Raw genomic sequence first — 278,841 nt, forward strand, 5'->3', positions numbered from 1 at the left:
ACGAAATCACTCACTGGAAACCCCGCCACCCCTCCAACGGCTCTGCAAATTAGGGGAGTCAACTGTTAAGAGCCTGAAAATAAAAATTCCCAGTCCCCGGAGTGTTTCCCATGTGCAGTACCGCCCTTCCCCAGAGCGTGTCCTCTGTCACCAGGCACTCCCGCAGCTCGCACCCTGCTCACGCCTGCCCTGCAGTCCCTGGGGGCCGAGCCCACCCCAGGAGGGCTCTCCCCACTTGAAAGCAAACCAGGGGACGCAGCGGTTTGTTTCCAGTTGTATTTCAAGCTTTCGGTTTGAGGGTACACGACACTGGAAGTCCTCCTCACCCTCCCGCGTTCTCTGCACGTTTCTGGAAATAAGACTAGGAAAACTTCACGGTTCAGAGGGAAGGCTCTCACGAGGGAGAGCACCAAGGCACTCATCGAGGGGAACATCAGGGCTTCAGTCACCTCTAGCAGCTCCTTCCTGGTATTGAAGTTCCTTTTTTAAGTTTCCCTGTTAAGTTTCAGGCGAGCTCCTCGTCCTGTCGTTGCTCCACGTTAAACAACGCGATTGCTGCCAGCAGCTCGGCAGGAACAGGACCACGAAACCAAACCCACCTGAGATCCCAGGGAGGGGGGAAACAACCAGGATGGAGCCAGCCACCAACTCCAGCCCCCCACAGGCTGGTTCCGAGGGCTGCACCCCCCGGAAAGCCCCTCTCCAGCCTCCACCTCTGCAAGCAGCTTCAGACGGGCACAGAGCTGAGGTCTGAGCCCTCGGTTTTCACTGCAGTCTGCCCCCAAAGTGAGCCCCTGCGAGGCCACGCGTCACCGTGGCAGCAACACGGGGCCTCCTCAGGCACCCAAAAAGGGGAAAGGGGGAAAGGAAAAGGCATGTGGGTGCTTTGGGGCACGCAGCCATCCGTGCTGCCTCCTACCCGTGGGCTGGGATAGCACGGAGGAGCCCTGAGGAGGCAGGGCAGGCACGGCGAGGCCATTCCCCAGAGCAGCAAAGGCACTTGGAGCTTCACACAACACTTCTTGTTGTTATTTTCTCTGAGAATAAACCTCTAAGCAGCTGATCAGTGGCAGCAGCTGAGATCCTGCCCGTTTCACAGACAGAAAGAGGAGATTCCTCCCGGGCACAGCACAGGGGGAAACAAAGCCCAGCAAGTCCCACCAACCCCACCCCTCTGCCACCAGCACCACACAGCGCCCTGCTCTCCATCCCTTGCTGGAAACTCCTCTCCCACACGGCTTCCCACCCGCTCTGAAGGAAACAGAGAGGTTGTGCTAGTGCTGGTGGGTCACACACCTCCAGCAGAACCATGTGAGCACCCCAGCGGAACGGCATCGTTCCAGTTCACTCTTTTAACCCTCTTTCAAGGTCCCTCCCAGCTCCTTGGCTTCATGCTCGCTGCACAAACGGCCAAAATCCCCCGCTGAGGACCCCTACACTATTTTTCATGTGTCTGAGCTGCCTCGTTGAGGAGTTTAGGGAGGTTTAGGGGGGCAGAAAATACTAAAAAAGTATCAAAATTCCAAAGGAAACAATTAAATAACCCATTCAGCACGTCACACAGGCACAGCAACAGTGGCCAGCTGCCGCACGAGCACCATACACAGTCCTCCTGTGCCAGAGGAGCCCCGCTGCCCTCGGGAGGATCAGTACACCTGGATCCTGGAAAATTCAGCTGGAACGAGCGGTGCTGGGGCTGCTGGATGCCCCGGGGCTTGCTGATCCCCAGCCAGGGGCTCTGGGCCCACAGGTGCCTGTAGTCCTGGTGGGCACACGTGTTGTGGGATGGAGAACTTGCCTGGCTGGCAGAACTGTCCCGGCGAGGCCCCGGCGTGGGTTTGGGGGTAAAAGTCCCCGAAGGCACCTCTGGATTGGGAGGGGGAGGAAGGGAGGCCGTGTCCTGCTGCAGAGCTGTGCTGAGCCCCTGCGTGTCCCCCCGTGGGGCCGTGTCCTGGCGTGCAGCTGTGCTGGAAGCCCTGGCTCTGAGCAGCGGGGTGCTGCGGGGGGAACGTGGGAAGAGCTGGAGGAGAGGAGCTGCAGGAGCTTTGTGTTGGGTACGCGCCTGGCGGAGGGGTGATCCTGGGCAGGAAGGAAAAGGGAAGGTTATTCCAGAACTGGCGCTGCCTCGCTGCTGCTGGAAGTGCCCCGGGGGCAGGTTTCCTCCTGACCAACACTCACAGAGGTCGCTGCAATCCATCAGAGAAATGCTGTCTCTTACAACAGGAGGAATCCCTGTTACAAGCAGCGTTTGGGTAAAAATAGGGATATTGGTCACCCGGGACAGATGTGCCCACTCCCAACCCACAGAATAAGCGGGGTTTAGCCCTAAATCTCTTCCCAAAGGGCACGTGCCAGCCGCACTGCAGGGTTTGGCTTTACGAGGCCTCCCAATTTCCATGCACACCCCTCTGCCTCCCATCTAAGCCATTCAGCAGCTGCCCAGCGTCACCTATCGAGAACCATAAAGGCCTTTGGTGGAAGCAGGAGAGCGAAAGGGAAGGAGGAGAGCTACAGATGAGATGAATCCTTCAGAAGCCAGGTCTAGAAGCAGCCTCTGCCAGCAGAAGGCACGACTCACCCTGCATCAAGCAGGATCTGCCTGGGAGCCAAAGCCTCGGGGCCTCCAGGAGCGCTGCCCGGCCCACGCACACACTCAGCAGGGCATCGAGGCAGCGCTCACACAGCTGTGACCACCAGATCCCAGCGAGAACAAGGGGCTGGCTCACGCTGGGGGCTGGGAGCTTGGGTTTGCTCCCCCCACAGCTCCGTTTGTGGAGGCAGGCGCGATGCAGGAGGCAGAGCCTCCTAGAAACGGCTCCTGCCTGCTGGCAACTCGCTGCCTGCAGCTGCCTGGAGCTTTAAAACCCGCTCAGAGCTCGCACTCGGGAATAAGGGATCAAAGCAAGAAGAACGAAGGCCCAGAAGCAAGCAGCAGACTTGCACCTAAGCCGCAGAGAGATGCAAATTGAGCTGCAGAAATGGAGACGTCCTCGAAACGCCTTCCCACACCCTGCTTGACAGTCAAATCCCTCTGTAAATCCCTCTGAGCCCGCACAGCCCGCTGATGGCAGCTCACCTAAGGAGGGCAGGTTTAGGTGTGGAGCCCACACTGAGCACAAGGTACCAGCAGCAGCACTGCAGTGGTGCAGACACGGGCTCTGCTGCAGCGAGAGCGACCCTCCTCGCAGGGACAGCGCTGACAGGAGGAGGCAAAACGCTCCTGGGTTTGCCTGGGCTCCCCTGCGAGCACTCGGGCTCAGTCCGATTGCCCCACAGGATCTGGGTGCGTGTTCCTGCCAGGGAGGGTCTGTTTTATGGCTTCCCCTCAGGTGAGGGTAGGTGCAAACGCTTCAGGATGCTTTAGAATGAGCCTATGGCTTCAAGAGAACGTGGAATTTAACCCTTCATAGAGAAACAGCCTTCCTCTGCCAAACTCAGATGGCATCTTAGAGCTGGGGAAAAACTGACCTGGATTTCTGAGCTTTACAAAATACCAGAGAGTTCTCAGGGACTGCGATAGACACAAAATTCAAATAACCCCCGAACATCAGCTCAAGTGCCAAGGTTTCTTTTTGGCAGAGCCGCCTTGCTTGATGCTGAACACAAGCACAGAAAGGTGGCACCTCCAGTTCCCAACGGTAGCTTTGGACGTGACCAACTTCACAGAGCTGCCGGCAGGCGGGGCAAAGACAAATAAAGATCACGCCTCGGGGCACAACAGGGCCAAGAACAAATGCCCTGATGGCAGGGCAGAGCTGCACGACTCTGCTGTCATGCTGCTGTTACCTCTGCATGCATCGATACAAACACAAACCTTTTAGGGGTGGCTCAGTGCCACCTCACGCCCCAAATTCTCTCTGCCTGGCAAGAAATCCTCACGGGAACTCCCACACTTACTTGACACTCTCGGAGGCTCTCCTCTCCGCCGAGGCCCCCGGGATGTATCTCAGCCCTGGCACTCTCTTCAGCAGGGTGAAGGGGAACAGCCGATCCAGCTTAGAGCTCACCGACTCGGGAATATCCAGGCAGAAGCAGTAGCCGAGCCCATCTGAAGCCAGCAACACGTCAAGGAGGCCCTCAGACAAAACATCCTTGTTTCTGACACGGCCACGCACCATCCCCCTCCGGCTCCAAACCCGTTTTCCCTGGAGAACTCTCCCAGTTCTACCCAGTGCCATCCCCACAGCCCGCTGCCCTCCTCAGCTCCGGGATCTCTGCACGCCCTGAAGCCACGAAGTGGAAGCAGAGGGCGAGAGACCAACGCAGAGCTGGGTGTGCTGCGGGCAAGTAGAGCCGGTGAGAATTCGGTGCAGAAAAGAGCCCGGGAAACGCCCTAAAGCTGCAGCACGCTCACAAACAGCGACCCCACGCTGTGCTTCAGGGCTGGGCCCTGGAAGGATACAGGCCTCCCCAACCAGAAGCCCGCAGATGTTACCGAGGAGGGAGGAGCAGGGGATAAACCACGCCACGCAGAGAAGAAACCACGGCACCAGCACCACCGGGACCCTCACCCCGAGGAGCAGAGCCCTCCTCATCCGCGAGCGCGTGGTCGACACCCCCAACATGGCAAACGCCACCGGCATGAACCCCCTGGGGTCTTCCACCTCCACCACCCTCGAGACGACAGCCGCGAGCAGGAGGTACAGGAGGGCGGAGAGGAGGGCGAACAGGACGGTGAGGAAGCAGTGCTTGGCGGTGCCGACGTTCTTCTCAAAGCTGCCTGCGAAGTACCAGACGAGAACGGCCCCGCAGCTCAGGGATATCAGGTCGTCGTAGCTGAAGACGTAGGTGAGCAGCCTGTGGACTGAGCACAGCAGCACGTCACAGCGGCAGGGACAGCGAGGGGTTTGTTTTAGCCACCAGAAGCTGGATTCGTTTTAACCAAATCTGTTTAGCTGGAGCAGAGGGAGACTGAGCCTGCAGAAGGCACCGCTTTTTGTTCTATCCTGCTGCAGAAGGGGAGCTTGGGGCGTTAAAAAACAGGCGTAAATAATTAAACACTGCTAGAAGGAGAGCTGTCGTGGGCACTGCACTGACGGACTGACTCTCGGTGCTTCCTGGGGTGGAGACTGGAAAAAAGCAACGGTTTCTGTAGGAAATTTCAGTCTCAGTAAAGGAAAAGGAAGGAGACGTGGAACCAGTAAGGCTGGAAAGGAGCTCCAAGATCTGGTCCAACCGTCCCAATACCACCAGTGTCACCACCAAACCCTGTCCCCAAGCACCAGGTCCAACCTTCCCTTGAACACCCCCAGGGACGGTGCCTCCACCACCTCCCCGGGCAACCCGTCCCAGCGCCTGACTGCCCCTTCTGAGCAGAAATGTCTCCTCATTTCCAACATAAAAACGACCGCCCAGTAACCACACCTGCCCTGATGATTATCTCCCACAACAAATGAAGAACCAAACCGCCTCGGGCCGGTTGCTCTCAGCAGCCCTGGGGGTTCCCAGCGCCAGCCCCAGCCCCGTGCCCACCTCAGGGCCCACCCCAAAGCCCCAAAGCCCCGCTCCCCGCCGCTGCCGGGGCAGGAGGCGGCCCCGCACGTTCCCCCTCACCTTCCCCCGCCCTCAGGGGGGTCTCGGGGGTGCCGCCGGTGCCGCCCCCGCCCCGCAGCAGCGCGGGCCCGGAGGCGCCGAGGGTCAGCAGCAGGGTGAGCGCGCTGCCGGCCGCTGGCCACCGCCGCCCCGCCGCCATCTTGCCGCGCGCCGCCCCGCTTCCGGCCGCCGCCGGAAGGCCTGCGCCGTTGCCATGGCGACGCCAGGCGCGGCGGGCCCTCCGTTGCCATGGCGACGGGATTTGCTTTTCCCTTTTTTTATCTTTTAATCCCTCTTTCTCTTTTATTTTTTATTTATTTATTTATTTTAAATTTTTAATCCCCTTTCCATTTCCTTTTTTTTTTTTTGAGTTTTAATCCCCTTTCTATTTTCTTTTTCTATTTAACTTTTAATCCCCATTCTCTCTTTTTTTAAAAATTTTAATTCCTTCTTTATTTTTTTTAAACTTTTAATTCTCCTCCTCCTTTTCTATTTTTGTTTAATGTTAATATCCCCGTTTTCCTTTTTCTTTTTTCCCCTTTCCTTTTTTTCCCCTTTCCTTTCTTTTTTTTTCTTTTTTTTTTTCCTTTCCTTTTTTTCCCTTTCAATTTTTTCCTTCTTTTTCCCTTTCCATTTTTTCCTTCTTTTTCCCTTTTTTTTCCTTTTTTTTTTTTTTTCATTTCCTCTCCTTTCCTCTCCTTTCCCTTCCCTTATTTTTTCCCCTTCAGCGACGGACACGCCGCTGCCTGAGGGAAACAACAGAGGAAGGGGCCAGGGAAGGACCTGTGTGAGAAGGATGAGGCAGGAAAAAAGTGCGAAAAAGAGAGAGGCTTTGCTCTGAGAGTGCTGGGAGCTGAGCAGGGACGTGCCTCATCCAGCTCCCAGTGCTCCCACCTTGCCCTAAACAACCCAGTGCCACAAACGCTCCCTGCTGCCAGCTCCCTCTCAGCCGATGGGGATGAGCAGGGGGCTGACGTGTGAAATCTGAAATCTTTTCCCCGCCCCAGGTTCAATAAATAAATAAATTTTTGTTTGGGAGCAAAGGGGGAGCACAGCACATGAGCTTTCCCTCTGAGTCTGCTGTAAGCGTTCAGCAGTCCCAGATCTATCAGCAGGCAAAAAATTTGTGAGCTCAGCTCTTAGTCTCAATGCCATTTTCTATTTCTATGGACACCTCCATCTCTTAGGAGCACAAAGGTCCCAAGAGGCTACACAGAGCAAATAATACCATCTCCCCCGCCCTGCCCTGGGAGCATTGTTTGGGACCTGCCCTAATCCCTCAGCACACTTCAAAGGGAGCCTTCATCAAAAGGTCCCAGCTTGTCACAGGCCCAGGAAGGCCGGTGGTGCTGGACAAGGCACTGAGGCTGGAGGAGACGATGAAGTTTTTCAAGGAGAAACCCGAAAGACAGGCAGAGACCTTGACCCTTCTTAGATTTATCCTCCTAGTCGCTGCTTGTTTTGCAGAAACTCATCTTAGGCCATGGGCCTCCCGCTGCTGTGCCCCGGGGGAAAGAAACAACCTGGCTTGTTTGCAGATCTGCTCAACACATTCAGCTGGAACCAGAGAATGCTCTTCAACCCCGCTAAAATAGAAAAAAAAGGTAAAAGCTCACAGCGCCGTTCCCCCAGCTGCCCTGTAAATGCTGGTGCGGGTACAAACTGTCACTGGACAGCAAGCACAGAGCTGTGTCTCACGGTAACTTTTGGGACAGACTCCTATGCAGGTGGCTGGTCTCACACAGCAAGGGTGAACGTTTGTTCCTGATCCAGCCACACTTGTGCAGCAACACCTCCTGCCTCACACCCCCTGCGCTTTGCCAGACCGCGACCCCTCGTCTCAGAAACTCGCTTTCCGAGCCAATATTTGGCTTTATTTTTTTAATATCTGGGCTCTGACGACGCACCTTTCCTTCTGATGGTGCCACCAGACCACCCCGCAGACCCTCCCCAGCCATTCCAACCCCGGCATCCTGCGAGCTGCCTTCCTTTAGCTCCCTCACTTCAGCTATAGGTTCCTCCAACCCCCCCAAAATCCCCTCCCGCCTTTCCCAGCACCGTGCTGGGACGCAGCCCTTGGGGGCGAGCCGCCCCCACACCCCCAACCCCCCCCAGATCCCCCCCACACCCCCAACCCCCCCAACCCCCCCCCCTATGCACTTGGTACGCTCCCCTCCCTCCTCTCCTCCTTCCCCCCCCCTCACGCCGCGCGGGTGGGAGGCGCCGCGCGCTGCCATTGGCTGCCGGGGCCCCGCAGTCCGCGCGAGCTGCGGGGGCCTCAGTGCGCGCGCGGCCGGCGCGGCGCTCGGTCACTGCCCCCCCCCCCGCTGCCGCCGCCGCCGCCGCCGCCGCCATGGCCTCGGGTGGGTGCCGCGGGGCGCGCGCGGAGGGGGCGGGGCCTGCGCCTCCCGGGAGGGAGGGGGGAGAAAAAGAGGAGGGGGGAGGGGGGGAGAGGGCGCCGCGGGGTGAGGGGGGGGGTGAGGGGGGAGGGGGGGATGCGGGAGGGGCCACGCCCCCCTGATGGCGCCCGGTGGCCACGCCCCCTCTGTGGAGGCCACGCCCCTTGCGGAGGCCACGCCCGCTCGTCTGGAGACGGTCTCGGCCACGCCCCCTTTATGGGATGGTCACGCCCACTTCATGGGGCGGGGGCTGTAGGGACACGCCTCCTTTTCTCATAGGGCGGGGCACGGAATGGCCACGCCCCTTTTCAGAATGGAGGCGGGGCTCTGCGGGGCCACGCCCCCTTTCCGCCGGGGGCGGGGGAGCAAGGGGTGGGTGGTTTCCAGCCCCCCTCCGGGCCTGCCCCCCCCCCCCCAATTTTGAACCCCCCCCCAATCAATTACTGTGTTTTAATTAGGATGTGGCTCCAGGGCTGTGTGAGGTGGGGCTGTGCCGTGCTCCCCCCTCCTTCCCAGGGCCTTTCTCTCTGAACTTTGGCTGCTTTCAGGGAAAATGCCCCCGGATCCGTCATTTTCCAGCAAAAAAATGCAGTTTGCAGAGCTGCTGCGAGGATCCTGAGCCCCCAGAGCCCACCAGAATGAACCCCTCAGGAGGCCAGGGAGCGCTCCGAGAAAGGCAGCTTGGCACGCACAAAAATGCATAAATAGAGGAAATTCCTCCGCTTCTATGCATTCATATTTTACGGGCTCCTTATCTGGTGGCTTTCAGTCTCCTTCCAAAACGCTGTGGTTTGGCACAAGTTCGTGAGGGAGAAGCTGAGGGGATGAACTGCACTGCTGTAGTTCGGAGGAAGTTACATCCTTCCTCAGGAATTCTTCCTGAGACGACCCCTCGTGTTCTGTGCTTTAATTAGCACTATTAATGGCGTATCAATTTTAAGTGAGGCATTTTAAAATGCTGCAACCTATTTAATGGGAAGCTTTGTTATTGTTCAAATGGAAATAACAAAAAAATTCTGACCTGCCCTGTACACGTGTGTGTTGGCACTGGCAGGAGTGGGGCTATGAGCAGGGGAAGGAGGTACACTGAGCATGTTTGGGGCGATTTGGTGTGTGCTTTGGTTGCAGACTGGTTATAGCTGTTTGTGTATGGCTTATGGCATTCATCCTGAACTGGAATTCACCCTCGGCTTCAGCTTTTTAGGCAATTCCAGGTGTAGTGGTTAGATATATTGCAAGAGAGAGGGGAGAGACTAAAACCAGGAGTTCTTGGTATCCGTTCGTAGACTGTGGTACCCCAATATTTGTACCCCTCCCTGGGGTGATTCGGAAGGACCAGGAGCATCCCGAGGCTGTTTCCCAGACTGACAGTACTGGCAGAGAGAACCCGGTGCTGGGTTTTGACCAGAAGATGGAAACTTCAAGCGTAAAGGTCAGGATTTGAGGCACCTGCACAGAGCAGCAAGGCCAGCAGAGGCCGTGTGGCTGGGAGGCTGTGGCCATGAAGTGCCGGAGCCCGCTCTGGAGATCTGCACCCAAAGGGCCTGAAGGTGGTGGAGCAAAGCGTGCAGGTGCTGCGGCCCCACTCCTGGCACGTGTGGCCAGCTGGGGAAACAGTCTGTAGGGCTTGGTGCTTCCCTTGGTGCTGTGAGACAGCTCCTAGTACTCAGAAATTTGAATTTTTACAGAAGCCAGAGAATCCGTCTTTCTGCCATTAACAAGACAAAATGTGTTAAGCTAAATTAATAAAGACCAAGCAGCATATTTAGGAACTGAGTTCCAGCTTAGGTATTAGTTTGTGTGTTTGTTTTTGTGACATTGATAGCTTTTACAAGTTAGATGCCATACTTCAAATCAATTTCAGTGATTTTTCTTTTTTCTTACTTGAAATTGTATTCTGAAATCCATATTCTTCCAGTGTGTTTGTCTTTCGAGAATCAATTTCCATGATATCTGATGTTTAGATTAATTGGAAATAACCTCTGTAATACCTGTCTGGACAAGCTGTATGTAAATGAATTAATTCTTGCGTGGTTGGGGCTATCAGCAAGGGAAATGTCATCTCCAAATTCTGTCTCTGTGCTAGGCAGAGCTTTTGTAGGGTGCCTTCAATGGGGTGGGCCTGGCCTACTTAGCTTTGCTTGATTAATGAAGCAGCTGCATTCTGAGCCTTGATGATGGGACTGTATTCAGTAGCCATTAGAGGGGGTTGTGCAGTCCTGAATCTGAGGATGCACCACAAAAATGGAATCCAGATGCTTCACAGAGAGAAGTTCAAAGCGTCTGTACCTCCCCACACTGTACTCCTCTTCGCCCCATCGGGATGTCTTGACTGCTGGCAAGAAGCAGCTCTCAGATTCTGCTGGGAAAGTACCTGCGTTGTCTAGTGTCTACACCTTCCTTCCTCTCCCCCAAATTCTTCCTTTTATATTAAGTAGAGGAATAAAGTATCAATTGGAAGTTCTCAACATGTCTTACTTCTTCTTCTTCTAGATTCGGGAAGTTACAGTCAGTCCGGGGGCCAGCAGAGGTATGGTATTTTTGTTTGTTTCTTTCTCTTGGCAATTAAATGTGCAAAATAATGGCAATTTAGGATTCCCAGCAAGGTGTTTGAATCTTGGAGTGTGATACATTGTTGATAACGTTTTTGAGAGTAACGGTTGTAGAAAGCTTGTAGCCTTGGGCCTTTATTAAGAATCCTTATAAGATAGAGAAAAGGTGATGTTCCTGAAGGGAAGAAAACAAGGAGGGTTGAAATGGAAGGCTATCTTTTAATAATAAGAACTTTTGAAATGTCATGGATATAGAGAAATATTTTCATATGTCTGCCTTAAGCTGCTCACTGAGGTATTAGTCAAAGTTTATACAAGCATAAAGGTGATGGCCACATTAATATTTGACTTGCCCAGGAGAGGGACTTTTTTTGTAAAAAAAAAAAAACAAAAACAAAAACAAAACCTTTGAAAACTGTTCATAATAGTGTAATTTAAAAGCCATTTAAAAATAGCTGTAAGATTTTTGGGGTGAGGTTGTATTTTAATCAGTAAAAGAGAAGTGTTCTTACAGAAGCATGAGATTCATGGATAATACTGACTGTGCTAATGAAAGTGATCGGGTTCTGTGCATCTGGCAGTATGTGAGTTTGAGCTTATATCTGAGTTTGATGTGAGTTTCAGCACATGATTCTTCTGTAAGTTCATGAAACCTTAAAGTGGCAGAATAATGAGTAAGTATGATCGAAAGCTAATGCGGTTTTTGATGGTGGTGATGTCAAATTGTCCAGCAAACACCAAATTGACAGCAATTGACTGAAATAAAATTAACTTCATGAGAATGTACTGAAAAAATTAAAATGCCATGGGTACGTATGGTACAATTTTCTGTGATTCGTAAGAACCTATCAAATTGTAGTAAGCCCAACCTTCAAGTACTTTAAATTTACACTTGAAACAGAGCAGAAACTAAAATAAGCGCTTATAGCTCTGCCAATTAGCTGTGGCAACCATACTGATGCTTTTCTAATATGCCTACAGCTGCAGGACTCATACGAAACACTTATTTTCAAAATGAAAAGAAACTTAAAATAACACCCAAAGTACCTTCATTTTCCAGTGCTGTAAAAGCTTACTAGCTGTGTTTTTCTGTTCCAGCTATTCCTCCTATGGCAATCAGGGCAGTCAAAGTTACGGACAAACACAGGTAAGTTGAGAAAAGTCATCGTGTCCTTCAAAGCAGATGTTTGAGTAAAATAAAAAATAAAAATTTGTTCCTGGCTGGCCATGTCAGGGTTGGGAAGAAATGTTCTCAGTTTGTGCTTGTTGTTTGCAGTCGTGTCTAGCAAAGAAAAACTGCAATTACCTGCTGTGGAATTTGCACTTATTTGAATACGTTATTTAAATTACAGGGATATTCTGGTTATGGGCAGAGTGGAGACAATTCCTCCTATGGACAGAACTATGGAAACTATCATGGGAACTATGGACAAAATCAAACAGGTTTGGCTAGCTTGTTACATTCATTGGCAGTAATTAAAAGGTGAATATTTGCTGAAAATTTTTTTCCTTGATTTTCAGGTTATGGACAAGATTCCCAGGGGTATGATGATGAATCCGGTTATGATAATCAGAATCAGAGCTCATACAACCAGCAGTCTTACAGCAGTCAGGGACAGCAGAAGGGGTCGTCCAGAGGGTAAGGAAGCTTAAGCAATATTTGCTTAAACTACTGTCTAATAGTTGTGCGTTCCTAACTAGAGCTATAAGAAGTTTCCAGCTACAGTTGCTAAAATAAAAAGCAAACAACAGAACAACCAACAAACATCTGAAAATTCCCACTTTTAAGAGCTTTATAATGGGATTGCTGCACTCAGTTCAGTACTTTACACAATTACAATTGTATTTTATTTCTTAAATGATATACTCAAATCAGTTTCAGCGGGATTAATAATACAGCTCTGAAAATATCCTGGAAAACACATTCCAGCTTCCCATAATGAGTTAAAAGGCCACTTGGTGCTAGAATACCTTTATTGTGTAATTTGCAAGCTCCATGTTTACACTCTAAGGTTACGTCTTACGGTAGCTCTTTAACGAGGCTCAAGTGGCCTATTAAAATACACTGTACACACTAAAGCTCATTCCTGTGTTCATGGTCCAAAAATTCTTACTTTGTTTTGCAAGGTTTATATAACAATCCGGACTTCAGCAAACCAGTACTTGGTTTCTGGTTTTGTAGTTGTTATTGCCAAACATCTTAATATAAACAAGCATGATTTTAATCTGAACAGTAGGTGATGTCACTCAGAGTAGAGCGTCCTTTGCACATCTCAAAGGAAGGCAGGTACATGGTTAAGTTTTGGTTATCTTTGCTTTGTTTTCTGAGAATTTTTAAGAGTTGTACAAACATACACAAGACTAGGCAATAACGTGGTTTTTAGCTCTGTAGACATCCGGTGGAAAAACACTGCAGTAGGGCGTAGATTCTCCAAAACAGTTGGTTTTGACCAGGAAAATTAACATCGAAATTGGAGGGAAACTGTTTTATGTATGGTTGTAACAAATAAGGAGAAACTGGGATGGTAAAAATGATAGCTTTGGAGAGGATGATCACAAAATCGTAGCTCTCACTTCCTGAGGGAAGGGAGGAAGGAAAAACTGCAAACAGTGGAGGCTCTCAGTGATGGCTTCTGTTGTTGGTGATGGTGAAAAAGCTAAAGTAGATCTGTCTTTTTTTGAAATTAAGATATAAGCAAAGTTTTAGCAATCTCTTTGTTACTGGGATTAGTGACGTTGAAGGTAAGATCTAGGCTAGAACTGGGAGAGAGCAGGTTACACGAGTATTTAGTTACATGGGATAGTTTGAGATTGGTTGGTGTGAATGGATTTCATCTTAGAGTTCTTTGAAAAGCTGGTGGAGACTTCCTGTAGGCTTTTAGCTTTTTGTTTGGTTGGTTTTCTGAGGCATTTTGGGGAGCAGATAAGATTGATAAAGACTTGAGAATGACAAATGTGGTGCCTCATTTTTTGAAAAAGGGTGAGAGAAGGGAGGAGGAAGAGGAGAAAAGGTGACAGGTCAGTGATTAATTTCAGTTACTGGAAAGGTAATACTGTTAAGCTGCAACGAAGCACCTTGGGGGAAAACAGAAAGATGAGTAACAGTCAGTGTTTCCTGGATACAATTTATTTCTCATAAATTTATGCAATCTATTGCTATGACAGTGTAACCTAACTGGAACAATAATTGTCTTGCATATCTAGTTTTTCAAAATACTTTTGCTTCTACCTTGCATGCTGAATTAGGAAGTAGCCTAGGGACATGTGGTGTAGGTGAGGTTTTCTTGTGGTTGCTGTAAAGTTGATTAAATAACATAGTCAGAGAAGAGTTATTGATGACTCCCTCTTAGAACTTCGAGGCATGTTGAGTTATAATATCCAAGAGGTCAATGTTTCTGGTAAAAGCTGGTGGGATAATATGTACAGATGGCACTAAAATGGGAAGAACTGCAAGTTTGTTAGAGGACATCACTACGGTTAGAATAAGTTCTTGGCAAAATGGTAGAACACCAGAAGATAGGGTGCAGTTCAGTAATGCAAAGTTTTGAGGGCTTTTTGTAGGCTGGAAGTACCAACTGCACAATACAGCGTGAGCAGCCTATGTCTTTCTTACTGCTCTGTAGGAGAGGATTTGGTGTTCTGTGGGTCATGGGCTTTGCATCAGCTATTGTCACGCAACTGGGGAGCCAACCTTGTACTGGGACATGTAAAGGGAGCACTGCTGTTAAGTTTCACGTGCAGTAGAGATTGAGGATGTCTTGAAAGTGATAGTAATACACGCTTTTCTCTCTTGGTTTTACTGGAAGCCAGATACATCCCAACAGAGATGAACCATACAGTATTTTCATTTAAATATGCCAGTAATGACTTGGAAGGTAACTGTGACTAGGAATTTTTTAGCAATGTTATGTGTTTTCAGCCGTTACTTTGCTCTCTATTCTGTGAACATTTAGCTATTAATACACATTCTGTTTATTTTAAGTGGAAGAGGCTCTTATGAACAAAAGTCAAACTATGGTCAGCACCAAAGCTCTTATGACCAGCAGTCAAGCTATGGACAAAACCAAGACTCTTATGACCAGCAGTCAAGCTCATACGACCAGCAGTCGGGCTATGGCCACCAGGGCTCATACGACCAGCAGTCGGGGTATGGCCACCAGAGCTCATATGACCAAAAGTCAGGCTATAACCAGCACCAAAGCTCATATGGCCACTCCCAGCAATCCTACCAGTCTCAGAAGGGAAGCTATAGCCACAACAGCCAAGGTAAAATTCAGAGGTTGAATTCAATACTGGCTAGTAAAATTGAACAGAAACACTGTGAAATTGTCTGCGGAAGAAAATCCAACTGATAATTTGATGAATAGTGAAAAGCTCTTTTTTCCATGTTGGTATTCTTGGGGAATGTTCTGTTTGTTAAGATTTTCAAAATGTTATGTGGAGATGAAAAGCTTCTGGGGCCCTGGAAGTGTTGTGGTTGCATTTGTTGGAGGCATCCTTGCAGAGTTCATGTCTCTTGAGTTCTAAAGCTCTAGGTGAAATTTTCTTGTAAGTTATTTTGCACCTTTTTCTTGTTTGACGATGACATATCTTGATCAGTCATGACAAGCTTTTCTACCTCACATTCCAGCTTTATGCTGTGTTGGTGAATTCTGAGATAGAAATGAGAATTGTAAGACTGACCTTTTTCTGCAAAATCTTGACACAAGCAGCTGGGCCCACACTCATCCTTGTTCTGCCTTCAGTGGTTTCTTTTGCAAACTAGGAAGGCGAAGTGGAAGTATAATGAAAAGTATATTTTAGACAATATGTGTTAAAAATTTGGAAAATGTAGTAGTTACGTTAAAATTAAAATAGACAGTGTTTGCTTTGTGAGATACTGTGTGGTGCTGGAAGCCAAGGAACGTAACTGGAGCAAAATCAGACTTTGCTCCATTACTCCCTGGGGTAGATAATGGAAGTGGGATATTTAGAAATTGCCATTTATATCTAGAAAGTGTCAGACTTAAGGAAAACAAATTGTAGGGCAGGAATTTTGTAGGGCTGCCATTTGCACTGCCATTTACTCACATTTTGTCTTTTTTTTTTTTTTTTTTTCCCCTTCAGATGATCGTCGTGAAAAGAGTAGGTATGGAGAAGATAATAGAGGATATGGCGGGTCACAGGGAGGAGGTAGAGGGGGCTATGACATGGATGGAAGAGGTCATATGTCTGGATATAGGTAAGTAATCTCATTTCAATGCCTGCAGTTCTTTACCCTTCTATCTTATTATTTAGCTGTTTTTAAATTTTATTATTATTCCTAACTTGATTCAGATTTAGATTTCCAAAAATGGAAGGTAGTTGGTTTCTAAAGCTAAGCCTTCCTGCACTGCACAGAAATGCATTTTGCCCGAGAAAAGCATTTACATTCAGACAGATTGAGACCAAAGTATTTGATTTTTATGACACATAGCTATATATTATATTACATTAGTTGCAATAAAAGAACTGCCAGAACCCATCACTTGAAATAGGATATTTAAAACCTATGATATTCTTTTTTTTAATATTGAGAAAACCAGCAGACAGGGTTTGAGACAGTTTTATAAAATTCATAGCTAAAGCAGCTAACCTTTCGGCAGGGAGGTATTTTGACTTTATGGTTACAGTAAGGTTAGACAATTATCTTTCTGCTTCCTAAATATTTTTTTAATCAAAAGTTTATCTTTTGATTTACTCTAGTAACATTGCTTTTTCTTTACTTTTTTTTTTTCAGTTCTAAACTTTAATTAAAACACAGCTTTTTTTTATTGGTTTAGCTGTCAGTATGAACCCATTTATTTTAGGTGAATTTTTAATGCTTACATTACTGTTTCCCTGTCTGCCATTGACCTAGGCCCTACCCTGTAAAGAAGATTTATGCACATACTAAATTTTGTGCTTGTAGACTTCTTTCACTCATAGGCCTTAGAGATTGGAACCTTTGTTTTAATCCTATTGAATTAGGACAAATTACATGGCTATTTCTTAAAATGTAGCCAATTGTGACAGTTAATTATGTACCTCCGTGTTATGGCTGTGGGATGCAGAGTGTTCATTCATACAAAGGAAGAATGTTGAGGCTTCCAGTGAGCTTTGCAGCGTTGCTTGCCAACATCACTTTCCCTTTAGCAGACTGCACAACTCTGGGTTATTGCATAAACTCCAAATAAAGAACATTAAGTATACCATGCCATTCATGTGAGCTGATCTAATTAAAATAAAGTAATCCAACAGCGTGTTAAGACTAAATTACTTTTAAAAATACTTATTTTTAAACCACATTTAAAGTTTGCCTTCTCCTAAGGTTGTCCCAGATGGTACTTCATGGTTTGCTATTTGGATTACGTAGGTGGACCATTACCTCTTTTAATTAGACATGGTAGCAGTTACTTATATAAAAACACAGCAGATTTTAATATTAATGTAAACTTAACTAGCTAAATAATTTCTAAGTTCATTTACAGTTAAACCTGAACATTTGTTTTTAAACCATGGATGAGGTCATTTCATATCCCTATGCCCTTTCCAATAGGAGAAATAAATGTGAGCTTCAAAAAACATGTTTGGTAGGCTTGATCGCTTTGAAACAAACCTCTGTGCAAGACGAAAATAAGATAAATTAATGTCTGTGAAAATAAAGCCTCTTACCGTATTTTTCCAAAATGAAAGAAAATTTTTGTTCACGCGTCCATGTGGATAATGGTACATCACTGGACTTGAAAGCCCAAAGAAGGAAAAGAGTGAAGGTGTGAATGGAGAGATGGGGGGATCTCGATGGAAGTGGGAAGACATTAGAGATATTTATTGTGAAGTCTTTCTGCTTCTGTTAAACGACGCAGTCTTTAATGCCATTTGCATTGAATTTTTTTATGAAACTGAAGGGCTGTCAGTGTTTTTTCAGTCTTTTTGCACAATTGTAATTGGGGATTCTGCTTTTAACAAATGTATTTTACGTAAGTCATATGCTTATTGGAAAAGTGTAAAAGGTTAAATTATATAGCAGGCTGTGGTCAAGGGGAAGCTAAGATCGGGTAAGAAATTGTGCTTGGTCCTGTGAAAATGTGGGGTTTCAGGGCAGTTTTTTGTTTTTTTTTTTTTTTTTTTCCTAAGGACAGCTTGTGTAGGAATGTCAATTCTAACTCCAATAACTTAATTTTTTTTACTTTGACTGTATTTTGATGTTTAAATTGTGGAAATTCCATAGCCATTAGGAAATATCTAACAATCTCATCTACAGAGATGTTTGCACTGTTGTAGTAAAATAGGCTTTGATTTTTATAATGATAAGAAACTAATGTGTAAACGAGTACTGTCAACACACAAAATCGATATTTCTAAATCACCTAAACAGACTTCTCAAATGATATAGTGCTTGGTTTCGATTTTTTTCATTTCTTGTTCCCGGACTTTATGAAAAAGACTAATAACTGATTTGAGATCTTAGCAGATGAATCTCTTTTGTGCCAGCTAGCAATAAAAATTGTCTTCCCTTGTGATGAAAAGCAGGGGAAACTTGCTGCAGCTTGTTCATCAGTAAGCATTACCCAGTCGCTGGTGTTCTCACAGCTGTATTGCCTAATTTAGTCTGTGGTGCTGGGCAATGAAAGCATCCTGTTCACAGGCCTTTGGTTGCTGGCACGTTGCTGTCTTGCACTAGTGAAATCAGAGACTTTGGCCACTGGTTGGACATTTGTTTTATCGCAGGATTCTTGCCAGCTCCAGTGGCCTGTAGAAGCTTACCCTGTGTACCTCTCAGAGAGTCTGGCAGTGCAAAAAATTCTGGAGGATTTGGGGTAAAATCAAATTAGCATTTTTAAATATTGAGAGCTCACGTTTCTATGAGTACCCTTTATCAAATATTTTAAAATATATTTGGTGAAGTTAAGGTGTGAATCATTATTCTGAAAACTAGAACGACCTGCATGCACACTGTAGCGAACGCTTTCCGCACTCATTTTTCTTCTGTGCCTGTTCAAAGTCATGCAGCACTGAGAAGAATATCTTGAGAAATTGCTTTGCAGTTTCCCTAACTGATAGGATGATAGAGAATAATTATTTTCATATGTCAGCTGTTCACTTTTTAATCTTAGTAACTGGGGGTTTCAAAAGAATTCTTCAGATTTTTTGAATGATCTTAAATTACATCTTTTGGGAATCTAGTACTCGATTTTTCTGCCCTTTCATTTTGAAGCTTTGAAAATTGATGATCTCAAAAAGTCATATTTTTGGCTAAGAAACAAAATCATTTTCTTTAACCCATAATAGAAGAGGCTCCTCTTTGAGTCGTTAGGGTTAGAAAGCGGTTACACCAGGTTGTTCCCTTGCAGAGCAAGTCTTTTTCTTCTTCTTCTTCTTAGTCCTCATCTAAAAAATGAGGAATTAATTGCTAATTGTGGTTATGGGACTGAATTGTTTTGATTAAGCATGCAAGTGGGAAATCCAGTAGCAATACAAAGCAGGGCTGTTCTCTCCCACCTCAGAAGAGCCATTCAGCCAGTCGAGTACCCGTACCCACGCAAGCGCCCTTCTGTTAGAGTCTGGACCAAACAGGAGAAGCTTTGCCATTGAATTTGCTCATGAATTTGTTAGTGAAATTACATTGGTGCAGTTTCGAAAAGAATTTTGATGACCACATCCTTGGGTATGGCTAACTTTGCTCAACGCAGATTTTGTTCTTTTCCAGATCTGCACTATAAACAGGAATTACTTACGCAGCTTAATTGCTATATTAGCCATTCTGAGTGGGAGTTAGCTTACTGCGGTATCAAGAAACTCCAGCATAACGCACAAGGTTTTTACAACGGGGTGGTTTGTGTTCAAATTAATGTTTAACTTGTAAGAGGCTAAGCTCAAGCACATATAGGCTTCGGGGAAACATGAGCAGAGGCAATAAATACGGGCAGCAGAAAAAGCCATCTGCCGGTGACTTCACAAGGAGTGCTCTAAGCATTCCTTTCTTGTTTGCAAAATCACATCCTTACATGTAACTCCCACACACTTGATGAGGCATAGATACACGTCAGAGGCGAAAATTTGGTTCCTGAATTGTTAGTGCTGCTGCCAATATCCGATCACTTCTCCTGTGTATCATTTGTCTGCGTAGCGTTGAGCTTTCCATGTAACCGAGCCTGTAATTTGAATTGCTCCCAGCTGAGGTAAGCAGTGTTCAGGTGAACTGCGTTTACACTCAAGTAGATGATGTTTAGATGTGTGACCAAGTATGGAAGAGCAGCTGATAATATTTTTCATAGCAGTAAGTTTTACCACCGTGAATGGTGTCACGTACGCTCTCTGGCTGCTCCAGTTCTCTTCTGTTTTACCTTTGGTGGTGGTCTTGCTGAGTCTTAGCAACTTGTTCGTGATCCTAACGTTGGGTGCTGAAACCCCAAACTGCATCTGGTCAGTCATATGTTTGATCTGTGTGCCAGACTGATGAAGCAAGAGGCTGTGAAATGCTGAAATTAAATGTTCCACATCTTCTGGAAGTGGCTCGGTTCCTGACACTGAGGCTTACGCTTCAGGTCTCAGAGAGGGGAAGATGCGAGGCTGCCTATCAGCTCATCTCTTTGATTTCAGTTCCTGCAGCAGGTCTGCACGCCTCCTGAGGCTCTTAGGAAGCTGTTCCCTGCACTCCCGTGTGTGTAACACACTGCAGCCTTGTTATAAAGTGCACATGGGCAGGGACTTCGAAGTGGAGGAAGGCACTCACCCGTCAGTGAGGGTATCTGCTGCTGAACGGCTGCAGATTTTGGTTGGGTCAGTCATGGGAAACTGAGCAGGAGATAACGTGCTGAAGCACATGTGGGCAAAAACATATTTCTACAGCCTTTAATTAAAAAACAGTAATTGAAAAGCATTGGCTTGCACTAACACTTGCAATCCAAGGCACAGAATATATATTGCAAAGTTAAATGAGGCTTTAGGCTACGACTGCCTATGCATTGTATGTATCCATCGCTTCTGAGTCATAGTGCACACGTTTTACCTCAGCATCTGAAGTAAAATCCTCACGTCCTGTAACATTTTGGCTGTATTGGTCATGGACTTTCTCCATGTTTTTAGATTGTTGGGTTTTGTTTTGTTTTTGAAATTGATGTCTGTGCTGCTGTACACTTTCAAAACAAAACATACGTGTGCTGGATAATGCTGTCCTAGTGAGTTGGGACCATAATCAAGGGCTTGAAAGCTTTGATATCATTTCTATGGTTGACGTGTGACTGTTGTGTCTTATTTCTGTGTTAAAATTTTAGAAAAGCAGGTGTCTCACTGAAAATTGTTGGGTCATAATGACATTTTCTTTAACTGAACTGAACTGGAGGTGGCAGAAAGATATTTACAGGGTTTTTTGTGTGATCACCAGGATGGTTTTATCATTTGTCCTTGAAAACAGCCAGCCTTGAATAAAGACCAGCTCTGATGCTGCATCTACAATTCATTCACTTTACCTCTTTAATGAGCAGAAAGTAATTGCTTATGAGTAAACAACAAGGCAATTTAGCATTTAGATTTTTTCCGTGGAGTATAAATTACAAATTGGCAGCAGAAATTCAGTTTTATTTCATTGCCTTTTGCTGGGATACCTGTGTCTTGTGTCAGGACCCCCAAGAGCTGGCAGATGGAATTAAAACCTGGAGCAACTTCTAGCTGTCAAGCTTGTTGCTGGAGATGCTGCTCATACCCGCGTGTTACTTCCAGAACAAAATTCCTGGGGCTTGGAGACAGCCCTCTGCCTCGGGGTTTGAGCTTGGGCTGGCTTTATTGCAGTGTCTGAGCATGAAAGCTTGAACGTTGCCAGGCCTGGTGGCAGGTGAACCTGCCCAGTTTTTGGCTGGCAGCTGTGTCTTCCACACAGGGGAGGGCAGGCAGCTGTGCGAGGCAGTCTTTGTGACACTTGCTTATTGACTTTCCAAAAAAATCCAGTGGTTGTATTTTTCCTGAAGGCTTTGACTATCGATTGCATTGTATTCATAGCACGGATGCAATTAAAATCGCTGTTGTGAAAGTTCCTACCTGCGCAAATATTTACATTTTAAAGAGCGAGGGTTTATTTTCATGCACATGATCGGAGGCGTAACATCCTGTTCCAGCTCCCCCTCCTAACCTTTGAAAATTGATGTGTCTAATCTCTTAACTTGGTCTACGTTTTGTGCCGCAGGTTGCAGAATGAATGAATTAAAACTTGACGGCCTCTGCTTTTGAAGCTCACATGCACACACCTCTGTAATGGGCTAATCGTGCAGCAGCTCCCCCCAGACCCTTTCTCAGAGAATGGCTGATGCTGCTGATGTGCCCCCATTATATAAATGCCTAACGATGGAGGTTAATTAACTTTAACTCTTCTCATTTCTAGGAAAGTATAAAGTACTAATTATTCCAGAGCAGCAATTACACCTACAATTAAAGCCCATTAACATTCATGAAAATAACGATTCCCTTTTAAACCCAGTTCTTAATAGCAGTCATTTTGGTTTAGGGGATGGGAGGAAGTATTGAAACAAAGATACCTGTGTGGGCTAGTTTAAATGACTCGTAAGGACACTTCTCCAGTGCAGCACCCTGTGAGATTATTCTCTTTCGTGTATTTTAATCCTTGAACGTGAATGATTAGTGAGGAGAACACAGGGAGGGTGCTTTAGCAGCTAGAGAGTAACTCTCAACTTGTGATCAGTTAACTGTAGTTTGAGCCTTGGGCTCAGCGCTTAGAGACTTAAGGAAGAAATCATTTCTTCAATTTTTCCTCTGCAGTGGTGGTGACCGTGGTGGCTTCAAAAATTATGGTGGTAAGTGCCGAGTATCCAAAAATGTTTCAGTGGAAATTCTTTATAAATCTAAAAGCCACCAATATCTTGTTACTATCTCGTAGAAGCATTGTAGAGTTTTGGTGAGGCTGGTGTGTTCATGAGTTTTAATAGCCAAACCTTTAGCAGTAAGGTGGATTTCTACTTTGTCCAATTGCATGAAAGAATTTGTGGAGGCGGTGATGTTCACCGGATTTTTTTTTCTTTTCCTTTTTTTCATTTTATTTTGTTGTTGTTGTCGTAACAAATGCTTCTTAGAAAGGTCCTAGAGGGGGAAAAAAACACCTTGGTAAACTGCTTGGTGGTCTGATAACCAGCATTTGCAAGATAACACCAGCACAGCATCAGTGTGGCAACTGCTACATGCTGCAAGTTAAAGAACACAGTAACGTCCTACAGACACCCTCTGTTGAACGTTTTAATCTTAATATTCTCTAAATCTCTGGTTAATGTTTTAGATCTTAGATGCATTGCATACATACTTGAAATATTTTCTTGTCTTTAAAAAGAGTCACTTGAAAATGTTTTGCTAAAAACAGTCTTTCTTTTTTTTTTCTTTTTTTTGTTTTAACCCGTTTCATAGGTCAGAGGGATTATGGACAGAGATCAGATGCTGGTAAGAAAGCAAGCAGTGGCTGTGAGTGGATTTTTGCTCTTAGGTCATTGCTTTTAAAATGTATGTCTAGAGACATGGATGGGGCTGTGATTCCCATGGTTGAAAAACAATTTAGCTAAAGCTTGTCTTAAAATAGATTCCTTTTCTTACAGCGCATGTGAATCTGTGGATGTTTTTTGTTGCAGCAAGTAGGGATTTGCTGCTGAACTTTGAATTGGGTTGAGCCAAACAAATGCTTTTTGCTGCTGTAACATTTCTGCTAAACTTTATTATTGAAAGCATAACGCTTCCCTGGTGGGTTCGGATGTCCCAGCTGCATGGACAAGCTGGGTGGGTGGCAAACAGCTGCTCAGCTGTTGAACATATTTGGGCTGATGTACTGCAGCACCTGAGGGTGCTGTGCAGGCCTTTTTGGAGTTTGACATTAACCTCAGAATCATGCTTTCTGCTCATCTTTTATCTCACACAAGTTGTCTTTGGGATTTAATGGTCCATTACTGGGTGGTTTGGATCTAAGCTTAAAATGTTAAAGGTGTATGGTAAATGTAGCTTATTTTTTGATAGATACAGAGTCTGACAACTCTGACAACAACACTATCTTCGTGCAAGGACTCGGAGAAGATGTTTCAACAGACCAAGTGGCAGACTATTTCAAACAAATAGGTATTATAAAGGTATGTGAAATGGGAAATCATTAGTAAGGAGGAAGAGGGCTCGTGGAGCTAGTGTATTGGAGATGTACTGGTATCATTTGAGGCAGATGCTTGCTCTGACTCCCCGGGAGTTATGAATAAAATAATATCTTTATCTGGGTTCCCAGATGACAGCTCATTTGAAAAAAGCTGCTGGTGCTGCCAGCTTACTTAGTGACATTTAGATTGCTTCATGTCTCTTTCAGTTTTTCAGTTTTTATAACCCTTAACACCCTATCCATTATGCCATCCTGCTCCTTCAGCGAGTATGCTTCAGCCTATGGCTCTTCCTTCTGTTTCTGCAGTTCTAAATGAGGGCTTCCTGCACTTGACCTCAATTTTTGTAAAAACTGGGCCCATCATTATTTCATGGAGAACAGTCAGTCAGTATCCCTCGGTCAAAAGCATTTGGTTCTCAAAGCTAGCTCCAAGAGGATATTCCGTCTAATGAGAGTTACCCGTTACAGTTTATGCTCTGAACTGACTTTACCAGTATTTCTCCTTTGCCAAATATACGACCTTTCTTTTCAGACCAACAAAAAGACTGGCAAACCCATGATAAATCTTTATACAGATAAGGATACCGGCAAACCGAAGGGAGAAGCAACGGTGTCTTTTGATGACCCTCCTTCTGCTAAAGCAGCAATTGACTGGTTTGATGGTGAGTGAGATGAGTTGTGCTTTTTGTGATTCATGAATCTAACAAGCAGTGGAGAAAACAAATCAATAACCTCACAGGGGACAGTATGCTACGTTTTGTTTTCCTAGGGAAAACTGTAATTTCATGGTGTTTTGTGTGTGCTGGATTTCTCTTTTATTCAGTGGCAAAGCAGTTGTGGGTTCAGACCAAAAATGTGTAAAGAAACACTTTAGATTTGCTGCTACACCTCAGTCATCCCTGCACAAAGCATGAGTTGGTGTTCATGTCGTTCAGGAGAGCGTAACTTCTTGTTCAGTCCTATAGAGCTGTAATCTGTAACTAACAGCTGAATGGATTTCCTATGGTGTTAGTATTGATATTATATTGATATTATTAGTGATGTGGTAGCATTTTCAAATTTTGGCAAGGATTACAACAATCTTGAGCCAAGTGCTTTGTATACACGCAGTGGAGAATATTTTTTTTTAATTATATGTTCAATAGAGGAAGATAGCAGATTGCAGAAATACATTAATATAAAACTCATCAGTCCTGATGCAGAAATTGCAATGATAGGGTTTTTTTTGTGGTAGTAAGCTTGAAAAAGAAAAAAAAGAAGTGCCTGTTCCAGTGACCTTTGTGTGTTCACAGAATTTTAATAACAATGGGCAGCAACAAAAGTGCATAGTCCATTTTAGTCTTAAATGATAATATGTAAAAGTCTGGCATGGCGTGCTATTTTGCTAATAAAATACAGTTCATTTTTTGTTTTGGGGGATAGATCAAATATAACTATATTAGATATTCATTCAGCTCTACTTGCTTTGTAATAAACCCTGCATCTATGAAGAACCGAGACCTTATATTGAAAGAAGTCAGGTCTTTCCCTTACTTGGGAGTATTTCATTTTTGTGCTGGGTATTGAATTGTACAAAAGCCTTGTTGCCCTACCTGGGGAAAGAAGTGGGCTTGTAATGCACCTGCCCATGACAATAGCAAAAATATTCTTACGTATCTAGTTAAATTACAAATTGCAGACTGTATTTTAATCAAAAGAAATATCTTTTGATTTATGGAAAAGCTATTAAGTACCCTAGTGTTTGTCATCTCACATTTGGACCAGTGCATTCAAAAGTAAGAGATGACTCCAGACTCCCTGTGTCTTAAAAGGTTTTAATTCAATCTGCATGTGCAAAACACTTCTGTTCTTTTGAACTAGTTGCTATGTGGTCGGGAGCTCATTTGATCTTACTCTCACTTTGTCTTTCTACAGGAAAAGAATTCAATGGCAATGTTATCAAGGTTTCTTTTGCAACCAGAAGACCTGAATTCATGAGGGGAGGTGGAGGTGGTGGACGTCGAGGTGAGACTTAAATCTGTAGAATCCTTTCTATGAAATGAGATGCTTTTTAACTGGTAATGGTTTATAAAAAAATAAGTTTGTAGCAGTGATTTGTCAGTGTATGGGCCTTTGGGATTCTGGCAATAAGAGTTGAACCAACTTAAGTGAGATCTGTAATCTTTTATGCACAGCACGGAATCTCTGCTTTCCTTCTGAACTGAAAAGTCTCCAGATCATGGCTCAGCATTTATTACAAAGAGATGACAATGACTTTGAGGCTGTACAGGTTCTACAGAGACAGCTGTGAATTAGCAGTGAATGTTTGCTTTGAACAGCAAAGTCTTGAGATACTCTGATGCTTGCAGATGGTATTAAGCAGGTTAAATTATTCAGCTGTTCCTGACTTAGAGCAGCAGTTGGAGGTCTGACTCCTTTAATTAAATAGACATTAATTTCCCTGATTCTCTACATAATCCAGTTTTATCAGTAGCCTGCTGGATATAAATTACCATTTCACAGGAAGCGTGTTTTGTGTGGCAGCTGTCAACACATTTTAGTTTTAGATCAGACAGTTCTGTAGGCTGATTTAAAAAAAAAAAAATCTTCAAGAAATTTAGTTGGTATAAAAGTTCTTGGTCTTTTTGATACAGAAAGCAAGAACTGTATTGTCTCTGGGGTTGTGTTCGATGCATGCTGGCATTAATCCGGGTGGTTGTTTTCTTAAGTTTTTGTTCTGTGACTAAATCAGGCCATCTGTGATTGATATCATACATTGTTAAATCTTTATGACATTTTATTAATGCACATGGTGGTTTCATATTTATCCCCTGGCAATTCAAGCTGATCAAGTTTCCTTTTATTGATGAAAAAGAATTTATAAGAAGTATGTAGTGGAGCAGATTTTTGTGGTCTTCTTCTGGCCACCATGTGCTACTCTTGCTTCTTATTTTTCCTCATCAGCCTAAATTCTAAGTCTGTCCATGTAAGCTTGTGTACCTCAGCTATGCATTAACATTAACCTCGGGATATCAAATGCCATTGAGGTTTGGCAGTGGCTGAAACTTCTGTTGTTCTTTTCCCCAAGCCTTCTAGCTAAATGGTATCTACTTGTCAGTGAAGGATTAAAAAAGTAATTTTTGAAGGCTGAATTCTGCAGTGGTACAATTTTTTGCTGTTGGCCCCGCTCTCTGTCCTTTCAGAGTTCCTAGTGTGGCTCGCCTAGTAGGTGATCTTCTGCTATTTACCTTAATCACTTACTCTTTCTTCCACATGGGAAGTCTGTCTGTCACTTGAGTTCTGAAGCCAGGGGCAATCCTTAAAAGATTTTTCTCATGTATAGGTCGTAGGCACTTCCCCTCTTTTATTCTGATTATAATTTTGTCTACAGGTTCACGAGGTGGATATGGAAGAGGTGGGGGCTTCCAGGGTAGAAGTGGGGAACCCAAAAATGGTGATTGGGTTTGTCCTAACCCGTAAGTGTCATTTTAATTGGGCAGTGGTGTTTCATGCCCTCTGAGTTTCTTAGCAGCTAAGTCTGGGAAATCCTTGTCTTTTCTAGGGGCTGTGGTAACATGAACTTCGCTCGCAGGAACTCCTGCAACCAGTGTGGTGAGCCCAGACCAGAAGATTCACGTCCATCAGGAGGTGTGTGGAAAATCAGTTAAAACTGCTGCATCTCTTCTGTAGTATTAAAATTGTTAATGACTTCTTCAGCTTTTTGGGAAACCTGACTGATGTGCTGATTTGCATTTTCCTCCAGATTTTCGTGGGAGAGGTGGCTATGGAGGAGAAAGAGGGTATCGAGGACGTGGTGGCAGAGGCGGTGATCGGGGAGGAGGCTATGGTGGTAAAATGGGAGGAAGGTAAGCAGCCTCTTTGCCCTTGCTTGGTTGTGCAGCATGTGGACTGCAGAAGTGATATGGACTGAGGGAGAAGAGCATTGTTTGTGTGTGCATGCACAGCTGTGCTATGAAAATATTAACTACAGATAGGTGCTTCAGGACAAAATAAGTCAGTTTACCTACTGAGTGTGTTTTGTGAGCACTGTTGGATAAAGCTATGTAAAAACAACAGAGTACACAGCAGTAGGTGTGGAGATGTTTGACTGAAAGGACTATTTGTTATGTCCTTGCAACTTTTTCTTTCCCTTTCAGAAATGATTTCAGAAACGATCAACGCAACAGACCATACTGAAGACCACTGTGAATGTTTTGTTTGTCTTCTTGACCCATTGGATAGTGAAATTGCCAGAGTTTTGCCTGCCGCTTCACCCATGGCCTCTTCGGATAGTGGAACTGAGTGAAACTAGATTTTTATTTTGGTGGGAGGGACTGGGGCAGTCTGGGAGGATTTTTTTTAAGTGAGACATTAAAATTTAATCTTGATTTCAACCTTCTCCTCTTTTCTTTTTTCCCCCCATACCTCTTCAACAGGCCCTAAGAAGGAAAAGGATAAACTGTAAAATATTGCCAAAAAATGAAGTGTTTTGTAATACAACAATAAATGCTGACTGTTTTATTTGTGAAATCTTACCGTTTCCCAGTTACTTCAGTTGCATGTGCTTCTTTGCAAATTCCCTGCCTTCCTGTGGTCCTGACATACATGTAAGTAGTAAATAGGGACTTATTTGAAATGCCACTGCTTCTTTGACCTGAGCTCTGTGCTGTTGGCAAAAATCTGCAGTTAAGTCAGCGGCAAGCCTACCTGCTATCCATGCCCTCTATCCCAGACTTACAGACTTGTCCACTTCTCCTTTCTTATTTCCTTCTGAGGCTGAAGTCCCGTGTTGCCTGCACTTCTGCGACACGTGCTGTGATGTGCCCTGCAGCCTTCTTAAGGAGCAGGCAGATGGCAGTGTGCTCTTGTGCTGTCAGGAGCTCAGCGTGTCCAGGCAGTAACTCCTCAAACAAGGTGGGATGGCTTCAAAAAAAAAAAAAAAAAAAGGTACAGCGATACGTAACAAATTACCTTTTAATTGCTGCTTTTGATGTGTGGGTGATAGCAAACGAGTTGTGTGCAGCAGTTTCATCTCAGAGGAAAGATGTGGGCGAGGTCCAGATAGACACATTGCAAGCATTTGGGATTCAGCACTGAAGCCAAGGTTTGAAGAGGCAACGATTCTCATTCCTCCTCGTTCCAGGTCACTGCACATGCTGCGGAAGTGTGTTGGTGTGGTGGGAGTCAGTGAGAAGCTGCCACGGTCAGCTTGTGTCCAGCGCTGCCTTTTCAGCACAAGCATTTCGTTGAGAGCGAAAATCTGGTCGTGCAAAATTCCTGCGTGCAAAATACTACAAAAGCAAGTTTTCAGGGAGGGGGTGTAGTCGTAATCCAGGTAATTGGGCATACAGCTGCACAATTTCCATGCCCCCCTGACCACGTTTTTCAAAGCTTACAAAGAAATGAAGAAAAATAGCTTGTGTTAACATCTATAACCCAGCTCCCCAGCGTGGGGGTGCATTCATGGCCATGGTAACAGCTCAAATCAGCCATTACCCCTGGCTGTAGCTGTAATAACCGTGCTGAGCCTTTTTAAGGTTTATCCTGGAAAGCAGGGGTCTGGTCAGACGAGGCATTCATCACAAGCTCCGACCAGCTGGTTCTTAATACAGCAGAGTTTTAAGACACCTGTGTCCTAGTGACATTATGGCTGTCACCTTTGCCCCTTTGGGGAAAGTGATGTGGTTGGAAAAGCTGCTGCTTTTAATACTGGGGGCAACAGTTCTAGCTCCTTCTAGGACCTTCTCAGCCCCCAAGCTTGTTCCTCCCCCAGGCTAAGAGCACTTACGCCTTTAAGCAGTCACTCCCCAGCTGGGTTACCAAGTAGACCAGTATTCAAGTAAGCCCTGGGACTGCTGGAGCTGTCACCACCTTCACAGCTTTCCCAGCCTGGCAGTGATGCTGCAGGGTGTTTGTTTAGGATCTCTTCTGTGCTGGGGCAAGGCAACCTATGTTCTTGCATGCTTTTTAAGACCGTGAAAATAACTTCTTCACCAGCTGTTTTGTTTTACAGAAAACTTGCAAGTCAGGCAGGGAAACGGGGATACTCAGTTGCTGGCACATATGGTTTTCAGTTGCTTTTGGTGTAGAGAGAGTTAAATTAATTTGGAGAAGCCTGGGAAGATACGTTCTGTAAGAGACATAAACCCAGATGATGATTTAACCATGTCATGGCCTCCAGCTGTTTCTGCAAAGTCCTTTATAGCCCTGCAGTTTTTCTCAGCAACTACCTTAAGTTCAGCAGGGTAAGCTTTAATGAGGTTAAAAGAAAAGTAAAAAACTTAAAAGAAAAAAAATAATCAGTACTTAGTATCTTGAGGGTTGAATGAATCCTGGCTCTTCCTGACATGGTAACATCTGTTCTGGTGAAGCAGATCGCTCTGTGCTGCTATGCAAATAAAGTCTTCTACTAATGGCCAGTGCTTGATATCAAAAGGCTTTAGAGTTTTGTAGATGCTAGAATTGCTGCTTTTTTTTCTTCTTTAAACAGGTGAGGAAGGTATCTGCAAATGCGTAACTTTCTGGTTTTAGCAGACCAACAGCTGAACTGAAAATGAAAAGCAAATCTCACAAATCCTACTTAGAATTTCTCTCCAGTAGTTACTTGTCTAAAAAACAGGCTGTCCCCGCAGAGCAAACAGGCTCGGGCTGAGCTGGGAAAAGCTCTGTGCGGATTCCTCCATCTCTTTTATGATCTAGTTTCCTTTTTTTTTTTTAAGCAGCGAGGTTTTAGTTTTGGAAATCAGTACTGTATGGAATGCTGGCGGTTTATTTATAAAAAATACATCTTGCACTTGCCAAGCTCAACAATGACTTTATAGAGAAAAGCGTAGCGGGGGGATGCCAATGTAGAAGAAGCATATGATCATTACAGAGCTGAAATGCAACAAAAATAGCTAAACAATTTCAGAGAGAGCCAAATACGTTCAGAGCTGTCTCTGTATGGCCAAACCCACCTCGCCCCGAGAAGTAACACGACTTTGTGAGCTGCTCAAACTCCATGGGCCTGGAGAGCAGTGGGCTTCGGTACTTTGCCTGATCTAGAAATGAAAGTTTGGATTTCCAGGGAAGCAAAGAGCTCGTGAGACATTATCCACAGTAGATGGTGTTGCTAATGCTGCTGGAGAACTTGCTTTTGCAAAAGGGCTGAGAAGAGCCTGCTTTTCACAAAGTTTTCTGATATGTTGATGCCTGCTGAAGCACAGGTGACGTGCTGATCCCAAAGAGATGCACGTGGCTGCAGCAGTCCTCTGGGCAAAGAGCTGGTGGCATTCAGTCAAACTGCTCGCAGCAAAGGAAGCCCGACCCGTGCAGGTGTGTTTGTGGGACGGCAGCTGGTGTTCCCGAGCACGGAAGGGTTGTGCTGAGCAGCAGTGCCAGCTGCAGGGCTGGATGCGGCCCCCCTTCACCCCACCGGTTTCCCGGTAGCTCCACATGCTGCGGGTAAAGCCAAGGAAAGTATGTAGATTCTGCATTTTCCTTTTTTTTTCTTCTTTTTTTTCCCCTGTGATAAGCATCTGCTCCTGGCTGTCTTGAAGACAGGGTACGGGACTAGGCACGCTCTGTATCCTGCGCGTTAAAGGCACAGGAAGTCCTTAGACTTGCAAGAACTTACAGTGTGCAGATGAAGCACCCAAGAAAACTATCAAATTATCCAAGCAGAAGAGTTTTGCCCTTGTGGCAGGCTCACAGCTTTGTGAAGTCCTGTGCCTCTCGCAGGTTCGGGGTGCTGCCCTACCAGAGGCTACTTCCGTGGCCGTGCCCTGATGTGCTGCAGCGCTGAGCACCCCGCAGCAGCAGGATTTGCTACTAACATCCCCAAAAGTGGCATCCAGCAGCCCATCCTGCTGCTCTCCAGCTGCTGCTGAGCAGCAGATGTCTGAGCAACGACCGCTCTGCAGAGGAGGCAGCTGGAGCGGGTGAAATGGAGCAACGCGAACGCGCGCTTCGAGCGAAGCACTGGAAGTTTTAACTGGCAGCTCTTGTGCATCACATCCATCCCCTGTAGAAACTGCCAGAGGGGAGTAATGCTGTTGCTATTTGCTTATCAGTTATGGTAAACACTGAAGCTACCCAGAAATTTCACATGGCGCGGTGCTATTTCGTAACACCCGTTTCTGAGCTGCTCCAGCACTCACCTCCACCAGCAGCCAGTGGCGATGCCTGGGCTCAGCTCAGCGCCACAGCAGCCTCACAAATGAGCCCCTCAGCCATTAATGGTAAATAAGGAGCTTGGGAAAGGGGTTTGAAATCGAAGTAGCTGAGCAAATGAGCTGATCTTTTGTGTTAAATGCAAAGGAGAAGGCTGTGTGTTTAAAGACTCAAGAAATCTGCCCTGTTTAGGCAACCAGAGCTTGTTTGGATCTAGTGGTCATGCTCTTCTGAGAGCTTTTTAGTGAAACTTGGAGAGCTGTTTGCCAAGGCTTAACTCCAGGCTTTACTTCTGGAGTTTCAGTTTTACGGCAGAAGCTGTAAGGATTCAAGCTCTCTTCCAGCCCACTTCTGAGCTTCCACCAGATGCCGAAAGCTGTCCACCTTTCCACAAAGCAGACAGCTTTTCCGCTCCCGATGCCTCTCTCCTGAGCACAGCTGGATAAACATCTCTGTGCTGTGCACCGGGACCTGCTGAGACCTGCGACTCGGCACCCAGCGCCCCAGGGCCGAATTCTTCCCCGTCTGGGTGCCACATCGGGTACGGAGCGAGGCGGCAGCGTCACACAGCACCAGGTCGGGGAGATGGGATGCAGGTGCCCCCCAGTCCCTTCCCTGCCTTACACCGAGCAGAGATGGAGCTTCCTGCTGCTGCTGGGCCTGAGCCAGGCACTTTCTCGTCGCCCATATTCTTAAGGGGAACAGCAGATGGATCGGTTGCTTCCTAGAGACGAACCAAACACGGATGCGTTTGCAGACAGGGCCGTTCTTGTTTTGAAAGGAAGCGCGGCTCTGACCTGCGCAAGCGCTCCTTATCGCCCCGCTGCCCTCCCTGTCTGCCAGCCCTGCCTTGCTGCCAGCCTCTCCATGCCCTGCTTCCTTATTTCACCCCATATTTTGCCCCGTGATGCTGATCCCCTTCTCGAAACCCCATGTCCCGAAAAGCCTCCCTTTGCTGCTCTGGGCCCGGTGAGAGGCCGCGTGCTGCGGGCTCCCTGCGGCTCTCCTCAGGCTGCACTCCGCAGATGCTGCAGGAGCTGCGGGGCTTGGCATGCTTCAAAAGAAGAGGAAGAGGCCCGGCAGCTTTCAAATAGGTGTGTGGTTGAAGCTGGCATGAAAACAAAAGCAGATATAAGTCACATCCTATTATTTTTTTTACTGATCCAGAGCACAATCAAAACATCCTTTCGCTTTAGTCATATTAAAACAGAATAGTCAAACAAAATACTGCGGGGAGTAAACAGAGCTGTTAACTTGTCGTCGCTGGGAACCGCCGGGCTCTGGCGGAGAATCCCCAAAGAGGGATGGATGTGGGGGAACCAGACGAGAGGAGCAGAGCCTGCAGCAACTCGGGCTGTGCTCAGGTCGGGTGTTAGGGCCTGGCCACCATTTTGTGTGGCTTGAGGCCATGGGGGTCACTTTGGCCAAAATTGGCACCAGTGTGTGTCCCGTTCTGCACCAGGGAGGCCAAGGAGAAGGATCCGGCCTTGGTGGAGAGAGCTGGGTGTGGGGTGAGGCTATGGGGCAGCTCTCCCTGCCCTACACCCCGTGGCACAGCGTGGAGATGGGGCTGGAGACCCCCATGGGAGCGGGTCCCCTGCCTTGACCGAAGGGGAGCCAGGCTGGGAGGGTGTGAGGGGAACAAACGGGCATTGATGTGAAGGGGGGAGCAGTGCCAGTGCCTTAGAGGTGCCCTTAGAGCCCCCCAGTGCCCCCCAAACACAGGCACGACCCCTGCCCTAGGCTGATTTCTAAAATTTCGGTGGTGACGGCTCGCCCCCCTCAGCCCCACACCCTGCGGCGTGAGGGGGTCCGGAGGTTCGGGGGGGGTCTCTTTGTGGTCCCCACGGCTTGGGTGATTACAGGAGGGATGAAGGAGACGAGGGGGGACCCCGGGGGAGGTAGGAGGGAGGGGGGGGGGTGTGCGGAGGAGCCCAGCCCTGCGGGCGGGGCGGGCCGGGGCCGCCCCCGGGGCCGGGCCGGGGAGAAGCGGAGCCGGGACCGGCACCGGGGGAGAAGCAGCGGCGGCGGCACGGGCAGGAGCAGGGACAGGAGAAGGGGCACGGCCATGGCCGTGGTGCTGAGGGCAGTGCTGCTGCTGGGGCTGCTGGCGGCCGGGAGGGCGGCGGTGGGAGGCAGCCGGCGGCGGCAGGCGGAGGTAGGGCGGCGGCGGCGGCCGGGGGGGGGTCCGGGGGGTCCGGGCTGGGGCTGCTGGAGCTGGGGCTGGGGGCTGGGGGCTGGGGGCTGCTTCGGCTCCAGGGAGGCTGGATGGGGGTGGAGAGTGTGTGTGTGGGGTCTTTGGGGGGTGTTTGGGTCCCTCATGGTGTCCCCTTGGGGTTGGGGGGTTTCAGCCTTGGGGTGCTGGCTCGTGGTCCCTGCTGCACGGACATCCTAAAGCTGGTGAAGCTCTGCCTGAAGGGAGTGAAACCAGCTCTGAAAACCCCACAGATTGTAAGGCCAGGGCTGACAGACCCTCACCCGCGGTGTCTGGAGGCTTGGGGAGCTGCCCCAGTGCCTCTGTGCCCCGCAGCGATGCGAGGTGCCCCCGGGATAAACCTGCTGGGTAAATAAACGCCTGGAGGCTGGGGTAAGGAAGCTTGGCCAAATCCATGGAGCTGTTCAGCCGGCTTGTCAGTGGAAGCCGAAATTCTCGTGTAACATCAGACTTCACTTCTAAAGTTATTTCTCTCTCTCTCTCTCTTTTTTTTTTTTTTTAAATAGCTTTTAAAATAGCCCATGCTAGCAACAATGGGCTGTGTGAACTTAGATGCGAACGTCTGAGAAAGCGTCCAGTTGGGTTAAGTTCCTGGCTCGTGCCCTTGTTTTCATTGCATTTGTTACGATGGCAGCTTAAAAAAAAAAAAATAGCTTGGATATTTAATTCGAAGCACATTTATATTAAACCGTCTCGTTATGTGCAGACTGCAGACAGGAGGAGGTCCGGTGCTGGACAGCACGTAGCTCGGCAGACCTGGCTCGTGCGGGAGCACTGCTGGGATGGGGAGGCAGCAGGTACGCGGTGCCCGAGCTGCTCCCATGCCAGAGGGCTTTAAAAGACACGGGGTTTGTGTGTGTGTGTGTGCTGGCCTGGCACAGAGCAAAGCGTGTGTCCCTGTGGTTTTGGTGCCAAGGGCGATGAAGTCCCTGCAAGGATTGTGTTTGAAGGTACAGGTGTGTGGTGGCCGGAGGAAAAATCGGTGTGAAATTTGAGAAAAGTGGGGAATGGAAATGGAGAGCGAGAAGGGACTGGGGCGTTCTCCTTTCTGGTTTTTATTTTGATTTTTTTTTTATCCTTTCTCCTTCCCTGTGTGGTGTTGCAGTGGCACAGCCTCGGGCTCTCCCCTCCACCTCAGCAAACCTATAGCTCACTTTCTGTGTTGGCATCTGGACAAGCTCTTCCATGGCATGGGTGCGGAGGTGGGATGCTCCTGAAAGGGGCACCTCGCGTTTTCCTTCTGATTGACATAAGGGAAAGAAAAACCTCCCCAGAGTGGTCCCACTATGGCCTCGGCACGTTTCCACCTTCAGCAGTGCAAACAGAGGAGCGGAGGGGTTCTCCTGGCGCTGCCCTCACGGCACGGTGCGGTGTGAGCGTGCCGCACTCCTGCTCCCTGTTTCCACCCTGGTGGTGGCAAAGACCAAATGTCTTCTTTCCTTTCTCTCTCGTTGTTCCCTCAGACAGGAGAGCACAACCAGTCTGCGTGCTCAGACTGGTTTGTCAGCCGCTCTGCTCTTTGCCTTCGGAAAAACTTCCCCGAGCACTTTGGGTCATTTTCCGTCAGCTTCTGTGCCGTGGCGTGTTTCAGCCCCCGGTGCTTGTTTTCTCTTAGGTGATGCAATATTTCATCCTCCTGTCCCACAGCATCCCTGCTGCACGGTGGGCACGCTCGGTGCTCAGCAGCCCAAGCAGCCGGTTGTTTGGTGCACCCCTGCTGCACCACTCGAGGAGGGCAAGTGTGAAGGAAGAGTAAGGGAGCGTAAAACCCACCGGACACGGCATTCCCCAGCTCCACATCTTCAGGGGAAAGAAGATAATTCCCTGCTAAAGCAGGTTTTAAGGGTGTGGGTGGGAGAAGAGATGCCTTTGGGGCCGGATCAGGCACAGCAGGGAGCGTGACAGCAGCAGGGCTGGGGGTTTCATCAGCCCCTCGTCGACGTACGGGGTTAGCTGGTGTGGTCGCCGCCTCCCACCCTTTCTATGGCAGGCAAGCCAAGCTCTGTGCTTGCTAATTTCCCTTCTTGTGTGTCTCTGTACGTATGCGTGTATAATATTTACACATCCACTTAAACAAAAGAGACGCGAGGGCTCTGCCTAAGGGGCTGCGAACGCAGACAGGAATGCGGCGAGAGAGAGCGGCGAGAGATGAAGGCTGCAGCATCCCGGCAGGCAGCGACCTGCGGGCGCTCCTGCCAAAACCTGCTCGTGCTGCAGCCTCCCGGGGCCGGGCCCCATCGTGTCTGCATTGGGGGAACCGAGGGAGAGCTTCGTGGTGATGCCTGGTGGTGAAATGCTACGGGATGGAGCTGGGGATGCTCAGCCTGGGCTGGGATCGCAGCATCCCTCGCTGGGATGCTGCTGGCTTCGCCACGTGGCCAATGTCCTCCAAAAGCGAGGCACAAAATGTTAGCCATCCGCTTCGGACACCGGTCTGTGCTCAGGGGAACGGAGGGGAAAGAGGGGCTTTGTGTCCAGGTGCAGCAGAAGGGACCGCAGGCAGCATGAGCTGCCTGCCAGGCAGGGGGAGAGGCTTGTCCGTGCGTTTCTGGTACTTAAACGGTGGAAACGGGCCAGAAATGTGTCCGGAGGGGGGGCGGGACAGGAGCCTGCTGTCTCTGAGCTGTTGTTATCCCGGTTCCGAGGAGGGAGGTCTGCTTGTGCGTGCTGTTGGCCGGCTTCCACCTGGGGTGCCTGCGGTCGAGGGCAAGGTGTTTCCTTGGCTGCAGCCCTCGGCAGAGCCCATTCCCAGGGCTGTAAGCAGCCCCCGTGGAGAGCCAGGGGCCGGGGAGGGCCCCTCCATCTCCTGCAGACCCGAGGCTCCGCTGCCTCCCGGGCAGCCAGACCTTTCCTCTTCTTGTTTCCCTCCCCGCGTGCGGAGGGGGAGCCGGGCATATTTCACGGGAATGCTCAGCCCTTGGCTTCCTGCTGTTTTTCTTCTCCCATTGTATGGAGAGGAGCCCTTCCCCGTCGGGGCAGGAGGGAGAGGGTTTTGCCGGGGCTGAGCATCGCGGCTGCTGGCTCAGCACCAGGGCCACAGGAGCTGCCGGGGGGGCTCTGAGCACTGCTTGGGGCGAGGGGTGCTGAGACACGGGGCTCTGCGGTTCCTCTGTCACCCCCAGGAGTCCCTGCTCCAGGGGACTTTGTATTCCTCCTTTACACAGTGTGAGGTCGGTGCATCCCTTTCCTTTAGCTCTTTCCAGGTCTGATATCACCGGGGGATAACAGTAACCACTTATCTTGAGCCTGCACACCTCTGCATCCCAGGAGCCAGGTGTTAGGTGGAAGAAAACATGGTAAAATGATGGTGCACGAGAACCTGAGCATGAAACGGTCCCGAAACTGCAGGGAAATGGCCCGCTTTGGGCTGAGTTTCTCACCCAAGGAAATGGGGATGGTAACAGCAGCGAGCGGCTCGGTGCCGTCACAGCACAGCTGCTGGGCTGCGTTCCTGCCCCGCGCCCTGACTCGGCCAGATGGGTTTTCATGAGATCATGGCGGGGAAAAACCATTTTCATGCTTCAAGGATGGGATTGTGTTAGGTTACAGGAGGGGAGACAGCTCGGACGTGTTGTGCTGAGGGAAAGAAGAGCTGTGGGAGGAGAGGCTGACACCACGGTGGGCTTTTGAGACCCGGGACTTTTCCTCCTGCTCCACAGCCCTCAGTTGCCAGCAGCGGTGCGACCTTTCGGGGTTATCACTGTGCGTCCATGGGTGTAGCTGGTGGTTTGCTAATTCTGGAGGGGAATGCTGTAAAAACCCAGCCCCAGAGAGAAGAGCAGACGTCTCTGCCCCTCCAGACATCGCTGAGCACCCAGCACTCTTCCTCCTGCCTCTGTCCTGCCACGGCACGGGCTGGGAGGAGGCGTTCAAAGCAGGCAGCCCTGCTGCCCCGTGCTGCCGGCGTGAAGGAAGCAGCAGAGCCACTTTCCCTTTTCATCCCCAGCCCTTTTCATTCCTCCTTCCCCTAGCCCCGGCGCTAACAGGATGCGGGGAGGCGGGTTGGTCTGCAGCAAACGTCCCCGGTGGGATGGGGAAGACGGGCGTGGAGCATTCCTGGGAATATTGCTGCTAAACTCCTCAGCAAGCCGGGGGCAGCGGGGGCAGCCACTTGTTTTCTTTGAAATGCAGTTTATGTGTTGGAGCAAGTTCAGACCGACAATCTCCGTCCATTTCAGTGGACGATAAGGAGAAGAATGGTTTGGCAGAGCCCATCGCGCCCCGTGTGTGTCTGCTGCTCAGCAGCACATCCTGCCCCGGCCGGGGAGAGGCTGCAGCCTTTTGGGGACAGCCTCGGGGCCTCACCCTGCCCGACCCGGCCCTGGTGACCTGGTGAAATCCACAGAAATCCCTGATTATAATCCGTGTGTTGAGCTGCTGGTTGTTAGAGATAGGCAAGCGGTTTTGCTAACCCCGTTGCAGCAGGTTTGAATCCATGGCAGCAATGTTCCCTGCCATGTCTGCGTCGGGTCATTGCCAAAAAACCCAAGAGCCGTCAAAAATGAGTGAAAAGCACAGAAAGCTGTCTGAGCGCTGCCGTGCGCACGTGTGCTCATGTCGTGGGAATCACAAAAGTCTAACGAAGCAACAGCCAGGAATTTCTGCCCAGCCCTGGGTTTGCCACGCTCTTTCCCACTGAATCTTTATCCTCCTCCCTCACACACCCTGAGCTGCTCCTCTAATTTCAGGTTGGAAATTGGGAGATGTTTCTTCTCAGAAAGAGCAGTCAGGCATTGGGACGGGGAGATGGTGGAGTCACCGTCCCTGGGGGTGTTCAAGGGAAGGTTGGACGTGGTGCTTGTGGACATGGTTCAGTGGGTGACATTGGTGGAAGGGGACGGTTGGACCAGATATCAGGGAGCTCTTTTCCAACCCCAATAACTCTGTGATCCTTCTGTGTCTCCCCGCAGCAATTCCTGCAGAAGTACGGCTACCTGGGAGCAGCACGCCCCAGCCCGCACAGCCCCGTGGAGTTCACGGCGGCGCTGAGGTAGGAGCCTTTTGTTTTACCACCAGCATTCTGCAGCACTGCTCCGCGGGGTGCTCTGTGCCGCTCGGGGCTCGCCTGCTGTCAGAGCCAAACCCACGAGCGGCCCTTCGGAGGAGCACCGCTGGCTGGCAGCCTCACGGCGCTGCGTTATTTGCCTTTTATGGCCTGCTGTCCCCGCTGCAATAATATCTGCAGCGAGGCCGAGGATCTGGCCGGCTGGAAGAGCTCAGAGGGTTTGGGATTGGCAGTGCCTGGCGTTATCTCCCGGTGCTCTTCTGCCAGCGGGGTGCGAAGCTCGCGGGGCAGAGCCTGGTGCGGAACCCGGGGCGCTGCTGTTTTAAAATACGGGGTGCTGACATCTCCCTTCCTTTGCAGGGATTTCCAGCGGGTGAGCCACCTCCCACCCAGCGGGGTCCTGGACGCCCCCACACTGCGGCAGATGGGCCGGCCACGGTGCGGCACGGGTGATGGGGAGAGCTGGGGTCACCCCGCCGCGCTGCGGCACCGGCGCTCGGCACAGCACGGTGAGTGTTGGCATCCCGCAGGGCCTGGGCTCGGGGAGTCTGCCTCGAGGGTGGTGGTGGAAAGGGGAGCAAGGCCCACTCGTGGGGAAGCTCAGCAATTCGGGAGGCAGAGCTTGATGGCTCTGCGGTGCCTCCAGGTCACCCTGACCCCGGTGGCACAGTGCAGAGGATCAGGACTGACACGGGGCAAAGGCACACGAGGTCTGGCTCTGCTTCCAGCGGATTTTCTTGCTCATGGGTCTCCAGGATTGGGCCTCTTGCCTCCCGTGAGCTCTTGTGGATGAATAGCCTGATTCCTAGAGAGCGGGAGGGCTGGGACCAGCTGTGCGTGGGACATGGGAAAAATGAGGGTGAGATTAAGGCAGGGCTCAGCGCCGTGCCAAGCTGCCTCTGCATCTGGCACAGCTGGTGCTGGGGGACGGACCCAGGGGGACAGACCCAGGGGACAGCCTGGTGCTCCCTGTGCCTCTGGATTTCCATCCAAATCCCTGACACACGGGATGTGATTGTGGGCAGGGAGACCACAGCAAGTAAGCTGGAGGCAGAGCAGGAGCGGGGCCAGCAGCCCCTGCCCCAAAAGGCTCCTTGACAGGGTGGCAAGAGGCACGGAGCAGCACCACATCTGTGCCGGCGGGGCGGAGGGGAGGCCGGGGAGCCCGGCGCCGGGCAGGAAGGCTGGAGGCTTTGTGCTAAGCTGGCTGTTTATCCGACCAGGGGCAGGAAGCCGCCGCGGCTGAGCCAGCAAAGCGCTTTGTGAGCCAGCCCGCTGCCAGCCGCGCCGGGACCCTCGGCCAGGTCACCGGCACCGCCGCCACGCGTCCGGCACCCTGCCGGGCTCGGACACCCCGGTGCCGTAGCAAAAGCCAGGGCTTTGTTCTGGCTGCCTTGCCGGGCTGTGAAAGCCTCCAGAGCTGGCGGGGAGCTGCTGGGATGGGGCCAGGGGAAGTCCCTGCTCGAAGGTCTGGGGGGGCTGCCCGTGGAGGGACAGGCAGGCAGGACGTCCAGGTGCTGTCTCCGAGCTGCCACCATCCAGGGAGGTGTCCAGCCCCTGCCACGTGGGGTCTGTCCCAGCTTAAAGCTCAGCCCCATCCTTTTTGGGATGGAGGTGCCGTGCCTCTAACAAGCAGTTCTTCTGGACCACAGAAGGGGACGCTGGCAGGGGACTGCCAGAGCTGCCCCCGGGTGTCTGCAGAGCGCTGTGAAACCCCATCCTTTGGCTTCCCCACACGTCTGGAGCAGGCACAGGTGCTGGAGGTCTGTCGCTGCTCCCACGCCTCGGCACCAGCTCTGGCACCCCCGTATTCCCAGCGTGGCCCCGCAGCTTCTCTCCCACTCCTGCACGCCCCCGGCCAGATGTGAGCCCCCCCAGCCCAGCTGCTGGAGGTCCTGGGGGGGCAGGATGCTGCACGGCAGCTGCAGGAATGTGCCTCTGCCCTGATGCATGGTCAGAGGATGGTGGGAGGCTTACAGTGGTCTCATGGCTGCGTTCCCTTTGTCATTGTCACCGTCCCCCCAGGAGCATCAAGGCTCTGTCTCCCCTGAGATACTCCTAGGGAAGCCCTGAGCAGCAAGAGCTTCAGTGCAGGGAAAATGGTCCTTTGAAAGGAGATGGTGAGCAAAGGTTTGGGGGTGTCCCTGGGTGGGATTCAGGCAAAGTTTTTTGCAGGAAACGGAGTGGCCAAGGTGCCTTTAGGAACAGGGAAAATACAGAAATACAGCGCTGTCTTCTGGAGGGCTGGCCTGGCTTCCCTTGCCTTAACTCAATACTCAGTGTTAAAATGGCATGTGCAAAGGGAAAAGAAAGGAGATTTCCCTAAAAAACAAAACAAAACAAAATCGAAATGCACAGGCCGTTCATGGAGGGAGCTCAGGGAAGCAGGGAAGAGCTGCTGCTGGCCAGGGAGATCTGTACACGGACACCTCATTTCCCCCTGGGTTTCAGCATCCGCCCTATCCTTTTCCCCTTTCCCCTCCTGTTTTCAGAGGTTCATTTGCTTTGCCTCCCTGAAAGCCCATCCTTGGGCTGCCTCTTCTGGGCGTGAAGCTGGGCAGGGGCTGGATTTGGCCCTGGGAAGCACAACAAGGCGAGGGCAGGGGGATCAAACCGGGTGGCCCAGCTCCTCCCGTGGCGCTGAGCCCGTCCCGTCCCGTCCCACAGGCAGCAAGTGGCACAAGCGGCACCTGACGTACCGGGTGGTGAACTGGCCGCCATACCTGCCGCAGCACGAGGTGCGCCTGGCCGTCCGGGCCGCCTTCGAGCTCTGGAGCAACGTTTCCTCGCTCGTCTTTTGGGAAGCGCGCGACGGCCCGGCCGACATCCGCCTCACCTTCTTCCACGGGGACCACAACGACGGGCTCAGCAACGCCTTCGATGGGCCAGGTGCTGGTCGCTCCCCCCTCGTAAGCTTCTCTTTTACAACGGGGGCTCTTCCCGGGGCTGGGGGGAGGCCAGGTTTGTTCCCCCAGGCCCTCTTACCGAGGTGCCCACGCTGTGAGCGATGGGGATGGAGGGTCCTGAGTCCTGGCCCCAGAGTTTGGGAGCTCCCAGGTTGGGATGCTCGTGGTGGGCTCATGCTGGTGGCCTCCAAGCAGCCTTCCCTGCCATGACGCCATCCTGCAGGCACAACTGGTTTGGGTTTTGTGGGTGCACAAATAGCCACGGGAAGCTGGTTTTCCTTTGGGAACCCTGCTGCCGGGCCAAAATCGGTGCCTATTTAAGCACTCCCATGCCCCCCCTGCCCTGGGCTCACACCGAGGGCTGCGTGCTGCCCCCACAGCCCCCTGACGTCCCTCCCGTCCCCAGGAGGTGCCCTGGCCCACGCCTTCTTCCCCCGCCGTGGAGAAGCCCACTTCGACAGCGCCGAGCGCTGGTCCCTGCGCAGCGGCAAGGGGCGCAACCTCTTCGTGGTGGTGGCGCACGAGGTCGGCCACACGCTGGGGCTGGAGCACTCCCCCGCCCGGAGCGCCCTCATGTCCCCCTACTACAAGAAGCTCAGCAAGGACTTCGTCCTCAGCTGGGATGACATCTTGGCCATCCAGAACTTGTACGGTGAGCATCGCTTCCCCAAAACGTCGGTTGCTCCTGGGGATGTTCCTTGGGGTGGAGAGGGAGGAGCAGGATGGCAGCAGGTCCGTGCAGGGGGTGAGGGCTCCGTGCATGGTGGGGATGGGTCCTGTCCCTTCACGGCTGCTGCAAGGAGGGCAGGATGGGTACTGAATGCTCCAGGGAGAAGCCAGTGTGTAATTTTTTGGGGTACCAAGGGGTCTTTGCCACCATTACGGAGGGTGATAGGAGCCAGGCTGTGTGACACGGAGCACCTGGTGCCCTCTGATGGCTCGCCAGCCTTGTGAGCAACCTGCTTCTGTGCCCTGCTCCATGATTCACCCTGCTCCATCCCAGGGAAGCCCTCCAGGGGCTCAGCCATCCAGCTGCCGGGAAGGGTCTTCACTCACTTCCAGGACTGGAGCGGGGACCTGTACGGCGGGGACCGGCAGCGGCAGGGTGCCAGCACCTATTACTGCCACTCCTTCTTCGACGCTGTGACTGCTGGTGGGTGTTTGTGAGCCCTATCCCAAAACCCCACATCACTCCAATGACATTTCCCCACACTGATAAGCCCACAGGGTGGGACAGGAGGGTTTGTATGATCCTCAGCCCTCTGAGGGCACCACCGACACAACAGGGCTGGGGGTGGTGGCGGTGATGAGAGGCGATGAGGAACGCGATGGGCAGCAGGCTGGGGCCAAATTTGGGATTTTGGCACCGTGTTTCTTGCCCTCACGGCCCCCTTTGCCCAGCAGATGTGGACCACAACCTGTACATCTTCAAGGGCGGCCACTTCTGGGTGGTGCCAGCCAGCGGCAACGCCAGCCAGCCCCAGCCCCTGCACGCCCGCTGGCCCGGCCTCCCCGCCGGCATCGACGCCTGCGCCTGCTCCCCGCTCAGCCACAGCTTCTACTTCTTCAAAGGTCAGTGAGGCGCGGGCTGTGGCCGGTGTCTGTCCGTCCTGTGCTGCTCTGTCCATCCGGGTCTGCCCCTGCACCCCCAGCCTGGTGTGGTGCCGAGGTGCTGGGTGTCGCTGGGTGCTGTGGGTGCCGGCTCCTGGGTGCTGTGCTGGTCGTAGATTAACCATGCATCACCCACAGCCTGTGCTGCCACCCCGTGCCTCAGTTTCCCCCTCTGGAGAGCAGCATTTGCACAGGTTTAAAAATCAAAGCAGATGCATTTTGGGGAGAAAATGCTCTCTGGAGATGCACAGCTGCTGGCAGCTGGATGAGCACCGTGTTACGGTGCCCGTAATTTGTGCCCTGTTCCTGGTGCCTTGCTGCCATCTGCAAGCTGCCGGTGGTGGCACAGCTGGCGGGGCAGAGGAAGGTCAGCCCAGGCAGCCAGGACACCGGGGTCAGCCCGAGCTTTTCATGGAAACCACTCGCCAGCCCGTCAGAAAGGGGGCTTTGTTGCTCCGGCTGGGGGAGAGCCAAAAGCCCCCATCCGCGGGGCCTGACCCGGCACGGCCTGTGAGCAGAAAGGGGCTTTTGTTTGGGGCAGAGCAGTGCCACAGCTCCTCGGGGAGGCCGGGCGCCAGGGCTGGCCCCAATCCCTCTGGCTGCAGCGGGGGTTTTGGCTGTCCCAGCCCAGGAGGGACGTGGGGCTGTCTGTCCTGCTGTGCAGGAGCAGGAGGGAGGTTTGCACCGGGGTTAGGGCACAGCGTGGTGGCCCTGCTGTGTTCCCAGCTGTCCCTTTAGCCCCCTGAGTGACCTTGCCTCAGTTTCCCCACCCCGCTGCCTGTGGCAGCAGGAGGGAGGTGTCCTGGCTGGGATGGGATGGAGGGGGCACAGGGCAGGAGAAACCTGGAGCCTCTCCCGAACCCTTGGACAAAACCCTTCATCCCCATCCCTCCCTCCAGCACGAGGGCAGCAGCACAGCACAACAACTTCAGCCCTGCGAGCCCCATTTCCCCCCCCCAACCACATCTTCATGCTCCGGGGGCTGCTTCTTCCCAGCCTGGTCCATGGGGAAGCCCAACAGGGACGTGCCCGTGGTGGTGCCAGCCGTGTCACCGGGGCGCTGGGTGGCCCCTCTGTGGCCGAGACAGACGGATCAGCCCCCGGCGTGTCCCCCTCACCACATTTTGTGCTCTTCCCCCTCTCCCCTCTCTTCCAGGCGGCCGATGCTGGCGCTACCAAGGCTCCACCCTGCTGCCAGGCTTCCCCCAAAAGTGCAGCGCCCGCGGCCTCCCCCGGCACCCCGACACGGCCCTCTACTTCCAGCGGCTCCGGCGCCTGGTGCTCTTCAAGGGCGCCAAGTACTTCGTGGCGAGCGAGGAGAGCCTCGCCCTGGAGCCCTACTACCCCCGCAGCCTGCGGGACTGGGACGGCGTCCCCCCCGGCACCACGGGGGCCCTGGCGCGCCGCGACGGCTCCGTCTACTTCTTTCGGGACGAGCGGTACTGGCGCTTCGACCAGGCCAAGCTGCGGGTGGTGGCCACGGGCAAGTGGGCCACGCAGCTGCCGTGGATGGGCTGCTGGGATGCCAACGGCGGGCAGGCCCTCTTCTGAGCCCTGCCGCCGCCGCCGAGCATCGTTCCCGAGTGTGCTGGGATGAAACGGGGGCTGAGCCCCATCTCGGTCCTCAGCGTGGGCCCTGCTGTCTCAGGACAGCTCTCGGGGTCCCGAAGCGGCGTCCCCGAGCTGCGGGGATGTGGCTGGGACCAGGCAGCCTCCAGCCCAGCAGGGCCGACCTCGCCAGGTGGGCTGTGATGCTGGGGAGGAGGCGTTTCTTTAAAAAAAAAAAAAAAAAGGAAAAGCCCATGGGAAAACATGGAGACTGCAATTGTGCCCATTTCTGATGACTTTCAGGATTGTTTCATGCCTTTCTTCCAAGCCAGGACTTGTTTTTTGCTACTTTATTTGTTGTTTTCTTGGGATCAGGCAGAGAAGTGCCTTGCCCATGGGTGCTGTAGCACTTGGGTGTTTTTTAAACAAGTGACTGAGAATGTTTTCCTGTTAAAACAAGAAGAAAAGAGACATTTGGACATAACCACGGGCCCAGGCTGAGCTGTGCAAGAGACGGCAAGCAGGACAGATGGACGTGTCCATGCACACAGGCTCATGAGGACGGCCTGGCCACACAGTCCTCATTCCTTTTACAAACCTTGAACCACTGCACCCACCACTGCCAACGGGACAGGCATTGTCCCCAAGAGCCCCCAGGGAACGTGGGGTCCCCAGGGCTCAACCTCCGTGCGTGCAGACACCAGCAACCCCCTCCCTGGGCAGGACGGGGCCGAGCGCTGTGGAACCTCCTCCGATTTGAGATTTTGGAGCATTTCGGGTTGTTTTCTGTGATGTTTGTGAATGAACCCTTCCTGCAGATGCGGGGCGCGCACACGGCTTAAAATCTCAGGGGATTTTTCAGTGTTGCCAAAGAGACGGGGCCGTGTTTTGGGCTGGGCTGGGTGGCAGTGCTGCAGCATCGCTCGCAGCCAGCCCCAGGGCTCGCAGACCTGCTGGCAAATAAACCCAACCTCTGGATTTGCTGCCATTTGTTTTCATGCCATGCCTTCATATTTTTTTAAAAAATCCAATCTCGTGTTTCCTGCAAGGGATGAATTGAGACGCACCTGTGTGCCTTTGGGGCTGGGGCGGGCACGGCTCAATTTGCCCCAAGGTTCTGTGCGAAAGGGCTCGGTCTCACCAAAATGCAGCCCTGTGAAGCACAAGATGCTGAAGAAAACAGGGAACCTCTCCTCCCTGCTTCATCCCAAGCTATGGAGGATTCTCCACGCCTTGTGATGCATTAATAATATTATTTTTTCCCAGGGTGGGTGGTGGACCATGGGTCCCCCCCTATCCACAGGCAGCTGTCGTGCTCTGCCCCAGCCGGGCTGTTTTTTCCCCAAGCAGGCATCGGGTGCGTGCCATCGGGGTGCTGACTCTGCCTCTTGGCCAAGGAGCTGCAGGAGGAGAAAGCCAGTGCTGTTTGCTCCCCTTGTTTGCTTTCCTTCATGCCGTGACACGCCGGGCATCCCACGTGCGCTGCCCATTGACCGGGCGGTGTTTTGTCTGCAGGGGAAGGCGGCGGCGGAGGTGCTGTGGGGATGTTTGCAGAGGTCGGGACACCTCGGTCGGTGCCTCCAGCCCCTCTCCACAGCTCCTGCACCCTGCAGAGTGCGGGGCAGGGGGTGAGCGTGCACCCCGAGCCGTGTCACCGTCCCCTCTGTGGCACAAGGCTCCTTTTCTCCTCCTGGGCTGCTTGCAGGGCACGCCAGGCGCCCGCCGCGCATTCCCCACCCCGGGGAATAGCTGGGATTCCTGCATTGCCTCCCCCAAAATGGCACCAAAGGGAGCAGCAGCAGGCAGAGGACGGAGTCCCTGAGCAGCAGGAACCCCCTGAGCTCCCCAGAGACTTTTCCAGCCCCAAGGTGCGAGAAATCACTGGCAGAGCTGCTTTTTGCACCAGCACCTCGGTCCTGGGGTGCTCTGCAACAGCTTTTGGTTTGGAGCCCTGCGAGGCTGCAGATTCCCGGAGTGCCCACTCGCTGCTGTGCCCCGTGGTGATTGCCATGAAGCCCCAGCTCCTGGCACTGTGCCCTCTGCGGAGGAGCTTGGCTCTTGTTCAGGGCCTCACAGCACAGAGATCGCAAGGGAGCACAGGGCAAAGAAACCCCAACGGCACACACACGAATAAAACCCCTCTCGTGCTCATTTTGCTTTTTCAGGAAGAAGCCTGGGGGAGAGGATTGAGGGTTTTTTTTTTGCAGGCTGAGCCCTGACACGGTGCAAAACTTGGGGCTCGGGGCCGTACCTCGCTGCCAAAGCCCGGAGGAGGCGGTGGCCGTGGTGGCTCTGCTGCTCCCCGCTGCATTTCCTGGTCACACAGAAACCCCACGGGAAGGTTTGGGAGCCCAGGCGCTGGCAGGACCAGCTCTTCCCGTGGGATTTCTGCCCCAGCCCTACAACTTTGCAAAACCCTGGGGGTTCGGGTGCCACGTGTGCATAGGGAGGGTGCAGAGGGGCTGTTCCAAGCGTTGTCCCCATGCTGTGCCTGAAGGTCCTCATGCTGCACCCGTGCTGAGATTGGCCTCGTACCTTTCTGTACCTGTGCTCCCTGCCTGTGCAGGCTCCTTGCCATGGGGAGGGTGGGCGTGCAAGGGGGGATCTCAGTGACCCCCATCTGGGCCTGTAAAATGGGTACAAAGCTGTGGCTGGGTGGCACCGAGCCCTGAAGATAGGGCTTGTAGGGCCCCCAGGTCACTTCACCCGCAGTGCAAGCAGGTGTAAGGGTGGTGGGGAGAGGGCAACCCCCCCGCTTTTGGGGCTGTGAGTGGCTTGGGGTGCTGAGGAGCTGCTCTCTAGCCCTCTACTGCCCCAAACTGGGGGCGTTTAGTGGGCAAATCCACCCCTGGGGCACAGAGAGGGAGCGGGGCTCCCGGAGGAGCAGCAGGCGCTGAAGGGTTAACGGGGAGTGTTGGCAGCCAGTCCCTTGTCACCAAGGAGAAGGGAGCAGCACTTGGGAAGGAAACAAAACACCCACTGCCCAGGAGGGACATTTCCCTTCCCGGGGCTGCCTTGCACAGCCCTGAGACCCCAGAAGGGCTCCGGCACCCCACAGGCAGCCAGCCCTCGAGGGGACGAGCGGTGTCCCCCTCCCGGTGGCCTTGGTGGCAGAGAGCGAGCAGCACGGGGTGAGTGGGGAGGTGGGCTGGGGACACGGCTGGGACAGCTCCCCGTGTCCCCATCGCCCTTTTCCCTCTGCCTCCTCCCAGCCCGGGATCTTATGGCACGATGTGGGGGGCGCCGGGTGCCGCGGAGAGGAGCATCCGTCCCTACCGCTCCAGCCAGCAGTACCTGTGTGCCATGAAGGAGGACCTGGCCGAGTGGCTGAAGGAGCTCTACGACCTGGACATCGAGGCGGGCACCTTCCTGGAGGTGCTGGAGACGGGGGCCGTGCTCTGCTCCCACGCCAACCACGTCGCCCACACGGCCGGGGAGTTCGCCCGTGCCTACCCCGCCGCAGCCCGCCGTCTCCGCCTGCCCGCCGCCGGCGTCACCTGCAACCTGGCGGCCCAGCCGGGCACCTTCCAGGCCAGGGACAACGTCTCCAACTTCATCCAGTGGTGCAGGAGGGAGATGGGGATTAAAGGTAAGGCCTCAGGATCCAGCAGCCCTGGGATGTGGCGTGCAATTCTCCTCTGGCTGCTCTTGGCATCGCCCTCGGTGTTTTCCCGTGTGTGCCCAAGGCCGGTGCCACCCCAGCGCTGGGCAGTGCCCGAGCTGGGATTTCTGCACCAAGCTGGGCTCGCACAAACTCCTCCCGGCTTGGTGGTGGCTTTGTGGGGTGCTGGCACGTGGTGAATGTGTTTGCTTGGGTGGAAAAATGGGGATGGGAATGGGAAGGGCACATGGGAAGGGCACAAGGGCCCTGCCACGCACGGCACCATCTTGGCTATAAGCACCAGGAGCACCCTGGCTCGGAGCAGGGGGTGTCACCGTGTCCCCACCAGCAGCGGTGCCTGGGAAGTGCCACGGGCATGGAGTGAAAGGTCCTCAGCACACCCAGCTGTGTGTGGCTCTGGGATGCCACAAAACAGCCTCAGCATCTCCACATGGAGATGCCCAAGGGGGAACGTTCCCCCCGTGAATTTATCCCAACCCTTTCTGCACCCAGCCACGCTCCTAGCATCCGTGGGATGGCACAGCGAGGCGGGCAGAGCCGCTCCTCGGGGAAACAACACCCCCTCGGGTGGGTTTTCTCTACACCCGTGCCCCCCCCCACAACCCCTTTGTCCCCGTCCCCTGGTGCACCTGCCCCAGACGTCCTGATGTTCGAGACGGAGGACCTGGTGCTGCGGAAGAACGAGAAGAACTTCGTGCTGTGCCTGCTGGAGCTGGCGCGCCGCGCCGCCCGCTTCGGCATGCGCGCCCCCACCCTGGTGCAGATGGAGGAGGAGATCGAGGAGGAGCTGCGGCAGGAGCTGCACCTGCCCCCCAAGGACACCCCCCTGCCACGGCCCCCCAGGGAACCCCGGGACCTTCGAAACCTCGACCAGATGGTAGGGTGGGGGGGGGATGGTGGGGATGGGGATGGAGATGGTGGGGATGATTGGGATGGGGATAATGGGGATGGGATGATGGGGATGATGGGATGATGGGGATGATGAGGATGATGAGGATGAGAGCCATCCCTGCTGCCCGCAGGTCCAGCACCTGGTGAGCCGCTGCACCTGCCCCGTGCAGTTCCCCATGATTAAGATATCGGACGGGAAATACCGCGTGGGCGACTCCGACACCCTCATCTTTGTCCGGGTGAGCCCGCTTTGGGCCGTGCTTTCAGGGTGTGGGCACCAGCAATCCTGCCTCAGCTTCCAGTTTAGCTCCCTAAATCCATCCCCCAACAGGGCCAACATGTTTTTTTTGACAATTATCCACAAAATAGGGCAGCTGGGGCCCGTGGTGTGGATTTGCATGGATGTAACCACCTGTGGGTGTGGGACAAAACCTCCTGTTTGGGGCTAAGCTGGCCCTACAGGTGATGGGAACCCTGTTTGGGGCTGATGCTCAGCCCCTGCCTGGGTCTGAAGGCCTTCCCAAAGGGCTCAGCATCCACTGGTGGAGCAGGGAGCTTCCCAAAAGCCTCCCACCCCAGCCCCATTTTGTCATTTGGGGTGACAAAACACGCAGTGGGACATCAGAGGGAGACGAGACCCCCCCCCAAATCGATGGCGCTGGGTGAAGCGGGGCTGATGGTGCTGCTCCTCGCGCAGATCCTGCGGGAACACGTCATGGTGCGGGTCGGGGGCGGCTGGGACACGCTGCAGCACTACCTGGACAAGCACGACCCGTGCCGCTGCACCTCGCTCTGTGAGTGCCCGTGCTGCTGGGAGGGGAGAAGGGGGGGGCTCATCGCTGCTTATGGGGTGCCTGCTGCTGCTTATGGGGGTTTTCAGGAGCAGGAGGCCCCCCAACCCCAATGCTGCGCTGGGAAATCGTTGCTTTGGGGTATAGCTCTTGCTGGGTGGCCGCTAGAGGTCACGGCAGACTTTGGGAAGGAAAGAGACCCTTTGCGAGGCCCAAATCCCTTTTTCAAGATGCTGGGGGCTGCGGGGAGCATCCCTGGCTGACAGCATGGGGGGGTGGGGGGTCCTGAAAACCCCTCCCCAGGGTTGGGGTCTGTGAAGGTGATGGGGTGGCGGTGGCTGAGCCCCGTCTTCCCCCGCAGCTCACAAGCAGCACCCCCGGAGCAGGCCCCCCCAGCAGGTGCAGCACGAGGTCCAGCTCTGCAAAGCCCCCCCGGCCCCCGGCCGCGGGCAGCCCTCGCTGCTGGTCAGCCGCTCGCAGAGCCCGCTGCCCCCCGTCGCGTGGGGACCCCGTGCCCCCCACGCCCCCCGTCCCGGCCCCCCGCGCCCCGCCACCTCCTCGCCGGGTGCCAGCCCTCGCCGGGAGCCAGCGCAGCCCCGGAGGGTCCCTTCGGGCAGGTGAGGTGCAGAGCGGCTTCGTACCCCAAAACCGCCACTTATTGGGGTGCTTTTTGTGCCATCCCTGGATGCAGGGGGACGCGGTGGCTCTGTGCACCCCCCTCTGTCTCTCTCTCCTTGCAGGACACGGGAGCCACCGCCGAGGTCCCCCGCTCGACCCAGCACCCCCGGCTGTGGGGCCACGCAGCGGGCACCCACCCCGTCCCGGCTGGCCCCCGGCACGCGGGGCAGTGCAGGGGTCCCCGAGGTCCCACCTGGGAGCATCTCAGGGACCCCCCGTTCTGCAGCAGCACAGGGCAGGGGCAGGGCCCCCAGTGCCCAGAGTCGGGCACCGCCGCCTCCAAAAACCACCCAGCAAGGGGGGAGCTCGTCCGTGGGGGCTGCCAGGCTGCAGCAAGCAGGGGTCCCTGCTGCCGCCGTGCCCCGTGCCCACAGCCCCATCAAGGTCAGTTCTTCCTCCCCGCACCGCGATGCCCGGGGGGCATCACAGAGCAGGAAAAGCCCCCGGGAAGGGAACCGGGCAGCCTTTGGACGTGGCCATCCAGCACCACCCCAAAACTCTTTGAGCCAAGCGCCAAAAGGGGACAGAAGTGTTAAACCCCCCAGCAAAGCCAGCCCGGCTGGCTGCCGGCCCCCGACCCCTCTGTCCCCTATCGCAAACGGGTGCAAGGGCTGTGCTGCTGGGGAGGGTCCCCAGCGGTGCCACCCAGCCACGAGCCCACCAGCCAAGGATGCTGAGAGCCCCGGGGTGCCAGCAGATGAACCGGGGGGAACCTGTGGCCATGGCAGGGGGGGCTCGGGGCTCCGAGGGTGCTGGGCACACTCACAGCCCCCGGGCTACGACAGGGTGCTGGAGGAGCTCGCCCACAACCGGCAGCCCCTGCGCCCCGTGGAGATGGAGAGCTGGGTGGCCCCAAAACCCCCCATGGCCACCCCGCAGCGTGCCGCCCTCCCAGCTGGGGGGACCACGGAGGAGCTGGCAGCGGGGTCCCAGACCCCGCAGGGCACGAGGGCGGCCACCCTGCCGAAACCCCGGCGGTGCCTGAAGAAACCCGAGCGCGTGCCCTCCATCTACAAGCTGAAGCTGCGGCCCAAAGTGCGTCCCCGGCGGGACCACCGGCCCGGGAAGGGCCCCTCACGCATCCCCACCCCGCTGGGGCAGCGCCTGCCCCATGCCCGGGGCCAGCATCGCCCCCCAGCCCCGACGCGACGCCCGCAGCCCGGGGGCGCGCACCCCGCAGCCAAGCCCTCGCCAGCTGACAGCGGTGCCTGGCTCACCGAGGACGATGAGGAGGCGTGGGTCTGACCCCCTGCCCCTTGGGTTTTGGGGGACCGCTCGCTTGTGGGAGCCATGGTGCCCAAATTGGGGGCTGAGCCCCAGGAGGTCGGCGCAGGCAGCGCGATGCGGTTGCTTCTGGGGACACCACCGCGTGCCTCGGTCTTCCCCATCTGCGCAATGGAACCAAGGACGCCTGAGCCTTCCAGCACGCACAGCCTGGTGAGCTCAGGGCAGGGTGACACGATTTTCCTGATGCTCTGCTGGCATTTCGCTGCGGGCCCTGGTTTGGAGCAGCCCCCCTGCATTAAGGCTGCTCCAGCAAGGACGCATCCACAGGGGTGGCACGGGGCGGCAGCGGCGGTCGGTGCTTGTGCAATAAGAGCTGTACCAAAGCCTCTTCTCTCCCAGCAGCTTTTCTGTGTGGGCAGGGAGGGAGAAGTCCCCGGTGACCGGTTCCGTGGGCAGCGAGCCCTGCTGGTGGGAAGGGTCCTGCCAGGGGGAACTCGGCGTCCCCAGGGGGCTTCCAGCGCCGCGGCGGGGCTGCGAGCGGTCCGGCGCCGCGAGCAAGGAGCAGCGAGGCGGGTACAGAACAAGGGGGACAGACCTGATTTTAATTCGGGTTCAAGTAAAGGGGTGCAGGGCATTTCAGGAGGTGGAGACGCCTTGGGAATCTCCAACGAGAAGTCCAGGGGGGAAAGGGGAGCCAGGTCCTGGAAACCGTGATGCACCTCCAGGAGGAGGAGAGGGCGAGCATCCTCGTCGGGGCTGCACCGAGCCCACCTCGGGCTGTGTGACACCTCCTGGCTCAGCACACACACACACGGGGCAGAAAATGATATTTTTTTTTCCACCTTTCTGCCCCTGGGGACAGCTGGGGACATCCTCAGCCTCCCCCCAGCTCGGCAGCAGGTTATCTCTGCGTGGACGTAGGGCCGAGCGAGGAAACAGAGCGGGACGAGGAGGTGGTGGCAGAGCGGTTACACTTTGGGATGAGGGCATATTTATGGGGCAGGGGGGCAAGGCAGTTTGATCCCAAGTGCTGCAGGGGTCAGGGGATGTGCTGATCCTCTGCCATCCCAGCCCCCAGCCCCGCTGTGCCGGGGGTCCCAGCCCCAATCCTGCTCTCCTCGCAGTGGTCCGGGAGCTGGGCACTGCTGCCAGAGCAGGGAGGGTTGTTAATACTAATATAACTTCTGTCTATAAAGTACAATAGAATATAACAATTATATTTATAACCATTTTTTTTTTCCAAAATACTAAATAGATGCTATAAAAACCTGTAACTAATTGTGCTATAAACTGCAGGCTACAGGGTTATAACAAACAATGTATTGGCTTAGTCGCTGACATGTGCACGTCGGAGCACTGTATAAATGCTTTATTAGTAGCATTTACCGAGGAGTTTCCTTCTCAAACAATTTGGAGGGGTAAAGCTAGCGAGAGACCGATAACGTGGGCTGATCAATCCTGGTGAGATGGGTCTGGGCCGGCGGCGCGGCGCGGTGGGCTTGCCGTGAAGGTGAGGGATGGAGGATGGGAGCTGCTCTCCCCCAGCCCTGGGCCCTGTGCGCCTTCCCATCGACTTTTCTGTGTGATTTATTCCTTATTTTGTTTGGGGTTTTGGTTCCTAAAGCAGGTGGTGGAGGCAGCAGGGATGGAGCAGAACTGATGGCGGGGATGGAGCAGGAATTGGTGGTGGGGATGGAGGGATTTATGGCAGGGAATTATGGTGGGGATGGAGCAGGGTCAGATGGCAGGGATGGAGGAGGTATTGATGGTGGGGATGGAGCAGGAATTGATGGTGGGGGTGAAGCAGGGACTGACGGCAGGGATGGAGCAGGGATGCAGGGACTGACCGATGGCCGGGATGCGAGGCCAGGCTGAATGCAGTGGGCTAGAGCTCAGTGGGAAGGACTCTTAACAGCAAGAGTTACCAGGACAGCAGCAGTTCTGGGAAATGGAGCTTGTCGGTGGGGCAGAGGCAGTGGGTTTTGGTGTTGGCTGTTTCACAGCATCCCCGTGTCACACAGGGACAAAGCCCAGACCTGCACCCCTCGCACCCGGCACCATTTACGAGCTCGGGCTGCACTTTGCCTCCCGGGCTCCAGGACAAGCTGCAGATGAGCTGGCAGTCCAGAGTGGAAACCAGCCAAAAGATTAATTTAAAAAGAAGAAAGGAAGAAAGAAAAATAAGGAGGGGCTCATTTTCCCATTAGGAATGTGCACAGAATTAAGAAATAAAAAAAGTGGCAATGCAACCCCAGCTCCCTATTGCTTTGGAGGCTGCCTTTGTGCGGGCACCGTCCCCGTCTCGGATGGATGGATGGGCGTGAGCTTCCCCTGGGAAAAGCCCCGCAGGGGTTGGATCCACCTGGAAGCGCTGCCTGCCTAGCCAGGAACCCCTGCTTTTTGGGTCAGGATGCTGGGTTTTGGGTCGGGGTGCTGAGCTGTGCCCAGCGTTTAATGGCAGCAGCTTTGGCCCTAAAAACCCGGGGGCTGGCGAAGCCTCTGCGAGGCTGGTGCATACGGGGAGGACGAGGCTTGAGGAAAGGGAGCTGGTGGGGGTGGGAATAGCACTTTTTGGGGCAGGGGAACCAAACCAGGCTGCCCGGCTCAGGCACAGAGCAGCAAGAGCCCATGGAGGTGACCAGCTCGGGCCGTGGCGGCGCAGGGAGGCAGCGCTCAGCCCTGAGGTGGGAATTTGAGGTCGGTGGGACCACGGGGCTCTCCCCGAGCAGCTCCTTCGTGTGGAGAAGCGAGGATCCAGCTGAGGTCCTCCCTCACCCCTCACCTCCGGGCCCCACCTGGCCCAGCCTGACCCGACCCCCCGGCGGCCACCGCATCGCCCTGCCCGGCCCCGTGCCGTGCGCGCCGTGTCCCCAAATGTCACTGCAGGGGAAGCAACGCCCGGGGTGCCTCCAGCACAGCTCCCAGCAGAGCATCACCCCGGCAGGGCTGGGGGTCCTGCGGGGACACGGCCCCGGGGAGGGGTCCGTGGGGGTCGGGGGGGCTCACATGATGGTGCATCGGTTCCTGCGCAGGGCGCCCTGGAAGCGGATGGTGGTGTGGACGTGCTTGCAGCGGGCGCAGCCCACGCTCTTCAGGAGCTCGCTGAAGAGCAGCAGGATGTGCCAGTTGTACTTGGCCGAGCACTCGATGTAGCCGCACTTCCACGTCTTCTTCACCAGGTTGGAGACGTTCCAGCGCGGGATCACCCGGCCCCGCTGCAGGTCCCGCTTGTTGCCCACGATGATGATGGGCGTCTCCGACGTGCCGATGACCCTGGGGCGGGAGGGCGGTGAGGGAGGGCAGAGACACGGAGCCACAACCCAGCCCCAGCCTGTCCTGTCCCCTTGTCCCTCTCTGTGGCCACCAAGGGGGCCCCGTGTCACCCCAAGGTGCTTTTCCCCAGGAATATCTGCCCTGGGATGTAAGAGGCTCAGCAGGGGGTTATAGGATCCCATCCCCACCACGATACCACCCCACTCTTGGCATGCCCCCGCCGGCGAACGGCCCCTACCTCGTCTCCAGGATCTGCTGGCGGATGGTTTTGATGTACTCGAAGCTGTCAAAGCAACAGATGTCATAGACCAGGATGTAGGCATGGACGCTCCGGAGCCCCCTGCAACACACGTCCGCCCACTCCTGCAAGGTGCAGAGAGGGATCAATCCTGGCGTGCCCCGGGGGACGCCCTGCACCGCCTGGGGGCCGGACGCATTTGTAGGGGGAAAGATGTTTGTAGGATCCGGCCCCTGGGCACGTTGCAGGTGTGTGGGGTCCTGGATGGGAGCGTTTCACCGCACGTTTCCCCAGCCCCAAAGCGCAGCACCCATCGCACCTCTGCTCTGCCCCCTGTCCCTGCGATGCCTCCATCTCCCCCATTTGGCAGCTCCCCCCAGGATCACGTAACCCAGAGGAAGGATAAGGGGATTTGCCAGCCCCAGTTCCTCTCCGGAGCGAGGATTAAAGCCTTTCTCTGCACCTCCGCCCAGGGGCAGCCTTACTGGAGCTGGGTGAAGGGGGCTGAAAGCCTGGGTATAAAGCTTCCCCCCTCCAGAGCTGCTCGTTGGGCTGTTTAGGGGTGATGGACCCCAGATTTGGGGCAGGGGAGGCTGTGGGGTCCCAGACCAGCAGCTCTGCAGCATGGCAGCACCGCAGGTGGCAGCAGGAAGGTGACAGCAAAGGGGACCTGGGGACAGGCAGGGAGCAGCGGCTGCTCGGGAGCGGGGTCTGCTGAGGACAAGTAACACCAGTAACCGGCCCCAAAGCACAGCGTCCCCAGTGCAGCCCGTCCCCGCTTCCCAGTGGATCCCACTGGATCCCCAGCACGTCCCCGCTGTGGGATGGAGCCATCCCCCCCGAGATGTCCATGGGGTTATGTTCTGGGGGATGCCTCTGGGCTGTGCTGAGGCTGCCGTGACCCAGGGTTACGGCGCGTGCAGGCAGCTCCACGAGGATCCCTCCCGAGGTTGGGCTGGGAAGGAGAGGGACGCACGGAGCAGAAAAGGCTCCGATGCTCCCCAGGCAAAGCCCGAGCACACGGTGAATCATCCCTTCTGGGTTTATGATCTCCGGGAACGAGGCTAAATGAGACCGAGGACCGGAGGAAATCGCGGAGAGGAAAGTTTCACGGCGTGGTTCACTGCCTCGTGCAGACCCCAGCAGCCAGAGCTGGGCACGGGAGGGAGCAGGGAGCACCCCGACCCCTGCTCAGGTCCCTGGGGAGGAGGCAATGCTCCTGGCCACATTACAAGGAGGAGGGCAGGTGCAGCGCCAGTGTCTCGGGTCACTCCGAGCACATCCACGTTTGGATTCCTGGGGATGCTCGAGGCCAGAGTGGGACATCGGGGAGCTGGGGCCGTGCTCCTCTCCCAGGCCATCTCCACAGGGAAGCTGCTCCTGGGCAAGGAGCGGAGCCCAGCGATGCCTCCAGCAGCCCCGGCTGCTGTCTGCCCCCGCCGTGGTGCCCCCTTCCCCTCCGGGAGCCCCTCCGACCAGCCCCTGCCCTGGGAGCCTCCATCTGTTCCCACCGCCCGCCTCCCCTTGAGCACAGCGAGGCACGGAGTTAATTGAGTATGTGAGCGTCGTCTGCCATGTCAATAAATTACCCTTTGCTATTTCGGGCCGTGTCTCTCGCTGACCTTTTGTTCCCTGCACACGCCGTTTAATTTTTAACCCCCCCCCCCCGGCGCTCCCTTCACCTCCTGCCCCGCAGCTTCGGGCAAGCGCGGGGCCCTGCAGAGCCCCCCTGACCCTGTCCCCACGGGGAGCAGGAGCAGTGTAATTACACTGATTAAAAACACAAGACAGCCCGTCCCTGCCAGCGGCACGGGGTTAAAATCCCCTTTTCCCCCGCTGGACCCCGCAGGCGGTGGTGGTGGCAGCTGCGGGGCTGGGGAGCAGCGGGGTCGGCGCTGCTGGGATCGATCCAGGCACCGCTGCGGGGTGAGGGGTGTAAGGAACCCCTCATAGGGGTAAACACGAGCCCATAGAGAGGAAAACGGCCTTTCCCATAGGGAAAAGAGGAGCAGGCTTAGAGGAACCACAGAGAAACACAGCAAAACCCCAAACCCACAATAGGGGTGGCCTTCAGGCAAGGGGTGCGCCGTGCTTTGGCTCTCCGGGACCCCTGAGATTTTCACCCAAGGGTTTTGGCCGTGTTCCCCGAGCCCTTTGCTGGCCCAGGACAGTGATGGGAACGGATCCCAGTGCCCTGCCCCAGCACCCAGGTGGACGAGGAGACCCAGCGGAGCCACGGGCACCCCCTTGGGTGGGAAACAGAGAGGGAAACCGCCTCTCCAGGGCTGGAAACCATTTTAGGCGAATAAACTGCAATAAAAAATAAATTAAAAAAAATAAAAATAAATTAAAAAACCAACAAAACCAACCACCTTATCCCATCCTGCCGCTCTGAAGCCACCATCCTCGGCGTTTAGGTAAGCCAAACCCCGAGCGGGGGCTTGCTCGGCTCTCCCCCGGCGCCCCTACCTGCAGCGTGTTGACGGGGAAGGCGCTGATGGGGGGGAAGTCCATGATCTGCAGGTCGTGGACGTGGCCGTTCATCACGACGGCAGGCAGGTAGACGCGGCGGGCCGTGGTGGGCACGCAGACCTCGCTGAACTCGTTGTAGAGGAACTGCCGGACTATGGCGCTCTTGCCCACGCCCTGGGCTCCCAGCACGGCGATCTTGAAGGTCGCCACCATGCCGCCGCGCGCCGGCCGCTGCCCCGGTGCTGCCCCCGCGGCTCCGAGGCTGCATATTCCCGCGCAGGGGGCCTCAGCCCCATTCAGGATGCGTGTCCCCGCCGGGACAGCCCGTCACTGCAAGGCCGGGGGGAAGCGGTCAGGTGCTGGGGATGCCCCGCAGACCCCGCTGGTGCTGCGGGTTGGGGTTTTCGGAGATGGATAAAGGGTTATGGCTGTCCCCTGGGAGCTGGGTTATGCCCTCAGCACGGGCACTGCGAGAGCCAAGGGTCCCCCATCCCAAAAAAGCCAGGATTTGGGCAAGCCCTGCCCCAGGAAGGGTCTCACCTGGGTTTCCTAAAAGGCAGCAGAACCCTGGAGACCATCCTGTGCCCATCGCCTCCCTCCCGCCGCACCCTGGGGATCTCCTGCTCCCATTTCACCACCGCTCCTCTTCTCCTTTGGGTTTCCTTTTGGCTCCTGCCCTTTCCAAAGCCCCACGGGAGGCACATTCAGCCCCTCTGGCACCAGAGCAAGGAAACCTCCCAGGGAGGGACCAGCAGCTCAGGGTCCCCCCGGGCCTGGCAGAGCAGGGGCCGCGTCCCCTGGCACCCCCAGCGGCTCCGGTGCCGCCCCGAGCTGGGGAATCCATCTTCCCTCCGCTTGGACAGCCAGAACTGCCTCTTGCTGGGGAGGGGATCGCTCTGTGCCTGCGAGCGACAGCTTTAATGTTTAATTTCAGGCTTTGAGCGGTTTGGCAATTAACTTGATGGAGGCTAATTTCCGAGCCAGCTGACGGGGCGAGCCCGCAAGCCGCGGGCACACGTGGCGAGGCAGGAGGGGGCCCTGGGGTAGGGCTGGGCGTGGAGGGGGCACAGGGGGCAATAACCCACACACACGGGTGCAGGAGCTGGGTCTGAGGGTCCCGAACGCCCGCTGGCAATGGGGGTTTGATGGAAGCAGCAGGGGCAACGGGATGGGTCCTGCTCCGGCCCCCATCCTTAGGAACCTGCTCGTGCTTTCTCCCGGGGCATGGATGCTTTTACCAATTCCTGCTGCTCTCGCTTTAGCTTTCCCTGAAAAACATCCCCAAAGCACAGGGCAGCGCTCCCCGAGCTGCCAGAAGGCAGCGGGCTCCAGCTGCCCCGTTCCCATGGGGTTCTTCACCCCGGGGAGAGCCCGGCCCTGGACATCCCCACTGCGGGTGCTGAGTGGCCGTGCTGGGCCAGCGCTGGCACCGGGGCTGGGGGCCTTCAGCAGGGCCTGATCCAGCCCAGGGGCAGCAGGGAGGGTTTGTGCCCGGGGCTGGGGCCATGGCACGGGGCTGGGACCACCCCGCAGGTGCCGAGTGCCTCTGGGGACCCGTGCGCCCCAGCCCCGTGCCCGGAGCGTTCCCAAGCCGCGTGCCTTGGGGTGGGGGACGCGGGGGGCTCAGCCCCGCCAGGGCCTCGCTCCACCAGCAGAAAGCACTGTCATGGCCAGGCCACCCCTCTGCAGGGACAGCCCCGTCCCCACAGCCCCTTCCCCTTCCCAGAAGCGACCCCAGCTCCCCTCCGGGGCCGGGGGCACGCAGCCGGGCAGCCCCAGCCCCGCAGGACACCGCGGGGTGCCCGAGCTGCAGAGCCGAGCGCTGCCCTGACACACTGACGGGGGTCCCCAAAACCCTGTCCCCCTCCCGGCTGGCAGACGGGGACCCACGCACGGGGAAAGCCACCCCACAGGCCCCAAGAAGCCGCTCTGCCCCCGAAACACCCAGAGCTGCCCGCTGGCAGTTTGGGGCCACCGGGGGAAACTGAGGCGCGCAGTGGGGACGCGGCGGTGGCCACGGGGGGACCGCGGTGAGGCCGAGCCCGGCAGCACCCCACGGGCTGTGGGGCCGGGATGTGACCCCCGGCTGCGGGTACAGCCCCGGGGCACTGTGACCTTGGGCACCCCAATTTGCCCCCCCCCCACTCCGGGGGGGTAGGACCCAGCCGGCCCCGTCCCGCTCCCCACGGGGCCAGCATCACCTCCCCAAGCCCGAGCCCTGCAGAAGGGAGCGGGGGGGCTTTGGGGTCGCCCCCCGGGGTGCCCATTAAAGGGCTGTAGCACCACAGGGATGCTTGGAGGGGGGGGGCGCAGACTCCCCCCATACCCAACTAGGCAGGAGGAGGGGGGGGGGGGGGGGAGCATCTTAGCTCCACCGCTCAACTTTACGGGGTCCCCCCACCCCGCTGCCCCCCTCCCAGCGGCAACTTTGCCCCCTCCCCATCACCCCCCCATTCCCTCCGTGCCCCCCCCCCCTCCCCCGGTACCTTGCAGCGGCGGCCCGGGCCGGCGGCGCCCCGGCGGGCGGCGGAGCCATGCGGCGAGCCCGGTGCGGGGACCGGGAGGCGGCGGGGGCTGGGGGCGGGGGGGGGGGACACGGGGAGGGCTGGGGGGGGGATAAAGGGGAAGGGGGGAACCCGGGCACGGCCGGGATGGGGCTGCCGGGGGGGCGGGGGGGGGAGGCAAACGGGAGGCGGCCGGGGCTGGAGGCTGAGCCCCCCGGGGGGGGGGTTGAGGCTGGGGATGCCCGAGCAGGGGGGGCTGGAGGAGGCCGGGGAGGGGGGCGGGCAGTGCCCGGAGCGCTGCGGGCTCTGCCCGGGGAGGGAAGGAGGCTGTGGCCGGGCGGGGATGTGCGGGGACTGCCCGCGGAGGGAGGCAGGCGGGGATGGAGGCAGCGCCCGGGAGATGCTGCGGGGAATGCCCGGCCCGCTGCGCTCCGCAGGGAGCCGCGAAGGGCACCGGCTTCTCCTCCCGGGGCTCTGGGGAGGTGCCGCTGACAGAGGACCCTCCCATGGCCCCCGCAGCGCGGATCGGGCACCCCCTGGCTGCCCAGCACCCGTGGAGGGATGGGGGGGGGCCCGGTGCCCTCAGCCTTTCCTCCCCCCCCCCCTCCCATGGCAGGACCCTCGCCCGCCCCGACCCCACCGCCCCGCTCGCTTTGGGGCTCGGTGCTCCTGGGCCCCTCCGTGGGGGCTTCTCCGAGCCCCCCTGTCCCGGGGGGGTGCTCCCACTTCGGTGTGGGGTGAAGCCGGATGGAGGAAGGGGCGTTTTGAGAACAGAAGCTGCGTTTTTGGGACACCCCACATTGAGCTGTTACCCGATGGCGATGAAAGGGGTGCCTGTGGCTCCAGGTGGGGGCCCAGTTCACCCCCTCCAAGGACTCCCCCAGCATCTCTGCTTCTCCAAGTGCCCCCCAAGCCCTGCTCCTGCTCCCCAGGACTCCAGCAAGCACCGGGACACCCCCGTGGGGTTTGGCAGAGCCCAAGCATCGACCATGGCACAGCCGGGCCCCCCCCAGCCTCGCTGACACCTTTTGCTGGGAAAAAATCATCCAGAGGGGCTCGTCCCCAGGGTGAGGAGGGTGCCAGCATCAGCACACAGCCACAGCAGCCCTCTTCCTTCCCAGGGCAAAATGGGACAGCAGGCACGGCCCCACAACTGGGGGGGACACGGGGAGCCAGCAAAGCCTCGGTGCTGCTCTGCGCCACGGCTGGGCAAAGGCAGGCAGAGCCCTTCCCTGCATCTCAACCCCAAGCTTTCAGAGATGTGGGGCTTGTTTCCCTGCAAAGCTGCCTGGTGCTCACATCTAGGGAAATATTCGGGTGTCCCTGCGGGCTGCTACCAGCCCCAGGTGCTGCTCCTCTCCCCCGGCCCCCCAGCAGCCCTTCCTGGCATCGCCGAGGAGCTGCGCTCAGCCTGAGACGTTTCTGGGAAAGGGCAGGGATCGCGGCTGCACACCAAACCAACTCGCCTGCACAATCCAGGCTCCAGCCTGGGGGCTATTTTTAGCAGTTCCCTCCGAGATGCTCTTCACTTGCAGTTTTATTTGTGAAATTTAATATACGGTGGCGGGGGGAAGGGAGCGGGGCCGGATCCCGGCGCGTCCCCGCCGGCGCGGAGGCTTCGCCCAGCCCCAGCCACGGGAGATGGATGTGAACCTAAAACCGGCCACCAAATTGCTCCCACGTCCTGGCACGCGGGTGGCAGCAGGGGACGAGCGAGGCTGAGGGCTCGGGGGCTGTGACAGCTTCTCCACGTTCTGCCCCATGGGCTTGGGGACCTGCTGTCACCTACACACACACGGAGCAGGATGCGCGAGGCTGTTGGGAGCCGCAGTGGTTTTGGGGAGCCCGCCCAGTGGTTTTGGCTGGCCCCATCTCAGCCAGAGCAGCCTGAAGCAGCCGGGGAGGTTCCTGCCCCGTGGTGTGGTCCCCCTGCAGCAGCTCCGAGCCTGGGGACGGCCACCTGAGCTGAGGACTGACGGTGCTAAGGAAGCAAACCCAGTTTGCAGGGAACGGCACAGCCCAGGGTCGCCGTGTCCCCGTTTGCAGGGCACGAGCGTGCCGGTAAATCCAGAGCAGCAGCAAAGACCGAGTTCTCCCCGAGGAGCCCCTGGCAGAACTGTGGGGAGGGACAAACCCTTCCCCTCACCATGGGATGTGACAGGGACGGTGGCAGCCCCGGGGGCTCAAGGCACTGTGGGTTCCCACTGGGCTGAACGCTGCCCCCATCCCATGCAGGGCACGGTGGGCTGATGCTCTCCCTTCCCTCCCAGTCCTGAGTCACTTCACCTCCACGTGCTGCTAATCCAGAGCTGGGTAGGGGCGAAGGAAAGGGCTGTGCTGCAGGAGGGAACCCCTCATCCTGTTTCCTGTGCTGCTGCTTTCCCAGCCCCTTCGATGGCTTCATTTGGGGCTGGCTGCCACCACAGAGGTTTTGCAGCCCAACCCTTCCTGCCTCAGACAGCACCAGTGACGGGCAAAACCCTCTGCAAGACGCCAGCATGGGCCAAGAGCACTCTGAATGCATCAGCATCTCAGGTGCTTTTATCGTTTCCCCTTGGGAAAAGCAGGTCAGGGAACACAGAGCCCATCTGGGGACCAGAAAGGGCCGGACGGGCACATCCATCTCCCTCCTGCTCCTCCTCGGCTGCCTGTGCCGAGGAGCTGGTGCCCCCTGCACCGCTCGCTGCCCTCTGAGATGGGAAGAGAGCAGCAGGCAGAGGCAGAGGAGCAGCACTGAGGACACTCGGTACATCCTCGTGCAAGCTCCAGAAATTATTTTGGGGAGTCTGCTGTGTGCAGGGAGCGGGATGAGGGGCTCCCGGGACGCACACGCGGCTGCCTCGCACCTGATCCAGCCCCAGCGGGCAGCAGCTGGGGGAAGCAGACCCTGTCCCCAGCCCCACAGAGCCACACCACAGCCACGGCTTTGTGGAAATGAGTTTATTGACACGGACACCAGGTAAAGCCCGAGGAGCAACACAGCTACACGGCGAACAACCGAGCGGCACGGCGGGAGAGGAGGGCGAAACGCCACCGACCGAGCCCGGGCTCTGCCCTGCGGCACGGAGACACCCCCGTGCCCCAAAAGCTGGGAAGAAATTTGGCAGGAGGAAGGGGTGCTGAGCATCCCCTCCCCGCATCAAAGCTGCCCCGGCTGTTCAGCAGAGCGAGGCTGAGAGCAGTTCTGACCCTCTGCCACCTCCCTGCCCTGACCCAGCACTGCACTCGGTGCTGCCGGTGCTTCGTTAATTGCTCTAATAACGATTTCTGCGGTGTCCCTGCGGGCGTTGGAGCACTTCACCTCCCAGCACACGCAGGCAGGGCTCGAGGGCTGGATTGCTTCAGCTCTGCCCCACTTTTTGCCTCGGCAGAGCACAGGGCTTCCTACCCAGGGACACCACCTCTGCTGAGGTCCTGCAGCTCCCGTGCCCTGCTGGGGTCTCCTCCTCTCTTTATTGGGGCTGAGGGCTGGATAAATGGGGCAGTTTGACCTCTTCCCAGCATTGGCTTCTTGGCTGCGGACAGTGCCAGAGTCCTAACGAACCACCTCCCACCATAAAGCATTTATTGACCTTGAATGTGGCAATTAGTGACTCCGGGGGGGTTGCTGTGCAGAAGAGCTTTGCTGGGGGGGCGGCGGCGTCAAAGCATGCTGGGGAGGGCGAAGCCGTGCTGGGCAGGGGCTTGGTTTAAAAGCAGGACAAGCTATGGACGGAGCGAGGGCATGCAAAGGCTTTGCTTTCACTGCTGTTGCTGCAGCACTTAGCGGGTGAGTGGCAACGTGGTGAGGCCACGGCTGTGGATGGGAAAGGGAAGCGGTCCTGGCCCTAAGGACGGGTAGGAACAGAGGGGCCAGGGCAGGGGCTGAGCAGGAACCCGAGGGATCTGTCACCAAGGGCCTGGGGGCACGGAGAAGCGAGCCCCAGCTCCGGGAGCTGCAAACTGCAGAAATGCTTCCAAGGTCTGCTCAACTTGGCAAACGGGGTGCAAACACCACCAAGCCCAAAGCGTCCCGCAGTGTGCCAGCGTCTGGGTTTTGGGGGACAGCAGAGGAACAGGGAGAGCTGCTCAGCCCCCCGGGATGGGGCCAGCAGCAGCCAAGCACCCCAGGGTCCTGCCAGGCCCTTGTGCCTGGGGGGAAAGCAGCGCTGCCACGCTCAGGGTTACAGCAGCCTAGGGGAGGGCCCGGTGAAAGCGGCACAGCTCAAGGGACGGCCGGGAAGGCAGCTCGGCTGCAGCAGGCACAGAGCAAGCGAGAAGAAGAGCTGCAGAGGGTGAGGACAGACCACACCTCATGCTCTGCACAGGGCCCTTTGCTCTAAAAGCAGGCTCGTTTCCCTTTTTTCAACCCTGCTGCCCCGTTACAGGTGTAGGTCCGCAGCTCCTCCCCACCCAAGGAGAGCCTTGCTTCTTAAATCAGCAGATCACGAGCCAGGGAGATGGCTGGAGTGAAAACACACCACCAAGAGCAGAGCTGAGTCTGAGGAGCAAGTGTAATAAAAACCCCTTGCTTTAGGGCCGCGTCCGTCTCCACGGACCAGGCGGATGGCTCTGTTCCTAGTTCCCCGAGGCCCTTCTCACCCTGCGAGAGCCTAACAGCCCTCGGGGGCTCCCAAAACTTCCTTGGAATCACTTTCCCTTTAACCCAATTACAATAAAAAAACTCAAAAATGTATAAAAAATATAAAATAAAGTGCAGTGTATGTTTTTGACAATTTTGCCTTGCTTTAATGAGCCGACATGTGGTTTTTGCTTTTTTTTTTTTTCCTCCAGTGAGCAGTATTTTACAAAATCATAACTACACCTAAAGCCATTTAGAAAACACTGAACATTGGCACAAAATGGAGAAGCCCACGAGAACGGACAAGGAGTGATGGGCAGGGGGTGTGGGAGTAGTCGAAGCAGTGGTTACAAACTCAATGGACGCTAAAAATACCAAAGGGGTTGTTCCCTATCATCGTTAGCACGTGGATACTAATTGCTACCTTGTTTAATCAGTGCCTTTGACTGAAATCCTACACATGAATACAGCTGCTTCCAGTTACGAGTGCTTTTTCCCTGCACCGGCGGCAGAGGAGGACCGGGGGCCCCTTTCTCCCTCCTCCTCCTGCAGGGCGAGGCACGGGCTGGCCCCCGTCAGTTCTTCAGGATGGCATCGTAGGCCTGGTAGATGTACTGGGACACCTCGGGAGCTCGGCATTTCAGGGAGAGCTGCGGAGAGAGGAGGGGAGCAGAGGTCAGGGGTGGTGCTGAGGAAGGCAGGAGCTTTCTGCTGAGCCCATGAAGGCAACTGACCTACACCACAGGGGGGAAAGACCATGGATGTGAGCAGTCACAGTCACCCCAAATATTTTTTCTGGGAACTGCTTGCTTCATCACTACCATCTAAATGCTTTTTTTCAGAGCTTGCTGCGAGCAGGAGGAAGCGCATGGATGCAAACGCCCACTTCGGGGTTCCCAAATTCCTCACCAAATGCAGACAGCTCTGTGGGCACGAAGGAAGGGGCCGCCGTGCCCGGCTCTGTGACAAGGGACGTGCCCTCACGCTGTAAATCACAGCGCCATGCCTGAGGGTGTGTTTGCTTACAACATTGCATCTGTCAGGACTGAGCAGAAAACTTGGATGTCGCCCCTCTGGAAAGCGAGGACTGGGCCAAGATCACTGTGGTGGCATCAATCCTCGCCGTAAACATGTTTAAGCACTTGCCATCGCCTGCTTTCCCCCTCCAGCTCCCCAGACCGGGGATTTCTCTTAAAATTCCTGGTGGGAATTCCACCAGGTGAGAAATGCTTTAATAACGGGATGCAGATCCTCAGAACAGGAGCAAAAGGAAAGGGAAGGGCTACAGGGGTGCGCGATGCCGGCCAGACAGCACCTTCCCACCAGCCCCAGCTGATGCCAGCACGAGCCCAAAGCGCCTCCGACGCCCAGACAGCCAGGCTCCGCCGCAGGAGCCAGCAGGGCATAAATTTCTTCTTGTTTACTAGAGGGGGAAGGGTGTCCTGGCAAAGCTTTCTCGCTAATGTCTCTTGGCTTTATCTCTGGGTAACCTTGGCAAATAAAAGCTCGTTGCTGAGTGGGCATTATCCCAACCCGCCGGTAACAGAGCAATTCTGTTGTATCTCACTTTTTTCCAGTCCAGTAGGAATTCCTAGCCCCTCCCCGGTCAAATTAACAGCATCTGCCTGAGAACAAGCACACGAGGCACAGCAGGGAGAAACCGCTCAGTGCTAGGTGAGGGAGAAGGATCCCAGCCTGTGCCACGTCCCCGCGACCTCACCGTGTAGTTGGGGTTGCCCGGCTGAATGCGAAGCTCAGCCAAGATCCAGATGCCGTTGGTGAGCTTCAGAGACTGGTAGAGCATGTCCTGGCCCTCCACGTTCCTCTTGGCAATGGTGTACACGTTGTTGTTCTGCAGCTTGCTGGAGACGGTGTCTTCAGAGAGAAAAAGGAAGAAAAACACATCTGTTAATTCAGATTCATCATCAGTGGAGACAGGAGAGCCCAGAGGAGCGTTCCCAGGATGCAAGCACACAAGGAAACGCTGACTTCTGTCCCGGAGATTTCTCTGGGGACAGGAGCAGCTATGACAAAGAAAAAAGTCCCGTTTGCTTCCGTGGAGCCACCTCTTTCTTTTCAGGCTGTGATCCTTTGTTAAGTATTCGCCGATCTCGCAGGGCTTTCACTTACGGGATCCTGGGCAGGGATCAGGAGAACTCAGCACCTTGACAAGGCCGAGATTCAGCAGCTCGGAGGGTACGGGGGCTCTGCTGTACCTACAGCCCCCAGCAGCCCCAGGCAGGCTGCCCCAGAGGCAGCCAGAATATGAGGGCAGAGAAGGCAGATCCCTGCTTGAGGTGCTCCTGGCTGCCTGGTTCCAAGGTCCTGTGCCAACCACAGCAGCTTCTTCCTGCTTCCCCCTCTCGCTCACAGAGCAACATTTCTGGTCAATTCAACATCTTATAAAGTAATCAAAATCCTTCCCCTGTCCCTCATTCCCTCCATTTTATTTTTTTAAAGTAATCAAAGAGTAGAACCCCACTGCCCATCTGCTCCAGCACAGGGCTGTGACAGAGTTTGTGTGACCTCAGCACTCACAGATGTGCGATTTCACCTGCAGAACTGCATGGACACGACCACAACACACCTGCTTCCAAGGGACATCACGGAGAAGCCAGAACAGAAGCAAATGCACAGAACACAAAGCCCCAGCCCAGCAGCCTCTGGCTCTTGGGATGGTGCAGGGCAAGGTGAGCCTCAGCCTTTGGGTGCTAGCAAGAGGAGAGGTTACAGGCTTGGGTGGGAGGCTCAGGGACCCACATAGCACTGCTCCAGTAAATTCCCATTCCTGAGAATGGATGCAAGCCTGTGAGGCTGTACGGAGGGATTAGAGAAGGGATAGCTGGGTCTGCTCACACACCATGGAAGGGTAAAAGCAGCAAAGGGCCCCATGAATCCATAGGGTGGTGCAGACACCTGCTCCTCCCTGGGCAGCCCCAATACCCCGGGCCATGGGGTGGCTCCGCGGGCAGCCTGTGACCCCCTGTGCTCCCCGAGCTGCAGGGCGGCTGCGTGCGGGTCGGGTTCAGGCATCCAGCTACCCAGACACGCTCAGATTTAGGTTTCCTCTCTTCCCCAGTTACTATGGAAACTGGCAGATATAAGGAACTAATGAGATCCTTTGCTTAAAAACCCTCATTCCCTCTGTCTCCTCCTCCCACCTCTACTCCTCCTCCCCACAACAAACTCTGCCAGATCAGGGGAGCGGGCAGCGTGGAGCCCTCTGCTCGCAGGGAGCCACAGCCCGGGCACGATGCATGCTGGAGGCATCTCATCCATCGGGGAGGAGGCCAAATCCCATCTCCTTGGGCCACCCCAGCCAGCAAGAGCTGCCACCGGGGCTCTGGGAAAGCAGGGCGTGCTACCCGAGTGCTGGCTCACAGAGCGCATCCTTCTTTGCGAGGGACAGCAGTATTCAAGGGGATTTGCTGTTTGTCCAATTTCAAGGGGCTGTGGTTAAACCTCACCGCTCGGAGCCCCTCTGGACACCAATCTGGGAAGCGGAGCTGCTGGCAAGGGTTCAGCACCCTCCCTCCGGCGATCTTCATCCCCGAGCAGAGGAGTCTCATCCCTGGGGAGCGTGGGCACGGGGTCGGAAGCAAGGCTGCAAGTGGGGAAGTGAAATTTGGGCAGCTGTGGGGCTGCTAGCCCACCACGAGGAGTGCAGGATGTGAGACAGGGCCATGGAGCAGCTGCTTTTTGCCAAAGCCTTCCACTGTGTACCAGCACCTTGTGCCATTCCGGCAGCCGCTGCTTCTACTGGGGGCAGCTCCTCGTACAGGGGCTCTTCAGGCTCCAAACGGAGGTGATTTCTCCCCAGCTCCTCCTCAGAGCCCCCTGCAGGCTGCACCCTGCCTGTGGGGGTACAGGGAGGGAAACCGAGGCGGGTCGACTCCTAGGACAGCCTGTTTCTGCCTCCCTGCCTGACCTCAGTTATCCCCAGCAGAGCACATGAAATCCCACCAAACACACCCCATTTCAGCCAGGTGCCTGCAGCAATGCTGTGCTGATGCTCAGGGTGCCCAGCACCTCCTGCCCCCTCCTCCCAGCACAGATTTGGGGACGGGTGTGAGCCGAGAGCCGTTCCTATTGCCTCTCGCCCCGGGAAGCTGCAGCAGCAGCTCCCATCCCTCCTGTGCTAGCGAGTGTGGGGATTTGGGATTTTGGAAATCGGGCAGAGTTGCTAAGCAACAGTGCCAGGCTGTGCCTGGCTGAAGGCAGGGCCGCTAATGCCGTGCGACAGCGCAGCCCTTGAAGGCAGAGAGCTGCTGGGAGCGGAGAGCTGTGCCCGGCTCTGGACGGGGCTGCGGCTCCCCATCGAGAGCACGGTGCTCAGCGAGGCCCCGGAGCAGGCAGGGTTAGGGCTGGGTGGTGCTGCCAGGCACACACGGCCCCATCCCACAGTGCTCGGGGACTGTGAAGCACCCCAGAGCCACGCGAGCCCTTCTGCAGGCCGGCAGTCTGCATCCAGCCTCGCTACACAACTTTCTGCAGGGCTTTTTCTTCTGGTTCAGTGCTCCTTGTCACATTTGGAGGATACAGAAAGATTTCCCTATCACCATTGCCAGAGAAGCTGATGACATCAGTTCATCTTTCAGTGTTGGTTTTCTTTTTGAACAGCACTTCTGATTACCCTGCCTCAGAAGAGGTTCCCTTCCCACCCAACCACCCAAGATACCCAGCTTAACACCAACGGGACACCTTCTCTGAACACGGACCTTCCTCCACGGCACTCTGCAACGAGCACTGGCTGGCAGGGAGGAAAGCTTGACCCTTGAATCTTGTGCTGTCGTGGCTGGAAACATCCCTGCTCCATTCCTAGCAGCACCTGAATGGTTCTGAGCAGCCAGCCGAGGCTGCATCCAAACACCAGAGGGATCTGGAGACTCGGATCCAGTGGGGAGACACTTGGGTCAGTATTACGACAGCACCTCCATTTCCCAGGTAATAGGGTTCTTTACCAAATGATCAGGGTACTAGATCCCCACATACCTAAACACACCTGAGCGACTTGCACATGATCATCTCCCTGTTTGTTCCAGCAAGAAAATCCAATTTCTTGCAGCCCTAGCCTTGGAGCATCACTTGGGAATAAACGAATGACCACCGCGCACCGATAAAGCCCCATTCAGCTCCAAGTACCGAATTTGTCATTTCACACCAAATTAAGGACCAGCAATAAGGCAGCAAAACCCAAAGTTGCTAGAACTGCTGAACAGCACAGCGACTAATTAGCTCCTGTTTAATGGCATTCAGGCTCCATGTGCAAGTCAGCTTGTGCTCTTTCACTCAGTGCGCTTGAGTAAGCAAAATTTAAAAAAAGAAAATCATCCAGCTAATCTGATTTGCATATCTTAGCCTAATGTAGTGGTCCTTCAAAATTTAATCAAACCGAGCACGTTGAAAAGCAACGGAGAGGCAGCAAACGGAGCCTGAGCGCGTGTTCGGTTGCAGGGGAAACCTCACTCGGTGCAGCTGCACCAGCAGCACCCGGATTATCGGAGCCGTAGCAGTCTCTGAATCTATTTTCAGGCACGAATGACACGAGCGCCGGGTAAAACTGTCACAGTACGAGCAGGACTCGTTAGCAGTCATTAGGATGATTTGCAAAGGAAAGTGCTGAGGATGTTGCAGTTTTAGGGCCCTTCCCAAACGCTACCAGGGCCTGCTGCTTGTGCTCCCCGCCATCGAGGGGGACGCCACTGCCTGCTTCTAGCACTAGATCCCTGTCTTTTTGTTTAAGGCAGAACAATTAAGTTAGCTCTGGACTCGTAATAGATGAGATTGCAGGGGTATAACCATGACCTTGCGTTTTCATTGCAAGTTGTATCTCTGAATACAGCTTTCTCCACAGCACTATCATAAGCTCTTCCTAAAGAGGCAGATGCATGAAACGGAGCTCTAATCGATTCAGGATGTGCAGAGCATCCCAAGTACACCCTGGCCCCACAGCACAGCTCCAGTCACTCACTCCTCCATGGCCATACAGCCCCAAAGAGCAGCCTCAGGACCACACCAGCTATCACTGCTGGGAACCCGAGCCCAAATCCCTCACCCAAAATTAAGCGCTCATCCCTCACTGAGTCGCTGGAGATCGTGGGGATACCTCCAAGGATCCAGGGCTTGGGTATTTTTGGAACCAAGATGCTGGGGAAGGGATGGGAGCAGCAAGCTAGGACTTTTTCAGGGCTCCTGCTCCTCGCCCCGCAGCCTGGCACCTTGCTGTAGACTTCAGCTGGCGGTGCTGCTCACTGCTGCCTGCAGCAGCCAAGATTTCCCAGCTGCTCCGTGCCCTGGCATGGGGTGAGCTGCCAGGGCCACGAGCCTTTTCTGCCACCCCCGTTCCAAACCATCAAAGCTCCGGTCAATCCTATTTGGCTTGCCTCATGGGCACAGGATGAGTCTTCTGCCCACAAAGGCCTCGGAGCAGGCTAACACAGAAGCACCTCCACCGGCAGACCGCGTGCCCATCTCCTTTTTGTCTGCAGGAACAAAGGAAGGAACCTGGGGAAGTGCTGCCGTTCACACAGGAGGTGTTGTAAGGTGGCTGCTGCAGCGTGACAGACAGACAGCCCTGGATGTACACAAAATTCGTGAGCTGCTTTCTTGACAGAGAAAGCCCAGCTCCATAAAATCCCTGTTCCAAGCTCGTTTTCTATTTTTAATTATTATTTTTTAGTTACTTAAAACTTCAGTTTCCCCATTGGGCTACGAGACCCAGCACCTTCTAAATTTCATCTGGGGGTCATTGCAAGCTGCAGACTTTATTCCGCACAGCTCTGCTCCAGCAGCTGTTGTGTACCTTATTTTATGCGGTGGTACGAAAGCTACGTGTGATTATTTCAATGCACCAGACCTGCCAACTGCCCTGGCCGAGAGCTTCGTTCTGCTTTGGCATCTCCCACAAGGAAGGCTTCAGAACACAAATCCCTCTCCTCCACAAGGAACAAGTTCCCAAGGATTTTATATCCCACACCAATTTGCTATTCGCAGAAGAAAGAAACAAGGTGCCTTGAAAGAAGGTGATTTGAAACAAGGGATCAAGAATTCAAGATTGTGAATCTTCCAAGATTACCGCCCTACTGCAGCGTGTGACCAAGCAGGCAGCGTTGCTCTGGCACAGCCCAGCAGCCAGCTGGATTCAGCTTTCGTCAGAGCTCACCCCGTTTACTTTGCCTCCACCCTGGTGTGCACCAGGGGTCACTTCCCACGGTACAAGAAGCCTCTGTCCCTCAGGGTGCTGGAAGCCCAGCCCTCGCGAGTTTTTGGGCACGCCTGATCATTGCAAAGACAGGCGCGGTGCTCTTCAGACGGTCTGTGCCAAAGGAGGTCACTGCTTAGGTGGAAGGAGAGCAGCAGACTGCGTCAGGGTTGCACCAGCAGCTGAACACGAGGACTAAGACAAGCACACACGATCCTCCCAGCTTTCCCTCCTGCAAGCTCTTGGCCTGCTCCCTGCCAAAGCCCAGGTGGTCAAGGAAGGAAACAGCCCACAGAGCTGCAAGAGGGAGGAGGTGTCTGCCGTGGAAGTACAGGAACAGAAACTTCAGCTGATGGAAGCATCTGAAATCTGTTCGTGAGACATGACCCACTTTCTCCCGCATGTAAGCATAGAGGCTGGCAGACCCTGAGAGCTCTAGAGCCTCCAAGTGCTTGGCCACGTTCAGGAGAAGCCCCACTTCCAGGGTGCTAGCTCCAGCACAGACAGCTCTGCAGAGAAACCTCCTGGTGTGGCCGTGCTCTGGGAGCCACTAACGTGGTCTCCACTGAGCATCACCGACTAGAGCAGGCAGGGCAACGTCTGCCCTCTGAATGGCAAAGCCCCCTTGTCTCAGACCTGCCACTCCATGTTTGTTTTTTTTTTACCATTTCCTTCTGGAGGGAGACGGGTTCATGGACCAGGCTGTGGGATCACCTGGCCACCACACTGCCAGAGCTCCCAGCCTTGCACATCTCCTCCCAGCCACATCCTCTGCAAGCCAGGACCACGACACCCCATTGCTGACCCAGAGCAGCTACCAGCATTTTTGATCTGATGTACAAAGAGCTGGGGATGTTGCAGCTAGGGCATGGCTGGAGCAGAAGGCATCAGGGACGGCAGCGCTGCAGTGCAGGGGGAGGCAGTGCCAAGCGTGGTGGGGAGCAGAGGGAGGGCTGGGGGAGGTGCAGAGGTTGTTCTCGTCTGAAACCCCACAGTGAAATCAAGTCAGAAGGTTCAACAGCTGCTATTTTTTCCCCCCCCTCTTGCGTGCTCCATCTTTTATATTCAAAAATAGTAATAATTATGAGTACAAAGAGACCCATGGTTTCTTTCTGCAATTGAGGCAAGAGGGTGCTCATTGTGTAATAGCAGACACGAGAGAATAAAAAGGTTACGGGGTTTGTAATCAATAGGGACACTTTTTTCCTCTGTGAAACACAGCAGCTTTTGGTAGAATCGCTTGGCTCCCATCCAGAACCTCTCGATACGGAGCAGAGCTGCTAAGCTGGCCACGTTTCACTCTCTACTCTCCCTCATCCTGCAGTAGTAAGGTCACACCTGCAAGGAGAAGGCTCGCAAGCAGGGGCAGCTAGACACCTGAAGGCAGAACGAAACGGGATGGATCACGATCAGGGCACATCCAGGCAGCAGCTAACTACGGCAGCTCAAAACTCTTCTCTCACACGGCCTGTCCTCCGTACGTGGCAGAATATTTTTGCAGTGGCATGTAGGATTGCTCTGCCACAAGAGAAAGGTGAAAGCAGATGCTGAAAGGTGAAAAGTCCAGACCGGGATTATGTAGCTAGGGTAAAGGCAGGGCTGTACGACACTGCCTGGCACAAACAGCAGCAGGACAGGATTAAGCACAGCCCCAACGCAGCGTTTGGCTCTATCTAAAAGAGCAGCTTTACAGAGAAGCAGAGTTATAAAGAGAATAAAAGAATACAAGATGCAGACTGAAAGGAAGACGCAGACGGGTGAAATCGAAGATGTGGGGTTTCAGATGTGCTTTCATGGACCTAGCTACGGACCTGTGCTTTTATAGCCCTGGGATCCAGGGCTCACAGGCTGCTGTGTTCCTAAGCACAATGCCCAGCGCCCTGCTGCCCATACGCACTGCTAGTCATAAGGAGATGTCTGGTGAGGATCAAAGGTGGGTCTCAGAGCTCGTACCGTGGCAGGATTAAGCTACTCACCGGCATTCAGGTGGCAGTCTTTAATCTGGAACTGCAGCTCGTTCTCGTTTGGAATGTCCTTCCATGTCGCGAGGAAGACCTGGCGCTCTACAAACGAGAAAGACAATCAGCACCCCCGGCCCCTCGCAGGATTAGGGCATTAATTAAATCACTGCAGAACGATACAAGGTAAGGACACAAAAGACTTCTTGGTCACATTTTGCCCTGGTGTGGTCAGATCCAGGATTTGCTTCTAAATGACCTCAATTGCACTGCAAAAGCAGCAAAGCTTTGGTGGCTTTCAGACCCCTCCTCCCCCCAAATCAAAGACAGTCTGTGAGCTGCTTACAAACCAAGAACATGGGGGATTTGACAAGAAGGAAGGAGACCTACACTTTTAGGATTATGTTACTGTCAAAGTTAAGATGCTGCTTTTCAAGCAGCCTCCCCTCCAATTCAAACAACAATTTAGTAAAGAACAGGCAGCTAAGTGCTACAGTGAATAGTGCTACGTGTGAAAGTGCTGCTGGGACAAATCCTGCACCCATTTGAGTGAATCAAACCAAAAAACAAACAAACAAAAACTGAGAAAAACAAACAAAACAGAAACCAGTCTCAAAGAAAACAGACCCACTCCTTGTCTGGCAGGATCAGAGCAGAGCATGTGGGTCCTGGAAGCACAGCTATTGGAGTCGCAGGATGACAGGGAAGAGCTGTCAAACTTCCAGTGATCAGTTTGGGCTGTGGAGCTGTGCTGCCATGGCCATGGATCATGGCCAGGCACACGTGAACCTCAGCCATGGGACAACTGTGCCCGGCTGGGCGCTGTTAGTGCAGTCTGGCTCAGGGAGGCTGCCCGCAGACCTGAAAGCACTCACCCATTTTGCCATCCTCTACGAAAAGCACGTTGAGAGGAATTAGGCAGCTGAAGTAAAAGACATCAATGTTGTTTTTCACAGCCACCTGTTACAGAAGAAACAGGGGGGTTAAAGCATCTGTATTGCCTGGAAGTCCAAAGGGGTCCCAAGATTTTACACAGTCTCGCCGCCTGCCCATGCCCTTGCAGTGCTCTCCTAGCACAGGGCAGCTCTGAACACGAGACCACCTGGAGAGATGTTGCTGAGTGGAGTTTCAGACAGATCAGTCCCACCCCTCGGTGCCCACTCCATTTTCACTAAAAGCTGCTCAATCTTCTCCTGGGAGCATTTCACTGTGCTGCTTCGGAGCCAATTGCACTGACGGGGTCACCGCCAGCATCCTCACTCTTTTGTCCTCTCCCTCCCCTCACTTCTTCCACCTCCCAAGGCAAATTCCTCTGTCCTGGCCACACACAGCTCCTAGCACGTCTGTGATGTTGCACAGGAGCTTCTCCATCACCCCTCTTTTTCATCTAATTCTTGCAATTCCCCAGCTCCACCCTCCTGTGTATTCCTTGTTCCTTAACCCCAGCTCTCAGTCACATCTGAACATCCTTGACGTCTCACAGCCTGGTCATTCCCTAGAAAGCCTGAAGCTGATCCACTCACTGCACCTTCCTCCTAGCATTTTCCAAGCCTCCTTAGTTAAAGCTGTGTAGAGAATGAACGTGTATAGAAAACATGTGCTGGGTGGTGATTCCTGGAAGGAAGCTCTGCTGTGGAGCAATCAGGGAGGTTAAAAAAAAAAAAAAAAAGAAAAAAAAAGGATCATTTGACAAAAGACTTAATTCTCAGTGTCGTTAAACTCTGCCAGCCAGGGAGATGCACTGCATTGCCTTTTATCACACAAGCTTGCCACGTTACCAACTGAACTCTGCCAACACTGAGAGCAACCTCACTTTCAGTTTTCCCCAGGCTGAGAGCTGACGGTACAGCAGGAGCAAACGGGAGGCCTGAGAAAGTGCACTGTCATAACATAGCAGAGAAAACGTGGCTCTGGGCTTTATTCCTATGCCTCTCACGCTCTCCTTGCATCATCCTGCACAGCGATAGCCTGTCACGGGAATACAGTTCAGCAGACACCTGCCATCGCTTGCAGTGAAGGCAACGTAGCCTGGAAGAGAGACCTGGAACTGAGGTTGCATGGGGAGGAGCCTTGACTTTCAGGAGCCATTTGAGCTCCCACTTCCTTTGAAAAATCCCAGAAGGAGTTCTCCAATTTGTCACCCGGCTGAAACACAAACCAGACCATGCTGAATGCTAGGCCAAAGCAATAAATTTGCTGCTACAAAGGTTTATGCCAAGGCAACCTCCATTCACATTAAATAATTACATACATTAGTGTTCTGCTGAGCAAATCTATTGTGCCACAGTGGCAGGTTTAGAAAGACACCCCCAAATGTCTGTAAAAATAGCTGAGGGTAGACAAGGGAGGGGAATAAACTAGAGAATTCAAACCCAAGTCAGCACACAAGCCAGAGGACAAGGGGTAGGAGATGAACACCCCATACGAACTCTTCCAGCAGCTGGGAAGGTCCCAGAAGTGCAAAGAACAGCAGAAAGGCAGACGTGACAGCCTGTGAGGCTTTCTGCTCTCAGCCATCACTAAAGGTAGTAGCTTATATTTAATTCCCCAGCCCAAATCAGCTTAAGATGGGATTAGTTTAAAGCCTACTGAAACCATGTAAATTATGGTGCAACCTAGAAAAAAAAATACTGAACTGGCCCTCTGAGCAGGGAGCTGTCTCACGCTTCCATCGCTGGCGTCATATTTGGGAGCTGGAGCACCTGATGTTCGAGCTAGAGGCTACAGGACCCAGAGGGGTAAAAGCAGATTGGTGGCTGGGCCGAAGTGATTCACCTCTGCAAAATGTGATTAATAAATACTGGGTGAGCAGCCAAAAATGCACCTCTGAGTCTGGGAGGGGAGCCTGGGAAAGGACAGCAGCGTGGCCATTCGAGATGCTCTGCTGGGACACAACAGACATGGAGATAAGCCAGAAGAGTGAAAATTGAAGCTAAACGTCTGGGAAAATTTGATAGTGAGCATTATTAAGCAGCACAAAATTCTCCTGATGAAGAGAGAAGCTCCAGTGTGCCTGAAGTATTTAAAACGAGCCTTGACAACGCTCGCAGTAAGAGGTACTGTAGCAAAACAACAAAGCAGAGCAGGGTCTATGCTGCCTGACCTAAGATCTCTCCCAAATCTGATTTCATGATTAATTGCCTTGCCTTAGAACAACAGGGATGACTTAGCTTTTGGAGCTAATTGTTGTTGCCATACAACAGAGGTTCCTTACAAGAGGGGCTGGGAAGCAGTGCCTTCTCTCCAGTCACGGTTCTAGAGGCTCGCACCAAATTAATATGCTAACCCTGTCCCTGCAGTTCCAAAAATGCTATAAAAAGGTATCTGCTGACCTGCTTCTCAACTCTGCAGAAACATACTGAGTAAGCTGCTTTGGCTGTGCTCTGGAGAGCTACACAATTAAGATGCTCTGAAGTGTAATTTCTTCCCAGCAAAGCACAGCAAGCCACACATCAGCCTTCCCCCCCAAACTGCATCGCCGGATTGAGCAACAACATCCCATGTCACCTCACAGGCATCTGTAACGATGCAGGAATCAGCTGTTACAAATAATTTTTGCAAGGAGGAAAGGAAAACAATGCAGCCTCCCAAAACCTATAGCGCTGGGACAAGATGGGCAAGCTCTCCAAGACTAGCTTCCAGCACCAAACACCACGCACTTCTCAGAGCAGCCAGGCACGCACCGTGGTCCCCAGATGAGGTCCAGGCACAGCAACCTGCAGACACGTGGGCAGGGGAACACAGACCAAGAAGCAGCTAAGAGGCTCTGCCGGCTGCTAACAGCTGTCCAGGGTCATACCTCAGCCCCAGGAGCATCCAGTGCCACTTGACGGGCTGCAAAAGCAACCTCATGCAGAAAGCAGATCCAGAGCAGTGCCTGTGAGAAACCGAGCAGCTAACAGCAGCCACGTGCCAAAAAAATCAGTGCTCCTTAGGTGAGAGCACAGGCCTAAGACAATCAATGACATTTGAAGTGGTATCAGTAGCTGAGAAGTCTCTCCAGGTTTGACATGCTTGAAAGGAACCTCCACTCGCGTTCAATAAATTCTCCGGTCCAGGCTAACTCTGCCTGGGGCTTCGCAGCTTTAACCTGTCGACCCGCACTTGAACTATTAAATCTTTAACAAGACCTCCAGCCTCAGACATTTGAGAGTTTAAACAGAAGCATTTTGAATCAAAATGGCTTTCCATCTGCAATCTTTTTGAAAGGAGAAAAAAATTACTACCTTGCGAATTTAGTCAAGCAGACTACAAAGCTTCTGAGGGATAGAAGTCAAAAGGTGCCAGATTTTCATGTGATGCTTCGCTGCTGAAAAGGTCTGAAAACACTAAAAATTGGCACAGGGCTCCCAATTACTTACATCTTGTTTGTGACCATCTGACTAGAGGAAGCAGTACTCGCAGAAGTAACCTATGGAATATATTTGCTCACCTTGCAGCATGACCCCCCTACCTTTCTGGCATCCTTCCTTGTAGTGCAACGCTCTGATGGCCAACATACGGTATTTTGGGGAAGAGATACCTCATAAGAACAACGCTAAGTTATTTTCTTCAATAGCATGGGTTTCTGACGCTTTAAATCCCAGACTTGAGCGTAAGAACCAACTTTCAAAGTCAAGTCTGAAAGCAACACAGATGCTTCCCATCAGCAGCAAGTACACAACATACCCACTTGGAATCCCATTAGCACCTACACTAAATTAAGGATTTACTTCGAGTTTGGTTTTGCTTTAGAGCCTGGTAACAGCCAAACTGTTAAAGCGAGAACTCTACTCTGCAGAGTCTTTTTTTTACCTCTGCCAGCACAAGGTCATGGTCTATTCTGTGACAGTCTGCTGCTCTGGCTGTCAGATGCCTCCAGGGAGTGCTCACTGTTTCGCTTCATTCTCTTTGACAGGTCGGGTTCTCAGGATCTATGGGTGCCTGACAGGCGCTGCCAGCCTCATGCTGTACCTACAGGCACAAGTCCCCAGCACGGGCAGCGGAGCTGTGCGTGCAGGGCCAGGCTGGGTGCTGCGCCCTTGGCCGGCTGCAGGCACATCGCTTACGTCAATGGTCAGAACAGCGAGTTACTGGGGGAGGGCTGCACGCTCACATTCGCCTGGCTGGATGAGAAATTCCAAACACACATTTGGTAAAACGTGCTGCACCATGTGCCAGACCTGTCCTCATTCAGCAACCAACAGCTTCGCACAGCTGAGCTAGGAGCCGGCCGCAGATGTCGAGCCATGATGGGAGCGTTACTTCAGAGAGCCTGCTGGGGTTTCTCCTCTATGCTGGAATAAAACTCTAGTTTGTAAAGGCTGTTGAAAAAAAATAATCCAGGTAACAAACCCAAAAAAACACCTTGCACTTTTAACTACCCAAGGCTGTTGATGGTTGGTCCAGTGAGCTTGACACAGCTCACGCAGGCCGGTACCGTGCCATTTATCGAGCTGGCTCCAAAGGCAATGACATCTGCCTGGACTCGCTGCTCATGCCAATTCCCAGCCTTGTTTTTGTGGAGAGGTGATACTGTGAAATCTGTTGCCAAGTGCTGAGGGCTCTGCATTTGTGACCCAGGATGCATTAACACTTCTCCTGAATGAGAGCTCCGACAGCTCTGCACTGCCAGTGAGAAACCGCGGCGGGGAGGAGCACGGGTGAGGAGTTAGAGCAGGGCTGAGCCTGGAAGGGTAGGTACGATCTGGTGTGTTAGCCTGGCTGATCTTTTCTCATTGAGAAAAGTTGTACCTTCATCTGCCTTTACGGAAATAATGCTTTGCCAAAGTCACTGGAAGAAATACAAACGTTCTGCACCTCACACTGCTTTGCAGCAAGGGAGAAGTCTCTATTTCCAAGTGTCACTTTCCAGGAAGAAATGCAGCTGGCAGATCATCCCTTTCTGTGCTTGCCAGTCCAGTCCAAAACATTTTATGGGCGTTGTGGAAAACTGAAGCTGTGCTTCTTTCAGCTGTGTGTTTGGTAGCTGCAACTACCAGCCCTGGTAGCTGACAGCAGGTAACACCGGGGAAGGCAACGCACTGATTGTCAATTTTGAATGTTTATCCCCAGAGAACAGCAATGCTCCAGGCTCAGCCTCTCTACAGCTCCGGGAGTCCCCGCAGCTTGTTTTTGATTGTATCGACTCCTGCAAGTAGTTACCATCTCACAAAAGAGATTATCAGCCTTGTGACATGACAGCCAGGCTTGGTCTCAGAAACTCAGCAGGCTGGCTCCACTTCACCCTTTCCCACGGTTATGGGAGCAATTTTTGTGTACGCAGATGAACAAACAGAGTATTCTGATTTCATAGCATTTCACAGCCCTTGAAAGGCCATTTATTAGGAACAATGGTAGCATAGGAGGGCTCTAATTCCAGGCATTTTCTTATTCCAAATTTTGCCTTAAGACCAAGAACCATCCAGAAAGAATTACAGTTCCTCACCAATGCAAAATCCAATTTCAGAACCCCTTTTTCCTCTTTGAGAATTCAGCCCTACAGTGCTGTGCCCAGTCCAACTTTGGCCTTATCCTTTGAATAAATCATTGCTTGACTGGGTGTCAAACCTGAATCTCAACAGGTCAATAAAATTAGCATCACTGTGTTGGGATGGGAGGGAGCAGTCTGCTCTTCGTTAGCACAGGATGCAAGACAACTGGCATGCAGATGACTGTTTAGTTGGGAGCTGTAGTTATAATTTACCTACGTAAACTCCCGAAAATATTTCAGCTTTCATCTTCTTGTAAAAAGGGCTTTTTGTTAACTTGTCAAATATTTTAGTACCTTCCCATAATTACAAGTGTTAAGATTAAGCCAGCTGTACCGGGTGAAAGATTAGAAATGGTAATAAAAATAACCTGAACAAGACTTGAGTTCATTACTTCCGAAATAGTTGCCTAAGGAATGTACAACTAGCCTTTGAAGTTCTTAATTAACATGACAAAAAGTTGAAAGCTATCGGTTTGGTTACTTGAGGACTTATTTTTCTTGTTACTAAAAGAGAAAAAGCCCTACCGGAATAGGAGATGGACAGAAGGTCCTCAGGTTCAAACCAGCCCTGAATCTACTTCAACGTTCCCCAGCTCAGAAAAAACTGCATTAAGCAAATTCAGCTTGATGAGTGTTTTGGTTCTTCAATGAATACAGGGACATTTGTATTCTCTACTCCTATATTGTGCTATAAATTGTTCCCTAAGTAGGTCACCAAAATGATTTCTGAATGTTTCAAGACAGATAATTTTTACATGAACTCACAAAACAAACCCAGAGCCTTGGCTGTCAGGGCAATGACAGATCTCCATCAAACCCACTGCTGTCAGTAAAGTAAGGGGAGTGCTCTTTTTAACTTGGCATCTGCTATCATGATTCAACTCTTTGCAGAGAAATATACTATTACTCCATATGGCAGCTTCCCTAATTGTAAAAGGGCAGCCAACTTCTATGGCAATGAGAGCGCTAGCAAATTAGCAGCTAAGTCTGGCACTAATGAATGCTCTGCTGTCTCAATATAAGGTAGCTGGAGGTTTCCTCGCATGTTTTCTCTCCGCTTTGTTCTAGCAGAAGAAGCTACAAGAAACTGCGTTCTGATTCCTTTAGAGATTTAATAACCCAAATACTTCACTTCCTTCCTGATCAAAGGAAGCAGCAACTTGAGAATGCCTCGTCGAGAGCGTCTCTTGTGTTATGGAGGCAGATCACGTCATCTACACGACTTCTGCTCCCTTCAGAGCAAGTGGTGGAGTTCACACCAGCTGACCCAGAGGCAGTGATGCAACACGTCCTCGTGACATGGATGCAAAGGGAATCCAGATTTTCTACACGGCAGAAGAGCCCAGTGGAAGGAAGCACATGTAATTCCCTCCCTGTCCGCATGCTCCCCCAGTCGCATGACTGAGCTCAGAGTTGAGTGTAGGACTGCTCGTTTGAGCGCCAGAGAAGCTATTTCAAGCTGTTTGCCCAAAGACTCATCAATAAGTCATAAGCCCCAGAATGGAAGTCAAGAGTAGGGGAAAAAAACAGTTGCTCAGGCAGAATAAATAGTAACTTTCATTGCATTCTCAATCTAAAAAGAGAATGAGCTGCTTCAAAATATTCCCCTCTATGGACTGCTACGTTACAGGAACCCAGCCTAGTTCCCTTCTCCTGGAGGCATGAGGCAAGCGAGACGTGCTGCAGTGCACCTTGACTGGATACTGGGAAAAGCATCTTGGAGGGCCCAGCTACACAGAGCAGGGACAGTCACGGAGTCCAGGACAGCTGCAGGTGATAGCAATGGGGACAGAATCCTTCCAGGTGAGGACCACAGCCCTTGAGGCACGCCAGTACTGATGCAGACAGCCCCAGGTCCAAACAGGGGGAATAACTCCCTGGTCTGTCTTGCCTGAGGCAGCCCCACCTGACAATAAGCCTGTTTTATGGAGTGCTGTCCCCGGTGTGCACACAACAGCCTCGTTATTGAGACATTCACTGCTCATGTCACTTCTGCCCTGCCTTTCATAGGACAAATCTTGTTTGCTTTGGCTTCATCTATCTGGAGGCAAGGACGTGTCGATGCCTTTGTAGAGCACCTGGAAGTGAAGAGCACTAGAGAAATACTGATCACATGGCAGTTTCCATCTTTCCTGCAACTCCTTTAATTGCCTCAATCCTTGCTGGTATTTCTTGCTGCCTGCTCCACCACAGGGACGTGCTCGCTCTGTTCACACCAGCTCCACTTCATAAGCCCAACCAAACCTCATGATGTGTTAACACAAAGGTATTGCTGGAGCAGACAGAGACCTTACACAGATATAAGCACTGGCTTTGAAGTATTTGAAAAGGCAAGTAACAAAACTCAAGAAATCTGCTTCAGAGGAAGGAACAGGAAGAAGTTTTGGCCAGACTCACAGCCCACATCTGTATAACCTTCTGGCTTTGCCTGGTTACCCTATACGCGTGGGATTTTGTTATTAGAGTCTTACCACGTTGTGTTGGGATAAACAAACCAGACAAAGCAGCTGATCTTCCCCCAGCCCAGGAGGGGCAATTCTTACCTGGAGGTTGTTCAGAGGCTCCATTTTCATGACTGGTCCCAGGGTATTGAGGGGCAGGGAGACATCAATGCTTTGGTTTGGCATCAGAGGTGTGTGAATGGCCAACGGGGTGCTTGGGATGACTCCGAAGCTGGGCAAGAGAAAAGCAGAGGTGATGACAGCAGCACTGCATTTCTGGGAGCCCCAGCCTGACTCTATGGGAAACCAAAGGCAGAGATGCTGTCCCAACACCTCTACACCTTTTTGCCAAGCACGAGCTGGCTCACCTGCCCTCTCCTGAGCTGCCCCTGCTGTTACTCCAGGAAAAGGAACACAGCTGACTGCACCATGGCAGATACTCAAAGCAGGACAAAGCAGAGAAAAGTGAACCAGGGCGGTCTCCCTGACAGTGTGCGCATCCTGCTCAGGGGATCAGCATCTGGGAACAGTTCAATCAGCTGCATGACAACAGACTGTGTGCTGAGCAGCAGCCCGCACAGCAAGGAGCAGCATCTGAACTTAGGAGAATGAGGAGGCAAGCTCAGGCCTCTGGGCTCACTCTTAAGAGAGCTGCAGAGCACTAGGAGCGGAGTACATCACACACCGTGTGGCTGTTTATTATTGGGAGCTATGGAAGAAGGAACTGAAGCTGATACAGAAACAAATACATAAGCAAGGAGGAATATGTGGTTTGTAACAGAGCACTGCAGAACAAATAAATCAATGAGCCGGCTGTCTGGTCCCCAGTGGCAGTGCCTGGACTTAATCCTGGCTCTATTGCTTAGTTTGAGACTTCTTCAGCTGGGGACACACACCACAGCAAAGCAAATGTTTGCTTGCCTCTTCAGTCCAAGTGGCACTTAATTCCACAGGCACCTCTGCTTAGCGTAGAGAAGAGGTAAAGTAGCTAACATCTAGCTTAACACTTCTGCACAATGTCAGGGCTTCTTTTCAAAAGCACGTGGAAGTGCAGATGCGTGAGATACTTTGGGTGCCTACTTCTGATTGTGTTTCTCTTTAGCAGTACTCACATTAACTCAGAGGTGAGAGAGCACTTATAGGAACAAAGATGTATAGGTGTGGATTTTTATTTCAGGCAATGAAAACTGATTGTGTCTTTGCACAAAGCCAGCTGCACGTGTACTGGTTGTGTCACTCTTTCTGAAACCAGTAAATGCACCATTCTTGGTTCTCCTGTTTTCAGCTCTTTGGAGCTGAAAAGAGAACACTGTCAGCAAGGGCCTAGCCATGTGATTTGCTTTCTGCAGCTGTTTCACCTTGGGGGACAAAAGCCTTGGTGTTTTTCCTCATTCTCCGAGGGGAAAGAAAGTTGTATTTTCCTAAGTGGCCTTGATATTATGGCACACTAGAGCTCTAGCTTTTTTTCCCCCCCCCCCGTGCTTTATCCCAAGACTGCAGTGAAGGCGATTAGTAGCATCAGGAACAGAAGCTTCCCAACCACAAGCCTTAACGTTTAAACCCAGAGCCAGCCCAACACAGCTCTTTCCAACATAGACACAGTGGAAAATGGTGACACAAGAAAAGTATTTGTAGAAGAGTAAATAGTAGTAGATTATATACAAAGCATGTGCTGATACGCTGCAAAAGGAGGACCTGCTGTTTTACCGTACAGTATTTAAACTTACATCCTTGAGAAGCACCATGTAGGTGTGGTTAGAACACAGCTTGATGTATGGGGAAAAAATCAAACACAAAATGCCTTTTTTTTCCCCAGTCCAATTTGCATGAAACATTTGCATATAGCAGCTTAACGAAAACTCTCCAGAAAATATAGCAGTCCAGGGAGAACATTTACTAAGAGTTACGTAGCATAATGTCTTTTGTAAGTAAATATTATTCGTCCCAAGAAATCCCAAATTTGCAAGGCTAACAGTGATATTAAAGAGATGGTTTCAGTGGACTTTTGTTACAGAGAACCCTTTTCCTGTGAAGGGATCTTAAGAAATCAGTGAGGCACTTCAGTCACAAGATACTCCTTACAGCCTTGGTAAGAATCAGCCCAATCCTCGATGCACTGCTCACAACAATTCACAACAAAGCATGCTACGTGCTCTGTGACTGGGAAGGATACTTACGGGAAGACATGGGTTACACTGCCATGTCACATCTCTTGGCTAGGATGCGTTTCTGAGAACAATTTGTATATTCTAAACACTGAAGTGGCTGTTCCTTCTGACAAAGTCATTTGGCTGCCAATTACTGGGAAAACATGTGCCGTAGGCACTTACCTTGCAACTTTTTCATTGACAAATAGCTTTATTAATGAGACCTGTACTTCCAGACAGTTTGAGGGGCAGCACAGCAATTAAGTCAGGAGGTAAAGTCATTTGGGATTAGTACTTGTGCAGCTCAAATGCTTTCCTGTTTATGCTCTCACTTTCCTTGGGGCACTTACTGGCTATAAAACCACTAACCTGCCTAACAACTCAAGAGGTGGCTTTAAAACTCTGCAGAGATGAAATGGGGAAGATGCTGCTTCAAAGCCAGGAGAATGATGGGACCATCTCCTGCCTGTTTCCTCAATGGAGGAAGGCTGCAGTACCAGGACAACTGAAAAACATCATGGATTTATCAGTTCGTGTTTTCATCTCTCTCACAGAACTGTGGTGTGATGGAGAGTTCAGGCTGTATCACCCAGCTGTTTTCAGGACTGTATTACACACCCACGTAAAAGGTAGCAGTATCTAGCAGTGCAGACAGACTCCTGTCATAGGAATGTGCAAGCTTTTTAAGATCACAGACAAAGTCTATTGCTTTCTTACCTGTTCTTGTTGAACTGAATGGCAAAGTCGGTCATGTGCTGCAAAGCCTTGTTGGTGAAGTTCATCTCCATGTAGATGTGTCCCTGCCTGTGACTGAACGTGCCAGAGATCTCCAATCCTTTAGCTTTCACTGCAGGCAGCCAAACCTGGAACACGAGAGATCTCACTCAGCATGAGAAGTGTAGCCTGGAGACAAACAAGCACAGTTTTCCTAACAGGAAAGTCTTCAGTTAGGAAATCCTGCTACCTTGGCACATTAAGCCCACAGATGCTAAAGAAACTACAAGGAAGATACAATGTGGGGTGCTGAAAGGATAGAGCTCACCAACAAGAAATTAGCTCGCTGCTCCTAATGCATATTTGTTCAAAGCATTCACGTAGGAATTTAAATATATTATAACATTGGCGTGCACAAGAAACACTGAAAGCTTGTGTCCATCACACTAACGGGAGACTTACCGTGTCTATTGATGGACAGGCTTCTCCAAGGATTTGTTGGGCTATTAGAGGCAGGACAGTACTAAAGTTGTACCAAATAATACCACAGGGCAATACTATTAGCTGTTTGTATTCTGGATTCCCAAATAATATTTGTGGGGAAAAAAAAAATAAAAAAAATCAAATTTGAGTGGTTCAGATAGAAGTACTTCGCTCAGAATTAGTGGGTTCTTTTGTCCTTGGTCTTATACAGCACATAACCAAGCAGCCACAGACCAGAAGTTTTGAGTATGCTTTGCAGTATCCTATGAAATCTAGGATCTCTGGCCGATTTTAGTTTATATGCCCACTGACGATTTAATAAGAGTGCAAATTTTTGTTTATTCCCTTTGAGGCATGGAAAGCTAACCCTGAACTCCCTGTGGTTGCTCCACAGCCTGTTACCAAAATCACACACTGTGTATCTAATGAACGCTGCAGACCTCTGTCACTAACAGAGCATTTATCTGCATTACATTGTGGAGTGCTCATCCCAAGCACGAGCTTATCTTCAGCGTCATGTTCGATTCCTTCAAATAAATGAGTCTTCCAGGAAAACTGTAGCTAATGGTATCCTGCCCTCAGTGTCCTGGGGAAGCATGCTGAGAAAGTAGGTCTCCAAAAACACCTGTCCAATAAAATTGAAATTTGCACAGCTGCTATATGCTATTCTTTACAGTAATATTGTCACATGAAAAACGAAGGAGCTGCTAAAGAAAACTAAATCAAAAATAACAACAAAAAAAAACGAACCAGAAGCATGTTACTGTCTCTTACAAACCACTACTCTGTCCAGGAAAAACCTAGGGCAAACATAATGCAAAAGAATTGAACAAAGATGTCCCGACAGCACCTAAGACCAACAACAGAGGGGACACGTGAGCTGTTTCAGTCCCTGTAGCACAAGGTATGGCAACATACTGAGGTTGTTCTTTTCCCTTACGTACAGACTTTGGAGCCACATATCCTCCAGGAGCCATGCCTATACCAGATGAGAGTTCGAAGAGATCGTTGAGTCCACTGCTCACCACCGCTGGGGTGGGCGAAGGGGCAAAGGTGGCTGGCACAGAAGAGGGAATGTAGGTCTGCCCCACCTGGAGGGGTTAAAAAGAACAGGCACCGATTAGTATCTCATACGAAGAATGCTATTTATTAAATAAAACATGAACTTGGGCAAAATCCTAAATATTTTAAAGCCGTTTGCAGCTTCCCTGCAGAATTATCAATAGTGCTAAATAATGCATTTGAATTCGAAAGCTCTTGGCAACTAATCCCTACACTCGGCTGTCACCTCAACCATGCAATAGCTTTCACATCATTTTTATAGTTTCAGTAATCTATTCCCACCATAGAGGAATCTTTCTTCTCCATTGCTCCTTCCTAAAAAGACAGCGTGCTTTCTGGAGCTACCCTACGTAAGCCCGGGGAAAAGACAAGATGCTTCAAATCTTCCCTCAATTGTACCAGTCTTCAGGAATCTGCAAGATTTTGCATATCCAGAGATAGCAAGGGAGGCAAAACTGTATCGTGTACTCCCACCCAAAGCAAGAGCTCTGTTGCCTGGGGACAACATTTCTGCAACAAGGGCAATCCTTCCCCCTGGACTTCAGAGGATGCCAAACTTGGGGCATTAAGCCTCAGATGTCCAGCTCCTAGGGGAACAGTCCCACCCAATTTACACTTCCAAGTTGTCTTACTGTGAGCAGGAGGAATTAAGTGCTTGAGGCTAGGATTCACCAGTCAGCAGCCCAGAACAGGCAGAATGACCGAGGTAGGCAGCAGGAAATACTGGTGCTGGGTCTGAGATCTCACCACTATTCTGTGCTCGGGAACCTACCTGAGACGGGGCGTTTTACATCCAACCCTTTGGACAGGGAGCAGTGGTGGTTTTATGGAACCGGGTGGTGGGTTTATGCTGGCCCAGGAAAGCAGAAACCTGACTTTGGAGGTGTGATCTCTGCAGAGTAAACATCTGCCATGTTCTGGAGCGTGCTGCCTGGGGGCTACAGGCAAACCGTGCCACAGGCTCTCCTCTGCCCTCATGCCGAAGTTAGACAGGAATGCAAGAGTCACAGGGAAAGGAGCAGAGAGAATGACTGCAGCCACAAGAAGTGTTTCAAGGGCCCTCCTTCCAGAACTGAGTATGCTTTTGTCATTGAATTACTGGCTACACAGTGCTAGGAGGAGGGACTGGAGCTTTCTCCGGGAGCTTGCTTTTGACAATGGGTTGAAGGCACACTCCCTCCTGCCTGCTGTGTCTCCAAGCCATTTTGCATCATTTTCCAATGCTTTCCTGAAAGAAGCTGGTACGCATTTGAAGCCAAGGGTGCTTTGAAGCAGCCTGAAAGTCTCCCATATCCTGGGCAAGCGCTCGAGGCACTAGGACACTCTCAGAGCACAGGCACAGAAAAGGAAGCCAGGGGCAGGCAGAGCGCAGCGCTGACTGTGTAGTAGGAAAGCTCAGAGCACCTCTACAGGATCCAGATTACCAGGAAAAGTTGTACGTGGCTTTTGGGAGGAGAAAAGCTACTCAGTTCTGACAAGCCCCTGGTGACACTGGCTTTGGGTTACAACAGAACAGGCTGTACCAGCAGACAGGTTAGCACCTTTGGCCTTTCAGCTGCCAAAGCAGTTGCACATGGTACTGAAACGTTAATGCTGGTGCTCAAACTAAAAGCTCTGAGAGAGAAGAGCTAAGCAGAGTCAACAGCTCTGGCCCTGGCCGCTCTTAGGAGAGCCCAGGTGACAGCTTGACTCAAAGCAACGTAGGTTGAGACCTTTGGGTTTTGGCTCCAGTCGTCCATTTTCAAACCTCTCCAGGGATTTGAGCATCTTCCCGCACATAATGGGCAAGGCTGTGTTTAAAAACCCCGAGCTCTGAGCAGCTTTTTAAGGTGGGGAAAAAAACGGAATGGCACTTACTGCCGGACTTCCTCCAATGCCCCCGCCAAGGTCACTGCCAAGCTGAAAGAGAGAAGGAGAGAGAGGAGAGAAAGACCGAGTTCATTTAAGCCGAGGATCAGACAGCCAGGGAAGAGCTCGCTCGGCTGCACCGCTGCGAGCACGTCTCCCTCGCTGGCCACGTACAGGACAGACAGAAATGCAATGATGGGAAAGCACAGGGAACAGAGGGGCTTTTTTTAAGCTATTTTGTGAGCAGAGCTGTTTGGAGAAGTACCCCCTACACCTAGCTGCAGAAAGGAGCGTTTTGTCAGGTTAATAAAACCCCAAACCTCGCTCCCTCGTGCGCCTGTCACCTGCCCCACAGCCTGCGCAATCCGCCACGTTTCACGCACCAGTGCTTCTCCTTCAGCCCACAATGCTGGCTGCCAGCGGGCCCGAGCAGCTCTGCAAAACCCAGTGGGGTAACTGTGAAAGGGAATAAAAATAAACCTGACAGGAAGCTCGCTTCCTGAGCGCTTTAGTTTTCGAGGGAACAGCTCTGAAGGATGGCAAAACCACAACGCGCCGCGCTACCACGCCGCTCTTCTCAATGAGCAGGAACAAAGGGAAGGGAAGGGAAGGTAGCTGCTCTCACCGAAGCCCGTTTAGATGAGCTTTATTTTCCCTTTGAAGACTGCTGCCCCTCCCTTGGGGGAGGCAAAAGCAGCTTCCTAATCTAATGGGCCACTCGAATAGTGGAGAGTTGGCAGCACACTGGGTGTTTCGGTAATGGTCTCTGCCGAGGTACAGACACAACTGGAGGCAACTGGAATAGCTGCTGTACCCAACCGTATACCCTCCATGAACACCATAACCTCCCCGGAGCCCGTCTCCCAGGGCATCCTGCAGCTGTCCTACCAGGAACTCTCTTTGTGAAGGACCTGAACCACTTTCTCCATGACAAAACCCATTTTTAAACATCCGCACTGTTCCATGCACTCGAGAGATTTCAGCGCTCAGGGCAGATGCCAAACCTGGCTACAAGTGCTGCTGGCAGGTACAACATCACTCCCGTGAATATTTATAAGGCACTCGACAGGTGACTGAGAGCCAGGAGAGCAGGCACAGACCCGCAGCAGTTGCTCACTACAGAGACATCTCCAGGGCTGTGTCCTAGGCTCTTGCTCAGAAGACCACCGTGCTTCTTGCCTAGCGCGGCTTTTTGTCACGTTCAGACATGGATCATGCCCTGATGACATGTGTGTAGGAAGAAGTGAGATCGTTTTTTTTTTTTCCCTTTTCCCCCTCTGAATCTCAGTTTATCCCTACCCGAGGTCCTGAGGAATTTTATAGGGGGTCCCTCACCGTCTGCAACAGCCGCCTCTCCGCACACAGCCCCAGCCCCTCGCTGCCTGCTGGGCAGTGCACGAGTCCAGTTTTTCTTTACTTACTCAGATGAGAGAGAATAGAGCGATTGCAAAGTCAAAAAAAGGATCAATCAGACCAGAGAAAGCCAGCCAGAAGATTCAAATCCAATTAATACCGAGCGTATAAAATAGCACTGATTACACTGTCAGGTCTCTGACTGAGACAGCCTGGCAGAGCACAGTTCTGTTCTACAGACTGCTCTTCAGCCAAAGATGTTTTTAGATGAATAGATCAGATCATTTACACCTTGTTACTGGCTCACTAAGGAGTAATAAATGCATCTATTACACCTCATCTCTATTCAGAGTCTTGCACACAGATGAACTTCACACTTTCTGCTGACAGGCAGTGAAGTCCAGAGGAAAAAAACCTGTAAATAATCCAGTTCATTTCCAGCTGACTGTATGCATGGAGGAATTCTGGTACTGTTGTTTGAGGCAGGAGGAAGACTGGTTTATCAAGCAGCAAGCATTTTACAAAGGGTATTATGGAAATGAGGGAATAATTCTGCATAATCGAGCCAGATGTTAACTGTGCTACCGTTTCCTACTACACTCTCACAAGAGGCTGCAGGTTAGGAATCCAGCCTGGAAGAAACCTCTACACTGCTATCTCCGTGTGCTTGCTGTGAGCAAGGGGAGGAGGGACCTCTGGGGTTCCTCAAGCTGTCTATCTTCCGTTTTCCCTGGCTGTCAGGCCTTGGGGTAAGAGTAGAATCTGGATTTGTTGCTTGCTCTGAGTCGAGTCTCCAGCTCTCACCCCTTACAAGGAGAAGGAAAAACTCATTGGCTCGGAGAATTTATCACGAGCCTCCTTACCTCCCTAGATCACACCCAGCATCTTTGCTTTGTGGTAAGAAGAGCTCTTGGCAACGCCAGGATCTGACCTGCTGCTGCTGCAGCCCAGCTCTGCTCCTCAGGGGTCTGCACACAGGGGTCTGCTACCCTCGTGGCTCCTGTGCTCGGGACCGAGCGCTGCCAGTGGGTGATGCTGATGGGTGGCACGAGGCTGCACAGCGAGCTCCAAGGGGTGGGCAGCCTCAGCAGGTCCCTGCGGGCAGAGCTGGCTCTGCCTGGGCAGTGAAAGAAGTGACAACATGTCTACATAGAGATTTAAGGGGAAAAAATAACAAATACAGCATGTTCCACACCAAGTCTGGGGCGTGCTGCCCATCACAGCAGCACACAAGCCTCTTTCCCCATTTTTCTTGCCTGTCACCCTCCTGCGGCACCTGGTTCAGAAACTACAGCCCCCGAGCACCCAGTCCACCTGAGACACCTCAGAGATAACTTTCCTCCAGCCACCAGAGGCGAAGAGATGGTAGCAGCAACGCGAGTACGAGGGAAGGAGGAAGACAGAGGGGACAGGAACCAATTACCCACTGAGCGTCTTCTCCCATCTGTAGTGAGAGGCAGAAGGGAAGCAGCAGATATTAGTCAGGCGTGAGGCGATGCTGAACCAATTCCCAAGGGCTCTGCTTAACCGTTTCCATTCATCTGGCGGCCGGGCAGCCGCTCCCGAGGGAGAGAGGCTGTGATCCTGCCTGCCACGAGAGCAGATTGCCACGGGGACAGGACCACTGCTGCTGTGAGCCCTGCCAGGCTGAGCGCTCGCAGTGATGCGGGGCGATGAAGGGCTGTGCTCCAGCTCGGGATGCTCCAGAGCCGACGGGAAGCTTGGGGTTGGGAGCTTGCAGCACCACAAAACCCCAATCCTGAGCCCAAAGCTGGTAAAGAGCACAGAGCCTCTGTCTGAGGTGATAAGCAGGGGATGAGCACGGAGCCCCGGCCACCCGACACAAAGCCCTTCTACAGGGCATTTTTCGTCCCACCAAAACCACCCTGCTAGGACAGTGCTCGAGCGGCCACGTGGATTTGCAGTTGTCCTGACTTATGAACTCCAGCACTGCTGGAGTTACTGCATCAGCAGGCTTTATTTGCATTTTAACAGTAGCTTGTAATGAAGTGACTCTGCTGAAGTGTTCATGTGATCCGGAGGGGTTACAATCACTTCTGCAACATGACGTGAGATATTTGGAGCTTCAAGAAATAACGGGAAGGAGGAGCCAGGGACTGACACTGCAACCAGCATGGCTCAGCGACCAGGTTGCCTTGCATCTGCAGCACAGCCAGAGCTTTCTGAGCAGCTACGCATGTCATGGAGCGAGAATTCACAGGTGAAAAGGAGACATTTGCTGCCTCCCCCCTCTCTCGCTCCCCAAACCAAGAGTTAAGCTCAAGGAGCTGGCTGAGGGCATGCACTCAGGAACATCACAGCGAGGTACACCAGGCACTTACTGAACAAAGATCAGGTGCAGGGCTGAGCAGAGCTGAGAGCAGAGCTGCTAGCAGGCTGCTTGATCTGGGCTAATCCTGCTCAAGACATCTTCTTAACTGCAGGCCTGACCGTGCACAGGCTGACCTCCTGGTGGGCTGCAGGTATCTTCTGCAGACTCAGCTGTGGCTCTCACACAGATGTTTTCAGTACCTTCCTTGCTGCCTCTTGTCTGTTTTTGGGCCGTCAAGGCAGGCTCGCAGAGCAGGACAGCTGCCCAGACCAAGGACAGCTGTGCCAAAGGTGGTGGAGGACAGGTCACACTGCTGGTGCTGCGGCCACCTGCTTCAGGAGCACTTGCTGCTAATGCTTTGCCTCGCTGAATGATTTCCATCAGCAAATGAAATTAAGTACTAACCATTTTGGTTTTCTGAAGTGTAAAAAAAGCAACTCCCCAAAGCCCTAGCAGTCCTACTACGGTAACAACCTGGATAGCCTTTAACAAGACATGAATGAGCGACCCACCAGAAGAGCTCCTTTTCCCTATCAGCACTGCTCCAGCAACGGCCATGTGCCCTTTGTCAGAAATCCTAACAGATGTCCTTTGTAGCTCATCAAACCAGAACAGCCTGGATGAAAGGAGACGCTCAGATCATTGTGGGAGGCTGGAGGAGAGCCCTGGGGAAGCATTACATCCGCTGCATAAATGGATTTTAGGCCTGAGCTACCATAGCCGCGCTCACGCTGTAGTTCCAGGAAAAGGGAAATGAAGCAACTTTCTTAGGATTATACACAGCAAGTCACTTGCAGAGCCAGCAGAAGGATTTGGCACCCAGGGCAGACTGGGGGCTGCTGTTGGGCTTCCACAGCCAAGTGAGGCTCCCTGCTCTGAGCAGGTGAAATAACTTAGCAGCATGTTTTCAGAATAAAACACTGCTGAGGCCCTAATAAAACTGAACGAGCCAGGTCATTGTTCAATGAGGCCAAGCTTTGGCCTCTCCACTTGAAAGAGGTTGGACTGGGAAGGATCACACCAGCAGCCTCTGCTCCCCAGCCGCTGGGATAAGCAGGCACTTGGGACTGGAGGAGCAAGGATTTCTTTCTCGCTGCCAAACCTGGAGCCCAGGATGTCTTGCAGGAGAGGGCGAGGTGGTGCTCAGCTCCCAGCCCCAAATCACACTTCAGGGCTAGCAGTGCTGGGACACAGCCCTGAATCGTGCAGGGGAGACAGCTGGGGTCAGCTCCAACATCCAACCTGGTTACACAGAGGGCAGCAGCTCCAGCGAGAACAGCCCGCGGCGATCACGGCAGCACAGGTATTGCAGACCACGGGGCTATCACGCAGCGTGGATATCCAGTGTTTATCAAACAGCCTTACAATTTGGGACATAAATCAATCTCACGAGCTGCCAGCCCTGAATCAATAATACTCTTGTAGATGAGTGGGTAGAGTATTAAATAAAATCCTTACATAACAGACAATCCAAGCCCGTCCATTCCTACAGATTTACTGCTCTGCCTCCGAGTTTCGAGCCAGCCCCTTTGGCTCCCTGCCACGGCGCCCAGCTCCCGTTGAACGCTCGGCTCACGGCGAGCCACGCGGTGTGCCGGGCAGCAGAGCTCTCGTGCCCTGGGATTTTCAGAGCAAATGAGCACACAAAAGGGTTTAAAAGACAAAACGACCGTGGCTTATTACAGTGCTCTTTGTAGGACTGCATCAGGAGTAAACGAGGAGCTGGAGAGCTGCCTGTGGTCGGCACAGAGTGTAGCCGCTGGGATGCTGCTGCACGGGGAGAGCACCAAAGGCCAGCTCTCAGCATCCTGCAACTTGCTGTCCGAGCAAATTTTGCTTCTCCCACATTAGTGGCTGCTATCAGTGAGTAACACTTCAGAGCTGCAGATCTCAACCTTGGTAACCGTGACCTTGGTCAGCATTTTACAGAAAAGCAAGCAGAAGCGAGGAGGAGAAGAGCTGTGTGGGGTTGAGAGGGGCACACTGCGGAGCATACTCAGTTCTGGCAAAGCATATCTTGTTCTTGTACTAAAGCCCTTTTTTTAAAAAAAATTGTTAACACATGCTCAGCATCTGTGCACGCACGGTATGCATGTTACGTTTAATACCAATTACAGGAATCGCTATGGAGATAAAATATGGGTTATTCCCTAAAGAAATTAACCTCTCAAGCAGCTGGAGTCTCACTGGCCATAGGAATAAGAACCTAGTAATACCGAGGAAAATTCAAGCAAACAATGTTAATCTGGTGTTCATCCAGTTTTCCAGCATGCTGCCTCCTTTCAAATGCCTGCAAGAAAACAACACTACAGCTGAAGAAACAAATGCTGCATGGCATCTGCTGTGGAAGTTAACACTTCTGTTATCTTCTTGGGTTAGTCCTGTCGGGACTTTGGCTGCAAGAGCACCCTTCTGCAGACAGACACCCTCTCCCCAAAAAGAAGGCACTACCAAATTTACAAGACCTTCAACGAGCAACCTGATCGAGTGGGAGGTGTCCTTGCCCATGGCAGGGGCTTGGAACGAGATGATCTTTGAGGTCCCTTCCAACCCAACCCATTCTGTGGAGCATCCAAAGGGCTCAACCCGTGACACGGAGTGGATGTGATGCGCTGGCTGAGAGCCTGCCAGCAGCCTCTTCCAGCCCTTCAGCTGCCTTTGCGACACTTGCAGTACCGACACCACCTCCCCGTGGCAGGAGCAGCCCGTGATTTCATACATCAACTCGAGCGCATCCCAAACCATTTGCTTCCTCTGCAGCAGAGAGGCTTAAGTTGGTTTCCAAGCAGTTGCGTGCAAAATGGAAGCAGGGCGTGAGACCGCTCTGCTCTGACAGGTCACCCGAGGTACGGCCCCACTCGGGCTATGCAGAGATGGTGCCAGAGGCATAATGCAGAAAATCTGCTGCATTTGAATACCTCGTGTTCCTCTCAGGTCAGCTGAGATCCAGAAGGGATCTGCTTGTGATGAGCAGAAAACCAAGACTGACAGCAGGGGTGAGAGAAACTCCTTCGCTGGGAGTCGTAAAAAGGACTGCAGGCAAAATCCTGTTGGAAACACTCGGGGCTGCCTGAGATCAGCCCCCTCCCATGTTCCAGTACCCTTCTGCAGACCCCTAAGGTGCTAAGAGGGATGGGAAAAGAGACCAAAGCAGTGTGCACATGGAGAGAGACTCTGCCTCGCCATCCAGCACCAGACAGGCTTACTTTCTTGCAGCACAAGGAGCTGAAGTGAAATAAAGTCTTTCTGGTCTGAGCAAAGAGAGACAGACTGCTCACATCGCTCCGTGCAAGGGAACGGGTGCCGTGTTCAATCTTCCCAGCCAAGCAGAGGAATGAAATGGGTTTGAAAAAATACTTGAGGAGTAACAGAGAAGGAGACTCCAATGCTGGGGGAGTCAGGCAGTGATAAAACACACAAAGTGTGCAGCTAAGCTGTCTGGAAGAGAGAAAAGGACTGCCCCAGCAGGACCCTGAAAGCAACACAGTAAGGACAGGGGCAGATGATCTTACTTCAAGCTCCAGCTCTGCTGATTGACTGCCTGACAATGCAAGTGCCCATCGTCCCCGGCCATTTCCAGTTCCCAGGGAAGGGCGAGGAGCTCAGCCCTTCTTCCAGGAGGCTCCTGGGGACACCTCTCACCCACTCACCACATTTACAAGTCAGGCACACGCATACCTGCATCCTGAGCCTCTCTTCTTGGCCCTGCACAACCCTGCCTAAGACCCAAGTGCCGATCCCCTTGGCTGGCCAAGCAGCGCAGAGACGCTGCCGAGCAATTTAGTTAATTCCAGCTCAGGGTAACTCAGCTGGGCTCTTCTTAAACACATGTCCACAGCAATAAACAAAGGCAGATCTCACTCACTTGCACACAGAGCAGGCTCATTAGGGAATGAAAAGCCAGAGAAACACAGAGCTTTACCAGGCCAAAATTCGCCTGCACATGTGAGGGGTAAGGAGAAGACGGGACATTTGATCCAAGAGAGCTCCAGCAGAAAGCATTCTGGGGGAAAATCATCATTCAGGGTTTTGTTTAGTGCTCTCTCCATCTAAATAACGCAGCTGAGACAGTGCCCGCTGGCACTCACAGCCCCAGGCACCATTTCTCCCCTGTCCAGAAACAGTCACTTGGTTAGACACCACCTCACAGCCCATCCATTTATTTAAAGCTCAAGAAAAATGTGAAGTAAAAGCCTGCCATCACGTCAACTAACAGCTCTCCTGCCCAAGTGGGTCACTGAATTAAGCCCATTCATGCCAACTGGAATATTTTCCCCCAACTAAGCTTTAGTCCTTCTGCTGTGTCCGTCTATTTGCCTCTGATACTAACAGGGAACAGAGGGCTCCAAGAGGTGGAAGGAGGGCTGCGAGGAGGCTGGGAGACAGCACGAACAGAGAAATTTAGCTCCTGGTCATCTTGAATTGCTGCTTAGTTACAGCTCTTGCAATGCAGAGCAAAGGCTGCCAAGGTCACTGCCCTGCGCTGTGCATTCCCAGCAACACGGGCTGAAACCTGCCCTCGTCCTCTATCCCTGGGAGGAAAGCAGATTCCCCAGCTGCCATCTGACCCCCAGATGGCACAGGCTGACCTCCACGAACACCAGCATGGGTTAGCCTGTTTCCAGTTCATTAGCTCATGAAACACCAGAGCTGGAGAGGTGTTTAATGTCTGCTTGAATAAGGTTGTGGCAGCTTAAGAAAATATCTTTGGCCAACAGGAATCCGGTGCAGTGGGGTTCCTACAGCTGCTCCTGCTTCTCAGAAGCAAAGTACACCTGAACAGGCACACGGACAACTCTGCCCAGCTCCCTGGAAGCCAAACCTCGCACCAAAGCGAAACAAACCCACTGCAGGTCTGCAACCCACGCAGCTGTGCTCACCGGGGTGGTCTTATTCGGGTTACATGGTGCCAAATCCAGCTAGCCTGCTTCTTATCCCACTGGTGAGCCACGAGGCTGAACACACCCCGGGCTGGCAGTGCCCACTTCTCCCTGCCTGGCTGCCACCAGTGTCAGGCCACAGCCCCCAGCTCCTCTGCGCTGCAGCGGTCTCCTCGCCAGCAGATTGTCTCACTGCAGCTCCTCCTCAGCTCTCACCCCGGAGCAGATGCAACGTGTGATTATTCATGCTCGGGGCCTGACCCTTGCAGGCCCTGAATGCTCCCCCTGTGGCTGCTGCAGCAAGGGGAGGGCTGTGCAGAGCGCTTCCCTCCCGACCTAACTGCAATTAAGACATTACCGATACTAAACCACGACACTCTCTGGAGAATATATAAACGGGGTGACCCAGGGCTGCGGCCTGCAGCCCTGAGCTTTGCATTGAAATTCAACAGGGGTGGGAAGGGGGTGGAACAAACGCCCTCCTGAATGGGAGTCAGAATTAATTACAACACAGTGCGGCACTTTACGTCTTTAAAACAACTTTCTAGTTGTTTTTTTTTTTTTCCTACAGGCAAAAAAAGCATGAAAACAAACATGCCCGCTACCACGGGGATCCTACTGCATGCAGCACCATTCATTTTACAGCAGGAAAACCTGCTGAAAATTGCTACTGCTTAAATCCTGTTGGAGTTTGAGATGTCAGCACTGGGGAGCTTAAGGATCCGAGCATTACAAGCACAAGGGAAGGCTCTGCAGACGTGAGCACGGCTCCAATTATTTCACATCAGCTGAAGGTAAAGAGCACGCTGCTTACCAGGCTGTCCAGCCCTCCTCCCAGGAGGTCCACGGCGCCCATCTGCATGGAGGACACTTGGGGGACGTTGACGGGGGGTCCCAGGTCCAGGTTGAGGAGGTCTCCCAGAAGGTCGCCCTGCGACGGGATGACCTGGGGCTGCTCCAGGTTCGTGGTGGCTGTTGTGCCCACGGGGCTATCTCCTGCATCAGTGCTGGGTGGGAGGAACAAGAGGCAGAGAAGAGAGATGTTGGGCGCCTTCAGCCTCCAGCTTCAGATTGTCAGCATGGGGAAGGGCAGCAAGAGGTGGCCCACATGCAGGAGGCAGCTCAAGGATTATCCTAGCAGCTGACCTAACCGCTGCCCCATACGGGGTGCTCTGCTCTGGCAAGTGGTCCTTCAACACATGCTTTGAGCGCAGGGACCTGCCATGCACTGTGCACGATTTGCAGTTCAGAGAAGGGAATTTTCAGGTGTGAAATCCTGCTCCCTAGCAGAATCACAGACCTCTCGCAAATCATGAGCCCTATGCGCTACACAGACTACAGCACTGAAAACAAATATTTCCCAACTCAGAAGAAGCCAAAGAAGGTGATTTTTAGCCCACAGGACCTGGAGAGCTACATGTAAACCTGAAAAAAATCCCAATTTCCTGAGACCTAACACTGATATTAACCCTTAAGCCCTTGCTCTAACCAGGACAAACTCAACCACTCCCCACAGATCCAGATTTAACACCTTCTACTGACCTGCACCAAGGTCCACCACTTTCCTAATTAAAGACCTCAATCTAAAACTAGTACCTCCCTTCCACCAATAACATCCTTTTCTCTGCATTAGTAGACTAATTGCTAGTCTAGAAATGCCTCTTAAACAAATTCCAAAAGTTTCTCACCATAAGCAGTCTGGCTATCTTTTATACCCATTTGCCACTGAGTTTTACGAGGGGAAAAAACACAGTAACACTCACTGTCGCTCCTGGAGAGCTCATTACAACATATTTATTCTTTAAATCCAGACACACGAATATTTTAGATAACTTCAAGTCTATTCTGTGTCCTGCTGCCAACAGAAACTGACAGAATTATTTCCAGCTCGTATTTCTGCAGATGCAGCCAACAGGTAATTGCATAGAAATGCCACGGGAATTAGTGTACTGACAAGGTGTTTTAACACTAGGCTCTTTTCTAAGGATTGCAGCTGCTGGTTTTGAGTAGCCACGATCCTCTTCCTTATCCCTACTCAGCTGCTGAGGGGAAAGCTTTAGCACCACAGCGTAAGCCGCTACCAACTTGGTGCCAAGAGGGAGAGAGGCAGCATAAGGGCTGCTGAATGAATTAGTTACCAAGCAGCAACAGAAAGGATCGAAAGCTTCTTTGCATTAAGAGCTTTAGACCTCTAATAGCACTAATATTAGCTGTCCTCTCTGCTTCTGCCTTCAGCAGGGAGACTTCTGAGGATGCCGACCAGCCAGCTAAAACATTTCTGAGGAGCGAGTGGTTACCGTGATCCACTCCCACCCCCAAGCTGAGCACGGGAAAGAACAGCATGTATGAGCAGAGGCACATTACAAGCTGGTAGTGCACACACTTGGTTCGTTCCCAGTATATAATCCCTTTAACACTACACCTCTTCAACACTTACTCATCCTTCTTCTGATGGAGATAAAGCAATCCTTCAAGGTCTTGTTTAACTGCAGTTGCCCCAAAGCCCAGCAAGAAATTAGGAAGGGATGAAGCTAAATCAGTTTGTATTAAAAAAATAACAAAAACCAACTGAGCCTTCTATTTGTTGTACAGAACAGAGCTTTTTAAGGAGATTTGTATATGCATCTTTGTATTTTCTTGGTAAGAAAAAAAAAGGAATTAAGACTATGAGGGTTATAAAGGGCCAAAAGACTCGATAAAGGTTTTCTTGCTTAAAGTGTTGGACAGTGGCAAGCAGTTGGGTTTCCTGTCCTACAGTGCTTTGTATGGAAACACACCTCTGCATCCACTGCAAGGGAGTGTATTCTGCCAACCACAACCACCTCCTCCTACGTCTGTACCCAGAAAAGCACCAAGCAGCTAATTCTGCCCATCTACTCAAGGAAAAGCTATCTTTACTCTCTTAAGCCACATTCATTGCAGACATCCCCACACTCCCACCTCTATCTCACTGCACAATCTGAAGGAAAACCTCGGTCTGCAGTGGACAGGTCAGCCACCAGAGCAGTCATTGCCAGAGTACAGAAGTAGCAAAGATGACCCCAAACAGCTGGCTGATGTTATCTGCCGCTGGACACCCTTAAACTTCTTGAAGATGACAAATTTTCCTCTACCTCTTTGTGCATCTTTTCTCACACACCCTCAGCACTAGGAAAAAGCAAACTGGTTTCTCAGCATTCAGTAAAAGTCTGGCTGCACAGATTCAGGCTTGCCACAGCCTGCACCCCAGGAGCTGCTCTCTATGCTTTCAGGGCTGCAAGCGGCCACTGGGTACACGAACATGGTGCAAGGAGGCCTTGGCATCAGCCTGATCAATCTGTCCTTCTGCTAACAGGAAAGCAGAAAGTCACAATAACGGGGCCTCTTTATGGGTAATCTCGCTTTGGAGAAGCTTGGTGTGTCGCTAACAATAACACGTTTTTGTTTTTTAATTTACCAAGCAGCAGGCTAAAGCTGCATCAGCATTCAGCCCTTCAGACTTTCCCCCAGCTCTGGCTTCTTCACCTTACCACTGGTGATTAAGCCCTGAAGGCTTTCTCTTGAAGTAATGAGTAATTCAGTAGTAAGCAACACAAGGGCAATGTACAACACTGCTATAAGCAGAAAAAAATGAGGAAAGTTGACTGCCTGGGCACTAGCTTCGAGTGTGTTGTATACACAGAAGCCAGTAGAAAGATTGCTCCCTGCAGTAGCTGAATTCCTTGAGTTAATTAAACCTCTCTGTTCATTTCTGTACTGAAACAAGTGCATTGGAAGGGTGCTAACATGGGAGGCCAAATCTACACCCAACCCAGCTTATTTTGCTGTTGAGGCAAATCTTGAAGCTGAGCAAAGCATCCACTGCTTTTCTTGCCCGACTGGTAGACTCGTGCTTGCTGGTCCTGGGTCAGTGCAGCCAGACTTGATTTCATAGGCAGGGAGAAAACAACTCAGCTTCTCAAAGCTAGTCATATGACAGAAATAGCTTTAGTTGCTAAGAATAGCAAGAGAAGTGGTATCAGAAAATAGAAAAGCAGCAGCATCGCACACTGATTTATTGGTGCAACGGCAAAAAATAGCACTCCAAATGTCACTTTGGGAATATTATTAAAAGGTAAGCCTGGATACTTTGCCTCCTGCTGTAAAGCACACTTATATTTGTAATTAATACCATTAGCAAATAGCACTGCTTACCTGAACAAGGAACCATGGGAACAGGCTCAACAGCAGCACCACCACAGCCTGGGACTGCTGCAATGCCTGCTCTTGCAGACCTAACCCACTTTCAGGACTGTGATTATGGGGAAACATTAAAGCTCCAGATAATAAGCCAAAGCATTTTTTCCCCAAAGGTTAGACAGAACAACGTCCGTCCAGGCATTTTGTTTTAAGCCTGAGCAGTTTTTAGTGGCAAGACCTAGACTGCTTTTACGCTCCCCTTGCTTTACAGGCACCGAGTAAGAGAGGTAGCCTTGTTCACCCTTCCCCATTTCACATTCTAACCACAGAAGATCCCTGTTCTTGCCAGTTCCAGGAACCTGGTATTATTCTATGCAACTGAGGCTTGCAAAGCTGTCCCATCACTGAAGCAAAAAGTCTTACACAACCAAAGTGTACCCTTCTGTAAGATACTTGTTTTCACTGCTCCTCCTCCTGAAGTATGCCCTTTCACCACCTAACCACCTTCTGCTTTGTTAGCCCAGCTCTCAAGCCAAAGGCCTTATAGCCAGTGTCTTCCCCAAATTCCCCAAAAACATTAAAGTTCTTGTGTGAGAAGTTATATGATACTTCCCCTGCCTTTTGATCCAGGAACTCAGAAACCACACACCCAGAATTAAATCCTACAATGAATGGCTCCTTGAATGATCCACAAGCCTCTACACAATCGGTAAAAAAACAAAGACAAAAACAAGGAGTGTTTTAGGAGACCCATGCATCTTTAGGACTGTTTGCTAGGAAGAAACAACCAATCCTGCTCATTATCACCAGCATTGCCCCAGCTTACCTCCCGTGGTGAATTGGCAAGTGCTTGCGGTGGATACCGTGGCTGCCCTCCACAAAAGCATTGGGTGGCTTGTGGTACACCGAAGCCAGAGATCCAATATGACAGATCAGCTCGTCCAGCAGAGTTGGTTCAATCAGATCGGTCTCCTCAGAAATCAGGGGCTTTTCTGACAGGACCACTTCTTTGGCAGTCACTGGGTCCGTGGAAAGAAGGCGCCAGTAGATGTAGCCACGGTCCCGCAGGTCTGGGTTGTCAGAGTCCTAAGGCAAAGCAATGCATCAGTCACGGTTCTAAAGGAGACTAACTCCAAAAATCACTTAAAATCACTTAATTTTTCTAGCAGTGGTTCTAGTGGATGAAAAAAAATAAAACATGAAACAACCATCCAGTAGTGACAGTCATCAATTTCAGAATGAAGTTATAAACTGTTGTGATGAACATTACAAAATTAAAAATAAATCCCGAAGCATTAATGCCTGGCTTCCTAACCAAAGAGTTGGCCCATCTGGTCAGGGAGCAAAAAGTCCCTGGATTTACACATCCCCCAGCTGCTCCATCCCACAAAACTATCAACTGCTTTCCAACTTCTCCTGCCACTTAAAAGAAATCAGGAGAACTCCAAGGGGTTGTGGACAGGAGAAAAGAGTGAATGAAAATGACAATCACACACTAAGAATAAACATGCTATATTCTGCATTGCAACAGAAAGATCCAGGATTCCTAGAAATATACGACATACCAAGGGCATTCACTGGACAAAGAGACCCTGCAGAGCTACAGGAGGGATCTTAATAAGGAGCGTTCTTCACAACGAAAGAGCCCTTATTTATCCTGCACCTTAGTTGTCTAATGAAGTATGGGGAGATACTAATGGTACATGGTAAAGACACCTCATCAGTTCTCCAGCTGTCAATAATATCCTTGTTTTCCTGCCACTGCATGAATTAGTCTATCTCCTTTTCAAACAGCTCTGCCCAGAACAGCAAAGTAAGTGGTGATAGCTGGCAGCTAGCATTCTAGGGATAGAGAGGTGCTGGGGTTTTATGCTGTAGCGTAACACGTTCAAACTGTTCACTGAAGAAAGAGCTGGGATTTCTAAACCCCACATCAGGAGAATAACAGGGTAGATGCTACTGAGATTTTTTTTTCCCCTGTAAAATTCTGGCAATATATCCTACACCTCATTAGCCTTCCTCCTTGGCATTTCTTCTGCTCTTCTGTGATCTCATTCACATTGCTGCTGACCTGCTGTAACCTGCCTCTCTGCCCTCTGTCTCAAGACATTCTCAGGCACACAGCAAAACCTCTGCTTGTAATGAGGCTGGGCGCGCTAAACTCGTTTTGCTCACAAGGACCTAGATACATCGTCTGGGTCAACTGACAGATTTCTCTGCAGTGCTGTTTTTCAGTTTGATGGCGGAGTTGTGAACCCTTTACACCCGTTGCCCTTAGCAATCCCTACCAGGATGTCCTCATCCTGCCTTCAGCAGGCAGTTCAAGATCAGACAGGGCCTTTGCGAGGGCAGACATGAAAGACCACGCGCTCCTACCTACTTCCAGGCACATCCAGATTCAGGACTGACTGTTTCTTCTTACAGCCAAATAAACAGACTTGAAACTTTAGTAAATCTACTGGAACAAGAGGCTCAGATCTTTCCTTTCCACATTGCTCCTAATTCTCCAGTCTCCAGGGCCTGCATGCACACCTGCAGAGCATACCAATGAAGCCATGCTAGCTCAGTTACCCACCCATGCCAGACAGACAACAGCAATGAAGATGTAGAGGCTCCGAGCCATCCGTTAGGTTACAGGCTTGCTAGGGACCTCGATCACTGCTCCACATCTGTGTCCCTCCCATCCCCAGCTGCTTCAGTGCTATTTTTACCAGTGTTGGCTGGATTACACTGGCTCCTGCTACAATCACACCTGCAGTTTGCTGTGCAGACATACCCTAAGAGGCACTCAAAGTGCAACAATACCTGAGCTGGGGAAAGAAACACACGTGTAATTACTCTCCCACTCAAGTGAAAAACAGTATCGCTACCTAGAAATCAGACCTTGAAGCATAAGGCTTTTTAGTGTTTTTCAGCTGGTTGTCCTGACTTATTATTCATATAAAATACAAAAAAGCCAGACTGAATCAACATTTGTGACAAACAGAGAAAAAACAGACGCCTATTATATTCCTAGGGTGCCATTAAGTGTTTTATGACTCAGCAGAGTGGGTTTTAACACTTAGTACCTTTCCTCTGTTGGCTTAGACAAATGATATACCCGGCCCCTAGCCCAGCCCTCTCTAAAGAGGAGCCAAGATAATAGCGGATTTTAAACACTTGGAAGCAAGAAGAGCAGGCTTGGTTTCTTGTCCTTGCCCGATGCACCACCCCCAGCTGGATGAACAGAAGTATCATGAAGTCCATAGCCACGACTTCTTCCAGCAAAAGAGGGCCCAAAAGGCTAGCTGATGACTGCTTCTGAGCAGAAAACCTGGACTCAATCTCTGCCCATTCAGTGCAGTCAGGAGTATTTTCCTCGGTTAGTACGGTAGGCCTGGAGAGGAAATGCTCTTTTTGGGCTACATCACTGCACAGGGAGTGCAGGAGGTTCAGCTGAGGTCTCACTCCTACCACCACCACATCTCTGCTTCTGTCCTCCAGAACTACAGCACTCCTTTCTTCCAGCTCGAGCCCAGCCCTACCTGCAGTGATCTGAGCTCACAACTCAGCTCCACATGCATAATGAATCTGGAATCCTAACCCACTGTTACAGCCTCCAACAAAGCTGCCATGCTGGTTGACAGTATCCAAGTACAAAGGAAAAAACTAAACCTTATTTCTTTTGTTTTTGTAGCACCGTTTAAGCTTTGCTGTTCACAGAAAAAAGTCTTTGCTTGGCCCTATCCCTCTGTCAGAGCAGCAGATGTTTTAACTGCAAGCCACCTTTCAAAGAGAAGGTATTTTGGTTTCTTCAGAACTCTACCCTGCGCCTAACATTTAATTTGGTGGGGGAATGTGGAAGGATTTAGGATGAAGCAAGAGCTAAGAAGTAGAGAGCGGACGCCAGATGGCATGGTAACAGGCACAGAGCAGCTCCTAATGGAGTCAAACCCCTCCTCTCTGGGAGAGAGGAAAACATGCCTGAACCCTATCTACCAGGGAGGCTGATCAGTCTAGCGGATGGGACACACCACAGTGCAGGCCAGCACATGGGCTGGAGGACTCTGCTTCACTGTGCATCTTGGCTTACCTGCGTGGCCAGGCTGAGGACCTGCTGAACCAGCTCCTGGGTCTCAGAAGGCTTTTTTAAGAACAGCTTCACTATAGCAGTCAGCAGGGTGAGCTGCACCTAAGAGAAAGGTACACAGGATAGAGATTAGAGTCAGCCTTGCTTTAGCTCTGCGTCCCAGGTCTCAACATCCTTTACTAGTATGAAATTCACATCCCATGCTTTCTAACTATCCCATGCATTACACTATTCTTTGTCAGGAAAACTCAGTATGATGAAACTCAGACTTTTGCCCGTTGTAAAATACTTTTGCAAACAAGTCTCTGATCAGTACACTGAGATTTATGTAATATTGTGATGCATCTCATCACCATTCTTCTGTATGTTCTGGTCGGTAGTAGGGCTATTCCCTAAGAAGTATCCAACATGGAGAAAGCCCTACTGCTCTGTCTTATCCACCCACAAAAGAAAAAAGAAAACAATGTTTGGGAGTTAAGACCCCAAAACAAGTCTGCAGAGTCCCAAGAGTTTTATTTTAGCTAAATACTTAAGTTTTCATTGGGAGGTAATTCTGACCACTACAGTAATGCTTACAATTGGTCCCACAGACACACTGCATGAAGCACTACAGACATGATGTATAACACAATTTTTACCTGAGTACTTTCATCATGAAAGCCCTCCAGGAAACTCTCCAACAGCTCATCTGCATTGTCAATCCTTTCTGCATATTCACCCACTATCCAGATCATGGCAGCTCTGGCATCTGGCTCATCCAGGGAATCCAGGTTCTCACAGAGGGTGGCGATGATGCTTTCGTACCTGATTTATCAGAATACAGGTGGGTTACTAGGGTGAATTCAACTTGCATTACTCCATCTTTGCCCACATCACTCTGCAGAGAATCTTGCACTGAATTACAATGTCTAGTATTTCTACGCAACACAAAATAAACAGCATTTTCACTCAACTGACCATATTCCTAGGCTTTTTCTTTCCCCAGGCTGAGTGCTAAGATCTCACTGGGTTCTCAAGAGCTTCGCAGTTTCTGTAATCAGCAAGACCACCCAGATATAGAATTCCAGACAAAGCTGCCTCCCTTTCATTTTTGCTAAATAGATGTTTTATCCAAACAGGTCAAACCATGAATCTGTGCCTGACCCTGCAGCTTCACTGGCATCTTCAGACTTCAGCTCTAAAATTGGATATCACACTTCCCCAGAGGCTTTGCTGTTAAACAGACAATATCCCACACTAGTTATTTAGCTTCCCCGATCCCCATGAGTGGGTATCCCTGTCATAAGCATGCAATCTATCTTCTAACTGACAGCAGAAATTGCCAGAGAGACCTGCACATGTCCCATATTACTTTTTAAGGTGATCATGAAGTCTCTGCTGAAAGAGACTACTGCACTATTCTCTAGCTGAAGAGGCAGTGTTTTATTGCACAAACTGCTTAAAATAAGCTGAATACTGCCCAAGCCAGAGAGAACACTCGATGGAGAAAGCCAGCAGCATTCTGTTCAGCACAATCTGCCTGGAATTTCAGACCACAAAAGCCATGAACTTCCAGGAGATTGTATGCAAGCCTTCTAAAAGAGATGAGGAAAAACAGAAGCCTAATGCTGCAAACTTGGTCAAATTTTTCTTTTGGCATCCTCTGCGAGATTTTTACTTGCTTTTGATGAAGTCTTATACCTAGCATGCATACAGAGTTGGGGGAAGGAAAAGCTTTCCACTCAAATTAATTCTGTCAGGCTGGTATCTTGTCTGGAGCTGACATCTGATTCCTGCCACACTAGCAGCTAGGACCAGAATGGACACTGCTTTTCAGAAAGAAAACCACCTTGGCTTCAGCGGCCTGGTAAGCTACACTGACTGGGGTTTGCATTGCTGTACTGTGATGCTAAAAGACAAAAGCTTCCAAAAATGTTGCAGTACTTTCACCTACTTGTTGGGGTACTTGCGGAAGATGTCCCTGATTACCACGATGGCCTCCTGGACCACATAGTTGACCTTGGTCTGGATGAGGTCCAGCAGCGTGCTCACACAGCGCTCTGCAGATTGCTGGGGGGAAGAACACAAACACCACAATTAAAACAAGCTGAAGAACTACTTCTGCCACAGCAGATGCTGAGGAACCTGGCATTAAGAAAATTGCCTGCATTACTACTTACACCACCCTCACGCTGGCTAGCAGGTGAAACATGTCACTGAATGAGCTCTCTTGGACTTGACCAAGCCATGGCAATCAGGGCTGGGGCTGAGGTCACTAGCAATGTGTGAAAATACAGTCATAAACAGAAAGCCAGCTGTTGCCAATGCAGCTTTCACACTAAGTTCCTAATTCCCAGCCACAGACCCTGTAGGATAACAAGGACTGGTTGGCGGCATGCTCCGGGAACAAGAACTGGGATTAGAGGCAAACAATTCAGGGAGGTCTGTTCCCAAATAGCAGCAAGGCAGGACAACACGGGAGCAAAAAACTCCAGCACTAGAGAGCCTGAAATAAGGATAGTGATTTGGCTATTAGCAGAGCACATATGAAGCCTCATTACACAGCTGGTGATTAATGTGAGAAGCAGACTGCTCATGACACTGCCTAGGCAGTCACCATCAGCACATTCATAAAGCATTCAGGATCAAGACAGATGTCGTAGGGCACAAACAATAGCATCGTAGGTGGATTTTTCAATTTAAGTGAGCTAATAGTCCCCTTCGCTTTCACAGCTCTCCAAGGCTGGGCAGGAGGCAGAGGAATGAAATGGCATTTGAGTAAGTTGCAGGAATCCGTTTTTTGAGAATGGGCAAAAATCTCAAGGACAAACCCAATGACTTGTATGGCTAAATTTAGGACAAGCAAAGACTAAAAACCTCACTGTGATATTTTTCTGCCCCCGTGACTGTTGCAGTGGTATCTTACAAACACAGCCTACAAGCACAAACAGCAGTAATGCCAGCACAGGGATCAACCAAGGAGGCACTTTATAAACCAGCATTTGCACCATCTTTGCAAACTGGTACTGTGACACTCTGCCCTGAAATCCACACCAAATACAAATATTTAAACTCCTCTGGTTTTGATACAATACCTCTCCCTCCTTAGCATGACTTCATATGCACTACACTGCTACAGAGGCAGCAAAAAGACAGCCTGACAACATCCTGCTCTGATCTCTTTTCTTGGTCAGGAGGAGATTTGAGCCTGGGAACTGGACGACTCTTCAGTTTCCTGGAGACTGACCAAGGGCCCTGGCTCAACACAGACCAATGTCACTCACAGCAGGAACCTCACTCGAAGTCCTTACAGGCTAGATGCTCCAGAGCTTGTAATTTCATCTCTTGCAATTTATCAACTGACCTTAAGATTTACCTGGGGTAAATCTGTCCTAAGCCAAATCCTCTTTACAGCATCTACAGCATCATTTGCTGTTTACAGCTCAAGCAAATGCAGCCCTCTCAGAGCTTGCAAGCAGCAAAGTTTCAAGAGATGAAGATTTCAAGGAAAAGCAAATTAAGGCTTATTTTTCTTTTCTTTAGATGCTTTGAAGCATGATTTTTCCAGGAAGAGTACGACATCCACTTTGAAATACACAGTATTGATTTCGAGCCCAAAAGTCCCTTGGAAGGCAAGCCATCACGTGGGCACATGCTCAGTAGAGCAGTCCTCAAGTCCCTGCAACAAAACACATCCCAGCTCACCCCATCCTTTGTAAACACACTGCTGTTTGAAGGTGGGTGTCCCCGGGGGCCACAGTGCTCTGCAAACTGATGAAAGAGTGCCCCCAAAAGAGCTCTTGAGTTGGCATGAGAAAGAACAACCAACCAGCCCAACTTGCTTTGGTGTTCTGCAGGAACCGAACAAAAGCCTGCAAGATGACTGAATTACCACACTCGGTCATAAGCCTCAAAGATTTCTAAGAGCTTGTCTGCTAGCAGAATGTCCTGGAACCAAGACAAATCCCCCTCTAACACGGTGCCTGCTGTTTCTCCTTTGCTCTAGAATAATCACTGTTCTTACGACATCCGTGTCATTTCCTTTTCCTCGGAGGGGAACAGGAGCAGGGCTTTGTTTCCTTACAATCTACGGGGCAGATGGCTTCTCCATCTACTGCTGCCTGTGGAACAAACCAACAGACAACCCCCAGATACCCCAGAGATACCTTTACCTCATGCTAAACCACACAGTCTCCTGCAGACGCACCCAAGCTACCTCTGACCCTAGCTAGTCTATCTGTGCAAAACAATCTGATGTCCCCCAAACCCACAAGACAACTTAAACCTGGACAAAATCCACCAGCCTTGCTGTTCAGCATGCGTATTGCTTACATTTCCAAAATAAGCACCTCTGCTACTCTTAGCACCGTGTGCTGCTGCACAACAAAGGTACTGCCACGCTTGCTCTACGGCTCAAGTCACAGCAGACAAATTTATTTTACTGTCTTACTCTTCTAGGAGAGATAATTAGACAAAAGGTAGGATCCTTGGAGGCAGAGCTGAGGTTCCCTGTGAACACTCATTCATCAACAGCTCCTGCCGGCTGCGTCCTATGTCAAAAAGCAGATTTCTAAGCCTTGGGAACCTGGACACTGATGGCTGTGAAAATGCTCTTCCATTAGTCATAACTCACAGAACAAACAGCCTCTAGTAAACACAGATGCGCAGGGGACAGGGATTAACCTAGAGATGAGGACACTGTAATGAGTTGTTCTATATTTGCCCTCTTAAATTTGGCTCTTGTCAGAGGAGTAAACAGACCTCATCTCTAGCAGCAGTGTCTTCAAAGGAGCGCTGCTGAAAAAAATCAAGGTTAACTCAGCTTATTGAGAAATTCCCAATTATACAGTTAGAGGGTCACTGCAAATTTGTTGGGGCATTATTATCAGCCCTGTGTGTATTGAATGCAACTCATGGCATTCAGGATAGGAATGAAGAGTGTAGAAGATGAGGGTGAGAAAGGGTGAAAACTTCTAAACCATCTTGATGCTGCAAGAACACACCACCTGTCATGTGAAACCAGGGCAGACGCAGGGCCAAGTCCTGCTGAGCAGTCCCTGCTGGGCAGTAAAGCAAGCTTGTGCTCCACAGCACAAAGACCCCAACAAAAAGGGCTGCCACCAGCTCCTTTTAACTTCTCAGTCGCCCTCTTTCATGCTCAAAAGCATTTCCTACCGTCACTGCTGTGGCTTCTCCCAGACAGCCTCCTGCCTGCAGGCAACGTGGAGGGAGCACTCTGTATTTTGAAACAAAGACTTGACACAGAGGCAGTGATCACCTGTCTGTTGGCCCCACTTAAAAGGAAGCCCACTGCAGAGATAAGCCTTTACAAGCCAAAGGAGGGAAGAGGAAGCTGCACAGGAAGAGGCTGTCGATTCTCTCAAGAGGACAAAGTTGGTGCCCTCTTTGTGCAGACTTACTGTGGTTTAGCAACAAGGGAAACCTGTGCACTGACACTGTACTCAGCCAGGCATGATTAGGTTATTTAAATCTGCTGCCAGTCAGTGCTCATGGGAATACACTTTAGCAAAAGCTAAATAAGCTCAGCTGAAATTAGACCACTTATGTGACATTTTACAGTCGTTTATCAGTTTACTGAAAAGTATCAACACCACAGCATAAGTCATCTCTCTCTTTGCAGCCTTTCTGAGCTCCTGTCAGGCACGCTGGATTTAATTGCAGGGAGTTTAACAAATTAAAAGCTGTTCTATTACGAGCATTTGGTGGATGTTCAACTGGCAGAGGACATTTCAAACTGTTGTTTTGGATAACTACAAGGGTTCTTGGGAACGTATTTGCATAAGCAGCTAGGTTAAAGAGAGCACACCCCAAACGAAGCCACAGGATACGTGCACCTTCAAAAACTAGATAAGCAGAGGGAGTGAGTCCGTGTTTGTGCAAGTTGTTCTTAAGTGACCCCAGACCCCCTAACTCTTAGCTGAACTCTCTCTGTTCAGCTGAGGGGAGGAGGGGGGGATACAAAACATGTAGTACTGAGTTCCTCTGCACAATCTCTTTTCCTTCCCCCTTCAAAAGGTCAGACCACAGCTGTTAAAGGAGGACCTCGTGAATAAGCGGTCATTGTTCCACTGGTGCCAACACAGTCAAATATTCCATCAGGACTGATTTTGCTGCCTTGCCCTGCCTGCAAGCTGAGGTCTGAGAGAAGCACACCACCCTCTTGCAATGTACTCAGCCAGAGCTCACAGCTAAGCTGTTCAGCTGGGGCATGATGTATCCAGGTCACTGTCACCAGCACTGCAGCAAAGAAATTTTGCATAATATGGGAAGCAGATAGAAAAGCCTAACATTGTTTTTGAAGTCTGAGAAGCACGGAAATCCCCAGGTTTCAGGTACTTGCCTCAACCTTGATGGCACAGCGACCGATTGCTCGGACAGCCTTGCGAACAAAGTCAACATCCACTTCAGTAGCGTATTCCTTCAGCTCTGCCAGGACCTGCAAAGCAAGCACACCATCGTGAGGCCAGGGTCACACTGGGAGAACATCCACCCAACAAACGATGCCACCTGAACAACAGAATACATGCAGGATGAATTCTTCCACAGCTAGCCGCACACATTCAAAGCAAGCAGTCAAACCCTGCAGTCAATGTCTACCTCTGAAACCAACACTGCTGGGAGGAAAAATGGCTTGGAGTAGGCAGCCAGGCTTGGTTCAGGCTGGCTGAAGCCAAAACATGTCTCCATCAAGATCCCCTGACCAAGAGCTGGGGACAAGACCAGTCCCACCAAGCTTTAATATTGCAAATTCCTCCTTACGGTGATGCTATAGCGAAGTAGGGTTCACCATGTCCATGCACATAGAGTTTATGTACAGCTTATTGTACTTCATGTTCTACAGCTACCGTATGCAAAGCTCTAAGCAACAAGTTCTGGTCTCTCCTTTTCTGTGCTGAGATGAATCCCTGGATCCCTGCTGGATCAGGAAAGAGGAGGAGGAGGAGATCCAAAGACATCCTGAAACACCTCTACAGATTTAAAAACAATGTAAAGATTTTCTCCCCAGTAAGATTTCTTCTGGTGGTTGGAGACTAATGGAAACTGAACAAGGGCTTAAACCAAGACCCACTGGGGTCTTACACACCTCTAAATAAAAACCCAATTTATCTTAAATAAAATCACTTTAAACATGATTACAAAAAAAGACCCTATGCAATTTACACCCTCTCAAAATCCCGTGTTTCAGTTTCTCACACATGACATCAGGGACTTCACGCTGATGTCACCAATAGATTGCAAGGGAGAACCGAACAGCACAAAGCAAGACAGTTGTTTGAAAAATCTATAGCGAATGCCAATTCCTCAGAACAATGACAAGATAAAGAGGCCTTGAAGGGCCAGACTGCAGACAAATAAATCTACAAGGAGTAGACGGGACATCTGTGTTTTGAAGCTTTATTATTGCCTTGGATGATCTACACTGCACAGTACTTAGCACCCAGGTTTGGTAGTTTATGCTGTCCAAATGCTGCTCGAGTCTGAGCACCTCAGACACAAGTACTGTGCTGCCTTGGTCTAGTGCAGGCATGCAGATTAAGCGTCTTGACAAGCTGCATGGGGAGGAAGAGAGTGGAAGCCTGCTCTCAGTGGGTCTCATTTCAGGGCGTATTTCTGACAAAGCTTAGGTTGTTTTTGGGAATGCCTCTTTAGAACCAGGAAAGGATTTATTTATTACTCTGCAGATCCCAGTCCAGACTGTGCCCCCCAGACACTACTGCCTTTCATCCAAACAACTTGCATTATCTAAACATTATGCATTAAAATTGGTACGGAGCCTACCAAGAACACATAGAAAATTCTGAATACATTCTCATGCAAACTGATTTTTAAAATGTTTTCCATGTACCCATCACAAAAGGGGCATGAATTACCTTGCTCTGTTCCAAAACAAACAAGGGAAACAAAAAAAATAATCCCAAAGAACAGAGGAGAGAGCTGTAGAGAGCTGCTTAAAAACGTCACATTAAATGAAGTTGCTTTTTGACAATTATGATAGGACAATAAGAGCATTAGCCAGATGCATTACTCATTCTGCATTACCATTAGGCCTTGCAACCAGGGTGGCATTTGAGAATGCTTCCTTTCTTTTCAGAATTTGAATTAAACTACATTAAAACCAAAAGAATCTGTACTGTAAAGCGGTCTCAACTTAGTTTAGCTCTAGCTTTGGGAAGTTTCCACCCTGGAAGCAAGTTAAGTTAAAATAAAGGTTATTGTAGCTCTGAAGAATGCCTGTACAAGGGTGTAATAATTTAACTAATACACTTGAAAGTCACACTTCAGTAATGTTTGACCTTTTTGAATGCCTCCATTACAGGCACACCTCTCTCACTTGAAACAAGCCTCTCGTTCTAACCTCAGCTCTAGCAGTGACTCATTTGACAGGAGACATCAGCTCTCCTGGAAATGTAATCTCTGAGATGATCTGCCTAATTGTCACGACTCCTGGTACCTCCAGTTACATTATGGAGGCAATTCCATAATTTAGGCAATACTTTCCATTAAGCAGCTGCAAAGAGCACGGGGACAGTGATGTCTAACAGCCAGGACACTGGCAATAGCTGCACACATCCTCTCCCTAGGACCTTCCCCAGAACAGATGCAGGATTCATTATAATTTCAGCTGACCTGGGCAATGTTGGCTTGAGAAGCCAGGCGGATCATGATGTCCAGTTTCTCCAGCTTGACATAGATGGGGTCATTGTACTTCACGAAGAACACCTTGATTTCCTGCTTCAGGATTTCAGGCCTGAAGGAAACAAAATGTTGTCTCACCCAAGACTGGTACAAACAGTGGGCTCTATCCTAACTAAAGGTACCTTCGGTTTAGAAATCTACCCAGACTTTCACTGCAAAGCAGAATGGTGTCATTTTGTCTGAGACACACACCAAACAACAATATGAAGGAAGTTAGCAGGCTAGAGAAAATTATTTAAATACAAAATACAGAATTTAAGTGTATCTAACTATATCTATGTCTCCATGTCCATTTGAATTGCTGAGCCAAGCACTTTCGGCAGTCAGTGGACATCAGTGTTTTCAGTGAAAGTGTAATGCCCTTATCTCAAGGCAGAACCTGCTGACTGACAAACTCATTGTCTGCTTTCACTTAGAAGATATTGGTACCACTGCACAATCGCTCTTCCGTGAATGTTATCAGGTAAAAAAAAGGAAAAAAACAGGTAAAAAGTTAAAGGTAAAAAGGTGTCAACCCACCTTTCCAGTAGAGACCAACAGTACCCAGGCATGTGAGTGGAGGTAAACTGGTTAAAAAACCAACCCACTGTACATCATTATATCACAAGTCTGGTTCTACGCTCAAGAGCAAATAGCATAAAGGACGTTGAGTTTCTACAGGTCACTACAACCTCTGCAGTTACACCCTCCTCCCTCTATGAAATCTGATTTACAGTGTAGTAGGAGGACACTTCTTGCTGTGCTTAAAAAGGCAGCAAAGAGAGAGGCAGGTAAAAAAGCACTGTATGACACTGGTATCACGAGTGCACTGCAAAGACAACTTATGTAAGCCACCAGAGTCACAAGACTGCTTAATCCATCCCTTGAAAGGGCTGAAACTGGATTAAATGCAGTTCGGTGTATGTGGAAATACCTGAAGGCCTGAGATAACACACCCAGGAGTAACACTCCTTCAAGGTTTTACCTTTTTTGCACAATCAAGTTGATGTTCCTCAGGGCAACATACTGAACTTCAGGCTCTCCAGACAGCAGGGTAACCAGCGGAGGGGCAAGTTTCTTTAGCAGCATGTTGTAATAGTCAGAATCCTTGGGCAGAAGTTCCAGGAACTTCATCAACACTTTCACTGCTGACAGCACCACTGCCGAGTTGGCGTGAGACAGCCGAGGGGTCACCCGTTCACAAATACTGGAAACAGAGGAGTAAGAGAGGGTTTGAAGTTATTTCAGAAATGTCAAATATTTCAGATCTTATCTGAACTTAGGAGATCGTGCACGGCTGAAGACAGCTTCCTCAGACCCTTCTTTGCCTCGGTTTTGTTTACCAAGAACAGGCAGCCTTGCTTTCCTGAACACAGCAGGAAGCAAACAAGAACGACTTCTTTCACAGCTCCAGGTTTCTCTCCTGCTACAGCTAGCTCAGAAACTCTTCCAGTTCTCAGCACTAAAGTCCCAACGCACATTCAGTTATTAGCTTTCTCTTCCTTTGCCTCGTGGTATTCTTTCCTATTTCTGTGATCTTGTCTGTCACTTACAAGCACAACTTTAACAGAACCGCTACCAGAAAAAACACTTCAGCCCCCATAGAATCACTCAGAGGTGATACACGCTTCTGGCTTGCTTGGGGGGAGGTTGCTGTCATTTCAGCCATTTGTTCCTGCAAAAAAAGAAGATTTCCATCGCTCTGGAGATATAGGCAAAGAGTGACCTAAATATCCTCCCAAGTCTCAGCTTCACTACTTGCCTCAGCAGATCCTATAGTCAACAGCATCCTAAACAACCCAAGCCAAGCAGAAAGGAAGTTTGGGTTCATATGGTCTTTCTTACAGCATCTGTCAAGTTTCTTCCCACCCCCTCCTGCATATTGCTAACCCAGAACAATCTTCTTCCCATCTGTGCCTCCCTAAAGTTTCTTTATCTGAAAGATTTGCTTTCAGCTGCTCTGGAAAGGAAGCAGCAGGGCTAAGAGAAGAGCACAAGAGGCTGGAAGTGAGCCAGAGGCCATCCCCAACTTCCACTGCTTGAGGTCTTGCAAGCCAAAGTTGCTTCCTTGCTCCGTGCCTCAGTTTCTCCATGCACAGGGGCAGTGGCACGGGCTGTGCTGTAAATGAGAGCACTATAAGAAAGCAGGTGCTGCCGTTCTCCTGTCTGCAGTAAGACAGGCTCTAGGAGTCAAACTCCACAGAAAGGAGGAGAAGTTGTTACTGCCCAGCCAGTTTTACACTCCACTGTAGCTGAATTAAGGCTGAGGAACTGGGACATGTTCACAGCTGCTCAGACTAGTGGTTCCTTTCTGACAGAGCTAGGACAATACCAGCCTGGCACCCCGGAGATCTCTGCAGGTTTCTAGCACTCATTAATATCTGCTTTCTGGCACTGCCTCTTCGAGCACAAGGGGGAGGGAGGTGGAAAAATCAGTAAGGCTACTGGCAGGCCTTTTTTAAAAAGTGGATTATCTGATGTGCCTCAAAAAAGCAGAGTTACCAAAGAAACCCAGCAAATCACAGACGGCCCGATCACATTTTTCCTGTGGGCTCGTGCCCCTTCCTTCCCCTCCATCCCACTTTTTACATGAAATCAAGTCTGAGAATTCCCTGATTCCAAGTAACTTTCCTTGCTTGTTCCTTGTTTCCTTGGGTACAAAATCTGACTTTTTGCAATTTTGGACACAGATCAGGAGGAGGCTTGAAGTGTGTGAATTAACACTAGGTAAACCTGTCTCTATATTTAGCTTTAGTCATTGGAACTAAAAGTAGAAGCACAAGGGAGAATTCGGAGTAATAAGTATTTTTAAAAAAATTACCTTTAGTTTTTATCACAGACTAGCTTTTAGTGGGGAAAAAAAACCTCCAGTCTCAGACCTGCAGTAGTACGGAAGCCCCCAAACCTAAGGGTTTTTTGCCTCTCAGATGAGCAGAAAAGACTTGAAAGCTCTGCTTTATAACAGAAAAGCCCCCAAATAGTGCTTCCAGATGGGTCTATCATTGTTATAGTGTTGGTCTTGGGCTGGTGCTTTCTTTGTAGGGTCAATTTCAGTAAGGTCTGGCCTTTTAAAGGGAGAGGGAAAAAAAGTCAGCCAACAAAAGAAATTGGTTCTGCAAAGGGAAGAGGCAGGTTTCCAGCATCAGCCCAAATTCCCCAAACTTGCCTCCTTAAGCTACTTGTACTTCAAGTGTTACTTGTGCTGCTACAGCCCTGAACACAGAGACCCTGTCAACACAAGCCCTCTTCAGAGAGGTGACACTGCCACAAGTCTGCAAGTGCTCTTCTACCAAATAACCCCAGGTGGCCCGCGCAGAGAGTGGGATCCAACATACCTCTGAGCTTCACGATCATCCTTGGGGTTGTAGTTGGACAGACAGTCCAGGATGAAGATCTGGCCCCACTCCGTGCACTCATTTAAAGCCGTCAGCAGCTTGTTAATGTTCTGAGGGTTGAGATCCAGCAGGTTGCTGTTGGGATGCGATTCGCTGATTTCCGACAAAGCAGCGACGGCGTTCGCTACCACCTGGGAGGAGAGGAGACAAGGAGATGTATTCCCTGCTAGCATGTCTTCAGAGGCTTGATGGGGATTAGCTTGAGCTTAGCACGGGTTTCACGGGGAAAACACGGAGATCCTGGTGCCTGCTCGCAGCAGCCACCATGTCAGTCATCAGAGCCTTCAGAGACCCAGTACAACCTCCAAAAACTTGGAGAGCCCACAGCTCGACTGCAGCCTTACTCTTTGCCAAAATGTGAAGTCTCTTGGGGAAGAAGTGAAAGAACAGCAGCACAGCAGGAGGGGGCTGCTGACAAACACAGGAAACATGGACAGTCAGCGCAGGTGTAAAGAGCATTTTGCTAGAGAAGTTACAGCCTGAAAATGGTTCTGTCTATCACAGACAAAAGATAAAGATGTCCCTGGACAGAACGGGGACCTAGGACCACGACTTCACAGGAGACCTCGCAGCAGAAGGAGACAGAGATGGCATCAGGATGCCCACAGGGATGGAGCAGAACATCTCACCTTCTGCAGGCTCCAGGCTTCCACCTTGGAAGCTTCATCTCCCCCCACTTCCACCAGATGCTCAACTGACACAGCCAAGGTCTCAAAACCTTTCATTGCTTTCATTCAGGGAGGGATGCCTCTTGCCTGATTTCCCCTTGACAGCCCTACGACACACGGCTTAACGCAATCCAAGAAATGAGAACCACCTCCCCTGTAAGAGATGGCAGGTGCCAGGTGGCCTTTCTCCCTGCAGCAATTCTGCCAGGTCACTCCGTTGGAAAGCAAACCCACAATTTCCCTACGATGGCCAGCTCCCATTATATTTTTAATAAGGCATCTTTCAATCGCAAATAGTCTCCATAGAACCCAACAGGCTGCGAGGCACTTTATGGAGTCCTGCTAAAGCACAACTCAGCATTGAAAATGTTCTTGCTGTACTTAAGACAATATAAAGTCTTCCCTGTTCTTCGTATGGATGAAAGCGATGTGCTTCCTTGAGGAGGTCCAGGGCACAGTCTGACAAGAGTGAGAAGCGATACAAGCTTCTGATTCCTACTTCCATGCTCAAGCTCTGAAGTTATTTTAACAGATGTCACACGAAGACCTTTAAAATAGAGAGTTGCAGAATTCATACACAAAAATAGAAGATTTTTCTATTTGTTCCCTTCGAGAATAAACGTTTCATTTGTTTAACTAGAACAGGGATTTAAACCTGAGTCTGACACACAGAACTGATATACCCAATGAAGAGGTATTGTCAGGATATTCTACAGTGTATATACCATGTCATCCCCAACTCAAAAGGCAAACCTGCTCAGATGAAGCCTTGTAGGATTTTCCACGGAATTAAGGCAGAGATGTTATTAAAAATCTCGTGTTTCTCGGATGACTGAAGAGGTTTTTGATGCAGCACACAACACAAGAACAGTGCGACCAGAAGAGAGGCTGCATTGTCATTAAGCGAATCTATTCCAAAGTCATCGCGCAGGCACAGCAATGTTGATTGTTTTGCATTTCACACCTAGAGGTCACAGATAGGATTCTGATCCAAGATTTTATGAATTTCATTAGCTGAATGAGCCTTCTGTCACCAAAAGCATTAGCAATCAGAACTGCTGTCTTCCTGTGCTGTTTTAATGAGTTACTTATTAAGATATGCTGCTGTTACTTATTAAGATATTGCCATTATTTAATTTGCCTAATTCCTGAATGGTTAATGTGACGCAGCATAAAACTGAAGAGACAGCTCTAATTTCATTAAACTTCAGAAATTTGCAAGTGAAAACAAACCACAAAAGCAACTTAAAAATTCAAAACCATTATGAAAAAGCACTTATAAAACGAAACGAGGACTTAGGGGGAAAAAAAAAGGAAGGGACAGAATGAAAGCACTGCAGAAAGCTACCTGCCAGCTGCACTACGGCACAGGGCTGTGCTTCTGCAAATGAACTCATGCTGCCAAGCACTAACTTCATGGCAGTAATTAGGCCTCGTGGATATCCCAAGCCCTGGGGCAAGTACAAGTCAAAGCAGCTGCACTTGTCTCCTCCCTGGCAGGCTAAGCCAAGTCTGTCCCTTGGGGTTTGCCACAGGCACAAGCTGAACAGAAATGCTGCTTCTTGGGTCGCCTGCTCCGCAGGGACCCCAACCAACGTCCTGCTTTTAGGATTTTTGGGGCTCTTTTCAGGAACTAGCAGGGCAGTATGAACGCAAATATCCAAATCCAGCTGAGGATGGGACGCTAAATAGCAACCCGCTGGATCAAGTGTGTCAGATTTTCATTAAAAGCATCCAAAAGAAGGAGCATCAGACTGCATGATGCCCAAGAAGACCCCAGGCTGCACCCTAAAACGTGCTAGAAAAAGGACTGGGAGGGACTGAAACATTTGGTGGCAGCTCGGTTCTGCCAGACTGGCTGGCAGATACAATCTCATAGTCCACAACCACCGCTGTCCTCACCTTCTGCCTGAGCAGGACAGCGCCGCTGTCAGCGTGGTGACAAGATAATGAACCTAAAGAGGAGGTGGAAGGGGATGGGGAGTGTCTTCAACAAACTTTAAGCAACGCTGATTTAAAAATAAATAAATAAATACTTGCTGGCGATTCACACTGAACATATTGATATGTTATGGTATGCCAACAAAAATAATTAGCATCTTCAAGGCTTTTTACACAGCCACAGCACAGCTGAAATGAAAACAGATTTCAGGAAGCAGTCCAACATAAACACTGGTTCAAGTAGACACGCTCACCTCTCCTCACTGGCACTGCCACTGGCTTCATGAATTACAACAATTACATCACCTGGGGAACTAACTGGGATGCTCTGGCAAACACGTCCATGTTACTGGAAATATTTGGAAAAAAAGTGTTCTGTAAGTAGCAACATTACCAGCACCCCACCAACTTCAGCAGGACTTAGCCAAAGAAAGGTTCAGCCTCGAAGCTGTAGGTTTGTGTTCAGCTCTGCTGATCCCCCTTCCTCAGCACAGCAACACGAGATAACGAAGTCCAGCTGCACCAAACAGCAAGTGCAAAGAAAAGGTGATAAAACGAGCGACGTGTCAGTTGAAAAATAGGTTTTCAAGGCTGACACCTTGAAAATAAGTAGCAAAGATGGTGATACTGAGGGACAAATTATAAATAAAGCTGGAGCTTTACTTTCAGTATGGAACAACAAGAGTCAGACCACTGAACTGGAGACGTTTCACAGCGGATGCCATACCTTGGCTGAGGAGAAAGAGCCAGCCCTAAGCTCCTTGCAGGGCATCCTCTGCTTCTCAAAACACTCAACGAGTTCAGTTGATGAGAAACCAGCTGAGAGCTAGAAGACTTATTCCACATATTGGAAGCAAACTCAAAGGACAACCTAACATCTAGTGTAGTGTTCTAGTTCTCAAAAGCCATGAAAAAACAGGCCACTAGTCACAGAAGTGGGCCCAAGACAATGAATAAAAAGAAATCATCATTTTTAAAGGCTAAAGCTTGTAAGTTAACTGCAATTTTTTAATCCAAATGTGTAACAAGTCTGAGGGAAAGATTAATGGAGTAAAAACACTGAAAAGCACTGTTTTAGAAAATAATAAAATGTAGAAAAATGGGACAAATAAGCCATGTCTTATAAAAGCTGAAATAAGACCACGTATTCAGGGATGTGCATGGCAGAACGCCTCACCTGACTCACTACAAATACAGTCTTTCAATAAGAACCAGCCTAAAAAATAACCCGAAAGTACAAATGCAGAACAGATTGAAGATTAAATAGTAATAACAATCACCATCAGAGCTCGCTGGCTTGCTGATTTATATCCATCCACCCCGGGTACATTTCAGCATTATTCAGAGGCAGTCACAGCACCATCCCTTCGGAGCACAGCTGAGCCGAATGACAATCACCCTGCTTCTTGGCTCCAATCTCCCACCAAACTTCAGACTCTCGGAGCAGTGTCACTGGGAGCAGGATAACTAAATCTCGCAGGCTCTTATTAAAAATGAAAGCCTGCACTTAAAACTGCATTACAGTTTCAGCGAGAACCCAACTTAAACCCACGTACAGACAACTCCCCCCTCCGCAGCCCAGGAGACCGGATCCGACCTCGCGCGGCGCTGCAGAGGTAGGAGCTCTCGTTTGCCAGTTATTCCTTCTGGCAGCTCAAACCTTTAGCTCAGAGCAAATGGCATCAAGCACATCGACAAGGAGGAAAGGGGGTGGGTGAAAACCTGAGTGTCTGCCTATCAACCCACATGGAAAAGGGGCTCGGGGGGCAGGAAGGATGCTCGGCAGCTCTAGAACACCGAAGAGCCCAAGCAATCAGATTATTTCACTAGCAGCCCAGGCTAATTGGAAATTAAACCAAGTGTGTAATGTAGTTAATGAAATACAACGTTCTGCTGCCTAGCAGGAACCTTCAGCTCACTGCTCTGTTAAAGGGAGGAGGAAAGGAAGAAAAATCAAGGGGCTTCAAAAAGATGCTGAGGAAAGGCAGCCTTCCCCACCTCGCTGGAGGCTCCCATCCTCAAGAAAGCCAGGCACCACCTTTCATTTAAATGGCCCAAGCAGGCAAGGCAGAGAGCCTGCATGAATATCTCACAATGCATGTAACGTGCGTAGAGCATTACATCTGGGAGACTAAAACATCTCCAGTCTCTGCATAGTGTTGGGAAGGAACAGCTCACCTGTCCAGCTCGAATTGTGACAGGGTTCTCAGGAAGTCGTTCGTCTTCCACAGCTTTCGTTCCAGCAGGCTGTGCTTCAGTGCCTAAAACTCTGGAAACATATTGCTGGAAAGCAATCAGCTCCTGCCCAGGGAGCCAGAAATTGCCTGGGTGGGGTGGGGAAGGCCTCCTGCTTGCTTTTCACAAGTGGGATGAATTTTTCTGGAGGTGGCGATGGCAGGGAAGGCGAAGTGATGTGTTTCTCATGGCGTGCTTGCCCTAACTGGTTTCTGCACTTCGTACAAAGCACTGCAGAAGAACACTACTTGGTGGCAGGCTAAAACACTGCTCCTGCTCTTGTCCTTGCAAGATCAGGATGTGTCAGCTGTGAGATGGGAAACCACACTCCCCCAGCTGTCGAACCTCTTATGGTGGGTGGGTAGGAAGGTGCTCAAGGATGTCTTCAATACCAAGGGTTTCTCCTTGGTGCAATCGAGCATCCTAGTGCAGGAAACCAAGCTCTGCAGGAAGCCACTGAGGATCTGCAACCCCCTCAGCCTCTTCCAGAAAGCACTGGGGTCTGACCCCAGCCTGGCTTCAACCTTCTCCCACCCACTGTAGGACCAAGCACCTATCACACACCAGAAGCATTTCTTTTACAGCTTTTTACTAAGTCCTTTGGCAATTTCCCTTGCAGAGGTTCTCACTGGCACCATCCAGTGGCAAACAGGGGTCCCTCTCAACCAAGCAGCCTTCTTAGAAGGGAGCCACCAGCCCAACATCAACAAAAACTTTAATTAGCTCTGAAAGGAGGGAGAACTGGGGGGTAACAAAACATCATAGCTGCAGTGCTTTGTGCTTGTCAATAGCTAGAAGTGTCTGTTCTGATGGAAAACCTAACATCTAGGCACACATCGACAGAAATCCCCAGCACCCTAACTGATACCAGAAATCCTGGAAGGGTCTAATCAGCAGGACTAACACTTTGGAAGTTAGACACACTGGCAGCAGCAACTGGAAGGAGACAAGCTGTGAGGGATGAGTTTGTCAATTAGGCTTTATAAACGAGGGGTCTGTGAGGACAGACTCGGTGCAGTCATGGAAATTCATGCGTTATTACACAACGTTGTCTCATCTCTGCCAGAGCGAGGGCACCCAAAAGGAAGAGAAAAACACTGTTTTGTACACGCTGCTCTGCAACCCGGCCCTATTTCATTTCCAGCTTGCTACTGTCTGGCTTCTCTGCAGAAAGCGTTACTCTCCCTCCCAAGTAGCCTCAGGTAAACAGCAGGAGCACCCTATAAAAAGCCCCAGTGTGGAGCCACTCAACTTAATTAGCCCCTAAGCAGTGTTCTCATCGACTAATACACGCAACACTGGGTCAACAATTGCACCTACTGATGCCTGCCAACACCGTGAGGTGTCTCCCAGAAGGAAATATTAGCTCCACTAGCACCACAAACGTTTAAAAACCACAGCACAACCTAAACAGAGGAGCTGCACCAGGAGACAGCCCTCACTGCAACACCCAGGCTGAAAAGAAGAGAAACGCTGCGCCCAGCGAGGCAGGCAGGGTGTCCTGGGGGCAGCCCCAGGCTGCTGACACGCTGCACAGCCCACAGCTCCCAGCAGGGTTCAGCTCCACACTAGTGTGAATTTCCCAGTCCTTACAGCTCGCACAAGCAGGGATCTCAAAGTCATCTGGGAGCAGCGGTTCACTCTTGGCACTACATAAAACATCAGCTGAAGAGGGAAAAAAAAATAGAGCTGTGAGAAGTCCAAGTTTCCCCAAGAGACAAAAGCTCTCCTGTGCCTGTGAAAAAGGTGGTGTTCCACCCCCAGTCGGAAAAGAAGAGTCCCACATCCCAAACTCTGCTTCCCACAAAACCCTGTTGGGACTCAGAGGACCACCACCAGCTTCTCAGCAAGGGGTTCATTTCTCAGCTTTATTACACAGACAAAGAGGAATAAAATTCCTGCAAAGCACGCAGCAGAAGACAGCCCAGGAGGTAAAAGCTGCCTCTGTTCCTGAACAGGCTCGTACCTCAGACCCGTCCCCAGAGGGACATGCAGCTTGCCAGTAACAGGAGAAAAGAAAGAATATAAACAGCAGGAGAAAGAACTCTTCCTCCATAAAGTCTTCCAGGAAGCCCAAGCGTACACCTGAAGTTCTGGTTGGCAGAGCAGGAACCTACAGGGCTTGCAGTCACAGCAGGAGAGGAAGAGAACACCGTGATACAGATCAATGGGTTTTCAGCCTAGTCCAAAACTTGCTGCTGCTAGAGGGGATTGTGACTAAATCAAGAGGAACCTCGTTTCCTCTGGTTGCCAGGGCTCGATAGATTCCCTTCTTGCTGCGTGTTATTAAACACTAAAGGCAAAAAGAGAAGCACAACAAAAGAGCAACTGTATTCCACACACACGGTGCCTCTGCTAATCAGCTTGTTTTGTGATCTCAGTTTACTTCGTATGGATTCACAGCAGCGTTTCGCCAATAAGCTGGGGGGATGCACAGATGGTGGAAAACATGACATGCTCCTGGACAACGAGTAAGTGGTGTGTCCACACAGCCCAGGAAAACACAGGAGCAGGACAGCCACACCTGTGAAAGCTGCGATCCAGGGCATCATGGAGACAGGGCAGAATATGAAAAGAAATGAGACAAGGAATTAGAAATCCAATAGCACCCAGAGAACTGGGAGAAGGTGACACCAACCAAACTGAAGCCTCATGGAGAACACAGATTGACAAGAAAATCATTCCATGGGTTAATAGTTACCCTAGGAGGTCAAGGATTTAAAGTGTTTGGAGAGGGAAATGTTGTTCCATTCAGATATTAAAAGACCAGTAAGGCTTAAGATGGATTTCCTCTTATGTTTCTCTGCTAATATTTACATTCCTGGGCAAAAACAAGAAGCGCAGTGATAAAAGCCAGAAGGGAACTAGCTACAAAATAAGGTGTCCAACTATAAACAGCTTGGGTTCTGTTTTAAGCTGCTGCCATCTCGTGGTCCTGTTCTCCATCACCAGGGCTCAGAGCTCGCAGTGTTCTAACGACAGGCAATCAGTCACTGGGTCTGATGCACAAGTGTCAGAACAAAACACCAGGATGAAAAAAAATAAGTTTGTCTTCCAAAATACTTCAGAGAGCCCCTGGCCATAAACAGCCACGTCAGAGACCCACCCCTCGCACTTCACTATCATCTGCTAACGCTGGGTGTGAATGGCATTGGGCAGAAATCTGCCATCCTGTGTGAGAACACACAAATCCTGGGGTGTCCTCCTCAAACTGTTCTGTTAGAGCAACGTGAGGATCAGGGGGAGCACAGGCTGTCCGGATTGAACTATACCAAAGCCACCAGCAAGAAAAGCCCTTAGGATGGAGCAAGTCCAAGAGCACTTAAGTCCAGGCCCTAGCTTTATATTCTTTCCGACCTGGTTCTGCTGAGCTTCACACGAGGAGACACTGAGCAGTGAAGGAAAGGTGTTTGCCCTGAGACACATCTGGAAGAAGCAAGGATTCACCCTGTGAAGGGAAACTCTTCAGCAGGATGCCAAGTGACAAAGGGCAGCCCCCACCAATTTAGGCCCACATGCAAAATGAGATTAAAGACTCCATCCCTAATCAGACTTCCGCAGTGTAACCACGCAGGAACTGAACCACGTCACCGTACGTGTTCCTGGCCCACTGCCCACAGAAAGAGACATCTCGGGTACTCAGCTGAAACGCAGTAAGCCACCAACCCATATGGTAGCTTGCCATATATACCCATAGCATACAGACGTGATTAGAGTCTGAATTAATTCACTCAGGAGAAGCAGCAAAGCTACCACAGGGATGCTGCAGAAGCAGGCAGTGAACTACCAGGCTCAGGTGCCAGTCCTTGAATCACAGCTAGAGCAAGCTCATCTGCAAGGATTTGGCCCTGCACCTCTTCAAGGAAGCACCTCGACAGCCCTGAATATCCCCAGTCCCTTTTTTTTGTGTGATTCTGTGATAATAAACTGCTAGTTCCAAAAACATGAAAAGAGTGTTTCTGACAAGGTCACCTCCAATGTAGCATCAGCCACCTCTGTGAGGAGGGTGATTTGAGCTCACACACCCTGATCCCTGCACAATCACAAGCCACAGATGGAGCTGTTATTCTGCACAGCACCCAGCTTGAGCAGCGAGTGCCTGCTCACGTGCTAGAGGCAGCCAGTTACAGGAGAGGACTAAAAACCTTCTTGAGGACTATTTTTCAACAGTTTTTTTTTTTTAGCTCCTACTAAAAATCCTCATTTTTCAGAGGACAGAGCAAGTGTGGATTTCCTTTCTAAAAACATTCTGCTTCATTAAACGTCTGATGTGCCTGTTTCCACCAGATATCAAAGAAGAGAAGCATTTAAAATAACAAAAACATGACTGAGTTTAGCTAACAAGTTGCAATAAATGAGATGCACCATTTACAGATGAATATGCCACAAGGATGGATGTATCTGTACCATTCTTTCCATTAATCTTCCTTTTGAGATCTGATACTGATACATTTTTTACTTAACAGAAGCCTCCAAGCAGGGCTGCATTCCACCTGATTTCCACATGGACTAACACCTTGATAAATACCAGCTTGCACATAAACATAATTTATTTGGCAAGCAAACCCCCACTTGAGTTTCACATGGAGAAAGCAGGAATGAGCTGGATAGCTTGACTAAGAAGATGAACTTAATTAGGCATGGATAACTCCTGCGCTTGGGGGAGCAACTGTGCTAGAGGCACAAAGGAGACCAAAGCAGCAAATTTAACTCGAAGGAATATCTGTATCTACTAAAAGTTGTAACCAAATTAAATACTGCGTTAAGTCAGCATCTATAATGGCCCCAAAACTGATAAAAATCTCTCCCCATGCACGCTTAAAAAGCGAGAACATAATGAATGCCCTGTCTGCCTGGGAAGCTGGTCACACAATCTTCCCAGTGCATGGGAAGATCTGAAAACACAGCACAGGCCTCCCTCCTTCCTCACCATCGCTCCTCCAAATTGTGTTCTCCTGCTGTGAATCCTCAGCTTCAGGGCAAGCAGGTAGGTATGATACGGGTCCTGCAGAGTTTCAGCTGCAAAGATTTTCTGTCCCAGACCATCTTCATTACCACCAGGGAGCTCATTAGTTGTACTGATGTTTGATTAGGAATCCCTACGCTACTTTTGCTGGTTTATTTATCAAATGAAGCATATACTGCCCTTTGGTATTTCTCCCTTTCTCTCCATTCATTTCAGTCAGCGTTCAGTTAATGTGCTTTCGAAATATACATCGGTTCTCTCCTAACAGCCACTGCTTCATTTACCAAAACAGTTCCACAGAGATCAACGAGCAGGAAGGGCAAGCAAAACCTTATTCATTTCTCCTTAAGGACTGCAGCACTTCAGTCTGAGCTCCTCAACTCACATCCATGTGGCTGGAATCAGGAGAAGGAAATTAGAAAGCTGGAACCAAGGCTAGGAAACAAGCAGGTTGTATGCCTGCCCACAGCTCTCCATCACGGCCCGTGAACCAGTAAAGGTCGGGGCCAGTATTTAAGTGGAGTTAAAGCAGCCCAATCAAGTACCTTCAGAGGCTGTAAGGCACTCTCAATATCAAATTCATAAAAAGCAGGTGTTCTCCTTATGGCTCAAAATTACCAAGACAGAGAGAGCATCTTCAAGTAGTCATCAGTATTCATGCAGAAGCCTGGCATAATAAATTCGGGGAGGCATGAAAAGAGAAGAGCTTGTAAAAGAGACTGATACCAGCAGTAATAGGCACCTCTATCTTCTGGTATGCACCACTGCTCACGGACTTGCGCCTGTGAAAGCCAGACACCTTTGGTTTTATTTCTAAGAAGCCATAAGAAACGCAGACAGCAGCCTTCACTCTCTACTGCAGGGGGTGGTACCTCACCACCCACACTGGATTCAGCCAGAGCTGCCCAAAGATAGCTATAGCAAGACAGCACGTTGCTTTACATGGTTTGATTCATGCAGCATAGAATGAGTTGTTAGACCCACCCTCATGATGTGGAATGATGTCTTTAAGCAGAGACCATCAGATCTGTACTCTAGAAGAGCTTAAAAAAAAGCAGTCACTTCCTTAAACTCTGAGGTAAACCAAAGCGTAGAAGTTTTCCCTCTTGGTAGAATCAGAATGTTAGCAGTACGCTCACTGAATTCTGGCAAATCACAGGAAAAAACACTGAATGAAAGGATTATGCATCGGGGCACTTCAGTCCATTGTCCACCATCTTTTAATTGCAAAATAAGCGTAAAATGCTTATATGCAAATAGACACTTATCCGTGAAAACAAGATTTAGCTGCTAAGTTACCCCTGTGAAATTCTTGGTCTTGACCTCCACCTCTTCTCTGGCAATTCATTTAACTTCATTGAAAACATAAGCAGCAATTCCCTTCACTCATTACAGGCCAGTGGATTTATCTGGATTAGTGAGTGAATTCATCTACTCTCTCAATCCAAGAGCCAAAGCCTGCAGAAGGCAACAGCTAGGGGCTGTAGCCAAAGTAGCAGCCTCCAAAAGAATATTTCTCACCCTGCTTTTCTGAGTCATTTGACCAGGAGGTTAAACTTGCTGCAGTACTTAAGACAGGTAAAACAGACAAAAGCCCCAACAGACCTAAGAACAGAAGCCATGTCCTATTTTCCTAAGCAGTGTTTCTCTAATCAATGCATTCCTCACGGTGCATCAGCTGCAATTAAAAAGCCTTCACACTCCTGATTATCTGCCTGTTCCAAACTCAGGTAGCGCATGGGAAGTACGGGTACATTACCATGGGATTGGAGTCTGCAATCAGGTCACGCAGAGAATCCAGAAAGCCCTGGTCCTCCACCATCTGGGCATTGATGTCATGCAGCTTCGCCACGCAGACAGCAGCAGTCTTTCGAACATAAGGGTCTTCATCCTTCAGACACTTGCGAAGAGGCTCGCACAAATACTCTGTGATCTTGTCCACCCTGATGCATCCCATCGTACGGACAGCCAGGGCACGGATGAGAGGGTTCGGGTCTTCACAGTCCTGCAGGCAGGCAGAACACAAAGTCATCAAATCTGTGCCACTAGCCACTAATGTCTTACCTATGGTCAAAACCGTGCTGTTCTTATTTCAAACAAAAGCCATTCTCTCTGATTAAGTGCTAAAAAAGGCAGTGAATTCAGTGTGGGGACAAAAGGTGGAACTTACTGGTTCACAGAAATGTTCTGTACCATCTCAGAATGTTTTCAGGCTATGATAGCTTGCAAAAAAGTAAAATTGTGATCTGTGTCCCTTGTTTCTCCCCAAGCAAAGCCTCCTTCAACATGATCTAGCAGCCAAATCTAAAGTCCAGCTGTGCTGGAAAGGGATCTCTCACCATCCACAGGCTTCTTTCAGAATAAAATACAATACTGGTTTCCAGCCTTACTGTTTTAAAGGAGCAAGATAATATAATGGGAAAAGTCAACAATGAAATTTAACACAATAGTCAACAAGGCCTGTTTTTCACAGGCCATCAGGCTTAGACGTAAGCATCCCTTACATTTGCAAGGAAAGAAGCACCAGGCAAAGGCTAGGCTAGAAGCACTTTTCTGATGAGACGACTGAATTTCAAACCTGCATAGTTTTCCACACAACTTTAAAAATTCAGTAGGTTTTACAGCTAATCTCTTAGCCTACCCCACCCAATCCATCCACATCTCTGAGCAACACTACTCCATATTCACCTTATAATAGGATGGATGCAAAATGAGCTACAAAAGACTAAGGCACACTTGCCTTTCACTGTTTTAACATCCTGTAGCTGAAACATATCCAGAGGCATCAGTTTCAAAGCACACAAGAGAAGTGACATCTCTTACGACCCTGAACCGGGAACCTGACGCGAATCACTGAACTAGGGCAGACTAGCACAACACTTTCTCTTTACAAACACTTGTCCCTCAGCTTGCCAAAATAGACATCAGATATGTTTGTTAGCCTGTTCTAACATTATTACGCTTTCAGAGTATGCCAGACAACAACATTCCTTCCAAGAGCCTGCAGAGGGAGGTAGGGACATCATCCCTGGCCAGAACAGGCCTGCTCTCAGCCTAGCTCCTCTCACCTTTCAGCCTCACACATACTAGAAACTCAAATCACAACCAGATTCCCCAGTTTCTGGAATTTTGTAATGCTTCAAGAGGAGCCTCAAAGTTTTTCTAAGCGCCAGGTTTTAACTTACATAACATGAGACTGAAATAACATTTCCTAGATAAGGAGAGGCAACTTGACAACAGAACTAAAGGCAACACTACAATCAGGCTGTTATTTTCCATTGAACTGCCTTTCATTTTCACCACAGATAACGGTTTTCTATACAGCGCACAGCTGAGACATAGAAAATAATACATATCTGTATGACAGAGCTACTACAAAGGCTGGAAGATGAAAAATATCTATCCTGCCATCCAGTGATAGCAGGTGGTCTTCAATGATGATTAGCAAAATGATAGAAGCAGCTTTTCCTGGAGCTTGCTCCCTCATAGCCACTTTCTGCAGCACTTAAACCATCTCCTCTGCAATAAGTAGAGGCAGCAAGTGAAAGGCCCCAGATTTGTCAACTCCTTATTTCCTACTACCCTACGTGCACCTCCTCAAGCAGAGACTCTGGTCCAAAAGCTGAGGTCAACAACAGCTCAGAAAGGCTAAAGGGCAAAGGAGAAATGGTGACAATCACTGTGCTGAGCTGCTTTCTGATGAGCTGTGGGAACAAGTTACCTTCACAAAGCTGTTGACAGCCATAATGGCCATATCTGGCTGACTTTTGGCATAGTTCATCAGGTACAGGTACACCAGCTTCTTTAACTCCAAGTTGTCAGTCTGCATGCAGTTCACAACGTCGGGAAAGAGCGAGCTGGATAGACAAGAGATAAGCAAGAACAGAGAATAAGCAGTGAGATCACACGGTATGCAAAGGGACAGCAACAACACCAAGGAAGCCAAGAAAACAAGTTCAACTCTAATTATTGTGCAGTCTAATGACAGGTCACGTCCCTCCCAAAACAGTTTTATAACAGTTTAATCATTTTTTTTATGGGTTTTAACATAGATCAGTGTCTGGAACAGGTTTAAAAAAAAAAAAAAAAAGGCATCAGTTTTCAAGTGTTTTAATTAGGGAGTTCACCAAACAAGAAGACTTTACCATGCCAGGCCTGGGAATTAACCAACAAGAAAAACGGATGCTTTGGTAAAATGTTTTGGTAATGCAAGACATTTACAAAGAAGCTGGTAAACCCTTAAGAGGTTAGGAGATTAAACACCGATAAGCTGAGTTTCACTCAGATATCAAGTGTCAGCCTCTAAACAGCACTGCAGAAGAAAGCAGAAAGTTACACAAGGACATCTGCAGCTCTAAGTATGATGTAGAGATCTAAACATGAAGGTCAAGTGTTGCGGACAAAAAGATTACTTTTTCTTCCCTCCGGTTTATCTGTTCCTCCATCCTTAGATGAAGTCATAGCTCTACATTTGCTATCTTATCTTAATTTCTGTGGCAACACACCACACTGCCATGAAGCCTCTGACAGAAACGTGTGCCTGGTGCTCCTGACTGAGGTCCAGCAGACCCAGAGCTGCTACAGGTGAAGTTTGCTGTTACCTGACATCCTTCCCCACAGTCATGGCTGCAATAACCTTCTTTACGGCTTCTTTCCTCTTCTCTTTCTTTTCATTATTGAGTTCAGCCTTCAGTTCAAAAATCTCTCCTGGAAAAAAAAAACAGATTGAGGTTCTTGGGAGAAGAAAGAGGGTTGGCTTTAGAGAGAGCCTGAGAGTGACTTTTTATTCTTCTGGCCTGTTGTTCCCATAAACCCAACGCACATGGAAGCTGTCAGACTTCATGGAGAACACGGTGCAACAAGAAACAACCTGCAACACTCAGAATGACACGGGTTACACCTTGTTAATGAGAAAGCCGTTAACAAGAACCACACTGCACGTTGCAGCTCTCCCACTTTCAGAACATGAAATCACATCCCTGTAGCATCTGTTTCTCAGAGACAACCATTATATAACCAGAATGAGAAGATATTTGGAGACGCCAGAATCGTGCCTGCAAGAAAAAACAAACTTAGCTAGGAATTTAGCCCAGACTTTTTAAGTTTTGCCCATCAGCACTTGCTTCCTGCAGGGGCAGTGAGAAAAGAGCAGAACAAGACTGCAGTGTAGCACAACTGCCATGATACATAGAGATGGGAAAGCACAAATTTAGTCCAGTGGAATAAATTCCTCCCGGGCAAGAAGGACAGAGCTCTCGCTAAGAAAAGCAGCAAGTAAGTACAGCCTGCCCCGATGCCGAGGTCACCAGAGCAGCCTTGGCATGATGGCAGTTCTTCCAGATAGCGCTGCATGGGGAGGCAGCTCAGGCTGGATCACCAAAGCAGCACAGCAAGTTTGCAAAACAGCATAATGCATGCAGAAAGCAGCTTATCAGGCCTGCTCCAGACACACAGCAAGCGGTGTGAGACGGGTAACGCTCCTTTCCCAGCAAGGACAGCGAGCAGCACTGCCACTAGAAATTACAGGCTGAGGAGGGCACGTTCACTACAAATATCAAAACATCTCTGACAAAATACCTCCTAGCCCCTAGCCTTCGATTCCTACACACCAGTGCCATTCTGTCAGAGCAGCAGCACTAATTACTAAAGAGCCTGGCACAAGAAGACCAACGTGTACTTCACACCGAACAGAAGTTACAGCTTTGTGTGAAGAGGGCAGTGACCACTTGTAGCATCGCCTGCCTGAGCATGAGTCGCCAGCATCACTCACACCGAGATCACGCCCCGGAGCTGAGCAGCAGCTTGCTCACCAGAGCTCACCCGGTGTGCCCTGGCCTCTTGCAGGCATCTCAGAAAAACACAGCTGATGCTTCAGCGCTGAACTTACAGCCAGAGGCGCTCCTCAGAACGAAGCGAACTGCATTTGCTTATTTTATGTTTCATTACGCTTCGGTATGAGCTCAGAAACGGATCAGCACTGTGGTTTTTTCACTAGCGAGCATTCACTAGAAACACTCAGCCGTTCTGGAAAGGAGAGGTTAATGTGAACCATTTCCACATCTCCCAGAGAAGGGATGAGCAACATCAGGCTTAAATTGCAGCCAGGCAGAGCTAGGATAAACAATGTTTTGTTTGAGAACATGTCGGGAAAAGAAAAAAAAAAAAAAAAAAAAAAGCATCTGCCTGGGACTGTTCCAGCAAACAAAGTCCTGCCCTGGGGAGGTGAATGGGTGAAACAACCCCAGGGATCCCTTCCAGTTTTTAACTGCTGCTGTTTGCCCAGAGGAGAGATGACCACCACACACACAGCGAAGCCCAGTGAATGGAGCACGTGGAAAACAAACGTATTTCACTGCAACTTTGAAGGAAGAAGCAGCAGAAAACCTCCATTATCTGCGTCAGCTTGATGCAGAGAAGCATGCTTTCACCTGAAATATTAATCTCTCTCCATCAACTTTATCCCATGATGCCCATCTGAACAACCATCCTCGGTCCTGAGCTTCTCAGCCTACAACCAAACCACTGTTTCTGACCATACCTGTATACACATCCCACTGTTTTTATCTCTGATCCTTGAAAAACCAACAATTTGGGTCACTTGGTGCATCACAGAGCTGTGTATTACACCACTTTTGTCTTTTACCACCATGTGACCTACTTCGGAAGTTTCTCCCTGGGTGATTAAGACGAGAATCAGGGGCAGAGCTAACAGAAAGGCACAAGTTCTTCTGCACGCAGTTAAAGGAGCCGAGTAAAAAATAGCCAGCCACCACCTCCAGTGCTCTGCTCCTGCTCCACGCTCACCTTTTTTATTGGTCGTGAAGTACTTGGAGTCCGTCATGGTTCCAGCTCCTTGGGACACCTGAAAATAAAAGCGTAAAGGAAGAGTCAAACAGCAGAGATGGCAGCAGCCAGTTTGCAACCCAGAAACTCGGAGGAACAACGGATCGGTGAGCAAACGATGTGTGGGAAGGAACAAACACCCCACGTGCACGCACACACAGCCTTCATCCTGCACCTGCTGCTGGGGTTATTCGGCAAACCCAGGGATGTGGAGAGCTCACACGGACAATGTCAGTGAAAACACAACGCAACAAGCTGGAAAAGTCAGTGAGAGGCTTTTAAATGCTCCATCTGAGGATGAAAAGGAAGTTTTTAACTGCCTGCACTCAGCAGATCTTGACATGCGCTGCGCTTGTCTTTCCCCCAGGTACACAATTTTGTTTTCCAAAAAAAAGCACTGCCCGTTTGAAGCCAGAAGTGGAAGTTTGAGACAAAGGGACCTGCCAACTCCCCCTAACGATACAGCTCCAGGCTGCACCTCGATGGGAAGAGCCATTAACCCTTCTGCAACGCCTCCCCCGAGGCTCCTTCATTTCATTCCCTACTTTTGGTCTTCCTAAACCCTGCCGAACAGCCGGCAGTTTCGTTGCGAAGCAAAGCCTTCACTTTTCAGCTCTCTCGAGCTTGAAATTGAAATCCCTCTGCCACGACCTTCCATCCCACCTCCGCCAGGCACACGAGCCTGTGATTTCGGGGCTGCCCTGCACGTTTATGGACCAAAAAAACACCGCTGGGCCAGCGGGTGCTTACCAGAGCTCCAAGATCGGCCCCAGCAGCTCCACGAAAACAAACGCTGGGCGCATCACACCCAAACGCATGTGGCGAGCCAGCACTTCTTCTGGCGGCTGCCAGCTCCTAACAAACATGACTCAAACAATTCTCAGGCGCTGCCTGAAAAACAAGCAGGGGGTGTGCAGCGTGCTGCTCCCCACGCCACAATCTGCCTAAGCGCCGAGGGCCCGCGACCCTCACCACATCCAAACGGGGCTTTTTCCTATTTTCCCCTTCTTTTTCTACTTTTTGCCCAATTCCCTTCCTCTTATACGTACTTATACAACCTTAAATGCCACCAGCAAAGCAGCGAGTCATTTTTTCCCTGCTTACCACTCAGATTTGCTGGCTCAGCACCCAAAGGACGAGCATGGCTGTGAACCCCGACACCCAGCCGCACAACCAGCTCACTGCTCCCTGGCGCTTCCCTTCCTTTCCCCATCCCTTTACCAGCCCTGCCACCACCGCCACCCTTTTCCTGACCAGAAGTTGAACCCCCAGGAGCTGAGGGAATGCCGCAGACCTCCTTGAGCAGGCAGAGGAGAAGCAAGCTGTGGCTGAGCCCAGCTCCCCGCAGCTCCTGGGTCCTCACATCCCCTAACCAGGCACCAGGACTGGGTTTTTATCTCCCTTCTCCTTCTCTGCTCGTTTTTTTCCTCCCTTCCTGCCATGCTGGCTGAGCAAACCGCCCGGGGGAGGCTCTGGGGGTGTTCCTCCTGCTCCTGGTGGCTCTGAGCCACCCACCTGGGTCACCCCGAATTCATTTCACAGCGACCAAAGGAGCAGGTGACTGAGAAACACAGGGAAAAAAGGGGCACAGCACTGAATGCCCCACGCCGATCGTGTTCAGCTACAAGGAAGAAGCCCTGCTGGTCTCGGCGCTGACCTTTAAACCCGCAGCATCTGGCTGCTGCCCCTGCCTGCAGGCAGGAGGAGGGGTCCTGAAGCCGCACGGCGCCCACCTCCCCTCTCTTCGGAGGGACAGAGGAGATTTAGCCCCAGAAGCCAACTACCGAGGGCACGGCAGGGAAAAGGGAAGCTCCTCGGGAAGATCCGGACCCCATTTACCCTCTCCTCACCAACGGGCACTGGGGGGGGATCCCAGCCCCTGCTCAGCCCCACCAGACCTGGGGGTGAAGCCGAGGAGAAGCCCCCCGCCTGCCCAGCACATGCTGGGAGCAAGGCCCCGGCCCTGGGGTGCTCCCAGTGCTCCCAGTGCCCCCCCCCAGTCCCTCCACACTCCCACAACATCCTCTGCAGGCAGCAGGGCTCGGCCCCCGCCCCCCCTCACCCCCCCAGCACCTCCCACAGCTCTCCCAGTACCCCCCAGTTGCAGGCACATCCCCTGTCCCTGCCCAGTGCCTGCTCCCAGTGCCTCCACCTGCTCCCAGTCCCCCCCCCAATGGTCCCCCTATCCCAGTATCCCACTCCCAGTGCCCCACCAGTGATCGCCCCACCCCATTCCAGTATCCCCTCCCAGTCCCTCCCCAGAGCCACCACCCACTCCCAGTAACCCCTGCTGGTATTTTGCCCCCACCCTATCCCTGTATCCCCTCCCAGTATCCCCCCGTACCCCACCCCCTCCCAGTATCTCACAAGCACCCCCCAACTCCTCACCCCAACCCCTCCCAGTATCCCCCCAGTTCTCCCTAATACCCCCACCAGCGTCCCCAACCCCTGCCTGTGTCCCTTCCCAGTACACCCCAGTATCCCCCCAATACCCCTTCCCAGTAAGTCTTCCAGTACCTCCCAGTCCCCTCAGGCCTTCCCAGTATCCCCCAGTACCTCTATCCAGTGTCTCCAGCCCCTCCCTGTACCCTCTCCATCCCCCCCAGTACGCCTCAGTATCCCCCAGTACCCCTTCCCAGTACCCTCAGCCCCTCCCAGTATCCCCCAGTCCACCTATCCAATGCCCCCAGCCCCTCCCTGCACCCCCTCCCAGTTCCTCCCAGTACCCTCTCATTCCCCCCAGTATCCCCCTAACATCCCTTCCCAGTAAGTCTCCCAGTACCTCCCAGTCCCATCAGCCCCTCCCAGTACCCCCGGCCCCTCCCTATACCCCCTCCCAGTTCCTCCCAGTACCCCCCAATATCCCTTCCCAGTCCCTCCCAGTACCCCTACCCAGTGCCCCCGGCCCCTCCCTATACCCCCTCCCTGTACCCCTCCCAGTATCCCCCAGTCCCCCTACCCAGTATCTCCCAGTATCCCCTCCCAGTACCTCCCAGTCCCCTCAGCCCCTCCCAGTATCCCCCAGTCCCCCTACCCAGTGCCCCCAGCCCCTCCCTGTACCCCTCCCAGTCCCCCCCAGTCTCCCCAGTTCCCCCACTCACCGCTCCGCTCACTCTGCGGGGGGGGGGCGGGTTCTGGGCGTGGCCTCGGGGCGGATGCGGAAGCTGCGGGGCGGCCTCGCGAGAAGCGCCCCTCCCTCCCCCCCCCAAAAAAACCATAGAGAGGAGCCGCGCGCGGGCCTAGAGCGCCTCCCGCCGGCGGCGGGGCGGGCGCCATGGCGGAGCTGGGCGCGCACCTCACGGCGCCCCCGGCCGATGGCGGCGGGGGGCAGCGGCCCAGCGTCTTCGAGGCGGTGGCCCAGGAGAGCCTGACGGCCGCCCTGAGGCCTGCCCTGCGCCACCTGGCCAAGGTGAGGCCGCCCCCAGCCCGGGGGGACCCTCCCCGGGGCTGCGCTGGGTGCCCCCGGCACCCATGGGTGCTGCCTGAGGGGGGGGGGCTGCGGGGGTGGGGGGTGCTGAGGGGGCTGAGGGAGGTCGCTTTGTGTGGGTATTGAGGCTGGGTGGTGTTCTGTGTGACACCCTGCCGAGCCTTCCTTCACCAAAATTCACTTTTTTTGCCCCAATCGCGGCGCAGCCTCACAAATTGGAGGCACCCAGCCCAGAACCAAAGGTGGAGGGAGAGGTGCTAGGTGCTGATGGGGTGCTGAGGGCAGCGAGGGTGGTCACTTGAGGCTGGTGCCTCCCTGTGTGACACCCTGCTGAGCCTTCCTTCACCAAAATTCACTTTTTTTGCCCCACTCATGAGGCAGCCTCACAGCCTGGAGGCACCCAGCCCTGAACCAAACCAAAGGTGAAAGGTGAGGTGCTGGGTGCTGAGGGCAGCATGAGTGATCGCTTTGTACAGATAATGAGGTTGGAGCCTCCCTACATGCCTCCCTGCTGAGCCCTCCTTCACCAAAATTCACTTTTTTTGCCCTACTCATGAGGCAGCCTCACAGCCTCGAGGCACCCAGCCCCAAACCAAATGTGGAGGGAGAAGTGCTGGGTGCTGAAGGCAAAGTGAGTGATCACCTTGTACAGATATTGAGGCTGGAGCCTCCCTGTGTGACACCCTGCCAAGCCTTCCTGCACCAAAATTCACCTTTTTTGCCCCGCTTGCAGGGCAGCTTCACAAATTGGAGGCACCCAGCCCCGAACCACAGCGGTGATTTATCTGTAGCGCCCGTGACTCCGTGCGCTGCCTCCAGCTCCATCCCTGCCCCGTGTTCTCGCTGCAGGTGCTGGCCGAGTCCAACCCCGGGCGGCTGGGCTGGCTGTGGCGCTGGTTCGACGAGGCGTACGCCGTCCTGGACCTGCTGCTCCAGCAGCACTACCTGGCCACCTGCAGCGCCTCCTTCTCCGAAAACTTCTACAGCTTGAAGCGGGTACCGCTGCGAGGCCGCCAAGGGCCAGCCCCGGCCGCCGCCGGGCTGCCCAAGAAGCAGCACTGGCGGTCCCTCCTGCTGCTCGTCCTCGTCCCTTACCTGAAGGGGAAGCTGGAGAGGCTGGTGGCCAGCCTCCGGGAGGAGGACGAGTACTCCATCCACCCCCCGTCGTCCTCCTGGAAGCGTTTCTACAGAGCCTTCCTCGCCGCCTACCCCTTTGTCCTCATGAGCTGGGAGGGCTGGTTCCTGGTCCAGCAGCTGTGCTACATCCTCGGGAAGGCGCAGCACCACTCGCCCCTGCTGCGGCTGGCCGGCGTCCGCCTGGTCAGGCTGACTGCAGAGGACATCCAGAGCCTGGAGAGGAAGGTGCCCGTGCCCACCTCAGGGCAGGCACACAGGTACGGCACGGGGTGTTGAGTTCGAGGAGGTTCTGCAGGTGGAAGCGTCTTGTTCTGCAGAAACTCTTCAGGGAGAAGCTTGCTTGTGCTCCAAAAGGGAACACGATTAGTGTAAACAAGCAAACAGGTAGCAGAGATTAGCATCACAGCCTTTTTTGGTAATAAAAGTGCCTTGTTTTTTTCTCTTGGCACCCCATCTGTTCAGTCCTTACCTAAGGGAAGCTGGCTGCAACATATTGCTAAGAGGACTGAACCTGGGTACTAGATGTTTCTGAGCAGCAACACAGTCATTACCACAGCCAGTGTTCTGCACAGGGATGATCCAGGGGTGAAATGAGCTCTGGTCCGGGTCCCCTCAATCCAAACTCTCCTTGTTTAGTTGGAACAAGACGTGAAGCTTTCTTATCACACAGAGAATCAGAGACATCCTAGATGTTTCCATTACAAACAAGGGATCCGCTGGTGTCACAGCTTAGCGTTAAGAAGCCGTAGAAAGCGGTGCCCTGCTACTCCCCGAGCCTTTTTGCCATGGCTTGCAGGCAGCGATGTGCCTTACTAACAATGATTTCTCCCTATCTTCTGTCCCTGCTCCAGCATCACAACACGAGTGCAGTCAGCGGCGAGGCGAGCGCTGGGTGGCATCGCCTTCTCCCTGTCCAGCGGGCTGGCCGTGTGCGTGTTCTTCCTCCAGTTCCTGGACTGGTGGTACTCCTCGGAAAACCAGGAAACCATCAAATCCCTGACGGCGCTGCCCACTCCGCCGCCCCCCCTGCATCTCAACCACGGGGAGGGCTCGGTCCTTTTACCCAAGCTGAAGACGTTGTGCCCGCTGTGCCGCAAAGTCCGGGTCAACGCCACCGCCCTGTCCACGTCGGGCTTTGTCTTCTGCTACCGCTGCATATACGGCTACGTGAAGGCTCACCAGCGCTGCCCCGTCACCGGCTACGCCACGGAGCTGCAGCACCTGGTCAAACTGTACTCGCCCGAGAGCTGAACGCACTGCCCCGTGCTGCCCGAGACATCGCTGGGGACTGGCTGGGAAGGCAGGCGGTGGATGAACCCCGCTGCGCCGCTCTCTCACGCCTCCTCCTCCTCAAAGAGGGGGAGAAAATAGGAAAAGGGGATCGCTCTCTGGGATTGGGACCACTCATCAGTTACTGTCGTGGGCAAAACATTCTCAGTGTAGGGAGATTAATATTTATTGCCTGCTACTAACAGACAAGAGCAGTGGGGAGCTATAAAAGCAAGCTAAAAACACCTTTACCCTGTCCACTCTCTTCTTCCTCCTCCCCCCAGGCAGTGCAGGGGAACCCCTACAGCTCATCAGCTCTGAAGCTCCCCTGAACTTGGCTGCACGGAGCTTTGCTGCCCTCAGAACCTTCAGTAAGGTTCCAGCAGCAGAGTTTCAGAGGGGTTGGACAGCCTCTGCCTGTCAGCTGGCACAGAAATGCCTTCGTGCACCAACTGAAGGAGAGGAAGTGCTCATTTAGATAATACGAACGCAGATCAGAGAACATCGCTGTTGAAAGTCCTGCTTGAGGGCATGAGCTAGAAAATTAGGTAGGAAGAACTGCCTGGGTGAGCTCGTCCTCCCTCAGCTGCTCCCCAGGCACTCGCGATGCCTGGGGCAAGCCCTGGCACTAGGCTTGTCCAAGAGCCAGGCTCAGACCTGTCCGCTGATCGCGCTATTCTTAGGAGTCACCCTGCGTTTTCAGGCTGCTCACCTTTGAATTAATGAGAACATCACACCCTTAATTCCTACCAACAGTGCTAAATTAAGACTTCTGACTCTTTAAAGGAACAGGGGTTGGTATGTACAAACAAGGACGCAGGAGGGAGGGTGTGTGTTCTCCAAAGGGAGAAAAATGACAAACCTGATTAAAGCAGCGCTGTGCCAACTGATGAACTGTTAGATGTGTCTTTGAATCTGTTGGTGTCTGCTTTTATAAAGCAAGATTCTTTCTTCACTGAGAATCCAACTGTATTTCTTTCTTTTCTGATACTGGGAAAAGCTTGCTAGTGGTTCTATTTACATAACACAGACTAAAGCTGCTTCCACCTTTGCGGATGATGACCATGGATAAAGATTAGCATTTTGCAGGCTAGGAACCTTTAATGTCTGTGTTTGAATTAAGGATTATGTCGCGATTGTTCCAGTCTCAACCATGTAGCACACTCATATCGCAGTGAAGCATCTTTCATTGAACAGAAGAAAAAAGCAAATGCATGTGATGTTATGGCTGGTTCTGGCCTGATACATGATTTTGTAAGATGGAAGGCTGCTTTTTTCCAGACTTGGCTTTAGGGAGCAGCAGTTAGCTACTCCAGACATTGGTCTCCTTGCTCACAGAACATGAAGCTAAAGCTTGCTGCAGAGTACATGGTCTTCCCAGATTAAGAGATATGCTCTAACATTTCATCCACTGAACCAGTGATCTAATTTTCCCCATCTTAGCTGTGCTTCAGAAGATACAAATCTATAATATCCTCCCTCACCTGTGAGCAAGATAGCACGGTTATTGAAGAGCCTTAAAAAATACAGTAGTTTTCATCCACCCAAAGATGCTCTGGAAAACACTTACTGTGACAAATTATGTGGGTCCCCTATGCTTGTCATATCATCTCTTTAAAACTTCCAGACCCTTCCACCTTTGCCACTGTGGGTCAGTAATAAAAACTGCCACCTTTCTCCAGCAGTTACAGGATCCACAGACACCCCTCTTCTCTTAGAAGACCAGCAATAGCATACACATCTCTTTGGAAAAAGAAACCATGTCAAGGTGCAAGATTTCCTGCCATTTCATACCACTTTTAATACAGCTGGGTATTAATTCACATCACCCACTACCTCAGTTTTGCTTCATACACAGAGATCTCCTGTGAACAGCCCGTACTAAGAGGCTGCATTACTGCTGCACAGCCTTACCCTGCCTGATCAGATGTGGCCTGGTTATCCCACTGACACCGATGCTCATTTAAATACATTTAAATAAAACTGACAATTCAGTTTCAGGACAGGTTTATTTTCCTTTGATCCTTCCTATCCTTTCCAATTTACCTGTCTGTTGCTCAGTGAGAAGCTGAGCAGAGACCTGGCACAGAATACTGGCTGGTGCAGCCTGACCTGCCAGTGGAGCAGAACTCCCGGCAAGTTCTGCGCCATCCTCCCCTGTGATCCAGGAGGATTCACTAACTGAACAGCACAGACACTTCTCCAGGGCCTCTGTCCCTCCTTCTCCCAGGACTAATACCTGTTCCCCTCTCTAGATGGCCCCTGGATGTCCTCCTGTCAGCTCTTGGCAGCCTTCTCCTCCATCTCCCCCATACCGTGCTGCACAACGCCGTCCCTGCCAAACTGAGATCTGGCCAACTCCACAGCAGCTCCAAGACCTGTGCAGAACCACCCACGTCTGAGCCTCACAGTTCTGAACTGCTGTAATTACTCTTTTGAATGTTAAATTGCTTTTTAATGCCTATCTGACTAGCAGGCATTAAGCCCACAATGGTGCCAGGCTCAGCAGTTACCTGGCAGATTTTTAGTGCACCTGCAGATGGCTGCAGAATACCAGCTTGAATTTGACTGCTTCTTCTAACTGGGCTGTCTTCAGTAGTCAATTAAGTATCAGTTTTTCAGGTTTGTTGCTGTACAACAAAGCTCTGAAGCTGATTCGGGTTACAAAATCATTCTCTTTTATCTGCTTTTTAACTGCATTATCAACGCAATGATGGTCTAAAGATCGACGAGAAAAAGATTTGTAAAGGACCACCAGCTTTATTAAACCAACCCTTGGGTTTACATATTAATTGTGAGTTCTGTGGTCATGAGCAAAGCATCCTCAATCCATGATACTATTGCTTAATACAATTACAGCAATGTAAACAGTAGCCTTGGAGTTGCCAAATACATCATTGTCAGAACTTGACTTGGCAAATCTTTTCAAGACCATCTAGCCACATTCACTTCTCACCTAGACACTTCAAAACAGGTACATTAGCAACTGAGTTGGCTTCCCCACTTCCTCAACAGAAAGCACTTGGCTTCTCACTGTAACTCTACTCCTGGGTACATACCCCCACAGACGCTTCCTTCTCCACAGGCAGAGAGAAATGTATGTAAAGTTGTCACCAAAACCTGGAAGAGAATAAAAAATTGCATTAGAGTAGCTCCATATCTGCACTTGCTCAGTTAGCCCTGTCTTTCTTTCTGCACTTCATCCCCATGCAGTCCCACGGGTTTGGGTTAACCCAGCCCTCACTAACTTCTGACTATTGAGTCAGATGTCGGTGTAAAGTTGCCGTATTTCAAAAACCAGAAGAATCTAAAATTCCCTGTGTCTGCCCATGCAGTCTGTGTGTTTCTATTCCTGATGACCTTTTCAGGTACTTTTTAGACAGTCTTGTGACATCAAGGAGGCCTTGACCAGCCTGAACTAGAGGGTGGCATCCCTGCCTATGGCAGGGGGCTGCAATTAGATGATCTTTAAAGTCCTTTCCAACTCAATCCGCTCTATAATCAAAGGAGTCATTTGAAAGTAAAGCATAGACTAAAGATATCTGAATGGTCCATCAAGGCAAGAAGATCACAATTCAGTTTAACTCATTACACTATCTGCATGTTTGCTGCGGCAAAACTGTTCCTGGGCTTTCTGAGTAGAGATATACACCACTTCTTACAGCTGGAGAATCTGCTCTGCTTCACAGCATTTAGTTTTAAAAACCTTGAAAGCTGAGTCGCATTATTCTATTTCCAATGTAGAACTAAAGATTGGTGTCTGTAGCACAGCTTAAGGAAAAGAAACATCTTGTATACACTAGATGAATCATTGTGAAACAGCCAGAAATTGTACTGAGCTGCACTCGGCTGTGGGATCCCTGCCTAGCCCCTTCTGAGGGTGTAAAGGAAGAAGTGTTCCCAGGATCCTTTTCTCAGAAAATCCATGTGCGTCACATGCACCAAAACCCATCTCCACTGAAGAGTTCCAGGGAATGCCTCATTATGCCTTTTTTTCCCCAATTTGGAGAAAACACAGAGGCAGAGTGTCTGAAGGTTCGTAAACCATGGCACACATGGTAGAAACACCGAGAAACCCCTCTCACTGCAAGCTCTGTGCTAAATCTGGTGTTGCAGTAGGATCCATGAATCCAAACAAGTATTTGCACTGCTCACTTTTCAAATCAACGTTGTTTTTGTACTGCTAAACACCACTGCTAACAAATCGTAATATTTTTCCACCGTTTTTTTAAGGTGCATCAAAACATCTCAGGCAGCAGCAAAATTGTTTGCTCCAGATGAGCTTTGCCTAAACAAGCTCAGAGAGAAGATTACGTGATCATGCCCTGGTCAGAGCAAAGACGCAAGGTCTCAGCAATACCAGTTCAGAGAATACTTCGCTCATCATTGCTTCGGGCAAATCTATTTCCATTCAGCAAGGAGCTCGCTCCCAGGCCAGGAACTAGAACAGCGAAGTTCCAGTTCCAGGTGTGGGGATTTTATTTTTTTTTCCTGGAGAGAACAAAGAAACAGCAACACACACACAGAACTTCTGGATTTATTTTCAGGAACACACGGCTTTCTACAGGGCAGAATTTCGGACAAATTACCGACATCCCCAGGAGGTGAGACAGCAGCAGCTGTTCCACGACCAACAAACCCATCCCCTGCTTGGTACCTCTGCCTCCTGCACCCAGCTCCACGGTGGTGCTTAGTGCCACCAGCACGGCTCTGTGCTCCTCTCCACACACAGCCTCTGCCACCTTGTTAGCACCGTTTCTCCTTCCCAAAAGGTTAGCTGGCCCAGCAGAAGCCCTTTCTCCCCAACACACCTTTACATTTCTGTTCACCTCAGCCCCACAAGCCAACGGAGCAGGCATTAACCCAAACCCTGACCTGCCAGCACACACACAGCAGGCCTTGTTTTGTGTTTAATACTTGTCCACGGCCACAGAGCATTTTTTCTCCCCCCAAAACCCCTAGCGTGGGATAACATGGGGCTGCAGCACCCTTAGCCATGAGGGGAGGGAGGGAGGAAGGAAGCTGAGGGGGGCTGAGGGGGGCTGAGGGGGGCCGGGCTGGAGCCTGGGCGCGCAGCCCAGCAGCTGGGACCCCAGGAGGCCGAGGGGAGCCAGCAGCGGGCACAGCGGCGAGGAGGAGCCCCTCGATGCCAGCCGGGCGCCGTCCCCTTCCCCTCACGACCTCGTCCCGTGCTTCCACCGCCCCTCCCGGCCCCGCCACCGCCTCCGGACCCCGCAGCGGCCCCGCTCCCGGCCCCTCCACCCGCCCTCCCGGCCCCGCTCCCCTCACGGCCCCGCTCACCCAGGCACGGCCGCGCCCAGGCGGAGCTCCCCGCCTCGTCCCGCCCCCCGCGGCGGCCAACAGCCAATAGAGACGCGGCATTGTACCGACGGACGGGGGAGCCGCCAATAGAAAGCGAGCTCGGGGAGCTCGGGGTGGAGGCAGCGTTTCCCGCCTCGAGAGGCCTGAGGAGATGGCGGAGGGGGGGGCGCGGCCATGGCTGGCGGCGGGTCCTGCTGGGAGTTGTTCGCCTTCATACAATCATTTAGATTGGAAAAGTCCTTCAAGATCATCTGGTCCAACCATCACCCTACTGCCAATGTCACCCACTAAACCCCTAAGCACCACGTTCAACCTTCCCCTAAACACCCCAAAGGATGGTGACACCACCACCTCCCTGGGCAACCCGTCCCAATGCCTGACTGCTCTTTCTGAGAAGAAATTTTGCAAATTTTCTTAATTTCCAACCTTGCCCTCCTGCCTCCTCAGCCATATAGTGACATATGCCCCTAATCCTTTCCAGCCCTGAAGGCTCCCTTCTAAGGGCTGCAACTGCTCCAGCAGAAGGGGGAATGATGGGCTTGGGGATCGCTAGGAAAAACATTTAGGGAAAAGAAAAAAAAAAAAAAACAACCACGAGTGGTACAATAAATAAAAATATTCCACCAATTGAACAAAAGGAGCTTTGAAAAGAATAGTCCTACCATGGATTACTAGAGGAGCCAAAGCAGTTGCTTGAATGGTTAAGGCCAGCGGGGTGGATGGCATTTGCTGTAAGGTGCTCGGGCAGGCCGGCAGTCAGTCAGGCCGGCAGCCAGTCAGTCTGTCTGTCCCTCTGGTGAGCACCAATTTGCCAGAAATTCCTGCCGAGCAGCCTGCACCTTAGTGTTTCACACTGAGAGGAGGGTTCTAGCCTTGCTCTCTGGGCTTTTCTGCACTGGATCAAGAAGAGGATCTGGCCAGAGGGGTAAGTACAGTTCTGTGATGTAGAAAGGAGGCACAAAGAGAAATTCAGGAGTTAAAAATGCATATTTATTTATTTATTTATTATTATTATTATATTTTTTAGCCTGCCCACACATCTGTTGGTTTCATTCTGACGCTGTGCCCACATAGAAAAATACGCCTGCAAGGAAGGTAAGGAAGTCACCAGGAACTGGCGGCAGGCTCCATTAAAAAATTAACCAGGAAAATCCACACTTTGCAATGAATGAACAGGAGCCTGGGGCACCAGAATGCAGCCCGTTCTGTTAGCGCCTGCCTCCCCCTCCCCTGGTCATTTCCCCGAGGCAGTGGGGAGGGGGAAAAATAGAGAAGGGAGAAGAGAAGACAAGTGGCAGAGCAATGGAGGGCAGCTGATATATTGCTCCCAAATTTTCCTTCTAAAAGTGGCCATTTTATGGCTCTCAGAAACTCTTCTGCGGCAGGCAGGCTCCCGTTCCTGAAAGCTAGCAGCAATTTTAGCACAGCGACTTTCATTTTCGCTTCACGGCACAGCAGCGTCAGCTTTTGTGCAACAGAAAGTATTATTGCTGTGTTTGTTATCATCCCGGATACAGCGTTTCTTTTACCCTCTGTGGAAGCAAGAGGTAAAAAGCGTTTTTAATCTGTAAATGAAGCTCTATGTCTGCTCACAGTCAGACTGTTTCTATTTTCCTTTCTGTCCTGGATGTAAGTTTCTGCACAGCCTTGCACTAACTTTCTCTTTTTTTCACATTACTCCATCTCCTCTCTTCCTGTCTCAAAAAATCCACAGCTTTGCTGAGCAAATCAGGGCACATGCATCTACTGCTGCATGAGCCCCTTCTCAAGGCTTTGGAACCAAGGCTGTTACCTTCCTTGATTTCAGTCTTCTCACTATAGCCCCAATCTCAGTGTCTTTGCTGACATTTCAACCCGAGGAGGGAGGTATCACTGAGGATGCTCCAAAGTTGTCCCTCTTTCACAGAGACAAGTTCTGAAAACAAATTAACCTATTCCGATTTTTAGCTTCTGCTAAAAATTGTATATGGGCATGATTTCAGTATAAAATTATTAGCTTTAGCGTACTCTATCAGTACAAAAAGGTAAAATAATTGAATCTCCTACTGCAAATACTGTGACTGTAGATAAGCAGATCGTATTTTCTGCATGAGGCTTTCTAGCTTGCTATCCTGCTTCCCAGCTTCCAGAACTATGGCTATCTGATTTTGCAGCTCTGAGGTTTAATGAAAGGTCAGCCTTTCAGGCTGAGCAAACAATGCCATATGTAAATGCTGTAGGTTGGGGGATTTCTTCTAAGATTCTTTTTTTAATTATTTTTTATTTTTTTATTTTTCCTTTGCTCTGATTGGAAGAGTGGCAGAGGGCGGGAACTAGCTCTGGAGGACTAGACTCTTACAAAACCCGCTCAGGAACTTTGGATAGAACTAGAAAGTTCCACCGAAGTCTGTGGACGCCGTGCATGCTTGATCACAGGTAACACAAAGGAAAAGAAACCAAAATCGGCAGAAAAGAACCGCAACCAGCAAACAAGTAAGCGTAACTTCTCTGAGATTTTAATGGAGTGGGCAGATTGAGAAGGAGAAAAGAAATGAGATATCCTGTATGCTTTGTCCTTTGCTTCCGCCATGCAAAACTTATTTATGGATTTAAAATTGATATTTGAGATTTGTTGATTTAGCCCAGAACTACGAAAATGAGGTGTGGTGAGTCCTTTCCTCTGTTAAACTGCTGATAGTCTGAGATCCCACCGGTCAGCCAGGTTGTCCCGCTGCAGGAAGCTGGAGGGAAACTTGATGAGTATGAGAAGAACAGTCCCCTCCGAGGCTTCAAGCAGCTGCTCTGCACAGCATCCCTATTGCAGGTGGTTTATTAAATGTGTTCATGGCCGGTGGGAACAGAGGGTCTCCGTACGGCTCTCTGGTAGCCCTCCCAGTGTTAGGAATGGTCTTCATCAGAGTCCCTTTGCCTGGGCATTCTGGTCCCTCTGAAGATAATGTTTGCAGTTAATTTCAATGCAGAAAAGCTGAAAAGATGGATTAAGCCCCAAGGCTGCTGTGGCACAGCTGAGTCTCACTTTGTAGCCCCCTGACTGGCAACCATACAGCAAGTTGCTTCCTTTTACCCCATCAGAAAGCTGGCAGAGGCAGCTTTGCTGTCTCCAGGTTTATCTTACCTGCAACAGCTTTGAGTTTAGGCTTTTCAGTGAAACACAGCTCTGACCCAGCTGTCTCTCCTGGCCTGTGCTCATGGGCTAGCTGGGCAAGAGGTGACAGATGGGAGGAGGAGGAGCTGTGCAGTTTGGGAATTTGAAGACTGTGATGAGTACAGCTGTAGAAAAAATATTCGAGGCTGTTTCTGCGTTCAGAGGGACTGACACCAGCAAGGTACCTACAATCCCCCATTCTCAGGGACAAAAATATAAACAAGTGGACACTGGGGCCAAATTTCCACGGAGAGGCTTTTGGATTTTCGGCAAGCGTTCTGTTTTGGAAGTGGAAGAGACTCCTTGTTGTTGTGCAGTAAGCACTAAAGGGAACACCAGTGTGTGTGAGAGAGACTAGCAGCTGTGGGTTACTGAAGGATGCTGCTGCTCTGGCTCTATCAGGAGGTGGCATAGGGAAAACACAAGGACTCCCCAAAAGCAAAGCTTCAAGTACATTTGGGGCTGGAACAAATTACTACAATTTATTCTGCATCTCTTATCCCTGTAATTGTGCGTTTATTGTTCAAAGGATAGCCTCTGTTTAGCTAATGTTTTTTTGGAACTCTTTGGAAGATTGATGTTTTCACATAAATGGTAAGCAATTTTTGTACAATTGTTTCAGGTCCAGAATGGCTCTTGAGGGCCATCAACCCACGCAGTGGGTCTGGGTTGATTCAGCAACAAAGTATCCTGAAGTAGTTTTGAACGTAGGAAAAATATGTTTTGGTGAAAAAGCAAGAAAAAAGATGCCAAAAAACTCAAAACAAGATCAAAAATACACCCTTGCCTCGGCAGTGTGTGCCTTGCTAAACTCTGGAGGAGGTGTGGTAAAAGCAGAGATTGAAAATGAAGACTACAGCTTACAGAGAGATGAGATCGGACTAGATTTGCATGAAACTTTTCGATCTCTTCTTTTGTCTGCAGACTTGGCAAAATACCTGGACTTCAAACAGCAAGATAATTACCTTTTGATTTTTGTTAAAACATGGAGCAGTGAAAAAGCATCCCTAGAAAGAAAGCCACGTATCTGTACCCTGAGCAGTGGGTTGTATTCAAAATGTGGTGCTTGTCTTTCCCACATGACCCTTACTGAAGCTACTTTGTTCCTTGAAGAAAAACAAGATGAAGCCAGGAGAGAGCTTAGCCCAGGAACACCTGCCAAGAAAAGTAAGGCAAGTGATGTTGAAGAAGACATGGAAATTGTAAATGACACTGTTGCAGAGTTATTTAATAGGGACCAACTGCGATACAGAGAGACACTGAATTTCACGGAGTCAGCAGATGTGGAATTCAAGCACTATTCTACTGACAACTTCTTGAAGCGTGTTAAAGAAATACTGCCTCAGTATATCTCTGGATTTGCAAATGCACGTGGCGGGTATTTATGGATCGGTGTAGATGACGACAGGAGAGTACAGGGATTCAGATGTGATGATAAGGACCTTGAAGAATTAAGCCAACTAATCAAAAACAAAGAGTACAAATTAAAGGTCTTCCATTTTTGTAATAGAGGATATGAACACAGCATAACGTGCGAACACAAAATCTTCAAAGTATATGATGAGGCTGGAGAGCACCGTGGCTATGTCTGCGCTGTGAAGATCGAGCCGTTTACTTGTGCCGTGTTTGCAAAAGACCCAGAGTCGTGGCAAGTGGAAGGTACCACCATCAGGAAGCTGAACGCAGAAGAATGGGCCGCGTGGATGATCTCTGCTGATCCAGGTCCAAAAGACCCAAGACAATCCCCTTCTGTTCTCCATATTCCCTTTTATTTTCTTAAAGTTGAGCCTGGTGATCTTTCTAGGTCCCTTCTAACCTGGGCTGTTCAATGATTTTACGATCTTGTTGTTTTCCTTAGGTAATCTTACTTGCTTTTCAGTGTTCTTTGTGGGCCTAACCAAACTAAAAATTTTGACCACTCATGGTCAATTTTGACTTCATGTCCTTGGTAATACCTGCCTTTCTGTTATCTTTTGTAATGCTGGTTTCAGGCTGCAGTGACTAGGCGTGGTGACCAGCAGCTTGCTAATACCAATGCTATCGACTGCCTTTGCAGGTCTCTGTGCCTCAAGGTGACAAGGACTGCTTTGGAGGTTAGACCCCAGTACCTGTGTTATTGTACATAACGGCCAGAGTTCAGTTTTTGGTTTAGGGCTGAATCTTTACTTTTCCTCCTTTTCTTTACTTTTCTTTACTTTTTGTGACATTCTCTGATGCTGCTGCCAGTCTAGTAGGCAGAGAGCTGTGGATGGAGAAATCGTTCATTGGCCAGTTCTTGGGCAGTGAAAGGGGTATCACTAATGGAGTTAGAGGTCACAGGGGCAACTAATCAGGCAAGAAAACCAAGAGCAGCTCCATAATCGATGGCCAGGGCCCATTCTGTTGCCAATCAGCTGCTGCCCACATGAGTTCCAAAGTTTCTGTTTGTTCATCACTTTTTTTTTTTTTTTTTTTTTTTTTTAAGAAGAGTGAAAGTTTTAAAACCAGCATGACGACTGCTTGTGCCCCTTGCAGTAAGGGGCAGCAAAAGCTCACACTATATCACATTTTTATTTCTCTTTTCCAGATCTTTCAGGGTTGTCTCAGACCTTTACATTAGCACTGAGTCTGTCAGAGGGGCCACCCCTTGCCAAGCCAGTTTATTCGCACCAGGGCCTTGACAATGTTGATGATCTCTGTAAAAAACTGTTTCCAGGTAGGTGTACACATTGCTTTCACTGTCTGATAGGTTTACATGATGAATCTCAAGGCTGTGGTCGAGGTCAAAGATGAGTTTGAAAACATTCTTTAAACAGGTGAAAAAGCTGGAAATATTTTGCAGCTCTGACAGCAGTGTTGCATTCAAATGTCTGGTGTGCCCTTCCTCAAGTACTGGTATTCTGCAGGACATTGCTGTGTATACATGACAGAGCTCAGCTAGCTGAACTTCTCTGGGGACTGTACACAGCCATGCCAACGTCTTTTCACAATCCAGTGAAAACGGGAAAGATGGGAGGAAAAGTTTATGTGGAATCAGCCTAAAATAGGAGAGGTGACTGGGGCTGGGAACAGAGTGGAGTGTCTGCTCCCAGTTACAATCCAGTGTTTCTGTGGCATTGCGAGATCAGCCAGGTGTCCAGAGGCTTTTTTACTGATTTCTTTGCTAATCTTCATTTCTCTGTCTGCTAGGCCAATACACTGAGAAAGGTTGGCATAAGCTGGCCATGTGCTAATGTTTTTAGCAAAGGGGCTGATATCTGGCTAGAAAAAAGGATTAAGTTCCCCGAGGATGCAGTCTTTGCAAAAGAAACTAGAAATACATGGAGTGGGTGAGGAGAATTTTGAAGAAGCAGAAAAGGGCTTTCGGGCAGTGAGGGTCTGAATTTGTAACCTTTCAGCACTATTAATTCCCACAGCATCATTTCGGAGGGCTAGGTTTGCATATTTTAAACTAACACCAACTATTTCTTTTGCTCTGTATTGATAGTAAAATCCCGCAGCATAATATATACTCCAGAAAAACTCACTGAAGACCTTTTTCAAGAGCATCCAGAGTTGCAGATTTTAATGGAAGAACAATTGAGGCAGATATCTGAGGGAATTGTGATATCTTCCAGAAGCTGGGCTGTTGATGTTGGTTTGCCAGAAAACCGAGACATAATTTGTGACATTCTTGTACTAGCCAAGGATTGGCCACCTATCCTCTACACGGTCTGTAAGCATCAGATCTCTAAGGATTTGTTTGAATACTCAAAATGCACAGCCAGGAAGCTGAAGGAGAAATTAGTCAACACTGGGGGCTATATTCACAAGCTGTGTATAATACCAAAGCTACTGATTTTGCCTCCCGTATTTAACCATGGAGAAGAATGGGATCTGAACATTCAAGAAATGTATCCCCAAAACTACAGCCTAATCAAGGGAATAAACTTGAAAGACCTCTTGCGTTCTCTCACGTTAGCTTTGTTGACTTTCAAATCCTTTTTAAGTGATCGTGTTGGTTCTGAGGTTTTGAACGTCCTGACCATGAAACAATACCAGCTGTTGTCAGAAAACCTCCACAAAACTAAGAAGCTGTTTGTTCACGGTCTACCAGGAACAGGAAAGACTATCGTGGCGCTGAACATCATAGAGAAAATAAGAAATATGTTTCAGTGCAGACAACAGGAGGTTCTTTACATATGTGAGAACCAGCCTCTGAGAGATTTTGTGAGGTAAGTCCTTCCTCCAGTTATTCATTTCAACATGTTATTATTTGACCTTCATTTTTAAAATAGCTGGGTACTGATTAGCATATTTGGTATGGTGGGTATAGTGTTTGAAGTGTGTATTTGGGATGCATTTTGAGTAAGGCTTGATTTTTGTTTTTTTCTTGACGTCCTGAGCATGTAGTAATAAATATGATTTAAATATCATTGGCATTCACTTCCTTCTGGTCAAGTAACTAGTAGTTTACAACACAAAGACATTGTTTTTAATCTGCTTGTATTTCTTCTGTAGACAGAAAAATATTTGCCAAGCTGTGACGAGAGTGGCCTTTTTGAAGAAAACCTTTAATGATGTGAAGCACATAATAATTGATGAAGCACAGAATTTCCAAGTTGGAGACGGTGACTGGTATCAAAAGGCCTTGGACCTGACTTCATCACCACACCTCCCCGAGCCTGGCTTTCTCTGGATTTTCTTGGACTACTTGCAGACAAGTCACTGCTTCTCAACTGGTCTTCCAGAACCAAGATGGCACGATCCTGTTGAGTCACTAAACAAAGTGGTTCGTAATGCTAACAGCATCTTTCGCTATCTAAAAACCATAATGGAGAAGATTGTAGAGGACCCTGCTATAAATATTCCACAAAAACATTTACAGAAGTTGTTACGTACAGCCGCATGTGCTTCCGCTGTGCCTGGCTCTTGTGAAATAAAAAAGGAAACGGACAAAAATAAAATAGCAGAGAATGTGGCAAAGTGTTGCTGCATGTACCTTAAGAGCGGTTACTCTGAGAAAGATATTGCTATTCTGTGCTACAGAGATGACAAAGTAGAAGAATACCATGAAATACTGACATTAAAAATGAAGAAGAGGAAGTTAAAAATATTCCTAGGAAAAATGGACGGAGGACTAGAGAGGCACGTGATTCTTGACAGCTTCCGTCGTTTCTCTGGTTTAGAAAGAACTATTGTGTTTGGTATTGTTCCTAATCCCCTTCCATCCCAGGATGAAATTTTTCGAAATGTATTAGTATGTGTGGCATCCAGAGCTAATTTAAATCTACACCTGTTCTATGAGTACTGGTGATATGAAAAGAAATCACTCCTGTACCTACATGTATAGTACTGCTCAGAACAGCACCAAACAGCACAGGCATCCAGTGTCAGAAGCCATTTTTAAGAAGAGCTTTCATTCAGATAGCCAGAAAAGTAAAATTGAGGTCTTCTGTCCATGTTTTAACTAGCGTACAAATAAATAGCTTTTACAGGAGTAGCTTCCCACTCAACTTCAGCAAGTCAGAATGGGTTAAAACCACCCAGTTATGCCAAAGTAGTTTTAGTGGGACAAGAAAAGGTTTGCTTAACTGCCTTTATGTACCAATAGGATTTTTGTCTTGGTTTCAGACATGCTGGTTATGTAAAACTCTGTAGTTAGGTGCGAAGTACTTGCAAAGGACAGATCTCAAATTCCTAAAACTGAGCATATAAAACTGAAGGCTAGTTGAGAGCAACCCATGAACCTTCATATTGTTTTCCACTACAGAATGACCTACGGTTCATCTGGTTTGGGAAAACACTCTGATTACCCAGCTAGCATAAAGCACCAACAATATTATCATGTGTGTGTGCAAAAACAAGACATTGTAGACAGCTGGAATCCATTCTTCAAGTAAATTTGCCTCTAAACTGTCAAACCTATTAGCTTAAACATTCTTGCTTCTCTAACTTCTGGAAGGTAGAGGCACCTTCCACTTTTTTCTTCAGTCAGCAACTAGGAAAGACTACCCATGTGGTTTCTTTCATGATCCCCACACTTCAATCACTTAATCACGCCGTGCCTATCAGACAAGGATCACTGACAATTATTATGATCAGAAATGGTTGAATGTACTTCATTTTTAGATCATTGTTGATTGTAGTTACTGTATACTCAGATTTCTGTTCCCCTCTGCTAATTAAAGCAAAAGTCTTTAAAGTCTGTGATCAGTGTGCATAGTATGCATAAAGAATCTGTACTTGATTGTAAACTTCTATAAAGTAAAAATTTAATTTGATCACCTGGTGTTCTTCTCATTCTTCTTTCCTAAGTGAGATAGTTTCAAAATTCCATGTTGAGCCCACTGCGTGCCCTGATATGAATGCCAGCTTATCCCATTAGTGCTGCCTCTTCAGATAGCCTATATTCACAGTGCCTTCACACGTTCTTTTGAGCAGCATTAGATTATTTTGCAAGTGGTGTAAATTCAGCTTGTGCTCACATTGCTGGATATGAAGCAAACTTGAGATTGGGAATTGCCCTAGATCCTCCATTTGCTTAATTGAAGCAGAACATTAGAAATTCCACATGGAACGAAGTAATAAATTTATTAAAAGTTCATCCTCCAGCCTCAAACTCTGGCACACCACTTAAAAACATTTAAAAATACCATAAATGAACAACACAAAAAAAAAAGCACACAACTAACAGCCAACTTCTTTTCTGAATGCAGGATGGGATGCAATTAAACCTCCTCCTGGTTCCATCATTGGTAGCAATTACTGAAGTACCAGGAGCTGTGGATGGCTGCAGAACCAATTTCAGTTGAGTTTTCTTCAACAGCCCCTGGCACATTCCCAAACAACCAACTCTTTCCATAGCTAGGCCTTGAAACTTTTAAGTATTATCAGCTGAATGGGGACAAGGAAATAATTTACACCATCCAGAAACTACTCAGATGGACATCTTCCAAATTTCTGATGCAAATGTCATCCTTTCCCTAATACAGTTTCTGATCTTCTTAAACTGTCCCCCAGCTCTAGTCTATGCCTTGACAATGGGAATAAGTTTTCTTCATGGCTCTGTTCTCCTCGTTTCCCAGTAGCTTTTTTTTTTCTCCCCACTCAGCCTTTTTCAGTACTTTTCATTTCCTCATGCTCGAGAGAGAGGTTTGATCAGTCCATAATCCATGCATTTTGTGAGGCAATCACGTGCTACATTAATGATGTGCTGCTTCTTGGGATCATCTTCTTGCTTGCCAATGAAGGTCAGGATCTCTAGGAGCTCTGTCTCCACCACCTTCTTTGCTAGCTCTTTGTCGGCGCTGATTAAATTGAAGGTGATGACCAGTCCACGGTGCTGCACTTCCATGTTATCATGCAAGCAGAGCCTCTGCAGGATTTCAAGCCACTGGGTGGTCTTCAAGGAAGGGAGATAGCATTAGTACTGGTTTGAAGAATACCTCAACCAAGAACACAAGTTTGGCGAGGCATGTCCCAGCGGAAGAACAGGGACTCACCTCTTCATACTTACGTCAGGTATGGTTAGTTGGTTCTGTATCTAAGGAAACCTGACTCCAAAATTGTGAACCCCTTCACATATTGCCCGCCCCCCTCCCCATCAGGAGTTTTCGTGACCCTAGCACCACATAAAACAGACGTTCCACATTTACGCTGCTGCATAATCTCTGAGCAGAGAATCTTGCTAGAGAAGCAACACAGCTGAGGTGACTGGAAGCAGTCCACTCCCCCCAGTAATTCTCCTGAGCCCCTCCTTTGGCTTGATTGATGATTTGTATTCGAACAAATCCCAGTGTCCAACATCAGCATGTGTGCCACTAACAGAGGGTTTGTCAGCCTCAGCTATTGTTATGCAGGGTCTGCACTCAGGACTAGAGATCTCTGCAGGAAGCGGAGATGTTTTGGTACCTGTGAAGCCCAATACATTACTGATCAAGCTCTTTTAATTTCTGAATGAAGCAAGGTTTGGATTTCAGGTTACGTATGGCAGGTTTTAAGGATCTCTATTGAATGCCATTCTGCATTCCTAACCTTGTTTGACTGTTAGTATGCTGGACCTCACTTGAGGAATAGCTACATAAAAATGTTTCATCTGAGATGAAGTCTTGGAGGCTGATATAAACAAGACTGTTTTACTTTGTGCCTGAGTGAACTAGGAGCATGCACACCTGGGTCTCAGTTTCACCACTAAGCTCCTTGTTAGCCATCTGGTAGACTACATCTTCCTTATGAGCATTTTCACTGAGCCAGGCCCTTTTCAAGGTTACCTCTACACTGCCAGCGATTCTACTGATGGTCTTACCACTTCAGTCATCTTAGAGCAGAGTTTCTTTTGTGCTGCTGTAAGCATGGCCAGGGCTCCTGCTGCTGCCCTCTGCACTTTCTCATCATCCTCACCACACAGTAACACCACCAACTTCAGCCGGTCATTTCCATCAGCCACAAACCGCTCCTGTACCTGAAAAAAAAACACCACATGATATCCAGAGACAACACAGTTATGCATGCATCACTGAGGTGGCTCACGAGCTGGTGCATGGAGTCAGGTCTGAGATGCAGAGTGAGTTACCTCCTTGTTGACCACCAGGTTGCACATGCACTCTGTGGCTGCCTGTCGAAGTTGGTCATGGTTCTCAAACATGTAGTTTTCAATGTCTGGCAATGCCTTCTCCTTGACTATCTTCATCCTGTGTTGAAGAGGAGTCAAAATAGATTATGGGACATGCCATAGTCACACTAAAATATTAACTGCAGACAGAGGGGAGGCAGGGAAGGGCTTGACATAAATCTGTGCCCACGGCTCATGTAACTCATGACACATGCTTCATCCCTTATCTAATTCCAATTGAATTCACATTGTTTTTCATTTTTCTAGGGGAAAACATGCAATTATTCTTACTGATTATTATTATATTAATGTTTCTGTTCTAAGACCTTTTTATCTCTGCCAAAGGTAGCTCAAATTAATCAGTCTTTGCAGTCCTGTAAGAAAAGCATTGAACTGAAATTCACTCCTGATAAAAAAAAAAAAGAAAAATCACTCCTGATAAAGTGTATGGGAAAGAAAGGTAGGTCAAAAAGCAGGTACACTCACCTAAGTTTGTCACTTCTTCCTGAGAAGTTAGTGAGACCTAACAGAGCCTCATAATTCTGGAGGCCATCTCTCTCTGTGTTCAGCAGGCTGACAAGAGGCCTCACCACTTCATACACCTATGACAGAGCATGTCACACGTGTCACCGCTTTTCCAGCTTTCAGATCTTGGCAATTTCCATTTGCTAATGGAATTAATTATTATATATATATTTTTTAACTTACCCTCTCTCCTGGGAATGCTATATCTGGATTGGAAATAGCAGCAATTTTTGCCAGAGCATGAGAAGCCTTTATCTTGCCAACATCTGTACCTTCCAGAGCCAGAGGTATCAGGGCCTAGTGACACAGAGGAAAGCATTAAATGCCCCTGAGAAGATTCATGGGATGGCGTTGATGTATGCTAAGATAAGTTTAAAATATCCTAAAGATTTGTCTCTTGGAGAAATGGGTCTGGACAGTAGCCTACAGTGATGTTTTCCATTTGCTCTCATACATGCACCATGCCAGAGCTGGAAGCTGACAAACAGTTATTTCAAGGTTCATTAAAGGTTCATTGCAAGCTTCATTAGAGGCTTGCAGAGGTAAGACTGCAGCCAGTCTGTGCCCCAGGGGCTACCAGGACAGCTCAGGCTTTTCTGCCACCTTCCCTCACTGTAGTCTCCTGACAGACATTAGATGCACATCAGGCAGATAAGAGTCATCACCTTTCCACCACCTTGAGCGACGATGGTCCCACGGTCCTTGGGGTCCTCACACAATGCAAGAAACACCCTGCAAAGCACAGCATCGCTCAGTGAAACAGCCATGCCAGACGGCAATAACCAGTACGGGTGACTAGAAATTCACAACGCAACCTTGCAAGACAGCCCCGTAAGCCAGCTTCGATGCCAGCACAAGCAATTTTATGAAATAGGTTAAGAAAGGCTTTGTGCTTAAGCCTTTTCTCCACCCCCGTTTCATCCTGCCCCCTTAGGCACCACCCCGCAAACAAGGAGCCAGCCCAGGCACCCATCTCAGGCCAGCACCCCTGGCTCCCAGGACAGAAGGCAGGCACCTGGCTATGAGCTCCTTGCTCTGGTCCGTCAGGATGGCACTGTCTGCCTTCACCATGCAGGCCAAAGCAGAGACGACGCCGGCTTTCAGCAACCGCTTCACTCTCTTCACAACGAAATCTTTCTTGTCCTGGCAGGGGGGGACATTGGAAAGGGGTCAGCCCCTCAGCAGCCCCCATCCTGCTCGACTACAGCCAAACCTGGCTGGAGAGCACAGAGATTGCAGCCTCGTAGCCTGGGAGCCAGGAGGCCTGAGGTCTGTGACAATGAATACACTGGAGAAAATCTTCAGATCTGAGCATCTCCTCCAACCTACCTTTGGATGCTCCTCAGGCACGTGCTGCTTGGAGAATTTTGCCAGTTGTACCAGCTCCGGGACCAGCTCCTTGGTGTCGTAGCTGTTGGTGCAGTTCACCAGTGCAGAAGCCACAGAATACAGGATAGTCTTGTCACTCATCTGCACAGAAACATAGAAGTTCATGTGAGGGTGAAGAGAACATGGCAGGGAAACGTGTCCCCAGACTGCAAGCCACCATGGTGGCAGTCCTAGCTAAGTGCCCATTGGCTTATCCCCAGGTCAGGGAAAAATGGAAATTAAGGTTAAACAGGATGTGGTCTCATCAGATGCTGTCCAAATCTTGATGCCTTTGGTTTTTGTGCAGGAACACCTACTGATAGTAAAGGTAAGAGTGACTTTCCACACTCCTGGGAGAAGACCAGGATGAGAACAAGCTTGAGGTGTCTCAGCTGCTGAAAAACTGAAATTTTGCTAGGCTAGATACAGATGAGACTTTGGGGTCACAACTTTGCTGGCTTGGGGAGACAGCGTTACTCTGGAGAGCTCGATGCTACCAAAGGAGTGAGAGAACAAGGTAAGGGGAAAGCACCTTGGCTAATTCAAACATAGCTTGCAGAGCTTGCTCGTCTTCCACGAAGTCATCTTTCACATCTGCATCAAGGGTCAGGTATGCCAGTCCTTCCACGGCCCACTTCCTGGTGCGGGCATCAATGGTGGTGTTGCACAACCACCTGGAAGAGAGAAATCCGAATTTATCTCAGGAGCCAGCACTGATTTATTTGAGAGGAAAAAACTAAGATGGGCTGAGAACTGCGTCAGGCCTGAACCTGTACGTAGGTCCTGCTGCAACTCCCTTCTGGGTCCCTTGAGACAGGACCTCCTCCCATGGCCCAACGCAAGGGACCTAAAGGCCGCAGGGAAGAACAGATTAGGACAGCTACACAGCACTGAGGCAGGGGAACACCAGCTGCTTGAGGCTTTGAAGAGCTCCAGGTCCTGGAGCAATGGCCCCACGGGCATTATCAGCTGTCAAGCAGCAACAAGAAATGAAGGCAATGTGTGGGCAGGATCTCAAGGGGAAGGAGCAAATTGCATTTTGAGAAAGTATGGAATAACAGGAGAAAAGACAAGGTAAAACTCACTTTCGGCACTGCTTGGCCAGCTTCTCGGTGGACCCCTCAGCAAATTGTCGCAGTCCATAATCTGTCCCTCCTGCTGAGCCCAGCTTGCAGAGACCCTGAGGAGGAAGAAGAAAATACACCAGGGAGAAAGGTTCACTAATCCTCCAGTAGTGCTGCCCAGAATCAGCCTAATCCCATATCTAAAATTTGAAGTCAGGTCTAAGAGGAAACATCCCAATACCCAGGAGATTTTTTCAGCTCGTAGCACAGCGGTCCAATTCTGTGCTCTTATGGGATGTCTTTAACCAGTTTTGCCTTCTATGTTGCCAATAAACCCTGTGCTTTTCTGGTCTGCTCTCTCGCCCTGTCTTGCAGGGGAAGCACCAGAAGCCATCCCCCAGCTGTGAGGGGTGACCCAGCACGTTCCCAGGACTCCTCCCTCTCCCAAGTCCAGGGGCACGGTGGGGAGCAGGGCAGGTGGAGAAGAGGCAGGGGGCTGACATCCTTACCACCAGAGCTCGGATTTTGATCTTCTCATTCTTGGTCTTCTTGTAGATCTCCTTCAGGAGCGTCACTCCGTTAGAGATGATGAAAGTGGCCCGGCTCAGCTTGGTGGAGGCGTGGATGAGGGCTTCCACAGCCACCAGCTGGTCGATCTCCCTCTCGGACCCACACAGGGCAACCATCATCTCCATGACTCCCTTCATGCCCAGCAGCTTGTTGCCTAAGTCGAAGGGCCCTTGCAGAACCCCAGACACCATCTGGATGGCGTGGAGTGTCTTGTCCATGTTCTGGGGGTCGATTTTGCTCCTGCATGGGACAGAAGGAGTCAGCACATGGCTCAGTGGCTGCTCACTGTTCTCATTCCCTTGGATAGCTCTTTGTGGGACAGGGAATGTCCTCCACCAGATCGGGAGCAGTTGGAAAGCTAGACCCACTGCTACTGCACCCCATGGGAGAGCTAGGGCACCAGGAATGGTGGGGTGCGGCATGGAGAGATGTTCAGGTTGCCTGAGGGATCCCCCCTGCCGCACTCTGTCAGGGGAAGCAGGGACATAGAGAGCAGTTTTGTTTCAAGAGGGTAACAGGACCTTCATTTCTCTGCTGGATTTCACTCCGCTGGTGAAATATGTAGGTATTTGGGATGCAACCCAGCCCAAATCCATGCAAAGGTCGTGATCCAGCAGGTAGGAGTACGCGAGGATTTGAGGACCCATGCTGAGGAATCGTGCAGGATCTCAAGCAAATCATCCCCCAGGGCCTCAGTCTGGCATCTAGCTGCACTGCCAGAGCCCGTCGCTTTCTTTAGCCCTCCTGCACCCCGAGCCCACCCGACTCACTTGATGTACTCCTCGCAGATCACCCGGTAGTTGTCACGCTCCGGGTCGCAGCGCAGGTCGTCGTACAGCTTATTGAGGAGGATGGACGCAGTCAGCTGTGTGTTCTCTGTCAGCGGCAGGCAGTCAGGCATCTCAGGAATCTGGCCCACCACTTTCAGTATCTTTTTTAAGCCTGGGAACAATGAAGTGATAGGGCTGCTAGAGCAGAGAGGGCCTGGACAACATTTGGGATAGTTTGCTGGGTTCTTGCAACAAAACAACCATCTTAGTTTTTCATAGCCTAATCACGTAAGCTGTAGACAAAGAAGTTATTGAGATATTTACTGGGACTTTCTGCTGGTGGGTTGTGGGTTTGCAGCATGGAGCATTTATCCAGCTCTCGGAGAAGCAGAACTGTGCCGTGGGGCCCCAGCTGGGTCAGGAGGCGTTGAGCCCCCTGACCTCCCAGGCTGGAGGCTCTTACTGGGGAGAAGTCATGACCTTCAAGTGACTCTGGGTGTCTCAACCCTCCTTTTGCTAGAAGCATTATTAAATAACTTTCACCAAAATGGTAACACGCACACATTGGAATTGATATAAAACAGCCCACACATTAACCCTCCCCCCTTTAGAAATTAAATTCAAGCATCCAGGAAACCCAGTGGTTTTTCATCTCCTCCTGCCTAAGGCACCCAATTTATGCAAGCCAAATTGCCCTAACATTACAAGCATCAGCAAATACACTGGAATAAACTAACTGGAGAAGCTTAAACCAATTCTCTGGAAACTGAAGAGATCTTGTTGTCATACATGCTTTTTTTTGCTCTTAACCTTAAAACTGTTTCCTGCTAATAAGCTCTGAATTTGCTCCAGGCTTGCATGCACCAAATAAAAAAAAAAAACGAGTGAATTCATTTTGTAGAGAGGAACAGTTTTCCAGCTATTCAAGCAATAGGCAGCTCCGTGCCTCCCAGGCCAGAGCAGGAACGGAGGGGAAGGACTCACCGTTGTCAATGACAAAGATGGTCCTGCTGTTGTCGTGGTCTTTCAGGTCTTTCCTCGGTATGTTCTTGTTGAGGAGGTTGAGAGCTCGGTCTCGTCCTTGCCCAGACACTTTCTTACTGACCAACATATCCAGCAAACGTGTTGTGATCATCCTCAAGTCTTTTTTAGTATCTACAGAAGCAAGGCAGTAGCAGCCAGTTAGGAGAAGTTTTCTCTGAAAGCCGGCGAATCCAGTGAAAACCACTCAAAGCCACCACATGGCTGCAATGTAGGTGTTTAAGGCAGAGCAGAAAGCACCTGTTTCTCCGGATAGACCAAGGGACTGCACATTACCTAGCACCAGAGCCTCTTCCTTCCCGTGGTGCTCCTCTTTGCCCTGGCCCAGCAGGCAGTCAGTGATGGTCTGCAGGAGGTTGCAGACAGCCAGGGAGATCTCCTCGTTGTCCACCGACATCCACATACAGATGCTGTCGATGCCCAGGTAGTGCAGAATCGCGGTGGCCTGGCCCCAGAAAGGAGAAAACCAAGCAGCAGTCAGCAAAGGGGAAGAGCCTGTCCTTCCTGCATGCTTTAGAAAAGTCAGGCTTGGCTCGTAAAAAAGAATTTTCTCAGGTGAATCCTGAGTCTGCACAGGGCAGTTTTGCTTTTCAGCCTTATATTCATTTATAAAACAACTCCTAAAAATCCAGAGTTGTCAGAAATGATGGGCTCTTTACACTGAGGATGGTGAGATGAGCACAGCTGGGGCTGGTCCCCACACCAGGTGGATAACAAGGAGACAGTTTAGTGCAGGAACCTGTCCTGGCTGCCAGCAAACCCCGTGTCATCGCACAGTGTCCCCATGCATGGTGACACCAGCAAGTCAGGGGAAGCGTGTTCAGGACGACTCTGACCTAGTGGGTTTCACAGCACAGCCTTCGTGCAGGGGACAACAGTTAAGGTTTCAGAAAGCAAATAGGTGTCCACAGCACTGGATTTTTATCTGAGGTGTTATCCATCTTCTGTCATGTTATAGTTTCCCCCCCTCCTCCTTCACACCACTGCATGGACATCCATGCTCGTGTTGGCTGGAAGCAGGAGGTGGACACACACGTGTAGCAGATGGGACCTCTCATGGGCCATTTTGCACGACAAAAACTTGATTTCAAGCTAGACACTAGCTGGCTCAGACTGCTGGGACTTCCCTTGCGACCCCTTCCAGGAATCTGAACTGTCTTGCAGATCCTCCCTGCTTTCCTTCCTCTAACAGAAGTCTCGGGCAAAACTTTCCTGTAGAGACCAAGTCATTTGTTGCTTTCTTGAGACCTGTGGCAAAGGACCGGGGCTTGACCCAGCCCTGCCCACCACCACTAATGGTGATGACATCCTAAATTTTGCTTCACCAGCACACAGAAAGGCACCACGAGGAGCACAGCTTTGACCTCAGGGGTCAGGAGCACAGTGATAGGATCAGTTTCTTTGGTCTGTGTTAACCCACTTCCTTATTTGTCTTGTCTTCCCCAGAGTTAAAAATGCCATTTGTAGGATTTCATTTTTTTCCCTGCAAGAAGCGGAAGGAGAATAAATCCCCGCTGCTCACAAACATTGCCAGCGATTGATTTTCCACTCCCCAGGTGCAAGACAAGAGCGGTGAAGGTCCCGAGCACCCCGCTGCTTACCCGAGCCTTATGTCCCGTGCACATGCCCGAAAGCGTCCTCACGGCTGCCAGGATCAGCTCAGCATTTTTGGTTTCTATCAGCTGCAGCAGCAAGCTGACCCCGTTGTTCTGGAAAATCCTCTCGGCGCCCGCTTCCTCCCGCCCCAGGACTATGAGGTTGTTCGCAGCCTGTTGGGGGGAGGCAAGAGGACACGTTAGCAGCACAACCCCAGCCTCCAAAACTCCTCCACCAAACTCCCAGACCTGGGATGTGCTGGTGGGAGCTGGGGGCGCCCAGCTGGCAGAAGTGCACAGCTCTGACCCCACCGAGAGGTTTCTCCAAGAAATCGCATCAGGGGAAGGGAAGGCGGCCTTCAGCTCCTCACAGGGGCCTCTGGCGTTAAACAACAGCAGTTTGGGCAAGGCCGGGGCGCTTCTCACCTTCTCTCGCTTCTCCTTCTCGCTGTTCTCATCCAGCAGGATCTCAAACATCTTCTGCACCCTCAGGTCCGTGGAGAACTGAATGCGCAGCTGTGCCAACAGAGAGCACGGAGCGTCAGAGGCAGAAAATCAAGAGGCAATTTTTCCTTTTCCCTTCAAGACAACCACAGGCCTCCGACTAGCAGGCAATGAGCTGAACAACAAAGCAAGTGTAACGTCTCAGAAACAGCATCGATTGCCTGTGTCAGACACAGGGGCCCAAACCCTGAGCCATCGTCTGAGACCTTGTGGTGCTTTGAGGTGCAGGGAAGGGACACAGCTCCTCTGTGGAGGGCCCAGTCCACGTGGGGACTGCCAGGCCCCGTCTGAAGCCAGTCCAGCTCCTCACCAGGACCTTACCGAGATGTTCAGGGCCAGCCCAGCCTCGGGAGCAAGCTGTGAGGCTTTTTAATTTACCCGTTCAATCTGACCCTTTGATTTCCATGCTTCAAGTAGAAACTTCCAGTTCCAGAGCCTGTTTATCCCCCTACACTGCTGTAAATTTTCGGTATGACCAATGATCCAGCAAGATCCCAGAGCAAGGAGTGCCCTCAGACTTCCCACCTCTGGGCTGTGAGCCTGGGACTGCTCCCCCCAAATTTACCTTCTCCTGGATGTCGGCCCCCAGCCGCCTCAGGGTCTCCTGGAAGTTTTTGTTGCGGGGCTCGATGGTAGCACATTTCTGAGCATCTTTGAATGCTTGGTCCAATTTCCCCAGTTTTTCCAGAGCTTGGCTGCGCCGGTACAAGGCCTTGATATCCGAAGAATTGATGTCAATGGCTGGGAAAGGGATCCGAAAGACCAGGCATCACAGTTTGCTTCTCAGGAACCCCCCATGTAAATCATGATCTGCTTCACAGCGACTGCAGCTCCTGAGAGCAGTGAGTGTGAAAAACAGCTCTCCTTTCTAAAATCTGCCCCCTCCTTACCTCTTGATGCATCCGAAGCTGCCTTGGCATATTCCTCCTGTCAAACCAGAACAGCAATTTGTTAGCAGCGGAACAGCAGGGAACGTCCCTGCTGCTGGGGCAACTGTGGCCTCTGCTCCCGCTAACTGGACACCCCAGTGAAACCAGTAGGAGCCTAGGGAGGGTGGGAGAGAGAGCTCTGGAGGAGGTTTAGGTCATTTCTCATCACTGATGGAGAGAAAAGAGGAAAAGGTCTGCGGGATGGGTGAGACAGCAGACACTGCTGCAGCAACAAACGGCAGGCAGCAGTGGAAGAGGGGATGCAAACAACCTGCTAAAACCTTGCGGGCAGCTGAGACAGTTTTGGTACAGAGCTAGCAACTCTTTTTGCTGCAGATCCGTGCCTGTTTTGTGCTGAGACAGGCAGCGAGCGATGCTCCTGCACCCCCAGGCAGGGCTCACAGAGCCCCCATAAGATGGGGCAGGGTGGCTGCCGAAAGCTTGCACTTCAAAATGGTTAAATGGGACCATCTCTGAGCTAAACTGGTGTGCTCAGCCCTGCTGGGATGGAAAGGGGGAGCTTTCCTCACCTTCTTCAGGAAGCACGCCGCCCTGTTGCGGTACAGCACTGCCTGCAGCGCCTTGTCCTTGCTGAGCTTGATGGCCTGCGTGTAGCTCTGAGCGGCTTTCTCGTAGTCGCTGGCCTGGAAGTATTTATTGCCTTCCTCTTTCAGCTGGATGGGATCCTCCATCTAGGGGGCAGAGGGAAAAAAAGAAAAAAGAAAAAAAAAAAAAGAAGAAAAAAAAAAAGATGCATGTTTTAGGCTGTTTGGGAGTTTTAAGGAAAAATATGGATTTTGTGCCCGTTCTGTTTTCTGCTGCCCATGCCAGCAGGGTCGCCCGCCCACGCCGCCGAGCTGAGCTTCACCATGAGCCCAGTGAGTAATTACCACACACATGAATAAAAGCAGATTACCGGGCTGAAGTGTTTGGAAAATCAAGCTGCTCCTCAAAGCTGTGGCTCCTCAGAAGCTTTTCCCACAGTTGTCGATCCTTAAGGGCCAATTAATAAATGGAAAAAAAAATAAAATAACAAAAAGCAGCTCGAGAAGTCCGCCGGCACTGCGTAGGGTCCGTACGGCTCAGGAAAGAGCTCGCCTTCCACTCCAAGTTTGGGCAGGACCTGGCAGCTCCTGGTGCGTGTCAGTGTCACCTGTCACCACAGCCTGTCCCCTTCCCGTGCTATATAGTGCCCGGGGAGGGCGGCGAGCCAGGGCGCCAGCAGCCAGCCCAGCTTGGGGGGGACACACCGTGCACGGGGACGCGGCTCCCCGCAGAGAGCGGGGATGCTCTCCCACCCGCCGGGATGGATCTCAGCTTTCCTCAACCTGGGGAGCTGCACAGGGCAGGGGGAGCAGGAATGGGAGGGCTTTGTGCCAAAAAAAGCCCACGGCTGGGCTGGCTGACCCCTGTCCCAGCGCTCAGACCCGTCTCCCTTTCTATTTAGGGACGCACGAGACAGCTGCACAGGGACAAGTGGCCCCGTGCCGGCAGCTGCAGCAGTGCCCAGCACCTTCCAGAAGGCCCTCGGGGGGGAAGCATCCAGCACTGCCACCTCCCTGCAGGCCTTTGGGGAGCCCGAACTGCTGGAAATCCCACCCTGATGGAAATCCCATCCTGCTGGGAATCTCACCCTGATGGGAATCCCACCCTAATGGAAATCCCACCATGATGGGAATCCCACCCGTGTCCCATGCTCCCGCAGCCCCCCAGGCACGGTCTAACACCTAAGTCTGTATCAGAGCCCAGCAGCCCACTGCTGTGATGAGAGCCCCAGCTCTCAGCTCGAGGGACACCAGCGCTCAGCCTCTCAGCCCCCACAACATTTCACGGGGTCACAGCTCCGGGAATTCTGCCTTGCAGCTTCTCTCCCCCCAAAATACCCGCTTAGTTGCCCCGACCAGCTCATGCTGTGAGGCTGAGCCCCAGCAGGCAGTGCAGCAGGCAGTGCAAGCCCCTGCTGAGGCTCTGCCAGGAGAAATTTGTTATCTTGTCGCCCTGCTGAGCTGTGTCCCAGCCTGGGGATCTTACGCCTCCAGGTCCAGAGGCAGCTCAGCAGGGTGTAAGAGGTTTGCTCTGCCTCAGGTGGACCTGGTGTGGTGGCTTTTCCAGGCCGTGCTTGGGCAAATGGGTCAGAAACACCTTCCCACGTTGCTTTTGGTCCAGGCAGGGTCAGCTCAGCCCTGCCAGCTCCCCTCCTGCCTGGCCCGAGCCCCCCACACCAGCAGCTCCGCTTCCAGGAGCAGCAGCAGCACTGGGAGAGCCCCCAGTAACCCCAGTTCAGCACCAAAAGGGCAGCTGTGGCCTCACACATCTCAGTGGGTGCTGGGGGCCCTCTTGAGGCTCCGGGTGAGAAAGCCAAGGGAAGCTTTTCCTGGGGAGATGAAATCCCAGGGGAACAGGGAGGGAGGCAGCCCCCAGTCCCCTGCAGCAAGTCCGTGCGGGGACAGCAAGAAGCCCCCCCCCCATGCACCTTCATTTTCCACCCCACAAACCTGCCTGAAAGAGCTTCAGAAGTCACATCAGGTTTTATTATTATTAATTATTATTTTATTATTTTTTTCCTCTCATCAGCTGCTCTGCAGGAAAGGGGGGGGTGCCCCAGCAGCTCTGCAGGGAGACCGTGCCCCCCCCCCAGCTGCAGGGCACCCCAATGGCACCTGGGGGCAGCCCTGGACGCAGCACCCTCCTTTGACAAAAGGGACAAAAACCCTGCTTGGGGGCACGGGGAGCTCTGTAAGGCTTCACTACCCCCCCCCCCAACCCCTCATTTCCCGAGTGTTTTGGCTAATTTCTGTTTTCCCACTTTAAAATTTTCCAATTTACCTGCACCCCCAACCGCTAACACAGCCACCACCCCCATCACCCCCATCACCCCCACCAGCTGCCCCCAGAGCACCCCTAGGTGCCAGCAGCCAGGGGGGAGAGGGGAGAAGGCTCCAGGGACCCCCCTCCCACGCGAGACCCCTCGCCCACGGCTGCCGCTAGGGGGGGGTGCGGGGCCGGGCCCGGCCCTTCCGCAGGAACAGGAAGGGACCGTGGGGAGCTGGGGGGTCCGTGGGGAGCTGGGGGTGCCGGGGGGGGGCTCGGTGTGGGGCTGGGGCACAGCCCTTGGGGTCCCTGGGGGTCCCCTCCCGGAGGGAGGCAGGAGCAGGGCTCGGCGTGCGCCGCGTGGGTGAGGCTGCCAGCCTCAGCCTGGTAGGGTTTGGGGGCTGCCTGGTGGTAAATTAGGGGATAAATGGAGCCCCCCCATCGCCCACAGCGTGGGACGGGGTCTTGGTGGTGTCTCGCCACGCCGTGGGGAGGCTGCGGGGTCCCACGGGAGGCTGGTGCCCGACCCACGCTCCGTGCCCTCCGCAGGGCTCCGCTCCCTGTCCTGGGGGGGTCAGGGACATGGTGGTCCTGCGGGCCGGCCTCTGCCCCGGCCTCACCGAGGAGATGATCCAGGTCCTCCGGGCAAACGGCGTCAGGACGGGTAAAATGGGGGGCATCGGGGTGGGGAACATCAGCCCCGGCGCTTCCCGGGGGGGCACCGTGCTCTGTCCCCACGCAGGGGCTGCCTGCCGTGGTTTTGGGCTGCCCGGGCTTGGCCCCCAGCTCCTCGTCCCTCCTGCTGTTTGCAGTGGTGGACTTTGTGTCGTCAGACCTGGAGGATGTGTCCCAGAAGTGCTCCCTGTCCTACAAGGTAACGGGGTGCCCCCATATCCCGGCTCAGAGCTCAGCTCCCAGCTTGGGTGGGCTTTCTTTTTTGGGGGGGGGGGGGAGCCCACAGCGAGCATCGGTGTCCCCGAATTTCCCCAGTCCCTTCTAGAGGTGTCTCTCCCCCCTCCAGGCGCTGGTTGCGGTGAGACGAGTGCTGCTGGCCCAGTTCTCGGCCTTCCCCGCCAACGGGGCAGATCTCTACGAGGAACTCAAGAGCTCCACGGCCATCCTGCCCACCGGGAGCCCCAGGTGAGGACAGCACCGGGGGAAAGGCTGTGGCCACCCTGCTTGTGGGGTGGTGGTGGTGCCCTGAGCAGGCTCAGTGGTGTCCGAACCATCCCGAGCAGCTGCCACCTGTCTCAGGCTTTGAGAGGAGAGAGGAGATTTTTGGTCCTGTGGCTGCAAAGTCAGCCAGTTTCTGTCCCTGGAGGGAACGATGCTGATGTTGTCCTTGCAAGAGCCCGCACGTGTACGGGGAAATGTTTGCACGTCTCACTTTTAGGCTGGGTAACACACTGCCTTCAGCCTTTCCAGCCTTCGCCTTGAGGGCTCCAGGGAAGAGGGCTGTGGATCCGGGAGGGCTTTGGAGTCGTGAAGCCCAAGATTGGGCATGGGAATGAGTTGCCCTCTATTCCCTGCGCTTATTTCTCTCCTTCCACGGTCTCCTTGCTGGGCTGTAGCAGGGAGGATGCAGAGAAAGCCCTGGGTGTTCAGACACGGCTCTCAGCCCTGCAGCTCCCCTCCAGCCCTGGACAGTCCCCTTGCCCCCCCCTCACTGCAGATCTGCAGCCTTTTGTGGAGAGAGACGGGGGTAGGAGGGAAGGAGCAGAGCCCGAAGTGTGCGTCTGCGTTTGGGAAGGGGGCTGTAGGGACGGGTCTCTGGGTGCTGCTGCTTCCCACATCCCAGCCTTTGTGGCCGGGGGCGCGTTGATGGTCCCACCTTGTGTTGCACCCACAGCCTGGACCAGCTGCTGGACTCGGGGCTGTACACAGGGGAGGTGACGGAGCTGATGGGCGCGCCGGGCAGCGGGAAGACGCAGGTGAGCGAGACGGAGGAGAGAAAAGTGGCAGTGGGGGGGACATGGTGCCTTCAGGCATGCAAAGCACGTCCTGCCCCAAACCGAGAGCCTTTGGACTTCTCAAAGAGGGGAGACTTCCTTCGCAGCTTGGCAGTCTCGGTGGCTCTCAGGCCGAGGCCATCAGAGGGATTTTGTCACTGGCAATCGTTGCTCTTGTCATTTTTCCTTGGGTGTGAGGAAAAATGAAGTGCTGGGTGAAACAGGCATTGCTCAGGCACTGGTTGCATCTCCAATGGTCTCCGGCCTTTCCCAGAGCACAAGGCAGCCCCAGCAGGAGGTTGGGACCAAGTTTCTGGCCGTCCCTGGTGGCTCTGGGGCTGCCACCAAGGTCGGGGGACCCTGAGGGCTCCCCTTGTCCTTTGGGGGTTTGCTGCTGCCACATCCCTGCCTCTCCAGGTGTGCCTCAGCATCGCGGCCAGCGTGTCCCTCGGCCTCAAGCAGCACGTCCTGTTCCTGGACTCCACGGGGGGGTTCACTGCCTCCCGCCTCTACCAGATGCTTCAGGCCCAGGCAGAGGATGAGGAAGAGCAGGCAAGTTCTGTGGAGCCCGTCCCGCTGCTCCTCCACCACTTGTGCTAAAACTGCCTTGGCTTTCGCCTGCCGACAGCCCCAGAGGTGGCTCAGCTGTCGTCTGTATCCCCATGGGCTCTTCTGGGTTCAAACTCTTCCTCCTGGGGCCACTTTGTTTTTTCTTGGGGAGAAGAGGAGAGCTCGCTGCAGTCACTCGTGCTCTTGCTCCTCGAGGTTGCTCTGCTTTGCTTCTTCCATCATCACAAGGAGGACATCACAAGGATTTATGGGTGGGATAAATGGGGAAGAAATAAGTGTCCGTGTCTCCGTGGCATGGTATAAAAGCATCTGGGAGCAACCAGGGTGGGAGGGACACAGCCCTGTTGTGCCGGGGAGCCCCTGGTGCCTGCAGGCAGCTGTGCAGGTCCTGGGGGCTGTCGGTGACACTGCCTTGCCACAGCTGGAGGCTCTGCAGCGGATCCAGGTGGCCCGCGTGTTCGATGTCTATGAAATGCTGAGCGCCCTGCAGGAGGTGCGGGACCGCCTCTCCCAGCAGGTAGGAGCCTGGCTCCAGGTCCCTCTCCTCACCCCGTCCTGGGGACATCCTCCCTGCAGCTTTGGGACTTTCACAAATACCGCTCGGCACTGCACGGGGTGCTTTCTTCCTGCAGGCAGTGAGCTGCACGGGACCTTTGAAGACGGTGCTGATCGACTCGGTCTCGGCTGTGATCCACCCGCTGCTGGGCGGCAGGCAGTCAGAGGGTGAGACACGTCGCTGGGGCACGAGGCTGATGGCAAAACACTGTGGGTGCAAGGCTCTTCCAGAGGAGCCTCGTCCTCCTGTGCGTGCTGTGCCTGGGGCTGGGGCAGGACTGATGGGAGTGTGGCTGCTCCTGGCTTGTCCTTTGCAACTGGATAAAAGGGGAGGGTGTTTATAGCATTATTTGCAGCGTTATTTGCAAAACTTCAAGCTAGCTGTGGCCATGCAGGCTCATGCCGGGGGTCTGAAACTTTGCTGGGAGACAAGGGATGCACCGAGCTGTTTGCTTAACGAGTAAAACCTCTGCTTGTGGTGTCATATTGTAGTAGCTAGCATAGTTTGTAAAGCTCCCCATAGGCTCTTTTTGCCATGGAGGCTCAAAGATCAGGAGTTGAGGGGCTTTCTGCTGGCTGAGATGCTGAGGAGGCCCTCAGACACCTTCCAGAGCATCTCACACCTTGATAGCAGCCAGTGCTATCGCAGCAGTTCCCCTCACAGCCATGGAAAATGAAGCTGTGAGCTGGAAAGAGGGGTCCTGTGCCTGCTAAATCAGCCTGGCTGAGTTTTTCTGGAGCTCCTGGTGCTTTTGTAGGGGTTTTTGGCCTTAGGGCTTCCAAGGTGGAAGACAAAAGAGTGGGACAGCTCAGGGTTTGGCCTGTCCATGCCAAATCCATTTGCCTGGGCTCCCAGCAGAGGTCCCTGGGTCGTGCTGGTGTACAGCAGGGATCTGTGGGTGCAAAGGGTACAGCGGGGTGCTGGAAATGGGGTGAAGGTGCCCATCAGCACCGTAGCCAGGGCTCCCACAGGTCTAGGTGTCACCTGCCTTCAAGGTGCACCTTTGGGGCTGTTCCTTGTTTCAGTTGGAACCCCAGCAGCCCCGTGCCTTGTCCTCCTCCAGGCTTGGCCATCATGATGCAGCTGGCCAGGGAGCTGAAGATGCTGGCCAAGGAGTTCAGCCTTGCGGTGGTGGTGAGTGTTGCTGCGCCTTGACCTTCATGTGCCATGGCAAGGAGCCCAGGAGAGATTTTGGAGCACTTGTGAGGGGGGACCCCATTCCCAGCCAAGCAGGAGGCTGTCACTCAGTGCTCGGAGTGCTCTGCTCCCCCATGTAGCAGCCTGCAGATATCTTGTTCCAGCAAGTGTGGAGCAAGGACAGGGCTGGTTTGCTGCCTGCTTTTCTTGCTGTCCTCAGCCAGCAAGTCATTCACTTGATTGAGCAAGGTAGTGTTAAGTACAGGCAGACCAAAAGGCTGTTTGTATTTATTTTTGATTACGCACCATTGATTTAAGAGGCTGGCTAGCTTCTTAAGTAACCTCGTGCTTAGTTTCCATGGAGGAATTGCAGGGCACTGCATTGCACAGAGCTGGGGACTGGGAAGGGCCTTGCTGTGTTCTTCCCCCAGCTCTTGGCCAAGCAATTGCGTTTGCTTTGATGCTCCCAGGCAGGTTGCAGTGACCACAAATAATGGGTTTGGTTTGGAAAAGCCACAACAGAAAGTGGTGGTGTGCTGAACCTGGCATGGGAAAGCATTGAGACAGTCCTGCCCTTTGCTCTGATTAGCAACCAAGGAGGACAAAATGTCTTCAGGGACACTTGGAAGTTCCAAACTAAACTTCTGGGTGGCTTCAGCACCTGGAGCTGCTGCAGCTTGCAGATAGGAGTGAACTCGTGTCTGAGTACGTATCTGGTGCAGTTGCACGAGCTGTTTTTCAAGGGGATGGCACGGTCATGCTAAGGAGGAGAGCACAGGAAGGAGAAGAAAGAAACTTCACACAAGTAGCAGCTTGGCCATCATCTCCTGGCGATCTCTGGTGTTCCACTGAGTGGCACCACTTTTCCTTGGGCATGATGAGTGTGTCTGTGCGGCAGGTGACTAACCAGGTGACAAGGGACAGCAGCACTGGCCTGTTGAAGCCAGCCCTCGGCCGCTCCTGGAGTTTCGTGCCCAGCACCCGGGTGCTGCTGGAGAGCAAAGGAGCCCCCTGGGAGGAGGCCACCACGCGGCGCAGCGCTTCCTTGGCAAAGTCACCACGGCAGGTAAGGCTCCTGCCCGGCCAGCACCTCTGCGATGGAGAAGTGACTCGGACCTGGCCGCAGAGCAGAGGGAGGCTCCTTATGGGGTAGGGCAGGATCAGGCCCCATGGGGGGACCCAGTGCAATGGGAGAGGAACAGATGCAGCCCGGCTGCGTGCTACAGAAGAAAAGAGCACCTGCTCCCCGCAGCCTGAGCTTGTATTTATAGGCAAGTTAAATGAGAGGCACTGCTTGCAATCTAGGTCACCTTGTTCCTCGTGCTCATCTCGCTCTCGAGATGCTGCGGAACCAGCTCGGACACCTGCAGAGGTGACCCTGGCCTGATCCTGCCTACACATGGGGCAGCGCTGCCTCAGTCCCCTGGCTCTGAGCCCTCTCTGCCTCCTGATCCAAACGGCTTTGGATGCGGTGGTGTGCTGGGCAGCGACACGCATCCAGGATGTGCTGAACGAGAGTAATAACAGTACATCTGGGGACATCTTTCTTTACTAAATTGCATCCTCTATTTGTGTTCAGCAGACCCAGTTAAAATGAGGGCAGAAAAGTCCTCAAGGGGATGGATCTGGGGATTTTGGCTCTGGGGTAGGTGACGGAGTGATGTGCAGGCTTGTCCTTTGTCCCAGCACGGTGAGGTTAAGCTCCTCTCTGTTTCTCCTTGCAGCCAACAGGGATGCAGGTGGAGCTGGATATTGGAAACAGTGACGTGCAGGAGCCGAGCCCAGCGACACCCGCAGAGGGGCTCTGATGTGGGCGGAAGAGCAAATGTCATGGTCCAGGAGAGCTGCAAAAAAAACATACAAATGTTGAATGTTTTACATTCAGCCCATCTGAGTCCTGCAGCCCCAGGAAGGACCAACACCAAGCAGCTCCTGTTCTTCTGCACCTGGGAGAAAATGTGCGTGGGGTTCTCTGGAGACCTTGCTCAGCACATACAGGCTGCAGTGGCTGGGCCCTGTGGGCAGCACGGCAAACGGGTCACCTCCTCTGCAGGTTTTGTCTGCAGCCAGCAGAGCTGCCCTGTCCTCAGCTGCTGGCTTGGGACCAGCTGGCATGTCCCTGTGCAGACCTGTGGCTTGTCACAGCGGCTTCATTGCTCCCATCACTTGCTGTCCTCTGGTCCTGGAGCTGTCCTCTTCCTCAGGCAGCCCATGGTGGCCTTGGTTGGGAAATTAAAAAAGGCATTGCATGCTGCTGTGGCATTCAAGAACTGGAAATCAGTTAATGGTAACTTCTGTTAAACTTCAAATTTCTGATTAGTCCCTAGAAAGAGTGGGGTGGGAAGGGCTGTTGCTGAGCAGGGATCGATCGGGTGTTTGATCTGACCCCACAGCAACAGCAGGTCCCTGAAGGGAACCGTCAGTGTTTCTGGGGCATTGCTGTACTGCTCAGTTCCTGCTGTAGGCAACCTCCTGGGGCTTGTGCAGAGCTGGGGAGGAGATGAGAGGCCGGGATGGAGTGTGGCCTCTCATCTTGACTCCAAATTTCTAGGTCCTCATCCTCTTTATGCTCAAGAGGGGTATAGGAAACCTTCAGTAAGTGAGCTGAGTTACGGCTTTGAGGCTGCTGATGCAGGTTGTGATGGCTGGGACTCGGCAGGGCATCCTGATTAAACTAATGGCAGTGAAAAGAGATGTATTTTGAAGCCATTTACTTGCGTTTCTGGGATTCCCAGGCTTGGAAGACGAGTGGGGCTGGTTATGCAGCTGGGCTGGCAGGGGTGGGGAGCGGTGTGTTTTTCCTGTCTGTGGGAGGCTTGTGCTGGTCCTTACAAGCAGAAAACCCGTCCCGTTACATCCCTTGAAGCCTGGAACAAACATGCAAACATTTCAGCTGTAACCTCGGTGCTACAATTTTCTCTCTCTGCCCGAGGTCCCTCTTCTGCAGGGAGAGCAAACTGCTTGCAGGGGAGGAAAAGCCAAACAAACATCTTTGGTTTCACCTAAACCCAGAGGGGTTTTCCCTCTGCCTCCTTCCCCGAACTTGCAGGAGGTGGTGGAGGCGAAGGGCTTGCCTCATGCCCTGCGTCAGCCTCGGCCTGGAGCCAGGCGCGCGCCCGGTCGGCGTCTTCAGGGGCCACAGCTCCGGTTCCTGGGAAGTGACAGCAGAAACTCGGTCACGGTCATGGGACGGTGATTCAAAGGGGATGGTGATCCGGAGGGGACGGGGGAAGGCGGCGAAGCGTCTGGGCTGCGCTCCTCTGGAGGTTTTGGGCACAGCTGTGACCCCGGGAGGATTTTCTCCCCTTGGCACTCGGCTGGAGGCAGCTGCAGGAGCGCCGTGCCCGCCTGGGGAAGGACGGGGTAGGTCGGGGGGGCGGTGGGGTGCGGGCTGTGTATGTGAGGGGACGGTGAGGCCCTGAATTTCTGGTTGTGAGTGCTGGTTATCACCCGGTTGGGGACCCTGATAGCGGGCGGGTGGAGGTTGTTACAGCGATCAGGTACCAACCCTGGAAAACCTCGCGCTGATTTGCCTTAAATTTCCACAGCAAAGTAGAAAATCATTGAACCCTTAAGGAGTTAGACCGCTCGGGCAGCGCGGTTCAAAGCAAGCCACAACCTATCCAAACCCACCCTTAAAAAAAAAAAAAAAATAATAACAACAAAAAACGCCAGGTGCCGGGCCGGGGTCTCGAACCCGGGTCCTTGGGGACGGCGCTGCCCCCCCCTCAGCCTCCTGAGGGCGCCAGCGGAGCCTCGGGGCCGGCCGCGTTATGGCGGCCGCGGCGGAGGGGGGGTGTGGGGGGCAGTTGCCATAGTGCCGCCGCCGCCGCCGCCTCACGGAGCGCAGGGCCCGGGGCGGAGCCGCGGCCTGGCCCGGCCCAGAGCTCGCGGCGGGACGGGGCAGGTGAGGAGGCGGCTGAGGGCCGGAGGGTGCTGCCCTGACGGGTGAGGGGGGTCCGGGGGGAGCTGCTGAGGGTCGGGGGCTGAGGGGGAGGCTGCGGGGGAGGAGGCGTCTGGCGGCGCCGCGCTGCTGTGTCCGACCCCAGAGGGGGCTGTGAGGGTTTCATGTGGGAGCTGAGCGGCTGTGGGGGTAAGCGCCGAGCTTTCCTGCAGTAATTTGTGGAAAAATGTGGTCCCCTCCGCGTGTGGTGGCGGTTGGGGAGCTGGCTGGGCGCGGTGCAAGCGCACCTGGGGGGATGGCTCCGTGAGGGGGACGCGTTGTCCTCCTGAGGGGAGCCCTGCCTCGCCTGGGTGCCAGCAGCAGGGCGAGAGCTGTGCGAGGCGCCTCAGGAGGAGCTCGGAAAAGAAAAGCAGCCGCTCAGAACAGCCCGTTCCCGTAAGCCGGTCAAGGTGCTTCCTGCCCAGCACGTTGACGTATCGCCCGCTCGGTTCCTTACCAGCAGCGTCCATCTGATTGCGGGTTAATAAACACAAGTCCTCGGCGGCCTGAGCCTTTACGGGTCAGGGGCTTGGCCAAACAGCTGGGGATGAAGGCGCTGGATGGGACAGCGGGGTGATGAACGAGCTGTTGTGCTGGAGTCTCGTGTTTTCAGACACGGCGAGGGCAGCCAGGCTTGCCTGGGTGCCGTAGGGACGAGTGTAACGTTAACGCGCCGGTAGGGATGTTCTGGCTCTGTGCTTCTTTGCTCGAGATACATCCGAGGTAATGTTTAACTTCCTGAGGCGTAAAAATGTTTTGTTTGGGTGTTTTGTTTGAGCTCTTTATGTCGCCTTCTCCTCTCTGACACAACGCGTCTTCCATGGGAGGCCTCGGACCCTGCTTCTGGGGAGCTGTCTGGGAGCAGAGGAGGGACCGAGGGCAGGTTTCTCTGCTTGCTGACCCCACGGTGGTACCGGTGGAGATCTTGCTGGATTTGCAAAATGCTTTTTTAGTTCTCTGTTTCAATCGGATGGGAAATGACAGGTGCAGTGCAAGTTGGCATTCTTAATAACATAGCAGGCGGTATTTTTAAAAAAATTGAAGGTTATATTTCAAGATAAGTAATGATTAAGGCATATACGCGATGGCATGGAACAAAACCAAACTCGGTATTTACACCTTGTCATCATTTCCACTGCTACCTTGTTTATCCAGACCTGAGAGGAAGAATGCCAAGCTGTTAGCTTAAAATATAGTTGTTTTTTTTTTGCAATTTCTAGATCCTTGCGTTTACCTACCACTGCTCCATCAAATACTGTTGTCTCTTTAATGTTTTCTGTATTCATAGTGGTGGGGAGGAATAACTTGTACTCATTCTTAGGAACCTTTGCTTCTGTAAACATAATTACTGTCAGAAGAACAATTGGGTCTAATGAAACAAAACGATTGACTTAGGCTATTGTTGTGTTTTCTATTATGGGTAATTCTCTTTGCTTGTGTGAATCCTGTTGCAGAGAGTTACCCAGCTGTAGTGCTCTGTGGTTTCCTTGTCCCCTCAGCTGGTAGCAATTGGACTTTAATTAAAAGCTGATTGCCATGACATTGGTGTTCATGGATAACTGCTTAATTGCTCAAGTTTTCAGTTGACTTGGAATAGCTTTAAAGTCATAATTTAAATACTGTATTTAAGCGCAGGGTAGTAAAAATAGGCTGTGAGGTTTAGGCTTTCTCATTGGGAGGTACATGGAACTGGGCTTTTAGGATTTAAAATAAGAGCAGAATGCAATATTCTGCAGTCAGCATACAAAGCAATGAAATAGATAAACTGTTTTTTTTGAGGTTGGTGGTCACTAGCTGAATTTGTACTTATAACCAGAATCTGTCTTCGTTTCTCCAGGCCTTCATTTTTGGATTTATTGTGGTTGATTTCAGTATGACTTTTTTTTTTTTTTTTTAAATGGTATATAAATGTGTAGTTCTCACTTGTGCATGTTCGTGCCACGGTCTGTTTATAAGAAATTACAGAGACTGTAAACTCTTCAGTCAGGCTGGAGTGTGATTCGTGTTGAATCTACAGTGCTATATATAGAAGGGTTATTAAAACTTGCGCTTTAGACTTTGAACCAGCTTTTGCGTGGTGGAAGGGCATAAGCAGATTTTCACACAGTTGTCTGCTGCGTCTTGTTGTGCCTGCTTGCCGCCCGCTGGCTCACCTGGAGCTGTGCTGCAGGCAGCCTGTCCGTCTGATCCAGCACCCAGCTTCATGTCCTCGCCTCCAGCCGGGTAAAATGCTGCCCTCGTCCAGCGTGTGTTGGCTTCCCTGTAATATGTGGAGGAAAAAAATATGTTTAGACCAGTTTAGGTTAGCTTTCAGTCTCTTAGAGCTCATTTTCAAATGCATATAGAGTATCTCAGTGGCTGTTTTCCAAAGCCTTTGACCAGTCCTGAGGAATACAGAGCCTGATCCAAAGATGAGAGGTTAGGAAGACCTGTGCCTTTGAACCAGCTGCTTAGTGCTTAGGAGTGAAAGGGAAGGGATGGACGAATAAAATAGTTTGCTGGAAGAAGGCTTGTGAGATGCAAATAGCTGTGTGTGTGCCACCCTTGTTTGGGTGCAGCTGGTATGAACTGCTCCTGACCCGGGGCAGAGGATCTGTGCTGGTGGGTGGTAGTGAGCATGAGGGAACTTGGCACTTCTCTGTGGTCAGAGCTCTGGCTACAAGCACGGCCTGACTTTAAATTTCTGCATATTGCTAGCAGCCTGGTAGGGACTGTGTGCTTGATCTAACACCACAGGGAAGCGTTAGAGCTGATGCTGCAGTAAGGTCTGTGCTGTGGGATGACTTTGATGCTCGCCTCCTTGCATATCGTGCTCTCCTCTTTGCTGTGTTTGTCTGGTGCAAATGTTTATCCAGCAAATGTTTTACCCCTCCTCTGATCACCTGTTTCCATTGCAAAACCCCAGCCCATCCCCTGCTCCCCGATATTCCTTCCAGTCATTAGCCTTGATAGCGCCTATCAGTATCTCCGGTATCGTGCTTGTTTTCCTTCGCTTCCCGGGGACGGTCATTGCAAGAAGCCAGAAATGAGTACTTTGAACCTGCACCAGCTGGCGTTCAGGGAGCACAGAACGCTGCAGGATGAATAAATGAAGTCTCCGTTTCACAGGTGGGGAGAGCCAGAGTGGGAGAATCGCAGCACCACCGAGTCGATGTCAGAAGCAGAACTTGTCTGCACGCCAGGTTTTCTAACCAGATGGTACATGCCTCTGAAGTTGGTTATTCAGTCTTCAGAGAACATTGCAAGGTTGAAAAATTACAGTTTTCTTTAAGAAATGGAGTATGACTTTCAGATCAATAATTCATATTTTTTTATTAGCTTTTCCCCTCTTTCTCAGCCAGTTTCCTCAAAGCTGAGAGCTTATTCTCGCTTCTGAAAACCCTTCTTGGATTCTTTAATTTATGTTCCCGTGAGGTGCTTTCTTTAGAAAGAATTGTTCCTTTCAGAGACACTGTTTATTCTTCTCAGGATCTGTAAAATCTATGGGGTTTTCACTTTAATTGCCCTGGAGGTTTTCACTTCTGTCTAAAATTTTAGTTAGGCTTCTTTCTCTAACAGACCTGCCCTCTGGCTGCTCTGCCAAATAATGCCAGAATACGAAATCTCACGTTGTATTTCCATGTAGAAAGAAATATTAATATTGGCATTTTTTTCTTGACACCTTCTTTTATATTCAGAGGGTTGTGGGATATGCTTAAAAGAATGTTTGTAAGCACTTTGTTTTGAATCTTTAGCCTCTAGACTGATGTTAAGTGAGATTTTTAAACAGGTGAATTTAAAATGCTCTCCTTGGGGAGTGGCTCGTGCAGTAACCTCTACTGCAGAAGCCAGCTTCCTTGGGCGTTATATATTCTATATATACCCCTGGATAATTTGAGATTGCAGTGTCACAAAGGTCGTTGCTGAATCAATGCCACTTACTGTGTCCATGAGTTTATATTGGTTTGGCTTGGTCCCCAGATGACTCACAAACCGTAATTTGCATCCCGGGGAAGTCCGGCCTAAAACTGGTGTGTCACCACTGCCCGCTGATGTCAGAGCACCTTGCTCAGAAGGCAGTCACCGGTGACTTGCACATTTCGCTCACCCTGCTGCTCTGGGGAGCTGGCAGAGCCCCTCAGACGAGCAATTTCTGGAAATTTGTGCAGGAGGATGTGTGGGGTTGCGGCAGGCATTGATGGTTTTGTTCCAGGACTGTGTTGAGGCTGCTGAGGACTGCTGTGGTGACACGGACACGTGCTGAGCAGCAGTGCTGTTAGGATGGGCGGGCTGGTGCTCGATGCAATAACCACGGTGGGGATGGAGCCATGCTGGGCAGTGCTGTTGTGTCGTGGTGATGAATCCCTTCTCTATAGGATTGCCTTACAGTTTGTGCTATACTTCTCTTAAATTGGGGCTTTTATCCATTTGATGGAGTAGTTTTCTTTCTAGGTCCTTGTATATGACCACTCAGTGGACATGCAAGCCTTTAGTATCCAGAACAGGTTTTTAGGATGGCGAACTAACCATTAAAAAAAAGAGAAATGGTTTCTCTGTTTAGAAAAAATAATTTTTCCTTTTGAATCCTCAAACTTCTTCCTACATATGCCTAGTGCTCTGAGCTAGCAGCAGAGACGGATGAGATGTCAGGCTTGATAGATGGTTGGAGCTGTTTTTTGGTGGTTAAACAATAATGAAACTGTTATATGGTTGCAGGGAAACACTGCTCTCTGTGTGCGGACTTCGTCCCGGAGAAAGTTTCAATTGTTCCTAGGAAGGGCTATTTCTAAAATGCAGCTTCTGTGGCTGGTCACACAGCTGTCTAAATTACTGGCTGTCTTGAGGCCATTGCACAAGCATTACAAAATAGTTTGGAAACAGTTTATTTTTCAGATTCCAAATCAAGTGTAGATCTCTAAGTCCCTTTTGAGTGTATAATCAAAAAAAGTCGAAATTGAAGCCGGTGTTTACAGAGGCTGATTTATGCTCTGGGAGCTCCGAGTGCAGGTTTCTTCCCGGCGGAGGCTGATACGTGCGTAATTCATGCCTTCTGTCTCTCAGCTTGAAAATCTTATCAGAGGTCACATGCAATCATGCCTTTCCATGTGGGGTTAGTCAAACCTAGCAGCTCGTCGTGCGTCTGCCTGTGCGCGGGGCTCCCAGGTAAGATGAGTAAGATCCTCTCTTCTTCAGAAAAGGAGCGAGGAGGAGTTGATGCAGGCATCTGATGAAAATAAACTCAAAAACCTCAGCCTTCTTGTTCTCTCTTTTCCTGTCATTGTTTCTTCTGCTTGCTTCTCTGAGTCGAGGGGAGATCGCAGGCTGATTTCTGCAATGGAAATAGCTGAAGCAAGAATGTCGTTCCGAGGGAAGTAAGAAATTCCTGAAAAGAATTAAAATGTTGTTTAGCTTGCTGCTGGAGTCTCAGAAGCGAATTGCAGTGCCTACGAAATGTGCATAGGGAATGCAGTTGGAATTCAAAGCGCCAGTAAATGACTACTTGTGCAGAGCAAAGCAATGCATTTAAAAACAAAGTACTCGCAGTTGCTTTTATCTGCCGACGTCTGCCTTGAGAGACATCTGAAATCTGCACATGGGCTTATCTGATAGTCCTGAGTGGTGCTGATACCATCTCTGAACCCTTTCATCGGTGAAAACCTATTTAAGGATTTTCAGACTGTGTATATTCTTACAGATAATAAATTACATTATTATTTAATTAAATGTTATTAAGTAACCATTCTACAATCATACTTAAAATGAGTCCTGTCTCCTCAACAGTGTTTTACAAGTGGTGATCTGGTGAAAACCTAAGTAGCTTGGTAAGGTACTGTTATGGAAGCCTCAACTTACTTTTTACTTCTGGATATGACTCATAATAATGCAAGCTAATGCTTTTATTGCTCTTCAAGGAATAAGAGATGCAAGCTTGAAATTAAGTCTGGAGTGCATGGTAGTAGTTCCTAAAAATTCTCCTGTTAAAAGCAAAGGTGAAGGAAAGGATCTAAACTCTTCCTGTCTACTGCATACTTTGACTGATCTGCTGTAATCCCTAAATATGAAGGAAATAGCCTACAAGCGTTTAGCAAACCTTCTGAACTTATAAATAAAAGGGGATTTTTACAACATCCACAAAATGTTTGAAGTCTAAAATCCGAGATGTTTTTCTAAACAGCAATTTAATAGTGTACTGCCTCCTGACACTTCTCTTTAAGTACCAATCATGTCATTTTTTGGCATAGCCAAATATGTTAGTGAAGCTCTTTTTAAAGTAAAAACGCTCCACTAAGCAAAAACAAACTTTTTGAACAATATTTTGTTCTGCACATTACTGTAATTTTGGCTGTGAACTGGTAGGGAGTTAAACCTCAACTAAAAAGACCAGAAAACTAATTGGACTTGTGTTGTCTTTGGCACTTGCCTGAAACAAAGTCAGCCTTAAAATAACCTCCTGTTGTCTGCTTTTTCTTCTGCTGTGTTTTGGTATGACGTTACATCGTTAGGATGCTCTATAAAAGTGCAAGACAGTCATAAATACATTTTCGCTCTAAGCATTTCTTCCCAGAAGCACCTCGCTGAGCTCTGACAGCTCTCTGAAAGTGTTTACCTCCATTATGAACATAGCACTGCCTTGGAGGAGCAAGATATTAACTTGGTTCTGTTCCCTAAGGGGGTATCATTTGTGTATTATGTAGGGGAAACTGAGGCACGGAGAATTGATCTGATCAGATGCACAGGTTGTCCAGGGCAGAGCTAGAAACTGAAACCAAAAATCCTCATCCACAGTTGTGCCTTATTATTTACCCCGTTACGAATCTGGAAGTAATTTCCCAATGGCATTTGTTGAACTTTAGGTCTCTTTTAAAAATAGGAGTAAGTGATGTGTGATTTTTGTGTATGTAATCAAAAATGGGGCAATCTCTGCTGGCCTGCTGAACTGAGAAGAGAAGAACTCAAAATGGAAGGAAGTTCACGGTGATGTTGCAAGGCAGCTGGTGGAAAAGGCTGGGTTGTGGGGAGCTTCCTCACTGCAGGAGTCCTGCTTGAGCTGGAACGCTGGGTAAGTTGTTGGGATCTGAGAACAGAAGTGGAGATGTTTGGAGGTGTTATTTAAAAAAAAAAAAAAAAAAAAAAGAGTTCCTTGTTGTTAAAAAGCTGTGTGAAAGTACAAGAGGCATATATCTGTTCCCAGCTTCCGTGATAGCCGGTATGTTTTTTCTTAATGCCCCACCATCAGTATTTAGACTATTACAAAAGTCTGGTCTGTTGTTTTACAAAGCAAACAAATCCAGAATGGAAAAAGGCACTCCTCCCAGTAACTGAGAAGCAAAATGAAAATGGGACCGTGCCTGTGTACTGCAAAGGTTGGGAAAAAAAAAAAAGGCTGCAAATTAAAAAAACAAACAAACAAAAATCAGATTTATTGGTTTATAAAGCCCAACGGTTTCTGGAGCACTGACTCATAGTGTCTGAATGTCTTGGGCTTGCCAAAAGCTGTGCACTGAAATGTGAACCCAGGCTGCCTGGGCCATATATGGGAAATTTCCTCTTTGTGACGAAGGTGCGGAGTCCAGAGGATGCAGGTCCTTAAAGGCTGCTTGGAGCTTTCATTACCTAGCATCTTTGAAGTCTTTTGAAAATATTTTCTGCAGGTAGGATCCAGCATTGGTTTCATGTTCAGCAATCCTGACTTTCTGCTTGGATAAACATAAATTCCAGCACGTTGAGGTGAGCTGTGCCTTAGGATGGTGTGCTCTCCTGCTTCTGTTGGCAGTTTGCAGGGGTGCTTACAGTGCTTGGCACGCAATTTTACTGTTCTGCTGGAATGTGTGCGTAGAGATGTGACAGTAAAGGCAGGTGGGTGGCTTTCTGCTTTGTCATGGCTTTAGTTGCAAGAGAGAAGTGTTTACTTGTATGGAAATAAGCTGTACTGACAGTGTAGGTGAGCTCCTCTGTGAGCTCTTGCAGCATCTCCTTGGGATGTTACCCTTCAACGCGCTATCCAAAAATCCTGGACAATATGGTTGCTTTTTTTTTTTTTTTTAATGTTTCAGTTTGAGTAAAGCACAGATCTCAGTCTGTAATGTTTTGGGGTTACTAATCCTTAGCGTTCTGCAGAAATTGAGTCTGAAGGAAGACAACATGAAGGAAGACAGGCACGGCAGTCAAACAAGAGCAGTGGTAAAGTAACTGACTTAGAATCTTTCAGCACTAGATACTGTAGGCGGTTGGAAATGGTCTTTTTTTCACAACATCTGTCCCACGAATGTTGCAAGTAGTTCCTGTTGCTCTACTGGCAGACACTGGATGGTAAGGCTTGCTCTTTCCTTCAGTTTTTAAGCTCTTATACAGACCCGCACGTAAGCAAATTTGAATTTCAAATGCTTCAGTGCTCATTGGAGATTTTTTGGCACAAAGCAATCGTTAGTATTTATGAAAATACTTCAGGAGTGCAGCTTCAAAGCCTCTCTCAAACTTTCACCTGTACTAGCTTACCACAAGTGAGGGTGGGTATTTTCTGTTGCCTACAGATGTGGTGACTAAGCTGTAAATGAACTGACTTCTGGGTTCCAATATCCTTTGTTGTCTGAATAACAATACTGGTACTCAGGTTCGCAGGGCTCAGTATCCTGGACCCGCCTTTCTTTAACTGCTGACAAACCCAGAGGTACTCCAGTGCTCGAGGAGAACTGAGCTTTCACGCTATGTCAGCTGTGATGTGCCTGCTGGTCTTTGTCCCTGTCTCTTGCAGGACATAATTTGCAGTTGCATTTTTTTTCTCGATTTCAGCACCTAGCCTGGATTTGAATTCAGGTTAATTTGGAATAAGCATAGCTAAGAAATGAGTTTGCAGTGTTGGTACTTGTTATGATGTGCCTAAATTACATGCATTCAGATCTTCTTCGGCCTCGCCAAGTAAGTGGTCTTTTTTTTCTGGCTACAGTTAAACGGGTTAGAGGTTGCCTACCAGTCTGCACAGATCTTTGTTGCAAGCTATTTTACTGCAGAATCATCCACCTGAATGTGTTTTCCCCCACATGTATGAATTCCTTGGGTTTTATGTTCATTTTCTACTACCAGTTTGTGAAAAAGAGGCAGTGGGAGAGAAGGCTTTGTGTGCAAGGAGTTTTGAGGCTATCTTCTGATTCTAAAAAAAGACTTAGAAGTGTGCTATTTAAATAATAAATCTCAAGCTTGCCATGAAAAGTAATTTAGGGGCTTTCCAACTGGCACTCTAGCTCATCATTAAACGCTCTTGACCCTTGGTGTCTGAAACAGTGACAGCACAGAGCCTGTAGAGCATTAGTGCCAATTGCAGTCCCAATTTCAGACACTTTTGATGCAATTCTGAGTGCTGAGACAGCACCACCTCCAACACAAGCTCAGCTGTTGCACGAATAGCACTGCAAGGTTTGAGATTGCACTTGTAACGACTTCTGTTTTGGGAACAGCCGCTCCAGAGTACTCCATCTCTCCAAAACCTTACGCCTGATACACCAGGTGGGACAGGGAGTTTGCGTACACATCACTGCAATTTGTGGTGAGATGCATCTTATGGTCTGTGCTCCTATCCTGCTTCTAGGAGCCAGAGAAGCAGTGGCTGGATAATGCCTCCTTCTCTGCTCAGCTGCCCCCGTACAGATGTGCTTCGTTCCAGCGATTAGCTGTTGATGAACACGTAACTTATTGAGCTGGAGAGAGAGCTTCCCATTCTCATCCAGCTCCCTGTGATCCCCCTGCTCAGAGGAGCATCCTTAAAGCCCTTCAGCACTGATTAGCTTTTTCCTTCTTGAAAGCAAAGCTGACTTGAAAGTGTTCTTCTGCAGTACCGGCTTAAATCGGGGAGCTGCTGTTGCTTGTTTGTAATATCTGAATGTTGGAGTCAGTCAGCTCACAGCAGTGTTCTGCAGCAGAAACGCAGTTTGAGTGATTTTTATTACAGGAACTGTAGAATTTTCAAAGGGGGTGAGGGGTTTGTGGTGGTAGCAGCAGGAGGATTCCCTGAATTGATTACATTGTGCCTCTGGGGACCATTTCTGGCTTTCAGGTGGGCACACACCCAGCTAGCCTGCCCCAGCTATTGCCACACGACTGCCACAGAGGTAGTCCAGGTGGGTTTGGGGATGGAACAACTTCCCTTGAATACAGCTGGCTAGGGAAGCCGTGCAGTTATTTAAGTCATCAGGTTTTCATCTAGCAATTCATTGCTATATATTGCAATTATTTGAGCAGCTACTCAACTGCTTGAAAAAAAGATAGCTGGCTGAAACTAAATCCAGGAAAAGACTTGTGATGATGTGAATGAAAAGAGAAAAAACTTCAGAATACGAGCCAGGATCAATCTTTTTCCCATAATGAAAAGTACAGATTGAAGTGGTACACAACGATCTCGGATTCCTGGGCTGTTGTGATTGCAGAGCTTCTGACAGAGAGCTTCTGTTTTTGCAGTCACTTCTGTGTGTGATGGAGACAGAGGTCCACACATGCAGGATGCTAGGCAGGTGTGGTAACAAAACGCAGTGCTTTGGAATTGAATTTCTCCAGAGTTCTTTCGTATTTTTTCTGACTTTATTTAGTACAGCTGACTGAATTCTGGTTTGGTGATGAGTGTGTCCTGCTAGGGTGAAAGTATGCACCAGCTTTCTTGTTGCTGTTTTTCAGGATAGCAAGGTAGTAGAAGGGAGATGGTCGATCTGAGGTTACAAAAAATTATTGGGGAAGAGGTATGGGACTAAGTAACTAAGGTAAACTGGGTAAGACAAATACTTGTCCAAAACTAGTCAGTAATGTGATTTCATTTATCGCTAGGGTTTTTTGTTGTTTTGTTTGTTAGCTTGCTGAAAGAACGTCACTGACTTTTTGCAAGGGAAAAAGCAAGCTGTTGCTGAATTTCCATTTTGGCAGATGTCTTGAAACCTAATTATGTGTAATAGCAAGAAGAACTTTTAATCTAAATATTTTTTCAAAATATGCAGTGCAACTTTAGGTCAAAATAAACAGTTTACATTGCAATAATACACCCCCCAGGTACCCAGTTCCCTTTAAATGAAAACAGGATTTCCAAGGTTCTCTTGCTGGGAAAAACCATTTGACATCAGTTGTGCTTCTGAGAAGGAAGAAAACGGGTGAGTGCTGTTTGCAATTCAGGTGCAGAGCCTGGGAGTCAAGTGATGGTTTCCTTTTTGTGACTTTGGTATTGGCTTATTCTGCAATGCTGTATAAATAGCACAGCTTTCTAAAAGCATTTTTTTCAGTTTCCAAATGAAAACGACGGGTCTCTGGTTTCAAAGAGCTGTTGAAGCGCAGATCCTGTGCGCTCATAACAGCACGGGGGGATTTGCTGATGGCCATAGGTGTGTGCACTGATACACACACAGCATCAGCAAGCTTGGCACACAGTATGCTTGCAAAGTAACATTGAATGCTGATAAACACTGATAGAGCTGTAAAATGTTCTTGGATTACCCGCTGTGTTTTTTAATGTATTTGAGGTCTCTGATTCTTAATCTTCCTCTCTTTAAGCACGTTTTCCAAAGGCTTACATTGCAGAGGACTTAACTCCACTGTAAAACAGGTTATAGCAGTATAAAGGGATCTTTGTCTGCGTGATGGTTTCCTTTGTACAATATAACTAGGAAATTGCTTTGGTATTTTCACTTCTTGTGGAATCTGCAATGATTTAAGGCGATAGCGTTTCAGCAGAGCTGTGTGGGGTTGTGTCTGTGCAGCTCCAGCTTTTTCCTGTGCTGCTCTGCGCCCTGCCCCAACGGGCTGTGCTGTTTACTTTCTGCTCTGTGGTAAACGGATGTCACTTCCTTGATTAAAATGCTGGTGTGTGGCCAAATTCCCGTCCTTTGGGCTCGGGGAAGCAGTGCACCTCACAAACGCGCTGTCGGACGCGGCTGTGTGCTGCTCTCTGTCACCTGGCTGGGCACGTTGGGATGCTCTGCGCCTCTGCTGCCTACCTGGAGGCTTTGGAAGGCATCGTGGCTGCGTTAAGGAGGGCCTGAAGATGGTTCACTGGAGTCTACAAGCTGAGCTTCCAGCCCTGTGGTAATGCACCCGATGGGGAAGGTCTAGGCAGCTCTATCAGCCGGTGGTGGCCAGGGCATGCGAGTGTGCCAGGGCTGCTCAGGGGCAGCTGCTGGCCCTCACGGCAGGCGTGCTGCGCTCCCCGGTGCTCCAACGCCTCGCCGAGACACAACACAGAAAATAACTGGGATGCTTGGTTCTGACTAAGCTCATCGTGGATTGAGCCGAATGCCTCATCCTCCGTGTAGCTGGACAGTTTCTGAGACGGACATCGAAGTCACCGCTGGGACTGGTGAGCTGTCGTGTATTTGTCTTCATAAAGATTGTCGGTGTTGCATGCTTAAGTGCCTAGAGATGAGACACCTAGTCCCTCCAGAACAACATTTCAGTCTCTCTGCCCTCAAACCCTCCCGTTTCTAGCTGTGGTACAGTTCTGATGTGTGCTCGTGTATTTCTGCAAGATGTGCGTGTTGTCATCTTGGACCCGATGTGGACTCCTATCTTTGCTCCTAAATGCATTTTTCCTTTCCCTAGGTAAAAACCTAAGGTGTTTAAACCAGTTGTTACATACAATGAACTGGATTTCCTTGCTTCCTGCTAGCTGGTGCCCAATCTTCAATTTCTTCTTTGTGCTCGTTAAGACACCAGCTCTGCAAATGTGCTCGGACTGACAGCCTGCCTCCTTGCCTTGTGCCTCTTGCAAATATCCTGTTTGCTGAGTTTTCCCCCAGCCCCAACACGTGGCTTCTTCCATTTACCATAATTCAGGTCTGCGTGCCTGTGAAACAGACTGATTAAAATAAAACTTAATGAATAAATGTCATTTGAGCAGATTATAGCCTTGTTATCAAGTAAACACTAATTTGTGATGAGGGAAGCAGTGATTTCAGCTTTTAAGTGGCAGGTTATTAGTGGAACTAATTTTAGCAAGGCATTCCTTATCAGTGGAGGTTTACTTTTATTAAAAAATGAGGAATTACAGCAATGAACAACCATACAGTGCTATTAATTGGGCAAAAAAATATGGTTAATTCATTAAACACTTAAGTCATTGCAAAACAGCATTCATGAAAGTGGCATCTGGTGAATTTTGCAGGGATTACTGCATGGAATAGTAACATAAAAATAAAAATTTTAAAAGTGCTGTGGCAGGACATGAGTATTTTGAAGTCACACTGCTTTGTTCTGGCTTCCTGAGCAGTCTTCAGTGATCTTTAAGGCCCTGGAAATAGTGGGTAGTAGTGGTTTTTTTTGTTTGTTTGTTTGTTTTTTGAATAAAATTAATCCCAGTTGTCTTCTGTCCCACTGGAAGCGATGCCTTACCAGTGAGTGTGGCGTTGCTGTGGATGCTGCACAGTGGAGAGCAGGTCAGGTGTGTGTTTTTGTCCAGTGCCTGTACTTGAAGCACAGACCTCGGTGGATTGTGCGGCTCGGCAGTTGGCTGCTACGTGGCAAAGAGTGAGGGGAAGGGGGAAAAAGGAGGCTGAGACCCTGCGGTGATCTCATGGAAACCTCTGAGAGGTGGGAGAAGGCAGTTCAGGAGCACGGGGCGCTGCTGGCAGGGAGTAAGAAAGTCAAGGAGGGCGGCCTCTGAGTGATGCACGAGATGGACCAGGGAGCTCGGAGCTGATAGAAGAGAAGCTCAGTGTGCCGAGCTGAGCCACTAAAGCAGGAGGTGTGAGGGCAGCTGATGGAGCTAACGAGCAAGTGTGATTGTTGGAAAGCGTGACCTGGCAAGGCTGCTGTTTTATTGTGCATCTCCCTCCCTTTTTGGCATCCTTCTGTATCTGCAGTAGCCTCAAGGGTCGTTGGCCTTGGTGCTCCAGTGGCTGAAGGACTCCGGGGAGGAGGAGGAGGAGGACTTGGTGCTGCGGCCTCTGCTCATGTGGGAGCAAAATCTGCTGCTCGTGGGAGCGCAGTTCCTTTTGATCTCTTAACTCAAGTGTCTTGTTTGTGCTATTGTATTTCAGCTCCCAAATTCCTGAGCAGCCAAGCACACTCATGGACAACTTTATTCTGTTGAGCCAAAAGCTCAAAGATACTGAGAAACGTTGGTTTTGCTTGCTCTGGTCTCTTACTGTTTGCACTCTTATAAAAATTCCCTTTATGTTCCTGTTCAAACATCAACCTAAGGTCTCCTATACAGACAAAGCCTACCCTTTGATAGAAATCCACAAAGCATGTGTAATAAATCCTGTGTGTAGACAGTAGTCTCTGATATTCCAGCCAGAAGGGTTATGGCATTAATATTGCCTCTGCAGTAAGAGGTATCGTGAGAGTTTGAGTTCAAATGCTTGCTTTTTTTTTTTTTTTAATGAATATGGAAAGCATAAAATCCCAGGAATGCATTATGAATGCTATCTCCAACAGGGGATGTGAGGAAAGCTTCTGACATCAGTGATGCTGCCTCTGGAATGGAATAAAGCTCTCAGATTTATACGAAACCCATGGAGATGCACAGAAGATGTTAATGAACTGCTGGTGAAATGAATTTCAGCCTGCTGTTTAAAATCAGTGAAAAGAGTCTCAGCATTCACAGCTTCATATTTGAGGGGGGGGGAAAAAAAAGCAATCCAAGCAATCCATCGGAGCGTGGTAGTGTGGCAAGCAACTCCCTGCCTCATCCGCGATTTACTGGATGCCTTCTGGCTTTTCATTAAAGGAACTCAAGAAAGAAGGTAGAAGAGCACCCCCACCCTGCCAGGAACACGCCCAGAGTGATAATTGCAGGTGGGTGGATGTGTTTGCATGGCCAGGTTAGGCTGTCTTTGATCTTGCACCTCCAGCCCCTGCTATTGCAGGCGCCCCAAGCGCAACATGCGCTTAGGGTGCAGGGCAGGTCTGCGTGGCCACCAGGAGTTCTCTTGTGATTGCCTGCAACACAGCTTCAGTTTCCCTAAAGTGTGATCTGCTCTCATCCTGCAGCTGTGTAGCTAAAACATTTATTTTCTCCCGTCAGCCAGTGTGAGCAGCGTGTCCAAGAATAACGATGCCTGCTGCTATCAGTAATGCCTGTGGTGTTACTCACGCCAGCAAGTCGACCTCTTCTATTCAAGAAGTTGCTTGAGAACTCCAGAAGACTGCGGTGTTGTAGGCATTGCCACATGGATGTGCTAATATTGGTCAGGTTACTGGAGGGGTGTACCAAGCACAACAAAGCAGCAGCGTTTTTTGCTGGTAAATGTGGCAGGGCAGTTGTTTGTTGCAGCTGGGGTGCTCCCTGCATGGAAAACAGCCGCTTGTCTGCAGAGGTTTGACGGGCTATACGTGGAGCAGTGCTTGCTAGGTACAGTACTCGAACTGCCACAGCTGCACCACAAACCTGTCCTTCCAAAGCACTGCTTACAGAAATCACCAGCTTCTGGGTGGTGCTGACCATGTGCCTCGGAATGGGTAATGAGATAGATAAGGGAGTAATTAGGCTATAGAAAACATTGTAGAGCAATCTAAGAAATTGCTAGCTTGAAATCTCACCCTGAAGTACAGCTGCTGCTCCCAGTCCTCCTCCTCAGGTCTGCAAGTGGTGCTGTGCAGAGCAAAGGAAAACCCCTTTTTGAAGCAGGTGCTGAGCCTTACCTCTGCTTTCTGTCATCTTCCTTCAGCTGTAGGCAGACACAGAGATTGTAGCACCTTCAATCTCAGTCCAGTCTGCTTGGCAGCGCAGCCACTGGTTAGAAAAGCTTCACTCAACTGGTGGCAGTTTGAAGTTCCCATAGAGCAGCAGCTGCCTTTCCAGCCATTAGCAGCTTAATTATTGCTTTTCAGCCACCGTGGGCCCGTGGGAATGTGAAACTAGTAGCAAGTATCTAGGAAATGATGTGGGCTGGTGTGGACTCCTGAGATGCAGAGCATGAGGGCAGCTGCACGGGCGGAGGTTTGTGAGCTCCTTCTCTTGCCTGTGGAGCTGTTGGGCTGGCTGGGGCAGGAGGGCAGGCTGCTGGCTGGCTGGTATGGCACCGTGTGCCTGCAGAAGCCTTGTCCAAGGGCTGGTGGCAGCACGGAGGTGTGGGGTGCCTGCTCACAGGGCAAATGTGTGTTCAAGAGGAACTCTCCAGCCTCCCAAAAACTCCAAGCTGTTCGTTTCCGTGCACCTAGCAAACGGCAGCATGAAGTTTCAGTGAGGCACCTCTGTCAATGTAAATCCTGCTTGCTGACAAGCCTAAACTTACACACCAAGGTTCTGAAATAATTAAAACCTGACATACGCTATTACAGGCTGCGGTAATGTGGCTGTTGTACCTCCGTGTGCTCCTTCCTCTTAAAGACAGGAGGTGCATTTGGGAAAAGCTGTGCAGACCGGAGGGCAGGCCTGGCTGTAGCTGGCTGCTTGTGGATGTTTCCCTTCATACTCGCACAGATGAGCAGGATTAAGGTTCTTCTGAAACAACATCTGAGCCTTTTGTCAGTCTTTTCATTTCCTAGCAATAGCACAAATCTACAATTTCGGCTGAATGTGGAGTTCTGTCTTATTTTATCCCTGTTTGTGCACTCCCTTGTGTTTTTCTTCCTCAAGTTTGACGTGTTACAGTGTTCCAGAGTGAATTACTGGGCTGAGCTCTTTAGGAGAACAAAGTTTTTGAGGGCAGGCAGTAGCATTTGTATATTCCACTGTCGTGGGTGGCCTTTGATTTGCAGGGGTCTTTGGAGCAGGAAGAGAAGAAAGCTTACGATGGACGCAGTTTTCCCCTGCTGCAGAGCCTGTGAATACAAGTTTCACTGTGCAGAAGTCTCTCGTGTTGTTTAGATTTGCAATTCCTAGGAAGAAACCTCCAAACAGCATAGTTTAAAATACAAACTCAGTGTTTCCTAAATATATAGGATCTGTTAATGTGTGAGAAGGACTGACTGCTTGAAAATGAGTGTGCAGAAAGAAAGAGTAACTGTTTTTTCCTGTATGATATGTGAAGTATGTGTTTTGATTGCAGTGCAGCGCTAATGCAAGTGGATGATGTGTTATTTCTGTTCGTGGAACATCTCTCCATGTATTTATCAAGGGATAATTACCTTTGCTTACACAGGATGACAACCCTGGCATGTGAAACCAAATGTTAGGCTGAGACACTGGAGCTGTACTGCTGCCATGTGCAGACCTCAGCTCCCTGTGTGTCGGTGAGAACTCGCTCTGCTTTTCCCTCGGTTCTTGTTTATGGTTCTAAATACCAGCTGCATTCAAGCTCATCTTCTGACACCGAGTTTTGTACGCAGAGATGCAACATGAATCCAAGTAGCTGGGGGCCTGAAGGCCCTCACTGTTTTGCTGTGACCATCCCGTGTGCTTTCTGTGCGGGACGTGCGTGCTCCTGCCGAGGTGGTTTGCTCTCTGGAGCCACTGAGCAAGCACAGTAGCCTGCTTGTTGTGTCTGAGGGTGGCTCCAAGTGACGTGGGAGGAGGGTGGTCCAGGCACCTACAACACTTTCTGTCAACACGCACTGATAGGATCACACTGTGTGATTTTCGGGGTTCAGTAGCATCAGCTTTTAAAAATTTTAATATCCCAAATATCTGTAATAATAGTCCCGTGCCCTGTGTCTGTGCCATGCTCTTGGTCACCCTGTCCTTCCATCAGCCGCCTGGTGCTCCTTTCTGTTACTATCCTGCTAGCAGAGATCTCAGCACTGTGAACATCGGTTACTCCACAAATTGTTTGTCAGTCACGAATCCGCAGCTCTTCACACAAACACTGCAATCTGCTGAGCTGCCAGGGTAAACCCGTCGGTAAGCTCACCATTGTGAATCCTGAAAGGCGTGTGTCCGCTGCGGTGACAGCGGCCACTTTGACAAGCCACGTTCAGACTTCAAAAAAAAGAATAAAGATGCCACTAAAACTACAGATACTGGAGCTGCACCAAACTGCAGAAGCTTTCCGATTCAAGTACATCAGCCCCAAAGACACAACACAGCTTCAGAACAAACCAACCCCCAGTTTGTTGTACCAAATAACCCTTAGGGCTCATACCAGCCCCCTTCCTGTGGGAATCTGGGTTTTTACAGTGGCAAAAATTACTGTGGTGAAATAAATGAATTGGCTGCATAGCTGGGAGATGTTTTTTTTTCCAGATTATAAAACTGAGCAGTTGCCGAACGCTGCCAGTGATGGACCTGATTGTTAAGACATAAAAGAAACACAGTCCAGGAGCTACAGCGTGAATGCAGAAATGCAGAGGAGGCAATTTGTATTCTGTTTACCATTAAGTGATGACACGTGGTGTGTGCTCTAGAAACTGAATGCCCAGATGAATTCAGGTTTCTTTGTAAACTCCCCAAAGCCAGTTTATAGCAGTGTGTTTCTGGAATACTTCTGCATGGGTGGTCTTAGAATACAAGACTGCATTTTGTGCTGGGCTGCTGGGATTTTAGGTTACGTGTGTATACGTCACTGTTTGGCTCACAAGAAAATAAACAAGCGATTATGTGTCTCATATGCAATTGTTTTCCCAAGTTACTTAGTGGGAGCTTGTATCTGAATTCTCTTGAATGACTAACATTACTTGCTGCGTGATGATTTAGTGTTTAAATGCTGCAGATTTGATTGAGAACTGGCAATGTGAGATCAGTGGCTCCCCTCTCCTTGTCCTCTTAGGTTTGTACCTGTAAATTTGTGGAGGGTTTAAGAATGCAGTTGAAGAATACTCGTCTGCAATCTAGGTGTTAATTACGTCTTTTATGTATTACTTAAATAAAAAGCAAGCTTGTTATCTTTTCCTGATACACAAAGAAAGAAAGTGTGTTTTGCTTACATGGAGTAGAGACAGACTGTTACAGCAAACTAATCATAGAGTTTCAGCCAACTGGAACATAAATTTTATCTTATCACTGGGATCTCTTGACACTTAAGAAATTCCACTAACAGCAGTCCCGAACTTTGGCCTTTCTCATCAAACACATACGACTGGATGCATGGTTTTTGTGTGTGCACGTTTAAGTTAGAGGAAAGCTCAAAGCTTACAAACGCTGCCAGAAAGTGAATTGATAGTGGGAAATTTAAATGTGCATTGTATGATTTGTCCTTGCTTTACCTGACAGGTTGCTCCTTGTGCCATGTCTAATGTATATTTTTTTTTCCCTTTCCAGTTACTATGTGGGCAGGCTGTTGTAACTGGTTTTGCCTGGATGGCTCAGCTGAAGAGATGCAGTCGCAGCCAGAGCAGGGAGCCAGAGCCCAGGCCTACTCCAACCCTGGGTACAGCTCCTACCCCTCTCCCACTGCTTCTGAGGAGAGCTGTAAAGCGTGCGGGGCGCACTTCGACAATTCCTCCAGAAAGGTGAGTTGTGAACATCTGCCCTGGTGCCGCTGACTGCTCACTTCGCAGCGTGCTGCCTGATGTCTGCTTAATTACCAAGAGCTGATTTGAAGAGAAAGGGGTGCACGTTAGAGGCATCTGATTTGAGGATACCATATGGAGTAAGACAGCTTGCCTTTGCTTCTGTATCCCTTAGTCATTCTTTCGCAATTAGCAGGCGCAGTTAAAGATGATTAGAGATGTGGTAGTTAGCCTTAGACTTGGCTCTCACAGATGCTAAAAGAAGGTGGCTGAACTGCTTATAACCATTTAAAGGAGCATTAACTTGAACATTATTTTTTTCATTTGTTATTTTAAAATGTCTAATGCTCTTTAACAAAAAGTCGTGGTAAGAAGTTTAGTAGTCTATCTGTGCTTCCAGGAAAGGAAGATCTACTTATCTCTTGCAAACTAAAAAGCCATACAAGTTTATTGAGGGCGTGTTGAATTGCTGAAGCTTGGTGCCAAAACAAATAACAAGCCAACCGGAAAACAAATCCATTTTATCTTGTCTATAGACTTCACTTGCAAGCATATAGATGCCAAAATAATTGCTGCCATGAGATCTTCAATTAGACAGTAAACCCTGCCTGGGACATTATTTAGGCGTGGTGGTTCCTATAATGCTGCTTTTAAAATCTTCTTGTGAGGAAAGCTGTTCAGAGTCCAAACTCCATGGCTTAAGAAGTGTCTGATATATTTATGCCTGTTGGCAAATATCTTGGAGATATTTTTTGAGGTATTTTTGCTGAGAAAGGGTAAGTCTTGGTAGAGCTGTTGCTTTCTACTCATTGAACAACAGGGATGTTTACTTTTGCACTGAGAAGAGTTACTGCTCCAGAAATCCTTACAAATTGGAATTTTGGTAATATGTATTGAGGTGTTACTCCCCTTAGTGTAGGTTTGGGTATGTAAATATGCTTAGATGTCTTTTGACAGCAGTTAGATTCCGGGTCAGCTGGGAATAAATGGTACAATCACTGCGTGTGAGTGTGCATAGTATTGTCTTTACACCGCAGAGTCTTTGCAAATACTTGCAAAAAGAATTATTCTGAATCCAATGTTAACTCCTGCATCCACTACTTGCTAGTATGCAGAGGTGATTCTGCTCTGAAATGTAAATAAATCATGAAGGTATGTGTGAGTTATACTATACCCAGTGCTAGGCCTATTTTCCCCTGTTATCTTCTAAAATGCACGTTCCAGTGTAAGCTGCTTTCAAAGCAGTGTCTTGTGTATGAGTTATTGATGCCTGTCCAGGTATCTGAGAACACAGGGACTGATGGGGGCTAGGTACAGCTCCGGTGTGCAAATTGTAGAGGATCTGCTGAAGCAGTGTAAGATGTTTCTGCCCCCAGGAGATTTCCCTGTTTTCCTGCTGGAGCTGGCTGGCTGCGTAACTGGGACAGCGGAGTACAATGCGTGCTTCTGTCTCAGCTGCTCCCATTCAGCGCAGGCTATCAATGAAGATGAGTTTGAGGCTTATGTTCTGTATTGTGAAGGGGGGTTCCTAACTCACAGGCCACCTTTCTTCTGCCACCGCAACCACTGCAGTCCCTGGGACTGACAGGAGCTGGGTGGCTACAGGTGGTAAAGCTTAAACAGCTGCAGGAAGGTCTGCTAGAGCTCAGCCATCAGCCCTTGGCCTCCAGAGGGGGATTTGATGTAAAGAACTGCATACATCAGTTATAGAAAAACTGACATGTTTGTAAGCCATGTTAATTCTTTAATTCTGTTGATGTGGATGGAGAAAGGCAGGAAATCTTACTTTGATGCAACAAGACCCCAGAAAACTGTGTTTTGTCCCAGGAGAGGCAGTACCTTTGAACTCTAAACTCCAGCTGATGTTTATATTGAAATACAGTGGATTAAAACAAATTCTTTCCACATTGCAGACCGTATGGATAACTTAATTTGCCTTCAAAAACAAAGGCAGAAAGACTGTATTTTAAGTTCTTGAATTTTCATCATAATTGTTTTTTTAATTTTCATATAACATGGCACCAACTAAAAGGACTGGGGTAAGGAACATATGAATGAGCATGGACTTGTAAAATGCTTTTAAGTAACTGTTGGAGCATCTTTAAAAGATGTAAAGCTTAATTTTGGAAGCAAAAATAATCTCAATTTTTTGTTTTGTTTTTGTTTTTCGTACTTAGCTGACTTCTTTGATCTTGGTGTTCTGCAGCAAAATCCCCACGATCTTTTAAATTTGAAACAAGCATTCTTAATTTCCTTCTCCACCAATGGAAAGCTATGGCAGGCGTTTCTGGGGGATATGTCAGATTGTTGTTCCTTCCCTGTTTTCTGATTTCAGTGGCTTAAATTGGCTGACATTTCAGGAAGATGCTTTTCTTTGCATACTTCCAGAAAAAGCTCCTGGCAAGCTGGAGTGTAAGATCTGAGGGGAAAAAAAAAAAAAAAAAAAAAAAACCACTAGCTGTGCTGAAAGCTTGAATATTGGCATTTCTTCCTTTTATCCTGCATACGGAGAAGAGCCAAGTGTATCAAAGCCCCATCCTGGTATCTCAGGGAGACTAGCTGTCAGAGCACACCACCCGCAGCAGCTTACGTTCAGGACAGACTTCTGATTTAAAGTATTTTGTTTCTGCTTGACCACCCTGTGATTGTGCTACCAGTTAGAAATAGTAAGCAGCGTTCAGACGTGGTCTGACCTTTTAGTAACAGGCTTTAATTTACTGCCACGTCTGAAATGCATCGTTCTGAAAAGAACGTGGTCTTCAGTCACTGCCTTTTCAGAGCTCAACAAATGTATCAAAAGCTGTAAAAGCTGCTTAATACTAAGGTGCAGCAAGCAGCTTGTGTGTGTGTGTTCAAATACCTGACACTTTGATACAGGCTGGGAATGAAAATGAATCCTAGTGGCGAGCCGATAAGTCAGAGACTTATCAGCCTGCTTTTATTTTGACTTCTCGAGTGTATCATTTGATAACTAAAGCAAACTTGTGTTATTGCTGTTAATGGCTTGCAAAAAGTACGCTGGATAATGCAGCCCTTGTGCTGTGCTCGCTCATGTGATATCTGAACACAGAAGCACTCAAGTAGGCGTTTTCTGGGTTAGGAGGTCCTTGGCCATACAGTTCCCTTGGGAGCTGAAGTGGCAGTCTGCAGAGCGCGGGGAAGGCTACCCTATAGCCAGAGTAAAGCAGAATATATACACACACACACATGTATATATGTTTTTTTTTTCTCAGTTTTTCTGGTTGCTCTCCTGTCAGGAGACAGGATGACAATTGACAGAAGGAAAGTGGTGTTAATGTGGTTATTGTCCATTAATCTGCCTTTGTGTCCCCACTCCAGGCATGTGCCTGCCCCAAATCTTTTCAAATTAATGAATTTTTCCTACGGTATTGGGGTCAAAGAAATCACCAATGCTTCTTTTAATAATGGCCAAGTTATGGAAAACTTTTCAAAACTGGATGGTATATGGGGATTGACTTCCATCAGCAACAGAGCAAGACAGGAAAGGCACTTCCACGTGGCGTGCCCCCAAATAAACAGCAATTTTGAGATGAGGTTTCAAGTCCGCATGAGATTCTCTCTGTGGTAAAAATGTTCATGTCTTAATGTGCTTAGGCAGGAAGCTGGGACCTTCCCCACTAACTGTCAATTTAAGTCTATCACAGGGGCTAAATGAGGAGTCTGGTGGTTATAATTGTATGGGTGGTGTGGGCAAGGGGGCTGCCAGGCTATAAAGGGGTCAGAAGGAACTTATGTAAGCAAGTAGTGTATTACACCTTTAAAACATGAGAAACATCTACTTTCTTTGAACTGTGAAATTAGCAATGTTCTTTAATCACCAGGAGCAATTCATGAAGCTTTTTTTGTCTATGAGTTCGTATTTGTTGCTTCTCCAAGTCTTCATGGGTATTTTTCCTCATACAGCTCTGAAGGATTGGGATGTTAGGATAACTAGTCAAATTTATGGTGACTCATAAATCAAACAGGGAAAACTCTTTCTCTCCCCCAAGCAGATGTAGAAGGGTATAAATCATAAATATCTAACCACAGCCTAAAACTCCAGTGATACAAGGTGACTGTTGCTGACTGGTCTTTCTGAAGCCTTTTTGATTTTGCTCCAGCTCCTGCTGGGACAAGCAAACATACACACAAATCCTTTCAGAACGAGGAATCTCAAAGGAAAGAAAATGTGAGCCTACTTGGCTCATTCCAGAGGTGACCGTTTCAGGGTAGAAATGATGTGCCCTGTCAGGACAAGAAAGGAAATGCCATCTGTAGGTGCTGCCTGTTGAGCTCCGTTTCATAGGGCTGCTGGTCTCTGAGACTGTGAGTTAGCATTCCTTAACCAGCACTGAAATAATCCAGTTCTTTTCTTTCCCCTCAGGACTTTTTTAAGGGTGCGTAATGTGGCTGCTGTGCTGCTCTTCCTATTGGAAAGTGCAGGATTTGACTTCCCCAAGTGTTGAACACTTTCTGCAGAAGTCAACATGGACTGTGAGTGCTTGGAACTTCTGAAAATCGAGCCCTGAGTGATATCAGAACAGAATAAAATACAAACATTAAATAACGGAACTTGATCTGAAAAGTTTTAAAACATCTGGGGCCTAATATTTCCAAAACTTCCAACACTTTCTGTCTAGTACCTCATCGCCACACAGTGTTCATGTTATTTTTAAAATCAAGTAGTTGGTTTTGATGAATAAATGCTAATTTTTTTTCCTGTTTGTCGTGCAGTTGCTCTTATGGTGAAAAGAAGATTCATTTAGTGACTGCAGCAATCTGGAGAGGAAAAAAAGGGGGGGGTTGCTTGTAGCATATACGAAGCAAAAAAGAAATGTTTGTAAGTGGTTCCCTTTGATGCTGGAATTTTCTGACTGCACAGAGCAGTGCTTTGCTGTTTTATGAAGCAACGTACAGCTGGCTGTGATGCACTCTGCAGTCTGCTGCCTCCTAAATCTCTCTTGGTTTCATCTGTGGCTTAAACTGGGTGAACGGGTCCAGACTGCGGGGCAGAAATCTCCTGTCACTTGAGGGAATTGTTTCCGGATATATTTCATTCTGGGTAGCTCTCTAGTGTACGTAGTGCTTCTCTAACATCTGTGAGGAATCTAGTGGCCTGCTCCTAGGGTCAGTCCTTTACCTTACCTGGGAGCGTGTGTACATACTTGGCTCTTTTTTGTAAATTAGAAGGTTTTGATTATGCCCTAATAGGGGTCATGACTTATCTTGGCTTCCAGGTGCCATGGGAGCGCTGCCTGTGGCTGCTGTGCCCTGCTGTCTCATCATGCTCCAGTTTAATTCTGTTCCCTTCTCTTCCCCAGCATATCTGCGTGGACTGTAAGAAACATTTTTGTACGTCCTGCTCAAACCAGACTGAAGATGGTCCCCTCCTCTGCCACCTCTGTCAGCGTTTCCGAGCCACAGGTTTTCAGCGGGAAGAGCTGATAAAGATGAAGGTGAAGGAACTGCGAGACTATTTGGCACTCCATGAGATTTCCACAGAGTTGTGTCGTGAAAAGGAGGACCTGGTGTTTCTGATTCTTAGCCAGCATCCAGTAATTAACCAGGAAGATCAAATAAGAACAAGCCCATTTAATACTAGTGCCTCTGGACAGCAAGACTTTGTGACTCACCCGTCAACCAGCACGACATCATCTACCTCACGTGATGCGTCTCCAGCGTCTGCAGATTCCATCTCAAGTTCACGAGCTCAGGAACATCAACAGGTACGGTCTTTAACCAGAAGCATCTTTCGCATACTTGTCCATCTCTATTTTTGGATTAACTACTAAGATGCTGCATGAGGTTTCCAAGTAGGTAACGTGCCATACAAGTTTAACACTATAGATGCCTGCTTAAAAAGCAAGAGGGCTTCTGTTTAGAGCAGCTGACAAAATGCTTCAATTGCATTTTATACATGCCTTTCTCTGTTGTGGTGTTTTTTTAATATTAATAAATTTGGAGTGAGGAGTTCGCTTTTTTTTTTTTTTTTTTTTTGCGTTTAATTAGAGTTGTTTTACACTGCCATGCTGCTGCACTGAAGTGGAATGTGCTGCTTCTGTGGAATTTCTGCACTAGCGGCATTTAATTTGGTGGGCAGGGCTAAGTATAGTGAGCACTCATTCTGGGAACAGCAAGATTTTGAAGTCCTTTGAGACATATGTTTTTTTTGCCACTAGCTACTTCCTGTCACTAATGGTTCCTTTGGCATGTGATGTCTGTGTTGGTGCACAGATCTTTGTGTGTTGATGTTGACAACTGTACGTAGGTATTAGTTGTTGTTACTTTTGAATTCATGTGCGAGACAGCAAGCACAGTTTAAAGCAATCCTGCAACTGAAACTGCTGGGAAAGCCTACTGGGATTTGGGCAAAGTTTTTGGTACCTCCTGCACCCAGATCAATAGAAAACAAAACCCCAAGTCTGTTGTCAGTCTTCAGTTGACGATGAATGCTGTTATGAGGAACCTTGTAAAGGGCATTTGAATTGAATTGTTTTTATTGATTTTGCTTTGTTTGTCTTTCTGCTATCTCGTATGGGAAGTTTACTCAGTGTCTGACATCTGCTCCCAGTCCTATTACATAAGTTAATAGGTATGTTTAGTTCCTTGTGGACTGGAGCTGTGGAAGTGTCTGTACCTTCTGCTTCCTCAGCAAATATATCTAATGCAAAATAAAGAGGTCCATTATTTTTTTTTCTCCTTTTTTATTCTACATTATTATTTACATTATTGTTATTATTTACATTATCGTTTAAGAGCCTTCTTGTTTTCTGGATATTGTCATCCCGATTTTTTACCTGCACAGTCAGTTCTGTAGTCTTCCCATACTGTCCTGTAATATATTACAGATTCTTTTCTCGACTCACAGGACACTCTACTATTCATTTCCTTTCATTTTTATTCCTCAATTTTGTAAATATCAACCAGTTATCACCTCTCTAGGATGGTAATGCTGCAGTCTCCTTCCTCAGTAGGGAAACCAGAGGGGGAGGATAGCTGCTGAGGGTAGTCAGCTGGAATTACACTGCAGTTCCTTTCACTTTATTGAGTGCTCTGAGCAACTGCCCCTTTTCCAGCTTTGGTTCTGCTGGTCCTTCACGTAGTGTCTCCTGTTTGTCCAATCCAGCACCCAGCTGAGGAGGTACTTCTGTGTGGTTACTCTGAAGGTGACCTTTGATGATGTCTCTGAGTATTTTTGTGGAGGGGTCTTATAAGGAGTCTTGCACTGATACTTGGTGTGCAGTCAGGCTGTGATATCACAGGGGTCACATGCTGCAGCCACTTCATACTGAAGGATTGCACAGCAGTGCCAGGACTTGCACCGTGACCTTGTCGGGGGCCCTGCTACTGTCTTATGTCCATGTAGATTTTGTTCTCTTGCTGACCCAGCCTCACAAGAACATCATGTGGGAGCTGATTGTAAAAGCACTCTACCAGGGTTTAAATTAAGTGGGACTTCAGAGGGTCAGATGCTGCACTTCCATTTTTAAAAATTGTTTTACTCATTTTAAAATTGTTTTTAAGCGCTGCACAGGAGGTATCTTCTGCCAGTGTGCCTAGCTTTTACCTCGTGCTGCAGTTTGCCATTCCAGTGGGTGGGGTTTGCGGTTGAACTGAACTATCAGCTTATTTCCCTCTGGACAGAGATACGCTGTTGGTGAAAGCTTTATTCCCTCTTTTAGGCAACTGGGTATGTGTCTCCAAGCCAAGCTGATATGACAGGAGTTGAGAATACACCAGAAGCACCGACAGAGGAGGAGACACAGGTTTGTGACCTGGAATTAGACAGATAACAAGGAACACCAAGTTTCCTATGCTGTATTTGCCACCACAGAATCGTTACTACAGAGATGGGTGACTGAACAGTAGTTCAGCCTGACCACCTGCAGACGCAACCAACCCCCTTCTATAGCATCATCCTGTCCTCCACATACAGAAAGAACTGGTGTCACTTGGACACTATAGGAATGATTTATTTCCATCTTAGGATTTGTATAAATGGAGGGATTTTTGTATATTTTTTATATTTGTATAAATGGAGGGATAAATGGATAAATGGAGGGATTCACAGAATAATTGAAGTTACGTGTACGTCCAAACACTAATTCCTGATAATTCCTGTGTTGAAAGCTTACTTAAATTACATTGGTGGTTGCTGAGAGCAAGAATTGTTCCGTCTTTGTTCCCTTTCAGTCTACTCACTCGGGAGATAACCTGGTGCTGGGGAGGAAGGCTTCTCTTTCTGATCTAACAAGCATTGGAGACATCAATGCACTGTCTGTGCGACAGCTGAAGGAAATTCTTGCTCGCAACTTTGTCAACTACAAAGGCTGCTGTGAAAAGTGGGAGCTGTTAGAGAGGGTGGTTCGTCTTTACAAAGAGAAAGACCTTCAGCATCTAGGTAAGAAATTTAGCAAGCATGTACCTGTTCTCCCTTTCTGCAGACAGTTGCAGAAGGGAGTAGAACTTACCTTGTTTCTTTTTCTTGCAAGTGAGAGTAGAGGTACTGTATCAAGCTCGAATTAGAGTGAAAGTAGCACGCTATTTGCCACTGTTTGGATGTGTTTAAGAGGAGAGCATTATGCAAGCTGTGGAGAGTGACTTCCCCATAGTAGCAATAAAGGAGAACCATGTGCCATCCAACTCAGGACTTTGTACAGCTGTGGCAGATCGTGCTGGTTGCTGCAGCACCCACAGAACAGCTGATGTATGGCTACAGACAGGACTGCAAGAGCTAGAGTGAGCTTTCATCACTTGACTTGTGGTAACTGGCAAAAAGTGAGCCAGAAAATGCCTTAGCTAAGGCAATGACTAGTAGCTGGTCTGTAGAGAAGAGATGTATAGTCAGTGACTGTGGCTTCCGCTTCTGAACAGCTATGGTTATCTGTCCCTTGGTTCTGTCCTTTTAATCACAAGGGGAACCTTCCTGTGCATGACCTGCACCTGCTGCGCCTGCACGGTTGACTGATGAAGAGATAGTGGTGTGCCAGAAGTGCAGAGAGGATGCATCTTGCTTGACTTTCAGGTCCCAGTGTGCAATTCTTGATTATTAGTTTAAAAAACACCCCTCCCTCTTCCCCCCCGATTTGCAAGTTGTTTACAGAAGTACATTTAGAAGTGTATTTTAATGCTCTGACTTTAGAGAGAGGTTTGTTTCTTGCTGTTGTCCAAAGCAGTGCTGTTTTTTAAACATCTCGCCAAGCTTTGTCCTACACATATGATAAAAGATTTAAGACAACCACCTCATTTTTGTGTTCTTCTTTCGCTGCATTTCACGCTTTTGACAGAATTTATATTTTTCTTGATTAGTTACCCAGTGTGTGCATGTGTCTCAGCTGTGTTCAACAATATTGGTGAGCTTGTGTAACATCAAAGAAACTGGCAGAAGGGGCTACTGAAAGAGTAGCTCTAGGAAGCTACATTGCATAAATTCTGACCGTCTTAAAGATTGAGATATCACTCTAGATAGTCGCTTATCTCTGTGAAGCAGTAGCTGTTACGTAAGCTCAGTAGAAGAGAAAGTTTCTTGCTCGTTGAACAACCTGTCCTAATCACAGAATGTGTGAACCTCTGCATGGGGATCAGGAAAAGGCAGCCTTGTTTGTTTTGGTTTAGTAATCTCCCTTCAAGGCTTTCACCTTCTGCTTAATAGTACTGCTCTAGCAATTTTTTTCCCAGCTTCTCTTATTCCCACCAAATAACTTTTTTTCTTTTTATGTTGCAGTTTCTGACACTGACGATCAAACGGGTAAGTGATAGTCTTAATGTTGCTTCGTTTGTGTCATTGCTAAGAATCTCAGTGGTACTTTTCATCATACAGAAAGTACCGTGTAAAAGCTAAAGCATTCTACTCCTTGCCATTTGATGGAGCAGGTATACCTACATTAATGCAGATGCAAAGGGGACTTTTTCCAAATCTTCAGCGTGCAAAGTACATTAGAAGCCCTTTGCTAAAGACAACTCACAGATTGCACAATGACATACCTTTCTTTGTCTCATGCAAACTGTGGTCTCTTGTTTACTTAGGTGGTGCTGGGCGCTCTGGCACGGAGGACAACCTCTGCAAAATCTGCATGGACTTACCCGCTGACTGTGTCCTGCTAGAATGCGGCCACTTGGTCACCTGCACCAAGTGTGGAAAGCGAATGAGCGAATGTCCCATATGCAGGCAGTACGTTGTAAGGGCTGTTCATGTCTTTAGGTCCTAAGTTGAAGACTGGTGATGCCTTAAAGCCTCATCTGCTGTTAGGGAAATGGTCAGAACTATGACAAATAGTTAGGTCAGAGATTAGGATGTGGACTGTACTGGAAGCTGAAGTGAGGGATGAATGAAGCTTGGGGAAAATTGCTCTTACTCAAGCTATGTTTGGCTGTGCCCTTTCCACTGTACCGTTTTACACCACAGTGCCTGGACTCCCTGGACGTTATTGCCAGCAGCAGACAGAAATAATTAACAACCAACATTCTAGAGTAATGTGATCCACTGGTGGGAGATAAACAGATGCCTGTCTTTCCACCACAAATATTAGATACTGAAGCTTCTGATTTTCCCCCTGAATAATAAACAAAATAGACTGGGGTCTCAAAAAGTGATGTGTTTAGCTGCTACTGAATTCTGATTCTACTTCCCCCATGTTGTGTTTATGCAACATACTATTCACTGTCAATATAATTTTCAATGAATACATTTTTTTTTCAATTTAACTTATGCTTGCAGGACAGGCAGCCTGCCTCCAATTTCCGTATTCAGAATGAACTTAATTCCAGCCTAGTGGGATTGTGGAAAAATGTACCATTTTATTTGAAGGTGGGCTCTGTATTACTGAAAAATGTAAGGGGACTGAGACTGTGAAACATACAGCCTTATCTTGCCTGGTGTTTTGTTTTGTTGTTTTTTTTTCTGTGCCACTAGGATGGGAATATCTCGTTTGCCTGCTGTCGATTTGTTGGATTCATAGGCTTCCTTACAATATATGCCAGTAGTTGCTTTAAAATTGAACTGAATTCCTGTGATTAAGGAGTTAAGAAGCTAAGGCTTGTGTCTTTCTGGTTTTGTGAGGAAAACATACAGCTGAAGTGTATGAATTCTATTGCTACACAATCATATTTAAGTACAGGTGACTTTCTTTTTAGAAGAGACCTGGAAGAAAGCAGAGGCAAACTTTATTTTCCCTGAGTCAATAAAATGAGCAGAAGTGAACTGCAGAGGCTTCTGTGTATTAATCAGTTTCCCTTTTTTCAGTTTTAGTTCTCTTGCATTAAGCCTGCTTAGCAAGAACAATTTATTTTGTGATCTTTGTTTGTGAGGGTGGATAAGAGACTTTGTGGTCTGACAGGTGACAATCACAAAATATTAGAGCTATCCTTGTGAAAAGCATGTTTCTTTGGAAGCCTTACTAAAGCAAACTGTAACTAACCTATTTTCCCTCAGTGCAAGTAGCCTGTCCCTGTGGCTGGTAATGTGTAAGTTTCAGAATCTTGATGCCTTAATTTTTCAGCCACTGTGGCACTACATACTCAGTTCAAGCAATGTGTGAAGTTGAGTACCTTCTGCTGCAGTTCTTTCCTATCTAACTTTCCCCTTTATGCTCTGATGATCATTGAGCATTCAAACACACTGCATGGGTGTCAACAGAGCATAAAAACAAGTGTTGACTTAAAGCCTCTGGAATCCTGGGAAGTGCAGTTATAGAAATAATCACCAAAGCCCTCTACTTTTGCAGTAAGTGGGAATGAGTTAACAGTAAATTAAACTGTTGTAATATTTAACATGAATATCACAGGAGTAGCAACTCACTTCTCAACAGGCACAGAGTGGAGGGTCTCTACTTTGCAAGTAGAAGTTAAGCACTTAAGACAAAGAAGTCTGTCACTCAGTAGTTAACAGAACCTCTGTGCTATTGAAGTGGCCTCTAAACTTGATAAAAATAAGAGCTGCTGAGGCTTATTTAAATGAAAATGCTGAGTTTTACCTCTTCCCCTGTTCAGGTTGTTCTCTAACCTTTGGCTTAAGGTTTAACAGCTTCCAGCATGAGAAGAGAACTGATACAGTTCAATGCATCATGGTTAAAAAAAAAAATGCAGGTAAGCATTAACTGTATTTACTCTTTAAGAGGTACAGTAATATACATACAAAGCTTTGAACAGCCTCATTAGTAAATTCACTGTGAAGATTCACGTCCTTTTTCAATAAACTCAGGACTGGGGGGTATTTAACAGGAAGATTATTCTCCTGTGGACAGATCTACTTTTATTGTAGAGAGTAGGTTTATTTTCTACAACAGATAAATCAAGTTGCACATCAGTGGTTGAAATTTTAGCAATGAGAAGATAAGATATACCCACCCTGAGTCTGAAGTGTGCTTTCTGAAGGGAAAAACTTTTTTTTTTTGGACTACATTCTTTCCCTTGCAAAAATGCTTTCTATTTCATGGATATGACTGACTTGTTTTTAAAGGGAAATCAAAATCTGGAACAAAGTGATTAATAATCCAAAGGAATATAATGATCTAAACTAATAAAGTAAATGGAAATATTTATGTCCTTTATGTACACTGTACATGGTTTAAATATTTTAAAGTTAATATGCTACTTGAAATGGCATGTTTTTCTCTATTAAAAAAAAATCCTCTTGGTACTACAATGGTTAAACCTACTAGTTTTGGTACAGAAGTTTGCTTTATAATTTTATAATAAACTTGAAATGTGATTTAGTTAACTTTGTTTTCTGCTTCTCTTGCCAACAAGCTAGGACAAAGCAGAGTTACTTCTGATTTTTAACCAGAAAAAGCTTGGGATACACTATGATTAAATACCATTATAGAGTGGGATACAAACAAGTACATAGATATTGAAGGGGAGAAAAATAACTGAGAACCCTAACTTCATCTTTGCTTTCTCTTTTGTAATATTCATAAAGTTGTCTCTGAACCCTCAAAACTAAGGCAATGGAGAGGAAATAAGCTGGTCAACTTGCATCTACTATACATACACACGCAGTCTGAGCCTACATCTTTGGAGCTCATGCATATTTATCCAGCAAGTGCACATCATCATATGCAAAACAGGCTTTAAAAACTGATTTTAATTTATTGATAATTAATATTCAAGTACTTAGAGTAGTTCTAAACAGCTTCAGTTAAGAAAGTCTCAACTATTCTGACATCCAGATGGTAGAATTCCTGTCTCAATTTTATTAATTGAAACTTGAAGAGCAAAATTCAAGTAACTTGTTCTAAAAAACAAATACTCCAAGAGGATGATCAGATAATGTTGCACCAAGTGTTGTAAGGAAAGCTTATTTGGGTTGTAAGGAAAGCTTATTTGGTACCTCATTTTTTAATAGGAAACCCATGCAGAAGTATAAACTGCTACTGTATTATAGATCTGTGCTGAATGTTACAAGACGGGGAAAAATAAAAGTCAGACCAGCTGAAGGATGTGTCCTTTGTATAAGTTGTAGCCATGCAGCACAACTATCCTGGCACTACAACGTACAGTTTCAAATATTTGGTGGTCTGGTATCCTGTCCTGATAAGAGAATAACCTTTAGAAAAGATGTCCTGACAGCAAAGGAGAAGCTATTTCAGTTTTATTGCTTTATTTATAAAAATACCCAAACTTTAAAAACCCACGGAAATGAAACCAGCACCTAGATATTAAGTGCATTGGTCTACATTATGGGCAGAAAAATGGATTCAGCAGTAGTGTCCCTCAGAGTTCTTTTAATTAATTCCATATAGCTGCTATGGATCTTGAGAATTACCTCTGATGGACTTGAGCATTTCATTTCCATTACATCCCCACAGAGGAATCTCACCCTTTCTTCCACCTACCTAGTTCTCAGCTGTTCCCTTCAGGGAGTTCCTGAAGTGTAGCAGTGTTAAGACCAGTCAGCTGCCCCAGATTGCTAGCATGGGGCTACCAGTCTCCGTTTGCGGATGCATTCCCAGATCCATTTGGGAGATACACGCTTAGCACCAGGATTCTCATCAATGTCCCCTATAACATGCGTTGCTGAGGCTGTGTCAAACTCTGGCACAAGATCACCATCGTAGGCTATGAAGTAGCGACGGATTTTGTTGAAATCCTTCACCGAGGGCGATAGGTACAGCTTCACACCAGTGAATATGTCCAGCAGTGTCTGTGTATTGGGGAAGAGGATGGAGAAACAAAGGTTGATAAAACACTAGATCGGTCTGGAAGTTACACTGAATTCTTTGAGGCATGAACAAGTCCACTTGCAGTCCCCAAGGACTGGCCTGGGATTAGAATCATGTCTATAAATTAGACTTTGGCCTGCTGTTGAATCATACAGAAGACTAAACGCCAATACAACTCCTCTGAAAGCTGGATGCTGCAACTGAGTAGTGCTTTCCTTGCAAAGGGGAATTATTACCCCATTAGCAGCCCTTGCAAATGCTGCCTTTAGTGATGATGTTGATGTGGTCCAGTAAGCATGATCTTAATGCCTTTGCCCTTACAAGCTGATGCTTCTTAGTTAAAGTGGGAGAACATAACAACCCTGGGAGTGGACTTGCTGTTTACATCAAGTAGCAAATAGCTACTCCAAGCTTATCAGATAATTACAGCTCTTGTGATTCTTAATCCACTCCCACCATTTGCTACACAATGAGCTAGAAAGGACGGTTCTCTCCCTTTACAGCTCCCATCTCTTCTATATGTAGTACTCTAGAGCAGCCACTCAGCAATCACAGCACATTGCCTTTGTAGAGCAGGACATTGTTGGGTGATGAACAGAGCCTTTAGCATAACAAACCCAGTTGTGTCAACTTTGCAGGTAGGGAAAAACAGCTGCAGAAATCGCTTTCCTCTACAAGAGGGTGCATTGTTGCTATTTCTGCCTTAACGTTTCCTTTTAATTTAGGGTGCTGCTTTGGAAAGATTTCAGACTTGCCAGATGGAAGGCAAAAGTGAACAGACAATTGAAACAGCTTCAACTTCTTCCCACCCCAACGTGTTTGCTTCCTAGCTGTCCCTACCTTCTTTCCATTGTCATCCATCTCAGATGCTTTTCGCTTCTCTCCTCGTTTCTCCTCTGGCTTTTGAGGGGATTCAGTGATTGCTTTAGTGCCTAAAAACAAAAAATTGTCTTGTGATCTTGCTTAGATACTGTCTGTATATTAACAGTAGGCAGAAAAGAACGATGATAGAAAAACATAAAAGGCAAATTTCCCCCCCTTTCTGGGAAATCTGTGAATTAAACCATAGCTAGTAAGACATGTTTATCTGCTGCAAATTGCCCAGGGCACCTTCCTGCCCTCAGCACCAAAAGACTACACTGTTGTTCAGCTTTCTGTCTTGCTGTCACCTCACTTTCTTTCTGAGACTGCTCATAAATTTGATACAAGTTATTCCCCAGTGAGCACACTGGTGAAGCAAATTCGTTTCATGTCTTTGCAGTCTAATACCTGGAAATCCCCTCCAGGTGTCCTGTTATATGTATGAACTTCAAATAAAATTAAATACTGTTTCTTGGCCAAAAATGTCTAACCAAAAGGCACGTGATCTGCAGGAACAGGAGCAGCAGGTTTGCTGTTCAGACCAGTCTTATACATTCTGTTAAGGACCTTGATCTAAAGATTAAAAGGGACTGCAGTCCTAAAGAAATTACACCAAAGTAATTCTGATACTAACTATAACTGAGGCTCTACAAAGGTCAAGATACCTTTTCTTTACAGCATTATTTCAGAGAGCTTTAATTGTCTGAATGAGTTGCCTGAGCACCAACCTTTTAAACAGCATCATCAGTCCTATCAGTCCTGTTGCATCTTTTCCCAGTCTCAGCACAACTCAAAGCTGTGGCTATTCAGCCCATGCTATGAATAACACCAGCCAAACCAGGGGTCGAATCAGCTTTGCTTGTTAACCCTGACATGCACGTAAAAGCTGCTGTGGGATCCACAAGCATCTCACAGAAGGCAAATAATATATCCTGAGGCTCCTCTCCCTGGGAAGTACTGTCTTACCTTCTGGCTTCTTGGCTTTTGCAGGTGACTTGCTTGGGGGAGTTTTAGTAGTCTTGTGTGGTGTGGAAGACCTGGAATTTCCCTCATTCTCTCCACTGCTGCCAGCCGTGGACTCTTCTTCCTCCCCAGCAACAACACTGAAGTCAGCCTTTTCTTTGGAGAGTTGGTACAGCTCCTGTCCCACCAGAAACAAAGCATTACCTTTAAGCCATAGTGAAATCTCAGATACTGGACACGAGCAGTAATGCATCTGATCCTCTTGTTTCCCTTTTTTTTTTTTTTACCCCCCTGAAGTGTTTGTGCTTATGTTTTTTTCTTCCAGCACCTCTTTGTAGCCATTTTTCTGTCAGCTATGTTCAAACTCTCTGCTTTCCACCCAGCTACTTGCCATTAAGGGAAGCCATACATATTTTCACCACCTGTTACAGAGCAAGTCAGACTAACTCTTCAGTGCCTGGCTCCCTGTACTGAAAAACACACAACACCCATTGCCCAACACTCAGGCAACAGTCTGGCTGAGGGTATTTTACCTTTCTCTCCCCTACCTGCACAGAGAGCCAAAAAGATTGCTGGACAGCAGATGGGCTGAATCACTCCTTCCTTCAGTGGCGTAACAAGCACTTGCATCTGCTGTCAGTATCCCTGTAGGCAGTGTGAAGACAGCCCAAATGACAATAACTAGACTGAGAACAGAGCTCATCAACAGCTGACTTACTGCTGGGGATGGCAACAAGCCAACCGGTTCCTATCACTAAAGGAGGTACAGGAGCCGTGTGGGGTGGGTGCTGCAGCAGGGATCCAGGCAGGCTGCCATTCGGCCCCTCTGCCATGGAACTGGGCCAGGCTACCCTTAGTCACTTCCCAGGTGCCTCCCCCAGTGTAGGCAATTAACGGGAAATGGAATGACCATAACCACTTCAGAGAGTAAGATCAACTCTTTAAGGAAGGAAATTCCTCACCATGAAGGCTGTTATAAGAGCTGATACAACTATCTGCCAGCACAACTTTCCTGAAAGTGCACAACACAACCCAACAGCTCAAGAGACTCAAGAGGCCCCAAGAAAATATAAGATTCACATCAAAATAGTCCAGGAAGCAGGCTGAGCCTAGAACAAATAAGAAAATGTACCATGCCTTTGGAGACACTAGTTAACAGGTATTTTCATGACATGTCCTATCAGAATTTGTCTTTTAAAATACAGACTGCTGCCAGAGCTTATTTGTGGACATGCTGCAGACAAGCACACCACATCAACTCACCTTAAGCTGTGGGAGGTTGGTGGCTGTCTTCCAGTCCTTGTCATCTCGAATGCGGGTGCAGCGAGGGAAACGAATGGAGATCCCATCTGCAGTGTGGGCTTCTGCTTTAGAGAATTCAGCTCCTGTGATCTCCCATACTGGGGCTTTCTAAACACAGTATTAAGGAAGAAAGTCATGTCACATTCTTGCGCTCTCTCATGAATTTGTGTTCCAATACTTCCAAAAAAAAACCAAAAAAACAACAACAACAAAACAAACAAACAAACAAAAAAAAAACCAAAAAAAACCCAACCCTCTTCCCCCCCCCCAAAAGGTTTTACTCCCCTCCCAAAACAACAGAGTTCTTTAAGCACCCTCTGGGCACCTTGTTTAGAAAAACTTCTATTTTCTTTCTTCCAATGACTCAGAGATCCTCAGCCAATACATAATCCAATTTATAAATAGCACGTTTTCTGTCAGACATACACAGCCCAAAGCATACTGGTAAATTTAGTAAAAAACAAAAAACAAAAAACAAAACAATAGCAACTTCTGGGTTACAATTGTGCTTCATGCATTTGAACTGTGCTTTAATTGCTTATTTAAAGTAAGTTAGTTCACTTCTGGGAAGGATTTGATGCACAAGTGTTTCCCAGAGGTGCTGGAGGTATGATTTCCTCATGAAGCTCTCAGCATCAAATGCACATGCAAGAGTCAGATAAAAAGTTGTGCTTAATTTCCTGTTCCAAGCTTGTCACTGTGAGTCTTCAATCTGTACACTTACAAAAAGTAAGTTGATATATCAGGGCTGGAAAACAGTCATTTAATGTCAGCACTTACCTTTGGATCTGGGACAATGAAGTCTGGATAGTAGATTTTGTTAATTTTTAGCCAGCTTGGAATTTTACTGGGATCCTATTAAGAACACAAAATGATAGCACTTATGATCATGTACGAACCTAGTCCTACAGAGGAGGTTCCTGAAAGAAAATGTGATAGCAAATTGGCAAATACGTATTTCATTGCTTTTGTATGGATGAAACTTGCTGTAGCGTGCAGTGCAAGGTGCATGGAGCTGCAGTAGTTCCTTTCATCTAGAGGATCACAAAAATTTCTTGCAACACATCTGTCAGCTACTGTCATCCCAAACATAAAACCACTACCATGTTACTCTCCAATTGTAATTCATATAAAACCAGACATTTTCAGAATTCTACGATCTTGATGCAAATGGCCTTCAAAATGTCAAATAAATATTAAAATTAATCTGTTTGTATGTCAGGTCTTGACAAATAAGATTTGTCACCTTTATCAGTCACTCACAAAAGAAGTCTAACTCCAACGTTTCAGGTTATCTAGCCGCAAGAACAGCCTGACAAGCATCTCTCACTTGCAGCCCCATCTAGTGACTGTCTTCACCAATTGCAGTATGCCAAAAAAATGGTACTTGCGCTGCTCTTCCCAATAAAACTTTGGGCAGAAACCAGATGGTGCCTGGCTTCCCACTCAATGTCTGAGTACAAATCTCAGGCAGTGCATCATCTTCAGGAGATGGCTGTACCTACATCTCAGTTCTCATGGAGGTTTTTAGAGCAATTTACCCAGTTGAGCTGTAATTGAGACACCGTTCAGTCCTGGCAGAGCACTTCAGTTCTGAATTTAATCAGCACCTCAATTGCAGCTCTGCAGGAGGAAGGTTTTTACTAAGTCCCTTGCCGAGCATTCCTTTGATCGCCTCCATGCCAGAGACCATCTCACCTTGCTGATCTTCACCATATCCAGCTCTGTTTGCAGACGGGCCAAGGTGGCATCGTCATGGCCACCAGCACACTTGGTCACAGTACACCACTTCTCACTCTTGGGATCATAGCAGCCCATGAGGAAAATGGACATCATCCCACCTGTAGGAGGGGAAAGCACAGGAGTTCACATCTTCTACAGGATAAGCCACAGCTTTTTAAAGAAAAAAGTAAAGAACCAAAACTGTTTTTCATCTCTGGGAGCTGAAGGACCTTGGGTTTGTGATGGCTTCACAGCATCAGCACATACACAAAGCTGAACAGAGAGACTTCAAGCTGCATAAAAGACCAACCCAAGACCTAATGCTTTTCTGTGCAAACTATGCCACAGTGAAGTCAGGCAGCTTGCGGTAGCCTGGGACATGATGGGCTGTGGCAGACAGTAACTGTGAGAGCCAGTCTTATGGCAGAAGTCCAAATGCTACAGGAAGCATGGAGTAGGAAAAAGCTTGAGATTCTTCTGAACTGACAGATCTCTGACTTTAACTAACTTCAGAGACTTACCTTTACTGCCTTGCCCATAGAAAGCTCCCAGCACCACCAAGTCTGCTGTGTCAGCCATTGCACCCTCGTTTAGATAGTCCTTTTTCACTTTCAGCCAGTGCCGTTTTCCTGGTTCATAATTACCCTGTGCAAAACAAGGCAAGAACCCCTCACTCAGAAAGCTACCCATCAAACAATGATGTCCTGTCTCCTCAGATGGCCCCTGCTTTTATTCAACTTAGCAGTACCAGAGCACTGAAGTGCTCAGATATATAAGGAGCAACTTGGACTGGATGTCAGCACATACAAGTATCCAGAAATGTTTCAAGGATGCCCAGCCTTGTATGATTCATCCATAGACCTCCAAGCACTTCACAGAAGTGGTGATTCTCTGCTTTGCTCAGTGCAGTCACATGAGGGACTAGCAGCAGAGCTGTGATTAAAATGCAGTTCTGTTCACCAGCTCAGTGATCTGCCTGCTGGACCATATCACTACAGGTGCATACAAACAGACAAGATGCTTCAAGAAATTTCAGGGACATCAGGAAATTCAGAGAGGTGGAGTTCTGTCTAACGACAGAAGACAGCCAAGAGAAGAACAAAGAAAAAGCAATACCAAAATTCAGGAAAGAAATGACATTAACTGAGATTCAGGTAAAGTTACTGCATGTTCCCTCAAGCATTGTTTAAAACCTCTTAAAAGCAGAAAAAGGCTCAGATCAAACCTAACTTAAGTACAGAGCACTCTGTTTTTACTCCCCGATTCCCAGCATACACCAGTAAAGAATAAATAGGCACTTGCCTTTATATCTTTCAACACCAGTCCTTCCAGTCCTTCACGGATGACTCGGGTGATCATATCTGCCAGATCCGAAGCTTTCTATAAAGGAAAGGAATTACGGAAAGACCAAGACTGTCAAATTGCTGTGGTCATCAGGCTTTCTACTTGGAAAATGTGAAGATGCATGAACAGAAAATACTCTGTACTGATAGGCAGTGAAGTACTAAGACTACAGCCTATGAGATCACCATATGTACTGTCTTAATTAACAGACTCACTGTAACATGCTTCATCTCTGAGAAGAGGATCCGGTTGGGGATTTCAACCATGTTATCATGTAGAAACTTGCGACGCTCGCGCAGAGGCCTAGAACACAGAGATAGATAATTAAGGATATGCAATGAATTTCAACATGAAGTACCAGTCGCATGAACAGTGAGAAAAGTTATTTAAATAACTAAATGATTTATCCTGCAGAGTTCTAGAACAGACAATCAATTCTTTTAACATTCCTCCAGGAAAAAAATATAAAAATAGAAATCTATAAGAAGAGTGTGCTTAGTTTCGGAGGACATGAGATGAGCTGAGTACTGAACCCCACTGAGCTCAGCTGAAATACAGTTACTATAGCGATGTTCCTTAGCACAGCAAGGATTACCCCATGCTGTCTTGAATTTACAGGGGTAAATGGGCAGCCTTAACACATGAAGTGAACTGCTGCTTCTGCAGTGGTAGCATATTCCAGCAAGTTCATGCTGGGAAACCTGTCAGGCTACTTACTCTCACACTGTGCCAGACACGTACCTGTCCATCAGGCTGATGTCATTGAAATAGATGCAGTCAAATACAAACAAGCAAACATTGGCGTCTTGGAAAGCAGCTTTCTGCAAGACAATTAAGATCAATTAAAAGAAATCTGCACTCGCAGCAACATGGAGTTTTAAAAAATCACAGAAACAAAAAAAGATGTATTTTTATCCCCATAATCTTATAATCTTTTATTTATAATAAGCATAGGCTTCAGATTTAGACCAAATGCATTAGAGCACAAAGAAAATAAAACATATTAATCTCCTATTGACAGAGAAATAACAAATACAAATGACTTCGGGCAAGCTAACATCCATCACTACTGCTGCAATAACAACAACAACAAAACAAGCATTCCAGAGACTTCAGATTAATGTCTCCTTTAACTTGAAATACTTACAGTTTAATTGTCACTTTACTGTCCTCATCCTAAATGCTATTTAATCTAGACGTTCTTATATGGACTACACATATATCTGCATCATTCTGTCCTCTCATCTGCTATATATTGCTACGGGCAACTATAAACAATGACAGAATTGCAAGATCTTCCAAGGTTTTTTTTATTTATTTTTTTCTTTTTTTAAATCTTGAGCTGAAGTTTCTTGCTATCTTGCTTGTGATTAAGTTAATATCAAATCTATTGTATTATAACAGTACCTTTTCTTTAATATCAGGCTTCTCAGGGATCTTATTTTTTTCCAAATTCTCTAGTAAGCACCAGATCTCTTAAATTAGCCTGTGATAACAGAACACATGCTAGTGTGTTTAAGTCAGCAGAATAACAGCCTTACAGCCTCCAACTACAAAAAAGGATTCATTTTACATTTATTTTTTACCTTATGCACACCAAGAGTCCCAAAAGGAAGTGGCTTGCCAGTTTTGTTATCAATTAGAAGAACTTCCGAATCCAGGATCATACTTTGCCCGCCAGGGAAAGCCTGGGGGATGAAGTCCTTAAAATGTGCTACCTTGAGGGAGAAAAAGAGAGAGAAAAAAAAAAAAAAAAGATGTCTACTGACTGAAGAGATGGACTCACTCCAATGCAGATGTTCTCTCCAGAAGTGTCTGAAGCATGTGTATGCATATCTGCACTAACTTTACTTTCTACTACAGCACGGACTACTAGCGCAGTCTATAAATAGAAAAAGGAGACGAACAAATATAACAAAGTCATTCAGCTGGCATCAAGTCAACCCAAATGCACTGCACAAAGAGGACTTGAAAGCAGGTAAGTTAACTGTAGTTTCAAGGCTTAACGGCCACCAAAACAAATTGATTACAGTTCTATTAAATGTTACTTTTCCAGATTCAAGTATCTGCAGAAATTAAACAAGAAATCCTACAACAAAAGGTATCTTCCTTGCCTATAGGTACTTGTGAAATTCAGTCATGTTTATGGAGGAGAAGGGTAAAATCTGGCAGAAAAGATGGGGCAATTTATAGGTGCTTACTTTGTGAGGAAGGACAGGTTTGAGGCTCCGGCTGAAGTAGCTGAAGTGATCTCCATTTTTATGGACCTGCACTCGCTCACCATCGTATTTGATCTCCGCATACATGCCATTTGGGCACTTCTTCATGGCGTACTCAATTGACTTGCAGGCTTCAGCCTTAGAAATATGGAGACAGAAGTTCAAAATAAATTTGGCTGACATGTTTAGGAACAAAGCTACTCTTACCTAATTTCATGAATGAACAATCAAGTCCTTTTTACATCTTTCTGTTCAGGGTTTCTGATATCCAGTCCAGATTTTCCTTTTCTTAATTAGTCATTTACTTTACATTGTCTGAATATGCTCAGTAATTATAGCTTTTCAGTGTTTATCTCCTCCAGATAAGAAAGGCACAGAACTTGCACCTTTAGGTAGGAGTGTGCTTAGCTCAGAAGTAGAATATTCAACTCCTGTTTGTTCAAACAAAAAATAAACAAATCTCCAATCCAACAAAAAGCTTACAGCATTTCAGAAGAAAGGACCAACTTCTGAGATGATAGCAAAGAAACCAACAAAGGAAAGTCACTTGTGGACTGAAATCAAGTCAAGATTTAGCTTCTGCAGCATCACTGAAACTGCACAAATACTGGCTCCACGGTAGAAAACACTTTAAAAATGTCATTATCCCTAAAAATCAGCATTACACGATTAGCTCACACTACACTTAATCGCTTGTCTACTGATTCCCAAAGGTGACAGTCTCTGACAGAGTCTATGAGAACTCCATCTCTTCCTCTGCAGTAGGTCACCATTGCGGGGGAGCCAACATTACCAGCATGGGCTGCACTGGGGTCATCAGGGAGGCCTGCACACTGAGGGTTCGCTTCAGGCCTGGCATCTTCTCAGCCTCCTGCTGGTTCTTCAGGACTCGCTCTACCACATCCTGGAGGTTGCGTGATGCTTTGAATGCCTCATAAGCATTTGGATCCAAAGCATCCAACCTTTAACAAATCAAGGACAGGAACAAAACATATCAATCTTAGGTCTGCTGCTCATGGCTTATGAGGCTGATGCCCACTTCTGCTTTTTATCTCACAACAAAAGGTGGGACTTACACGTGCTTTGCACCAGCATTCATTTTCAGGTCATGCTTAATTAGCCTGATGATGCATTTCAGGTCGTTGCCAGTACATCTGAAGTGAGAGAGAAGATTCAGACATAGTAGACATTTATCTGCACTACTTTCCAGCTGAAAAAAGGAAACTGGGCAAGGCCTCCATAAAAAGAGGTCCTTCCCTTCTGCAGAGTTTAAGCTCAAAGAAGTAAGTATTTTATTAGTGACACAGAGGCAAAGGAGTACGCAAAAGGCATCTTCACATTTGAATGCCAATATTAATTTTGCCTCTGTGTTGAAATGCTTTCCAAAGTTGTTAGTTAACGCATCAAGAGTAAGTTTAGTAATACCCTCAGCTTCAAATCAACACAAGCTATGTCAGACCAAGAATCTTCAACCTGTCCAAATGGCTCAAAGACTTTTCCCAACTTACTTAGGAACAGCAATTTAATGTACAGCTAAGTACCATTAAGGCAGTTTTGCAAGCCATTTGTTTAGTACCGATACAATGTCTTGACAGACAAGGATGAAATTCTCTCTGTGATGAACAGGAGCCATACAAGTTTCTCCATGCTGTTCAGAGATCAAGGAGTCAATCAAACCACAGATAGTGGCTTACACATGTGAAGTTCAGTTTCTGTGGGTTATGACTAGTTTTTCATCTGTTCTAGTCTGTGATGTATTGATAACCACTACTAGTTTTAGTCTAAACCTTCAGAGGCTGTTTATTTTCCTTACCTGCGAGTGATATTGTGCAGCACACTTTGCTGGTCATCTTCCTTAGTAAGCTTTGATAGCTGGATTAGGAACTCATCTACCTCTTGGATAGTCAGGAGACTTTTAGCTGCTGGAGGACAAGACTTGCTCTGTTCAAAGAAGAGGCGTATGGTCTCGGAGACATCTCCCTATCTCCAAAAAGAAAATGAGGGTCAGAGGGTCTACACGTAGAGAACAGTTAAGACACCACCAGTAAGTAGAAAAGGGCGCGTACATGACGCTCCAATTGCATGAAGGAATTGTAACCAAACATTGGAATTAAGTTGCCACAACACAGGGTACATCTTTTCAGCTATTTCACTTGCAAAAAAAGTTACGTAAGAGCACCAGTATCACCTCATTGCTGCCTTTTTTTTTTTTTTTTTTTTTTTTTTAAATTTACACTGCTGCAGCACCACAGACCCTGTATTTCCTCAGGATAAATCCTCTTGTAAAGCAAAGAATCTCTATCAGTCTAGCGAAGTCTCTAGAAGGCGGTATATACCAAGGCAATAAAGGTAAGAGAAAAAATTATATTCATTAGCTAATTAACCAACTTTTTTCATCTTGCAATGGAATCAGAAGCATGTATAATCAATTACCAATTCCTATGCACGGGAATTAAATGCACGCATCCAAGCACTGGCGATAGTACAAACCTAGCCTAATCCCATAAGCCAACTTGAGCTCATAGGAACAGGTCTGTTAATTGAGTCAGTTTTTGATATATGTGATATTAACAAAAGCAATATAAAACATTTAAAAAGAGAAATATACTAGACAAAGCAGGTGCAGCCTGATTTGCCTAGATTTTTTAGTCTTGCTTTTTAAAGAACTTGCAGGTGAGTTCAAGTCTTGCTTTCTGTTCAAACGTTATTTTCTAAAGCTTCCAGGTGGCAGAAAGCTCTATGAAAACTGCTAAAACAAACAAACCGGAAAAGATTCACTGTCTCCCACTCTAGCAGTTAAGCTAACAATCTTTCATGTGGGGGAGGGGGGGAAGAATACAATTTCCAAACCAGGGGACTGAACAGCACAAATGAAGAGAACTGCTGTCTGTACTCACCTGCTCCAGGTCCCGGATCATTTCCTCTTGGCTGCAGTTAAAAATCCTACTAAACAGCTTTACAATCTGCTTATCGTTCAAGTTGTAAACAATTTTAATGACGCCTGGTAACAGCAGCTTAATGGTCAGGTACACATCACCATGAAAACCATCTGGAAAAAAGCACACACCATTAGAAACCGTCACAATTTATATTCATCTACAGTTGGTTGTGCTCATTAGCACGTCTGGGGAAAAAACAACACAGCTGGGGCTTACCTGTTCCACCACGTTGTTCTGCTTTACATGAAAGGTCATTTCTCAGGAGAAACACCCACAGTTTCCCTCCAAATCTGATTTCAGCACTAAATTTGATGGCACTTACAAACATTTGCCACTGTCCTGGCCTGAGTCATTCCTATCTGATCTGAATTTGTTTTTCAAAAAACAGTTCATGTTGAAAACTTAATCCGCATCAGTTCAGAAGTCATCACAGCTAACAGCTTGGACTACAGAGTAATCAGATTTTAATTCACCCTTGCTTTTGCAATAATACTTGGAAGTTTAATTTTGAGAGGGCTTTCAGATGCGGAAAATGACACGCAATAATCATACCTCCTCCAGTTCCCTTCCGCAGGAAGTCCTGGATGATCTGTGTTTTCACATTGTAGCTAGGCTTGTCAGCAACCATGGCGCAGAGCTTCCTGAACTCTCGCAGCAAGCAGTCCTTGTGCTTCGGATCACTTTTTTTTGCAGACAGGCTAGACTTGTGGGAAGAGTTTGCGGGGACATCTTCTGAATTCTTTGGCTTGGCTGGATGAAAGACAAATTTTATTTTATTTTTTTTTTAAATGTACATGGGGAGGACTTTGAAGATGAGGGCACCTATGCCAGGCAATCTGAAAAGAACTATCCCAATACGGTGACAAAGCTTTGGAACTGAATAATGAGGTGCTGCATCAAAATTTGTGACCTTAAATTTTATTTATGTTAAAAAATCCACATTTTTTTCCCCACTGTTCATACTCTTCACAGTACACCAGACTTTTCTGGACCTTAATTCTACCAAACACTATTAGGCCTTGGTGAAAAGGAATTCCTCCTGGCAGACGCTTCTATTTGATTTCTATCTTATAGGTCTTCCCCCTTCACAGAAGCATGTTTGCCTAAGATCACTGCTAAAACGCAGGAAAAAATTTCAAGAACTCTTTTGTTGACATCTGTCAAGCACTTGTCAAAAATAAGCTGGTGATCAAAATAAACAATCGCAAAACAATTTAGTCCACTAGCAATAGAGCTGAGCCTGGTTCCCCACAGGTTTATATTCCCCATACCTCCAACTCTTCTTCTACCTGGGCTATCTTTAGTCTGTACCCTCACAATTCGACTGAAATTAGCCAGTGCAGAAATAGTGCTGGAGTCAGTCTGATGATGTGGGTTATTGCATTAACTGTGTTTCCTTGGGAATATTAGAAATGCAAGCATCGGTCCTTTTAAATCTGACAGCCTACAAAGGCAGTCAGAATTTTTGGCAAACTTGATAAAAAACATTTAAAACTAAACCACCTTCTACAAAGCAAAAAGTGACTGAACTAAGTCAAGTTAAAAAACTTCTGACACTGGTATTGGAAGAAAAATATTTCTCAGAGTCAGTTTCTTTTAAGTCCTACCTGTGAAGCCAGAGAACTTCTTCGGATTGACAGCAGCTAATGGATCCTTTGAGGGACTGGTTATTTGTCCTGTGGGAGTGAGCTTAGCTTGGACTGTTGCTTTTTTCTTCGGTGTAGTTGCAGCCTTAGAAGTAGCTTCTGTAAAACAGCAATGTAAGGGTTTGATCCAGCAGTCAGAAATAATCTCGTACATCCCTCAACCTATACAAGATATACTTGTATAATGAGTATAAACATGTCCTAAAACAACTGGGGATGGAGGAGCATTTCACAGACAGAAGTTAAAAAACTACATAACTTACTAAAAAGATGAAAAAAGATAAAACTGGAGCAAAACTGATGCTTTCTTGTGACGTTTATCTGAACCTTTAAGCGTCTATATGTGGAATAAGTCACTGAGACTTTCTGCACAGTCAGTTGTGACAAAAGAAATTACAAAGTGCGATTCCTGAAGTGTCTACTTCTTTGCTTTGGGGTAAGGCACAGATCAGACACAGCGCACTACCCACCTTTTTATAAGATCATACCAGCAAATCAGCAAGGATTACAGGGTAAATGCACGGCCGTGTGGCAGTTGGTGGCACGTTTTAAAACCGAGCAGGGCTGAAAAGCGGCGCAGGCCGTGCCTCACCTGCGATGTGCTTCTGGATCAGCTCCTTCTCCTCGTCCTGCAGCTCCTCCCAGCCCTCCAGGTCCGTGATGTCCTCGATCTTCTTGGTGGTGGCACGGGCCTTCTCCAGCTTCTCGAACATGCACCTGACGTGGTACCACTCCTTCATCTCCCCGCCGGACTCGGTGAAGGGGTTGGGCACGATCTTCCCGATGCGCACCGTGCCCTTCACCAGCTTCTCCTTGCACTTCTTGCAGCCGGCCGTGCCTCGCTTGGCGTAGTCCACGCAGTACCGCTGCTCCGCCATCTCCCCTCCCGGGGCCGGCCAGCCCCCCGCCGGCCCCGCGACCACCTCCGGGAGCCCCCCTCGGGCCCCACCACCCCTCTCGGCCCCCGGGAGGCCTCCGGAGGCCCCGCTCGCCGCTAACCAGCCCCGGGGGCTGCCGGCTGAGGAGAGCGGCGGCCGGCAGAGGCCGAGGGCCGCGCCGCGACCGAGCAGCCGGGCAGCCTGGACCAGAGCCCTGCCGCCAACGGGCATCCGGGCCCCGCCGGCGGCGCTGCGAGGGGCGGGGGGGCGCCCGGGGCCGAGCTCGGTGCCCGGCGCTCCCCTCACGGGCCCCACACCCGCCGCGCCTCAGGGCCCCGCAACCGCCGCCGCCGCCGGGCTTCCGTAGGGCGCAGCGCGCATGCGCCCCGCTGCTACCGACAGCCCCTGAGAGGCTCCCGGCGCTTGGCCACGCCCCCCAGCAGCGGGCCCCGCCCCTCCGCCTCGCGCCGCTTCCCGCCTCCGGCCCCGCCTCGCGCCCGTTCCCGCCCTCGGCCCCGCCTCGCGCCGCCTCGCGGTTCCCGCCGCTGCTGGCGCTGAGGCGATGCCGCCACGCGGGCGGCTGGCAGGGGCCCGGCGCCATCTTGGTGCGGCTCTGAGGCGATGCCCCCCGGCCCGCTGAGCCTGCCGAGAGCGCTGCGCCGCCTTCGTGCCGGTTCTGAGGTGCTGCCGGGTCGCCGGGGCTCCTAAATGGGTCCCCTGGGAGGGTTTTGGTGTTCGGGGTTGTCCTGGTTTCAGTTAGAACAGAATTAATTTTCTTCCTAGTAGCTGGTGGAATGCTGTGTTTTGGCTTAGGATGAGAAGAGTGCTGATAACACCCCGATGTTTTAATTGTTGCAGAGCAATGCTTATACCAAGCCAAGGACATCTCAGCTTCTTGCTCTGTCCTGCCAACAGGCAGGCTGGGGGTGCAGTAAGAGCTGGGAGGGGACAGACCCAGGACAGGTGACCCAAACTAGCCAAAGGGGTATTCCATACCATCTGACGTCATGCTAAACAATATATATAGGGGTGGCTAGCCGGGGGGAGGGGGCCGGACTGCTCGGGGTTAGGCTGGGCATCGGTCAGCGGGTGGTGAGCAATTGCATTGTGCATCACTTGTTTGTACATATTATTATTACTTTCCTATTATCACCATTGTATTATTATTATTATTATTGTTACTATTATTTATGTTATGATTATTTTCCTGTCTTATTAACCTGTCTTTATCTCAACTCACGGGCTTCACTTTCCATTTCTCTCCCCCGTCCCAGAGAGGGAGGGGGGAGGGTGAGCGAACGGCTGCGTGGTGTTTAGCTGCCGGCCGGGTTAAACCTCGACAGGGGTACGCGGCTCTGAGGTGCTGCTGCAACGCCCGGCTGTCGGAACTGCCCCTCAGAGCGCTGCGCTGCCTCAGCGTGGGTCTGAGGCACTGCCCTGTCCTGGGCCTCGCAGTATTCATCCCCCTAGAGCGTTATATGGTGTTTGTGGGGTTTGAGGTGCTGCTGTGTGAGTTCGCCTTCAGAAGGGGACCCATGCTGTGCTGTGCCGTGTCTGTACTAGCCTGAAGCGCTGCTGAACCTCCTGGCCTGGTGAAACCGGCCTTCCAGGAGCACCACGCTGTGGCTGTGTGGGGCTGGAGCGCTGCCCCCTGCATGCCTTCCCCACGCAGAGCACTCTCCCAGGTTTGCCTGGGCCCTGAGGTACTGCACTATCCCCTCAGCTCCTCAAAAGCGGCCATTATGTCAGTGCAGAGCGGCATGTGCCCGTGGTCTGCCTGCTGGCTCTCTGCTGGTGGCAGACATCCCCGTGTCTGTGGTGAAAGTTCTGTTGGGCAGCGCCAGGAGGCTGCTGAGGCAGCTGCTGTGGATACCAAGCACACCACCAACAGGATTCCTGTTGCCGTCCAGGAAAAGGACACTGTGCTGCCTGTCGTGGCTGGGCCAACCTCTATCTGTTCTATTGTTCCTCATGGCTGAGGCAAAGTATGGGGTGCAGGGCATAGAACTGACTTCAGGCTTGTGCCAGTCTTTTTGCCAGCCTCCAGCTAGTCAAGAGATAAGCTACAAGCAGTCTTCCTCAGTTTCTTAACACGGCAACCTCCCGCTATACCAACCAAGCTTTTTGGAGCTGTGGATGGGGACAAAAGCTTTGCTCACAGAACTGCTACTGACTTTACATAGACGGTGTCCATACAGCGCTAAGCATCAGCTTTAAAGTGCTGAACAAAAGGCTGCAAACGTTCGACTTCAGGACCGTGCATTCGGCAGACTCGGATTAAAGGTATTTGTGGAAGTTTAATGTGGTTAATTTTTTAATTGTTCAAATTGTTTTGTGAAAAGATGTGCCATTGAGAAATGATTTACAGAATCAATGGTGTTTGGTGTAACAGTTTGCATAACAGTGATCTCTTATCAGTGAAGAAACACATCAAGCTCTGGAAGACGCATGGGTACGCTGTTCTGAGACAGCTTGCAGGGAGCCCAAAGCACAATGTGGTGTTCATGGCATCGTTCCCTTTGGTGTCCTCTCTCAGTCACTGTGGTTTTGGGCCTGGTAAAAGAGATGGAAAGGAAAGATGAATTTGGGCCCCCAATAATTGCGGTGCGTCATTATCTGGTTTAAATAAGGCTGCTGAGCAACCTCTCAGCGGTAGGATTTGCTTCCCTAACTTTTACTGTTTAAAAGTCAGCAACATGATCTAAAGTAAGCCGTGTCTCTGATCAGTATAGGAACCTGCAGAGGGCATTTCAGAGACATGCGTTAGGGTGAGATGAATTGCCTTCTGGCTCTCCTCAGTCTGCAGGGGTTCAGGTGGCGTTGCGGACAGGTAAGTGAAGGAGGAGGGCTCCCCTCCAGGGCGCCGTGCTGAGACAGAAGATGGATGCCCCAGCGCATGATGAAAAGCAGTAAGCACAGGTAGGTGGCAGAATGCTGCAGGGACAAAGTGTGAGCTTCATATTAATTTCTTCGGTGGGAAGCCAGCACAACTGATGTTTGGTTGCTTTTGAAACGCCTAGGAATAACAGTAGCAAAGCCAGGATACTCTTATTTCCAGCTCTCTTTCTCTGGAAAAGTATTGCTGAAGGATCTTCAGCCTGCACAGTTTTGGTGTTTGTCTGCATTGTCACCAAAGGAATCCATGAAAAGCTGAAACCGTGTCTTCTGAGCTGCTTGGGACTGGCAGGCATGAGATGACATTAGGAGGTGGAAGAAACATTTAAACTGGCGTGGTACTGAAGGTGTCTCGTTTTGGTCACTGCTCTTAAGTTTTCCACGTAGAAACTTTATTTCCCTGAAGTTGCAATGTGCATCTGCTGTTGGTCTGAGCAGGAAAGTACTTTTGCCAGGGGAAGAATTAAAATTACTTTTGGTTTTACAGTTTATTTGAATAAACTCCAGCTCCCAGTTTGGCTAAGATGTATTTTTAAATGGCTGTGAATAGAGCAATATATCTGGTGAGCACCTTTCCACAGAACTACACGACACTGATTTCACAGGAAGCCCAGAGAAAACTGGGAGACAAATGAGTGCTGTTTCTCAAAGGACCAGTGAGGAATCACTGCCTGTCTCTCTTGGTAGTTAATACTGAAATTGCTCAGATGAGCCTCTGTGTGTCAGTCATCAATGAGAGACTAGTAGAGAAACCCTAGGAGAGTAGAACTCTGTTATTAGTAGTTTATTCCATTCATACAGGGAAGATAATGCCAAAAAAGCAGGATATAAAAGTTGAAGTCTGCCCTTGTTTAAGCAAAGTGGCCATCAGGAGTCTTGTCAGGAGCCAAAATTCTATGTGAAAGTGAATTAATGGTCTCGAGGTTATGTTTTTTTTATTATTTTTTTTTCTTAATGTTAAGAAGAAAAAATCACTTTTAGTTGTTTCATCTTAAACCAGTGTTGAAAATAGTTCATGAAAAAAGGCTTGCCTTGTCCAGATCTTCCGGGGATACCTTAAATTGATGTGGTTTTGAACTGAAATAAAAATCTTGATGCAAGACTTCTTTCAAAGTTACATTCCAATGAATCTAATCTTCTTGGTATTGAGAAAATATCCAAAATCGCACTGAAATCAAATAAAGAGAGGAAGAGGTTTAGAATTTTAATAACTGCAATGAACAAGTATATCTTCCCATATGGCTGCTAAAGAAGATACTGAATCTGGACATGTGGTTTATTAAAATATAAGAGATAAGAGAAATGGAGAAGATTATAGAAAACAGGCATATATACATGAAATGTATTTGAAGAAAAGGGAAGTGATGTCAGTTAAATAACAGATCGAGAAGCCGTGTAAGGAAGTTACAGATCTCAATATGACTTATTTGCATATGTATTTGTTGGTGAGACTGACTTTGTTAGGGCTTCAAAAGGAGAAGCTGCTGCAGGCGTAATGGTGAAGTCAGCCAGACTGGTAGATGGCAGCTCAGTCTGAAAGGATTCACAATGCCTTTGGTTTGAGAAGTGGCTTACAAGGCTTTCTGCCTTGTTAAGGTTTGAAGAGTTTCTACCTGACTGACTTATTTTCGTGGTCAGATTCACACGGATGCAATTTTCCATGTACCGGTCAAGTGCCCCAGTGGTCGCACACCACTTACGTTTCGCTTGATACTGGATGGAGCAGGAATGAAATCTCTTAGAAGCCTCTTTCAGGCCCTCAGTTTGGGGGGGAGAGGGGAAAATATAATCCGTTGTCAGTTTACAAAAGTGTGCTCGTCTTCAGTTCATGTTTTTTTTCTTATGGACTGGAAGTGTATTTTCTGGAAACGTAAGTGGACCAAGCATGATCCAAGATATAATGCTGAGAATTTTGATCTCAAAAGAATTGCTGTTCCCTTCCGTAGGGCATGTTATCAGGTGTATGGACAGAAGTTCACCTTTCCTTTCCCTGCATGTTAGCGCTCTCCAGGACAACGTGAGTGATTCAGTGCATATGACACACAGAGCCACGTAACTCCTCTGCATCCCTGTTCCCATCGCAGTGACATGTCTGCCTAGAGCTGTGACAAAAAGATGACAACGAATGTGGTATTATCCTGAAATCCGTATATACAGCCCTCTGCTGAGGAGACAGTTTTGGAATGTGAACTTTGTCCTTTAATCCAAACATAGCCAAAGCCTGTCTCTCCTTACCACATCTCGGCTGTCTTTTTGAGGGAAAATCATCATGTTTGTTACATGGACAGTATGAATATCTGAGTATGGGGAAAAAAATATGAAATTTGTCATTTCTAGTGTGGGTTGCCCAAAGAATCATTTAACAGCCATGAAAAATGTGTCAGATATTTCCAAAGGCATTTAGGAAATGCTGATGCCCATTTGCTGTTAATGCTAATGAGAAGTGAGTGTCCAAATCACTTGGACGGGTTTGGGAAAGTCTCAGCTAGATGCATTTCTTCCTGGAGAAAATTACATCTGACAGGAGGCTTCTGATGCAGCGGGAGGAAGGGCATTGGAGGCCGCTATTTGAATTCATTGTATTTTGGTTCAGAAGTCTGCCAAATGTGCAATAGATACAGATGCTGATATCCACACCTCTATTCTGCTGTCAGCTAATGTAATATCCTTTATTTTTCTGCTTACTGCATATGCTGTTAAATTAGATAGACGTATTTGCAAGGTGAATGACAAGTGTAATTGGCTCTAAATGCTCCGTTTACAGAGATTGCAAACTATGTTTAAGTTACACCCAAATGCACCTGTACTTGAGATGCAAAGTCATTCAGCTCCCACAGCACCTTCCTTATAACCATACTTCATCCTCCCACACAAATAGATTCTGAAGAAAATAATTTCTCCCCAAATGTACATCTGCTGCAAATTATACCAGCATCATTACACATGCAAGTATAGTGAACACAAATCTCTTGTACTATATGTTGGAGCTGGTTGAAAGATGACACCTACTTTTGGAAAACAAAGGAAAGCTAGAATAAAAGCTTGGCAATTTTTTGGATTTGTTTCAAAGCATTTACCAAATTCATTTGTCATGTGCATTTCTGCATGCTTGGAAAAGATTTTTTTATCAAAATTTTTATTGTAAATTAAGTTTTTAAAATCCTTGAGAGGAAGATTGAAAGCATGGCTGAAGTTTTCATTAATTGATCTTGTTAGGGTATAACTGCTGCTAAAGCCTAGAGATCATTTTGATACTGTTCTTTGAGACATCTAAAATTAATTTCAGGAAATACTTGAACACTTTCAAGAATGGCTATAAAAATTCAAACTTTTTTGTCTTTTGAAAAAGTCCTTTTAAACATTTTCTGATAAAAAGCCTATTTTTGAATGCAAACAGCCTTTTATTGAAACACTTTGACCAGCTCTCCTGCAAAGTAACACTTGTGACCAGAAAGAAAATGGTGCAATTTAATCAGTGCCTACCTTTCATTGTCCTCGTCAGATCTGCGGTTGGTTGTGTTAAAAGCACATGCGTGCAAAGCATTGCTCATTATCTCAACAGCCAGGAATCTTGCAGGTTTCAAATTCCCAATTTCTCTTCTGTGTTTCTTCATTACACTAAGTGGGAGTTGTGCACCATTACAGAGCAGACAGGGCCGAGGCAGTTTTAACTTCTCTTTGTGTTTCAGGTAGTCTGTGTTCTCTGCTTTAATACAAAGTAGTCCTGAGGCTGCTGCACACTTTCCCGTGTTCTTTCAAGCTGCATCTGTCAAATCTTTACTCAGCAGCTGGTCTGCATGGGTGTTGTACATTCAAAGAACAGAGAGTTAAATAAAAGAAACTCCTAAATAAATTAAGTATAGATCGTGGGCTGAGGTACGTCTGATCTGGAGATCTATCACTTTTAATCTCACTGTGATACATGAGCAGTAATAACGACAGTTGCTCCATTTCGTCCTGCCCAAGTAGGCTGTGAGGTGCCTTTAGCTGTACGAAATATTAACACTCCTTAGGCTTTCCACAGCCAAGACCGTCTTTGAGAAGGCGGATGGAAATTCAGGTTCAAGGTGTCTTCTGGAGACCCCAGCTCTTGTCCCGTCACATTCAGCATGTGTACAAGTTGGGCTTTAACAGAGCCTCGGGGTGCCACCTGCTAAGGAGGCATAGACAAAACCTCTGCTTGGAGGGAAGTTCTGCTGTTTAATGTTGCAGGGAACTTTTTTTTTTTTAACTTTAGAGCCAAACTGAGTTATTTTTCTTTGCATCTCCCCCAAAGTAGTATGAAGTGTTACACGTTGCTGTGCTAAGGGCTGTATGTGTAATTAGTGACTTGTATGGCTCCCAAAAGCTGCAGTCTAAACCTTAATCCATCCTTTGCACTGATCACCCTGCCACATTTCTTGAAAGCATTTATGACCTGAAGACTGCAATTCTTAGAGCTGGTTCCACATTGAAACTGACTTTTATTAGGGAGACAGGATGTTAAAAAAATAATTTAAACTGATCCTCATTAGGATCTGGAGACATGAAAGTCTCCTTGTGACTTTCACTGCAGAGCTGTTTATGCAGCTGTTTATGCAGAGAATAGCTCACCAGGGATGGGTATTTGCTGCTGCTTTTGCTCCAAAGACCCCACACCTAGATTCCAGCCCTGGAACCAGGCATTTGGGGTTCCTGTCTGAACAGCATGCTCTCCTGAGGGTTGCAAAGTGCCTCGTTCTGCTCTCTGGAGAGCGGATGGGTTGTCACAATTCCTCTATCTCACTTGTAGCACCCTGGGGCACGAGAACAGCATAAAAACAAAGCCAAAGCAAATGCAAAATATCTGACCCATCTTCAAATGTTGCATTTGGGACTATTTGTTTCTGTTTATCTTCAGAGCACATGGTGGGGTGCTGGTTTATTCCTGCCTGGGCTATCTGACTGCTTTGCTCTCAGTAAAATGCAACTGCTTTTTCCTATCTTAAGGGCTCTGCAGATGACTTAAGATGAACTGAGGAGCTGCCAGTTTCCTTCTGTGTATCTGCAGCCAATAACTACGCGTTGCCTTTGTTGCTACCAGCTCCTTCCCTGCCAGGCTGCTGCTCAGGAACTGGGCCACAACCTGCACCAATGCATGGGGGCTCAGCTGTCCCAGGCAGAGGAGCTTTGCATTTCTGTGCTGAATTCATGAGGTTCCTGCTGGCCCCTTTCTGCAGCTAGTTGTAGGCCCTCGGTAAAGTTCAGGTTGTTCTGTCCATCTGGCTTCTCTGCTCATTCCTTCCTGGCTCCCAATTATTGCCATTCATCATCCCAAACCTGGGGTCTCATTGAAATAAACATGCATGAGTGAAAACACCTGTGCATTGAAGCAAGTACATTTCGAACAACGTTAAAAAAAACTTTTCCATCTTGCTTATCATCTGTCCTTGGTATTTTGGAGAAAGCCAGCCTGCTTGCAGTTACACCATTACCTTTACGTGCAAGGTCATGTTAACTGTTTGAGCAGATGCTGACAGTGTTAGAAACACCCACCTGCTGCAGATGAAACCCAATTAACTGGCCTCATGCTGTTATAAAAACCCCAAGCAACAGCTCTTCTGGTCTTTGCCTGGGGAGAGAGATGTGTGGGCTGTGTTCAGGCTCAGAGCTAGGAGTTTTACTCTCATATGTCTTTCTGAAGACTCCTTCCTCTTGTGATAGGAGATGTAGTGCTGAATAGCAGTGTTAGAGAATGTTGCCTGTGTGATAAGGCAATTTTCTTTAAACCAGGTCTAATTGCCTTATCTAGATCTGTGTCTTTTCCTCCTTAATTTCAGGGATATTTTTAGACTAGTCAGTAAGTCTATGATATGACAGGACCCCTTAAAGCTCTGGGAAGCTCGGCTTGTAAAGTCTAAAAGGGAAGGGGATTTGCCTTGCAAGGAAGCTGCCAGCTATTTCTAAGGTGTTTAAAGGTGTTTAGATCTAATCCATACTAATGAGATAGCTTCTTATCTAACCGAACTGCAACGTTTCCTAACAGCTTTCTGCCTTCTTTTGAAAACCTATGTATTAAATTACTATGAGACAATAGTTTCTAAAAGGCATTCCCTAACCTTAGTTTCTTTACTAAATTGAATGAATCTACTGAAGTGTCTCTTAGAAACAAATCTTTTTTAAACCTGCACTCTATTCTTCTTAACCTCTTTGCCCTAAACAATTTCTGAGACAAGATGAATACCAGCCTGTGAAGATCATAGCTACATATATTCTACTTAAGCATTCACTTGGCTGATAGCCTGGAATAAGTCACTTTTGAGGGTTAAACAACTTCTGGGGCTATAGATGAGACTTCATTATGCAATGTGTGTGTGGAGTTATCACTGTAAGCCAGTTGCTGAGGTATGCTTGCTGTGTTCACTACATAAAAAGCCCAGGCACTGAAACCTCCTACCTGAAATTTGAAACAAGTGGGTTAACCTCTCTCTCATGGGAACCTTCCGCAACTTGTCCTATTTTTCTCATTTAGGGTTCTACTTCTTGCTGCTAGAAAATGGAGGAAAAGCAGGTTTCCATTCCTTGTAAGGATTATGTCCTTGCTTTGAGATGCTTTGAATTGCTAATGCTAGCTTAAATATGACGTGAGCTAATATCACTGCTGAGAATCAGACCAAGACTGACAAAACTTTGAAATCAGAGGCTTCCAGTGTGAATCTCAGATGTCCCCAAGGCACTCGAGCACTGAAAGTCGTTATGCCTAAACAAATAGAGCGAATGATCCTGCCTCTGGAGTTCAGTGAGATAACCAAGGTGGCTGTTTTGCTAGAAGTGTGTTGCTCAGAATGAAGCTTTGCTTGGGTTCTTCTAAACAGCTAAAGCCTGTAAGGGTCTGTCAGCAAAAGCTTATTTGACAAGGGATTGGAAATAATAGGACCAGGAAAATGAACCAAAATCAGAATTAAATAAACTTACTAGTTTTTTTCTGATAAAAAGTTACCTACAAAAGTGGGTAAGAGGGAGTTTCCAGCTAGGTTTATCCTCAAATGGGGCAGGAGGAGAAACTAGAATTGTTGGTTTGGACCTGCGTGGCAGGGGGGAATTTTGTCATGTTCAAAGAAGCGCCAAAATATTAAAGGTTCCAAATTTTCATGCTGCAACTTTTAACATCAGTGTCCTGGAAAAATCACTAAACCAAGTAGCTGCTTTTTGGGCCTGTCTGAAGTGCTTAGGTCTACAGGCTGAATTCTGAAATCCCAGCGAAACGCATAAAGTCATCTTAGATTAAGAGTTCAACTCACCTTTACTGCATGCTTAGTGTCAGATGGGATGAATAGTGACATGCTCTGGATCACTTTTCCCACACAACAAGTAGCACGTATATCTGTCTGAAATTCAGAGTGGAATAGGATACTCAGCTTCATCCTCTCCTTTTTTAGCTGAGCCTTGCTCTGACTTGCTGCGTTTTCATGTGAGCTGAGTACCTCTTCCTGAATTAATGTGAATTCTGAGTGGATATTCAAATGGGCGGGATTGCTGCGTCCTGGGCTTGCTTTCACATACCCACATCCTTACGGGGAACCCATGTTGTAGCTAATGTGATGGGACAGTCCTTCGTCCTCTGCATGCAGAACGAGCACCTAAAAGTCACCAACCCAGTGCTTCCAAATGATGCTGGATTCTCCTAGGATTGATGCCATGAAGCAATATATTACTACTCTCCTCTCAGGGCTTCGCTCATAAACATGTTTAACCTTCTGTGTAATGGAAATGGATGCTTAATTCAGTGAATGGTTGCTCCCTTTCTGCATGTAAATAGCGAACCGGAGGGTGCTGACAGGACCCTCTAAAGGGATCGTGTATTGTAGACAGATCTGTTCAATACAAATGCTCCCCCAGCCACTTGCTACAGATGAAGTGGCTGCCTGTGCTGTGCTGTGCACTGGAATTGTCAAGGCTTTCTGTTTGCCAGCCTTTAGAATATAGTCGTGCTGCAAATCCTGCTTAACCTGCACTTGCTTCAGAATGAAAACCTTGTTGACAAGCACGTCCTTAACTCTTTCAGACGCTGGTACGGAGGTTGCTAGTTACTTTCTAACCTGCCCCTGGAGTTGCTGCATAACTTAAATCACCAAGTTATTCTTGCAAACAGTTCTTCCATTTCATTTTAATACTTCAAAGAGTTACTGGACCTCATAATATTGATCTATTCACTTCCTATCCTTTTATAGCTGCCTGTATAATTTCTGATCTTTAAATCTGACAACTATGTCCCCAAGATGACTGTTCTTAATGTTTAAATGATTGCTACCTTCCATCAAAAGATCTAGCATTAAAACAGGAAATACAGTGCAAAAGCAATAAAACAGTATGTCTGTGGATTAATTTCAGTCTACCCTTTAAGTATAAAAACCAATGTGTGGAATATAGCTTGATTTTTAGGTAAAACTGGATCAAAGTTCTCTAAGCGCTAACAAGAAATCACCTAAAGTAGTGCCAACTGCAAATAAAAGTGTCCAAATTTCATCCATTTCATGTATATGAAACTGCACAGAAAAGGTTATATCAGGCAACTATATGTAGATATTACAAAGACGTACAGGGTTATGAGACTGCTAGAAACAGCAATTAATGTACTAGGGCTTTCAGTAATGCCATTTCCTTTCTGTTGTGCTACATAGTTCTTAAACTTTCTTTTTTTCTTTGTAGTAGGTCTGTGTTTTCATGCTAAAGCCCTGTGTATAATTTTGGGGCGTAACTTCTTACGAATGCCACAAAAATTCCCCACTGCTCCCCTTCCTGTTCTCTAGACCACTGAAGAAACTTCTAATGCAATTTTAATTTATAGCTCTACCTTTTCCTCAAGCTCTGGGACAAAGATTCCCTAAAGTGCTTTAGAACAGAGGTCAGACTGCATTTTAAAAAACAGCTGCGAGAAGTCTCTGATCTCTAATATAAACCCTATGTTATCCAGCTCTGCAGTCTAATCAAGCTTGGGAGCTGCTGATTTGTAAGAGGGTAACTGCGCATGCAGCGGCCCTGTAGATCATGTCACATCTTCGTGAGGCAGTTAGATGCTATGGCAGGCCAAGTTTCCAGTTTTTCCTCTATTCCTCTTCCTTCCTTTACCTCTGGGGCTGTCCCTCAGGCAATAGGAGGCTTCTTAAACAACCAATGCCAACTGCACCCACGTAGGATGATAATTAGCTTCACCTCCAGTGCCGCAGTCCACACTGAAGTGCTTATAGCCTCTCTCCAGATCTATTAAGAGCTGCAGCCTTGCTGAACATGCTTCCCAGAGCCTCTGGCTTTTGGTTTGACATGTTTGTCCATCTCTTTGTTAGCACACGGAGCAGGGAAGCCGTTATCCAGCTTGCTCTGTTTGCTCTGGCTTCCTAGAGCAAACGTCAGGTGACTTCGAGCCATCTATCTTCTGAGGGGAAAGCAAGCACGGAAGTCAAATCTAGCGGTTTGTGAATCTGGGCAACCTGAAGAGTATGAGCTTCTGGATTTCTGGGCTGTGAGGCAGATCCTGTTTAACCACTTCCTCACTTACCTGACGGTCAAATCTCTAGATAAGTGGTTAATATTTGCCAGTCTCACTTCTGTCATTCCAAATATGCTTGGGTTGTTTACTGCTTGTGCAGCCGGTGTGGTAGGGGCTTGTGTTAGGTTGGACTGTGTTACGTATGTCTGATGCTTATACTTTATGCACAAGGAATGAGATATGAACAATTGGTGTTCCCATGGTACTGTTTTTTTTTCCTTTATTTTTTTTCCTCTTTGCTTTCTAAGATAGGGCCCCTATATACTCCCCTTTTCCTTCTGTTTCTACCCCAAGCTGCCTAAGGTTACACCACCTATGCAGAGAAAAGCTTCTTTGAGGACAGGAAGGTGAATTACTGTAATTCCAAGTTTTAAACATGTTTCAGTTCAATGTCTGTTGAATTACCTCGTGAGTCATCTTTCTCCAGAGAAAGTTGAGCCTCTTTTTTAGCAAAGAGTGGCATACATCTGCCCTCACCCACTGAGGCCAGGTGTTAGAGTAGAACAAATATTTTTGAGATTGAAGGTACAAGTAGTGGGTTGATACCAGGATTTTTTGAACTGGCAGTCACAAAGTGTAACTTTGTTACTGAATCTCTATTTTAAAACTACTAGAAAGCTTTCTGAAGTGCTTAATAATTTTGGTATCTCACACCTCTCCCCCCACAACACCCCAAATTAACACACAGTCTTGTGATTAACCAGCCTCTTTCAGGCAAAACACTTGTGATATGTAAAGTTGAGAAAGCTGTAACAGGAGTATCTGATTTTTAGGACTGCTACTCTAAAATCTATTGGGGCAGGAAGTTGTGTTGCAGCATAAGCAGAGTATTAAGCTTTTCAGGAGGAAGACAAGCTGGGAATTCCTTTAATACAAAAAGGAAGGGATTTTAGAGGCACTGCCTTGCAAAGAAAGGGAGTTAACTGGGATTTATCAGATGTAAGGCAAATAATTCAACTTGGAAAAGCTGGTTCAGAAGCTGCAGCTTTGAAGCAAAGCACAACTCTGCGGAGATTTCAGCGGCCCCAACCTGAAACTTGAGGTAATGGTGGCCACTGAAGTTCTTTAAGGAAGCAAACCCTGCCTGCATGACTGCTCTGCGGTATGGCAGGGAAGGCTGACTTCACGAAAGCTGCATCTCAGGCTCCTAATTTCATTTTTCACTGATATAACAGCCCTGGAAGGGTTTTCACTAAAGCAGGGTAATGGGATTTTGTGCACAGCATCATGTAACAATTGCCTTTTCCCAGCTGCAGGCCTCATTTTTGCACCCCCTTGTGGCATCGAGATCCACTCAGCGAGGGCAGACGCTAAGCCTCAGTCATGTACCTGTCTGAACTACTGAAAGCTCCTCAAAAGCAGGTCTCATTAGGGCAGACCACAAAATCAAGTCCTCTTTAATCTGTCAGCTGGCTTATTAAATACAAGGTGTTGTTGGGGCTGCTCTGGTGTTGTCAGTCTAGTTTTGATGCAAAGCATGAAAAATGTGCTTTGCCTTGCTGCTGACGGGGGTGCTGGATGGAGAGTGGTGATTTAGCGGCTCAGCTCCCTACCTTCCGTGGTAATCTGCCACTTGAAAAGCTGCTGGTAGCACCAGGGTGGTGCTAAACCATAGTAGATAATTTTTCTTCCTTGTCCTGTTGGCAGGAGAAGCTTTTGTACGGAAAGTGCCGCTCTGACCTTCAATTTGTAAGAACAGAAATTGTAGCCTTTACACAGGGAGGGAAGGGAACCTGCTCTTATCTTTTGAGGGCAGAGATCTGCACCTCCAGAAAGCTTGTCTGGACTCATGTAAGTGGAAAATTATGTAAATGCTGTACCATGATTGTGGCCACTTGCTGTCTCACCAGCTTCTCGTCTTATCTCTCTCCTTTTTTATTTTTCCTGTCACTCCTTTCATGCTAGAAAACATTCTTATTTCTTTCTGAGTATGAGAAGGGGGGCAGGCAAGTAGAAGGTTAGTAGTAGAGAGGAAAACATGGCTGTGGTCACGTCTTCCATCAAATCAGTTTCAGGTGCCAAGCAATAACGTGGTGTCAAAATACCAAGCAATGAAGCATTGGGGTGATGCATCTCAATTTGTTTCAGTCCTCTAGAACCCAGAAGGAAATCTACTACTTCAGATCCTATCATGAAATAATGGCATCATGCCCTCCTTCCTCCTCTTCTGCCTCCCTCTCCGTCCCCCCGGGGAGACATCAGGCAGCTTTGGATAACCAGAGCCTTCATTCATGTGGCATAATGACATTACAAGAGAGAAGATAGTTAAAAACAAGCCCCAAACAGGCCTGGAGTCAGCCTCAGCCCACCCTCCTTGTGGTTGGTGGGAGGGGGGATATGGTTGCCTTTTTGGGGAGGTGCTGCCCGTGACATTTTGCTGCCTTCCCTACTAACTTCGGTCCCTTCATGGGCCACGAAGGACAGTTTGTTATAACCCCTTGGTTCCTGGCAGCAAATGCCAGTTCTGTAAGCAATGGCTTTTTTGAATGACTGAAGTGGGGAAAGAGGTGGGATGACGGTCAGACCAGGTGACCTTACAGGCTCCCTGCTGGTGAGATGCCCGTCTTTTGCAGGCACTAGGTCAGCTTCTTCTCTGTCATGCCTCCTGTGCAGGGCCCTGCTATCCTGTAACACAGCCAGGCAGGGAGCAAGGAGCTCTCCTCTCCTGCATTTTTCAGGATGGCCCGTGAGGAGTCTGTAGCCTCTAGGGCTGTAGGCAAGAACAAGTTATTTTTGATTAAAACTGCGGTGTGTTGGTAAACCGAGAGTGTGTGAGGGACAGCTTGAAACATTCAGATCCTCCAGGACTAGATAAGCATAATTGCATATTTGGAATTAGCAAAACTGCGAGGATCAAAGCAATCTCCTGGAAGGAGGACTAGATCAAAGGACAGACTTTAAAAGGAGAAAACATGGATGTTAAGTTCTCCATCTACACTCTATAAATACAAGATGCCAGCGGTAAAGAGGATATAGGAATAAAGAGAGCTTTTACACATTTCTCAGCAGGAAATAATTTGGTGTCTGACGAGTTAGATTTTAAATTATGATAAAATAACAGGCACAAAATTCCAGCATGGGGAAGGCTTTCCTTTTAAAAGCTGAGTTTGAGTTCGTATTAGGATATAGGATAAAATCATCACTTCTTCCATAAATTTACATAAAAGAGCATTATCGTGTTGCTCTGCTTAAAGAACAGATGCTACCTGACTAAACAGCAAACTGCAACATATCCAAAAATCTATCAAGAAAAGACTGTTACTTGGCCTCACTTTAAATCCCTCTCTGCCATTCCGATTCCGATAGAATCAGAGGATAGAGATCTCTGTGCGAGCACAAGAGGCCCAGCAAAGTGCACGGCAAATTGGAAACGTGACTGCTGCTTGTTGTGCATGCAACTATTAAAAGCATGCGGTATTCTGGGTGACAAATATTAATCTGCTCCAGCTTGCCTTATCTTCAGAAGGGCGAGATGCTGCCTTTTAAAATTGATCAGTCTTCTCCTGAACAGCCTGCGGATGTGGTCGTCCTGCTTGAGAACTGACCGTGATACTTTGGCCTGGGTGGAGATGGCCGCCAGTGGGGTGGGAGTGAAAGCTGAGCTGCAAACTCTGAGCAGAAACATCTCTGGAGTCTGTGTGTTGTGGTATGAATTGTCTTGTCATTTCCTCGGGGACTGAACTCCCACACTGACATGTGCATCCTGCTGCAAGTAACGCTAATGAGCAAATACTCTGTCGGTTAAATGAGATGTTTCGGAGGGTTATAAAAGCTTTCTGGGAGTCAGAAAATAAGCTGAGCAGCAGCTTATGCAAGAAGAAAGCACAATTTGTAAATGTCTGTACATTCCGCCTGTACGTTCACCCTTCCCTCACCAGGTGCTCTGTGGTTGCAGATCTGGAGGTATTTAACGGATTAGGCAGGCAGCTCAGAGGATCTCAGTGGTGGATTGGATTGGAGTTTGTTCACTGAGATCATTTTGTGAATATGACTCCTCGGGCTTATCCCATAGCTTGGCAATGAAAATATGGAAGCCTGGAGAATACGTCCAGGTTTTAGGAATAGGGTTGGCTTAACTGTTTTGAAAGGGCATTTGGAACATGGCAGCGTTAGTGTTACCTCATGCTACAACTGTGTTTTCTGCCCGAGGCTTTCCTTAATTACACTTTGGACGGGAGACAGGGAAGAAGCATCCAAAAGAACAGCGCTACCATTCCTGGCTCCTCTTCTTTTCTGAGCAGATAAAGCTGAGAGGAAGGAAAACATTTTTCATCGTATACTGCTGTTTTTCCAAATTCTGAAATCAGTTAACTGCCAAGCGCTTTCTAATCCAACCAAATCAATTTGCAAACTTTCATTAATACTATCAGGTAATCTGCAAGCTGTTTACCCCCTGCCTTATTGGAAGGGCCATTAATACACTGGATAATGGATACCTCAGGGAAGACAGACATTAAGTTAATAATTAATGATTACAGAGGCCTTGAGGCAACTGAGCACATTTACCTCTGTGAGGATATTGAAATTACGTTCTTCTCATTTCAGCAGTCTCCCTGCAGTTGGTACTCACAGCTGGATTGGAGCCTGGCTCCAGACCAGTTCTCACCCTGAATTGCAATGTATATAACATTCTTGAGAAATGCCAGGCTTAGCCATGCTATTCAGTTAGCTTGTGCTAGCATCACGGGGAGAGGGACGGGGTTAATTCCTCTCGACAAGCCCCTGTGGTGCTCTGCTGATGCTTGCACCTTTGGAGCCTGCTGCGCCTGATTGTGGGTGCTGAGTACAGGGTGGGTGGAACTGCTGTGAAGTGCTGATGCCTTCACTGTCTTTAGAGGTCACTGCAGAACAGTTTTGCAACCTCAGAGTAGGTTCAGTGAGTGGGAGGCATGGTGTGGGGTGGATCCTATGAGGACTGTGCAACCTGAACACCAGCCTTGGTGTTCAGCTAACCAGGGAGGGTCATAACCACTGAAGGGGCCTCTCAGACTCGCTAACAGAGATCATGCATATCCCTAATCCAAAGGAGGAATCTCATGCTGTGTGCTCCATCCATAAGCCTCAGAAAGTGAGGTGTGGGTATCAGCTCTCTGGGCTGTGCTGTGCATGCTTTACACCCGCAGTTTGCCATTTTGCACAGTCTGTGTAAAGTGATGGTGTGTGTTCACCTCAAATTCTCAGCTTTTCTTAAGTACTCACTTTTAGATTTTCTTCCCCTCTTCCTGCACCACCCTCAGTTTCAAACGTTACCTCTTCCAGTCCTGGCTCCATTCCACCCCTACCGAGTGTACATTCCCCATTCTCTCAGCTCATGCCTGCTGCCTCTGAAGTTTCCTCTGTGTAGGCTACATTGTGCTGTTCTCATCCAGTTTCCCTCTTGTGCTTGCTCCAGGGCCAAACTAAGTCTGGGGTCAGTGCGCAGGGCTGTGGCTGGCACTGCTACTGCCTGCAGGATGACATTGAGCACATGCCTGTGACATGGGACGTTTGGGCTGGGAGACTTCAGCACGGGTATCTACAGATGGGAAGAACTGAATTGTGCGTTAGCTGAATTTGTGGCCCTTTGGGGTGACGTTCAAACTATAAGCATAGCACTGACATCCCCATCCCTGTGCTTGGATGAATTTTTGCCAAGTGCTAGGATGTCTAAAACAGCCTTAGACAGCCCCCCCGGGGCAGAGGTCAGAACTGATTTATGACTCTTTGGTTCTGAAGAATCTGCTTGGAGAGTGTGTTTAATTCTTACACCCGCTGTTTTCCACTCAGAGCCTCTTCACTGTGGATGTGATGGAAGCTACTCGGAGCTCCTTGTCTTCCCTCCAGCCCCTGGAGACGGGTCTTATCTGACTTGGAGGTGTAATTTGTTTGAAGCTGTCCTTCCTTACTCATCAATTTCAATGATGTTAACGTGGTGCTTAAGCTAGTTCTTTTATTAAGTTTCAGGGGTTTTGTATTCCACAATCCAATTTTGCATTATTGATAAAGTCTTGAGCAGGGGATTACTTGAGACATGAGCTTTCTGCTGTGCATTAGTCATACCTGAGTTGTGTTTTTCAGAGGAAGCTGTCTCTTACTTAGGCCGGTTACTTGCCTGTCTGGCCACTTCTCTTCCTCTGTAGCAGCAGGGTTGCTGATTCCAGGCATCATTGTAGGCTGATGTTGTCAGCCCGCAGCGAGGGCAACGGGGCTGACAGCAGGACGAGCAGAGGCCGTGGCCTTGCTGATAGGAGCAGCAATCCCACGGTACCCTCGCAAGAGGAGCAGAGCAGGTCCGTGGGCAGAAACCAGAGTGAGCTGCAGCCCGGCAATCGCTCGGCGAGTTCGCAGTGCCAAGGCTGGGCCCAGGCCAAGCCAGGAGGTTATGTCTGCAGGTCAGGGTCTGGCCCAGGATGGTTCGTGGCCGGGCAGAGGCAGGTGCTGAGGTGTGCGTGCTGTGCTGTCCCCAGGGCTGTGCCCTTTAGGGATTCCCGGGCTGTGTCTCCCAGCAGCCTGCTGGAGGTGCAGCAGGGGACTGCGGGAGGTCAATGCTTACAGCAGGTCCCACAGTGTAGAGCTGCTTAACCTAAATTATGCTTTTCCTTGCTGTGGGTGTCCTTTGTAGCCTTGGAACTATGATGACTTTCATGTGATGCTTATTTATAAGTCTAAGAAAATGTTAAGATTTTTTTTTAACTCAGACTTCAGCAAGATGATCATAAAGATGTTGAAACCAGTAACAGTCTTACTTAATATGTCACCTCACTGATAGATACGCATGTGGTGGTTAAAAAAAAATGGGACTGTGCAGCCTTCCACTGCACAGCAAGGCAGGGTACGTCCTTTTGGAGTCCTCACCACAAAATACAGATCTGCCATCGTGGACTTGCTTACAAAATAGTGCAAACCAGAAAATATTAACCTTATTATAGCACTTGCTCTCTTTGTTTCAAAAGGAAGAAGTTTCTTTCTCCAGCACATTTATGTTTGGAGTTTTCCATGGTTAATTTCTGTCTTTTAAAACTACCGTAGAACTGCCAGAATGAAGGTATTGAAAAGTTCAGTGTTGCTCAAAATAGGTTTGAAACTAGTTGTAGCAACTGTTCTTTCCTCTGAGGGTTTTTCAGTGCAATTTGCAGAGCTGTGCAGTGAAGTGTGGCTTGTATGCAGCCTGGTTTTGCTTTCCTTGACTTGTGTATTATCACTCGGATAGGCAGTGATGCTGGAGTGACGGCACCCAAAGGACAGACTCCTGCAGGTGATGTTACGTGCACATTTCAGAACCAGTGCTCTCCATCCTGTTCAGGTTTTTTATCACACGCTCATTGCTGTGGCATCTCAGGGCCTTCTAGATGCACCATAAAGGCTAGAATCAGAATGCCCTTCTGTTTTTCCTTCAATCTGTCCTCTTATCTGGTTGGAGGGGGCAAAAAAGAAATCAAAAAGCCTTAGCACTATATTCTGCTGCATTATGTCATAGGATGGAAGCACACAGCTTTCTTCTCAAAACCCCATTGAAGTCTGGTGTTGGTGAGACAGGAAAGCTGGGATCAACATCTGGGGACGTGTGTGGTCACCTGAGCTGATGCACCGAAGCTGTGTCCCCTGGGCAGAGTGACAAGTCACAGAGCAGGGTGCTGCCTGGTTCCACACCAGGTCTGCCCTGCCTGGTCTGGGTGGCTGGATGCCAGCTGTGCTCCTGCAGATCCCCTCTGAGCTTCCTCTATTAGCTGAAGATGGACAGGCTTCCATTTCTTTTACAATTCACACTCTTAAAGGCCTTTTACTTCCTCCCCCCTTCCCTAGCTGTTGTAGAGGGCTAGTTTTATAAGCCTGATTAGAGTTTCATGTGGAAGGCTCCTGGGTGCTATTTGGCTTGATAAAACACCATATAAATTGGAGTGGCTGTTGATTTTGGTGCCTTTCTTATGCGACAATTGTGTTTCCAATTAGGGATTTCTTTCTCTTACATGCAGAACATGCTTTTTCTTTGCTAGATGGCTTAACATGCCTGCCACGTGCTGATAAGCTCTGTGCTAGTCCTTTTGTCTTCTTCTGGTGCATGTGTACAGGACACAGTGCACGATGAAATAGTGGATACAACTCCCCAGATCCACTGCCAGCCATATACCAGGCAGTGCTCGTTCTCCCCAGCAGCTGTGGGGATGTACAGAAATTGAGTAGTGAAGAGGGTGGTTGGACACTGCCCTACGTGGAATGATGTGCTGTGTAAGGCAACCTCGACAGGGTGAGAGGCAGATTAGGAGGGCAGGAGAGCTGCCAAGCGCCAACACCAGCTGGCTGAGAGCACAATGTTGTCTCAGTAAGCACGGTGTTTCCAGGCTCCTGGAAAGCTTGACTGGCTGGGAGGGATGCTCACGGGGGTCCCACAGAGTCAGGTGCTGCTTTGTTTGAGGAACAAGAGGCAAGGCAAGCAGGGTCTGTGTGCATGTTCACAGGCAAGTGTCACCCTGGTCAGAAAGAAGTGGAAGATTGCAGTGATATATTTTTTTTTAATTTCTTTTTCGTTCTGTTTACCTATTCAAAAGGATTTCCATCGTAAATTGGACTTCATCATAATAGTCTTGCAGGGTTACCCCCATCTCTTCACCCCAAAAAGGATATAAGAGAAACATGAAATTCAAGCTTATTAGAGGGAAGAAAATGTGGCCTCTTAGAGTAACAGAGGTTCTGATTTGGGGGCTGAAAGTGATCTTTCATGTTTTAAAAGACGGCTAGCTAAAATTGTCTGTGGAAAAGGCCTTGCTGATGCATGCAGCTATTTAAGGGTGGAGAGAGGTGATAATTCTCTCACACTTTTCACAAAACAAAGTGGGAGATAAAATTTACTCTGGAGTCCGTAGCATGCTCCAGCACACTTGTCCTCTAGTAGTGGCCTGTGCTAAAAGCACATCAATAAAATTGCTGATGCTGCTGTTAAGTAACAAGGTAATTACATAGGATGAGGAGGGGGACATAACTAAAATTCTGAAATAGTTGTTAATGCTGTTCCCGTTAAGTTACCAGGCTTAAATACATGGCTTACTGCCTCTCTAACTTTTAGTGCCATAAAATAGCACAGATTGCAGACTTAAGAGATCATTAGAATAATACACAATGGATTTATCTTCATGAATAAAAATGATGCGACGCAGAGCTCTTTCTTTTGTGGATAAGCAGATATAAGTCAAGACAAGAAAGACTGTGTTCCCAAATAGTGTTTCTTAAGAACAGCAAATCTGATTGTGCTCCAAAGGTTATGCTATATGTGTGGTTAAGGCTGTGTCTTAACCTCCTTGATGTAAATAGTTCTTAAGATAAAAGATGAAGCTCTTCCGAGAATATTTTGCTGTTCCCTGGTGACAAATCAAGAAAATGTTTTGTGCTGATTAAGTCACTGTCAGAAGGTCAGCTGTCTCGGTGAACTGATTTAGAAGCCTCTTAAATAAATCACCTCTTTCTGTCCCCCTGCCCATTACTCATTCAGCTCTGTACCTGCCCTGGAGCTGGGGATGGGGCATTGTGCACCGCCCTGATCTCAGCTGTGCCTCCCCACACCTCTGTAGAAGCTTGAACAGCAACAACTTTACGTGCTGGTGTGTATTGGCTCCATTGCAGATCAGCTCCTGTTGTGCCATCTTTCACCGCAGAATGAAAAGGGAAGACAATGTGTTCCCATTGTGAAGGTTGGCTTTTGTCTGCCCTTGAGCTGGGTATGTTAATTGTGGCTATTCAGGCTTTCAGATTGCCTCCAGCTTTAAGATACAGTGAAACCGTGCAGGTTCTCGTTCCAACATGGTTGGAAAAGTGCCCTAATTACCCCAGAGTGTCTTGTTATTCCAAGCAAGTCTAGAAACAATGTGCCTCCTGTCTCTGCTTCATTTCATACCGGGTAATGAGAGAACGTGCATGCCCCCCCATCTATTTAGCTAAGTTGTCTGTAGGACAGGTCTTTCTGTTTGTGATGTCACAGAGCTGCTCTGGGTCTGGGTGCAAACAGAATTGTGCAGGCAGGTCACCGGGGTGGCACAGCAGTGACGCCGTGCTGCTGTGTGCATCTCACTTGTTGTTGTATTTTACTGGATGGTGTTGCCTAGTGGGACTTCTGGAGACAGGTATCTGCTGGCCCTGCTTTCTGCTCTCACATTCAGTCGTGACTCCCTGCAGCTGCGCGTTTGGAGGTCGAATGCCTGGCACAGGTATTGCTGGGTGCCTGCTGGCAATCCCTGGCCCTCTGGTGAGCCCTTTTCAGAGCTTCACCACAGCACTGCTCTGCACACAATCCCAGACCGTGGGATGGTCAGTGCTGCAGTGTCATGGGGCACCATCTCCTTGTATTCCCATGCAGGGCTGCTGCACTCTCTGGTCTTTTTTTTTCACAGGAGACCAAGCAGTAGGACCTGAGAGAACAGCATGAGGCTGTGTCAGGGGAGGTTCAGGCTGGGTGTTAGGATAAAGCTCTTCACCGAGAAGGTTGTCAGGCACTGAAACAAGCTCCCCAGGGCAGTAGTCACGGCACCAAGCCTGCTGAAGTGTTCAAGAAGCATTTGGAGCATGCTCTCAGACACAGTCTGATTTATGGGTGGTCCTGTGCAGAGCCAGGAGTTGGACTCGATGATCCTTGTGGGTCCCTTCCAACTTGGAGTATTTTGTGATTCTGTGACTCTAAGTGAAGCATTTGCGCCCAAGTCTCCTTGACCGTGCTATAAACAGCACTCAGCCTCGCTTCTTGCCTTTCTGCCATCTCGTGTCAGGTAAAACAAGCGTTTTTTTCAGGAATCCTAGCCAAGAAAGCCCACTGGTTCGTGCCAAAGGGGATTCAGTGCTTCAGTCTTATGGCTAAGGGGGCTGTGCAGTCACGCACGGTGACCTCGAACAGCATTAGCGGGTGGGAGAGTGCAAAAAAAGGATTGTTGCAAAGGCCTTTGGGATTTCAGTACAATGAGACATTAGCCAAGCATATATTCTGCTACTATCATTAACATTTTCAGAACAAAGCTGAACAGATCCAGGAGCTTTAGACCAGATCAGGGCTCTGTATCATCTGGCCATTACAGCTTTTGACACAGAGCCAGCTTCAGCCTCTCACGAATCACAGCTCTGGCTAGCGAGAATCTGAGAAGCATTTGTTCGGTTTTCTAAGTGGAAGAGATGTATCACCAGCGCTCCCATTTCCCTTTTCTCACATTTCCTAAAACAATAAATATTTCTCATAGATGTACCTAATGGTTTAAGCACAACCTGGCAGTTCATGAAATATTTCCTTCCTTTAATCAGAATCCTGAAGCAAACACGAAGGGAAATAAAAAGCCAATAATATGCTTGGTTGTGTGCACAAAAGTAGAATGAAATATATGAAGCTGGTAATGGCTCTGCTGTCACATCTTAAAAACATTTGCTTTGACTTGCATAAGTGTCAATTCAGCTTGCACTTGATACATTACTCCATGGATAAAGCTGCTGGCTTTTAAAATCAGGTCTCTTACTCAAGGAATGTAGAGATACTCAAAGTAGGTACTCTGTATTGTTGGGTAATGATGTCTATAGCAGAGAAAGCTTTTTTCCTTTAAAAGCTCAACTTTTGGGCTGCAATTTTTTCTGCCGCGTCTCTGCATCAGGGAGGGAGCCCAGAAGCTGAGCTGCAAAGCATGATTAAAGGCAGAGCTCTCTTGCCAAGGTTACAGCAAGTTCAGCCTCTTGGCTGTTTGCTGGGGAGATGTGTTAAGCCAGGCCTCGTGCCGTGCCAGGGCAGCTTGCCAGCTCCTGGGCAGCCTTGCTGGGAAGAGAGGGGAGAAGCTGGGGGCTCTGCACGCGTCTACGCGGGGGTGTTGCAAATCGCACCCTCCAGTCATTAAACCTTCTGTGCCACTGAACGGCCTCGTGGTGGTCCTCTGCCTGTGTGGTGTGTGCTGTAAATAAGATTCTCTGTTGGGATGTTTCACTTCCATTCTCTGGAGGACACGCTGCTGTCACTGTTAGCTCATGTAGCTGGTCTTTGAAGGACTGAGGCACCAAACTCGTCTAGATCCTGGGTCATTTGCAGGCAGTGAATGCATGACAAAAACTCTTCAGTTCTAGGGCGTTCAGTCTTTCTTCTGCATCTCTGATGTTCAAGGTCACTCAATTATTTCAGCCCTTTCTGCATTGTGACAACTGCGTGCAACCCCTGGGCACCACAGAACAACCTTGATGGTTTTTGGCCATCCTCTGAGCCACCTCTGCTCTCCTCTTAGAGCTAGAGAAATCCCCCAAGCTCTCTATCCTTTGAGTGCCCACCCAGCAGGGTGGCACTGCTCGTTTGGGTTTGCTCAGCTGGCTGTCTTACTGGAGAGTAGTGAGCTGTTCTGAGAGAGCTCAGGGCAGGGAGAAATGACTTACAAGGGGCTGTAAGTTACTGCACCTTGCACTGGGCAAGACAGTTTACCTTACAACTGCTTCTCGAGACCTTGCAGCCTCTAATTTTCTTGTCACACTGCCTTGAACTTTATTTACTCTGGGGAAAATTGAGGAGGTGGCTTTGAATGTTTCTCTAAACATTGAACAGCAAGAGCTGGATTGGCATGTGTGAATTGCTGAGGGCCTTACTTGACAGCTGCTGCACTTGTGACTCTTGGGTGAGGAAATTAGAGAGTGTGAAGCCTCTAGAAAGGCTTTCCGCTACTTTATTTACTCTTCCCAATGTCCCTGAAGCTTGCTCAGAAATGTGCTTCTGAGGAGTCTTTAGTGCTTGCATGTTTGCAGTGCAATGGAGTTAAAAGCACTTGGGATTTGCCTTGCTGCTGGAAAAGCTGGTGGGAAACCAGGCTGCCCTGAAGGGCTTTTAAATGTGATTAAAGCTTTCCTGACTGTGAGGATAGGAATGGGGAAGGCTTTTGCCATGGTGTTGTTTGATCAGTGGACGGGTGGACTTCATTCCCTAGGATAAGTTGTCTCACCTGCGGGGCAGCCGTGTGACACGTGGGAGGGTAAGCATACCTGCACTTCCCAGCCCCATTCTTCTTTGCAGGCAGTTCTTGGGTTTCCAGATTGAGCCCTCTCAATCTTTTTTTTCCCTGTTGCGGAGGGCCATAAGAAGGGCCCTAGTTCAGAGAGGCAGTCAGGGTGTCAGATGTTTGCTTTAAACAGAGCTTTGTATTGATAATACCCGTCTTCCTCCCTCTCCAGACTGCTCCAGCATCTTGGAGGAGGGCTGCAGCCACCGCAGTAACTTTCCTCACTTCCTGCAGAGATGGATGGGAGGCAGGAGCTTTGCTTTGCAGAAGGCCTCCACCACATCCTCTGTAGATCAAGGAGCTCATTTTGCCATTTCTGCTGAGACGTTTAGGATCTAGCTAGCCAGACCTTTACCGTGAGCTTGTCTGAGAGGGGCTTCATGCTCTCCTGCTCTCAGTCTGAGTATCTTGACCTCTGGCAGCACCAAGTGATGTTAACGTGGAACCTTACAGCCACATTTGCTGAACCAGCTGATGTGGTTCTTATCAGAAATGTAGCCAAAGCCCTCCAGATTCCAGGAAGCGGGAGTTGGAGTGCTACATGCAAGCACCTGAACTGTCTGTGAAGTGGTTCTGGGGCCCATGGTGTTTTAAGGAGTCAAGGCCGTGCAGAGTGATTGCAAAGGATGTGCCATGTTTCTGAATGTGCACGTCATCCCTCCCCTGGGTGCTGCTCACGTGTGTTCAAAAACTGAGTTTAAAGGTAGCTTTTCCCAACTGCTGCCTCTGGCATAGAGGGAGGAAAATATCTCCTCTGCCACAAGATGAGCCTGGAGGTGACATTCCTTGTAGTCCTGGAAAATAGGCCCCTTCCCTATCAGCAGCAATGGGGAGGTCCTTCATTTCCTCCATGAGGAGAAACGTCTTCGCAACACTCAGCACTGGAGCTGCTGCTGGCAGGGAACCGCTGCCTTCCAGTGCCTGTGCCAGCCCCTTCAGTGAGGCGTCTTCCTCAGGGAAAGTGCTTGCAATGAAATTCAGGGCTCAAAGCTCCTTCTGAACATCACGGTGGTATTTCAGACTCTTTCCAAGTCATCTCTCAGGTAGTGAGTTGAGGGATAAGGTTATTATTGCTGACAAAAAGAATCTGGCAGGTGCCAGATTTGCAAGGCTAGAATCCGGGAGGTGGAGTCTGGTTCCCTGCTCTGCCAGTGACTCTGACCTTGGGTAAGATGTGCTTGTGGTGGGGGTGGCTGAGATGAGAGCTCAAGACATTTCCATCAACGAAAATGCTTACGTAGGCATAGGAAAAATAAATAAATAACCTAGGAAGTTTTGTAATTTTTTTTTACCTACCAGTACCTGAAAAAAAGAATACCAAGAAAACTTGGCTGGAGTCCCTATTCACTTAATCCTTTTCTCCTTGACAAATGCTATGAATTCTCTGTGCTGGAGCTTATTTTTCAAGAGAAGTCTGGCTGTTAGTACATTAAGAGGCAATTTAATACTGAATGCACACTGAAGAAGCATAGAGTTCTTGACTGGAAAGCAAACAGGACCAGAAAGGGGATTCAAATAAATAAAGCAAGCACCAACCTTTTCCTGAGCCTCACCTCAAATTCCCTTTTAAGAAAAGCTGAATCTGATGCTGCCATTTCCTGCTTGAGGAACTCCTGCTACTTTATCACAGCATAAATGCAAAACAAGCTGAGCACTAAACAGTCCTCTGGTGATCTGTTGTGTTGTTGGCAGCCCTGTGGCTTCGGGTCCTTCTCTTTGAATGCATGCAAGTTTCCTTTTTTGCTGTCCTGCAAAGCCAAATGCCTCAGGAAGGTGTTAGCCACAATTTCCTGCTGCCTGTTTCATACAAACGGTATGTTGATAGCTGGCTTTTGTTATTTTACTTCAGAGCACCTGTTGTCTAAGAGGTGCTTTTCAAACATCAGGTGAGGGGGGGTGCCTTTGCAGCAGAGTCTGGAAGACAAATGTAAAAGCTTCATTTGCACTGTGTTGGCTTTGAAGATAATAAAACATCTTCTCATGCTGACATCCCTGAGCTCTGCATGTTCCACCCTGCTCCCTTTAGTTACTTGTCATTTCTGCAGGTAGCAGCTTGGTAAATAAAGCTCATATGCTAATGGTAGGATTACCATCTTATTATGCTCTGCTCTCAGCAGCAAGAGTTGGAATTATAGCCCTTCCTTTTTGAAGGCTGAAGATGCACTCAGTTCAACAAGTAATGGAAAGCTGCGAACTTGTGGCATCGAAACCTTCAAGTTGTCTGGGAGAAATCCGACGTTGGTGAGCTCGTTACGATTCCTGCCTCAGTCCTGGCAGTTGTGCTAAATCTGCACACAGTATTTTCCTGATCTGTGCAGCAGACAAATACAGTACTGTGGTGCCCGGCACTGAGGCAGATGCTGCCGAATTTAGTGGAGATGGGTTTGTACGGTGGCCTTTGGCTGAGTTACCTGGTTTACCCAAGGATGCACTGATTCAGTGATGAGATACAAGCCACTCTCCAAGCCCGTAGCCCACCACAAGACTTAACCTTTTCATCCTTTTGCAGACATTTTTTTACAAAGCTTCTCTCTATTCGGAGATGCTCAGTGCTGTTCTGCCATCTTTTCTCCCTGTCTAAAGCAGTGCCTTAAAGCAGCTCCTTCTCAGAGCAGTCAGTCCTCTACAACTGGCTGGAGTCATGGCTTTGCCAGAGCAGCGGCTGCTCTTCCTAGGGACCTGGAGAGAGGTTCATTCTGGCCTGTGTTTGGCATTTCTGGATTTCTCTGAAGTGAAAGAGTTGTTTCCTAAAGATGTTTCACCACTGTGGAGTTCGAGGGAACGAAGTTTGAGGTAACACAGCAGTTAACATCGCGGTGGTAGAGCTCTGTACAGGTTTTGGCATCTCAGCCTGAGAAACAGCGTGACAGTGTCATGCTATCTGCAATTTCAGCTGCCTCAAGGTTCTCCATCTGTTCTCTGTCCCCCTTCATTGTTGCCCTTGTAACAGAGAAAGAATTGACAAGCTGGTGGAGTCTGAATCAGCCTTTGCTTGTGGTGAGGCAGGTAGAGAAATGGGGCTCTCAGCTCCCTCCCCTGGGCCAAGCCAGGCCAGAATCCTTCTAGTGCCAGAAAACTCTGATGACAAAGCTTTTCCCTCCCTCCTCATGTGTGTGAGCAGATACAAATTGTCCCACCATGCTCCATGGGTTTAACTTCATTACAAAAAGTGTCCCTGCTGAAAGCCAATGCCCTTCACAGGTGCTAAGGGAGAAAAATGTGTCTGAAATAGCCCATCTGGTCCGTGCCTTTTGATTACTTCCCCCCTTCCATCTCACTGCCCTCATTACTAAGAAATGCCCAAGTGCTGTTAACAGCCCATTCCCCTAATAATGGTGCTGCTTCCTCAAGTGCAGCCTCCATTAGAGGAGAAAGCAGAGAAGCTTTTTTCTTCTTTTGATGGGGAAGGGGGAAGTCATGTTGGGAAATAGTGTTTGAACCCTGAGCAGGGTGGGGAAGGGAAGAACGGTCCTAGGGCAATAGATCCTGGAGTCACTGCTCTGCCAGCGGGATGGACCAGCAGGGTAAGAGCAGGCAGAGCAAAAAAAACGAGAAACACAACTGAGCTGGGACATCCACACCCCACAGGCATGTTGCACTACTCAGGGGCAAGGCAGGTCAGCCCTCAACTTCTTCTGCTCTTCTACAGGCCTGGAAAAGTACCCCATTGCTTTGGGTACACGAGCTCTCCCCTGGAAACAAAGTGCTGGACTTAAAAAGACTTAGGCTTGCATTTGGAATAGTAGATTAACAGATGTTTGAAATCCATGTAGATGGGACAGTAGTCTTAAAACTAGCAGGTGAGAAGGTACACCTAAGAATTAGTCCTGGTTTAAATGAAGAAATTAGTTGCTTCGGTAGTCCAAAGCCCTGCAAAGCACTTGTGCTACCAAAACAGATGTCACTTAAGTTGCTGCTTTCTCCAGTTATGTTCCAAAATTTCTGTCTTTTCCTGCTCATTCCTCATGTTCCCAACATGGCCATATTGTAACCCTTTGACTTGGCACTTAAAAAAAATATCTAGGTGTAGTGACCTATCATCTTTGGCCTCTGTCTTGAAAAAATGAATTGCATTCTCTGGACATCTGTGCCGAGCAATAAATTTGTCTTGTGGGTTAAGTAGAACCGCAGTGTGGGGGGGAGGAACAGTGAGTTTGTGAATTCTTGGGAGATATTTCTGTTTGTCTTCTCCTCATTTGCTCTTCCCTACGGCTCCCTGCCTGGCTTTTGGGTAGTCACTGGGATTTGAACCTCTTCTTCCCAGTGTGAATTACCAATAAAACAGAAGTGACTTTTCCCTGTGTCTCCACTGTCTGGAGGAGGCTGCAGCTGGCACCTGATGCTTGGGGAGGAGAAAGAACGTGATGGTGTTTCAGGCTCTGTTCACACTACATTTCCACGTGCCACCTTCCACATCTCATGTATGCTTTCCTTTGACACAGAGCAACAGGCTGCTTGCTAATCATGGGTTTCTCATGTGAAATTTGGCCCTGCAGTCAGATTTTGCTAATGCTCCACAGCCTGCTTTAGGACTGCATCATTCTTATCTTCAGCACAGACTTTTCCTTTCAGCTCCAGCTGCCAGATGCACCACCCAAGGCCAGACTGTAGGTGCTGTGCTGCTTTGGAAATAGTCTGGGGTAACAGCTGCCTCTGACAGCTCTCTTGTTCTTTGTTCTCTTACAGCAGAGGGATTCTCAGTTCAGCCTGGACACCCTGAGTGTGGGTAGCCGCCTCCCCACCTCAGCCTTCCCACTCGATTGCAATGCAGCGAGCCCAAGGTATACGGTCATTTCACTCCCCCGCAGGAGCCATCATCAAAGTCCAGACACTCCTTTGGATGCCCAGATCTGTCTGCAAGCAGCAGCCACTATCCACTACTATCTCCACTGCTGTAGCTGCTTTTTCTTTGATCAGGCCTAATGATTCTTCATGCAGAAAGACTTCAGGAGCTAGCAGTTACCCCTTGTGTTACGAGGCCCGGTAGGCAGCACAGGCACTTTGTACATGCAGGGTTAGTGCCTATTGAACAGTGCTGGAAGAGGCTCAGCTAGCCATCTCAGAAAATGTCCAGCTGAGGACACAGAGCCCAGCCTGGCACAGGCAATGCCATTCTGCAGGAGACAGCTTGGTTACTGCTGCCTGAGGGCAGTTTGCCTCTTACTATCAGCCTGTGCTGTAGATTGCATGCTCTCAGGATTCCCCCAGAAAAGCAAGTCCGAGGAGAGGTGTTGAGGAGTAGGGAGGAGGAGTTTGGAGGGGAAGATGCTGTGATGATATACTTGATACACGTCCTGGTGCGTTTGTTCAGTTCTTTATCCTTCACGGAACAGGCAGGGTGAAGGCACGGGGCCAGGAACACCGCTGGCAGTTCTCTTGATGCATTCAAGGTACTGTCAAGGGGATTTTCCTGCATTTCTTGCAGATGAGAAGCATTTCTGGCATTCCTCTCACAGGCATTTCTGGTCTGAGCCAGATGCACAGATAGCAAGGGGAAATCTGGTGTTTGTAAGTGGTGTGGTGTCATTACACAGTGGGCAGGTCAGCAGGACAGTGATGCTGGAAAGGAGAACAGAGCAAACATTTGAGAGATTTGTGCCCTGACACAGCTTCTCAGGGCCAGGGCTGGCGCTTACCTTGAGTATAGCGGGGTTCATTCCCAAAGTGCTTAATATAGCTCACGGAAATCTTTGTCACTCTGTTTTAATATTGATGTGTGGTATTGGCGTGATGGAATGGAGATTAGTTTATAAGACAAGAATAGCAGAGTTTATTCATTATCGAGATCATACGAGCAGCTAAAAGCCAGTAGAGCTATCACTTCTCAGGATAGAAAACTGATTCCTGCTCTGCTTCCCACAATGCCTGCTGTCCTGTAGCCAACTACTGATGGAAGCCAGGTCCTGGAGTGCTTGTCGGGCTGATGTGCCCAGCACCAAGGCAGTTCTCACAGTGAGCATCTGAATACATAGAAGTTGTTTTGATGCCTTGGTCACCCCAGAGCAGTGCTTCCAGCTGCTCTGTGGGATGTCAGAGGAGGCGAAGGGAAGGAGGAGTGAGAGAAGTGGGTGCAAAGGAACCCCTCTGCTGCTCTGTGCTGTAGAACCAACAGGACCCACCAGAAGTCCCATTCCTCTGAGTCAGTTCCTGAGCTTGGAGCTCTGCTCGCCACCCTTACGGATCCTCTGTTCCCTCCAGTCCTCCCCAAGCACAGCTCGGGCTTCCCCCAAGGGTGCTGCTCATGGGGCTTGGCACAACCTCTGTGTTCAGCCTGCTGTCGCTGTGCAACTGCAGTGAAACCGATATCCTTGTTTCAGTTCCCTGACCTTCACTAGCCAAATAATTTACTGTCATTTCCCACTCTCCCCTCTTCCCTACCCTGGCAATAACTGCGTGTGCACATAAAAGCTTAGTGAATGCTAATCAGGATAAATGTAACGGCATTTCTAGCCCTGTGAACACATGCTTTACGATTCTTGTGCGTTTTGTTTTTTTGGTATTTTTTTGTTTTGTTAAAAAAAAAAAAAAAGTCCCACAGGGTTTTTGTTAACATAATTGTGTTGAGCAAATTTGAAATATTTGAAAGCTTTTAAGTGCCTGTTATATATACATCCAAGGTTTGTCTTGGAACAAGCTAGGTTGCAATAGACATTTTCCAATTAAGTGAAACAGCAGTGAGGATAATGGGTTTATGGAAATGGAAGAGCCATGCTGGAGGGAGATGGTAAGCCAAAAAGCATTAATCTTAATAGGATCCTTTTTCTTTTTTTTGTGCTTTGCTTTTCCTTTAAACTTTTTTAAAATTTCCCTAGGCATGTCACTGGTTCTGCAGTGGCATGTTTCATATCTGGAGAATCTCTCCTTCCTTCTTTTCTCATCTACTTCAAATTTCTCTCCTCTTCATTTTTTTTGTCCCCCTGTACTTCTTTGTCTCCAAGACATCATCTATACCATCCTTTCAGCAGTGATGGAGGCTCGTGCACACATACAGTCATCTGTCAGTTTAACTGAGTGTACAGACTAGGGAAGGGGAATTTGCAGCCTTCTGCTCTCCAAAGAGCCAAGGCCTCCCTCCCTCCCACTGCCTGTGGTAGAGGAAAACCTCTGGGAGAGGTCTGGGCTCTGGTCCAGTTCTGCAGCCCAGTCACCTTGGGCCAGGCTCCTCCCTTCTGCACGGTGAGCAAATATTTTTTCAGGAGGCTTCCCAGTGAAATAAGCAGGATCTGGGGTGGAATCAGTGCCTAGGACTGGCATCTTTTTATCTTACTGTGATTTTCACGTTGCGCCTTGCTGGGTCAGTGCTTGGCTGGGAAATCTGCACAGACTGAAGCAGCCAGATGGAGAGTGAGCCAGGAAGGTTGCAGTGAGCTCTGCTGTGGTCAACATCCCCTTTTGGGAAGGATGTTTGCACTGGAGGTGGGATCAAAGGGGAGTTCAATGCTTATGAGCAGGAACCATGACTGAGGCCCTAGACAAATTTATGAGGAGTAACTGGCACTTTCTGAAAGTAGGGAATTTGTGGGTTGCGCCTGATAGTTATTCAGAGGAAGCACTATGCCATCTCTCACAAAAGATGCTGGGCTTAACCCACCATTTTCCTCTGCCTGTCACCTCTCCTGCCTTTTCTAAATTGATCTGCAAAGCATTCCTACCCTCACTGCTGCTTCACCTTGATTGCGTGACTACCAGCATGGATTTCTCAGAGATGCTTCACTGGGCTACGTCTCTACAGAAAAGATCACCTTGAGTCTGGCATGAATTTTTTTTAGTCAAATCCCCAGATGCACAAGTCGACTGTGTTTCTTTAAATCCTCTCCCTGCTTTGCTGTTTTTCAGGAAACAGTGCTTAGATCTTTAATCTGAAAACAAAAGAGCTCAGACTCCCTAACTGTATTTATCTTTGCCCAAATCAGAAGGGTTGGAGGCTTAGACACCACAAACGTTCCCCTAGAGGTTGGTGCATTTCAATAGTGGATGAAGGGATCTATATATAACATTCAGGTTAGATAGGCTTTTGCACGGAAGGGTCCCGAAGGTACTACATAATTCCACTCTATTGAGGTTCTAATACTGCACCTGTCACTGCGGTGTCAGTGTGATATTAGAGCGGGTCACTGGGGAGAGCGTATTGATCCCATCTGTATACAGTTTACAGCATCCTCAGCATCCTTTATGTCCAGCGCATCAAGTCCTTGCCCAGTTTTCCCCCCTCCCCTAACAGCAAAATCTTTAATCCGTGAGCCAAAGCAAAACGGTTTCACCAGCTCTGATGTCCTCAGGAAATGTGTTGGGCTTCTGCCACGAGTGCAGAGACTCCTTCCACACCCAGAAGCTTTCAAGCAGTAAGCAGGATTAAGACACACAGCCGTAGGCTTTTCTGTGACCTTTGGGTATTTAAACAGTCTTGGCCTGGCTTCATGAATACGAGCAGAGCTCTATTTGGTTTCCAATCCAGCACTCTCTCTGCACAGAAATACCTGAAACAGTGGATTTGACTATGTTTTTAGATGGATTTATTGGAAAAGTAAAAACTAACAGTCTAAGCGATGATCAGACTTTATTCCTCTATTTCCCCACGATGTGATGGTTCTCTCTGTTTTCAAGAACATTCTGTAGCATTTTCAAGCTCACCCTCTGCATTTTCTGGGAGATGTAAAATCCTGTGTTTGTGTGTGTATGTTACGATTTTAAAGGCTTTCTCCAAGCCATTTTCCCACTAGGGGGTACTCCTGCTACATCAGAAATAGGCATTCGGGCCTGCACTCGGTTCACACTGCTCCCCTCTTCTTTGGAGCAGGCTGTTCATTGGCAGCACAACCTGGATGTGTTCAGCCGTGCTGCTTCTCTGCTTCAGCAGCTGTGGAGCTGCCTTGTTGTTAGTTGTGCAGGGGCCCGGAGATGCTGTACTGCCTATTCTGGCCTCCTGTGTTTCCAGCCTGTTGGCTATACAACACTCTGTTCCTCTGGGAGTGGAGATGGTTTGCTTTAAGTTAGGGCAAGGTTAGTGTACGCCACGCTACCAGGTTTGGGTTTGAAAATGCCCTTAATGGCTGTGTGGTTCTGTGGAAACAGGACGGCTGCTGAGCTGAGGGGTAGAGTGTGGGTGCTGCTGTGTTTGGGGCATGTTATTGGGGTCAAGAAATGGGGAAATTTTACTGGCCACTATTTTAAGGCAGGAGGTCAGACAAAGCCAGCTATTCTGGCCTGAAACTCAGCCGGTGTTGGCTGTTGGTGCACAGGAGGCTCCCTTAAGAGCAGATTTGTTTGGCTTTTGTGTTGTGAGGCTGTCAGAGTAGCTTTGGGTATGGCGGGACCCCCTCCTTCCTCCTCCATGCCTGAACGCCCCGATGTGTTTATGGCTGGCAGGCAGGCTGCCGGTGAGCAGGCAAGCAGGATGCGGCACATGCTGTGGTTTATGCTACTCCAGGGGCTGTTTTTTCATGCAGCATGGTTTCAGCCTCTGAAATGGCACAGCTAGCAGAGGTAATTTTAGTTTTTCAGCTCTCATCCAAGGATGCGCCCCAGGTTCCTCCCCATGGTCCCTCATATCAGAGCTCTACCCTCAGCATCTCCCCTTCACACCTCCCTGCTCTGCAGTGCCGCTGGGATTTCCACCACTGCTGCTTTCTCTTTCGAGCATGCTCATGCTTCTGTCTGTTCACGCTGATTAAATGAGTAGGCAGGAATTACAGTCAACCATCCATCACCGGAGTCAGTGTTCCCTTGACCCAGTCAAGATGAAAGAGGTCAAAATCTTTCTTTCCCAGGCTGTTCCTAGCAGCGAGATAGCTAGCTACTGTTTGCTGGCAGTGCAAATCCAGAACTGTGCTGGGGATAGTTCTCCTTCCTAACAGAAGCCTAAGTGGACTCTGTCACCAGCTACACAGGTTGTTCCCTTTGAGCGATGACAGAACTCAGTACTGGTGGCTGGTTGGAGTCTTCTACCCTCATGTATATCATTTTTGCAGAAAGGGAGAGCCCGTAGCCTGTGTTGGTATTTGGAGCAATAAATCCCGAATGTCAATCACAAGGGGGAATCCCAGTGTCCCATCAAGTCTGTCTTAGGCTTCTGCAGAGCAGCTCTTATTTATTTGCTGCCTAAGGTGGGTCTCCTAAGCGTGCGCTGTCAAACAGATGTGAGGCAATGCTCCAAGACACTAAATGCTCTACTAGAGCACTCAGTCCTCCTTGACTGAACCTGCAGGGAACTCGCAAGAAGACTAGTGGTGGTTGTGATGTAGTTGTTCCTGGAAGCATCAGTAGAGCTGGCTCCTTTTCAGATATCTGTGTAGCTCCTGGAGGGGTCAGGAATGACATCCTTCAAACTGGCAAAGCCTTCTTTCTCTTCTCCCCCAGAAAGACAGCTCAGGCCATAACGTGAGGCTGGAACCTCTTTGCTCCCCAGTACTTGAAAGGAAGTTGGGGTGACAATTAGGAAGGGGGAAAATGGGAGGTGGAGCCTACAAAGGGGGGTAAGTTGCCACTGTGACTAACTGTTCCTCCTGGAAAACCTGAAGAAAGTAATGTAGCAGCTCAGAATTACAGTAAATTACAGACCTGGCTTAGTCTGTCTGCTGAGTGCACTCAGCCTCTATTGATTTCAGAACCAGGCTACGAATTGCTGCCAGGCAATGAGCTGGCTGGTCCCTGAACCCTTACATACCCCCCTGGACCCAATTCCTCTCCCCAATCCCAGTTGCCATCAATGTGCATAGGTGCTATCACTCAGTCCAGCTGAGTGGTGAATCTACACCATTTACCCCATTTTACCCCAGTGCAAATCCAGGGCAGTTTCGCAGATGCTCTAACAGCCCTTTCAGGCTCTCATCAGTGTAATGGAGCCCCCTTTTCTGTTGAGTACATGCAATTCCTGGTCATTATCAGTGTGCTCCTTAAGGCAGCAGGACATCTTGAAGCTCAGTTGGAAGGCTGAGGCTCCGCTGCCTTCTGCCACCCCCAGACACGCGCAGCGAGGGCAGCCTGCTGAGCTCTCTGCTTCCTTCCTGGCTGAGAGCGGCTCAGTCTGGGAGGTGGAGAAGAATTTCTCACCCCACCTTGCGCATGCAGAGCTGCCGAGGCTGCTCTGGAGAGCTGTTGTGCAAACAAACCTCTGTTTGTTTGTGCAGCCGTTGCAGTTGCGACATGCTGAACTCCGTATTTTTCGAAGCAGGGGCGTGCTGCTCCGGAGGACAGAGAGCTGCTTGAAACAAACCCGGCCAGGGGAAGGGAGTCAGCTCGTCCAGCAGGCCTCGTCTGTTGGTGCTGCCAGGTCTCTGACAAGCTCCTCAGGCTGAGGGGGAGTCTGCTGAGCCAGAGCTCCTTAAAGGAGTGCTTGGGAGAGGGAGCATTAGACTTGCTAATCAGGAGGTGTCTGGTGCCCTGTGTTGGGACAGCTTTAGCCATAACGATGAGTCATATGCATTCAGGTTAGCAGCCTCGGGGGCAGGCAGAGTGTAAATAGAGAGAAGACTTCCCCTTAATAAAGAGGTGCAGCCCTATAATCGAGGCAGCTCCACTCCATGAGATGTTCCCAGCCTGCAGCTGCACTTTGTTCAGCTAAAAATCTGCTGGATTTGCTTTGTTCTCTGCCTTTCCTTCTCTGATCCTCCCTTGATATTTCCACAGCATGCTGTGACATGTAGCCCTTTCTCTCCCCTGTTTTATCTGCCTACACTTAATCTGCCGTGGCTTTTGGCGTGATGACCTCTGAGCTGGGAGGCTTGTTGCTTTGTGTATTCAACTTAATGGTAAAATACACAGCGTGGTACAGAGCAAAACTGTCAGGGAATCTCTGTGAAAGAGCTGCTCTCTTAGGAGATCAGATGGTGATGGCTTTGGGGTGTGTTCCCAGGGCTCCCACAAGCTCGGAGTCCAGCAGCGGGTGCCTGGGCTTTGCTGGAAGTCTGGGAGCTGGCCCCGAGCAGGCCCAGGGCTGCTGGCACAGCTGGGAGAGGGGCTGGGAGGGGAGGTGTGAGCAGGGAGAGAGGCAGAGCGAAGCCAAGCTGCTGCTTGACTGAAGTCAGCCAGTGGGTTTCAGAGACAGACAGCAAAGAATGAGGCCAGGGGAAGAGCATGGAGGAGCAGAGTTTTGGGGTCTAAATCTAGATCCTAGAGAACGGACCAGCGTACGAACACATCACATGTGTTCACAAGTCTTGTTGCTTCAGCCTAGTGTGTATGGGAGAGATGAAACTAATGAAGATAGATGTTGTACCTGGAGGGATGTTTGCTCTTGTTTCCATTAGGTACTCAGACATCTGAGAAGAGTGAATAGCCTCAAAGACCCAGAATAACCTTGAGAGCTTTAGCAGGACCTGTGATTGTGGTTCACTCCTTAGGGGCTGACAGAAATGAAGTGACTAATGTTGGTTACCCCCAGTTACCACAAAACAGCTTAAAAACTGAGTAGCTTTAAAAAAAAATGGAGCTTTGTCAGTTTGTTACTACAGTGTGTCACTGTCTCAAATCAGTGTTGCTGTGTCTGCTGAGCTGTTTGTTTGTCTAATGAAGGGGGAAAAATAAGCCAATGCGAAGCTGGAGATGAAAGTAGGCTGAGAACAGGTTTTTTTCCTTCTCAGTCTCAGCCTTTCCAGGCAGGTTCCAGTAGGTGCCAGTCTCACCTTGTGGAGCAGGGGAGAATGGAAACTGCTAGCAATTCTTCACAGAAGTAAGAAAAATACAGTAAAAGAGGGGGTGAGAGAAAAAAGGAAAGCCTATAGGAAAGACCTCTGTTCTCTGGGATGCTCGCTTCATTTCTTTCTCCCTACTCAGCAAAGTTTCTCTTGGGCTCTGCAGCACAGACCAGTTCCCCCTGTCCCCCGACTCTCTTTAATTAGTGTGTAGTAAAGGAAGAAGGTGTTGGGGGAAGAAAAGGGAAATGGAATATTGTGTTTTGATGCCCCAAAAGGTAGAAAAATGCACGATTTCCAAATATGATAGTTAATGCTTAATCTGACAGAGTCTCTCTTATCAACAGGCAGTATGTGACACCCCATTACTTGATAATGGAATCCTATATAGAGACCGCAGGAGACCCAGTTCCATTCAATTAACGTACAAAACGGCAAACCTCTGAAAGCATCTTTGTCTTTTTTTTTCCCCACCTCTTTCCTTTTTTTTTTACCCTGAGAAAATGACGGAGTGAATATTTCTATTTTGTTTTGCAGAGGATTAGCACCAACTAATAGGATTAATATCCTGAGTTGTGTGGCAAATGGAACATTGTTAATAGGGTGATTATTAGAGAATTATATGGATGGGGCAAAAATATTAAAGCAGTTGAAAGAAAAGCATCCCTGTGTTGGAGAGACTGCCATATCCATGCAATATCCCAGCTGCTGGCCTGCCCATGCTGGCTCATGCTTCTTTATTTCTCAGACTTGCTCTGCCTCTGGGATTGGCTTCATCAGCACAGGGCAGGAAGTGGTTTCAGTGCCTGGATGTGCTGGATGCAAGAGCTGGCGTCTCCTCCAGGGCTAGCTATCAGGACTCTAAAAACAAAAGGAAGTCAAAGGATTTACAAGTACCAGATAGTCAACATTTCACCTGCCGTCCCAGGGATGCTTCTAGCTGTCAGTGGATGTCTGCCCATGGTCACTAACGCCATCTCTCCCTTGTCTCCTTCCTCTCTGGTCAGTTTGGCTTTGCCTGCGGGCTGACAGCAGGCAGGCAGCAGCAAGGATCACTGTGTGTGTGTGATGGCCACCTCCTTTCTCTGGGAATGCTGAGCACTGAACACTGGGGGCTGCGTGACGTGTGCTGGAGAACTTCAGTCTCCACCAGCTTACAGGGCCAAATACAGCTGGCAAAAGTCTTGTAGTGGTTGCGCACAATTGTGCTAACAGCTGTAAGATGGGCAAATTAAAGGAAACATACCTGTTTCCCAAACCCTGCGTGCATCTGTGGTCATATTCACCTTAAAGAACGTGTGTGTGAGTGTGAGGCCCTCAAGGAGGAGCTCCTGGGAGAGAACACAGCTGAGTACGGTTGATGCATAGAGATTTTTTCTGACATCTGTCTGAGAAAGTATCCTTATGCTCTGCATAAATCCTTCTGTCCAGGGCCACAAACCAAAGTCACCCACAGCAGTGGTATTATCCCAACTTTGGGATTTCCAGATCCCTAGGGGTATTTAGACCTGCACTGCTCAGAGGCATTGGCTGTAGGAGGCTTTGTCTGAGCAAGTGATAGAAATTTGTTCCCCGGACTGAATCCCTGTTGCACCATAAGTCACTCCTATTTATATCAGCTGCTGATCTCTCCCAGTGGGCAGCTATTTCTGGCTACCTGTCTTGTATTCAGCGGAGATTTAGCACTTTTCTTTTTTTTTTTTAATTGAACCTCCTTTTAATTTTTTTCACATTTTTTTGGTCTTAGTTTGTTTTTCAGCAGCTGATGAGCTGTCCAGGTGTAGGCTGCACCTGCTGAATACTTGTTGTTCTGCTGGAAATGAGGTATCCAGTGCTACCTTTTGGCAGATTCAGCTTTCTCTAAAGGAGCACTTTGCCACAGAGTACAAGTGTCTTGGCATCTAGAAATGAAAGGCTGCAATGAGAAACAAAGCACTTTGCATCAATCAGGCATTTTAAACATGTAGAGCTGCAATGCAAAGTAGTAGGTTTGCTTTGTGTATGGCCCTTATTAGCCTAGGAGCTTTGCAAGCACACAGCAAATAATCCGTTCTTGTAAGCAGAGAGAAAAAGAGCGGCACCTTTTATTGAAAAGAGAAGGGAAATGGGCCATGTTGAGGGCTGTGCTGAGGAAAGCTATTAGCATTGCTGAGAGTTGGGCCAAAGTCTCCTGAGGTCCGGTTGGGTACTCCAGCCACAAGGCTGTGCTTTCTGCTTTGATCTGTTCTTCCTCCCTGGACTTCCTGTGCACGCTCAGAACTTCCCATCTATCATACTCAAATAAAACAATCTTCCCCCTGTCTCTTACCAGGACCAGGACTTCCCTTTTCTTCCCCACATCTCAGTCAACCAAGGGGGGTCTCCTGCCTGCCTTGGGCTCTCCCTGTAGCAGAACAAATTGAATTGGAGTTGTGCGCACTTCCAAGAAGGGGGAAGTTCTCAGGGGCCTGCTGGGAGACCTCCAGAGCACTGCCATTATTCTGTGGCTGGTGTTGCACACTGCAGGGTCACAGCTGCTGGGGCACCTGCCTGCACCTGCGGACTCAGAGTGAATGGCAATTACCCGTTTTCCAGCTAGGTGAGTTGAGAGCAGGCACTGGTAAGACAAGGGTCTTCTGAAGGGCTTGGACTGTTGGATCGTGCACCCCAATCCTCTTGGAAAGAAGTCAGAGGAGCCGCCTCTACTTGTGAGTGAAGCCAGCTGCTCTGAAGCAAGACATGTAGGAACAGCAGGACGGTGTTTTACCTTCACCTCTCCATGGAAGGTAAAAGTCTGCGTAATTTAAAGATGAGTTCCCTTATGCCAGGCTATGAAAAGAGTCTTCAGAACACCCCCAAGGTTTCCATTTAATTACCAATTGCAGCTGATTTCACAGAGCAATTTCTAAGCCTCCAGCAAGGCCTTGTGGCAGTTCTTTCATCTCTCAGGCTTATTCGGAAAAGCTGTATTAAACGTCTTTTAATCCTGCCTTGGATGCACTACCTTTGATCACCTACAATTTTATACATCTGTGCTCGGGCTCACGTTCCTACGTACGTGCTTCCCCATCCAAAATACTTTAAACTGTGTTCGTTGATTAGAAAGTCTCTCCTGGTGGATATAAAGCATGCTGCAAACTTGACTGAAATACCCTGCTATCTAATGATGATCCAGAGGACCTGGGTGATGCAACTGTAAGTTCTTCCATTGCTAGGTAAGCTAGTGAATGTCAGTTCCTCATTTGTGTTTTACTCCATTTTTTCTTCATAGGGAGCAAGTTTCCATAGGGAGCAAGAGAAAAGTAAATGACACTGCATGGAAAAAGAGAGCTTTAGTCAGATCTGAGACACGTGTTAATAAAACCCCAGTCTCAGCTGAAGCTGGGACAGAAGGCTGGGTGTTCCCAGAGAGGACGCAGAAGTCTACATGCTGAAAAGCCAAAGTTTCTGCAGATCATTGAGTGCAAGATCAATGTGAGGAGCTGGAACTCTGAGCTCTTAGTCTAATTTCTGAGGTGCGGAGCGTTCTGCTCCTTGTGCTGCTTCCTGCCTGAGGAGAATGTAACCTCTTTTTTTGGGGGGCAATCATAGTGGTAATAATAAGAGATTGCATTTTCAATCCTGCTGGACTCCCAGTGCTCCTGAACACTGCCATATGGCATGGAAGCCCTGCCATTTCACTGTTGTAAGGCTCTCACTTTCGGACATCACTGGGAGCTCTGTGAGAGCGCTGTCATTTGAAAGGGTCCCAAAGCCCATCAGGGAAGGAAAAGCCAGAAAAAGGCACATGTTGTTCTGGGGTGGATATAAGCAAATTTTCCACAGCGTACAGAAAAGCTCCATATTGTGGCCATGAGAGCAGCAAGAAATCCACACAAAGCACCGATGGGATTATCTGTCTGAAAAAGGCAAACAGGCCAGACCCTAAAACTACTTGTGTATAAAGGGGGACATCTGCCTACACCAACAGCTCTGGATGACCACCTGGACTTAGCCTTGCCTCAGTGCTGTTTGTTTATTTCGATTACAGCAAGAAAACTCAGTGCGGGGTCATGTTGTTAAGGCCTTGGTTTGCTTACTGGAGCAGGAACAATCTTCTCCCCAGAAAGTCATTGTCTTGGTACTCAGAGAGAGCAGCCGGAGGGGTTTGTGATCTAAGTAGCCAACGTGAAAGTAACTCGGCTCTGTAGGAAACCTGAGGTCAACTTCCAGATGGGTCAACTCCCTTTGCTCTGCCAGGACCAGTATGTTTTGCACTCTGTGGCTTTTCCATGGGATTGTTGGGATATGACGTTATCAGGTAGATGCCCTTTTGGTGCAGTGTGCCCTCTAGATCCCCAAGAGTCCGTGTCTTTAGAAGCCTCATGCTTATAAAGGTAACAATTTGCTCTCTTTCTCTCTTTTTTTTTTTGAGGTCTTGTGTACTGCTGCTCTCCCTTGCCTTAAAGGCTTGAATATCTGGGCCTGACTGTGCTTTTTGTGCAATGGGAATGCCTTGGGATCATCCATAAAGTTATTCTCTTGCAGAGCAGAGGAGCCTGTGTTTTTTGCTGGGTGGGATGAACTAGACTAATTTCCTTGCTCTTTCTCTGTCAGGAAAGAGAGTGAATCTTAATGGACTCTGATCCAAGAGTTAGACGCGACAATCCAGCACTGGCACGCTTGCCAGGGCTGATAGAACTGTGATCTGATGTGTCAAATGCATTTTAGGGTCTCAGCTATGTGACAGCTTGCTAATGACTCTGAGCTTCGGAGGCTTTGACTGATCCCTCTGGGAGCTGGTGGAAAATATGTAGGAAAACTTTTATGTTTAAAAAACCAATTTTATCAAAATCAAAACATTGCATGGAAACATGTCTCTTCCAGCATCATTTAAAACTGGAATGTGTCAAAACAAATGCTTTTATTTTGATTTTAGTGAGATGCTTATAATTTTTACTTATATTGCAGTAAGGAAAAACCACATTTACTGTATTTTTATTTATGTCTCTGCTTTTTGGATAATTATCAGAAGCCAGGAACTGCAGGCTTCCAAAGTGAATTCTTGGCATTTCTATTCAGAGATTTTCAATTTCTTGTTCATGGGGAAAGCAGATGTGGATGTACGGCCAGAGCTACCCACAGGTAAAAATGTTTCAGATTCTTGCCTCTGGCCGTTAGCTGTTTTTTTCAGCTGCAGCCTCATTGTGTGGAACATGTGGAGGGGTCATCTTAGTCTGCTTTAGGCTGCTCAGGGTCTTTAATGGTGGTGAGATTGAAAGCCGAAAGCCAAAATTCACTTTATTATAAGTGGAGAGTATTTTTGCAAAATTCAAGTGTATTCTGAACAACCAAATATTAAGCCAAAGGTTTAAGTGATGGTCCAAAACAAAGGCACGGGGGTGCAAACAAGAGTCAAGTAATGACTCTGGCATCTTGGTGTGGCAGATCAGTCCTCTGGTTCCACCTTGAGCTTGTGTCTTTCCTTCAGAGAGGGGGAACACTTTGTCCTTCTCTTCTGCCTGCCAGCTCTGCAATGGCTGGGTTAAGTTGCCACAGCCAAGCATGGCACGTTTTGCTCCTCAGAATGTGATGATAACCTTAACCACCACTGTTCTAAGGTCTTTCCAGCCAAGCAGAGAGGTTGTTGTAAAAACATTGCTGAAACGAACACAGGATGTTGGACTTTGCAGTTCCTTTTGCCATTGGTTTGTTAAGTGAGTCTGATCTGATTGTGCCCATGGTTCTGCCTTTTTGTCCAGCGGTCTGGGACCTCATGCTGTACTCTGGTCTCTGTCCAAAAGAGGTTGCTGTCCCTACAGCCTGGAAGGGCAGCTCCAGCAATGGTAGTAGCTTTGGTGCAAAAGCCTGGAGTGGGATAGACTGTACCAGCTGAAGGATCTTCTCTTCCTTTATTGTGGGCAGAGGTGTGCTTAGTCTGGGGCCTGGACTGCAATAACCTCCTGACCTCTTGTTTGAAGTGAACACCCAGACTGTGAACAGGGTTGCTCAGGTGGGTGGGTGGTGGGGCAGTGGGGCAGACCTCTTGGGAAACCTCTGTTTCCAGATTGGTCTGATGATTTTGCTGCCTAATTCGAAGTTCCCACCTGGAGGGAAAAGAGCAGCAAAGGTGAAATTGTGTGAGGGGAAAGCAGAAAAGGAGTGAAACAAAAGGAAAATAGTATCTTCCCTCTACCTGTTAAACAGTTCTTGGGCAAAGGGGGCAACCAGTGCAGAGCACCCCATGTACCTTGTGTCCCTGCTGACTGAAGCAGAATGGGCTGGGAAGTCGGATTCCTGTTTCTGGAGTGGAGCCACACAGAAGTCATCTTTGGTGCCTCCGAGAGAGGGCTGGCATGTCCTTCTTCATGCACATCCCTTCCTGGTAAATGAATCGGCTAGTTGGAGACATCTGATGAGGCTGGCAGAGGAGGGAGGCCCTGCTGTTTGCTGGCTTTTTTCAAGCAACCTGTTTCTGCATTCATTCACTTCAGGCCCTGGAATTTCAAGGCTGTGTAAATAAATCACATTCCCAGCACACAATGGACTGAGCTGTCCACGGAGAGCAGAGCATGACTGAGCTTGATCCTAAAAAGCCGGTCCCTGTGCATGTTCCTGTGCATTAAGCAGCTCTGCCTTGGAGGATGCAGGCTAAGCCTGAGCTTCAAAGAGGAGGATGCTCCGGCAGCTGCTCTGACTGCTGGGTGGAAGGGTGGCATTTCTCTTCTGTTTTTCTTGCCTGCAGGCTGAAAATGTCTTGAGTTGTTTTTCTTTTTTTTTTTCTTTTTCTTTTCCTTCCGATATGTTGGCCTCTAGGCTGATGGTGATTTTTGTCTTGTCTTAATTGCTTTTTAAAGCTTGCAAAGCTCCATGTCTACCGCAGGTAGTACTGAGCTCCATGATGCACTTATCATTTTCCCGAACACCTTTTTAATTAAAATTGTAGCAGAGCACTCAATTTTTCAGGGCTGTCTGTCTCAGTAAGGGTCTTGTTTCTGCTGGGAAGGTGTTATGCTGTTTAGCACTGACAAAATTGGGTGTTTTCTGCACAGGCTTTGGGATTTGCAAGGATGTTCTCTTCTGATGGGAAGATGGCTGCTCACAGACACGCTGCTCAGGCTGGGTGCCGTGAATTAAGGACCCGCTGCATCAGTTTGGGGAAGGATTGTCTCAGGGCTTAGCAAGAAAAATATGGTGTCTGTGATATGAAGGAATGAAGTTTGATACTACAGCAGGCCCCACTTTGCCCCTGAACTCCGCGTGCGTGGGACAAAAAAAAAGATATTTGTTTTTTCTTGGCAAAGATCAGTGCTTTGAATTTGGTTAAAAGGGTAAAATCAACCTGTGGCTGTTTCACTTGATCACAGGTACCTGTGATACTGGTGACCTCTCCAGCTCAGCGTGGAAAACATGCTCTCTGCAGCACCTTTTGCCTTGACAGGTCTTTTGCAGTGATGTGCCAGTTATTTCTGAGCTCCCTCCTTGAACTGAGATTTGGTGGTCAAGCATCCGTCCTGCACCAGCATGCACAGCATCACTTTTAAAACCTAAGCCCAGGTCGTACCATTGGAGAGATGAAGGTCAGTGGAGTGACTGCATAGAAATGACACTTCATTCCTCTGAAAACAGACTGAGCATCTGAGTCATATCTACTTTGCTGGAGGAAAGAAAAATAAGAGGTGGTTTCCACTATTTTTACTGCTCTTACCCTGCAGAATCAACTTTGCTCTGGGAGAACACAGCAGCCTTTGCCTTGTGAATCCAAAGAACTATGAACTTTCCTCCAACTGAGGGCTGTGTCCGTATCCTGAATAACTTTGCCTGTGCCCTGAGCTACAGCTCTGCAATCCTTTTACAGAGGAAGGGTTATGGAAGTGTCCAACACAAGCAGCATTTGGCCCCAGGGGATCTTTTTACAGCCGCCGATGATGACTGAGCCAAAGAGAACATGACTCGATCTCACCAGATGAGTTCATGGACATTTTCACATGGCAGAGTGGCATGAGGAGCCATTTTTAACGTACAATTTGAGATGTGTTGCTGATACTGAGAAAATGGAGGTGGTGCCTCACAATGAAACTTTGGAAACACAGCTTTGAAAGACTCCAGCAACATGTGACAGCTCTAAACTTTCTTCTGATGAATTGGCTTCATTTGCAAGAAGCAATGCAGCTGTTTTTATGGCTGGGCACATCTCCTCGCTCCTAATTGAAGTGATCTGTTGGGGACTGAGAGTTAGTGCCTGGTGAGGTATAAAACTGCTGTCATGAGAGCAGGCAGGGACCCCAAGATTTAAATGCAGATTACACAAACACCCACAGAAGGAGCTGCAACACCAAATCCTGCATCAGTGCAGGTCACTGCACAGCTCCAGAGAGGGACGCTGACAAGGTGTCAGTATTACTGTCCATGCAATTTAAAGCTGGAACCTGGAATTTCCCAAGTTAGAAGGCGTAAGAGCTGTGTTCTACGAAAGCCCCTGCTTGGCTCTGAACATCTTTGAAGGTATCTTTGGACTCTGGGCTTCAGGCTGTTTTCATTTCTCTTTTGATATTACCTAAGAGGAGCTTACATGCTCAACCTGGATGTGTCATGCCAACGTTCTGGGACTCCCCCAAACAAAGGGTTTGCATCTTTAAGACATCTCCTTTTGTCAGAGACAATTGGATCAGAGTTGTTTGGTTTTGTTGGGTTTAGGGTTCGGTTTTCTTCGTGTCACAACAGTTTTCTCTTGAAAAATGTCATTTTGATAAAACAGAAATTGCTCGGGAAATCTTACTGATTTTGACAATCCTGCTTGGAAGGGAGCTGGGGAGGAATATCTTGAAAGTGCCGGAGCTCGCAGTTGTGACATTTCCTGAATGGAAAGGAGCTTTGATTTATTTCTTTTTCTCTTTTCAGAACGATGTTTCAAAATGCACTGTTTCATGAGGGGGGAAAAAAGTCTTGAGTCTGGATAAGTCTGAATGAAATGCCTGAAAAAAAGGAAATCAAATATTTTGACTGATCCAAGGCAGTTCTTCAGCATTGAATTTCGCAACTTCTCTGGCTTTTCGGACAAAGTAGGATGATTTAAAAATTGTTGGTTGTTAGGTTCTGCTATCTGTACACTCAGATGAGTTTCTAGGTTGAGCCAGCGATGTATGAACTACGCTTCTTTCTGTAGTGATAAATTACCTGGTTTCATAGCTGAAGAAAACTGTTTTAATCCATTAACTATAGAGAACAAAATACCCCAAGTCTCTTGATTCACGGAACCATGCAAGGATCTTCCATTGTATGAATTATTCAGGAGGAGTGGTGGAAATGAAGTACCCATTACATTTACAAATATTCCACAAAGAGTTCAAGGCTGAGCAGGAATAGATCAGACGGCATTTATTGTAAAGCCTCGCTGAGTATTACTGTAGATGTAATTTCCTGTAGTAATTAATGCAGGATCTGCAATCCCGCTTTCAAAAGGCAACTGAACCTTTCCCTGTGAATTTAGGGAAATCTGCATTATTACATGGTATAGGTGACTTGGAGCATCAAGCCTTTGTCTAAAATTAGTCCTTAGTGTGGTGGATGATTAAAGAGGGATTGTTCCTTCAGGCTACTTGGGATTGATGTTTTCTATTAAAAAATGCATTGCTAAGGATTTGTGAAATATAGAGAGCTTCTCTGGTTGCGTTTAACTTATTATGCAGATATGCTTAAGCTATCAGATAAATGATAAATGATTTCTATAAGTTGGATGGGTAGCATGACCCAAGGGTAGGTTTTTTTATTATTTTTCTTCCCCTCTAAGAATCAGAGAGAGTCATTTGTCAAGTCAACCAAGTGAGGTGCCCGGAGATCGTATGTCAAAGACTGTTCTGTCTAGAGTGTGCAAAACAGGAGTTGATAATGTTGCACCTCATCAGACCTCTTCATTTCTCCTAGATCTCCCTGCCCTTTTCCTTGGTTTCGAGCTCCACGGTGTTCTGGCTTGTGATGATGTGACTGCCACTGAGTGCTGAGCGTAAGGAAACCTACCAGCACCGAGCTGAGCAAAACACCACCTAATGGGATTGGAACAACCTCTCTTTACCCCCAGACCAAAGCTGAGCTGACAACGGCTGGGAACAAGGAGACAAAGTAATCCCTTCAGCTCCCCTTCCCGCAGAGTGGTCTGTGTATTTTGCTCGGTTATCCGTTTTGCTCGTGTGTACCTTAGCTTCCTCTGCCACCTGAGGAAAACAGCCACTTACTAGGGCCTGGTGAAATGCCAACCTCCTGAAGGCTGGCTCTTGTCCCACCCTGGGCACAGGGCCTCCCTGGTCACTGGGAGCAGAGGTTGGGTTTCAAGTGATGCAGGACCCTCTCTGGGAGGGGAAGGTGTGGGGTGGGCACAGCATGGAAAGAGCAGTGTCCCCTGAGGGCCTTGTGCTTGTGTCCCAGAGAAGCATGCAGCAGATCTTTGTGATCTGCATTTCAGTTCCCTCCACAGCTACAGAAAGCAAGGGACTGCCGTCACCCTGGGCAGAGTTCAGGCTGTTTGGGGGTTAGGCTGGGTTAGCTGGGTTACTGGGCTGTCTGTAGTACAGGCAGCCTTTTGTAATTAGAGAGCCACTGACCTTGGGGTGGACAAAAATTCTGCTGTTGGGCTTCTTTTGAGGAATAAGATGCAGTTTGTTCTTGATTGTGTTGAAGCTTCTCTAGCACCATACAATCCTAAATCAGGATTTAAAAAAACAAAACTTTTTCTAATTACTTCTGGAACATTAATTTGCTATTGGAAATTGGAATTCTCTTGTGCTAAAGTCTGTACATAGACAGAAGTCACTGGCTTGAAGAATTATCTATTTAACAAAATAGAGTAGGGGAAAGGTTATTAGAACTGTTCCCAGCTTTGAAATGTGTAATATCTTTTTAAATCAAAATTTCAGTGGAAGAAATGATAACTCTTTCAGAAACACAATTCTTATATTTTAGTTAGCTCTCACTGTTACCGGTGAAGCAGAGATGACAGGAGATAGTGACTTCTCAGGGAATGTTGAATCTCAGAATGGTCAAAATACAGCCTTTCCCTCTTTCGTATAATTAGAAACGTACTCGCATATTTTTTTCATCCATAATCTGCTTTCTAAGGAGAAAAATGACAGCTCTGAAAAAATTATGATTCTCTTTAGGAATCTATTTGACTGGATGTTTTGCTGGACTTCTCCTGGTTGGTAAAATGATATCACTTCCCAGCAGTTTTATTCTCTGAAAATTATTTTTCTTCTGTAAACTTGAAATATCCTAAACCAGTTCAACCAAGCAATTTAAAAGTATTTCCTCAGTAATGAATTGCTTTATAGGTGGTATCTGGGCCCTTCTGTTGCTCTTACTGGCTAGGCCCCTCTGCAGGACTTTAAATCCCAGGGCTTCCAGTCAAGCTGCATTGTGTCTCGTCAAAGGGAGGATTAAAAGATCTAGGAGATGTCTGTGCCGCTGAGACAAGGGATGTCTTACTCCACATTTGTTTAGCATCTAACACGACAGGGCTGCAATCAAGAGTAGCATACACCAATGCTGGTATAAAATCCCTTGTTTTGTTTTTAACCTGGTCTTGTAATTACACTGGAATTGGGATTTTATTTGGCTTTTGCAGGACAATTTTTGTTTTCCTAAATATAATGTAAATAGCCCAGGATATGCTAAGAAGAGAAAGTCTGGGGATTTGAACAAATTGCACTGGATTTGAGTAGTAGGAGATAATCCCTAGCCTGCACAAAGCACCTTTCATATTGTTGTGTTAGTTTTGTAGACAGCAATCACTTCGCTCTAGACTGAATTGTATGTGACAGCATCTCTGTGCCTTGCTACCTAGTCCAGCAAAGAGCGTGGCAGACTTTTTAATTACTGTAATCCGCTGCGCGTGGTACCGGGGTGTTACACTGATGACTGCATCCAAAGGATAAAGCACCTTGGGAGAGGAGTGAGCAACAGGCACAGATAAGCTCTGCAGGAGTTCAGATACTGTCCGCCCTGAAAAACTGGTGTCTTCAGGAGCAATTCTGCCCTCCTACCACACCTCCTTCTTAGGGGGCTTCTTTGCTTTATCTTCTCCAGGGAGATCATCTGCTTCTCTGGCCATCAGCTGCTTCAGAGCTTTGCTTGCTAATACTGAAGGACAAGAGAGACTCTGCTGCCAGTGTTGATATAAATATGAAATAATTTGTTTTTAATCAGTATTAACAGTGCTGAGATTACAAAGTCAGATCCACTCATATCACAGTATTGCGGTAACAGGAAATGACCGGTAGTGTGTTGCTTGAGATCTTTCCAGGAAAGCATCTAGATTGATTGAGTATAAATCATAAATGCAGAATCAAAGACAGCATGCACAGCTTCTTTGGGAAACTCCCCTTCCAACACCTTTGTCAACAGTGCGAGCCTCATTGTACACACAAGTGTCTGTAGACTCAGAGCCCAGTGTTTTGTTTGTTTGCATAGGAAACTTTGGGCTTGTGTGTGTTAAAAATTTGCTTTAATTAAAAGGAAATAAAAACAACTGCTAAAAAGAAACAATATACTGCTCTCTTACCTCTGGTGGGTACCTATCCGAGTAGCGCAGGTAGACTAAGTACTGCTGCTTGGTCCTTAATGACTTGGACTGATTTCTTAGCCAAATCAGGACAGACAGGAATGCACAAAGATACTTTTTGCATTTGTCCTTCCTTCCCTGCTGCAAGCCCAGCAGCAAGGCATGGACACTGTACTGCTGTCAGTTTGTGTTTTTTTTTTTTTTTTCTTGGGAAAAAAATTATTCATTTTCAGAAGTAATCAAACAGGACTTTTTAACGAGCTGGGCCCACGCTGTCTCCCAGGAGCTGTGACACCACAGTGCCATGGGAAGGGCTGGCTCCAGCAGTGTGGAGCTGCTTCTTCCTTTGGGGGCCGTGCATGGTCCCAGCTCTCTATCTCCTGGTCCAGGTCACCAAACTGGGCTCTTCGTAGCCACACGTGGGCCAAGCAGCTCTGCTGTCTTTACTCAATACATAGCCAGGTCTCTTAGCAAGGGATTGCAGTCTGTGCTGCATGCTCAGACTTCAAATCCCTGCCAATAATGCAGAGTTAAAGAAGCGGATTATAATGGTGCATAACAAATGACAAGGGTTTAAATCGTCTTAAGAACACTGTACTCGGAAAAGGGGGAATTGTTTGGATGGTGAGGCCCATGGGTATGAAGAAAGGCTTTTCTTTCATGTATCTATATACCTGCACTAATAAACTCTACTGCTGCTTGTGATATGGGTTGTTATAATGAACTTACCCTGGACTTGTGTGTTCTTGCTGTAATGTATGCGGCTTGTGATGACTGCTTCCTTCATAGCCACTCAGTCTTATTCAGGGACAAAAATGAGAAGGATGAGCAGAAATCTCCTTTTACTTACCATCTCCTCATCCCTTTCTCCTTGGTTTATCCCCAAAGGTAGTGGGACCCCAGCAAAGCTCATCGGTTTGCATCTCCCTCAAGGCACATGGGGATGCTTTCCATCGAGCCCATCCTGTCTCGATCAAGGTGATAGATCCCAAATGAGCTCTTTGTGGTGAGATGCCTCTGCACAGAACCTCAGGGCCCTTTGGAAAGCTTGAGAGCCACGCATGTTAGTGTCTCTTCATGTGGGGAATGGCCTGAGTGGTTTAAATCTCAGTGTAAAGCAAGACAGTCATATGGGAGACAGAAGCAAGGGTGTCAGAACGTGTTAGTGCTGCTCTGAGCACCTGCCGACCCCGTACATCCCTGCTTCCCTCTGAAATCCCTCACAGACTTTAGTTTGCACAGGGAGAACTGGCAACTACAAATGCTTGTTTATGTTCTGTTAAACATAGCTGCTTTTTTTCCCTTGTGTTTTTGAGTGGCTGCCACATGTGGTAAGAGAAGATGGGGAGAAGAAACCTTGCTTTCGAAATAAGTAAAGCTTCTTAAAAACAAGTAGATCTGAGGCATCTAAGAGAAGTATTTATTTAAACCAGTTCATGCTTTGCTTTGTGCGTTCCCTTTTTACAATGATGGATTTACAAATCTGGATTTATCTCATGTGCCAAATTTGAATGACAGGTACCAGGCAGTAGAGGTGAAGGTGATTATGTACAGGTTCAAAAATACAAGCAAACCAAACTGGTTGCTGTTTAAGTGCCACTAGCAAGCCAAAGGTAGCCGTGCTGTAAACACCCACTACCGTGGCTTGGACTCTGTTCCTGGCTATATTTTCTGCTGGTGTAAAGCTAGCCTTGCTCTCCTGCAGTTTCTGTGCACCTTTTTTTGGCAGAGTCTGACTTTTCCTTTCTGGCTTCAAAAAAAAGTGATGTGTTTTTCCTGTCTTAGTACTAAATTCAACTCCTACAGGTTGCTCTCTTCTTATTTTCAGTTGTATTTACAGTGAGGTCTTGGTCAGCTTCGCTATCGTATGTTGCATTTGCCTGCTGGATTGCTGCACTGTAGCAGTGCCCACCTGCTGGTATGCTCTAACTGACCGTACCCAGAGGTGTCCAGGTATGGATGAGAGTGGTCCAGCTGCCTGCATAGATCAGACAGAAGGAAACTCCTTTTTCTATCCTTGAAGGTCTTCTGACACGCCATGTTCAGAAAGGGCAGGGTGTCCAAATGCTTTGACTTGGAATTGGAGAAGAAAAAAGCAAGAAAAAGCAAGGGTCATAGTGAAAAAGACGAGAGTGAGAGGGAAAATGCACTAGAGATCTGCAAGGTTCTGTGCTGCTTTGCTGGTTATTGGCTTGGCTTGTGGAAATCAGCAAGTCCCTACACACTCTAAAATACCCAAAAGGGCAACTTTCTTATGTAATTCTACCCTAAAGGGTACTCTAGAGGTCTCTATGGGGAGTCAGAGCTCACTGGGGGACTATGAGAGCCTACCGGGGAGTGCTAGGCTACACTGGGAGGCACTGGGAGGCCTCTGGTTGCACTGGGAGGCCTCTTGTGCTCTCCAGAGTGCGGAGTCCTTGATGGACTCTAGGGCATCCTAGAGCTAACTGGGAGGGGGGCTGGAAGGCTTTGGTGAGGGGATGGAGGTACTGGGAGGCCCTGGGAGGCATCCAGGGGACAATAGAGTGCACTGGGAGGACTGGGAGACCTCAAGGGAGCACAAGAGCACACCAAGGGTCATTAGGATGTCTGTAGGGTACTCTAGAGAGCACCAGAGAGTCCTGGGAAGCATTCAGGGGGCTCTAGAATACAGAAGGAGGCCGTGTGAGGCTTCCAGAAGGTAGAGCACACAAGAGGGCTGTGAGAAGCCTCAAGGCTACACTGGGAAAACTCCAGGACATGCTGGAAGATACTGGGGAGCACTGGGAGCTGTTCAGGTGGAACTAGAGGGCGCTGGGGGGGGGGCTGGTACAACTTTGGAGGCAACAGAATAGAGCAGGGGGCGATGGGAGGCCTGTAGTGTGCACTGGGGAGTGTTCAGTGCATAGAATCAGAGAATTCTGTGAACTCTGCCTGAAGAGGCTGATAATTGGGGTGAAGGTTAAGACTTGGGAGGGAGAGAAAGTACGGAGTCCTGCTGGGTGTCAGGTTGCGTAAAGGCTCCCCAGGGGAGTTCAGGTTTACCCAAAGGCTTCCATTGGGAGCACTTTTTGATAGGAGACACTGGAGAGCCCGGCAGTGCCCCTATGTTTTATTCAGTCTCACTGGTGAGCCCTACGAGTTTCTAGAATGACCCATACAGAACTGGCATTCAGTGTGCAGCCTCTAGGTGTGAGCTGGAGGCCCATAGCGCACCCAGTGGTGCACTGGGGATTTCCAGGAATGTTGCAGTTCATACAAGGGTGGTCCAGGGCCCCTTGGGAGGCCTCAAGAGTTTCCTAGGAGACTTCTCGGGGAGCTAGAGCACACTGGTGAGCCCTGCAAGCTCCCTAGGGGGGGCATCGAGCTCACCTAGGCTTGTGATATGTTTGGCAGTGTCTAGGGAGGGCAAACGTGTAAAGGTTTAAATGCTTGGATTTCTATGAACTTAATACCGAACTGCTATAGAAAACATGTTCTTACCTAAAGTAATGTTCCTTTGGGGGTACCTTCAGGTATCTCTCTTTTTATTGGCATGTTTCTGCTGTGCATATTTCTTCATCACAGGAGAGGAGATACGGAAGCTTTTTTCAGAGATTGCATTTTTTTTGTCTTACGTATTCCTGTCATTTGCTTTTTAATTTTCCTCTGCTTGCTTGCTAGGGTAGCTAATTCATTAGAAGTCCTACTCATTAGCACTTTGGTTGTCACGT

General features: G+C 48.9%; 12 protein-coding genes and 1 non-coding gene across 23 annotated transcripts; 7 read left to right on the top strand and 6 right to left on the bottom strand.

Moving 5' to 3' along the window:
- Nucleotides 1–262: 262 nt before the first annotated feature.
- RHBDD2 (rhomboid domain containing 2) lies at nt 263–5,783 on the bottom strand. The gene is made up of 4 exons (XM_032201142.1): nt 5,554–5,783; nt 4,403–4,878; nt 3,898–4,048; nt 263–2,079 (listed from the first exon to the last, which is right to left on the bottom strand). Exons 1-4 carry the CDS (start codon nt 5,781–5,783, stop codon nt 1,647–1,649), a joined length of 1,290 nt encoding a protein of 429 aa, XP_032057033.1. The 3' UTR covers nt 263–1,646.
- A 2,079-nt stretch (nt 5,784–7,862) lies between these two features.
- On the top strand, nt 7,863–27,989 carry TAF15 (TATA-box binding protein associated factor 15). The gene is made up of 16 exons (XM_032200841.1): nt 7,863–7,895; nt 10,425–10,461; nt 11,582–11,630; nt 11,836–11,926; nt 12,005–12,122; nt 14,466–14,749; nt 15,590–15,704; nt 22,253–22,287; nt 22,889–22,921; nt 23,486–23,595; nt 24,145–24,274; nt 25,527–25,616; nt 26,983–27,067; nt 27,154–27,239; nt 27,355–27,457; nt 27,749–27,989. The coding sequence occupies exons 1-16, from the start codon at nt 7,886–7,888 to the stop codon at nt 27,786–27,788; spliced, it is 1,416 nt and encodes a 471-aa protein (XP_032056732.1). The 5' UTR covers nt 7,863–7,885; the 3' UTR covers nt 27,789–27,989.
- Nucleotides 27,990–33,810: 5,821 nt separating this feature from the next.
- Nucleotides 33,811–45,144, top strand: MMP28 (matrix metallopeptidase 28). Its single transcript, XM_032201143.1, has 8 exons — nt 33,811–33,900; nt 38,868–38,947; nt 39,323–39,471; nt 41,630–41,851; nt 42,275–42,520; nt 42,872–43,021; nt 43,273–43,440; nt 44,636–45,144. Exons 1-8 carry the CDS (start codon nt 33,811–33,813, stop codon nt 45,028–45,030), a joined length of 1,500 nt encoding a protein of 499 aa, XP_032057034.1. The 3' UTR covers nt 45,031–45,144.
- A 3,114-nt stretch (nt 45,145–48,258) lies between these two features.
- GAS2L2 (growth arrest specific 2 like 2) lies at nt 48,259–52,338 on the top strand. The gene is made up of 6 exons (XM_032201144.1): nt 48,259–48,616; nt 49,288–49,526; nt 49,672–49,779; nt 50,238–50,334; nt 50,693–50,948; nt 51,072–52,338. Exons 1-6 carry the CDS (start codon nt 48,259–48,261, stop codon nt 52,252–52,254), a joined length of 2,241 nt encoding a protein of 746 aa, XP_032057035.1. The 3' UTR covers nt 52,255–52,338.
- A 472-nt stretch (nt 52,339–52,810) lies between these two features.
- On the bottom strand, nt 52,811–60,761 carry RASL10B (RAS like family 10 member B). Of its 3 annotated transcripts, none has more exons than XM_032200985.1 (4): nt 60,706–60,761; nt 58,217–58,549; nt 55,748–55,792; nt 52,811–55,509 (listed from the first exon to the last, which is right to left on the bottom strand). In XM_032200985.1, the coding sequence occupies exons 2-4, from the start codon at nt 58,430–58,432 to the stop codon at nt 55,114–55,116; spliced, it is 657 nt and encodes a 218-aa protein (XP_032056876.1). In that variant the 5' UTR covers nt 58,433–58,549; nt 60,706–60,761; the 3' UTR covers nt 52,811–55,113. The 3 variants fall into 3 exon arrangements, with proteins under 3 accessions (XP_032056876.1, XP_032056877.1, XP_032056878.1); XM_032200986.1 differs by lacking the exon at nt 60,706–60,761 and adding an exon at nt 58,760–59,023; XM_032200987.1 differs by having other exon boundaries at nt 55,187–55,509; nt 55,748–55,872.
- A 2,887-nt stretch (nt 60,762–63,648) lies between these two features.
- Nucleotides 63,649–144,079, bottom strand: AP2B1 (adaptor related protein complex 2 subunit beta 1). Of its 2 annotated transcripts, none has more exons than XM_032200712.1 (22): nt 144,019–144,079; nt 135,088–135,145; nt 132,885–132,990; nt 132,005–132,140; nt 130,043–130,288; nt 118,414–118,604; nt 116,064–116,285; nt 115,031–115,151; nt 112,743–112,838; nt 108,336–108,451; nt 107,041–107,206; nt 106,406–106,504; nt 103,160–103,419; nt 98,990–99,182; nt 89,620–89,661; nt 87,645–87,791; nt 86,221–86,366; nt 83,459–83,588; nt 75,319–75,403; nt 74,462–74,548; nt 67,005–67,159; nt 63,649–65,934 (listed from the first exon to the last, which is right to left on the bottom strand). In XM_032200712.1, exons 2-22 carry the CDS (start codon nt 135,122–135,124, stop codon nt 65,860–65,862), a joined length of 2,856 nt encoding a protein of 951 aa, XP_032056603.1. In that variant the 5' UTR covers nt 135,125–135,145; nt 144,019–144,079; the 3' UTR covers nt 63,649–65,859. The 2 variants fall into 2 exon arrangements, with proteins under 2 accessions (XP_032056603.1, XP_032056602.1); XM_032200711.1 differs by lacking the exon at nt 144,019–144,079 and adding an exon at nt 138,228–138,252.
- On the top strand, nt 138,401–141,918 carry PEX12 (peroxisomal biogenesis factor 12). The gene is made up of 3 exons (XM_032200713.1): nt 138,401–138,535; nt 139,403–139,947; nt 140,542–141,918. Exons 1-3 carry the CDS (start codon nt 138,401–138,403, stop codon nt 140,939–140,941), a joined length of 1,080 nt encoding a protein of 359 aa, XP_032056604.1. The 3' UTR covers nt 140,942–141,918.
- A 1,174-nt stretch (nt 144,080–145,253) lies between the features above and the next one.
- LOC116497473 lies at nt 145,254–145,351 on the bottom strand. Its single transcript, XR_004254106.1, has one exon. It is a non-coding gene; the product is annotated as a Z30 small nucleolar RNA (small nucleolar RNA).
- A 3,267-nt stretch (nt 145,352–148,618) lies between these two features.
- On the top strand, nt 148,619–155,621 carry LOC116497367 (schlafen family member 13-like). Of its 2 annotated transcripts, XM_032201074.1 has the most exons (5): nt 148,619–148,753; nt 150,049–151,148; nt 151,993–152,121; nt 152,893–153,619; nt 153,906–155,621. In XM_032201074.1, the coding sequence occupies exons 2-5, from the start codon at nt 150,056–150,058 to the stop codon at nt 154,699–154,701; spliced, it is 2,745 nt and encodes a 914-aa protein (XP_032056965.1). In that variant the 5' UTR covers nt 148,619–148,753; nt 150,049–150,055; the 3' UTR covers nt 154,702–155,621. The 2 variants fall into 2 exon arrangements, with proteins under 2 accessions (XP_032056965.1, XP_032056966.1); XM_032201075.1 differs by lacking the exon at nt 148,619–148,753 and having other exon boundaries at nt 149,985–151,148.
- A 338-nt stretch (nt 155,622–155,959) lies between these two features.
- UNC45B (unc-45 myosin chaperone B) lies at nt 155,960–167,344 on the bottom strand. The gene is made up of 20 exons (XM_032201073.1): nt 167,281–167,344; nt 166,895–167,056; nt 166,326–166,362; nt 166,001–166,176; nt 165,358–165,447; nt 164,938–165,105; nt 163,613–163,781; nt 163,280–163,450; nt 162,296–162,467; nt 161,465–161,765; nt 160,977–161,071; nt 160,424–160,565; nt 159,853–159,993; nt 159,539–159,666; nt 159,189–159,255; nt 158,707–158,820; nt 158,485–158,600; nt 157,960–158,077; nt 157,693–157,848; nt 155,960–156,789 (listed from the first exon to the last, which is right to left on the bottom strand). The coding sequence occupies exons 2-20, from the start codon at nt 167,054–167,056 to the stop codon at nt 156,523–156,525; spliced, it is 2,790 nt and encodes a 929-aa protein (XP_032056964.1). The 5' UTR covers nt 167,281–167,344; the 3' UTR covers nt 155,960–156,522.
- A 2,048-nt stretch (nt 167,345–169,392) lies between these two features.
- Nucleotides 169,393–176,081, top strand: RAD51D (RAD51 paralog D). Of its 2 annotated transcripts, XM_032201222.1 has the most exons (11): nt 169,393–169,417; nt 169,725–169,839; nt 169,988–170,049; nt 170,197–170,315; nt 171,025–171,106; nt 171,542–171,676; nt 172,116–172,211; nt 172,327–172,417; nt 173,314–173,384; nt 174,286–174,453; nt 175,112–176,081. In XM_032201222.1, exons 2-11 carry the CDS (start codon nt 169,758–169,760, stop codon nt 175,193–175,195), a joined length of 990 nt encoding a protein of 329 aa, XP_032057113.1. In that variant the 5' UTR covers nt 169,393–169,417; nt 169,725–169,757; the 3' UTR covers nt 175,196–176,081. The 2 variants fall into 2 exon arrangements, with proteins under 2 accessions (XP_032057113.1, XP_032057111.1); XM_032201220.1 differs by lacking the exon at nt 169,393–169,417 and having other exon boundaries at nt 169,476–169,839.
- Nucleotides 176,082–177,286: 1,205 nt separating this feature from the next.
- On the top strand, nt 177,287–209,323 carry RFFL (ring finger and FYVE like domain containing E3 ubiquitin protein ligase). 6 transcript variants are annotated; one of them, XM_032200734.1, is made up of 8 exons: nt 189,619–189,634; nt 191,713–192,072; nt 196,415–196,605; nt 201,927–202,331; nt 204,288–204,371; nt 204,799–205,006; nt 206,330–206,353; nt 206,632–209,323. In XM_032200734.1, the coding sequence occupies exons 3-8, from the start codon at nt 196,420–196,422 to the stop codon at nt 206,811–206,813; spliced, it is 1,089 nt and encodes a 362-aa protein (XP_032056625.1). In that variant the 5' UTR covers nt 189,619–189,634; nt 191,713–192,072; nt 196,415–196,419; the 3' UTR covers nt 206,814–209,323. The 6 variants fall into 6 exon arrangements, with proteins under 6 accessions (XP_032056622.1, XP_032056626.1, XP_032056624.1 ...); XM_032200731.1 differs by lacking the exons at nt 189,619–189,634; nt 191,713–192,072 and adding an exon at nt 177,287–177,335; XM_032200735.1 differs by lacking the exons at nt 189,619–189,634; nt 191,713–192,072 and adding an exon at nt 177,907–178,053.
- Nucleotides 209,324–209,674: 351 nt separating this feature from the next.
- On the bottom strand, nt 209,675–224,693 carry LIG3 (DNA ligase 3). Its single transcript, XM_032200728.1, is given in 21 exon segments — nt 209,675–210,748; nt 211,608–211,699; nt 212,595–212,769; nt 213,855–214,001; nt 214,674–214,748; nt 215,592–215,734; nt 216,137–216,260; nt 216,918–216,965; nt 216,967–216,995; nt 217,175–217,210; nt 217,213–217,262; nt 217,701–217,780; nt 218,546–218,677; nt 219,161–219,316; nt 219,972–220,140; nt 220,255–220,332; nt 220,992–221,158; nt 222,076–222,227; nt 222,670–222,867; nt 223,725–223,862; nt 224,356–224,693. Coding segments are annotated over 21 exon segments (2,709 nt in total). The 5' UTR covers nt 224,642–224,693; the 3' UTR covers nt 209,675–210,514.
- Nucleotides 224,694–278,841: the final 54,148 nt, after the last annotated feature.

Source organism: Aythya fuligula, chromosome 20, assembly GCF_009819795.1.
Source record: "Aythya fuligula isolate bAytFul2 chromosome 20, bAytFul2.pri, whole genome shotgun sequence".
Classification (NCBI taxonomy): Eukaryota; Metazoa; Chordata; class Aves; order Anseriformes; family Anatidae; genus Aythya; species Aythya fuligula.

Excerpts from the sequence above, each read along its gene's own strand:
- TAF15 (XM_032200841.1), top strand. Across the intron at positions 24,275-25,526 it reads AGCAATTGACTGGTTTGATG|GAAAAGAATTCAATGGCAAT; the intron begins GTGAGTGAGATG and ends GTCTTTCTACAG. Across the intron at positions 25,617-26,982 it reads TGGAGGTGGTGGACGTCGAG|GTTCACGAGGTGGATATGGA; the intron begins GTGAGACTTAAA and ends TTTTGTCTACAG.
- LOC116497367 (XM_032201074.1), top strand. The coding sequence starts at position 150,056 with ATGGCTCTTGAGGGCCATCAACCCACGCAGTGGGTCTGGGTTGATTCA. Across the intron at positions 152,122-152,892 it reads CTGTAAAAAACTGTTTCCAG|TAAAATCCCGCAGCATAATA; the intron begins GTAGGTGTACAC and ends CTGTATTGATAG. Across the intron at positions 153,620-153,905 it reads CCTCTGAGAGATTTTGTGAG|ACAGAAAAATATTTGCCAAG; the intron begins GTAAGTCCTTCC and ends TTTCTTCTGTAG.
- AP2B1 (XM_032200712.1), bottom strand. The coding sequence starts at position 135,124 with ATGACGGACTCCAAGTACTTCACGACCAATAAAAAAG. Across the intron at positions 118,605-130,042 it reads TTGCAGACTCCAATCCCATG|GTGGTAGCGAACGCCGTCGC; the intron begins GTAATGTACCCG and ends CTCTCCTCCCAG. Across the intron at positions 107,207-108,335 it reads TTCCGCAAGTACCCCAACAA|GTACGAAAGCATCATCGCCA; the intron begins GTAGGTGAAAGT and ends CTGATAAATCAG.
- PEX12 (XM_032200713.1), top strand. The coding sequence starts at position 138,401 with ATGGCGGAGCTGGGCGCGCACCTCACGGCGCCCCCGGCCGATGGCGGC. Across the intron at positions 138,536-139,402 it reads CCCTGCGCCACCTGGCCAAG|GTGCTGGCCGAGTCCAACCC; the intron begins GTGAGGCCGCCC and ends TTCTCGCTGCAG. Across the intron at positions 139,948-140,541 it reads ACCTCAGGGCAGGCACACAG|CATCACAACACGAGTGCAGT; the intron begins GTACGGCACGGG and ends TCCCTGCTCCAG.
- RHBDD2 (XM_032201142.1), bottom strand. The coding sequence starts at position 5,783 with ATGGCAACGGAGGGCCCGCCGCGCCTGGCGTCGCCATGGCAACGGCGC. Across the intron at positions 4,879-5,553 it reads CCCCCTGAGGGCGGGGGAAG|AAACGAATCCAGCTTCTGGT; the intron begins GTGAGGGGGAAC and ends CAGATTTGGTTA. Across the intron at positions 4,049-4,402 it reads GCTTCTGGTTGGGGAGGCCT|ATGGGCTCGGCTACTGCTTC; the intron begins GTATCCTTCCAG and ends TGCTGGCTTCAG.
- GAS2L2 (XM_032201144.1), top strand. The coding sequence starts at position 48,259 with ATGTGGGGGGCGCCGGGTGCCGCGGAGAGGAGCATCCGTCCCTACCGC. Across the intron at positions 49,527-49,671 it reads TTCGAAACCTCGACCAGATG|GTCCAGCACCTGGTGAGCCG; the intron begins GTAGGGTGGGGG and ends TGCTGCCCGCAG. Across the intron at positions 50,335-50,692 it reads GTGCCGCTGCACCTCGCTCT|CTCACAAGCAGCACCCCCGG; the intron begins GTGAGTGCCCGT and ends CTTCCCCCGCAG.
- RFFL (XM_032200730.1), top strand. The coding sequence starts at position 189,571 with ATGCCTCATCCTCCGTGTAGCTGGACAGTTTCTGAGACGGACATCGAA. Across the intron at positions 196,606-201,926 it reads TCGACAATTCCTCCAGAAAG|CATATCTGCGTGGACTGTAA; the intron begins GTGAGTTGTGAA and ends TCTCTTCCCCAG. Across the intron at positions 202,332-204,287 it reads GAGCTCAGGAACATCAACAG|GCAACTGGGTATGTGTCTCC; the intron begins GTACGGTCTTTA and ends TCCCTCTTTTAG.
- MMP28 (XM_032201143.1), top strand. The coding sequence starts at position 33,811 with ATGGCCGTGGTGCTGAGGGCAGTGCTGCTGCTGGGGCTGCTGGCGGCC. Across the intron at positions 33,901-38,867 it reads GCCGGCGGCGGCAGGCGGAG|CAATTCCTGCAGAAGTACGG; the intron begins GTAGGGCGGCGG and ends GTCTCCCCGCAG. Across the intron at positions 38,948-39,322 it reads GAGTTCACGGCGGCGCTGAG|GGATTTCCAGCGGGTGAGCC; the intron begins GTAGGAGCCTTT and ends CTTCCTTTGCAG.
- UNC45B (XM_032201073.1), bottom strand. The coding sequence starts at position 167,056 with ATGGAGGATCCCATCCAGCTGAAAGAGGAAGGCAATAAATACTTCCAG. Across the intron at positions 165,106-165,357 it reads AGAAGGAGAAGCGAGAGAAG|GCTGCGAACAACCTCATAGT; the intron begins GTGAGAAGCGCC and ends TCCCCCCAACAG. Across the intron at positions 162,468-163,279 it reads CATCTTTGTCATTGACAACG|GCTTAAAAAAGATACTGAAA; the intron begins GTGAGTCCTTCC and ends CATTGTTCCCAG.
- RASL10B (XM_032200985.1), bottom strand. The coding sequence starts at position 58,432 with ATGGTGGCGACCTTCAAGATCGCCGTGCTGGGAGCCCAGGGCGTGGGC. Across the intron at positions 55,793-58,216 it reads TCCCCGTCAACACGCTGCAG|CTTCGAGTACATCAAAACCA; the intron begins GTAGGGGCGCCG and ends TTGCTTTGACAG. Across the intron at positions 55,510-55,747 it reads CAGCAGATCCTGGAGACGAG|GGTCATCGGCACGTCGGAGA; the intron begins GTAGGGGCCGTT and ends CTCCCGCCCCAG.
- RAD51D (XM_032201222.1), top strand. The coding sequence starts at position 169,758 with ATGGTGGTCCTGCGGGCCGGCCTCTGCCCCGGCCTCACCGAGGAGATG. Across the intron at positions 170,050-170,196 it reads AGTGCTCCCTGTCCTACAAG|GCGCTGGTTGCGGTGAGACG; the intron begins GTAACGGGGTGC and ends TCCCCCCTCCAG. Across the intron at positions 174,454-175,111 it reads TGGCAAAGTCACCACGGCAG|CCAACAGGGATGCAGGTGGA; the intron begins GTAAGGCTCCTG and ends TTCTCCTTGCAG.